This window comes from Lithobates pipiens, unplaced genomic scaffold (assembly GCF_037356315.1).
Source record: "Lithobates pipiens isolate NorthernLeopardFrog02 unplaced genomic scaffold, aLitPip1_a1.2 Scaffold_8, whole genome shotgun sequence".
Lineage (NCBI taxonomy): Eukaryota > Metazoa > Chordata > Amphibia > Anura > Ranidae > Lithobates > Lithobates pipiens.
Window position 1 is genome coordinate 329,937,718 of NW_027507903.1, and position 288,358 is coordinate 330,226,075.

Here is a 288,358-nt window from a genome sequence, read left to right on the forward strand (position 1 = left end):
AAAACGACGTCCTATACACTGCAATGCAAACTTCGGCGTGTAAATCCTTTCTGAGCATGCGCGGAACTTAGTTTGACGAACAAGCCTACACACGAGGGGACTGTTCGCTGAAACAAAGTTTCAGCGGACAGTTTTTCGGAATTTCCGAAAAACTTTGTTCAGCAGACTGTCCGCTGAAACTGTCCGCTGAAAGCCCACACACGAGCGGACTGTCCGCCGAAACACTGTTCAGCGGACAAAGTTGAGCGAACAGTCCCCGCGTGTGTACGCGGCCTTATATCACCACGTACCCCAAACTGCTAATAAATTCCCTGTGATTACAATTGAGACCCCATCCCAAAGGAAGCTGACCGTTTTGTTAGGTCTGGAACCTTATCTCTCCTGTTTGGAGTAAGTACTAGATACGTGAAGTCCCACGATCTATTACTTTCAATTCTTGGAATTTAAATGGTCTAGTTTAAGTATATAAATACGCTTGGGTTTTCTTCTTGTATAAACAAGTGCAGTTTTCAGCTTCTCTGTTCTTATGCTGAAAGGCTTTTGTTATTACTGTATTTCTGAACATTGAAACGCTTTGTCCTTGGAGAGTCATCCACAGGTGACTGTCTGGGACATAATCAAAATGACAGAAAGTCAGGATGTCCCACTTCCTAACATACAGCTTTTGTCAGTTGGTGGGATTTTCAGAGGCATTCAAAAAAAAGAAAAGATTTTTTCCTTCATCCTACAAATTGTACTTGGCAACTGAATGTAATAAAATAGACACCAAGCATACAATAAACTAACATTGTAATTTCAGGGTGTTTCTATTTAGGTTAGGTTTATTTAAAATTATACTACCTTACTTTAGTCATCCAAGGCATCGGCTATATTGCTTGAAATGTATTCTGGGAGTACAAATGTTTTTATTTTAAACAGAGACATAACTAGAACCTTCAACTAAAACCCTTTCCTTTGGCCTTGGGGCCTTTCTCTGCGAGCCTAGGGCCCTTCCCACTGATCTTAGGGCCCTGACTTTGATGTGACTTGAGTGCAATAGACTGCAATGTTAACTCATAAAAGTTGTATGGAAGTCTCAAGGACGTCACAAGCAAGTTACAAGGAAGTTTAAAGCAAGTCTCACAACTTTGGAGTTGCAGCAGTGTGAACCGATCCCATGTTCTGCAGCAGGCTCCTGTCTTGAGGCCCCCCTCGACAATGGCAGTACACAGGGCTCAGTCTAAAGTGCGACCTTTGCGACCCTGGTAGTCCCACCACTGGTTGGGCACAAACTGAACAAGAAGATGTAAGAAGAATTATTCCTTCCCAATGTGATATTTTGATTGCAAGTGGAGCTCACTTTCTGGCTTTTTATATCACCATGCTAACTGCGTCAGCATGATTTCCACATACTGCTTTCCCATGCACTCTTTATACTTTGCTACATGTTACATATTCCTGATCCATACACTGTATATGCTATGTCATAAGTCATAGGCGTGCACATGGAGTGTGCCAGATGTATATGTATATGCTATGTAATAGGTCATAGGCGTGCGCCAGGTGTACCTGGGCACACTCTAATCACTATGTGCAGTGCTGATTCCCCCAATTGCCTGGGCTTCCCCCCCTATTGGCCCCCACCTCCCCACACACCACAGTGCTGCTGGCTTCCCATCTCTCCTCTTGGCCCAGCTGCTGCGGGGATGTTTCAGGACAGACCTTGAGGGAAGAGGCTAGTAAATATGTAATTTACCGGCACCTTCTTTTTCTAAATGAATACAGTGAACACACTCACTGTGTTCACTCATAACTGAAGCATAGCAAACTGTGTTCACTATTCTTCAGTTTTTTGTATGAACAGGAAGCTGCTCAGCACAGAACACTTCTAATTCGCTGTCAAGTGCAGCTGAGGCTGCAGAGAAAGGCATGTGTGTTTGAGCTTTGGGGTGCACACCCTAATGCAATAGGCTGTGCACACCTTTGTCATAGGTTATATAGTCCTGACCCATTCACTATATAGGTCATGATTTATTTGACAGAGTTCTGTACCCTATGTGCTATGTTATACACCTGACCACTGCTTTTAATATGCAGTGTTGTAGGTTGCATAGTCCTGATCTCTGCACTTTATATGGTGTGTCGGGACCCTGTAAGCTGTGTTGTACATGGCATACTTACTAAGGTGTTTGTAGGTGGGGTGAAGTATGATGCAGCAGCAACAATTCACACAGTCAGGTGCAATGGAAATTTGTATTAAAATAGCAAAGAAACAGTTTACAACTAACCTGGAAGGAAAGGCTGCCCAACAAGCTGCACTCACAGTTTCCAGTAATGTGAAGAGAGCAGGTATTAACTAAATTGACAGCATCTGTAAAGGGATCAGAGCGGACGGCATGATGCCCAAGGAAGTTGCGATCCTACGCTTTCCCTCCTCATCAGGAATTTTTCCCTTACCACTAGTACTAACCCTAAGTCCTTGTACACACGGTCGGACATTCCGACAACAAAATCCATCGGATTTTGTCCGCCGGATTTTGTCCGAAACGGGTGTTGCACACACGGTCGGACAATGTTGACGGAAAATCCGATCGTTCGTAATGTGATGACGTTATTTCGTTACGACAGGACTACGTTCAGGCTAGTAGCCAATAGCTTTGGTCTAGGAATTTGATCTGAGCATGCGTGGCACTTTGTTCGAACTGAATTCTCTACAAACGATGGGATAAAGTCCGATCGGATCATGTTGTCGTCAAATTTTATAGCCCAGCTCTAAAACGTTGTAGGTCGGATATTCCGACGGAAACAGTCTGATGGAGCCCACACAAGGTCAGATTATCCGACAACATGGTCCGATCTGACATTTTCCATTGGAATGTCTGACCGCGTGTACAAGGGCTAACAGGCAGGCTACCTGTTACTACTCTACCAACTCGCAAATGCATGCCAAACCTGGGAGCCAGGGCCTTAAATAGGTTCCGCTTGACCCAATATGGCTGCTAAAGACACATGGGGCGTCAGCATTCAATAGTACAGCTTCCCTGGTGACTCGGGAACCCTGTTGCTCTTGACTTCCTCTCCAAAAACAGCGCCGCTTCAGAGGAAAGCCGCCTGCAGTGGGGAAAGTAGACTGCATGTGCCTATATGTTTACTCAACAGTGGCTGGTTGCTAACTGGTATAATGAAGTTCTTCTTTAACCTCTTGCAACCATGCAAGGCATATGTATGGCAGCAGGCAGGGTAGGCCGGTGGGCCCTTAACACCCACATACACTGTCAATTTGCTTCTCTGCACACCAAATATGGAGCTAATGCCCCGTACACACGATCCGAATATCGTATGACCGAACATACGACCATTTTTGGTTAATAATCGCAAATAGAAATTGAATAGCTAAATAAAGTCATGAAAATTCTCGTAGGATAGAAATTTTTTTTTTTATAATATCGGAAGTGATGTTATGTCTTGTAATGTATTTGTATTTTGGACGACAACTATACTGACTAAACGAAAATTGTATGTTCTGGAATCGTATGAGGAAAATTTCCGTGCATGTCCGATCAAATAAAATCAGATGAACGGTCATGATCGGCTGTCGAAAGTAGTGTACACACGATCCAAAAATCGTACGATCCTTCCTCGGACCACTGTTTTCGTATGATATTCGGATCGTGTGTACAGGCCATAACCCTTTGTCTGAGCCTTCCTTAACGATTTACTTAACTCCTGTAAACAGTGATCCAGTTAAAGGGCCACCTTTGACTGCAGCTCAACAATATTTAAAATTGTATCTTTATTTAATTTTAAAGGTTTGAAATACAAAACAGCGCCTATTGGGCATGCCCAGGCTCAATATAATACATAGAATCAAAAAACAGACTATATATATATCCTTTAAATAAATATTTTTTTTCTTTTCCTAGTCAACCAAGTAGAAAAATGTTTCTAAAATTAGTTAGAGTATAAAGATAAAATCAAAAACATTAGACCCATTTTCCAAGTTATGGAAGTAATAGTATATATAATTAATTGTCACTGATTTATCCAGTGGACAGGATACCTCCACTGCTATTTGAAGTCAATACATAAAAAGCGATGGTGAGACAAAGATGTCTCCAAAGAGATAGCAATTAGGAGGATCAACCATGGTGTATCAAAGATTAGAAAATCTTTATTGAAAAATCAACAGTGAGATTGGTCCACTATAGGTAGAATAGCACCATTATAGTGGCGACATCCCCTCCAGCACACCCAGATAAAAACACATGCAAAAAATGACAATGTTGTCACAACATGGCGCCTGTCTCGGGGCCCTCCACATACACACCCATGCATAGCCAGCTTATGGAAGTATCAAATATAACTGATGAATTTAATGTAAAAAACAAAACAAAACAAAAAAACCCTTCTTCAGGGCGTGAGCAGTCAGTGTAATAAAAGCACAACAGAAGCCAGAAAGATTATCCTCTCCTGACATTATAGGCAGCCTGTTGCTGTTTCATGTGCAGATGTGCATGATAAGGGAAGTGAAGGGTAATACACATGTCATTAACCCCTTAGCACAAGCTGCATGCATATTTGCGTAAATTGCAGTCAATACAGCTGTGCCGAAAGTGTGCCCTGCGAGCTCCCGGGGCAGTTACCGGCACCTAACCAAAAGCTTCCGACTGGGAGTTTTCGGATCACGTGACCACCGTGATTGGCTGTAACGTGATCCGAAATCTCCTAATCATAAGAACCAATTGGAAGCTTTTGGTTAATCGCTGGTAACTGTCCCGGGAGCGTGCAGGGCTCATGGGATCTTACACCCCACCTCCTGGCATCCTAAACCTCTTAAAGTGCTGGGAGGCACTGGGGTGAAGAGGTTAAGAAACAGCTTGGAGATCAGATGTATAGGAGGGGGGGGGGGGGATAGGAAGGGATAAACATTTTTTCTTTCATCTGCTGCTGCCATGATCTGTACAGTGATTCGATCCTCCTCTTTGTCCATTGTGAAAGAAAAGGGATAACTCACATATGCAAACACTGTCAAAACATGTGTGATCATTGTGATTTGTCTCTATGACCAATCACAGTGATACTAAGGTACAGAGCTGCTTGGATTTGCTCTGTACACAGCATCTCTAAACTGAGACGTCCAAGGGCGGCTGGCTTCACAGGCATTTATAGGTGCACTGACCACCTGAAAGGTATTTCTACAGTGCAGTTTATTTAAAAGGCACAGTCGAAATAAGGTTCCACCAGTTTTCTGTTTACAGTCGTAAGTAAGGCTCAGACAATGTGTTAGCTCCTTGTCTGTATTCTGTGTGAAGAGAAGCAAATTTTATGGAAGTTTCATTAAAAATAAAAATAAAAGTCATGTGTGTTTTTGAGATTTGTTTGTGGCACATTATTCAGTGCAATGCAGCAATGCCTGTAATTTACTGTATTAACCTCAAAGTGTGTCTTTTTCTCAAGTTTTGTAAAACGTAGTTGGTGATGGAAATAGGGACTGTGGTGATAAAAACATTTGCCGTGATAAGACGCCTCTGAAGAAAAATGACAAAGGAATTGCACCTTTGTATCATTGGAGAAGGAGTGGTCAAACTCAGGAGAACAAATAATAATACCTGCATATATTACTCACATGAAAATATACTGGGAAGGAAAAAAAAAAACACAACTTTTATCATAAAAAGGGTAAAATGTCTCTTAATCAGCAATGAAATTAAAGTATATGTAAATCCTCACCTTGTAAAACAACCCTTCCAGTTTAAAATAGAAATGAAAGGCAAAATATTATAAATACCTTTTTTTTTCTTCTTAGAATTGATCAAATACCCTCTGTTTTCAGCTGCATAAGGAGCTCATAGAGCTAGGGGTACAGAAACAGCAGCACACAGGTCTTTTTCCATTAAATGGCTGTGCAAAGGAGGTATGTCAGCACAGGTCTAATCATTAGTGAAGAGAAGGCTGTATTCACAGCACAGCTAAAAAACTGACTGTGCTCTCATGCCTAGTCTGGTCAGTTTTTTAATAGGAAAGCAGGAGGGACTGGCAGGAACATCAGGCATTTCACATGAAGGAAGCAATACAAAGAGATCAGGATACTTTTTAATACAAGTCCATGGTACGGCAGGAACATATCAGGAATATGAAATATTGGGTTAACATATTCTTTAACTTATAAGGCAGATTTTATAAGGCAGACTCAAATGGTATTCATGGTATTGTTAAAGGGTCATTTGAGTACCTCAAATGAATGCTACTGTACATTCTGATTGGACAGTGTACCTTTTATAAATGCCTCTAGCAAGTTTCAACATTTCAATTTCCCTCCAAAGACAGTAGCTGCTTTCTGCTCATTCTTGACTTATATTAGGTATGACAGTTATTGTGACAAAAACAGGCAAGACGATTTGCAATATTGATGTTGCACTTCAAAAGTACTGTATGTTTACATATTAAAATCAATTTTGTGCTCTAAAATTACGTTTGCTGAACATCAAATGTATGCTGATTTGACCTGAATTTTAAAGTAATCTACAGTGCTGGAAATGCTAAGCACTTGATATTAATTTGGAATAGTAGATAACATTAAAGATTAACTTCAGCCCAAACTGTTGTCTTAAGGTCTGTACACACGATACGAAAATAGAAACAAAATTTCGTCTGAACAATTTGCCGATTTTCAGATCGTTGGTACGGTGCTTTCGACCGGTGATTCCGGTTTTTCGTCAGACAAAAGCTGGATGTGCAGACTATAAAATGACTATGTGCAAAATGATGTGCAGACTATAAAATATTTGTCGTACTCAACCTCAACGTCCAATTTTCATTTAAATAGAACAGTTTTTGTACGAAAAAAATCATAAGAGCAAGGCTACACATGCTCAGAAACAAAAAAACACATACAAAACTAGTCAACACATTACGTCACAAGTTTTATTCTACCAAACGAGAATTTTCATATGGTTAATAACCTCTTCGCTTTCGACATGAGAGTGGGGAAGAATTAGAATTGCATCTTGGGACCCAATGGAAAGCTTTTACTTCACTTCCTGACCCTGTGACACCAGAATGGGGTATTAGGGGTCCTTCTACACTTTGTTAAATAAGATTTTTTTTCTTTTTATTGCTTACTCTTTCCCTCTTGTTCTTGTCTCTGTGGTATCCTGCTATTGAAAGTAAGAGGAAACTGACTTTCCTCTTTCCCACAAAAAGAAAAACTAAAAAAACTAATTTTAGTGTGTGTGTTCTGAACATTGAGGATTAATTTTTTTCACAGTAAATGCAGCTAGAGAGTTCTGGGATGCCTTGTTCAAAAAATGCTCTTTTAAGCTCCGTTTACACTTGTATGACTCCAAAGTTGCACAAATTTGATGCAGTTTTGGATGGGTGCGACTTGATTGTGACTTGTTGTCCCTCTGCAAAGCCCACTGTAGCATGTAAAACATTCAGGTACAACTTTCATCCAATTTTTAAGGGGTTAACATTGAAGTCTGTGGCCATCAAGTTGCATGAATGTCAGACCAAAGAAGTGCATGGACTACTTTGAAGTCGCTACAACTAGGTTGCACATATATGAATAGTTATCATTGGAAAACATGGTCATGCCACTTCAATGTCCAAAGTGTCAAGGGCCCAAAATACATCCCTGGAAATTAGAGACCAGTTAGCCTAACATTAATAGTATGCAAGCTCTTGGAGGGGATGGTAAGGGACTGCATACAAGATTTTAGTAACAAGAACGGTATCATTAGCAGTAATCAGCATGGATTCATGAAGAATCGTTCTTGCCAAACCAATCTATTAACCTTTTATGAGGAGGTGAGTTGCCATCTAGATTAAGGAAAGCCATAGACGTGGTGTTTCTGGATTTTGCCAAAGCATTTGACACAGTTCCCCATAAACGTTTACTGTACAAAATAAGGTCCGTTGGCATGGACCAGAGGGTGAGTACATGGATTGAAACTGGCTACAAGGGCGAGGTCAGAGGGTAATGATAAATGGAGAGTACTTGACATGGTCTGTGGTGGGTAGTGGGGTCCCCCAGGGCTCTATGCTGGGACCAATACTATTTATTTTGTTCATAAACAACCTGAAGGATGGGGTAAAAAGTTCAATCTCTGTATTTGCGGACGACACTAAGCTAAGCAGGGCAATAACTTCTCCGCAGGATGTGGAAACCTTGCAACCTTGGTCGTCAAAAATATGAATGCAATCTATACACCGGGGGGAGAATCTCTGGGGGAATCTAAGATGGAAAATGACCCGGGAGTCCTAGTAGATGATAGGCTCGGCAATGGCATGCAATGCCAAGTTGCTGCTAACAAAGGAAAACAGAACTTTGGCATGCATTAAAAAGGGATCAACTCCAGAGTTAAAATGATAATTCTCCCGCTCTACAAGACTCTGGTCCAGCTGCACCTAGAGTATGCTGTCCAGTTCTGGGCACCAGTCCTCAGGAAGGATGTACTGGAAATGGAGCAAAGAAGGGCAACTAAGCTAATAAAGGGTCTGGGGGATATTAGTTATGAGGAAAGGTTGCTAGCACTTAACTTATTCTCTCTGGAGAAGAGACACTTGAGAGGGGATATTTCAATTAATAAATACCATACTGGTGACCCCACAATGAGGATAAAACTTTTTTTGCAGAAGGAAGTTTAACAAGACACTCATTAAAATTAGAAGAAAAGATGATTAACCTTAAACTACATAGAGGGTTCTTTACTGTAAGAGCGGCAAGGATGTGGAATTCCCTTCCACAGGCGGTGGTCTCAGCGGGGAGCATTGATAGTTTTAAGAAACTATTAGATAAGCACCTTAACGACCCTAACATACAATGTAATACTGACTGAATGTAATGTAACTATGTAACAAGCCGCACAAGTGTGAATGGTGTGTTACTGCTAAGAATATATAACTACTTTAAAGCAGTTGTAAAAGCAGAAGGTTTTTTTAATCTTAACCAATTCAGCTCCAGAAGGTTTTTTTCTCCTTCATGACGAGCCCATTTTTTGTGATGTAGCACTGTGTGACTTTAACTGACAATTGTGCGGTCATGCAACAATGTAACTGAATACAAATTTTTTTCATTTATCTCACAAATAACGTCTTCATTTCTGATGCATTTCTCTGTGGTCTTGACAATTTTGAAAAAAAATAAAAAATTTTACTTTCTGCTATAAAACATACCCAATACATAAATGTAAAAAAAATCAAATATCTGCACCAATTTAGACCAACATGTATTCTACTACATATTTTTGGTAAAAAAAAATCCCAATACGTGTATATTGATTGGTTTGCGCAAAAGTTATAGCATCTACAAAATAGAAATATACTGTATAGGACCCTGGGAATGCGTCCTGGGTGGCAGGTACATTTCCCCAATATTTGGCTTGTGAGGGACAGTTGTAGAGACATTGCGGTACTCTGGGGTTCTCACCCATGCGGGTGAGGTGTCCCGGGTTAAGTTTGGCCAAAGAGGACTGATTTCCAGTACTCTCTGGATTGCTAAAGTTGTATTAGGGACCCAGGATTTCAAAGGTTGAAAGAGACTTGGGTGGAAAGAGCCTTCAAACCCTGATTACCATGACTTTGGTCCTGAAGGGGTCAGGGAAGTGAGTGAAAGAGAGACTCCCAAGCTGTGTGGCAAGTGTGAGCTCCCAGACAAGCCAAAACGTGGGTTGCTACCCCCCCATGTGACCTGAATGGCACCCTTACTATGGAGGAGCCTAATCCCTGTATGGGACCGAATGAGCCTGTGGTTGAGTTTGTGATACCAGGATTCGGACTGTTTGTTCACTTTGGCTGAACTAAGCTGTCTTTTTGTTTATCCATGATTCAAATGTAGCAGCGGGCTCCTGAAGAGCATGCACTATAGGTTTTAAAAAGTTAAACTTTACCTAAACTACAGTTTGATTTGGGTCTATTTGCCTAAATTGGACTTCTGTGTCAGTCTGACTGGGCTGTGAGATGTGAGCCTAGCCACAGGGGGCACTGTCTCTTGTGTTGAGCATGGAACTATGGTCTGGTCAGGCGTTTAAGTTGCTCTCTTTCGGAGCCAGGTCAGTAGGAGTGGCCCTCTCACTGTGCCCTCTAGGGGAGGGTATTTAAGATACGGATGTCACGCGGTTCGGGGTTTCGGTCCAGTATGATGTCATGACTACTTGGTCCTGGTCCTCCTGATCAACCCCTCAGGAAGGCTATGGACTGGGGTGCGGATCCACCAGACTTTGATGCCTTGGAGCTGGCTAGCCCAAGGCAAGGAAACTAAGGGAGGATTCTGAGGTGGTTGGGTGCTGTCTCCAATTCGGGGGAGGCCCATTATACTTCAAGCATTCCAGGGGAGGACTCTTTAGAAGAACACCACATACGGGTGATTTGGATGCAGTGCGAAATCTGCAAAGAAAGAGAGTGTGAACCGGAATTTAAAGGTCGAAATGCATGGCATGTCATTTCAATTAAAGAACTGCACAGATAAAAGGCCATTGCACAGACTGTTATATATGCCTATATACACTCACGGCTACTATATTAGGTACAACTGTTCAATTGTTTGTTGGCATAGCAAGAATGGTGTCTACATAAAGCGGGCCTTGAGAGGAAAGGAAGTCCTCCTCTTCCCTTTCTCCCACTGCTCTGCCTCAAAAGCCTTCTGCTGTATTTTGCATGCACGTGTTTAAACAGTGGTGTGTTTGAATGCAAGAGACAGCATTGGACAATAATGCTCATTATACAAGTCTTTATCAGCAAAAATTATGCTGAACGCATTTCAAAAATGCGCAAATTTAGATGTGCTTTGAACTTCACCCCACTTCTTTTACTGCTAGGCCCCACTTCTTTTACTGAGCTGTTGCAGCAGATGCAGTTTTACACATACAGGGTAAATGTAGAAAAGGCTATTTTTGCAGACATAAAACACCCATCAAAATGTTCCTACTTGACAGACAGAAGGTGATGGCTCCATGCAGTCCCCAAGGAACAGTTTATTTGCCTGGTTAAAAGCAATTGCAAGAGACAAAACTATCCCCAACCTAATATAAACAGTTTGTTATTGCCAGCAAAATTACAAGACAGAGCAGTTTTAACTTGCTCAGAAAGCAAGACATTCACACTGTAAAAGTGCAATATCAATCTGTCATAACAATAATGATATCAGCGAGATGAGACTGTAGTACACAACCAATGTCATAAATTCAGGCAAATCAAATGAGGTGCTAACAAAAATAAAACCTGTAGAACCAGGGACAACATGATCTTAAATGTCTCTATATATTTGCCTCTATTTGGCTTCAGGAGCACGTACACATATATCTTCTTTATGTTTCTCTTAATACAATTCTTCAAGCCACAAAGAACTTCTTTACTTTTTCACAATTTCATTAAGTCTCAATGGAATGTGACCACTGAATAATGACACGTGGGGGAACTATTAGACTGAAAGTTAATGGGCTGAGTGAAATCCAAGCACACAAACAGAATTGTAAAATGAGGGTGTGGTATATAAATCTTTCTATGCCCAATACTGGTATGCATAATAAAACACTCAATTAACTGTTTACTGTTTTCTCCCTCTGCCTTCCTTTGCAGATTTCTGATAAAAAAACATTAGCTTTGTGGATTCAAATCAGTGACACTGCATACTTTTATGGCAGCATGCTAGCAAAAAGACATTACAAAGCACACCAAAAAGCCGCAGTAGACTGATCAGGGCTGGTAGGCAGTAAAGCAGAGTTTCCAATATTTGAAAATAATTAGTAGGGATTGCGTAAACAGATTGAGAAGAAATTCTGAACACTTGTAGGTTTGGCCAATACAGTAGATTTTACTTTGTAGTGTGTGGCTTGTAGTGTGCCACCTTTGATTAGAAAATAGGACCAGGGGTACACTAATGCCGCGTACACATGATCGAATTGTCCGGTGTACTTAGTCCGGCAAACAATCCAGCGGATAGTCCGGCGGACTTTCTACCAAACGGACTTGGCCACACACGGACACACAGAAAGTCCGGCGATTGCTAGCGCGATGATGTACAGCACATATGACGGGACTAGAAAAAGGAAGTTCAATAGCCAGTAGCCAATAGCTTCCTTTTCGTACTTGCTTCTGAGCATGCGTCATTCTTAGTCCGCCGGACTAGCATACTGACGAACGTATTGTCCGCTGAAACTCAAGTCAGGCGGAAAGATGGGACTGCAAAAATACTTTCTAAGTCCGCCGGACTTTACGCTGAGAAAGTCCGCTGAAGCCCACACACGATCGAATTGTCAGGTGAAATGCGCTTCGGCGGACTAAGTGCGCCGGACAATTTGATCGTGTGTACGTGGCATTAGGAGAAAGTGGAAAGATCAGTGTGTGATAAGTAGTGATAAGCAGGACGTATCAAGGTTTTGTTTGGGGCGGGTTTACCAAACATTACTGAAGTTGAATCTGAACCCCAATAAAGCAAATGGGAGACATATCTTAGAAATTAGTATGGGCATTTTCTAGGCTAATCAGCTAGGAATTGTCAAAGAAATTACATTAAGTTCAATTTGGCAGGGGTACAGTAATTTTAATAATTCCCAAACTGTAGCATTCAATTTTTAAAAGTCCTTTCAATAACATGTCTGGGGGGATGCCCCAAACCTGCCCGTGAAGTGGTGCATCTGTACGATGTATACAATCTACTACAGCAAAACTGACATTTATTAAAAAAATAGAAAAAGAAAATACTGTTTAAACCGCTAGTAAATAACATATCCCGGCTTCTTCTTTCTGCTTTTAAACAAAGTGACTGTGGATTGCCTTCTTCTATACTAGACCCAGATCTTAGATGAGGGTCTGGTATCGATGTTAAGGAGGTACCCCCACAAAAAAAAATGGAGTCCTCTCTGGAAAATATATACCAGACCCATGTTTGATGAATGTCTGGCATTGATTTCAAGGGGAAACCCCACTCAAAAAAAAAAATAGCATGGGGTCCCCCTAAAATTCCTAAAAGATCCTAATCAAAGCATGCAGTCTGGTAGGCCAGGAAAGGGGTGGAGGTTCTTTCTGGCATAGTACCTTGTCCCCATGTTGATGAGAACAAGGGCCAGGGTTGTGGGGATCTGTCAGTGGTAATCTGGAAGCCATCTTTAAAAATAAGGGGTCCCCCAGCTACCTCGTGCTGCCATTTGGAATATAAACCAAGGGGCAGGTATAGTGGCCAACATTATTTCCAAAATATATATAACACAGGACCATATTTTGGCAATGATGTCATCCACTATACCTGCCCCTTTATATACATGGCTGGGGATTCCTGGCCAGCAAATTAATGTGGCTGGGGGATGTCACTGGTTGATAAGCATGCAATGGGTGCCAGCAGAAGAGGAAAGCTGTCATACATAGTAGCAGCAAGACTATTACATATGACATTCTGGTCCCATCAAACAGTCTAAAAGTTTGGAGTTTGGACTAAACCTGGAGCTTTCCCCTGGTGGCAGCAATAATAACCCCCATATTTGGTATCAATGGATGCAATATTAACCCCTACCACTGATATCAGTGGACACAATATTACCACCCACTCCCCCCCGCCCCATTGGTGTCTGTGGCTGAACTAATAACCCTCAGCATCATCAAAGCTCCTGTGGGACACTTGTGGGGCATGGACTATTCATGGCAGTGTCCAAACTGCTAGAACTGTGCCACAGTATCTGACACATAAGGCAACTATGTAGGCAAGTGAATTGGATCAGACTGAAAAAATTTAGTGACCTTTAGCAGTCAGAGGGTCTATGTGCAATAAACTGTCAGTGTTGGTGTTCTCTACAATCAAGGTCCAGAAGTTCTTCTAGAAAAATCTATAAAATATAAAATAAAAACCTATAGAGTAAAATAAATCACTGTCATATTATTCCCCTCTAACATTACCAGTGCATAGAGGCTGTTGTAATCTCCTTATTACTAACCAGCCCCCCCCCCCCCCCATATCACACCTCTCAAGTAATCCCTAGATAGCAGCTGTGAAAACTCAAAAATAATTGATTCTATGCACAAATATTGCTAAGTGGGATAAGAAGTGGAATGGCATAGGTAATTTTACTTTCTCCAATTAAATACAAATTTCCCAGAATACTTTATAGTAAGGGGCATCAAAGTGGAACTGAACTAAGAAAGAATGTGGGCAGAATGTGCTGGTGCAAGACTTTGTCTTTTCTGCCAAAAATCTTTGACTAGCATTTATTTTCGTACACTACCCGTGGCACATGTGTATTGAAATCTACAGTCGCAGCATCTGTTAGATTTTGAGAGTGAAACCAGGTGACAGGATAATGTAATTCCAGCACATATTGTATATGTGAGAGTAATAGCTTTATTGATCATCCAGTCGACATAAAAGGAAGACACCAGTCTGGAAAAAGAACAGAAAGTGGTAGGGACCTCTATAGTATTTTATTTACCAAATGCCAAAAAAGGTTTTAGCAAATCAATAATTCGCATAAAAGTTCATTCCCACTTCTGAATTGTGTAATGTGCAAAGAGAGAAAGCGACATATAGAATTTTCTATGTTATTCAGACAAAAGTTGCTGCAATAAATAAAAAAGACAATAGACTGGGAAAAAAAAGCATTTTATTAAAGTCTCATGGAACTGACTTTACTTTAAAGGGCATCTGTCATCATGTTATTCATTTTTCATACATTTTTCATAAATTCAGCAATGCAGCGCTTGCAAGATTGCACTAATTTACTTTATGATCCTGGGTGCTCCGTTCCAGCTTTACAATGACAGTGTCACAGTATACTTTTTGATATCCTCCTGTCTTCTCTCTTTCCATGACACCTTCCTCCTCAGACATAGTCTATCCTGTCTATGTTAGTTGTACACAGACCAATTACATGGCATACTTCTTATCCAGGTCCTACCTACTTACAGAGAACAAGGGCTACAAAGAACTGATAAGGCTGTATGCTTTAAACTCTGGTATTTTCCTTGCTTTACAGAGAAAGTGGGAAATACTCCAGTTTTCTCCCTTTCCAATATTGCCATATTAATATGTTTACATGATAGCCCTCAGTGATCACTCCTGTGTTTGGGCTCAAAAGTGGACATACTGTATCTATGTGCTTCCATGCCAATGAGGGGTACACTGGTTGTTAGTAGGAAAGCATACTCCTGAGGATTCCTGACCTCTGGTAAGGGTCTCATGTCAGCTTGACCTCCTCTGAGTACATTCCCAAATGGTCCAACTGGACTACAGTCAGATAAGGACTAGAAGAGGCAAGTCGGCTTCATTGCTGTTATTGTGCAATGATCGATATGCATGTCTTCTATCTAGAGAAGGTTTTTGAGCTGGACTCTAGAACGTAAAATTGTCAGGAATCAATGGGCTTCCTTGCAGTTTTTAAGTTGTTTCTAGGGGAAATGTAGAGCAGTTAAAGCTATAGTGTACCTTGACAACCTCCCTGCAATTTGTGATATCAACAGTTACCGTAGTTTGCTAATACACTTCTCATCCAGGTGGTCACACAAGATTGGAGTTTTAGTTTAAATCGTTCACTTTTGTTCCATTTGATGTTGCTGGGGCCATACAAGGTTTGCAAGAGAACTGGTGCTACCCTGTAGATGACAGAGTGCTTTGCTTCCTAAATGTTTTTTTCTCAATTCATAAATTTTTTAGAATATTTCCAAGTATGTAAGCTAACGTTCTCCTCTAGCACCTGAGTGTTGAATCACTTGAAGTTTGCCACTAGAAAAAGTATGTGAGCTTCTTTGGGTCAGAGTTGCATGTTTTTGGTCTTTATAGACTTTAATAAGAGCACCTGAAAAATGCACAATTTATTGTCTCTCCTTCCCCTAGAAACTAGCTTTCCATTCCCTAAAACAAAAATGCTCAGGCTTGAAAACACTCTAAAAAGACGAGTACAATCGCATTTGAAAAAAGCTACAAAATGCTTGAAGCTCAAGCATGAGCCTAGCTGTTATGTTAGCCCTTGTACACACGGTCGGAGAATCTGTCGGAATGAGTCTTATCGGACCGTGTCGTCCGATAATCCGACTGTGTGTGGTATGCATCGGACTGATTCCGTCCGAATCTCCGTCCGACCCAATTTCCCAACATGTTGGAAATATTTCCTGACCAACTGGGCCGGACGGACCTAATCCGATCATGTGTAGAGCATTTTCATCGGACCAAGTGCCACGCATGCTCAGATCAAATTCCTACATCAAAGCTATTGGCTACTAGCCTGAATGTAGTCCCATCGTAACGAAATTATGTCATCACATTCTGAAAGATCAGATTTTTCGCCAACTTGGCCCGACCGTGTGTATGCAACAGTTTCGGACACAATCCGTCGGACTAAAGCCGACGGGCAAAATCCGACGGATTTGGTTGGCAAAATCTCCGACCGTGTGTACGTGGGCTTAGACAAATGGGACTTGGCTTGTCCATGTCCACCACCACAATAAATAAAACTTTACAGATTAAAAAACAAATCTGTCTTTATTATTGCTTGCATCCAATATAGCTACTTAAAAGCATTAAAGAAAATGCAAATCTTAACTTAGTTTCTAAAGCACTGCGTATCAAACCGTTTCCAACATTTTTATATGAAATACATTGCAGCCACCTCCTACTTACATGCATGACCACCAAATGATGACTATATGGTAATATGTGTTAGAAGGGCTAGTTGTAGTCTCCATTGGAAGACGGTGTACAAAATAACAATGCAGTAGCCTAATTGGGAGACAGGGAAAGAGTCTTGCCAACCCATAACAGCAAGTGTATGAACAAGGACCTTCACAACAAGAACACCATGTATTATTTACGTTTTTAAAATAGTTGCAGATTCATAAATATTGTGAATGACTTTAGAAATTACATTAACTTGTTAGGCCTCTTTCACACGGGACGGATCAGTAATGATCCGCCCTGTGATGATCCTCTCGCTCAGCGGGGATCGCTCCGTTGTCCCCGCTGAGCCGGCGGCGGACAGGGCGGTCTCCGCACCCTGTGCAGGGACCGCCCTGTCAGCTCTCCGCTCTCCTCTATGGGGATCGGATGAGCACGGACCGTCTGTCCATGTTCATCCGATCCGCTCTGCAGACGGATAGAAAAATAGGATTTCCTCCGTCTGCAGAATCGGACAGTAGCGGAGGCGGACGATATCGGGTGTCTGCGGATGCTCATCCGCAGACACCCGCTATCCCATAGGGATGAATGTATGCCCGTATTTCATCCGCAAACGGATGGATGAAATACGGACATACCATCCGCATGTGTGAAAGGGGCCATAGGGATAATATAATTTTTTTAGTGATTGAGTTACATAAATTGTAAATCCAAGCTGGTAAGTAAAAAAATAATTAAATAGGATTTTACCTATTGCCACTAAAAGTGAATGCTGCTTTCTTTAGGCTGAAAAATTAATTGGATATTGGAATGTAACCAAAGGCCAACCTAGGCTGAAAACATAATGTGCATTATGCATTATGTGAAACTTATCTTAAAACAAAGCCCTGCAACGGCACGCTGTCACCGCTGACAGGGCTTCCATCTTCACCCAGTCTTCCTTCTGGATTGGCGGGCTCCAGTCCTTTGATTGGATGAGCTGCAATGACGTCACTCTCGTGCATGCACACGGGAGCCGCTGTTCATGGTACAGGGCTCTGACGGAACAGCACGGTTGGCCATTCCTTCATAGTGCATGCGCCAGTTACATCACCAGCGGATTCACAAGTAAATATCTCCTAAACAGTGCACGCTTTGAAGATATTTACTGTACATACACTGTACTGTATATTTACTGTACCTATAGGTAAGCCTTACTATACATCCATGCGAGTTTTCTCCCACTTTAATAAAAAATGGAAAACCCTCTGAAGTCTCTACTTGTACAGCCATGAACACATGCTACTATACTGAGTTGGCAGTAGTGACGTTTGCTTAATTTTCATTAACAGTGGTTCTCTCCAAGAAAATCCAGTTGGTTGGGTGATTCCTATACACAGAGACTGAAAATGCTTCATTATAAATGTGTTTTTATCAATGTTTGCTTTAAGCATAGCTGGCTCTCATAGTTGGTGCAATTCATCATTTGAGTCCTATGCAGAGAGAATAGAGATGCTTATGTAAAAGTGCAGTTTAAGAACATTATATTTTTTTAGCATATCTGGCTTCTATAGCTGGATAAGTCCTTTAATTCCTATACACAAAAAAATGGAGATACTTTGTTTTTTATCCACATCAGTTTTAAGCATAGCTGGCTCTTATATTTTAGGATGAGCTTAAATGGACTCAAAAGAAGTTACCACTTCCTTCCTTTAATTGCTGATATATAAGCCACTACAACTAACTGGCATTGAGGTAAAATTACATTCTAAAAATAGTGCAATTTTTTGAAAAGCATAAAATACATTAAAGCAAAAAAAGTTGTTTGCCCGGTCAAAAAACTAAATATAAAACTTTAGATGTGTCATCTAAACTGAGAGGGACATCTAACTATTTTCATTCTTTCACCTTGTTGAGTAAGTGACCTTATTTCCTAAAGAGAAAAATAACCCAGTCAGCTTGTCAAAAATATCCACTATATATCTTCATGTAGCAAAAAAGCATGACAGCATGCCTGACACAGACCTGTCTTGATAATAAGAATGAGGGTTTGAAAGAGACATTCATAATTGAAGGTGCCAGTGATCCTTTGTTTGTCATGGTAAGTCTGTCCGGTGTGACAAAATGGATTGATGAGAAAATTATAGTGAAACTCTCAGACACAAAATCTAATTTAATGTGCCAAGGTGGAAAAAAAAAAATCAGACCGAGTTAAATCAAGGCATAAGCATTAGGTTGACTGGATCTCTTGAGCTTGATAGATTGCGCTGGCCTTGTTTGAGTTATCATTGCTGGTCCGTTTTTTGGGAAAGGAGAGTGTGGATTGTGGAGGAATAGGTGTCACATCATTGCCCATACTCCTAAGCTTCTGTATTTTACGGCCTTCTGTCTTCTGGAATAAGGCAGGACTGGGTCGTAGTGGTACAGTCAAGGTGGATTCCCCAAGCTGCAAGCTTTCAGACATGACATTCTGGCTGAAAATCTCCTCATCTTTTACATCAAATACAAAACTCTGACGTTTCAAGGTTGGAGGACTGAAATTCATAAATCTTACAGTTTTTACCTGCTAAATAACAAAAACACATAATGTAAAAAGTGTTCAGAAAAATACCAGTAAAATCAAGCGAAAAAGCACATTCAAATATATTCAATGTATCTTTATGCATTTGCACTTCTCTCTGCAGATCTTAAAATATCAGTATTACAGGGTTCTGAAGATAAATTCTACTACTGCAGCATGGTTTGATGGCCCTCTTTTTTTTTTACTGGCTTCCACTAGAAGATGATGTTTTAAGACAGGAGATATGCCTTGCAGCAAGATGCACAAGCTACCTGTCCCCCAGAAGCAGCTTTGTGCTGACACTCTGAATGTAAGAGCACAGGAGGCACCTATGGAACAGCAGCATTGCCAGTCTGGGGGAGGTGAGTGTTAGATTGACTAACAGATTTAAATACACAAACAAATTAAAGCTAAAAATCAACTAATATGTTGTAAGAAGTTACAGCAGGTTTTTTCCCTTTTAAGATACGTTTTACATTAAAGATGATCCTTGTAAGCACTCCTGTCAGTGGTAAATGGTTTGTCTCATCACTGTAACTGCAGGAAAGCTTGTTCTTTTGAAAAACAACAGACTTACTAGCTAGATCACCATATGAAAATAGAAGAAAGAAAGTTTAAAAAAGAATATGAATGCAGCCATTGCACCTAGGAATTGGTAAGCTGCAGTATAATAAACGTTTGCTTTTGGGTTTAATACAGCTTTGAAGGCAGAGGGCACATTTTACTTTTCGTATCTCCAATAACTGAAATATGGTACAGGGCATTTAAAGTTTCTCAGGCAACATGAACTATTTTTAATCTTTAAGCTGCTAGCATCAGTAAATACTGTATATGGAAAGGTACAGTATATTCACTTGCATTAAATGTTTTACATTTCTTCAGTTGCTTCCTGATTTCTGGCCTAAGCCAAAATTATATCCTACATCCTAGTGATCTAGTGACATCCTAGAGTTCTTATAAGTATTTTGTATCTTCCATCTGGATAGGGGAGGAGGGGCTTTTTCAGCTAAGCATACCCTCCTGTCTACATGTTTGAGCTAAGGACAGATGGATTCTAGGAAGTACATCATGAATAACCTGATCTTATTGAAGATGGTTGCAGCTACTAGGGGGGTGTACAAATACTAGGGGGTGTTTTTAAAAGTGACTTCTTAACATAATAAAGGTTGGAAACATGGATGGGTGGGTAAGCTTGCTTTTAATATTAGACATTAATTACACAGTGCTCAGATACAGTTTAGTCCGCTTTAAAAAGGCAAGGTGCACAGTTGTGTATACATTACATCTCTGACACCCTTAGTGGCATCAATTGCTACTTGAGCTGTTGAGCTCTGTAAACACAGGCTTTTTTCACAAATTGTGTAAATATAGCTCAAAAAGTATACATAGCACAAAACTAGATTAAAGCAATTAAAGTCACCCGCTGGTCACCCACTGGTTTAAATAGTAACACAAAATATTAATATTCAATCTTTCATAATTAACTAATAAAAAAAAAATTCTTAGCCCAGACTGTGATAAATAAGATATCTACAAAATCAGTATACATCACCTTTAAGGGGGTTTTAACTTAAAAGAGAAGTATGAGAATTTTTTCCCCCATAATCATACTTACCTAGGTGGATGCAGCATCAGTCCGATGCTGCATTTGTCCCCTGGCGTCTCTGCACTGAGAACCGAGCAATTGAACACCGCAGATGGCTTGGTTCTCTCAGCTCCTCGAGCTCTCAGCAGCTCTCCTGCTCTGCTCCTCTACGTTCACTGGAGCGGTGAGCTGTGGAGTGGCAGGGAGTGGCCGTCTCAGCGTGTCAGCGGCTTGCTGAGACGGCCATCAGTCCAGGCACCTGGCGGATCCAGACTCCCAGAGTCGAGATAACGCGGTACCTGGACTGATCTGTGTGATGTCAGCAGAGAAGGGAATTCAGATTGCTCTCTGCTGATAACCGGTCACAGGAGTACAAAACGAATGCAATCCTGTGACCCTTAGAAGTCCAGTCAAACAAGCTCGGGCTGGAATTCTCCTTTAACTTTGAGCTCAATTTTATATTGCAACTTTATCTAAAAGACGAGTTCAACATACTGCCAGTGTCACAGGTCTGTTGACCAGAGAGTGCCCATTCTAACCACGGCTGGGTTTACTGAATAATGGAATTTAGGGTACCAGTGGTTTTCTTGAGAGCTCCTGATGGTGGAAATGGGTTGACTGTTTTCTGCTCCTAGGTCATTAACCTAGTTACTACCAAACAAGACAAGGTGAGCAAAAAGCTCAGGTGAGGTCATGACCACTGGAATGAGGAACGGCAGATCAGTACCATACACAGGCTACAAGGGACTAAGTACAGAGCAACGTACAGGATTCCAGAAACAGGTTATTGCTTAACGTACAAGGTTTCCAGGAACGGGTAAGAAAAGTGAATAGCACAATTTCCAAGGACAGGCTACTGCTGAGCGTGCAGGATTTTTGGAATATGTGAACTGAGTGCACAGCAGAACTTCCATGGACAGCATTGTGCAGGATTTCTAGGGACAGGTGAGCATAGTGCTCAGAAGAATTTCTAGGGACCAGGAGTCACATAGTACAGGGCTCGGTGCCACATGGTAAGTTGCAATAAAATACTGTAGAGGTTTGCTTTTGGGTTTAACTGCTTAACTATTATTCTATGCTTAAACACTTTAAGGGTACATACATTTTTACATAATTATTTTTTTCTTTATTATGGTCAGAACTATAAATTACATTAGCAAAGTTTTACTATTTTTGGTCAAGTAAATATGAAATACTGCACATGGATAAAGTAAATATAAGCCACATTCCAAAATTTAGCTCTTCTATCTATCTAATTCGCCAAAAGATGAAAACTCCATACATTAATGTCCCCTCCTGAAACCACCTTCCTTGATGTGTTTCCACGCTACAGTCTTGCTCACAAGGATAGGGGAAGTGAGAAAGTTAGTAATGGTGAAACACGTCACAAAAGGTGGTTTCGGGTGGAGACATTAACATATGGAGCTTTTATCTTTTTATGAATTAAAAAAAGAAGAACTGCATATTGGAGTGAGGCTTATATTTACTTTTGATTAAGAGTCGAGATTTACTAAAACTGGTGCACACAGAATCTGGTGCAGCTGTTCATAGTAACCAATCAGCTTCCAGGATTTATTGTCAAAGCTTAAAGCGGGAGTCCGCCGTTTTTTTTTTTTTTAAAAAGCCAGCAGCTACAAATACTGCAGCTGCTGACTTTTAAAATAATGACACTTACCCGCCCAGCGCGCCCGCGATGTCGGCACCCGAAGCCGATCTCTCAATCGTCTCTCAGGTGCTGCTGCCGCCATCTTGGGTATGGGAATCAGGAAGTGGAGCCTTTCGGCTTCATTTCCCGGTTCCCTAATGCGCATGCGCGAGTCGCGCTGCGCAATAAGGATGGTCCCCGCTGTCTCTGGGATCCGTGTGTTTCCCAGCAGGCAGCGGGGGACCTTCGGAAAGGGGAGTAGATTCTGCGGAAAGAGGCGTGGCTTCTGCAGAATCTACGCCGGAAGTGGGTGCAGATACCTGTACTGTACAGGTACCCGCACCCCCCTCCCCCCCTGAAAGGTGCCAATTGTGGTGCCGGAGGGGGGGAGGGTTCCAATGAGCGGAAGGTCCACTTTAGGGTGGACCTCCGCTTTAACTGAACAAGCTGAAGTTAGAAGCTAATTGGTTACTATGCACAGCTGCACTGGATTCTGTGTGCATCAGTTTTAGTGAATCTCCCCCAGTATGTATCTTTATAGTGCCTCTGTTAATATCCAGGGCTGTTAAGATCTTTTAGCAATATACTCAACTTTCTCCCATTGCTACGCTGTCAGAAAACTGCAAACTGAGGTTGATAAAGGCTGACTCCATCATCTTACTGAAATTAGTAGTTGTGAAAAAAGATCTTATTCAAGAAAACAAACCTGCTGATGTATTAATTATGGCGGATTAATAAACCCCTTACAACATTTTGTAGAGTATTTACCTTTTCAAGGCCACTTTTAGGTGTGTCAGGCTTCACCAAAATTGATGGAGGAGCAGAACCCGGAGGTCTAAGTGTTGAATTGTTTCTGGTTATCAGCTCTTTGGGCTCCAAAGCGATTGAACTGGCAGCAGAATATCTTCTATAGTCCACGGGTCTACTAACAATGGGTAGAACATCATACAGTGAATTTGGCCTGATGCGGGTCTCAACACTGGCTCCTACATTGGAATGAGAAGCATTGATGAGGACCTGCTGAGGCTGAGTAACCATGGAGAGTGTTCTGGGGATGGTGCCCACAGGCTGGGATCCTGAACTGCTTTGTACAGTCTTCTGAGGAGGTAAATCTGGTAAAACATACAGGTTGACATTAACTTTATTCTGCTTTAGGACTCGAAAATTATTTTACTCTGCACAAAAGGCATCAGGAATACATATTAAGCACACACTCATTGTGTTGATGGGCTTTTGTTAGCTTTAAAATGGCATCTTATACAAGTCTATAGGAATGCAGTCACAGTTTGAATAAGGCTAATTGCATGTCAACTAGGACTAGTACCTGCAATAAACTCTGAATTATATAAAAAAAAAATCTCAAACTGATGTGAAAAGCAAGCTATGTTTACCCATCAAAGCCTCTTGACACTGGCCCTAATACTGACATGGTCTTAATTTTCCTAAGCACATGTTATATTAACAAGTTTTTGTTTTTTTTAGGCGCTTGGCTCTTTTAAAAAGTGGCTATTTTTTTTCAAATGAAAGAAAATAGACATATGATTTCCCTGCACCCTTTAAACAGCACTGCCAAGCACACAAGGGATATGGGCTGGAATCCCTAATTAAAGAACTATACGCATTCAGGTTCTCTACTATGCTGATGCTAGCCCATATGTCTTACAACATGAAGAGATATGTGATTCATTAATCAGAGTGTGCATAATGGACTGTGGGAATCTCCCAAAACAGTTATCACTATTGTGAATCTCTATTAGACTGAGTACTTTTTAGACCACTGATAGGTTTTAGGCAAAATATATGACCCAAGGCACCCTTATGGATTACTAGTTCTGGATTATATGTGTAATTTGACCATAACCCTTTAGCATTCTCTAATTAATAAAAAAAAGTGGCAGTTCAGCAGATCAGAACCCTTGAAGACTGGATCACAGGATTAAACAGAGGGAACTGACATAGATGGAGCAGATATTTAATCTTCCAAGCGTTTTAACGATTAGTTGGTTATATGTTTTTCTGTCTCAGTTTTACAGAAAGCTCAACTAATCTGTACAATTTCAATAAATACAATTATTTCATAACTAACTTTTCTTTAAGCTGCTGTTCCTCCGTCGAAGTAGCACAGGTGTCAGGGAAGAAGAGGGCGTCATGTTTTTTTTAACTGGTTCCACCACAGCAGTTGGCACATGAAAAGGCCTAAAAGGTCTAGTGATACCAGTTTCTGACATGCTGCTTTGTGAAGACACAGAGACATTGCTGGAAATCCATTTTGTCTGCTGGGCAGGGAACCTTGCATCAGCAAAATTTGAAGGTTTCTTGCTATAAAATAGAAAATACAAACATTAGCTAACATCCCCTTCAATCAAAGGCAAACGTTTAGGATTTCAATAATAGTATACACCTAAAGATTAGCAACAAAAGAGACTGGTGTTGACTGGTGAAATACAGCAATAGTCAATCCTACCTAAGCTTTGCCAAGCGCAGATGAGTAGATAACGTTTCTGGATATCACCATGTCTATCACGGGTTGCATGTTTTTTGTGGAGTGAAGAGGATACTGACGCTATTTTATTATTTTAGTTAGGAAGTTGGCTGGCCCAAGCTGGTTGAAGGGTTAATGTCCTGCATCAGCTTTTTGTATTATACAAATCAGGGGGAAGGCCAGGTTCAGGGGCTTTTCTCTACCTCATTCCTCAGGATGCTGTAGCTGTCATGAAGTGCTAAGTGGGACTGCTGTGCCCTGCGTCCATTGGAAGCCCAGAGAATTACCAAGTCTTGGAGGATGGCAATAATGGGCTACCACCTGTTGAGGTATGCCTGGGCAGCCTAGTTGAGTCAGTTAGGGAATGTTGCACTCAATTGTTCATGATAGACTTTGCTGTAAAATGTTCAGTAAAGTTGCATTAACTATTTAAAGTCTGTTCTGAAGTCATTCTAAGGGGTGCATGATGGTTTCTGGTGTATAAAAGAACATTTAATTAAATTAAAAACATCATTAAAGCACATGTTGGGTATGAAGTAAAGACGAAAGGTGTACTTAGCAAGACAAGCAAGAGGAGTCATGCAGTTGCTATGGGTAACTAGGAACTAGTGCAAGGTACATTAAAGCCAGTCGTGATGTGTGGTACCTGGTGTAGGTGACAAGTCCTCCAATAAATGGGGGGTCGGTGATCTGGCTCCCTCCCCAACGATCGCTTTCATGAAGCAACCGAGACCACCAGGACTGAAGAAGTTAATAAGTGCACACACAAGGTCTGCACTGGGTACACAGCCGGACCCCATTCTGTCACTTAGAGTGAGGTGACAGAGGCATGCTGGACTGGTGGAAAGGGCACTGGCTCAGCAGTGTCCATCCTAAATGTAATATACAGAAGGGAAGTGGGTGTAGTGACACGGGACAGCATGCTGCACAGGGGCTCATCTCTAAGTCAGGTAACAGCCATAATGTTCGATTCTCACATGAACATTGTCCCCACCTGGTCCCTGGCTTTGATGCGTGCGCTCTGTGGGAAAGGTACCCGCATGTGTGGGGCAAGTGGCCCCACCCCAACTAAGAAAGGAGTTTGCACATAGCAGGTACATTACCTACTGCCAGGGAAAAGCCATGGCTAAAGATTTTAAGCTCAAATTGTTTTTGTGCTGCTTACTGCTAAAGTTGTATATTTTTATTCATTAAAGGGTGTTTTACCTGTATTCATCCCAGTAAATCTTTGAGATGGCTTTATGATTAACAGTACACAGGTGACCCCCTATCCCCTTTCAATCTTATGATCAACAGTGTTAGTAGATGACTGGATGCAGGACTAAACTTTTGATTTCAGCATTAGGCCAAAGGTATAAAGGACGTTTCTTTTTCCATACTTGCTCATCTCTATCACTCCGCAGTGGCTGTAGAGTCTGCAGGGCCATAGACAGGCTGTGGCAGTGTAAAGTAATGGGCCAGAACCACTTTAACTAGCAATTGTGCTTCTGTGGCGGCATCTTACTCTAGGAACGGTCATTGAAATATACAATTAAATGAGGAGACAATGTTTGCAGCAAAAAATTGGGATGCAATAAAAAAATCATTATCATTACATGTTTCACTGCAAAGCAAAATAAATAAATAAACTAAACTGGATGGCTGCAACAGGGTCTTCATGCTTGAGTACCAATTATCAGGGCAGATTAAGATAAAGGCGATGAACTGTTAGGTCATGATGCTCAACATAGATAGTTCCTTCAAATATTGTTTTTAGTTTTTCAAATATACCTTTTGTGCATCTAAAGAGCATTTATGTATCCAGAGGGAAAGTGTCTGTTGCCCATGCCAATTAAATTTTTGTGTTTATTTTCTTCTAACGTTTTCTAGAAAAATGGCAGCTAAACTCTGATTGAGTAATATGAAAGCCACATTTTTTCTTTCAGACACTTTGGATAAATGAGACCTATTAACAGTTTGCATCATGCTTCCAGTAAAACCCAACTCCTGCCACAAGGCATACATCCATTTTTCATCGGCTGTGAACAATATTTACTTCTCATTCTTGATGTATATCATTTTTAATATATATGTACTGTATTACATAATGTAGCAGACATAGATTTTTCTGCTGGAAGGATTTAAATTCATAGCAGCAGGGAAAAGTGTGAGCAGAAATTTATGTAAACATTGCCCCATCAATAACATAGATTTAATGAAAGCATTTACATTATAGTTCTGCAATACATTTATTTATGTTTTGTTGTGTTTAGAGCTATTATTTTAATGTCAGTACTTTCCTTAATGCTTCCTTTGCCCTAACTAATTTTACCTTCACTTTCAGTGACAATAAACCACTTCTCTCTGACAATGACAGCCAGGTAGAAAATATGCCCCTTCTTTATAGCAAAGGGACCTGCTGTCTCCCCAGACAGACTAATGTACATCTATTTAACACTTTACTTCCTTTCACTAAACACTGGCCCTGTAATACAGATATTTCCCAACAATCTCTTTTGATTTGTGAGTGGCCCTCCCTGTTCAACAGAAGTTGATTGTTAGATCGAGGTCTGTTCAACAATCACTCAGGTATCATCAATCAGCAGCTGCATCAACTGATCAGTGTATTCTGAGAGAGTTGAGTCCTGCTATCAGAATACAATGACCTGGAGGGGGAGATTCTGCCACTTAACTTCCTTGTATGGATGGTGGAATGTTTTTTTTTTTTAGTTTGGCCTACCTGCTGAACGAAAAAAAAAAAACTATCTGTATCTGTAATTGGGCAGCACAGTGGTGTAGTGGTTAGTACTCTCACCTAGCAGTAAGAAGGGTCGCTGGTTCAAATCCCAACCACGACACTACCTGCCTGGAGTTTGCATGTTCTCCCTGTGCCTGCGTGGGTTTCCTCTGGGTACTCCGGTTTCCTCCCACAATCCAAAGACATGCAGGTAGGTTAATTGTCTTCTGTCCAAAATTGGCCCTAGTATATGAATGGGGACCTTGGATTGTGGGCTCCTTAAGGGTAGGGACCGACATGAGTGTGCAATGTACAGGGATAGGGACAATTGTAGACACACACTCAGGTTTAACTGGATGGACTGGTGTCTTTATTCAACCTAACTAACTATGAAACTATGTACCCAGCTAATACAGCAGTTTTTGCTTTTCTGAGTCCCTCAGTAACACCTAGTGATTCGGCCAGTAAGTATGTTGTTTTTCAACCTCTTTTAACAGACCAATTTTCCCAGCAAACGTGGAAGTTAGAAGGTTGAGACAAACCATTTACCACTGACAAGGATGCTTATAATGGTCAGCTTTATTCATTTATGTAAAATCTTTATCCAAAAAAGGTAAAAGAAAATCTCTTAAACTTCTTAAAATGTGTTAGCTGAAGTTGGTCTTTACATTGTTAGTCACTAAAATCTTCTAGTCCATCCAACACTACCCTTTCCACTGATTGACAATGCTGCTATTCAAGAATGGCTATGTTGCTACTCCATAGATGCAGTGGTTGAGCAGCCACTTAAAGACAGGAGGTGTGGCACTGGCCTATCACCAGGGGAAATGCAGCCACCACATCTAATGATTAATATGTAGCTCCATCTAGTGTTAGAACAGGTGTAGGAAAATTGATTCAAATTATTGTAGTTGCATGAGTCTGTTAATTGGTTCAGGGTTCAGATTCAGGTCAGGCTGGATGGCTCTGCAGAACAGTCCTCTATCGCCTCCCCTCACATTCTGGAGGCTTCATGGAAACTTATAAAAGCTAGTGGGAGGGGGGATAGAGGCAGGGATCTGAATACTTATGGGAATCGGGCCGATCCCCAGGCAGGAGGCTTAGCAGGGTGGTAGAACCAGTTCATAATTATTGTGGAGCCTGGCCAGCAGGGGAGTCAGGTGGAAGATGGATGGTTCAGGTGCTGCTGTGTGGCATGGGAAGGGGCCCCGAAGAAGGGGGGGGGCTTCTTCTTCCAGGCTGGAGGCTGGAGGAAGGAGGAAAGTTGACAGAGGGAGTTCCACTGCTCTGCAGTCCACACGGGATGGACAGCCTGCATAGCCTGGAAAGGAACCAGTCCAACAGAAGGCCTGAACGCAGTTCTATACATAGCTGCAGCACAATGACAGTGTGATTACCTCTACACCCCCAGGGCCTAAGCAAGTTCTTGGCAAGTCTTCAGGGGACAATGTATTGCTTACAAAATTCCTTGCCTTGATATCAGAAACTGTAGCTACCATAGCCAGGTGGACTGATATTTTTCATTAAGGGAACCAAGAGCTCCTACAAGTTGGGACTTTGCTAAAAATCCACTCAGGGAATATCAAACTCCTAGGAGGCGATTACTTTGCTAAAGACTGTTCTGTTCAGGAGGGAGCACAGTCAAGTATCTGTTGTTACAGTGTGCCAGCAAAGGAATTTGTCCTAATTTTTGTTGTTCTTCGAATCAAGTTGGGCATCCCATAACCCCTTTTACCCTATCCAAGTTGAAATCCCTAATAAATTCTGAAAACCAAGCCTATGGACTACTCCTTGTGTCTTGATGCAAGTTGGAATATGCAAGTTACCAGGCTGTGCAGAGGACTCAAAACTTAGTGGTTCCTTAGGGGGTAGTGCTACAGGTAAGCTACAATATTCAAGGTTTTTGTTTTTAGGTTTAGTTATGCTTTAAGCCCCACCCCATGATAACATTTAATCATTAAGTACCAGAACCAAATGACAACTTGGAATATATATGACATTTGGATAAGAGGGTCATTAATTAAAACAGGAGGAAAAATGGGGCATTACCTTAAATTGGCTAATGATGGATTGAAATTTGACTGATTCAGCAGGGACCAGCTGAACTTCGATCCATGTGTGGCTGCCCCCACTTAACAAAAGTTGATGATTAGATTAACTTCTATCAAATGAGAATATTGGGAAACGTTTATCGATCAGCAGCTGCAGCCGCTGATCAGAGTAGTCTTACAGAGAAGAGCCCTGCATGTAGAATACAATGTCCTGACAAGGTAGATTCCCACATCCTCTTCCTGTGTTCATTTTTTTTTTTTAGCCCACTGGCTGAATGAAATAAAATATCCATGTGTAGCCAGCTTTACCTTTGGCAAGAGTTGAGGGTCCATGTACAGCTTGAGCCTAGGATTCAAGGAGACCCCACAGGGTTGGATTTGAATGCCAGAAAGGATATTTGCAGACACTACAATTAAGAGGTTACCTTAGAAATTTTTTTTCAGGTCAGGTCACTTGAAGCCATCAAGCTTTGCAAATTTTACATTCAGTTAAATCAGGTTTATGGGGTATATTTGTAAAGCAGTGAATATGACTCACCAAACACAGTGGTGTCATTTAACACATGTACCAGGAAGATTCACTTACATTGAGTGCTTGGCAATTGTCAGATTCTCTGTTTTATAAATATGCCCCTAAGTGTTTTAATTAACGAAAGAGGAATCTGTATACGTTACTGGTAAAGATGCATAAATGTGTCTCTTTTCCCTGAAGCATGCGGTTAAAGTCTAAATTCACATAATTCAACCTAAACTATGCCATATGGTACAATTTTCACAATCTTGGCTGGTGTTGTATTCAGCTGCCTATTGGTCTTGATTTATGGTTTAATAATACGGCTACTCTCTGGCAAAGCAACCAACATACCGATTAATTTCATTTGTGCAGACGTTTCTGGGAGGATAAAACAGGCTTCTGCAATTCAGAATTGCCAGCTTGGTGGCAAGATTGTGCTGCTTATTATTGTTCTATTTATGCCTTTTCTTGTAGTTAGTTTTTATTGTTATGGTTTAGGGGGAGAACAACAAAGAGGATGCAGAATGAGCACTAAGAACACAAACCACAATTTCCATTTCATTGCCTGAATATTTCAAGCGTACTAGGCAATGAGGAGTCACACATGAATGTAAATGAAGACGTGTTCTGCCAAGGTAAAGAATATCAGCGGGTTAGAATGTATAACAAATTTTCTATCCAGAACATGATCCACAGGTATGTAATAAACAGAGAAGCTTGAGCACAGGTGGTGCTTGACCCATAAATCACACAAAGGAAATGCAAAATATTACTTACTAAACAAAAACTTATACTTATATAATAGTTTAACAAGACTTAAACCTTTGAAGGGGGAGCATAGTTGTTGAGGAGGAGAGGGCAAATAACTAGAGCATGTTACATGTTACACCCTGTGTACTGGTTCTGAAAGGTAAACTTATTCTTTAGCAATGGCTTTGGCAGTCTAGTATTTCTTGAGCATTCAAATAGTATTGTCCCACCTTAAGAGGCTGTGTACTGCTAAGGGTTATGGCTTCTTGAAGAATGCATACGGACAAAACTTGTTTATTTTTATTTTTTATAGTTTTCTATAGTATGAGGGAGGTTTACCCTTGTTCATTTATTTTTACATGACTGTGTAGATTTCCCTTTGCTAATCTGTACATGAAACCCAACAAAAAAATTGTTTTTGTTTGGTCAAGATTTCCTAAGCTGGGTGTTTGATTTCCACCACCTGCTTCTGGAAGAAGCTTCTACAATATAGGGCAGGGAGAGTCACATATCCAGTATGAATATTTGTCATGCCCCAGCCAATCCCTGGAAGAAGGCTTCCAGAATCTGGGCCCCAGCATGAGCTGAGCTGAGCACCTAGAGACGACTGCTAATGGATTTTTACTGTAAGGCACTGTTCTTAAGTCCTGGTCTGGGGAAGGATCTTTTATCTCCCTCACTGAGGTGTGGAGGCTAGGTGACAGACAGATCCTGGGACATTTTGAGTATCTGGTTGGGACTTTAATGTGTATGTGCTACTACAATAATTTGCTTCCTTGTTGATCCTCATGGAGTATCCTGAAACTCTTGAACCCCTCTCCTGTTTCATGTTAACCTGCAATAAACTCTAAAAAGACATTGCCTAGACTGAGCTTGTATTTTCGGTGTGCATGGAGCTGTGCTTGTGACTGGCAGCTTCTGTACTACTTTGGAAGAAGCTGTATCATTCTCAGTGGCCCCTCCAGGGGTGAGCGTTACATACATTTTATTAAAAGGTTTCGTCAAGGAAAGGTGTGATGCGAAATAATAACCCACACAAAAAGAACAATGATGCTAATTGTATTTAACTAATGTGCCAACACATCCCAAGGAAAGTGTGATATCTGTAAAAAATGGATTTCAAGTGATGCTGTAAGCACAGATCCAGCAAACAATGAGCATCAGATAAAAAGATAGGATGTTCTTACAGGATGTAAGAAAAAAGCTAAAAACAAAAAGGATACATTTTGCAATTAACAAAACACACAGCAATTCCAAAACTACAGGGTGCCACCCTTTAAAATGGCATTCATGCTTTCAAGGAATTTTCTTCCATTACTGTTGCAGCAATGACAATCCATGGTTCCATCCCTTCGTATTAGCTATATGCAACACATTATGACCATCCAGAAATGTAACTACTAACGTGAGCACTTAAAGTGAGCTAATGCATTTTCCCTCTCAATGATTTTACATTTCACCCACATTTCCATTTGCATTTTCTCAAAGTAGATCTAATTTTCCTCACAACCACACCTTTATAACAATGTGTAGGAAAACAGGATGGCTATGGAATGCATCGTGACTGCGAAATGTATAATTACAGAATCACAGTATGTAATTTCTATACACTTCAGTATGTAACGTGAAGGCATTTTAGTCAAAGTTGCAGCATTTCTAGCAATTGCCAGAATGTTTAAAAGCTTTAGTATTATGCTCCTTTTTAAACATTCATAAATCTAGATTTATATATATTAATTTTACACAACAAACAGCCTAGTATAGGAAGCTGTACTGCAAAGATGTGTCCAGATCCAACCGAAATTCCAACTAATTTTGTATAAATATAAATGACAAGTATGGTTTTTCCATACTCTACCCCAACCTGTATTATAGTGGACCTTTGTCCAAAATGTGTATCGACACAAGAAAATTAATCTGTCCCGATTTAAAATCAGCAATGTTTTTACCTCTGACTGCTAAAAAACTGATAAAGGGCATTGACAGTGAATTATGAGTTATTATTGTAACGTTTACATGAAAGTATTTCCATTGTCTCACATTTTTTTTTTTTTGCAAGAAAGCACATACTCCCGTTTGGGACCACCATCCACACTCCAGTTCTTCTCCACCTGCATTCGATTATTTTTTTAAATTCTTTATACATACCCTTTTACCTGATGTCATTGGTCTGGTTACAGGACGTCATGGGTTCACTTCCTGAATACTGAGAACTGTGCTTATGTAATGACATGGCGCTGTTCTTTGCAGCATTCTGGTGTGAGCCCAAGCTGGTTTTATGATGCATAAAAGTGGGATAAAAGACCCCAAGCATAATTCACCCTGGACCAGGGCTAGACCATAAAGTAAGATAGGTGGAATTGTCCTGCAGCATGGAAAGGGCAAGAACTGTTATTTTATTTTTTTAAACAGAAGGCTGGGGTCCATTTAGAAAAAAAATATTTTATTACTGTGTTACAAATGCAAAGTTGATGGTTCTCCATTTAGCAGCTGTATATCTACATTCATTTTTTTAACTTCATTGATCAACAATTCAGAAAATGCATTGCTTTCAACCAGGCATACCCATCTGATACTGTTGCACTGAGAGGGGAAGAGTGAGAAACGATTATGTCTTCTGCCCTGCCAGACAGGGCTGTGCTGTGTGCACGGCTGTGTGAATGGATGAAAACACAAATACCCCATATGTGAACGTCATCTGTGTATTTAGGTGTTTGCCTGATGTTCAATGTAAGCCCCTGTACACACGGTTGGAAATTCTGATGGAAAAAGTCAGATCGGACCATGTTGTCGGATAATCCGACCGCGTGTGGGCTACATCAGACTTTTTCCATCGGAATGTCCGACCAACAAAGTTTGAGAGCTGGATATAAAATTTTCTGACAACATGATCCAATCTGCCTTTGTCATCACGTTCCGAACAATCGGATTTTCCGACAACTTTGTCCGACCGTGTGTATGCAACACCAGTTTCGGACAAAATCCGTCTGAAAAAATCAGACAGATTTTGTTGTCGGAATGTCCGACCGTGTGTACAAGGGCTTAACGCTTAAAGAGGGATTCCACCAAAAAAATAAATATTAAAAGCCAGCAGCTATAAATACTACAGCTGCTGACTTTTAATAAATGGACACTCACCTGTCCCGGGTTCCAGCGATGCCGGCAGCCGAGGCCGATCGATCGCTCGGCTCTCGGCTGCTGCCGCCACCATTCTAGGTGAGGGAATCAGGAAGTGAAGCGAATCGGCTTCACTTCCCGGTTCCCTACTGCGCATGCGCGAGTCGCGTCGTGCAATAGTAAATCTCCGCGCTGTCACTGGGACCCGTGTGTGTCCCAGCAGACAGCGCGGCAGGGCAGGAAATGGCGTAGACTCCCACGGGAGTCTATGCCCGGAAGTGGGTGTAAATACCTGTCTTTGACAGGTATCTCCACCCCCTCCCCCCTGAAAGGTGTCAATTGTGACACCGGAGGGGGGGAGGGATCCGATCAGCGGAGGTTCCACTTTAGGGTGGAATCCCGCTTTAACTCCAGATTTTCAGCAGAAACCAGACTTGAAAAAAAGGACATTGCTGGGAGCCAAATTAGGTGTGCTGCATGCAAATCGGCTGATAACAAACAAACTGACAGGAGAAGAGATCAGAGGGCTAACCTCATTATCATAAAAACTGCAATTCATCCACACTACCACAATGAAGAAAAATATAAACAGCAGTCAGCAAAAATGTTTTGATTACAAATAAACAGTTAGAAAGTCCAGGTATGCAGCGCTAATCAAATATGTAAATAAACATTCAAATCGCATATGATGCATATTTGAGATAACAGGTAAAGTACATATAATGGATATGGGAAGGACAGAAGAAAGCCCCACAACAGCTTCAGTGCAATGAGAAATGCACACAACACCACCATGTTTCCGGCGAGTCTCCTTACCAGAACAGATGGACCCTCAAACTATAGAGAGGTCATATAGGCATATAACATGGAAGTGTCCACCACTCAGCACTGAACATCCTGTAGAGCTGCTCAAACAACCATCAATGAGCTGTTCTTGTAGGCTCAAAACGAGCAGTTACACAATTGTGCACACACTTCTCAATCACATAAGACTTTCCTTTTCAATCTTCAGCTGCTGTAATTTTCTGTAAAATTCAATGCAACATGGCAACCTGCAGCTGCTCTGTAAACAAAACTGGTTTTGAAAAAGGTTACCCCAACCAGCAGTGTCTCATGAGGAGTGAAGAGGTGAAAGGCTGTTCATTGCTGAGACACTGCTGGTTGTGGTAACCTTTTTCTATTCCCCAAAATAGGTTATATTCTCTGCACTGGTCACATCAGCATATTACTACAGCTTCAGAAAATCCTGATGCTGGTGTGTGTGAGTGCCCGTGGAAGCAGCTATGGACTTCCAGAAGAATCACTGAGCCAATCACACAAGCAGTAAGTTACATTTTTGGAGCAGTTTTATTTATAGAGCAGCTGCAGGTTGCCATGTTGCATTGCATTTTACAAAAAATTACAGCACACCGGGAAACTTACTGTGCATGCGTGAGGCTCCGCTTCTCTCTCCTACTGGCCTGGCGGCGGGGAAGGAGGAGGGAGGAGGAGGAAGGAGGAGGGAGCCGGGGCAGTGACAGCGATACCCGCGGCTGAGGCTCCCAGTAGTAAGAACGGGATACCTGTATTAGACAGGTATCCCCCCAAAGGTGCCAAATGTACAGAGTACAACAAGCGGAAGTTCCACTTTTGGGTGGAACTCCGCTTTAGGATGTTTGCCTGGAGTTCAACTTTAAGTCTGCAGTTATGTAAGATACAACTTTTTCCCTCATTCCCTTCTTTCCTTCCTTCCTTTCGCTTTTCTTTCTAACATCGCTCCATTAAATAACTAGCTATTTTGTTTGAATGTAGTTTTAGGTAGGAATTTTGTATATATACCAGTACTAACCTTGGTACTGGGTGAATGCAATGGCTGGGGAAGATACCAACTTTTCCTGTGACCAATGAAATTCCTCGGAGCCAGCCTTCTTGGATTTTTCCCAGGACACGAATACCTTCTCCTTTCTGCAGATCTATTTCATCTGGTCCATGAGCTGTGTATGGATGGACAGCGATACCCCTGTTAAATGTAAACATAAGACTTTAAAGAAATCTTGCAATAAATCAGTATTTAAATGCATGCAGTGTTCATTTAAGCTAATAAGTGTTTTAGACCCTGTATGTTGTGTTGCTTAAAGACTCAACTTGAATGTGATCGATGTACCGAAGATGCAGAACTTTTTTGCCAATGTACTGCAATGTAGCATGTCGGTGGGGGCAGACACTATTGCAAACCACTGATTTTTTTCATGTGCACTAATTTTATCTGCATTAAAACATGCAGAAAAAATGCTTGATGAAACATATGACAGGGCTGTTATACTGACAAAAAAGAAAACACTTTTAAAACTAAGATCTCGTGAGCATGGAAATACAATTTCACAAAACTTGCCAGCGCAGATGTTGTTGTTTGTTTAGTATTATGAGTTTTCCATCCCTCAGAGCTATTCGGGCAATCTGAATTTCTCACCACCCTATTTATGTTGCTTAGTATTTACAATTGGGTAATCCATGTACAGTAACTTTCCTCTATAAATCTCTTTCTTTATCTGCTCTTATTTTGCAACTGTGCCAGAAGGCGAAGTTGAAGGAGGAGTGAACAATACACGATAGCCAGAAGGCACGACAGGTCAGCTGTGTGAACAGCTATGTTCCTATTTCTATGGAAGAATGCCTCAGAGAAGAGGGTAAGACCTGGATGTTTGTACTCATATACAAGGGGATGAAAATGAACACCGGTCTGCGGTTAGTGCTACAAAAAGGGTTTTCCTTGTGTTGCTATGGTGTGATAAAAACCTTGTCCCTAATTGCCCAAATTGTAACATGCTTATGCACCTTGGGCATGTTGTAGGAGGTGTAATGCCTTCCTGTTTGAGGTTCTTCTGGATTGTGAGCAGCCACGAGATATGAAAGTGCCTTGGGAAGAGGATGCAGCTTATGATGAGAGAGATCTGGCAGATCGGTTAAAAGTGGAGGAGCCAGGCTCTCTTGCTCCCAGCCAATACAGGGTGAGTGAGCTGTGGGCAGGTTCCCCCATTACCATTAGGGTTGAGCCCATCCATGGGCAGTGCATGAATGCAGAGTGGGAAGAATCATCATCCCTGTTATCTCTAGTTGAAGAGCTGATTCTGAGTGTGATGGCTGAGGAGGGAGTTACAGCATTCCGCTCTAATCTGGTGCCTGTGGAGCCAAGGCAAGGAAAAGAGTCACTCCAGGGGATGGAGTTTCAGTGGAGAAGTGTTCTCCTACTGTCAAGTTGACATTGGAGGCATCCTGGGGAGTAATGGAGGTGGAGCAGGATTTAGAGACTGGAATTGAACCTGGAGATGCTTCTGGAGTACTTTGGAGAGCTTGGCTATCCCAAGAGGATGAGAAGAAGTACTTGTACTGGATGGTTCCTAACCCATTTGTGGGCATGTACGCCTTAGTCATGGTGGAGAGGATGCCTGATGGTACTGAGGAGCCGGTGAAACCTATAACAGCTGGACCGGTGCCTAATTTCTATCTGCCTCCTGGTCAGGGGTATGGATGCTGGTTTAACCACTCATTGTGGTTCCAGCATTATTTGGTCTGCAGAGTATGAGAATGCTACAAGTTAAACTTTCCGTCTATTCCTGTGGCCCTTTTTGGGGCATTGAAGCCAACATCAGAAACTCTGTTAGGTTACTGTTTGGGAACATTTGTGAGTGTCATTAAGAGTTTTGCAGGTGTTATACAAAGTGGGACTAGGGAAGACACATCTGTGTGGATAAAGTTGCGTTGTCTTGGGCCTGGGGGTGTAAACCTACATCATTATGTTTTCAGGCAGCATGCCGTTACTGGTGAATGTAGGGAGTTCCTTGATCCTAATTATTATATGTGAACTACTTCTAAATGTGCTAGAGAATGGCAGTTATCACTTTTATATACATGTTTTACTGTTTTATCAATGTTTGTAACTAAGTAAGAATCTAGTGTGGTGTCATGCCATGTGCACACTTGTATGCATGTGCTTCTGTTTATATTTTTAATGTTGGAACATATAATCGAGCCCTCAGCCTTTCAACCGTTGTGGTACCCATGGCATAGGGATGTGCCATTATTAAGCAGGGGTGCAGACTGAGCAGGGGCTAGTACTTCTTTTAGGGAAACCCCTCTGGGTACTGTGAGTGTCACTAGCCTAATTCTTTATAATCTCTATTATATGGGGCCAGAAAAGCTTTAAGGGCAGAAATTGATGTGAAGGGATAGCCTAGAAGATATCACTATGCAAGTTATAGTTCGAGTGAAGTGTTCCTTTCGGGGTAGGCTCAGTATAGGCCCCCCTTCAGGTCAACCCATCTAAGGGAACCTATAAATTAGAAATATGAAAGTGCTGTTCAGCATCCCTGTGTTGCATTTAAATTCAGATTGTATTATTCACTGTATAGTTTTACATTAAAAGGCTTTATTTCAGGAGTTGGGCCTCTGGATGAGAACATGTGAGTAATTAATATGGCAGTTTACCTCTGTATTCCAGGTATTTTGGTGCCCGATCTTGTTTCTGTTGCTGGAGGACGGAGGGAGGGGGGCTCTTGGCCAGCATGAACGTTGCCGACTGTGGATCAGGGCTAAGCTAACATATTGCCTGTCCAGAACTCTGGTTTGTCCCTAACTGCAATTCTGCTTCTTACTTTCCATTCCACTTGTACTAATCATTTGTCCTGAAGTCAAACCCAACCTCTCCATCAAACCCTCTGGTGAAGACCAGACACTTTCAGATATTGAACCTTGGTAGGAGCCTTTCACTAACTGAGATTACGTATCCCTGAAATGCTAGACAGATCCTGAACTTTCACACTAGCAGTTTATGTGCAAAAATTCTGAGTTTGTACTTCAGTGCCTTTGTCCTCAGTCATCTGTTTCTGGTCTTTCCTATTATCCTGTCAACTTTTTTCTGTTTCAATAATGTTTATGCGGTTTTACCAAGGAGTTAACATGCAGCAGTCCTGCCCATGCAGGGGCTAGCTTTAACACTTGTAACAAAAGTTGGCTTACATGATGGCAAAACAAGGCAAATAAGAGGCAATATAAGAAAACCGAGAACTGACACAACAGCAGTAAATAGGCATAGTAAATAAGCCATAAAGGCCAGAGGGTCCTGGAGAGGTTCCCCACAACAACATGGCATCCCCAGGCCCAATAATATACATACAGTGGTGAAATATACAGCCTATACAAGACCAGAAGAACTAGAGAACAGAGCAGAAATATTATGGAAATTAAGCAAGAAGGTGACGCTGCAGGAGAAGGGATCGTGCACCTGAATAGTGGGGAATCGGAGAAAAGACAAGGAGAAGGGGAAAAGGACCAGGAGGCCAGAGGCCAAGAAGAAGGGGAAGACAAGGACTTAGGAGCATCGAGACTGCTCATCATAAGCAGCCCAAGCTGGCTTAAGGGAGAGTAGGAAAGGCATACGTCAGCTACGATTTCCAGATTTTAAGAAACATAGCATGGGAGTCTGTGCGGATGCTGGACATTGTTTGTTGAGCATCAACGCAGTCATACCATCTCTCACCCCCTGGAAGGGGACTGATGTTTTTTTCTAGGCTTGGGCAATAGTTCTTTTAACTGACATAAACAGTAGGAAGCGAGCTTCTGCTGATGAGTAAACAGACTCGGAAAGGCAAACTTGGCTTCTTTATGTATGGGCAGAAGGAGGCCAAATACACCGGACCAAAAACCGTTAATCTATGGCACATCCACCATGTGTGCAAAACATCTCCCCGATGGCCACTAGGGATGGGCGAACGGTTGGGCCCGACATAAGTTCGGGCCAAACTTTGGTTGCTCGGATGTTCTGCAGAACACTAAACAATATGCGGTGTTCGGGGCAAATTTGAAAGTCGCCGGAACAACGTTAAAGTCTATGGGACATTAACATAAAAAAAAATTAAAAGTGTTCATTTTAAAGGATTATGCAGTATGCAAGTTATTGTCATAAAAAGTATTTGGGGACCTGGGTCCTGCCCCAGGGGACATGTGTCAATGCAAATAAAGTTTTTTAAAAACAGAAGTTTTTTCAGGAGCAGTGATTTTAATGATGCTTAAAGTGAAAAAATAAAGGTGAAATATTCCTTTAAATTTCGTACCTGGGGGTGTCTATAGTACGCCTGTAAAGTGGCGCATTGTTCCCGTGTTTAGAACAGCCCCTGCACAAAATGACATTTCTAAAGAAAAAAAAGTCATTTAAAAGTACTCGCGGCTATAATGAATTGTCGATACAGATAAAAGAAGTCATTGAAAAAAATGGCATGGGATCCCCCCAGTCCATTACCAGGCCCTTTGTGTCTGGTATGAATATAAAGGGGAACCACGCGCCAAAATAAAAAAATATGGCGTGGGGGTCCTCCTCAAAATCCATACCAGACCCTTATCCAAGCATGCAACCTGGCAGGCCGCAGGAAAAGAGGGGGGTGAGAGAGCGCCCCCACTCCTAAACCGTACGAGCCCACATGCTCTCAACATGGGGAGGGTGTTTTGGGGTAGCCCCGCCCCGAAGCACCTTGTCCCCATGTTGATGGGGACAAGGGCCTCATCCCCGCAACCCTTGCCCACAATCCCCACAACCCATCCCCATGTGTGAAATGGTAACGGGGTACAAATATACCCCTACCATTTTACAAAAAAGTGTCTCTCGCTCTGCCGACGGACCGAAAACACCCCCAAAAAAACAAAGCCGCGACTGACCCTCCTCCATGGCAGGCACCCGCCACATGATGCGTCTTCGCTTTGACAGTTCTTATATAACTGAGAACGGGGCCACACAGCGATGTTCCCAGGTGACACTGCCCCCCTCTGACGCATGGGGACTTCCCCATGGCTACCCCAAAGCACCCTCCCCATATTGAGGACATGTGGCCTGGTACAGTTCAGGGGGGGCGCTCTCTTGTCCCTCACTTTTCCTGTGGCCTGCCAGGTTGCGTGCTCGGATAAGGGTCTGGTATGGATTTTTGGGGGGACCCCCACGCCATTTAAAAAAAAAAAATTGGCGCGGGGTTCCCCTTAAAAATCCATACCAGACCTGAAGGGTCTGGTATGGATTTTGAGGGGGACTCCTATGCCATTTTTTTATTTTGGCACAGGGTTCCCCTTAATATTCATACCAGATCTGAAGGGCCTGGTATGCAATTTGGGGGACCCAATGGACGGGGGGATCCCATGCGTTTTTTTTCAATGACTTGTTTTATCTGTATTGCCGGTACCGACAATTCATTATAGCTGCGAGTACTTTTAAATGACTTTTTTTCCTTTAGAAATTTAATTTTGTGTAGGACTGTTCTCAACACGGGAGAATGCACCACAGGTATACTATATACACCCCCAGGTACGAAATTTAAAGGAATATTTCACTTTTATTTTTCACTTTAAGCATTATTAAAATCACTGCTTCCAGCCATTTTTAAAACTTTTTTTTGTATTGATACATGTCCCCTGGGGCAGGACCCAGGTCCCCAAACATTTTTTATGACAATAACTTGCATATAAGCCTTTAAAATTAGCACTTTTGATTATTCATGCTCGTGTCCCATAGACTTTAACGGTGTTTGTGTGTTCTGCCGTATTTTTTGCCTGTTCGGTATGTTCTGATGCGAGCAGAACCAGGGGGCGTTCGGCCCATCTCTAATGGCCACAACCCTGGAAACAGTGGTCACTGTAGGATGAATTGGCATGGGCAATGCAGGCAGGCACCCAACACCAACATAAAAGCACCTTATACGCTGCCTTCAAGGTGCCTTCAAGGTGACTGGTAAATGAGCATTTGGTCACAGAAGACCAGGCACTGCTCCAGTCCGCTAAGTCTATCTCAGTTGCCAAATCTCGTTTCCACTGAGTAACATAGGTGAGAGGGGTGAAAGATGACCCATTACTCAGAGAAGTATAGAGGGCTGAGATAAGGCCTAGAGATCCTAGGGAGGGCTGGCAAATGTGTTCAAATGCAGTTTTTTTAAATGGGTACGAAGTTCCATGCAGCCAGGTGAGCCAGTGCTGAATTTGAAGGTAGCGGAGAAATTCTGACTCGGAAAAGTCATGAGTCACCCGAAGCGGGGCCCACGTGGGTAATAACCTGGTGGGGCTAGGCAATGTTGAACATGTGTAAGCGACCCACCAGTAAAATACCAGTAAAATACCTGCGGTTATTCCAAGCCTGGGGGAAAAGAGTGTTATTAGTGATTGGGAGCAAAGGCAGGAATGGCAACATGAGGCAAGAGGAGGACCATACGGAATCCCAAACTTGTAAGCTATGATACATAAGCGTACTCAGTGTCGATAGATGAAGATTATGAGGGAGCCAAGGGAGCTTTGGCATGGGGATGGGAGCGCAGTGTTGAAGTTCTAAAAGTACCCACAGAGGAACATCTTCTGAAGCATGAAGCAGGGACAAGTGGCCAGGTAGCATTTAGTGATGTTAGGAACCCCCAGACCCCCCTGTAGCCTGTGCGACAAAAGGGATACTCTGGAGATCCTGGGATGTTTATTGGCCCAGATGAAATGGAAGATTCTTTTCTAGAGCAAGCAAAGAAAATGTGACAGAACCCACACTGGGTTTGGGCAAAATTGTCATTTTCACTGAGTTAATATCAAGGCCTATCCAGGACAAGTGTGAGAACTGCCAAGACATAAGGGCAGGTAAGAAGTGAAGCAAGGGGGGTTCAAGAGCTAGAATGAAAAGAGCTGGGAAGGGGTTTGGAAATAACCCCGCGTATTTGACCGAAGCGGGGGGGGGGGGGGGGGTCGAGTACAAGGCCTGACTAAGATTGCCTCTACAAAGCCCCAGTGGGACAGTACAAATCACAGGTACTCCCAAGGCAGGAAATGTAATGGTTTATAGAGATCTAAAGAAAGCAGGAACCCAGGGATTTTCCGTTGGTGTAGAAGGTGTATAAGGTGGACAACTTTGCATACGTTGCCGCTTGCCTGCCGACCCGGGATGAAATCCACCTTGTCTCTATGGATCAAGCGGTACCGTAAAGTGAAAATGTTTCTATGTAAATAGCAAACTAATTACGGAGAAAAAACTTGTTCGGACACGGTCTTAGTAAATTTCAATGAGATTTGCTTATTCTGCAGCTAAAATGGCCATTATACCGACTTAGAGTACCCAATGCAGATAGCTTTACAGCTTGTTATTAATGCATGCTCACAGCTATCTTGGTTTGGCGATACCAGCCTGTATTACTGGTGTTTCTTGCCAGTATCTCTAGAGAGGTGGAGCACACTTTTTTTAACAAAAACATTTCAAGCATTTTAAAAGCAGATTATGTCCAAATGTCAGTCCAAATTCTTGTTGTTAAGGAAATCCTATTATTTTAATATTGAGCCAAACAGTATTAAATATACTCACATGTTGGCCAAAACATTATGATGACTGCTTGGAACGGCAACTAGTGATGGACCTGTCCCTTGTGATCCTAGTGTGGCATAGTAAATTGAGCCATTCGCCTGGAAATTCAAACATAAGAAAACATATTTTTTTTCTCCTTTTGTCCAATTACACATTAGGTCCACTTAAAGAGACTCTATCACCAATTTTAAAAAATGCAGGTAAAAGCACATATAGATTTTAGATGATTACTTGCTGTTTTCCTTTTTATAAACTTTTATTTTTTTTTCAATTTTGCAATGTGTGTTTGAACTTGCTAGGAAATTCAACCACTCCAGGAAGAGTACATTCTTTTGATCAGCAACAGTTCCCCACTCTTGCTGTGTCATAGCTCTCTCCTCTTCTGGGACTGTCTTATTACTGTTTGTGCTGATTCAGCTCCCCCCTCACATCTCTATATAAACTTTTAATTACCTGCCAGGGGAGGAATGAAGGGGATTACTATAGATTGTCACTTGACTAGCCCCTCTCAGTCTTCTGGGGCTACTGATACCACATCCAAGATGGCATTGGTCAGCAGCAGTCTCAAGCCTTTTGGATGTCTGCACAAGGAAGGCAGTAAATAACATGCATACATTACATTAAATGCACACGTAATTTCATGGGAAGATTATTGTTGAAATGAATAGAGGGTGATAGAGTCTCTTTGACTTACTGTAAGCTATATGACATCTTACGCAAACTTAACTAAAGAAGTTTCCATGCACTGACAGAAATGAGATATTTCATATTGTATTTTAATATGAGGAATGGGTGAGTGCAGCCTGTAATTAAACCTAAGAGGCTACTGGAAATTTTAAATTTGCATAGTCACATAGCTTAAAAAAGACAAAGTCCACTATGTTCAACCTATAAAAAACGAAATATATACAAGTGGAAACCTACATTTGCAGACCCCTAAACCCATAGTTGACCCAGAGGAAGACAAAAAATCCCCCAACCCTCTCCCCCCATGAAGCAGGGTAAAGTTTGCTTCAGCGGGGGAAACAATTCCTTCCAATCTTCTAAAGTGATCAGATACTCTCTGGAGTGCAGTGTTATTACTTCCAAATATTAATAACCAGTTATATTCTGTGTATTTAGAAACACATTATAAATATAAATGCTAATTAAAGATCTGTAATGCCATGCATACTTTAATTGTAGCATTATTCATGTCTTAATATGGGTTAGTCTGATGCCATGTACACACGATCGGACTTTCCGGCAGAAAAAGTCAGATGGAATCATTTCATCGGATATTCCGATCGTGTGTGGGCTTCAGCTGACTTTTTTTTCGAAAATTCTGACGGACCTAGAAATAGAACTTGTTTTAAATCTTTCTGATGGAATCAATTCTTATTGGGGAAAACCATTCGTCTGTATGCTGTTCTGACGGACCAAAAACGATGCATGGGCAGCTATTGGCTACTGGCTATTGAACTTCCTTTTTCTAGTCCTGTCGTATGTGTTGTACGTCACCGTGTTCTAAACGATTGGACTTTGGTGTGATCGTGTGTAGGCAAGACCTTTTCAGCGGAACTCCGTCGGAAATCCGTCGGAAATCCGTCGGAAAAACCGCCAGAGTTTATTCTGACGGAAAAACCGGTCGTGTGTACACGGCATTAGTATCAGTATTCCTTACTGGGCCCCTTTCCTCATGCTTATCATTTATTAGCTTGCATTCGCAAGTGAGCAGAGTTCAAGCACAGTGTATTCTTAGTCATTTTGTGCAAGTGTATTTCCATGCGTATCAAGCTTTAGGTATTTGGTTCCAGGGGGCTTTTTTCTGAACAAAAATAAGTACTTCACGCGTTTAGAGGAGCACCCATTGAAGTCTTTTGGGGGAAAAAAATGCACTTAAAAAATGCTCATGTACTGTTTTGAATGTAGGGTGACTGAATGCACAATTGTGAACAGGTACAGCCAGAAAATATGGGTCTCTAAAAGTTAAGTTTAAGCCCTGTACACAAGGGCCGAATGTCAGGAGACATCGGGCGGTTAAAAAAAAAACAGTAGACAATTGGCTTGTGTGTATATTGGTCTGTAAGAAAAGCATGCTGCAGTTTTGAGTGACTCCAAATTGGCACTCTCAGCCAATGGCAGTGAGAGCTGATCGGAGTGTTCTGGTGGGGGGGCTTCCCCCTGTCAGAACACAAGGGCTCAGTGGGGGGAGATTGCTGTACTAACTTTGCATAGTGAGTACAGTGGCTCTGACCGGAGATTACAGTTTTTTTTCCTTTAACCAGCTGGGCTGAAGGAAAAAAAAACTTGCAGTGTGTACCAGGCTTTGGAAACAAGCTGAAAACACTCAAGTTTAAATGGGGGCACAGAAAGTAAATACTAATCTATGATGCTTGGTTCTGGAGATCTTAACTATGAGGTCTACCAAACACCCTGCTGTCATTCTTTCAATATCAGCCCAGTTGGCCAGTGTGTTCTTGTGCATGAATGGCCTACACTCCATTCACCTCAAATGAAAGCTGTAGATGAGTTTTATATCAAAATAAATGACCATGTTTGTGCATATGCAGGAGGCAGACTGGCAAGCTGGCAAGATTTTAAAAGAAATGCAGTTCAATACACTAGTATGATAGATTAAAGTGGATCTTTTATAACTATTATGCATTTCAGTAATATGTTTACTATGTACAAAGGTTTGAGACTTGCGCTCATCACTAAAATATATATTTCCACATCCAAGTATGACTCAGTGGCCATTCAGCATGTCCCATGTTTCTGTGTCATAAGCTCAATGGAACTTGGATAAAGCTGCATATCACCCAGAAAATTAACTTCCTCTTTCCGCCCTCTTACACAATTGTAGATAATTTATTAATATCACAAACAGTAAATTATATATATATATATATATATATATATATATATATATATATATATATATATACTGTATACAGTATCTCACAGAATTGTGTACACCCCTCACATTTTTTTAAATATTTTATTATACCTTTTCATGTGACAACACTGTAGAAATGACACTTTGCTATAATGTAAAGTAGTGAGTGTACAGCATATATAACAGTGTCAATTTTTGCTTAGCTACTCTTAGGGCTCCTTCACATGTGTGGAACTGACTGTTGCTTCCCTGAAAAGATCCATGCTTGGATCGCTTTTCAGAGCTGTTTAAGAGGTGGTGAGGAGGCAATATATTGCCTCCTCGCCACTTGATTTAACCCAATATTTTCCATATGGTGGCCACATTGAGCTACATTATTCTCTTTTTCACAGCACCACCCACTAAAAGCAACATGCTGTTTAATCGGTTCTATCAGTGCTGCCAATCAGTGCCACCTCATCAGTGCAGCCTATCAGTGCACATCAGTGAAGGAGAAAAACAACTTATTTTCAAAATTTAATAATAGAAGCTTAGCAAAACTTTTTTTTTTTTTTTTTTAAATTGTCAGTCTTTTTTGTTTGTTTAGCAAAAAATAAAAAACCCAGTGGTGATTAAATACCATCAAAAGAAAGCTTTATTTGTGTGAAAAAATTATAAAAATTTTACTTGGGTACAGTGTTGCATGACTACGCAATTGTCATTCAAAGTGTGACATCGCTGTGAAAGCTGAACATTGGTCTGGGCATGACAGGGGTGAAAGTGCCCTGTAGGCAAGTGGTTAAGCACAGCAACATAGCATATGGATGTTATTGTGCCTATAAAGCTGCTGTTGTGCCCATAAAGATGCTATAGCTGTTGTTGCGCCCATAAAGATGTTATTGTGCCCATATAAAATTTAAGATCCCCACTGGCTTAAGCCAATGCTGCATCATGCAGGTGTAGTTTTTTTTGTAATTAATCGATTGCCTAATTGTATGTTTATTTATACCTTTGCTTGCTGTGGTCACAGGATATTTTGCATGGTTTTGTATGTGGCTCAGATGGTCACAGCAAAATCAGGTGCATTCTCCCCCCCCAAAAAGTGCCAGCTGTGGCAGTGGAAGGGGGGAAGGGTTATCATGCTTTATGTGATAATGATAAAGCCTCTCCCCTTTATGTAATTGTCAAAAAGGGGTGGAGCATGGGTGACCTTAAAATGATGCCCCCCCTGCGACACCTATGACTCCTCCATGATGACATCATAGAGCTGGTGGATATTAGAGGCCTTGCACTCCTCTACCTTCCATTTGAGGATGCCTCTCAGATGATCAATAGGGTTTAATTCTGGAGACATGCTTGGCCAGTCCATTACCTTTACCCTCAGCTTCTTTAGCAAGACAGTGGTCGTCTTGGAGGTGCGTTTGGGGTCCTTATCATGTTGAATTACTGCCCTGTGGCCCAGTCTCTGAAGGGAGGGGATCATGCTCTGCTCCAGTGTGTCACAGGACATGTTGGCATTGATGGTTCCCTCAATGAACTGTAGCTCCTCAGTGCCGGCAGCACTCATGCAGCCCCAGACCATGACACTCCCACCACCATGCTTGACTGTAGGCAAGACACACTCGTCTTTGTACTCCTCACATGGTTGCCGCCCCACACGCTTGACACCATCTGAACCAAATAAGTTTATCTTGGTCTCATCAGACCACAGGACATGGTTCCAGTAATCCATGCCTGTACTTGTATCTTCAGAAAACTGTTTATTGGCTTTCTTGTGCATCATCTGTAGAAGAGGTTTCCTTCTGGGATGACAGCCATGCAGACCAATTTGATGCAGTGTGCGGCGTATGGTCTGAGCACCGACAGGCTGACCCCCCACCCCGTCAACCTTTGCAGCAATGCTGGCAGCACTCATACGTCTAAAGACAACCTCTGGATATGACGCTGAGCTGTTCTGAGTGGAACCTGTTCTGTTAAACCGCTGTATGTTCTTGGCCACCATGCTGCAGCTCAGTTTCAGGGTCTTGGCAATCTTCATATAGCCTAGGCCATCTTTATGTAGAGCAACATTCTTTTTTTCAGATCCTCAGAAAGTTCTTTGCCATTAGGTGCCAGGTTGAATTGTAGCGTATGAAAGTGGAGTTCCGATTAAAAAAAAGTCAGCAGCTACAAATACTACAGCTGCTGACTTTTAAAATAAGCACACTTACCTGTCCAGTCGCCCGCAATGTCCTCACCAGAAGCCAACCCATCTCTCAGCTCTGAGTGGAGGTGCCGGCATTGTTAATAAGGGAATCAAGAAGTGAAGCCTTGATTCTTCACGGCCTGGTTCCCTACTGCACATGCACGAGTCACACTGCGTGTTCTGAGTGGTCGATTTTTGAGATATTGGAATTCAAATTCAGATTATGTAACATCAAGTCCCGGTCACTTTGCACCCAATGTTATTAAAATTTAAAAACAAATATAGCATTTGTTTTCACTGCATCTGTGCCAATTTGTGCAGCAAAAACAAATGTATGTGCTGGTTTGGTTTCAGAGATGTTGCATATTATAGTTGATCAAATCTCTCCCACTTTGCACCACATGTAATTACATTTTAAAAATAATTATACAATTTGTTTGTGCTGATTTGTACCACAAAAACAAACTTTCTGTTTGTTTGGTTTTTGAGATATTGGACATTCAACATTAGATTATGCAACCGAAAGCCCCACCCACTTTGCACTATGTTATTACATTTCAAAAACAAATATACCATATTTATGCTGCATTGGCAGGAAAAACAAACATATTGTTATAGTGTATTTTTTTTCGTATAGCACTCTCATTTTGTATTAGAAAGAATGATTATGGGACTCATTTATGCTTTTAGCCTGAGCTACTCTGAAAACCTAAAATATACCTTTGAAGTTTTTCAGAAGATCTTTTTAGAGCTAGATATCGGGACTCTATCTTCAAAAGTTCACACTTTAACCATTTGATCACCAACCACCATCATTATACTGTGGCAGGTTGGCTCTCCTGCACAAACTGCCATAGGTGTACATTGATCTTTGCACAGGAGATAACGGGCATGCGTATCGCGGGAGCATGCCCACGGCTCCATCGGACTTGATGTCTGCCGGCGACCCAAGACCACAGTAAACAGAGGCAGAACAGAGATCTGCCAATGTAAACAAGGCGATTCCCATTTTGCCAGATGACAATAGCTTTCTCTGTCATGTCCCTGGTAGCCCACCACCCCTACAGTTAGAACACGCTGAGGGAACAACCTTAACCTCTTGATCGCCCCTAGTGTTAACCCCTTCCCTGCCAGTGTCATTTATACATTGATCAGTGCATTTTTATAGCATTGCCCAATGTAATAATGTCACTGGTCCCCAAAAAGTGTCATTTGGGGTCAGATTTGTCTGCTGCAATGTCACAGTCCCGTTAAAAATGGCAGCTTGCCGCCATTACCAGTAAAAACAATAAAAATAAATAAAAGTCCCTAAATCTATCCCAGGGTTTGTAGACATAAAAACTTTTGCGCAAACCAATCAATTTAGGCCTATTGTGATTTTTTTTACCAAAAAAATGAAGAATATTTATCATCCTAAACTGATGAATACATTTGTTTGTTTGGATATGTATTATAGCAGAAAGAAAAAAAATGTTTTCAAAATTGTCAATCTTTTTTGTTTATAGCACAAAAAATGTGAACACCAGAGGTGATCAAATACCACCAAAGGAAAGCTTTATTTGTGGGAAAAAAGAAAGGTCAATTTTGTTTATGTACAGCGTCACATAACCGCACAATTGTCAGGTAAACAACACAGTGCCGTATCACAAAAAATGGTCTGGTCATTAAGGGCTCAAATCCTTCTGGGGCTGAAGTGGTTAAAGTGGAAATCACTTTCCAAAAGGCTTAAAAAAAAAGTTAATAAATTCTGTATTCTATGATCTTTACAGATATACTGTATATACATGTGTTTCAGTTTGATTCGTTAGCTGAGAAAGAGGCTTTTTTTATTTAAATGTTTACATTTACATTTGATGCTGCTTTAATAATATTACATTTGTAACACTTTATAAATAATAAATGTTAATTTGTTTTGAAAGCCAGTTTTAATGAGACTATTCCTTTTTTTTTTAAACCATATTATTGTATTCTTTTAATATAAAAAACTTCAAGCATATATAAAATACATTTGGAAAATAAGTTTTACCACCTTAAATTTTTTAGTAAGTTACAAGTTAATATCACTTAAAACTAAGTAACTAAGTAATAGGCAGCATGGTGGTGTAGTAGTTAGCACTTTCATCTAGCAGCAAAAGGGTCACTGGTTTGAATCCTAACCACAATATTCCCTGCCTGCAGTTTGCATGTTCTATCTTGTGCCTGCATAGGGTGATTGGCTCCTGTGTAAATTGTCCCTAATATGTGTGTATATGAATGTGAGTTAGGAGTCTTAGATTGAAAGCTCCTTGAGGGCAGGGATTGATGTGAATGTACAATGTATATGTAAAGCACTCCGTACTTGAAATAACTAATGTATGTTTTCCTAACTTAAACTTTTCCTGAAACTGGAAACATTGAGTTGGCTTTACTCGAAACCTATGCTCTATAAACTGGAAAAATTGAGTTGGCTTTACTTAAAAAAATATAGTTCCAGACAAGTTAAGGTATGTATCCCTAACTTAAAACATTATGGTCTATGAATTGAAAAAAATTGAGGTGGCTTTACTTAAAACAACTAAGTTGAAAACATGAAAAGTATAATGAGTTAGACAAAAATAAGTTTAGTTGACAGTACTTAAAAAGCTGATGCAAATAGTTGCCTCAATTTTTTTGAGTAGACCCAGCACAATATTTTTTACAGTGTAGAGTCTACAAAAGACTGGGGCTGATTGAGAATGGGGCGAAGGTTCACCTTCCAGCAGGTCAACGACCCTAAACATACATCCAGAGCTACAATGGAATGGTTAGATCAAAGCATATTCATGTGTTAGAAATTAATGGCCCAGTCAAAGTCCAGACCTAAATCCAATTGAGAATCTGTGGCAAGACTTAAAAAATGCTGTTCACAGACACTTTCCATCCAATCTGACAGAGCTTGAGCTATTTTGCAAAGAAGAATGGGCAAAAATGTGACTCTCTAGATGTGCAAAGCTGGTAGAGACATCCTCAAATAGACTTGCAGCTATAATTACAGTGAAAGGTGCTTCTGCAAAGTATTGATTCAGTCAGGCTGAATATAAATGCATGCCACACTTTTCACATTTTTATTTGTAAAATATTTTGAAAACCATTTATCATTTTTCTTGCACTTCACAATTATGTGCCACTTTGTGTTGGTCTATCACATAAAATCCCAATATCATAAATGTACGTCTTGGTTGTAACCTGACAAAATGTGGAAAAATTCAATGGGGTTTGAATACTTTTTCAAGGCAGTGCATGACCTAAAGGACATTTGACCACTATACCTATATCCAACTGCAAGATCGTGGGCATTTATATGGATTTCTCCTACCCCCTTCTTTCTTGCTATAATTTCTCCCACCCCTCTAGGAAGGTTTTTCACAAAAGTTTATAGTGTGTCTGTTGGAATTCATACCCATTCAGCCAAAAGTACATTTGTGAGGATGAATACTGATGGTTGATGTTATCCTGTCATCGGCATTCCAATGCATCTGGAAGGTGTTCACATTGAAGTCAGGGCCCTGTGCAGGCCACATGAATTACTCAACACTAGATTGGTCAAACTTTGTCCTTATGAACCCTTTCTTTGTGCACAGGGGCACAATCATGCTGGAACAGAAACTGACCTTCACTAAATTGCTACCTACCACCTGGTTAAAAGCAAACAGTTATTTAAAATGTCTTTTTATTTTTATAATGTTATTTTTATTTTTTTTGCATCCTGAAGATTTACTGCAAGTATATATAAAACCTATACATAGGCTCCAATGACTCAGTAGAAAAATAAAAGGCTTGCACTGATTTTAAATAATACTTTACCTTACAAAATCATTGTCTTCTTAGCCATTTATTTTTACCCTGTCAAGTCAAATGTGCCCACCATATTGTGTGTTGTATCAATGCACATTTCTATAGCCTGTCATGTAATCAGTGTAGGATGATGCAATAAAAGCCTACAATTCTGTATCTACGCACAGCCCACAGCCTGATCTATGAGAAGCACTTTGTTTGGTGACATCTCTACTGATATACCATTAAACAGCACAGTCCTCAAACTGGTGGCATTTTGTTAACAATAACAGTTAGGTGGAAAGCACGGGGGAGGTTACACAACTGAATATGGTGAGTTTCTTTTTTTTTTTTTGTTTTGGCTTATGTTGTGACACCATAGCCAACAGGATCAGGATAGGAAATGACGGAAAATCTGCCCAATAAGACAACAATAAAACCTGACAGGTATTCTCTTTTCTACTCTGAAAAAACTCGAAATAAAATTAAAATTACACTTTAAGTTATAGCTGTTAGTGTTTAAATACTGCCTAAGAGCATGTAATATGCTTGTAATATTACTTTTACAAAAGATGTAGCAATTAAATGAAACACTTTCCACTAGACTAAACAAACATTATTTTAATATTAACATAGATTAAGCTGCACATAGATATACAACTGTTGAACTATACATGATGCGTCTTTTGTTATTGCCATTTGTCATTGTCTATTGCCATATTTCAACAAAGCTTTCTGCTTTTTTTGAGTTCTGTAGTACTGTAATATAATAAAGCAAGTGTAGCACCCTCTAGTGTGCTAGGTTGTTAGTGCAGGAAAATTAAAAGGGCTAAGCCTGTGCTGTAAATCTGAGTCAGGGTTCAGTGACTCGGGGCTGGATGACTCATACTATCAGCCTATCTGGTTCTTTCCTCAGTTTCCTGGGACATTGGAAAATGTTCTAGACGTAGTGGGTGGAGGCTAGGAGGAGCTGCTTGGAATATCTATGAGGACCTCAGCTAATCCTGCATAAAGAGCTGGCAGGGGGAAGGCCACCTCATAAATAGGCAAGCCAGCAGGGGCAGTCAGGTGGAAAATGGAGATGGAGTGCTGAGGAGGCTGTCGGTGGCCCTTGAGGTTGCCCGCTAGTCTGGGGGGGTTGACCTTGACCGGGGATGAAGAAAACCACAGCTGCCCCCAGTGAGCATCCAAAATAGACCCCGGTATACAAATATAATCTAAATATGCAGACATGTGTCACAGATGATATTAGTGTACAATAATAAATGAGTTATGTGCATCCATCCCTAAATTAATTGGAAATGAAAGAGGAAAAAGTTGGGACTTTAAATGAGGTCATGACGTAAAAATTCTCCATCCCTGGTACATATTGAAAGGAGGAAAGTGGGGCTTTATGTGAACAACCCAATGATTATATAATAGTATTTTGCAAAGAAGAAAGGGCAAAAATTTCACTCTCTAGATGTGCAAACTGGTAGAGACATCACTACAAAGACTTGCAGCTGTAATTGCACTGAAAGGTGGTTCTACAAGGTATTGACTCGGGGGGCTGAATACAAATGCACGCCACACTTTTCACGTATTTATTTGTAAAAAAATGTGAAAGCCATTTCTAATTTTCCTTCCACTTCACAATTATGTGCCACTTTGTGTTGGTCTATCACATAAAATCCCAATAAAATACATTTACGTTTTTGGTTGTGTGACAGGAGTCACATTGGGTGGGGGGCTTGTGGAACTCAGCTTACCTTGGAGAGCTCTGGAGACTCCATGTCCAGCTCCCCTGGCCCCTCTTATGTGTAAATCACCCTGTGTCCATTAGGGGCACAAGGTGACTAAGAACCACACTATGATCTGTGCTATTTAGACACACTGTACAGCCACACTGGAATGTTGTATATACTGTATGTATATATTGTGTGTTGTCTCATGCTGTTGTGGACTCTTGGCTGTGATCCTTTGGGGTGGGGTTGTATTCCAATGTTCTACTGTCTCTGTCTGCCTTGGATATTATGGGATGTGTATGTAGATTAGATGTGAGATTGGTGGGGGCTAATTCCACCAACAACTCTCCCTGCTGATAAGACTGTTTACTAATGAGAAATTTGAATACACCTGACCTGTGTGTCTATTGTGATTGGACAGTTTACCCCACCCCTGGAATCCAAGGGTGGGGAGGAGTGTCTCTGAGTTGTATATCTGTGGTAACGTGCTTGAATAAAGGAGTTTGATGTTGTTTTTCACCCTACACTGAGTTACGGATGGTGACTGGGTGGGCTAAAGGGTCTTGGATAGTGCTGGTTCTGGACAAAGGAAGCATTTACGGTGGAAGTAGTCCTGTTGAGAACAGGGGTTTCGTCACAGGTTGTAACATGACAAAATGTGGAAAATTTCAAGTGATATGCATACTTTTTCAAAGCACTGTAAAGCCGCGTACACACGGGCGGGCTGTATGGCCTACTTAGTCCGTCTAAACACATTTCAGCGGACAGTCCGCTCGTGTGTGGGCTTCAGCGGACTTTTTCAGCGTGCAGTCTGGCGTACTAAGTATTTCGGAATTTCCGTAATATTGTCCGTCATACTTTGGTTTCAGCGGACAATCCGCTCGTGAGTAGGCTAGTTCGACGGACTAAGAATGGCGCATGCTCAGAAAGGATTTACACGGCGGAAGGTTGCATTGCTGTGTATTGGACTTCCTATTTCTAGTCCCGTCGTACGTGCTGTACACGTCATCGCGCAAGCTTTCGACGGACTGTTTGTGCATCAGTGTGTGGTCAAGTCCGTTCATTCGAAAGTATGACGGACTGTCCGTCGGATTGTATGACGGACTAAGTAGGCCATACAATCCGCCCGTGTGTACGCGGCTTAAGTCACAACAATAGACAAACATAATGTGCTAAAGCTGATAACACAGCTCTAATTTTTCATGTCCATTCACAGAACTGTAATGCCCTGTACACACGACCGCTTTTCCTGTCGGAATAAGCTCTGAAGGTTTTTCCAACGAAATTCCGCTGAAGCTGTCTTGCGTACACACGATCACACCAAATTCCAACCGTCAAGAACGTAGTGACGTACAACATGTAGAACAGGACTAGAAAAAGGAAGTTCAATATCCCGTAGCCAATAGCTTCCGTCTCATACTTGCTTCAGAGCATACATCATTTTTGGTACAGACGAGCGGTTTTCCCGATAGGAATTGGTTCCATCGGAAAAATTTAGAACATGTTCTAATTCTAGGTCCATCAGAATTTTTGAAGTAAAAAGTCTGATGGGGCATACACACAATCGGAATATACGATGAAAAACTCCCGTCTGACTTTTTCTGTCAGAAATTCCGCTCGTGTGTACATGCCATAAGAGTAAAGGGCTGTAAATGCGAGTCAAATATCAGGGGGCATCAGCCTGTTCAATAGAAACTGGCTGAAATTTGGACTGTGTGTTTGACAGCTGATCCAACAGAAACTGGATGTTCGGCCAGCTTCTGTCAAAGGGGCATGACCAAAAAAGATCTGCCAATCAGCATCCGATTAGCTGTCTGGTGTGCTCTTTCAGGGGGGAATCCCCTATAAACGACATACTTCAACGAAAGCTAATTGGAGTCGGTAGTTTGTATACCTGGAGTCCAATCAATGAAACAAGTTTGGAGGTGTAGTTTAAAACTACCTTAATTGATAAAAGACACTCAAACATTTTAATATTTATGTTCATAAGAAGGATCAGCTGATATGAACCATGCCTCACAAAAAAGGAGCTCTCTCAAGACATTTGATTAGGAGCAGTTGATCTGCATAAGGCTGGAAAGGGATACAAAGCACTCAAAGTGTTCAGGCATCCATCAGTCAACAGTTAGACAAATTGTCTATAAATGGAGACAATGTAGTACTGTGGCTACTCTTCCTAGAAGTGGGCACCCAGCCAAGATAACTCCAAAAGCACAATGCAGAATCCCCAATGAGGTAAAGCAGAACCCACGAGTAATAGATAAAGACTTGAAGACATCACTGGAAGTGGAAAATATCCCTGCTCGTGAGTCTACCATACATACGTCTTTGAACAGGCAGGGTGTCCGTGGCAGAATACCACAGAGGAAGCCGATTTTCTCCAAAAAAAAAAAGTGCTGCACGCCTGAAATTTGCTAAAGAGCACCATGAAAAACTGCAGCGCTACTGGAAAAATGTTTTGTGGACTGATGAAACAAAAGTTGAATTGTTCTGGAAGAACACTTGCCACTATGTATGATGCAACAAGTGCATTCCTTCACTGCGTCAGGGCTTGAACCACTTGCCAACATCATGTGGAAACTGGATTCCGAAGTTTACCAAAATATCCTACAGGATAATGTCAGGGTGCCTGTCCACCGTCTGAAGTTTAGTAGAAGTTGGATGGTGCAGCAGGACAATGACCTTAAAGTGGTTCTGCATGGAGGTAAAAAAACTTCAGTAAGCAGCTCCCTACAGCCCCCCCCAATAGCTAACCAAGCCTGATTCAATGTGCACAAGAGTGTCTGCCCTTCTGGGTCTATGCCTCCCCATTGGCTGAGAGCAGCAAGAGAATTTTGGAAACTTTTTATATACTGTGACTAGGACTTTGGTTGTCAGCCTAACTTTAGTGTGTACATACAGTACTTTTGTGTTTATGTTTGGTTTGTTTTCTGACCTAGACAAAAGATGATGTCAGCTACAGGCTTCCTTATACAGGCCTTGTAAATTATTACAATTCCTTTCCAAAGAGTGTTCCCAAAAAAAAAAAAAAAACTCAGATAAATGGCTTTACAAATTACAAATATATTACTAAATTGTATCTTTTGCTTGGAGTTCCCTTCTTAAATCCAAACTCTCATATTATTCCTACGCTTATTGCCTACACCAAGCAGGGCAATGCCTCCTGGTTTCAATATATGCTGTTATATGCCATGGTGAATAAATACGGTTGCTGATGTTGATGATGATGTTCCATTCTTTACATATGCACATTCAAATGGAAAATACACAACTAAAAAGCAGGGCTGTTTCCCAATAACTAATTAGAGCACATAATGATTTTGTAAGACTCAAAAAGTAGCTGACAAATATATGCGCTTACATTTCTATAATACATAATATCTCCATGCAGCAGAGTGTGTCGTACAATAAATGTTTACAGTGGCAGCCGAGCATGTTTGCCGCCCAGCTCATTTTTATTCTTGGACCCAAAGAGCTCCAGATAACATACAAAGCCTCTGGCAACATAAGTCTGTGCTAGTTGATAACTAGGAAACGTGTATTTACTCCTCAGACTTCAACGTTATCACAGCTCAGACATTTTAAATAACCACTTCACACGGGTGGAGCGTATTAAAAATAACACTAAAGCTGTAGCAGAGCAATGGAACGAGAGATACTGTATCTTCTGCGACAGTAGAACCAATAAATAAAAGTTATGTGACCGTGACATTTTCAAGACTAATACCTGCGATAAGACTTTTTTTTTTTTGCTAAGTTAAAAATAAGCACCTGACTAAAGCATTATGTTCACTAAATGGCAGTATTATGACACATGGCAACTAAAGCAAGCCATCTTTTATATGGGTATTGAATGAAGCTACTGTCAGACCTCTTCCATTATGTTCCTTTCCAAAACAAGTAGATTATAAATATACTGTTAAAAAGCCAGTTACTGTTTTTTTTAGCTGAATATTGCTAGGCAACTATGGAAGAACAATACTTATTATCATTTTGGATATAATAGTTCCTGTACACAAGGGAATCCAAGGAAAGCATCAGAAATTGTCTTTTTTATCTAACAGGTACAGTTAGGTGATGGCAACAGTGAATGTAGATGGAACAACCATTTCCAGGTCCATAAGGTCAAGGAGGTCCCATACATAGTTGCTTCTTCTTCTTGCATTTTATTAGAAAAGATTATAGATTATTTGTTATCTTTAGTTTGTGCCTTTACAAAGCTTGCTAGGCCCAGCTTGCTGTAGGCCCAGCTATCTGTGGTTTGTGCCTTTACAAAGCTTGCTAGGCCCAGAGGTAGGCCTCATGCACACAGGACATTTTTACAGCTGCTCCAAGGGTTGTCAGGCTTTTTTTTACAGCTTAAAAATGCCTCTCCATGGTATTCTACATGATCATGCACATATAGGCTTTTAGGAGCTGTAAGTGGCATAGGCATTTTCAAGCTGCAAAAAAACCCAGGGCCAGTACGTTCTGGAGCTTGACGTTGCTAAATATGGCTAATACGTGGCTAAATCCATGTTAACTCTGTATACGGCCATGTCAAGCATTTTTAACCACTTACCGCCCGCCATATAGCAATATGACGGCGGCAAAGTGGTTTAGTTATTCTGATCAGACGTCATATGACTTCATCAGGATAACAAGCCGGGAGCGCAGCACGGCGATCAGATGTGTTGTGTGTCAGTCTGACACACCGCAACTCCGATTGTGGTATAGAGCCTCTGACAGAGGCTTCTTTCCACTTGATTAGCTGTGACTAATCACAATTAATCATCACGTGAACCAGGAAGTGCCAGCAAACGGCTTTCCTCGGTTCACGCTGACAGGGAGAGCCGATCGGTGGCTCTCCCTGTCAGAGGGAGTATGTGCTGATAATCAGCACATTGATTATCAGCACAGCACCCATCAGATGTGCCCATCAGCTGCAATAAGTGCCCATCCCCTGCCAACCTATGCCTCATAATAAATGCCATCACCAAAATAAAGCTCTATTTGTAAGAAGAAAATTATACAAATTTTGTTTGGGTACAGTGTTGCATGACCGCGCAATTGTCATTCAAAGTGCAACAATGCTGAAAGCTGAAAATTGTCCTGACCAGGAATGGGGGAATGTGCCTGGTATTAAGTTGGTTAAGCTGTTAAGTTGTAGTAATTGGATTTGGGAGTGGAAAATAACACGGCTAATGTGCATTAACGCCAATGCAAAACGCTTCTAAGAATGCATTTTTACAGCCACTTTTCCCTGGCGTTGGAACTGATTTGGAAGCTCGTTTTTTAAAAGGCCCTGTGTGCATAAGGCCTTCAAGATAGTAGCACCCAAAAAAATAAAAGCCAGCAGCTACACATACTGCAGCTGCTGGCTTTTAATCATAGGACACTTACCTGTCCTGGAGTCCAGCGATGTTGGCACCGCAGCTGATGTTTCCATCGGCTGTCAGGTGTTGCTGCTGCCATTGAGGGTATGGGAACTCGGCAGTGTAGCCTTATGGCTTCACGCTGGGAACTCTACTGCGCATGTGCAAGACCCCGCTCCTCTCTCCTACTGGCCCCGCGACAGGGGGAGGAGGGAGCCCTGCTATGACGTCATGGGCTGCGGTGCGGACTCCAGGAAGACAGGTATCCTGTCCCCCCCCCCAAAAAGGTTTTCCATTTTCCACTTTTCCATAAATAGGGCCCTTTGAAATTTTGCTCCAGAATCCAGCAGCTTTGAGTTATACCTCCCTATTCCAGAATTAAGTGCACATCTGACAAAGCTCCCCCTAAATATAGAAATGTTAGTGCTGGCTTTCCATGTCAAACTACAATTTTATTTTAACCCCCCTCCATAAATTTATATGTAGGGACATATTCCCTATCAGATGTGCTGCATTTTGTTTGACATTTATTTTTTTATTTGTTTTGCAGGGCATTGTACCCAGGGATAATATTCCACTCATTCTGTTGAGGAGAGTCCAGAGTCCTGTGCCAAGGGTGGATACAAGGATCCCTGTCTATTTTGTCAGATGGACAAATTCTAGTGAGTGTGTCATCAATCAGTTGGACTTAGCTTAGACAAAAATGGAAGGAGGGAGCAGTGGACGGATCAGTGCCAAGCTGTATGTATCTATGGTTCCAGACAGCCCACTTTGTTAGTGCACTTGCACCTGTGCCACCATAGGAAGCAGCTTCCTATGGTGGCACACAGAGAAGAGGCAGGGCAGAGAACGCCAGTACAGGACCTCAGAACAGGAGGTTCAGGGCCATTCTGTGTGATACCCTTCAGAGAGCAGGAAAATACATAGTAACATCTTTTTTTATTGTGGGAACATTGTTTTTATTTTACAACCTCTTTAAAGAGGAAGTAAACCCTGATGGGTTTACTTCCTCTTTCATTCCCTGCAAAGGCAAAGCATAATGGACTACTATGCATCGCATAGTAGCCCATTATGTGTCACTTACCTGACACAGGAGCCAGCGAAGTCCCCGCTGTCCCCTGTAGTCCGGCGCATCCATCTTCTCGGTGGGGTCTTGCAGCTCCCCCGCTGTCATTCGGCGAAGCCACGATGACGTCACTCCCGCGCATGTGCACGGGAGTCGACACGCGCGGCATCGCGCGGCATCTTCGTCATTGACGATGCCGCGCTCAGTGCACCTGCGCGCCGCTGTCTACGGCGCATGCGCCGTAGACAGCAGTGCCTGTCTTCGGGCAAATATCTCCTAAACCGTATAGGTTTAGGAGATATTTCTTGGACCTACAGGTAAGTCTTAATCTAGGCTTACCTGTAGGTCAAAGTGGTTTGTAAGGGTTTACAACCACTTTAACACCTTTCATGAAGCTTTGCTGAATTGTGCTGAAAGGAATAATTATTGTTGCTCATAGTAACTAATCACAATAATTGTTTCATTTTTAAACCTGGGTTGCAGAAATAGCAATTAGAAACTGATCAGTTGCTACAGGCAGATCAAAGTTCAGATTAATTTTTGTACAGCAGTCCAATATTGTACTTTATTGCATTTACTTGTGTCTATGTGACCACCGCTGTACCATTCCATAAAGGGGTAAAATGCATCAGCAAGAAACACATACAATCAATGGTTCAAAATGAATTGCAAGATCCTATCAGTGCATGGTGCCTTTCCTGTTTGTGGTTTATGTGACATGAAAAGCCTTGAATGGAACACTATGGGATTGATTTACTAAAGGCAAATCGGCTGTTCACATTGCAAGGAATGTTGCCCATAGCTTAGTGAATGAGGCAAAGCTCTTCTAATTTCCATTTCCCAATCATGTGCAAGCAAAAATGCTGCCTTTCTTAATTTTCCTTGTACGTGATGGGGTATGTTAAGTGAAATTAAACTTAACATTCACTTGGCTTTTGGGCAAATTCCACTGCAAAGTGCTACTTGAAGTGAACAACCTATTTACTGTACCTTTACTAAACCCCCCCCCCCCCCCCAGTATGAGTTGCTTGAGCTATGATGGAAACGCATTAGTGAACCACTGTATCAGGTGTTTGATTTTGTGTCATAACATTTTGAAATTCATAACTGCGGGACTATTACAGTTGTAGTACAGATATCTACAAGTTTCTTGCATGTAGCACATAATCATGCTAGTGTTTGGCAGGCCTTAACCACTTTCAGACCGGACCAATTTGCTGGTCAAAGACCATACCACTTTTTGCGATTCGGCACTGCGTCGCTTTAACTGACAATTGCGCGGTCGTCCCAAACAAAATTAACGTCCTTTTTTTCCCACAAATAGAGCTTTCTTTTGGTGGTATTTGATCACCCCTGCGGTTTTTATTTTTTGCGCTATAAACAAAAATAGAGCGATAATTTTGAAAAAAACGCATTATTTTTTACTTTTTGTAATAATAAATATCCCCCAAAAATATATAAAAAAACATTTTTTTCCCTCAGTTTAGGCCGATACGTATTCTTCTACATATTTTTGGTAAAAAAAATCGCAATAAGCGATTATTGCTTGGTTTGCGCAAAAGTTATAGCGTTTACAAAATAGGGATAGTTTTATAGCATTTTTATTAATAATTTTTTATTATTTTTTTTTACTAGTAATGGCGGCGATCTGCGATTTTTATTGTGACTGTGACATTGTGGGGGACCCATCGGACATTTTTGACACATTTTTGGGACCATTGTCATTTATACAGTAATCACTGCTATATAAATGCAGTGATTCCTGTGTAAATGACACTGGCAGTGAAAGGGTTAACCAGTGGGTGGCAGTGTAGGGGTTAAGTGTTCCTAGGGGTGTGTTACTAACTGTGGGGGGGTTGGGCTTTCATTTAGTGTACACTGATCTCTGCTCCAATCACATGGAGCAGAGATCAGCGTCACTAGTTGCTAGGCAGAATGGAAAAATGTTGTTTATACAGCATTTCCTCCATTCGGCCGCTCCGTGAGACGATCGCGGGATGCCCGCGGCGATCGAGTCCGCGGGTCCCGCGACCGGACTCACGGGGGTCCCGACCAGTGCGGGAGCGCGGCGCCGGCGGCGCGCTCCCGATGGCACGGCGGCAACGAATATTGGACGTACATGTACGCCAATATGCCTGCCCGTGCCATTCGGTCGACGTACATCGTCGTGCGCTGGTCGGGAAGTGGTTAAATAGCGGAGTCCCTCTTTTTAGTCTGAAGGGAGGCTTCACACGGCTCCGCTGTACTTTTGCTAAATCGTCCCTAACCTGCATTTTTGTGCGTGTTAGTAGTACTTTCCCATAGACTTCTTTCTATGGGGTCCTTCAGTTTTGGTGTGGTTTCAGAAAGGGAAGCAAAACTCCTGCATGCTGCATCTTTGGGGCGCTTTCTGAAACCACACCAAAACCGCGGGACTTAATATAAGTTAATGGGAAAGTGTAGCTAACTCGCACAAAACCCACAAGTTAGCTGTGTGATGCCACCCTAATATTTTATTTTTCTAGTGAGATACCTTGTTTGGCGTTTATACCTCCGACCTATAGATGTCACAATTTTAGTTGTTACATATATACTTTTTATTCCATGTAAAAATTAATATCAGTTCCTGTTCCTGTTCTGAAATACTTATGGATGCCTGGGCATGTTAATAAAGCATTCTATAGCTACTCTGCTTCCCAAACGATAACACCTTGTGCAGTCACATCACTCTGCACCACTCATTAACGTACAATTAAATGAATGGTCATTACTAGCCGCTAATGGCTGAAGCACTTTAGCGAAACTGTCATTAATTGAGGTCAAAAATTGATCTCACTTATTAGCTCTGATTTATAAGGGAATTCCTCATGAGGAGTGAACTAAATCTTCCAAGCCCTAAAAAGGACCAACGTATGTGTTTACAAAATAAAAACGATTCCTTCTGGCCTTTTCCCAAATATTAAAAGTATAAAAGTGGTTAATCTATGTCGTAATTGGGCATGCATTATTCATTTTTAAAAGCAGCGGTCTGTCTGTGGTGTGCTGCAATATATTTCATCCTAAGCTGTTCTGGGTAGATAGAAAAGATGAGCTGTCCTGCCTGCCTTGGAAGCTGCCAGCGTGAAATTAGAAGTCTTATAGCGTAACTGTGATTTCCAGCAACACCTATTAGCTGAGTTGAGGAGCAGGAAGTGAGCCAACAGACCAGATAGCTCAGCTCCCTATTAACCCCCCAAATGCTGCCACACTTTCAATTCATCCTGGCAGCTGTAGCAACCGAAGAAGATAACCAGCAGAAGCCAGTGGGCTGCAACTGGTACCGTATGTTGAAGATGATAATACTTTGATACAACAAATTATCGAAGGTCTGTTTTCTGTAGGTTATAAGGATGAATAAATAAATGTAAATTACGTGCTCTTGCTTTATTTGAAAACAATGACTGTAAGTCAGCGTATGAAGACAATTACCTGTTAAATGGAATTCACTTCCTATGAATCACAAATTCTTATGTTCATTCAGAAGGGACGCTATGCCACTTAGTGCAGATGGCTGCCCACCAGGAGAATGAAAACCTCTGTTTAGTAGCATGGTAGATGATTAAACACACGAGATCCCTTAGTATCTAGGAGCCACCCTCACAGACATCGGTATGTCACGTAACTGCTTGACACCGAATGGTGAAGTGATTGGTGAGACTATAACAGTTGTAATAGTGCAGATGGAGCTGGGACGTTAAACAATGATGGTAATTCACCAAAACTGGTTGTAAACCTTAGACATGAAACATGAACAAAGCATATACCTCCATTACAAAAGGGAGCAATGGTGAGGGAATTATAGCGGTGCCAGTAACAAAATAATACAGAAAAAATATTAAAAAGTATCAAAGTTTATTACAATGAATTAAAAAAACAAAACAAAAAAACATTGGTACAATAAATTAGACACATATATACAAAATATAGTAAGGGAGCAAGTAGGCAATCTATAGGCCTAAAGGATAGTGGCCTAGGAGTTAATAGCAGGTCACTTCTTACCAATCAATGCTACCGACGACCTTTAAGAAGTGGCCTGCTGTTACCACCTAGGCCTTTCGGCCTGTAGATTGCCTTGGCTTGTATATATGTATCTAAATTTATTGTACCAATGTTTTTTTTTCTTTTTAATTCATTGTACTAAACTTTGATACTTTTTAATATTTATTCTGTATTATTTTGTCACTGGCACCGCTACAATCCCCTCACCATTGCTCCCATTTGTAATTTACCTTTGGGATGAGGTGCCTTATCGCTTAAGGACACAACAGCCAGCACCACTTCCTTTTTTCCATATCCCTCTATAGCGTGTCCTTTTTCCAATCCAGAGCACTAAGTGCCATTTCTGTCCACTACCTCGTTCCTCTGCTATCAGCATGAATTACTTCTGACAAGTTTTCCTGACAACAAAAGAGAAGAAGGGATCTCCAGCTGATGATTGACAGCCTCAGCTGTGCTCCCATGTGCTGTGTGAAAGGGAGGGCTCAATGCACCAGCCAAAATATTTACAGTTCTTAGGCCACATGCACACAGATGGCGAGAATCTAAAAATATGCTCAGTGTAAAATTCTGGGTGTTTTGCCTCATCTGGGGAGCCAGAAGTGGCATGCACATCCTGGCACACAACTGAATGGTTGTACATGGCTGTACTTTCAAACACTGATGCTTCTTTGTATCTGGCATTACCTACGCTTGTGTGTATGATCTGTTTATTTTTTTTTATTTTTTTATATAATTCTTTATTTTTCAAATTTATCCAACAATCTCGATTTTTTTTACAAAATTCCATCAATTTAACATTATCTCCAATGAAAATCCTCTTTTATTCCCCCCTCTCCATCCCTCCCCCCCTCCCTCTCTCACTCGATCCTTCCGTTATTGGGATTCACTAACATTCAAGTAACTTCCGATAATTGTCAGATTTTCTAAATTGTAACCAATGCCTCCACTTATTTAGGTAACTCTCCTCTGCATTTTCTGATTTAGAGATCGTGGCTTCGATATTTCTTATCTTTTCCAGTCTCTCTACCCATTCCTTCATTGTGGGGGGATCCTGAATTTTCCATCTCCGTGGGATCAAGGCTTTAGCAGAGTTCAACAAACAAGGGATCAAGGACTGTCCATACTCTTCCTCTCTGTCTTCTGTACTATGAAATAAACACACCCATGGATCGCTCCTAATCCTTTCATCTGTTATACTAAAGCTTGCTTCTATTATTTTCCCCCAATATGCTTGTATTTTAGGACACTCCCACCATAAGTGAGCAAAGGATTCCACCGCCGAACATCCTCTCCAACACTTAAAGGGGTTTTCCTTACTGATCTTATTTCCTTGCTGTGGGGTTATATACCACCTAGTCAGGAGTTTATAAGACATCTCCCTTGTTTGTGAGTCTATCGCTACCAAATACGTACGTCTCAATATCTTATTTCTCTGTTCATCACTACTTAGAGAGCCTATTTCTCTTTCCCATTTCCCCAAATACTCAGGATATTTATATTCCGCTTCTTCTATCAGAATTTTATATATTTTATTTATTTATTTATATCCTTTTTTCAAGGCTTTGCCGGTTCGCTAATAATTTTTCTAAAGGCCTCAGCTTTTCCTTTCCCCTCAGTGGATGTGGCAAGGACTGGGTAAAGTAGAATAGTTGTGAGTGTCTCCATTTATCTAAAGGCTTATGTCCCCATTTCCCAATAATTTCTTCATATGTGCATAATCTATCACCTACCATAACCTCGTGTAATCTAATACTGTTTTTCCTAGCCCACCTACTAAAGTATATATACTCCTCATGCCCTGGTCTAAAAAACATATTATCCAACAGCGGAATTAATGGTGAATTATGTACCCAACCGTGTCTCTTATTTATTGTGTCCCAAACACGCAGTGCGTTTTTCGTCAGTGTACTTGTATTTACTGCTAACTCTCTATATTTTGCTGGTATCCATATTAATTCTCCTACATTCTTTGTGCTTAAATTCATTTCTAGTTCTGCCCAGTCCTTGCCTTTTTCATTATAGATCCAATCCGTAACACGTGATATCATAATAGCCTCATAATACTTTTTAAATTGGGTAGAGCCAACCCCCCTCTCTCTTTATGTCTAGTCAGGATATGAAATGCTACCCTCGCTACCTTACCCCTCCATATAAATCTTCTGATCATAGTTTTAAGTTTATTTAGATACGCTGGGGGTAATAAAATAGGAATCATTTGACAAGTGTACGTAAATATCGGTAAGATGAACATCTTTATTACGTTTATTCTTCCCATCCACGAAAGGGCTCTATATTGGATCTTGCTCAATTGCTGCTTAATTTTGTTAAGGAGAGGGATATAGTTAGCCTCAAACAAATCTCCCATTTTTGCTGTCAAATTGATTCCAAGGTACCCTAATTCTTTCGGGCACCATCTGAACGGCAGCTTCACCTGCAACGCATTCTGTTCAGCTGTCGACAGATTCAAGTTTAATATCTCAGACTTCGACATGTTCACTTTAAAATTTGAGACCTTCCCGAATTTCAGAAGTTCTTTCATAACTCCCGGGATAGAAATCCTCGGGTTAGCCATGTAAAGTAAGAGGTCGTCAGCAAAACCTGCCGTTTTATACTCCTTGCCCAATACCTTTATTCCCTGGATGTCTTGATTTTTCCTAATGGCTGCCAGAAGGGGTTCTAGTACCATTATAAAAAGAAGCGGGGAGAGGGGGCAACCCTGACGCGTCCCATTGAAAAACTCAAGGGGGCGGGACAGGGACCCATTAATTCTTATTCTGGCTTTGGGATGGTCATACAGAGCTTCTATCCATCTTCTCATCCTTTCACCTTTTCCATAATGTCTTAGTGCTTCAAACAGGAACCCCCAACTGACCCTGTTGAATGCTTTTTCAGCATCAATCGACACAAGTATAGTGGGGGCTCCCTGTCTGATTGCTTCCTGCATTAACATAATGGTTTTCAAAACATTATCTCTCCCTTCTCTCCCTTGAACAAAGCCCACCTGGTCTTTCTGAATCCAATCCAGCACATAGGGCCTCAATCGCTCCGCAATAATTTTTGAAAACAGTTTAATATCTGAATTCAAAAGAGATATTGGCCTATAGCTTTCAACTGCCATAGGATCTTTTGCCTCCTTCAAGATTAGTGCTATATGTGCCAACATTGTTTCGTCTCTAAACTTACCCCCCCCCTCCCCCACCTCATTGAAGTACTCACACAATTTTGGCGCAAGTTGTTTTTGAAATTTCTTGTAATATAAGATCGGAAACCCATCAGGGCCAGGACATCCTCCCACTGCTGTATTTTTAATTGCTCTTTCCACTTCCTCAATCGAAATTGGGGATTCTAATGAAACCATTTCCCCTTGCGTAAGTTTATGTAAGTCTAACCCCCTCAGATAATCGCCTATTTCCTCTCGGGTCGCGCCCTCCCTCCTGTGTCCAATATTATAGAGGGCACTATAATATGCATGAAACATGTTCACTATCTTTTCCGGGATAATTTGTACTTCTCCCTTTTTATCTCTCACCTTTGGGATAAAAGTTCTATTTTTTTTTTCCTTCACCTTCCTGGCCAACCATTTTCCTGATTTATTTCCCCAAAGATATCTTTCCTTATCTAGCATATGATAAGCAGCCTTCCTTGCTCCAAACACTCTTCCAACTCACTCTTCATCCTTATCAACTCCTGACTCTCCGGGCTTCCCTCCATCCTCCTACTCTGTTCCCCTCTCTGTATTTCCTCATATAATAGCCGCTTCCTTCTTTCCCTCTCTTTCTTCTTCCTAGCTCCAATCCCAATTAATATACCTCTCATTACAACTTTATGTGACTCCCAAAGTATTGGGTTGGAGACTCCAGGGGTATCATTCAATCTAAAAAATTGTTCCATTTCCTGTTCAATCTTATTTATTGATTCCTTATCTTGTAACAGTAGTTCATTAAGCCTCCAACTTGTCCCCGGCTCACGCACTCCCCTCATCTCTAACTGAAATTTTACTGGCGCATGGTCTCAGACCGTTATTGATTTTATTTCAGCTTTCCTCAATGCTGATAAAAGCTGGTACTCTAAAAAAATGTAATCGATTCTGGAAAAAGAGCCGTGTACCGGGGAGAAGCAGGTATAGTCCTTGTCCCTTGGCTGTAGTGCCCCCCAAGCGTCTTGTAATTGAAAACTCGCTAAAGCTTTTAGCAACTTTCTCTGTTTATCATTAGATGGTCTACTTCCTCCTTCCCTGGCGTTCTCCTTCTTCGCGTCCATGTTCCAATTGAGGTCTCCTGCTAAAATCAGATTCCCTTCCTTGAAATCTTCTATCTTTTTTAACACCTTCCCTAAAAATTTATCAGCATTCTTATTCGGAGCATATACATTTACAATTGTACATTTCATATTTAGTAAAGTCCCTTTTATACACAAATATCTCCCCTCTGGGTCCACTAGACGCTTTTCTAATTCAAATCTCATTGCTTTACCAAAGCCAATCGCCACTCCTCTGGAATAAGGGGAAGGAGAATCCCCATATATCCACACCGGGAAGTCCACTGTGTTTAACTTAATACCTGAAATATGTGTTATATGTGTTTTCTGGCGGCATACTATATTTGCTTCCATATATCTTAATTCATCATTAATCCTATATCTTTTCCTTTTTGTATTTAGACCCCTAACATTGTAAGTAACAACATTCATTACTTCCATGTTTTGTTTCCAAATATTGATTTATTTCCTCTCTTTCTGACACGTCCAGTGTACCCAGCTAAATCTACTCCTACTGACTCTATGGAAGGATCGAGTGAGAGCCCCAAAAAGAAATCTTGTAAGTCCTCCGGAAAACGGAGGACCGCAGACCGTCCCTCTTTCTTCCCAATTAAGCATGACGGGAATCCCCATTGATATGGGATGTTTGCTGCCACCATCATTTCCGTAAACGGTTTAAGCCGCCTCCTTCTCCTTAAGGTCTCTACTGCTAAGTCCGAATAGATCTGCAGTTCTGCGCCCCCGTGGGACAGCCCTGGATTTGTTCTAATCCTTCCCATCACCTGAATCTTTTCCTCAACATAGTGAAACCTCACTATTACATCTCGCAGGGATTCTGACCTCATTCCTGAGGATCGTGTTATCCTATGTATTCTATCTATTCTTAGTGGTTCTGAGATTTCCCTATCTAACAGTGGATTGAATATTTGTTGAGCTACTTCTTTAAGTGTTAAGTTATTATGAGACTCAGGAAGACCTTTTATCCGTAAGTTCTTTTTCCTACTGCGATTTTCCTGGTCTTCTAACTTGTGCATTAATGCCCTATTTCCCTTCCGTAGTGCTGTGACCTGCTCTAGTATTTCTTCTATTTTCTGTTCGTGGGTCTCTACTCTATTTTCTATCTCCTCTACTCTCCCCAATACTTGCCCGATATCTACCCTTATTGTGGCAATTTCTACCTTGAGGGAGGTTTCCATTTTTGCAAACATCTGCCCGAGCATCTCTTTTAGGTGTGAGGTTTGTTCTAAGGGTGAAGGCCGTCCATAACCTCCCGGGGGTATCCCTCCTTCCTCCACATCTCGCTCCCCCTCCTCCTGCACCTCCTCCTGTCTTCCCCCATCCCCCTGTGTGGCCACTCCGTTCTTCTGGGTCTCAGATAGCTTTGCGGGGATACTCCTCTCTATTCTGCTTTCACCCCCCCTCTGCCTGCTAGATCCCACCCGCACAGGTTTCTCCACCCTAGGGCTCCCAATCTCCTCTTCTCTTATAGTGGAATTTGCCGCCATATACCTTTGGATCCCTACCGGGCTTGAAGCTGGGGTAATCGATTTAGTTTTACTCAATTTCCCCTTCATGATGCACAAAGGCGGGGGGAATTCCCCACAGCCAACAGAACGGCACTAGTATATTCAGCTGACCAATAGGCCCTCCAGCACCCTTACCCCCTACGTTTTCTCTAAATCCCCCAGGGATTTATTTCATATCCCAGCCCACTATCTACGTCTTTAGTCTGTCCCCACCTTGCTTCACACTACATTAATTACTAAGGCACCGTATAACCCAGAATAATATCAAGCAGAAGTCCGGATAAAGTACATAAATGAGCTTCTTCCTTCCACCTGCTCCGGCAAAAAAGTCCATTTAACTAATTTTTACTAAACACTGTAGGAGATTTTACTTTCAGGATACCACGTCATAGATAGTCTCCAATATTACCAGTCCACCAATTAAGCAGATTCACATCAGGCAATACCAGTCACCATTGTTCTCCTTCAAACCTCTATTATTTCATCTCAGGGCAAGCATAAAACGATGTTCACTGTAGGTACTTTGGTTATTTCTCCCACATTAGTCTATGGGACAGTTCCTTTTTTTTTTTTCCGCTGTTTACTTTAAGAAGGCTCAAAAACACATATGCAGTGGTGGAACTTCAGCAATACAGTAACACCTTGGCTCTTAAATAGTTCTTCAATATAATTTCCGTATAGGATACAGGTACCCCTCTTCCGGTATACCTATGGGGGGTTACTGTCGGGTCCTTACATTTCCTGGGACACTCTCCAGTCCCAGGTCTTCCTCCCCCTGTCACTGCCACCACACTCCCCTCACTGGTAACAACAAGCAGATATGCTGTATAGCTGTGTTGAGCCCTCACAGGCTGTCAAGCTTACCACCTCCCTGGTTCAGTCATGCAAAGTCTGTCCCGGCGTTCCGCCGTCAGCATTGTTCTTCCAGAGGCTCCTGTCTTTAATCTCTGCGCTGCTTGGGAAGTACGAGCAGGAAAACAAGGGTCTGCGGGGATGTGGATCAATCAGCCAGCATGTACCGGGTGTGTGGCAGGCGGAGAGCGGCGATATCACACTTCATCCCGGTATGTCCCCGGCGCCTGAGTCAGCTGTCCGGTCTGCTCAGCTTCTCCATCGATACAGTACCCCCTCCGGCGTCCGAGTCAGCTGGCCGGTCTGTGGGGCTCGTGCGTCCGAGCAGTACGCCGCGCTAAGTACGGCGGGAGGCGGAGGGGAGGCGAGGGAGAGCAGGGAGGACGCGGAGGATCGAGCTCCGAGGCCACGCCCCCTACGTCATGACGCTGTCACGCCCAAGATCTGTTTCTTAAATGTGTAAGTGCCGATGCACAGAATCTTCTTCAGCTGGACAGGGTTGGACAGTGAACGAGTGGTACCAATATTGAAGACAGTATGAACCCAAGGACAAATGCCTGCAACGTAAGCAGTCTGTTCAAGCATTCATCCTTGGGTACATACCTCCCTGAACATTAGTACTACTTGGTGCATTGTCCAGTTCTGTCCTGCCATAGCAGCTTTTTGTGTCTCAGAGTTTTACAGGATGGCTATATGGTGAACCTGCACTTCCTTTACCTGCACCAAAACACCAGAGTCTCGTGTACTGGGACTAAAAGCCCTGTGTGCATGAGGCCTATATCTTCAGAACAAAATGAAATGATTCAGTGAGAACTCAAACATTCCTTCATTTTCAGACCTGCCAGTCAAAAGCAAAACTTATATATGAATTATTTTTCTCTGGATTTTGTCCATTTCAGTCACTGCAATAGTATATGGAGTAATGCAAATTATGAGCTTGGAGAAAAACACCTGTATTCTTCTGATAACAGCTTATACATATTTAAAATTAATAGGACCGTGTTCACTTAAGAAACAATAACCTCTGCTTTAATTTGAAACAAATCCCTTTTGTTTCAATTACATTTTTATTGTTTTTTTTTTTACACCATGTGGCACTATGTCTGTTTTATTGTCAGTACACCCATCATAAAAAGTCAGTGAAAATAACTTATATAATTGTAGGTTGTGAGAACACCTAACAAATCTGTCATTTGGTTCTGAATGACTTAACTGTTATGACTTGCACGAAAACAAAATGTGGAATTCTGAGCACTGTAAAATGTTCTAGACCAGTGATGGCGAACCTTGGCACCCCAGATGTTTTGGAACTACATTACCCATGATGCTCATGTTCTCTGCAGCGTACTAGAGCATCATGGGAAATGTAGTTCCAAAACATCTGGGGTGCCAAGGTTCACCATCACTGTTATAGACCAAGAAGCCCAAGCTTTTAGACTGGCCATTTTGTGAAAATTATCCCCTACTATACCTCCCTCATCACAGTGTTTTATCTTGGGGCCTCAGCACAATATCCTCATGTATTCAGAGGATTCAGGGAACCCCCTCCACACCTTCAAGCAGATAAAAGTAATATATCTATAGCTTACAGTATACTATCGTGATTAGCAAGCTTTCCTTCAGTACAGTCTTTGTAATCCAAACAGGCACTAGATTGTTCCCAAAATAAAGGGGCGTTAAGGCAACCCCACTGGGACAGAACTATCTCAAAGAACCAGGAAACAAGAAAAGTCAGTGGCCAAGAGGCCTCTTACAACAGTAGGCACTCTCCAGGCATTTCCACACAGGTTTGCGAAAGGATTTTCCCTCTCAAGCTAGCACCCAGCACTAGTAGGCAGTGGCCCTCTCTTGATGGTCAGGAGTCTGCTGATATTCAGCAAATAAAACACTGATCCACAGTGCAGGCTCTCAAGATCCAGGTCCCCTCACATGTAACATTGCACAGAGAATGATTGCGGCAGTAAGCACACTTCTTCTGGGCAGCAAAACATTACATACAGTGCTTTGAAAAAGTATTCATACTCCTTGACATTTTCCACATTTGGTCATGTTACAACCAAAAACATAAATGTATTTTATTGAGATTTTATGTGATAGACCAACACAAAGTGGCACATAATAGTGAAGTGGAAGGAAAATGATAAATGGTTTTCAATATTTTTTACAAATAAATATGTGAAAAGTGTGGCATGCATTTGTATTCAGCCCCCCGAGTCAATACTTTGTAGAACCACCTTTTGCTGCAATACAAATGCATGCCAAACTTTTGACATATTTATTTGTAAAAAAAAATGAAAACGATTTATCACAGTGCTTCCACTTAGTTTGTGTTGGTCTGTCACATAAAATCCCAATATAATATATATTTACGTTTTTAGTTGCATCATGACAAAATGTGGATCATTTCAAGGGGTATGAATACTTTTTTTAAGGCACTGAATATACTGTACATAGACATACACATACAGACACATACACTCTTATAAATTCATTTTAAAATGTAATAAAACATGGACGGTGTCAGTAGAGCATTGGACATGTCAGTAAGGCAGAGGTTGGTGTCAGTCAGTACAGCAGTGAATGTGTCAGTAGGGTAATTGTTGGTGTCAGTAGAACAGTGGATGGTGTCAATAGGGCAGAAGACAGTGTCAGTAGACCAATGGACAGTGTCAGTAGTTTTTTTTTATATTATATTTTACAAATGATTTAAATATTTTTTAAAAAAATTTTTAGGAGCACCATTGGGTGACTTTGGTGAAATATCAAGGGTCTAAACAGACCCCTGATGTCCAAATTTTGCGATTGGGAAAGGGACTGAGAACCCCAAGTCCCTTTCTCTGCATACTCAGCTGCACTGGACAGTGAATGAATGGAAAATGCTCTGTGCTGGGCAACTTCTTGTTCATTTACAAACTGAAGCATACTAAACAGTTTACTATGTTTCAGTAATGAATGAACACAGTGAGTAATCGGTACTGGTCCGAAAAGGAAGGAGCCCATCAATGACATATTTACCAGCCCCTTCAACTGCTCTCCATTCTGAAATATGCCCCGAAGCAGCCAGCAAAAGAGGAAAGGAGAGAGGCTGGCAGCACTGCGGGCTAAGGGTGGTGTGACACAGGGACCTAGGCAGCAGTGGGAATCTGAACCACCTGGGGTTATTAAGGCATGCCCAGGCACATCTGGAACACCATGTGCGCATTCCTATGCATGAGGCCTAAAGCCAAATAGTGACACCATTTTTCAGATTTTCAGAGGCTGCAGTTGCCTATGTGACTACCTGCTGTAATTCTGTGTAAATACCTCCCTCTCCAGCTTCTAGTCTTTTTTGATTGCTGTGTGTACCTGCTTTGAGGAGACTTTCCTACCCAGAAGCAGAGGGAAGTTCCTCCTGGGTACACACTTGATTGTCCTAAGAAAAATATCTAGGATGAACTTTAGTAAGTGGAGAATGGAAATGTGACCTCACAGCAATGACTTGGATAACACCCAGACAGGTGATAATGGGAAAAGTCCACAAATGGGTAACCGCAATAAAAAAAAACACAGAAAAAAATGCTAGTTGCCTGACTGACTTTCATACTCTGAGCTTTGATACTTCTTCTGTAAAAAGGCTTGCTTGTGACTGCAATCTGGAGACAAGCCAGTATGTTCTCCCTCAAGTTGGATATCATTCCATAGCGGCTTGTGATCATAGGTGGATCTACGTAAGGGAGCAATGGCACAACAAGGTTGTGATCAGCGCAAAGTATTTCCTACACAAACATACAGCTATCCTTTGATGTTATTGAATAAAAGTATTCCTAACTAGAGCATGTTTTCCATTTATATTTGCTGGGAGTTCTGATTTGCATGGGTTTTAACAAGTAATAGCAAGCTGAGTTTTAATAAGATGCTTGTAGTTCAGAAGCCAATCTACATTCCATATACTGTATCTGTGTCAACCAAGATGCTCTAGGGCAGACACAGAATCTGCCAATGGAACATCTCGGATTTTCCCAACAAAAACTTGAGTCTGGCCTGGGCAAAAGGAAGTTTGCACTGATCTTCTAAACAGGTTGGCCCTGTAACCTTCACAAAGCTAAGAAGAATATGATCTAATATACTAATTAATAGAAAAAGGAGAGGAATATTTTTATACTTCTTTACAAATTTACTCTTGTATTGTTGCTGGACAATCCTCTAAAAATCAATTTTTTCAACACTTGCTGGTACAAAATCAAACGCAAAATGTGGTAACAAAACCTGTGAGAGTAACAACAGAAAGCAATAGTATTTTACTTCAGAAAATCACAACTGTTTGAATCCACAACTTTGAGGGCCCCTTAGAATAATAACAAGAAAATGCCACATTACCTGGTTGGGTGTATTGGACAGGAATCTGGCCTTCTCAATCAGTGCTGTATTGCTCGAACTGATAAGAATGGGCATGCTAATTTCTGGAGTATGCCTTACTGATGGAGAATGTACCATCTTGTTTAGAGTATTTAGGGCACTTGTGATCAGGAACTGCCTCTTTCTCCTGCCTTGTGAAACCTGATGTGTTGCTGCAGATTCAGATATAACATTGGAGGGAGACTTCTTCAGAGGAGAGGGGATGACGGTCATGTTATTTGCATCTTTCCTTTTATATTTATTTGACTCCAGAAGTTGGTTGGCGGTGCTATTTAGCTGCAAAAAAATACATATAATCATAGCTAGGCCAATGATGACATAAACGCAAAATTATTTAAACAGTCATCCCTGTTGTCCAATAGCCTAAGAAACAATTGTCAATAGTACATAGTACAAAAGACCCTTAAACCACTTCCACTAATGTGACTACCTCATACACGACTGCAGGTACTAATAGCCAGTGTTTGTTGAGACCCCCTGATTAGTTGAAATGAACGTATAGGGATCTAGATTGCTTTGGGCGGTGCTGCATCTGTGTATTTTTTATAACCTGTTGCCAGTCTGTTATTAAGCACTTCAATGGGCAACATTAGCTGTTTTGCTAAGCAACTACAAGTATAAATACACACAATGAAAGTAACATTTCCTCAAACTGTAGCATCCCCAAGGGAAATAAGAATTTCTAGGTCACTCAATCAAAAGGACAGGTCTGGGGCTTGAGACAGAGGCATAGGTGTAAGACCTGCATGACTGAGTTTGTGGTACCAGGGTAACTAAGCATTAACAGCATTTATAGATGTAAGGAGAGTATGTCAACACTTGTCTTGGTTGGAGCCTGAAGTCTGTGTGGAAGGTTTTACCCGTTACAGTATTAGAGGTGGAATTACGGATGGTCACCTAGTGTTCAAATTATTTGAACAGCATTGAACGAATATTCAGACCCTCTCACCCTTAGATTTGGTTTAAGGGAATGTGACAGGTTAAGGGAATTAAGGGAGTCAGCACATTTACAATACCCGTGTCATGATTTTTAAGTTCCATTTAAAATCATTACCATATGGTGTTATTTGATTTTCACATCCAGGCACTGTAGGTTTGGTATCTAATGGATATGTATTGAAATTATCACTAAAACTAAAATAGGGGTCACTAAAATCTCCTATGACTACAGAAATGATGTGTGTGCCTGCATCTTTCTGCTGACAGTAGGACAATATTACACAGACAATATTTTTGTCTAAAATTCCATAATGGCCCTACGCTGGACACCATGGGGTTGATTTACTAACTGGAGAGTGCAAAATATGGTGCAGTTGTGCATGGTAGCCAATCAGCTTCAAACTTAAGCTTGTTCAAGCTTTGACAAAAGAAACCCTGGAAGCGGATTGGTTTTATGCAGAGCTGCGCCAGATTTTGCACTCTCCAGTTTTAGTAAATCAACCCCTACCGTATTTATGTTTTTATAAGTTACTAAGGTAGGATCTCATACATGCAGTGCAGAAGATTTGTGTTATAATAATAATATAAAACAGATTTTATAGATATGTATACATTTTTCACTGCAAAATAGCAGAATGTGCATGCCTTTCATACCTCTACAAAGAGCAGGGGGAAAATGCCTACTTGATCTCCCAACCGGCCTTCTGCCCAGTTATCGTCCACTCTTCGAATTACACTAATTATATCATCCTGTAATGAAGACAGGAAGTTGTTAGGATATTACAATAAACACTTCATCCATAACCACACATTATTATTATTATTATTCAGGATTTATATAGCGCCAGCAATTTACGCAGCGCTTTACAATATAAAAGGGAGACAATACAGTTACAATACAATTAAATACAAGAGGATTAAGAGGACCCTGCTCAGAAGAGCTTACAATCTAAAAGATGTGTGCAATATATTCACGTTTAAAAAGAAAACTGAATAAGGAACTCATTTTAAAAGTGATCATAGTTTGGTTTGGGTTTTAGCAAAGTTCAGTCACTTGCTTTGTTGTTGACAGTCTTCAGGGTCTCCTCCTAAAATCCCATGTCCGAACCCACCACCATTGGAGATATGGTTGTAAATTGAGCAGTACTATCACCTAGCCTACTCTAGCCTCTACTACATTCCTGCTGATAGCATGATGGATGCTGCTTGTGCTTAAACAAACTTGAAGAACAATGAGCATGGAAACCATATGCTGGTAGAATGAATATATCACCCAAACAAATAAAAGTACCTGAGCCAAGAAATGTACTCTTTATTTTTCTACATTTTCTGAAAACCAAAATGAGAAGCAAATTTGTGTTTTAACTTTCATGCATTACATGAAATATATTATTGCTACTCTAGAATAGTGAATATCTAGTTGTTATATATTATTAAAATAGTTGTTTAAACTTGAACATTTACTGGTTTAAAGGTTTTGGAAACACACTGGACTTGTTCCAAAAAACTTGCAAACAGTAAAATTTGCAGCAGAAAATAACATCATGAATTTGATTGGTCTGTATGATTTTGTTTCAACGTCATAGCAGCATGGGTGGATGATTGCAGGCCTTCTATCTCTAAATATAACATGAGGAAAGGTAACATTTAATTTACTTTATAAAACTGTGAGGACATAAAACTGTGAAAAACAATATTTTTGTCATGCAAATGAGAAAAAATATGCATGTTTTATGGATTTATTATAGAAATGATGATTGGTCACCACCTTTTGTTTTAGGAAGACAATGTCACATTTCATACTATCCTCAGCTTTACTTTTTGACGTATTACATAATAACCTTTATTTTCATATGTTTAAAAAAAACTCACAATCCATATAATTTGATTGCCACTGTTTTTTTGTGCCTTTTCTTTTAAACATAGGTAACCTCCAGGCAAACATAAATACACGGTTAAAATATATCTATAGGGGAGGTTTTACCTGCTACAGCATTTGTATACGCGTCTATCCATTGCTTAAATTAACACAGCTCTGTCAGACTGTACAGCCAGGCTGGTGGCCTGACTCTTCCAATTAAGCAACAGTGCTGGGACGCTTCCCTAGTCACAGCCTGTCATTGGACAGAGAAGGAGCAGCAGCTCATACCTCTGCTCTATCCTCCTGTCAGCATATTCTTTGTCAGTTCATATGCATGCAGCAGACCTGATTGGTTCCTAGTGATAGCCCTCCTTCTACCAGTCTGGGTGCTTCTGAACAAGAAATTACTAGTTACAATAGGCACTCTAGTTGCTTTTAAAATACATTTAATTTGTTTTAATTATTATATAACTGCATTGATTTGAGTTTTTATATCTGCCTGAAATTCAGCTTTAATATTGCATATGAAATTCATGAACTTAAATTAAAAGGAACAAAGTGCAAACCATTACATATAAAGATTTTCCCATACAGATGCCAAACATACAGTATATGTATGTGATAAACATATATACCTATTACATAGTAAAAATTTAGAGGTAGTTATTTTATTAAAAACCACACTTTTAAGCATTCGTACAGCCCTTTTTATTTGATAAAGTCATGGAGCAAATTACATTGGTAGGTCTGCCCTGGGACGTGCTATATACTATATTAATATCACTGCAAATACAATAAAATACTGTATGTTAAACAAAACATGCTAGTTGTCTGACTGTAGACTGCTGGCTGCAAATGCTAAAAATTAAAGTATAATATTTAGTATTTATACTTTTTAAAAATGAAATGCAAATGTATTTTAAATTGCATTTTTCATCTCTGAAAATAATAAGTATGAATATATATAGAAATGCACTTAACAGTATCCCTACCAAGTACTAAGGCTACATCCAAAGTAGTTTGTAATTAGAAATGTTGCAACAATACAGAAAAAAATGCAAAACTATCACCAGATATCTGACTGATGTGCTACTGAGGGACATGCAGCACCTAATGCCCACCACAGTCATTAATCACATCCATTACTGATTAGTAACCGCTCAAAGTTTATTCACCAGTTTCTGCTTAGCTTGTGCTTCCCGCTGCTTGCCCAGCAGTTGCTATTGTTTTGCATGTTCCTTTTATTGAGCACTAATCCTGCACTCTTTTACAAACACTTTGCATTGGCAAAATTTAGTGAACCAGGCATATAATTGAAACTGTGGCTCTTATGGGTTGCACATATAGAAAGTCCTGTGTACTATAGTACTTAAAGCTGAGAGCTGCACATCTCGTCCTGACAATGCTTGGACCAGAAGCACCAGAGCTGCCCCATACTGTATATCCTTTCTAATGCCATCTAGTGGGCAATACTCTAGAAGGAAACTAGGGCAGATGCAACTGACCAATATCTGATCTACACCTATCTAATGTCATCTGAAATCAAAGATATTGGCAACTATAAAATGTAGTTAGCAGGACACGCAAGAGCTGATGATGAATGCCAGGATGAATATGGTTGGATATTAAAGCCACTCAGCAGGAAGTATGTGTCCCTGAGTCAGTTTGAACACAACTTTCTCATGTTTGTCTTTAGGCACACAGCAAAGTTGTATTCTGAGGCCAGAGACATAAATTCTCTCTGAATGTATACATTAAAAATGGTAGCACAAGCTGCAATATGTAAATTGAACATATACTGTACATTGCCAAAAAACTAAGAAGGGATGAAAGAAAAATAAAATGGCAGTTCGTTAAAACTTACAGAGAACTGATCACAGTAATAAAATAAACTTGTAAGCAGGTTGAAAAGTGTGTACAGTTTAGTTAGCCAGCAGCCGACTCAGCCTGGGGAAGGGGTTAAATGTTTTAGCTCAGTTCCCTGGATTTTGGTCCGGTGCTATAAAAAGGGGGAACAGCTAAGGTCCGGGGCTGAATGAGGGTATCAGTGGTTTCAATGTTGCAGGATCTTAGTGGTGCTGCTGAAGGAACAGGGAATTGCAGACTTCCAAGCCATAGACAATGCCATAATGGACTCTCACCTCATGGAGGTACTGTATTACTGGCCACAACATTATTTTAGTTAGGATTCAGGAAAGGATGTTGTTCATATTGAACTGTATGCCATATTATGTTCAGTAAAGTTATATTAACCATTCTGAGCTTGGTTTGAAGTTGCTCAAAGGGGTGCAAGTTGGTTCTAGCATGTTTCAAGGAACTTGGGTCTGTAAAGTACTACAGGGGATGAAGTAACACTACTACAAAAGAGTTAGCTCAGCAACACATGAAGAGGAGTGTAGTTGCTAAGAGTAACCAAGTTCAAGAAACAAGCAACCAGTCGATAAGCACGGTACCTAGTAAAGGTGGCAGGTCCTCTAGTAGTGAGGGGGGTGATGTTCTGCTTCCTCCTTAGTGGTCGTTATCCAATAGCAACTGGATCTGAACCTGCGTTATGGAGACCTTTGGCCTGGTAATGAGGTACAGGAAGGAAACTCATTTTACGGTAGAATACTACTTTAGACACGCTTAAATTTTGAGGCTCTACTTACAGTCTGTAAAACAATGCCCTGTGTTATAAACACAATAGGCATCATGACTGGGGATGGTTCCTTCGGGATAAGAATTGGCATCAAAAAGTGTTAAGAGTATGGGTGAATGTGGGAAAAGGGGTGGCGTAAATTTAGGTATCGTGTTATTGATAGGGAAAGAAAAAAGAAGGGTTTTTTTTTGGATCATATCTTGCCCCGTGATCTATTGGTCCCCTCAGTCTGCACGTCTTCAGGAGAGAACAAGTTGTCCAAATTTTCTCTCCCGATTTTACCCTCCATGTGCTCCCACAATTTAATTATTTTCCCCCACGCAAGCCTAACTCTATCTCCATGGAGTGACTGATTGATCAACTCTGCCAGGAGGCGGCATGTCATGGAGAAGACTGTCTGCTGGGTCTGGTTGCAGGATTCCCCATTCTCGGCTCCTCTCCACCTTGGGCTCTGCAGCACCTGGGAAGCAGGGAATCCTGCCCTGGTGCTGGCAGCAGGTGGAGAGTGGCGTTACTGAATGATCCTCCACATCCCCAGGTGATCCTGCTGCTGAGCTGGTTGCTCTACCTGAGCAAGAGTTTCTGGGGGTTGAAATCCTGCCCCCCCCTCACCCGGCAGTCAGCTCTGTAATTTGGGATGCTGGGCCAGGGCAGCACAGGATTGATGGAGAGAGGAGTGGCAAACCATCTGTGGTTACCTTAACCCCTGGATGACCACAGGTATCTCAGTCGGGAGGAATTAGTGATGGAAGCCAATCTACACCTCAGACAACATCTTTGCAGAGCAGGGTGGCAGTGGCCCTGGGATCATCAGGCACCAATGGGCCAATCCTTAATCATACTGTCGGCAGGAGCAAAGTGCTAAGTTTGACACCTTACTTCTGTGGGAGTATTTCCAGAGAGAAAAATGGGAAAAGGGTAAACAGCACCACAAGGAGGAAGATGATGATGGGCAGTGTTTTTCCTTGATTCCTCATACTTTTGGGAATGGGCTCCAGGCTTTTATGACCCTGGATAGTGTTGAGGGTGAGAAACAACTGGAGCCATGTTCAGTCCTTTTTTGCTATCTTGATTCCATTTGGGAGGGTTTTTGAGGAGACTGCCTGGCTCAGGCATGATGAACAGTTTAGGCAGCTTATGCTTGTTCATTTAGAGCTGGGATAATAGAGACATTGGTATATGGATGTGGGTCATTAATTCCAAAGGGGGCACATTCTCCCTTTGAGCCTGGCACTTCCCATGAACAGGGAACCATCAAAAAGGGTGTCTGCTAGCCTTATAATGATCCCTAATGCAAGTGGGGTTCCTCTTGTCGTTTCCAGCATGAGTGCTTGGGATGCGGGGATGGCCACCCCATCTGTCACTGTACCAAAAAAAGCATAGAGGACATAGAGGAGATTCAACCCTTGCTTGATAGGCAACCTGACATACAGGCAGTGACACTGTTGGAAGAAGGCTTTGTTCATGGTTTTGTTGTTATCTCCTGTGACACCCCCCTCCCCCCCCCCCCACACACACAATATAACAGCATTGCAGAATTTACAATCTGCTTGTCAACACCCAGAGATTTTCTGAGGGGAGTTGGAAAAGGAGGTTGCTTTGGGCCACATTGCAGGACCTTTTTTGGAGCCTCTGCTTCCCAATTTAGTGGAATCCACTTTAGGGGTGGTCCCCAAAGTGGAAGTAGGCAAATTTCACATGATACATCACTTATCATTTCTGAAAGAGGAGTCAGTCAACAATTGCATTAGTAAGGATCAACAGCTCCATCATCTTTTTTCCTACATATCTTTAAATGCAGCCCTTTCTTTAGTAATTAGGATCCAGCGCCTTTAAGGTGAAAACAGATATAGAAGTGGACTTCCAACTTTTACTGGTTCATCCTGATAGTTTACTTCTTCTGCGTTGTCATTTTGACAGGTCTTATTTTGTTGACAGGTGTGTTCCCCATGGGCTGCTCTATTTCTTGTGCATAGTTTTTCAGCCCATACCTAAAATGGGTTGTCAGAGTTCAAAGTACAGGGGATGAAGTAACACTACTACAAAAGGGTTAGCTCAGCAACACATGAAGAGGAGTGTAGTTGCTAAGAGTAACCAAGTTCAAGAAACAAGCAACCAGTCGATAAGCACGGTACCTAGTAAAGGTGGCAGGTCCTCTAGTAGTGAGGGGGGTGATGTTCTGCTCCCTCCTTAGTGGTCGTTATCGTTATGATGTCCATTATTGTGACAACTTTCTCTGTGTCAGTCCCAGTGATTCCTGGTTAAGCTCCTGCTCTCAGTCTTATACACATTTTCAGGCAATGTAGTGTTCCGGACAGAAGGGCCTGCCACCATCATCAAATTTTTTAGAATATAAATGGACTCCATGCGAGGCGTTTTTGTGCTTCCTGCTGACAAAATCTCAGATTTAATAGCAGTATCGACATGGCCTTAGTAGGGTTGCCACCTCATCCCTTTAAAGCCAAACACATATTAATTACACAGGTTCTGTGGCTGATTAAGGTGGTAATTAAACTTGCTTGGTGCCTTATCTGCATTAAATTAGCCTTAGAACCTGTGTAATTCATATGTGTTTGGGTTTCAAGAGATGAGGTGGCAACCCTAGGCCTTAGAGGTGAAGCAGTTACATTTGCTGCTTGGTAAATTGAACTTTGTGTGCACAGCATTACCAGTTGTTTGAATTTTCTTGCAGCGCTTGTCTTTAACCACATCGCGCATTCACAAGATGCATATTTTATCTGTTTAGCTTCCCACCATAAGGAGTTTCCAGGCTCTTTCAATGGTACTTCATACTGGCTGGAGTCACTTAAGAAAAATACGAATTTTGACTTGTACACTGATGCAGCAGGATCCTTCAGGTTTGGGGCATATTTTGCAGATAGGCAGTGTGTGGCTGCTTGGCCTCAGCGTTGGGTTGATGTTGGATTTACAAAGAACCTGACTTTTCTAAAGTTGTTTCCATTGGTAGTTGCGGTTGAGGTTTGGGATCTCCTTCTCTACAATAAATCAGTGCAATTTCATTCTGACAACATGGCAGTGGTTTCCTTAGTTAATACTTTGTCGGCCACTTCCCCAGCCATTGTTACACTTCTGAAGCAATTTGTGCTTTTCTGTTTGCGTTTTACCTTGCTACTTAAGCAGTTCATGTTCTGGGATTGTTTGTTAACATTGCCCATTCTCTTTTTCGCCTCCACTTCAGGACCCTGATGTAGGAAGCGTGGAGAGGCGACCCTTGTCTGGGCTGGTTTTGGACACTCATTTAAAAGGTATATGGGCATTTATTCAGAGTTCTTTGGCCCCATCTACCTGGTCAGCGTATGTTAAGGTGTGACTGCAGTAGTTCGGACAGAGCGGTTGGCTGGTTAGATGCAGTGGGGAAGTAATCGGCATGATCTATTTCTGTGGTTTATAAGCAAGTCTCCTGCAGCTACAGACAGGAAGTTGGCAGGAAGTTACCGAGATGGAAGAAGAAGAAGAAAAGGGCGCACCAGCCTTGTGCATTATCCTTTGGATATGTATTTATTAAAAACGTAAAAAAATAAAGCTACTCACAAACAACTGTGTAAAATCTTGCAATATGAATAGTGGCAGTGATTAGTGTGAGCTCCTCTGTGATCTCTGGAGAGTTCCGCTCATCTGTGACTAGATGCTGCTACTCAATGACAATTCATATTGCAAGATTTTACACAATTGTTTGTGAGTAGTTTTCTTTTTACGTTTTTTAAAGTTTAAACTTTTTTATTTTATTTGCTTTATATTCAAGTTTACAAATATTGCCACAAAGTAATCACATACAATAATTCCCCTTACAAACAAATTACCCTTATCCCCCCATCCCATCCTCCCTCCCCCTATCAGCCCTCTCCCCCTCCCATTCCCTCCGCCAATAATATTCCATTCACAATTTATACAAAAGAAAATTTTGAATAACATCAAACTTAAACAAATTACTCATTCCCTTCTCCCATCCCCCTCCCCACCTCTCATTCATACCCTCCTTCATCCATCACTCTTGTAACTTACTCACCCTTTACACACCCCACTTTCCCCATATTTTAACAAACTTCCCATAATTACCTCTTTTCCTATATATGTATTCCTCCTTTTTTATGTTATCTTTCACCCTTTCCATCCATTCCTTTACTGTAGGCGCTTCCCTCCTCTGCCATTTACACGCAATTAATTTCCTCCCCTGAAAAAGGCATCTAATGACTGCTGTATGGATATCCCTTCGTACCTCCTCTTCTTCTATCAATCCCATTATACATATTTTAGCTTCTACTTCTAGTGATAACCCAAACACTTTATTAATTTTCCCTATTATTCCTACCCAATATCTATATAATCTTGGACATCGCCAAATCATATGTATTAAATCTCCTCTTCGGTCCCCACATCTTTGGCATTCTGCATCCTGTCTACACCCAAATCTATACAATTTGAGAGGAGTGTAATATACCCTATGGATTAAATACATTTGAGATATACTATTTGATGGAGATAAGGAAACTTTCGCCCCCAATGCCAGAGCCTTTTCCCACTGTTCTACCGATATTTTTACGTTTTTAATAAATACATATCCAAAGGATAATGCACAAGGCTGGTGTGCCCTTTTCTTCTTCCTTCTTTTTGACTTTTAGGGTTCCCCACCCTTGAGGGCAGCAAGGCCTGTGTTATTATATAGCCGGTCTGGTTGTTCGCTTATGCGCAGGAGCATTTTGTTTTCTGTTTATACAAAGAAGTTACTGAGATGCCTGACTTCACTTAATCAGGCACTGAAAAGCTGGAAAAGGATGTGCAAACGTAAATATTGCTAGAGGCCAGTTGCCTGGGACATTTTGCCCTACCTTAGCTATGTCACTTTTTTTATGAAGTTTCTCTTTTTGTGTTGGCTTTCTCCCTGGCATTTTTATGGTGAACTAGTTAAACCTAACAAGTGGACATCTGGGAGGCCCCAAGTTGAGAAACGTCTGGCAAAGGGGCGATACTGTTAACATTTTTATTTGCTCTTTAAAGACAGATCAGCTTCACCATGGCATTTCTATTCATCTATTTAAATTACCTTGTTGTGTGACATGTCCTGTTAATTATTTGGTGGCATTTATGGTGATTCGACTTAGGTTGGGGGCCCTCCTCAAACACGAGGATGTGTGCTCCTCTCACGCTTCCAGTTTACGTGAATCCTTTGCTGTTGCTTAACTGAACTGCAATTGGTCTGCATTTGGGTGGTCTGCAATTGCGTTTCCCAGCATCCCAAGTGAAATTGGTATGGCTGGGGGTTCAGGGGCTTCTTTCGGCTGAAGTTTCTCCACTGCTACACAATCGGGTGGCTCAGGAGGGACCCCCAGATGTTTTATTTTAGCATATCGGGGAAAACGATCTCAGGGTCGTTTCACTTCAGAGCCCTTATTGGAAAGATGTGTCACAACTTGACGCCCTTTTAGATGAGCAGCCTACTGTTCTTCTAGTCTGGCTAGAGATCCTTTGGTGTTTATTTTGGCAACAGGTCAGGGATTGCAGTGCCTTTGACAAAGTGCATAATAAAGTTAATAGGGCCATTGCATGGAAAAGACTGGCCACTTGTCATGTGGACTTGGAGGGCAGCTGTTTTTATTTTTGGATGGTGTCCACCTCAGGGATGTGGGCTTTTTATATGCTTAACCTGCTTATGTAGGATCGGATAAGGTAGGCTCTTTCTTGGTGGCAGTCAGGGAGTAGATGAGGGAATCATCCATCCTGATGGTGGTGGTTATTCCTTTTGCGGGCTGAGGTGGCAGGTGGCTTATAGATTTGGTAGAATTGGTAGCAGAGAGCCCAAGTAAGCCACTGAGTCTAACCTTGATGACTGGAGGCTAAACTGGCTCCCTATAAAGGATTCTGGAGTTGGCTATGTTTTATTTGTTTGATTGTTCATTATTTACATGTATCAAGCTGTGTCCAATACATATTAATGAAGTATCAACCCAATTGAAAGGATTTAAGTTGTCGATGTGGTTATTTAGAGTTTTGGTAAAAGAGAGGGAAGTGAACAGCGGATCAGTCATGTGGTGTGGTGATGTCACTGCCCATTATATACAATGTAATAGCTTGTGGATATAAATGCATTGTATGTGAATGTGTTTCAGATAACTATAGTGCTATAGTATTAGGTCATACGTTATTATATGCTATGTATGCGTTTAAACTGTAGTGACCCCCAGTAAAACATTTGGTGTTTGAATCTGCAGGACAGTTATGGCCCACATTATAAAATTCCCTTTATTGTGTTAATTAAAACAAAATCAGACTCTTAAACCAAATTGGCAGAAGTACAGAAGTATTTCTATATGATCTGTCTTTTACTTGGATACTGCTAAGTAGACAGACAGAAACTTGCTAATCTAAATGCAGAATTTATGCAAACACTATATAAGTTGAGCAGTGACAGAACAAGATTCAGACAGATAGAGCTCATCATTTGTGTATTAGGTAGCTAATCTTGTAAATCATTGTACAACTCCTCGCAGCCAAATCAGAACATCATTAATGAGCATAGGCGTGGGAAAAAAGAGCAAAGTGCTTGTTTTAATCAACACTCCATTGGCAAAGCTTATCAGTCACTATGAAATCCATACAGTCTGAAATGGCTTTGCTGTTTCTGTCATGTCCTAAGTACTTTAAGTGTGAAAGTAGAATTGGATATCGGGATAAGCTATATTCATATAGCAAAACAACATATGAATCATAGTATGACACTTCTGAGTGAATAGACCAGAAAAAAATCAGTACTGTAATATTACAGCACAGTGTCCATAATTTGTACGTCTTCATTTTCCCATTTTGACTTTCATCAGTATGCAAGTGGCATCAGACTTGACTAGCCTAACAGCTGGAGGGTCAAGGGTAGCCATCCTTGGTACCAGCAATCTGCCAGCCTATGATTAAATTTATGCTGTGTATGATCAAATATTTTATAGCCATAATAACAGGGCAGGACATCAAGCGTCACATGTAACAAACTGCCTCACCATGGTCTCTAGGGTCCTATGCATTAGTCACTACTACAGTACCTTTGAAAATTTCAAGCAATCCTTGTTCTTTGCCTTGTCTTTATCCTTCAGATCAAAGTTATAGAGAGCCCTGCAAAGTGCCGGAGGTTGATCTATTTTCTTTAAAATTTTTACTGAACTTGCAGGAACGACTCCGCTTCCTCCATTTACTTCTCCATGATACCAATTCTCATCCAGCTGTTTTTGTAGGATAATAACATCTCCCTTATTGAAGGACAAGTCGCCAGGAAATCGTCCTTTATGGCTCAATAAAGCTTTTGCATGTGGAACCTATAAGAAGAAACACAGGTTAGCTTATAAATAGTTTTACAAGTCTGTTTCAATTTTCTGGCATTTCCTTTGAATGACACTCTCAAATAGATTTCTCTTTTTTTGTGCCTTTTTATACACAGTAGAGCACATTTGTGCTAGTTTAAAGTAGCCAACAAGAAACATTTTCATCCAATAATCCAGTACAAATGACTGTCATGCTATCATACAACTGCATACTGCAGTCAGTTAATCTGATCCAGCATATTGTACAGTACTTCTAAAGGGCAGTCCATCTAAAAAGGTATTGCAGTTATAATATATAAAATATTTAAAAAAAAATATGTGACCCATGGATACAATACTTTGTACCTTCTATAAGCCCCATAAACCTGAGCTACCGCTAACACTTGATTTGCAACCAAATGGCCTACCTCTAGGGGAGACAACATTGCTTCCCAAATCCCCACTAACCCCTCACATCTGTATGTAAGTGTTAGGTGCATCTAGCACTCCTGCTCCTCATTCCAGCATCCAGGTTTTGGCTATGGCTTTCTTCTTGTCTGTTTGTCTACCAGCAAGATGATTGATGTGGTCAGTCTCTGGGTGGAGACCAAGCCTGTTATAAGCCAGCCAAACCTTCAGTCTCATCCTTGTGATAGAGCATGTCTAATATCTGATCAAGCTGCCTGTTTGTCTTCCCTGCTCTGCTAGTTTGGATTTCCCAGTGTATGACCTTGGACTGGATAACTATTCTCTGAACTCTGCCTGCCTTTTACCTGGACTGTCATTGAACCACTCTACCTGTCTGCCAGCCGCAAGTACCTGTTTGCTTTGCTCTGGTCGCGCCTGCCCTGGCGTGGCAGCCAGGCACTATAGCATTGTGTATAAGTCCTGGAGGCAACCAAGCACCAGTAGGCCTGCTTGCCTTATGGGAAAGGGGCTGCTATAGGTGAAAAACACAGTAGCCAGCTATAGTGTCTGATCACCTGCATTAGGAGTAAGTGTGACAGTAAACAGGTGCAGTTAGCTAGTCTTCCACTAGGTGTCTCAGTTCCAGAATAGTGGCTGGTTACAGAGCATAGTGTCATCGAGTGCTAGGTCCCTTTTAACTAGAGTCCTCTTGTAGTGATGTAGTGGGTGAGTCAGTGCCCACATACAAGCCAGGTTGTGAGGTGCCCCAGGGCAGTTGGGGCATGAGAGCAAGATATCAAACCAGTGTGCAGATGTAGTCAGCTAAGTGGAGGCCCTGGACATGGCTGATGACTTCTTGACCCTTATAACCAGCTGTAGACTTCCTGACCCTTATGGTGATAGAGGAAAAGTTGGGTTGCAAAAGGCCTTTTAGGCCACACCAAGCATTCTCTGGAAGCAGGCTATAACTCTGGAGAACCTGGGAGAGGTGTACCCAGATAGAGGTGTCTGCAGTGATTCTATCTTAGAGGGACTATCTGCAAGGAACAGTGAGTACTAATGAACACGAGAGATTGAGTTTAGGAAGATGGCTTGCTATATGTGCTGCTGGATGCTTTCACATGTGACTGCAGCGGTTTGTTCACTATATGTGATTGACAATGTATTATCAAGTTACCCCGGATAGTATGTAAATGTGATGTAACTATTTGCCATCTGTCAATTACTATAAGTAAAATACAGCAATTCCACTTCTGTTTAGAATCTTGGCTTCTCAATCCAACACCCAACTCTGCATCCCAGCCACACCCCATAACCTATTTATTTTCTTTGTTTACCCCCATATCATGTTGTTCTTCCACTTCAAAAGCTGCATTACTGCCTTTCATGTTCCAGACAGAACATACAATTTTATGGTTTGTTTATACTGTAAGAAAAATGCTTTCAGTTATGTGTTAACTGTGTCTTTGTCTAATGCATAATTTGAATGCTTAACCAATGACCCCGGGTCATAGTTACCTTCTCTTGTTAACACTACAGTAAACCCAAGCTAAAAATATTAAAATGAAAAATGATTTTGTAATGGTTGAAAACATTTTTCTTTTAGTTAAATGCAGACAGTCAGATACTTTGTTTATACATCTTCGATTAATTGCTGGTTGGTTATGAAGTCAGTACAGCAGAGTACAAGCATCCCTACTGAGCTGAAATTCCAAAACACAGTATGCACATTTGTGAATATTTGAACAATTTTGTTTAAAATGGAAAAGGCACAAAGCATAAATGTTTCTGTTGTTATGGATAGTGATGGACGAACTTCCGACGGGACGTTTCGCGAACGCGAAACGCGAACGGACACAAACGTTCGCGAAAACGACCGTTCGCCGCGGGCTCCATTGACTTCAATGGGAGGCGAATTTCGCAAACCTTTAGGTCGAATTTGCGGCCACGGGGTAATTATTAGGGGGTAGCACGTAGTCCCACCACCTGGACAATAGCATAATACATGTATGAGGTGAATTTGGGATCGATAACTACAAGCATTTTTTTTTTATTTGGGAAATTGTTCTGACAATTCAGGACTATGGAGCTAATGAAGGCAATGGAGGAGAGGGAAGGTCAGGGACCAGGGTAGGCAAACAAGAGGGTGCAGGAGATACAGAGCACTGACAGCAGCACCGTAATACAGAGCACTGACATCAGCACCGTGACATACAGCGCTGACAGCAGCTCCGTGACATACAGCGCTGACAGCAGCTCCGTGACATACAGCGCTGACAGCAGCTCCGTGACATACAGCGCTGACAGCAGCTCCGTGACATACAGCGCTGACAGCAGCTCCGTGACATACAGCGCTGACAGCAGCACCGTGACATACAGCGCTGACAGCAGCTCCGTGACATACAGCGCTGACAGCAGCTCCGTGACATACAGCGCTGACAGCAGCTCCGTGACATACAGCACTGACAGCAGCTCCGTGACATACAGCGCTGACAGCAGCTCCGTGACATACAGCGCTGACAGCAGCACCGTGACATACAGCGCTGACAGCAGCTCCGTGACATACAGCGCTGACAGCAGCTCCGTGACATACAGCGCTGACAGCAGCTCCGTGACATACAGCGCTGACAGCAGCTCCGTGACATACAGCGCTGACAGCAGCTCCGTGACATACAGCGCTGACAGCAGCACCGTGACATACAGCGCTGACAGCAGCTCCGTGACATACAGCGCTGACAGCAGCTCCGTGACATACAGCGCTGACAGCAGCTCCGTGACATACAGCACTGACAGCAGCTCCGTGACATACAGCGCTGACAGCAGCTCCGTGACATACAGCGCTGACAGCAGCACCGTGACATACAGCGCTGACAGCAGCTCCGTGACATACAGCGCTGACAGCAGCTCCGTGACATACAGCGCTGACAGCAGCTCCGTGACATACAGCGCTGACAGCAGCTCCGTGACATACAGCGCTGACAGCAGCTCCGTGACATACAGCGCTGACAGCAGCTCCGTGACATACAGCGCTGACAGCAGCTCCGTGACATACAGCGCTGACAGCAGCACCGTGACATACAGCGCTGACAGCAGCTCCGTGACATACAGCGCTGACAGCAGCTCCGTGACATACAGCGCTGACAGCAGCTCCGTGACATACAGCGCTGACAGCAGCTCCGTGACATACAGCGCTGACAGCAGCTCCGTGACATACAGCGCTGACAGCAGCTCCGTGACATACAGCGCTGACAGCAGCTCCGTGACATACAGCGCTGACAGCAGCTCCGTGACATACAGCGCTGACAGCAGCTCCGTGACATACAGCGCTGACAGCAGCACCGTGACATACAGCGCTGACAGCAGCTCCGTGACATACAGCGCTGACAGCAGCTCCGTGACATACAGCGCTGACAGCAGCTCCGTGACATACAGCGCTGACAGCAGCTCCGTGACATACAGCGCTGACAGCAGCTCCGTGACATACAGCGCTGACAGCAGCTCCGTGACATACAGCGCTGACAGCAGCTCCGTGACATACAGCGCTGACAGCAGCTCCGTGACATACAGCGCTGACAGCAGCTCCGTGACATACAGCGCTGACAGCAGCTCCGTGACATACAGCGCTGACAGCAGCTCCGTGACATACAGCGCTGACAGCAGCTCCGTGACATACAGCGCTGACAGCAGCTCCGTGACATACAGCGCTGACAGCAGCACCGTAAGCAGCCCCAGGAGGAAGTCAGCACAGCACAGGGATGGTGTGATCCCCTCATAATAAGAACCCCCAGGAGGAAGTCAGCACAGCACAGGGATGGTGGGAGCCCCTCATAATAAGAACACCCAGGAGGAAGTCAGCACAGCACAGGGATGGTGGGAACCCCTCATAATAAGCAGCCCCAGTAGAAATATGACACCGCTCAACCTCTTCAAAGAGGAGGGTAGGGGCATATAGTACGGTGTGCTTTTTTGGGTCAGGGAAGTGAGCCAAATGAATTAAGAAGGTCTGTGTGCTTGATTCCAAAAATTGTTTATAGACATATACATGGTCTACTGATCACATGTGTTGAATTCCTCCGAGATCCATGCCTCATTCATTTTTAGAAATGTGAGGTAGTTAACACTGTGGTGAGCTAGGCGAGTACGCTTATCGGTCACAATCCCCCCTGCTGCGCTGAACGTCCTTTCGGACAGGACACTGGATGAGGGGCAAGCCAACAGTTCGATTGCAAATTGGGCAAGCTCTGGCCAGAGGTCAAGCCTGCCCACCCAGTAGTCTAGGGGTTCATCACTCCTCAGAGCGTCCACATCGGCCGTTAACCCAATGTAGTCGGACACCTGACGGTCTAGGCGTTCCCTGATGCTGGATCCGGATGACACCTGTCGATGGGTCGGCTGAAAGAATGACCTCATATCCGAAGTCACCAACACATCTTCAAACCGGCCTCTTCTTGCAGGCGCTGTTGGATTGGTACCCGCAAATCCTTCTCTGGGAGTGGGAATTGCTCCTCTGCCAGCGCACGCAAAAGCAGAATGCAGCATTTCTCGAAGCAAGGCCTGGAAGTGCTGCATTCTGACAGCCCTCTGCGACGGCGGTAACATTTCCGCCATTTTGTGTTTGTACCGGGGGTCTAAGTACGTTGCCACCCAGTACTGGTCCTTGACCCTCATGCTTTTTATACGGGGGTCCCTATTAAAACACTGGAGCATGAAGGCCCCCATTTGCACTAAAGTGGAAGCGGTGTGGTGGCCTGGCTCCTGCTCATCATCCAGGATAATGTCGTCCTCTTCATTCTCCTCTCCCCATCCTCGCACAACAGGGATCCCAGAAAGGTTTAAAGCATGCTCTTCTTGCTCCTGCTCATCCGCCCCGGCACCATCCTCCTCTGACTCCTCATCAGACTCCTGTTGTTGACTTGTCTCAGATAGAGTAGCCCCCCCTGGGAATTCATCCAGCATTGCGACTTCCTCATCTTCCCGCTCCTGCTCCTCCACAGCCTGATCAATGACACGACGCAATGCACGCTCCAGAAAGAAGGCATAAGGTACCATGTCACTGATGGCGCCATGGCTGCGACTGACCAGTTTGGTGATCTCCTCAAATGGCCGCAGAAGTCTGCATGTGTCGCGCATGAGCAGCCACTGGCGCGGTGAAAAAAAACCCAGCTCCCCAGAACCGTTTCTTTCGCAGAGTTCATACAGGTAGACGTTAACTGCACGTTTCTGCTGGAGCAGCCTATCAAGCATATAGAAGGTTGAGTTCCATCGCGTCGGGCAATCGCAAATAAGACGTCTGACCGGCAGATGGTGTCGCCGCTGAATGTCAGCAAGGCGAGCCATGGCCGTGTAAGATCTTCTGAAATGGGCCGAGATTTTCCTTGCCTGCCGCAAGATGTCCTGGACCCCAGGGTATTTGACAAGGAATCGCTGCACGACCAAGTTTAAGACGTGTGCCATGCACGGCACGTGCGTGATTTTGCCCTGTTTCAATGCGCTAAGCAGATTGGCACCGTTGTCACACACCACTTTACCAACTGTCAAATTGAGCGGTGTTAGCCACTCATCTGCCTGTGAACGCAAAGCTGAAAGGAGTGCCGGGCCAGTGTGGCTCTTTGCTTCCAGGCACAACAGACGCAGCACGGCATGGCAACGTCTCACCTGGCATGTGGAATAGGTTCTGGGGAGCTTGGGCGGTGCAGTGGAAGAGACGCTAGCAGCGGAAAAGGAGGAGGCAGCTGAGGAGGAGAGGGAGGAGGATGGAGTAGGAGGAGGAGAAGAAGAGTCAGGCCTGCATGCAATCCGTGGCGGTAAAACCAAATCTACACGGGTGCCACGGGTTACATGCTTGACGGCCGTCAGAAGGTTCACCCAGTGGGCAGTAAAACTGATATACCTTCCCTGCCCGTGTTTGCTAGACCACGTGTCTGTGGTCAGATGTATCTTGGCACCGACACTGTGTGCCAGAGATACATTCACTTGCCGCTGAACATGGCCATATAGCTCTGGGATGCCCTTCTCTGAGAAATACTTCCTTCCTGGGACCTTCCATTGTGGTGTTCCAATGGCCACAAATTTGCGAAAGGCCTCCGAGTCCACCAGTTTATATGGCAGTAGTTGGCGGGCTATGAGTTCTGACAAGCCAGCCGCCAACCGTTGGGCAAGAGGGTTATCCGGCGTCATCATTTTTTTACGCTCAAACATTAGGCCCACGGAAGCCTGCCTTTTTGCAGAAAAATGTGAGCTTGGCGTGATGGAAGGTGGAGTGGAGGACAATTGTGAGGAGAGAGGAGAAGGAGAAGTAGAAGACGAGGCTGGACGGTGAGAGCCTGCAGTGTGGCTTTGTGTGTTCCGTTGCTCCCACTGGGCTCGGTGATGGCTGCTCATGTGCCTTCTTAAGGCGGTCGTCCCTAGGTGAGTATTGGGCTTACCGCGACTAACGCGTTGACTGCAAAGATTGCAGATGGCAACGCTATTGTCAGCAGCGGACACGTTAAAAAAAGCCCACACTGCGGAGCCATGTGCCGGTGTCCTGGGAGCGCCAGATGTGACCGTACATGGTCGATGACTCGCTCCTGATACATTTGCAGTCTGCTTTGTCCCTGCTGTGCAATGTAAGTCATTGCTGCTTCTCCTCCCTATCTGCTGGTCCATATCTCCCTCTGAACTCCCCTCCTCTTCCTCTCTTGTGGGCACCCACGTGACATCACTAGACACGTCATCATCAACGTCACCTTCCCCACCGCTATAAGTAGAGTAGGCAGCAACACCGGGGACCAACCTCCTCCTTGGGCTGATCTGGGTACTGGCGTCAGACTGCTGAGTAGCGCTTGTTGCTACCTCCTCTTCCTGATCCAATACCAAGAGTGGCTGCGCATCAGAAATGTCCTCTTGATATGGATCGGAAAATAATTCCAGTGACTCAAGCGGAAGGTATGTGGTGGTGGTGGTGGTGGTCGTGTTGTTGGTGGTAGTGTCTTTGGGGGTGCACATAGCAGAGAGTGAAGAAGAGGGTGCAGATCGAGAGGATGAGGAGGGTGCAGAAGAGTAAGGCTGAGCGAGCCACTCAACCAAGTCTGGTGCATCCTTTAAAGTAATTGAACGCACCTTCTGCAACTTCCCACTTTGGCTCAAGCCTGTTGCTCCTGCCCTACCCCTACCACCCCTGCGGAAGGGCCTGCCTCTTCCTCTGCATGTCATTTTTTAAATGACCCTGTGACAAAACTCTTAGTCCCTATACCGCTGAAGGACTGCTGCAGTATAGGTGAGCGGTCAGCAGTGGTGCACGTCAACCCTATCTATTGTGGACCTATAGCGGTCCTTACAGAACAGCAGACTGTACCGCACTCAAGCCTATGTACCGTAGCACCCTATACCAAGTTACCAGTCCTTATAAGAACTTTTGTGGACCAAGCAGGTTGTGTATTAGTGTTTAGCAGACTGTACGTCAGTCCCTATACCGCTGAAGGACTGCTGCAGTATAGGGCAGCGGTCAGCAGTGGTGCACGTCAACCCTATCTATTGTGGACCGATAGCGGTCCTTACAGAACAGCAGACTGTACCGCACTCAAGCCTATGTACCGTAGCACCCTATACCAAGTTACCAGTCCTTATAAGAACTTTTGTGGACCAAGCAGGTTGTGTATTAGTGTTTAGCAGACTGTACGTCAGTCCCTATACCGCTGAAGGACTGCTGCAGTATAGGGCAGCGGTCAGCAGTGGTGCACGTCAACCCTATCTATTGTGGACCGATAGCGGTCCTTACAGAACAGCAGACTGTACCGCACTCAAGCCTATGTACCGTAGCACCCTATACCAAGTTACCAGTCCTTATAAGAACTTTTGTGGAACAAGCAGGTTGTGTGTTAGTGATTAGCAGACTGTACGTCAGTCCCTATACCGCTGAAGGACTGCTGCAGTATAGGGCAGCGGTCAGCAGTGGTGCACGTCAACCCTATGTATTGTGGACCGATAGCGGTCCTTACAGAACAGCAGACTGTAACGCACTCAGGCCTATGTACCGTAGCACCCTATACCAAGTTACCAGTCCTTATAAGAACTTTTGTGGACCAAGCAGGTTGTGTGTTAGTGATTAGCAGACTGTACGTCAGTCCCTATACCAATGAAGGACTGCTGCAGTATAGGGCAGCGGTCAGCAGTAGTGCACGGCAACCCTATGTATTGTGGACCGATAGCGGTCCTTACAGAACAGCAGACTGTAACGCACTCAGGCCTATGTACCGTAGCACCCTATACCAAGTTACCAGTCCTTATAAAAACTTTTGTGGACCAAGCAGGTTGTGTGTTAGTGTTTAGCAGACTGTGCGTCAGTCCCTATACCGCTGAAGGACTGCTGCAGTATAGGGCAGCGGTCAGCAGTGGTGCACGTCAACCCTATCTATTGTGGACCGATAGCGGTCCTTACAGAACAGCAGACTGTACCGCACTCAAGCCTATGTACCGTAGCACCCTATACCAAGTTACCAGTCCTTATAAGAACTTTTGTGGACCAAGCAGGTTGTGTATTAGTGTTTAGCAGACTGTACGTCAGTCCCTATACCGCTGAAGGACTGCTGCAGTATAGGGCAGCGGTCAGCAGTGGTGCACGTCAACCCTATGTATTGTGGACCGATAGCGGTCCTTACAGAACAGCAGACTGTAACGCACTCAGGCCTATGTACCGTAGCACCCTATACCAAGTTACCAGTCCTTATAAGAACTTTTGTGGACCAAGCAGGTTGTGTGTTAGTGATTAGCAGACTGTACGTCAGTCCCTATACCAATGAAGGACTGCTGCAGTATAGGGCAGCGGTCAGCAGTAGTGCACGGCAACCCTATGTATTGTGGACCGATAGCGGTCCTTACAGAACAGCAGACTGTACTGCACTCAGGCCTATGTACCGTAGCACCCTATACCAAGTTACCAGTCCTTATAAAAACTTTTGTGGACCAAGCAGGTTGTGTGTTAGTGTTTAGCAGACTGTGCGTCAGTCCCTATACCGCTGAAGGACTGCTGCAGTATAGGGCAGCGGTCAGCAGTAGTGCACGGCAACCCTATGTATTGTGGACCGATAGCGGTCCTTACAGAACAGCAGACTGTAACGCACTCAGGCCTATGTACCGTAGCACCCTATACCAAGTTACCAGTCCTTATAAGAACTTTTGTGGACCAAGCAGGTTGTGTGTTAGTGATTAGCAGACTGTACGTCAGTCCCTATACCAATGAAGGACTGCTGCAGTATAGGGCAGCGGTCAGCAGTAGTGCACGGCAACCCTATGTATTGTGGACCGATAGCGGTCCTTACAGAACAGCAGACTGTACCGCACCCAAGCCTATGTACCGTAGCACCCTAGACAGACCAAGTTACCAGTCCTGATAAAGAGCTTTGTGGAACAAGTGAGTTGTGAATGATTAGCAGACTGCAGCAGAAGGGCAGCAGTCAAGTATAATATTCTTTCTATATTTGGAAGAAAGAATATTATACGTGTACAAGCCTATTACCGTACCACTGATACCAGTCCTGAAAAGAACCTTTGTGGAACTAATAGTAACAGCAAGTCTTTAAAATTATCCTCACTGCCTGACACACTGCTTCCTGCCTGTCCCTATACAAATTGGCAAAAAAGAGTAGGCTGGAACGATTAGCTGGAACAGCTCTTTTGTGGACCTGATAGTAACAGCTAATGATGATGATGATGATGATGATGAAGAAAGACTAATCTGGCTGAGCTGTCCCTAAAATAGCAGCATACAGCGCTCTGTCCCTTTATCTAAACTGACAAAAGAAACTCAGGCTGCTGACCTAACACCTATACCAGTCCTGAAAAGAACTTTTGTGTACCAAATAGCTAGCGTTTTCTCTGTCCCTACTCCACACAGGATCCTTTCCCTACAGTGACAGAAGAAAGAATGTAAAATGGCCACCGGATCGGGTGTATTTATAGGTTAGGGGGAATGTCCAAGTGTCCATGAGCTGTCATGTCTCAATTGGTTGTCCTGTAACACATGATAAACGTGTCACGAAAGGTTAAAGTTCTTGTATACATTAAACACGTAAGTCCGCCGGGGCGAACGACGGAAAAAGGCGTTCGAACCCGCGGACGGCGAAAGTCGGAAATTCGCCGCGAAACGACCGCCGGGCGAACCGTTCGGCCATCACTAGTTATGGAAACCAACGTTGAAATGAGCTGCATATACTGTTTTTAGCCTATTTTCTGTACATGCACACCCTGCATTGCTCATTAGATATGTTAATTGCAAAGGCTGTATAAATCGCAGATTTAACAAAGATTCCGTATGCACTTTTTGGTCAGGGAAATACGGCACAAAACTGTTCCTCTAGCTTAGAAAATAAAAACAAAGGGTAAAATTAAAAGTTATGGATATGTCATAGGAATCTGTTGGACACATTACTTTGGCTCAAATAAGCTACTATGTTTATCTCTGCCGAAAACTCATTAAGGCACACGTATACAAGTAGAGGAGATCCACCCTATCACAATCCAGCTCCCACAGAAAGACCCTCATTTATGAAAGGAAAGTGAAAAAAAAAGCAGCAGCAATGAAGACCATTGAAAGCCTTCATCGCAAGTGGTCACATATACTGTTCATCAGCTGCCCAGTGATAAAATGGAGAAATTCATAGCACTGCTAAACCAAACATCCAATATCAGACTGGGTCTAATTTAGAGAAGCCAGCATAAATATTACATGAATTAAAATCCCCCCTCCTCATGCTGATAGATCAAAGAAAACCAACAGAAATGAAAGCTGGGTCTTTTGAAAACAGATGCTATTGAGGTTAGGGCCAGAGGGGTGGCATTTCTTATTTGCCTAAACACTTTGTAAAGGCTGTGGGTAAATTACCTCATATGCTAGCTTGGGTAGATTTAGGGATGGAAATTGACTAAGAGGGCTGGATGGATAGGTCTGTCAGGATGTATAAAGGTGGTATGAATGTTTCATTGCTAGAGGCGAGTCCTGTCTCATTGGTACTTGGCACCTGAATGCCTTTCCAAAATGTATCCAGATTCTTCCTCAATCGGTTTTCAGGGCTGCGAGCAAGTGGGTTCGACACATGGTGGTCTTGTAGTAAGCTCAAGAGCTTCTATATAAAAGATCCTGCCCTGATATATACTGTAACAATAATAAACACAACCCCGGCATATCCTTAATAAACCTGTAGCAGAGGTGCCCAGACACACCCAGACTCTGATCTACTTTACATTCCTTATGGCCAAGATAGCCATTGAAACTGCTTGGAAAAAAAATGATGGTTGACCTGGCATTGATGAAGTGCAAGCTCCCTTGGATCATGATTAATGAAAAGATGATACCTGTGCCAAAATGTACCTACTAATGAATACTAAGACCATATGATTTATGTGAAGAGTGTTAATGATGCGGCTTCCACCATTGCTCACATAAGAGGACTCTCTCTAGGCCTCCCATATATTATGCACCCCACCGCAGGACCCACAGAAGATTGTTAGTGGAGACAGGGTGACTACCGCTGTTCCTCCCATGTCCTGTACCACCTCACCTATGATTTCAGCTCCGGAAAGGACCCTTTAGATCAATACTGCAGGAGATCACATCTTGACAGCTCTGGGGATATTTGGCTTCCATGACCCGTATACTCTGGGCTCCATCCACTACTGGTATTTTTGTGGAAACAAATCCACCCATTACAGCACTAGAGCAGAGATTTCTCTTAAAGGGGAGCTAACTCCTAATTACAACACCCCTTTACCGTACTATACTAGATATAGAGCCATTTGTGGTGGGAAAACTAACTGCAATGGGCACACTAGTTCTTGTGCCCTGGAGGTCCCCAAGGAATTCCCCTAATTTGGAGAGATTTCCTTTCACTTTCAGTTTTGGCTTTGGGACAGGAAGTGAAGGTAAATCTTCCCAATGGGCCTATAGTTCTAATTTAAGTTAGCCAATAAAGAGTTCAATATGAACTCCAAACTTCCTGATTACTAAATTAAAGCTGAGATCCAGAATTCACAAATATTGACTAAATACAAGGATCAAGTGCATTCTTTCTTAAATCTGTTCGTTATGTATTTCTTCCAGATCTGTGCAGGAATCCAGTATGAAACTTTGCCTCCTGTAATAAAGAACAACTGAGCTTCCTGTAATAAAGAACAGTCAATGCCGCTCTCTCTCCTTGTGCAGGGGGACTGCTCCACCCACTCTTCTCATTTTGTATAGGCGGCCTGTAGTGGGTGGACCTACTGGACTCTCTGCATAGGTTATGTACAGCACAATGATGGTGTCTTTGCTACTTTTACAAGATAATATTCTTTCTCGTTATTGAGGAATATATTTGCATGAAAGTTTTTGTGGCTTGAGTTCTACCCTTTTAACCACTTCCAGAGCGCCCATGGTCGTTACACGTCGGTACTTTGAAGAGGGATATCGTTGTTATAGCAGCAGCTAGCCGCCATAACCCAAGTATTCTCTTCTTCAGCGGGCGGTCCGCTTCAATATAAAATTGGTCTCTGTGGCGCCCTCCCGCCATGCTCCGGTGCCCTTTGCCGCTTACCAGAGCCGTTGGCAGTGGCGGAGGCCATCAGATGCTTTCCCTAGCCTGTCATGGAGACGATTGAGGGGAAGATGGCCCCCCATCTTCATATCATTACAGGGCAGAAGCAACGTCAAAACATCACTTCCGCCCATAGCCCTTAAAGCGCTATTTTCTTTTTTTGTATTTTTTTAAATGACACCATTTTCTTTTTTTTAATTGCATTTTAGTGTAAATATGAGATGTGAGGTCTTTTTGACTCCAGATCTCATATTTAAGAGGTCCTGTCATTCTTTTTTTCTATTACAATGGATGTTTACATTCCTTGTAAAAGGAATAAAAGTGACACTTTTTTTTAAAAAGAACAGTGTAAAAAAGATAAAAGGTAAAATAAATAAGAAAAACAAAATGTAAACGAGCCCCGTCCCGTCGAGCTCGCATGCAGAGGCGAACACATACGCAAAAAAACGGTGTTCAAACCACACATGTGAGGTATCGCCGCAATCGGTAGATGGAGAGGAATAATTCAAGTCCCAGACCTCCTCTGTAACCCAAACATGCAACCTGTATAATTTTTTAAACGTTGCCTATGGAGATTTTTATGGGTAAAAGTTTGTCGCCATTCCACGAGCGGGCGCAATTTTATAGCGTGACATGTTGGGTATCAGTTTACTTAGCATAACATTATCTTTCACAATATAAAAAAAATTGGATTAGCTTTACTGTTACCTTTTTTTAATTCAAAAAAGTGTATTTTTTCCAAAGAAAGTGCGCTTGTAAGACCACTGCACAAATACAGTGTGACAGAAAGTATAGCAACGACCGCAATTTTATTCTCTAGGGTGTTAGAAAAAAAAGTATAATGTTTGATGGATTCTTAGTAGTTTTCTAGCAAAAAAAAAAATGTTTTTAACTTCTAAACAACAAATCTGGGGAAGAGGCTCGGTCCTTCAGTGGTTAAATAATCTGTGTATGTTCTATTTGTTCATGTTTGTGTTTATACCATTCAATAAAATGTCTCTAGCCATTATTTTAAAGACTTAAAAAAAAATCATGTCATACTTACCTGTTATGTGCAAGGGTTTTGCACAGAGCATTCCTGATCCTCCTTTTCTAGGGCCTCCCGCCAGCACTTTTCCCTCCTTCCCCCTGGTCCCCCAGCACCCTTTCGTGGGCTTGTTGCCCCTTCTGAGTGTCTGCTGTGTGCCATAAGACACACAGAACAGGGCCCCACCCCTGCCACCTCCTCACTGGCTGTAGTTGACAGCAGTGGGAGCCAATGGCTCCCGCTGCTGTCTTTGAGCCAATGAGGTGGCAGAGAGCTGGAACAATAGCCACTCTTGCGCACATTGCTGGATCGAGATCAGGCTCAGGTATTAGGGGAGGCTTTGGGGAAAGCTGCATACTGAAGGTAACCTTCAGGTTTCACAACTACTTGAACATTATTGTAGCTATTGCTCTGATAGGTTTTACACAGAATATTGTGGTTTAACTTTTCCATCCCCAAAACTAATGCCTGCACAAATAGCATGAGATTATGAGCAACACAGCGTTGAGTCTGCCAACATAGACAAATGCTGCTTTGGGATTTTTTCCAAGATTTTACCAACTTAATGTTTCTAGATCAAATATTGTGATTGGTTTGGCTTAAAGCAGTTATAGAAGGTAAGACAGCACTGTTGTTTACATAGCAAATGTTTGTGGCGCAGTCCAGACAGGTTGTAATAACCCCTCCTGCTTCCTTTTGTCATGAACAAGACATAAATGATCTCATACAAACCTTTCCAAAGAAAGAAGAGTACTGACGCGTAATACTACAATAAAATTCATATTTAGATTTGGAATATTTATTACTCATGCAAAACAACATATTGTGCCCTTATTGTAATTCTTTTTCTTGATCCATTTTGTGCTTAGCTGGTTCCATCTGGCCTGGCCCCTACAATAAAGCACTCATTGCTTTTATAAAACATATCCACTTAGCGAATCTTTACACATCCAGCAGAATTACATGTTAAACCCAGATTCCTTTCATAAAAATCCCTTAACAAGGCTGCACCCTCGTGTCTTTCAGCTGTAGTCATCCAGTGCAGGCCCAGATAGACTTTCTGTCATATCTGTCTTAAGTCGCTCTCATTATCCACCTTTCATTGTTTCCTGAATGTATGTCAGTCTGCAGAATTGCTATGTGGTCTGTAGCACAGAAAACAACAGTGATATTCAATAGGTAAATATGCCATTGTTATATCAGATTGGGATCATTTTGACGTCTCACCTGAGTCTGGTCAAACTTTTCTAACCCCTACGCGGACATGCTTAACATGACCCTTCTAGCAGCAGCTAACTGACAATACAATTACATAACTTCAAAAAGAAGAGGGAATATGTACCTTTGTGGCAGCCTGATTGTTGAAATGCTGATGCTTCATTGCTTCAACTGTAAGAATTACTCCCACTTTAACTAACATTCTGTAGGCAACCTGCCTACATACACAAAACTGTAAGTATGGACCACTTGCAGCAGCTGTGAGCAGAGAAGCAGTGGCTCTTCAACAAATGGGCCGAAAAATGAAGCCTCTTCTCTTAGCCCTTGTACACACGGTCGGACATTCCGACAGAAAATGTCCGATCGGACCGTGTTGTCGGATAATCCGACCGTATGTGGGCTTTTTAAGGCTGGGCTATAAAAAATTTTAGTTTTAGAGCTGGGCTATAAAAATTTCCAACAACATGATTCGATCGGACTTTGTCCGATTGTTTGTAGAGAATTCCGATCGGACAAAATGCCACGCATGCTCAGATCGTGTGTATGCAACACCAGTTTTGGACAAAATCCGTCGGACAAAATTGTTGTCGGAATGTCCGACCGTGTGTACAAGGGTTTACAGGTATATAATTGCATAAAAGTGACCCTGTGCTCCCCCGCATTAATCCCATTCCACCACTGGATGTCCTTAATCTAAGGACATACTGTAAGTGCTGGGAATCATGGACCTCTGAGGGGTGTCACCATGGCACCCTAAACTCACTGTGTAATGTGATAGAGAGTGACACTGATGTAATCATTTCATTGTCCCTCTCTTCATTATTGAGTATTGCCTACTGCTGGGAGAAGATCAAAGAGAAAGAGGAATCTGTATATCACATGATCAACTGGGCCTCTGGAAGTCAGGTTGAGCTTCACTGAGCCCAGAGTTTAGCTTTAAAGTAACCTGTAGTCACCCAAATATTGCTGACAGGCTTCAGCACTAAAATGCAAACACCAACTATCTTTAGATGCATTCTTTTTCAGACCAGGTGCTGTCAATGCTGGTGTGTTGTAACATGCACATGTTAACACTAAATGGCCCTGTCAAGTGCTGACTCTGTTGCATGCTTCTTTTCGCTGAATTTCTAAAATCAGAAAACTTACATGGCCACAGCCGCTGATCCCAGTTTGAAATCCGTGTGGGTGTGGATGCATTTCCCCCGAATGCACACTGCCAACAGGCTTTTTATAGTTAATAAGATGGAGGAAAACATGTGAAAAGGACACTTAACTCCACCTTCTGGCTGGATAGAAGACTACATTTTATATTTACCTGACAAAATATGTTTAAAATATATGACATTTTTACAGTAGTCCTGATCATAACAAATAAATAAAGTTATACAAAACGACTCCACAACACCTTAAAGTATATATTATTATCGAAATGTTCTATTTGCAGATATATCAAGAAGAATAACAAATTCTGATCAGCAATTGGATTAGGAACAACAGTTAGAAATATTTTCTTCTAAAACTTGTTGTTAAAACATAGGTTATATAGAGACTATTATCTGATGGGTAGGTTATCACAATTTTTTTTATTTGCAAATAATATTTGTATGGCATTACTGAGCACACATCTATTACCAAGAATTATGGAACACCTGGCTGTTTTGGAAATATTCCTTGTCTGAAAACGTTCTATGAATACGTACACATAATTATACTCTCCCCTATGGCACTGCTCCCTTTGATAGTAGTCTTTCGTTGTAAGATGTCGGTAGATCAGAAACTTCTTCGGAGTAAAAACATGTAATAGCTAAAGATTTACAAAACACGGCAGCATTTTCTCCAGGTTCTAAAACAAATAGGCAGCAATCTTTTGTACAATGCACAAACCTATGAAACTTGCACGTGCTTGATTTCCCTAATCTTCTATGCAAAAATACCCTATTGATATGCAGCAAGGAAGTTTAAAAGTTGCTCTCTCTCTCTCCTTTCCAAATATTCAAATATGAAATAAAAAGAGCAAAACTATTCTGATATTTATATATATATTTTTTGTTTTAAACAGCAACAGAATTAGAATGACATATCTAAGGGCACTCCAGCTTTAAAATTATGAAGTTCAGCATATACATGCAGTGTATTGTGTGTCTATATACTGTACAAGTATATATATATATATATATATATATATATATATATATATATATATACACACACACACAGTATTTCACGAAAGTGAGTACACCCCTCACATTTTTGTAAATATTTTATTGTATCTTTTCATGTGATAACACTGAAGAAATGACACTTTGCTACAATGTAAAGTAGTGAGTGTACAGCTTGTATAACGATGTAAATTTGCTGTCCCCTCAAAATAACTCAACACACAGCCATTAATGTCTAAATCGCTGGCAACAAAAGTGAGTACACCCCTAAGTGAAAATGTCCAAAATGGGCCCAATTAGCTATTTTCCCTCATGTGTCATGTGACTCGTTAGTGTTTCTAGGTCTTAGGTGTGAATGGGGAGCAGGTGTGTTAAATTTGGCTGTTATCACTCTCACTCTCTCATACTGGTCACTGGCAGTTCAATATGGCACCTCATGGCAAATAACTCTCTGAGTATCTTAAAAAAATTTGTTTTGCTCTACATAAAGATGGCCTAGGCTATAAGAAGATTCCCAAGACCCTGAAACTGAGCTGCAGCATGGTGGCCAAGACCATACAGTGGTTTAACAGGACAGGTTACACTCAGAACAGGCCTCGCCATGGTTAACCCAAGAAGTTGAGTGCACGTGCTCGGTGTCATATCCAGAGGTTGTCTTTGGGAAATAGACTTATGAGTGCTGCCAGCATTGCTGCAGAGGTTGAAGGGGTGGGGGGGGAGGGGTTGGCGTGTCAGTGCTTACACCATACGCTGCACACTGCATCAAATTGGTCTGCATGGCTGTCATCATAAAAGGAAGCCTTTTCTAAAGATGATGCACAAAAAAGCCCACAAACAAATTATGTGAGCAGACTGCAGTTCTTCTTTAAGCAATCTCTAGAATTGTTACATTTGGAGATAGAGATAAAATAAATATCACCCCGAATGAAAGTTGACTACATGACTTTGGAGCAGTGTCTCTTGGCCTTTTTACAGCCAAGTCACCCTTTAAAGCGGGAGTCCGCCGTTTTTTTTTTAAAAGCCAGCAGCTACAAATACTGCAGCTGCTGACTTTTAAAATAATGACACTTACCCGCCCAGCGTGCCCGCGATGTCGGCACCCGAAGCCGATCTCTCGATCGTCTCTCCGGTGCTGCCGCCGCCATCTTGGGTATGGGAATCAGGAAGTGGAGCCTTTCGGCTTCATTTCCCGGTTCCCTACTGCACATGCGCGAGTAGCGCTGCGCAATAAGGATGGTCCCCGCTGTCTCTGGGATCCGTGTGTTTCCCAGCAGGCAGCGGGGGACCTTCGGAAAGGGGTGTAGATTCTGCGGAAAGGGGCGTACCTTCTGCAGAATCTACGCCGGAAGTAGGTGCAGATACCTGTACTGTACAGGTACCTGCACCCCCCTCCCCCCTGAAAGGTGCCAATTGTGGTGCCGGAGGGGGGGAGGGTTCCAATGAGCGGAAGGTCCACTTTAGGGTGGACCTCCACTTTAAAACGATGCACATTCTTGGGGCACCCCATTCTAAAATGTAAAAAAACTAAACTATAAAGTTTACATAGCCCCATCAACATCCACACACCCAACATTAGAGGCAATTTATTTTTCCAAAGCACACAGAGGGGCAGGGAAGGGGTTAATAAGAACGCTGTATTGGCGCCCAACATCTGGAAGGTTGTAATAGTGCACAATGAAAACCTGTGGCTATGTGTCATTAAAGGCAGGCTTGATCCACCCCCTGGCTTGTATAACAATCTTTTGGCATTTTTCCAAGGCATCCCTGAAGAAACCTGTAGGCACCCTGGTTGAAAAAGGCTGCTTTAGAGAACCATCTTCATATAAGGAAAATATAGTGTTTGGCTGTGTTTTTCATTTTCCCTATGAGATACAGGGTGGGACACTCAGAGTATGACTTAGGGTATTTATTTGTGTCCGAACAGTACAGGGAATGTAGTCCATGTAAAAAGTGACAAACTATTTGGTAGTACTAAGTGGAAATTCTATCAGAATCCCATCCGACTAACATTGGAGTTGGTAAGCCAAAAAGTAGAAACAAGTTTCGGAACCCCTTTTTATTCAAACAAGGAAAATCATTCACTTAGTAGAGTAATTGTGGCATCCACATCATCCTAAGTAAAATAATTCTGCCCACCAGGAATCCAAATATCTTGAAGGATCCCATGCTTTGATCAGCTGGATGTACCACATTTTACAATTTCAATGACATTAACAAATAATTTCCCATTTCTGTGATAGCTGATGATAGAGAATACCATAAATATTTAAACATTTTTTGGGGTAAGCATATATTTTGCAGAAGACAGGATGTTGAACTAATCTGTGGAAGTAGCTCAGTTCAAGCACAATTCTAGACTCTAAAGCCTGGTACACACTAATCGATTTTTTCCATTCAACCCAACAGGTTGAACAAAAAAAAAAAGAACTGTCAGATTTTTGACCCCCCCCCCACCAGAACACTCCAATCAGCGATCTCAGCCATTGGCCGGTTTACTTTATCATATACCAAGGCCCCCATACAAAAGCTAAGAGACATCCATTAGCATTTTGTCAAAGAAAAGAGAACACTGCATATTTGTTCCACATTGTATTGTACCAAGAGAGTCAGCATGACAGATACTATCATAGCGTCTAGATAGCAAACTGCTCAGTAGACCATGTAGAAGTCTACGCATGTCTTTTGTGTACATGAGAACTAAGGCGGGATCATGAATACTCCCTTCTACATATAGGAGCAAAGCCTATAGCCAAGTAGAATAAAGAGATTGAATAAAGCACCATATTTTAATCATGTAGAATGTTTTATTGAAGATCTAAAGTTCATTCAACACATTTTGGGGATCTGTGTCCCTTTACTTGGGGGAAATTATGTGTTAAAGTTGTTGTAAACCCTGTACAACCTCTTTTACCTACAGCTAAGCCTATATTAAAGCTTACCTGTAGGAACTGGGAATATCTCCTAAACCTCTTAAATCTCCTAAACCTGCTTGCGCCAATGGTATCGGTGCATGCACACTACAGAAAGGGCACAGCAGTGCCGTTTCTATAGGGCCTGTCCAGTGACTGTCGGGTCCAGCACGCATGCGTGGCAGTGCCTTCACATGACTCTGGACAGTCAGAGAGCCGGAGTCCACGCCCCCCGTAAGGAAGATGGTGAAGGTGGATGCTTCCACACAGCGGGACAGTGGTGACATCACTGGCTTCCTTTGCAGGTAAGTGCAACATAATGGGCTAGTACTTTGCAGGAAAAAAGAGGATGTAAAACCCATCAGGGTTTACTTCCTCTTTAACAATAAGCAGGTGTTCTAAAACACCATAATTGTGAGTGCTTGCTTTCTTTCTAGCAATCATTGCATTTCGTCAGTATGTTCCTGTTTTGCAACCTCCATACCTATGCGGCTGAAAACACATCTTCCAGTGTGCACAATTTACATATGTTTGTGATAAATGTATTACTACCGTGGAACTTTAATTTAAACAGTATTTTACCCCAGCATTTCATATTCCTGATATGTGTCTGTTCTACCATGTGCTTATGTTAAAAAGTATCCTCTTTGTATTGCTTCCTATGTGTGAAATACCCAGTGATCCTGCCAGTGGCCCTGCTTTCTTTTTTCAAACTGACAATGCTAGGCATAGAAGCATATCCATCCTAGCATTGTCAGTTTTCTAGCTGTATTGAGAGAACTGCCAACCAGTCATCCAATAAACAAACTTGTACTGGCATCCTCCCCTGCAGAGCTATTCCCTGGGAAGATCAGTGTTCTGCTGTTTCTCCACCTCTTGCATTTCAAACCCCTTATGCAGCTAAGAAAAGAGGCTATGTGATCATTTAAAAAAAAAGAAAAGGTATATGCAGTAAATATTTCTAATACCTATACACAGACCTTTCGCCTTTCATTTCTATTTTAAACTGAATGGGTTATTTTACAAGGTAAGAGTTTATATTTACTTTAAGTCTGCTTCTACAGCTTAGTCAAAAGGCACATTTTCAACTGGATCAGATCTGACAACAGGAAGGAACAATTCACAACAGAAACTGCAAGCCACTAACATGTTTTTCTTAACTTCTTAGGTTTTCTACAGAAGTCCATCAAGTCCAACCTATGTGTGTGATTATATGTCATTATTACATTGTATATCCCTGTATGTTGCAGTCGTTCAGGTGCTTATGTAATAGTTTCTTGAAGCTATCAATGACCCCCCCACTGAGACCACCGCCTGTGGAAGGGAATTCCACATCCTTGCCGCTCTTACAGTATGAACCATCTATGCAGTTTAAGGTCAAACCTCTTTTCTTCTAATTTTAATGAGTGGCCACGTGTCTTATTAAACTCCCTTCCGTGAAAAGGTTTTATCCCTATTGTGGGGTCACCAGTATGGTATTTGTAAATTGAAATCATATCCCCTCTCAAGCATCTCTTCTCCAGAGAGAATAAGTTCAGTGCTTGTAACCTTTCTTCATACTAAATATCCTCCAGTCCCTTTATTAGCTTTGTTGCCCTTCTCTGTACTGGCTACATTTCCAGTACATCCTTCCTGAGGACTGGTGACCACAACTGGACAGCATACTCCAGGTGAGGGTGGACCAGAGTCTTGTACAGTGGGAGAATTATCACTTTATCTCTTGAGTTAATCCCATTTTTAATGCTATTTTCTTTGCTTCAACCACGAGTTCAGACCTTCAACCCCACAAAAAAAATGTTTGGGTCCCCGCCCCCCAGACCAGACCTTTATCCAAGCATGCAGCTTTGTTGGACAGGAAAGGGAAGAAGAGAGTATGCACCCCCTCCCCTTCTGAACCATACCAAGCTACCCCATTGGCAATGCACCTTATCCTCCAGTTAATGAGGAAAAGGGCCTCTTCCCTTAAACCCTGGCCCAATAGTTGTGGGTAGCTTTCAAAATTAGAGTACCTAGGGAGACTGCCCCTTCATGTGAATGAGGAAGGGTTACTATGTTCCACCTATCCATTCACATAGATGGATATTTTATTTTTAAAGGGGCATCCAGAATTTCCTGGCCATTAGACCCCCACAACCACTTTGTCAAGGTTGTGGGGAAAAGGTCCTTATTAACAAAGATAAGGTGCTTTGCCAGGGTCGCCCCATGTTGAGGGAATGTGACTAGGCATGTTCTGGGTGGGAGTGCATGCTCATTTCCCCTTTTTGGCCTGCCATGCTGCATGCTCAGATAAGGGTCTGGTGTGGATTTTGAAGAGGACCCCATGCATTTTGGCATTGGTTTTTGTGTAGGAGGGGTTCCCTATCAAAGTGGAATTTCAACGTCCAACTTGAAAAAAAAAAAAAACATTTTTATTGCCTTCAATGGAGTTCAGATTGGCATCCAAACTTCAGTAAAGTTTACCAATCCCATCATTGGTTCTGATTATGTACTTTACCCTCCTTTGTTATGAAGGTTCTGTTTTGTTCTTTTTGCATTTGTTGTTACAGTAATCAGTGTTCATCCCCATTTTTGTTGTTGTTCTTATTCGGTAGTAACTAATAGTAGTCACTACCTAATAGTCACTACCCATTAAATTAGATTTAGTAGGTAGTGACTGGCTACATAAAAGTATGCTCTAGTCAAATCTAAATATTTGCCAGTAAATCATGTCTGACTGCATGTTATTTCTAGGTTTCATCCCAGCCCTGGTATTTTAATCCCCCTTGGTTTATGTATTTGTGGTTACTGGTTACAGTAGCAAAGAATGTCCTAATTGAAATACACTATTTTTTCATATACTGTATAAAAACATTGTGAAGGGAGTTTGTGTATTGTTGGCTCATGCTGCGAAGAGTGTTCTACTTAGTTTGGTTGTGTGCAAACACTTTGAGACAAGAAGAAGCTATTAGGTAGCCTGCTGGAAGACACTGCCACCACCAAGTGGCTTAGAAGGTGTGTGGAGGGTGCCAGTCAGACACTGGGAAAACTGCAAGACATCATTGTAACCATGTGGTCAGAATAGACCTGCTGTAGGCACACTGAGATCAGTGGTGTGGCAAGTTGACACTTTTTTAGTTCTTGGCAGTGGTGCAAAGACATGGTGAAAGCCAGACCTCCCGCTTGAGCAGGAAATGATTACTGTTCTACATTTTGTGTATGAGGGCATTTTAGCATATCTATTCCGTTAAAAAATTTTTTTTGCTACCATGAGTTGTGCTCTGCCTCTGCAGGACACTGAGTCTGTCTGTTCTCCTTAAAGAGGCTGTCATTGTTGTTGTATTTGCATTTTCTTTGGTACAGGGGGCATCTATCACAATGCTTTAACAGAGATGTGGCGCACACTGTCCAACTGGTTCACAAGATGTTATGTCCATAAATAAACAATTTTAATAACTAATATTTCAACTGAAAACCTTAATTTGTACTATTGTGGTAGCTGGGAGGTTTGGGGCCAAAGTGACCTTGAATAAAGAAAGGTAATACCTAACACTTTTGGAGCATTTTTTCAAAGAATCAGGTGTACCGTTCCACTCCACTTGCCAGCAGTTTGTTTCTCATCTGTGACAAGTAAAAGAGCAGATTGCAAGTGCACATATAAATCAAGTCTTTGATAGCAATTATTTGAAGACACCTGTTATTTAGCCCAGGTGATGAATCCAGCGTAGTTTTCTTCCCTTTGGGAAATGTCTGCATTTCATGGCAAAGTTATTTCTAGCACTCTGTAATTTTCTAGGCATGTGTTGTATAAGCTTGTGATCACCATCTAAATTTATATGCATTTTCTCACACACAAAGTAGTTTAATCCTCAATAATGTCCTGAAAATTGAGACGCTTTCTGACAGCTACATTATCATTAGATGATCACAGTTAACCGTTAGCTTATCATTCTGTAGAAACTACTTTCTTGAAGTCCATGGCTATGTTTTACTGAAATGCGATTTTGGCTTTGCTCAGATACAGTTTCAGGCATCAGGGGCACCTAGAGCAAAACTTTTTTTCTAATCTTTCTAATACAAGTTATGATTAAATAATGTTGCATTTTAATCAAACACCCATAAAGTTAAAAAATATTCTTAACTTCCATTTGTTCCTCTACTAGTGGCCAGATGCTAAGTCCCAAAATGTTGTTTTCCTTTTTTTTGTATTAATCAACTGTACTGAAAAATTTTTTTTTTTAAATATAGGTCAGTCTTCTGTGTCTCACAAAGCCCCTGCATTACCCCAAAGAACTGAGATCATTTTGACAGTATTCTTCCATGAACCTCCTTTTAAATAAACATTATTTTCTCACCCCAAATCCAACCACTGCCTCACTAAATAAATGACTAGAGTTGGGCCGAAGACCCTCTGGTTTGCTTCCCACCAGAACTCCAAAACATGGAAAAAGTTTAGACCTGAACCTGGAACCCTATTAACCACCTCAATACAGTGCACTTACACCCCCTTCCTGACCAGACCAATTTTCAGTCATTCAACACTGTATGCATATGAAACTTGCTTCCTTTTTTCCACACAAATAGAGCTTTCTTTTAGTGGTATTTAATCACTAGTGGGTTTTTTTATTTTTTGTGCTATAAATAAAATAAAACGTAAATTTTGTGAAAAAAATGCCTTTTTCTTTGTTTCTGTCATACATTTTTGCTAATTAGTAATTTTTCTTCATAAATTTTGGCCAAAATTTATACTGCTACCTATCTTTGGTAAAAATAACCCACATTAGTATATATTATTTGGTCCTTGTGAAAGTTATAGAGTCTACAAGCTATGGTGCCAATCACTGAAAATTGATCACTTCTGATCAGGCCTTCAGTACATCAGGTGTATCTCATTTCTTGAGACACTAACAAGTCAGGAAAGTACAAATACCCCCCAAATGACCCCTTTTTACAAAGTAGACATTCCAAGGTATTAAGTAAGTAGCATGGTGAGTTTTTTTAAGTTGTCATTTTTTCCCACAATTCTTTGCAAAATGAAGATTTTTTTTAATTATTTTTTTTTACAAAATTGTCATATTATCAGGTTATTTCTCACACATGCATATGCATACAACAAATTACACCCCAAAATTCATTCTGCCACTCTTCCCGATTACGGCGATACCACATGTGTGAGACTTTTACACAGCCTGGCCACATACAGAGCACCAACATTGATGTAGTACCTTCAGACGTTCTACGAGCAAAAATTACGCATCTCATTTCTCAACCACCTATTACACTTTTGAAGGCCCTGGAGTACCAGGACAATGGAATTTCCCATAAAATGACCCCATTTTGGCAAGCAAACACCCCAACGTATAATCTGTGAGGCATAATGAGTCTTTTGAATGGTTAATTTTTTTCCAGAAGTTTTTGGAATATTAAAACGCATTTTTTTTTTTTTACACAAAATTGTCAATTTATAAGATATTTCTAAAACATAGCATGTATATAGCAAAATTTACACCCCAAAATAAACTCTGCTACTCCTCCCAAGTATGGCGATACCACATGTGTAGGACTTTTACACAGCCTGGCCACATAGAGAGGCCGAACATTTAGGCCCGGGTTCACACCGCTGCGAATCCGCGGCGTTTTCCCGCATCGCATTACTCCCGCCGGCAGTTCACACTGCCCTATGCGGACGGCTGGGAGTGTTAATGATATGTTAATGACACCCCCAGATCCGTCCGCATATCGCAGTGCGATCTGCCGACTCGCACAGGAATCGGATCGCATGGTGTGAACCCCCATGCGATCCGATTCTGTTGCGGACCAAAAAAAGGGTCCCGTGCGAGTTTGCTGCGGGAGCGATGCGAATTCAGCCATACTATCTGTATGGCTGAACTCGCATCGCTACGGAGATCGGATGTGATTTGCGGTGCGAATCACATCCGCATCTCCCCCCGCAGCAGTGTGAACCCAGCCTTAAGTAGTACGTTCAGGCATTCTAGGAGCATAAATGACACATCTCATTTCATTCCTACCTATCACACTTTTGAAGGTCCTGGACCACCAGGACAGTGAAATTACCCACAAAATGACCCCATTTTGGAAAGCAAACACCCCAACGTATATTCTATGAGACATTGGCTGCAAATAGGTACTCGGGTACTCTGATGGGCTGGAGATAGGTACTCTGGTACTCTGATGGCCTGGTGACAGGTACTCGGGTACTCTGATGGCCTGGTGATAGATACTCGGGTACTCTGATGGCCTGGTGACAGGTACTCAGGTACTCTGATGGCCTGGCGACAGGTACTCGGGCACTCTGATGGCCTGGTGACAGGTACTCGGGTACACTGATGGCCTGGTGACTGGTATTTGGGAACTCTGAAGGGCGGTGACAGGTACTCATATGGACTGTGACAGGTACTCAGGTACTCAGATGGACTGGGACAGGTACTCGGGTACTCAGATGGGCTGTGACAGGTACTCGGGTACTCAGATGGGCTGTGACAGGTACTCGGGTACTCAGATGGGCTGTGACAGGTACTCGTGGTACTCAGATGGGCTGTGACAGGTACTCGTGGTACTCAGATGGGCTGTGACAGGTACTCGTGGTACTCAGATGGGCTGTGACAGGTACTCGGGTACTCGGATGAACCGTGACAGGTACTCGGGTACTTTAATGGGCTGTGACAGCTACCCGGGTACTCTGATGGACCGTGACAGATACTCGGGGACCATGATGGACTGTGACAGGTACTCGGGTACCCTGATGGACCGTGAAAGGTACTCGGGTACTCTGATGGGCCGTGACAGGTACTCGGGTACTCTGATGGGCCGTGACAGGTACTCAGGTACTCTGATGGGCCGTGACAGGTACTCGGGTACTCTGATGGGCCGTGACAGGTACTCGGGTACTCTGATGGGCCGGGACAGGTACTTGGGTACTCTGATGGGCCGGGACAGGTACTCGGGTACTCAGATGAACTGTGACAGGTACTCGGGTACTCAGATGGGCTGGGACAGGTACTCAAATACTCTGATGGGCTGTGACAGGTACTCTGATGGACTGTGATTGACAGGTACTATGAGGGGTGGTGACAGGTCCTCTTTTTTGGGGGGGGCAATCAGTGTGCTTGATGTGTACTGTAGGCGGTAACGAGATGTTACCGCAATCTCCTCCTCACACACGAATTTCAGTCCATTGCAATACTTTTTTCACACCGTATTTGCGCAACGGTCTTACAAGCGCACATTTTTTTAAAAAAATTCACTTTTTGGAATAAAAAAATAAGACAACAGTAAAAAGAGCCCAATTTTTTTTATATTGTGAAAGATAATGTTACGGCGAGCAAATGGATAACCAACATGTCACGCTTCAAAATTGCGCCCGCTCGTGGAATAGCAACAAACTTTTACCCTTACCCAAAACATTGCCTTTCATGTGATGGTGCAGAGCTGGAATGGCCTTACGTGCAAAGAAATAGTGACTTGGAACCTGCCATTGTGATACAGCACATTCGTCAAATTCGTGGAAGGAGGCATAATCCACCAGTTGGAAAGGCAGGAGTTGTAAAGCCAGCAAATTGGACTTGCTGGAATTTAGATGCTGGGCATGTGGGTGACAGGGAGTGTTTTTTTTTAATGCAGCAGCTGAGGCAGAGACATTTGCCTGCTATACCATCATCCCTGTCAGTGGAGGCTTCTGAGCGGTCATCATGAGATATAGTGGGGGTAGAGATGAAAGGTGAGGAGTGAGAAGTGTGTCCCTTTTGTGTGGATTTCAGGTGCTCTTGCCAAAGGGCTTGTCACAGTGATTGCAAATTGCAACTGTGTAATTGGCTGCACATGTACAAAAAGTAGTGGGCTGGGAGATAAAAGCTCTATAATCTGATGGAATAGAGTGGCTGCTCCCTACTGTTCCATGATGGCTGCCTTTAGAGGACATCATGCCTCGTTGGGGTTGTGCCTCCTCCTTACTTTCCTCTTCTGCTCTATCAGGCACCCAAGTCGAGTCAGTGACCTCATCATCATCATTCCCTCGATCCTCACCATCATTCATTGGAGCCAATTTGGCAATATTCTATGTCATTGACCATCCCGTATATTGCTTCTAAGTGATATTTGGACCCCCTGGATAATCCCTCCTTCCTTGACCCTAAACTCCCCCCCCCCCTTATTTTATTACCTCATGCTTACTCATAGTTTGCTCTTCTCCTTTTATTGTCTTATGCATATACGCACAGTTGTTAACAAATTTGTACACATGTGCACTTATATATAGTACATGCGCACTTGATCATTTGGACATGCAAAGTACAAAGCATCTCAATAGAACCTCCCACCACCCGCCCATTGTGTGCAGAAAAACAGTTGAGTATAGGCCTATGAAGGAGAGGCTTGGGCTGCCTCTGAAATAAGAATACTCACATTCTCTTACATGACATCTAAATCGAAAACAAAAGCTGCTCTCTATAAAGATATATATCTGTCTATGAAGATACTATTTCTAATCCTACTGACAAATGCATAATTATATACTGTACACATAAATAATATAGGTTCTAATACTGGCAGAAAATTGTGCTAGAATGCATTATTTTACTGTGTAGATAAGTGTAACCTGTTTCATGATATAAGCCATTTCTGTTTTGGTACAGGCAGAGTGTTATGTCAAACCGGACTACTTAAAATTAAATTAATTATATAGGCTAACTTCCCTCTGGATTAAAAAAGATGGAATTGTTTGTATAAAGTTTTCGAACAATATTGTCACCAAAACTACACTTCTTTTGATTCAAATAAATAGGACAGAATTTTGTATAACAATCTCCCTGTACTTTTCCAAAGTTACCCTGTCACTATCCTAAAAAACGCATTGTCAAAGAAAAAATAGAATATTTATCTTTCTGGTAAATGGTGAGGTGCTATAGGTGCAGCTGCTAACCAACATTCCCAGGTGTGCCAAGTAGTTTGTCCCTCACCTCCGTCACTCCCACTGAACCTATGTCACTACAGAACATAGTAGTACAGCCCCCCGTGGCGACCTGTAATGCAGGGGCGCCACCTTCATCCATGTGTCCAGCCCCCTAGTCTACATGAAGGGTGCTGGAAGCATGGATTCCAATGTTTTTTTTTTAAGCATGTGATTAGAGCCAGAGGCTCCAATAGGCTTCGAAAAAGGGTGGGCTTGGAGCGCAGAGCACTGTGTCCCAACAACACCCACTTGTGTATATTCATTCGCTATTGTCTTTCTATTTCTCTTCCCAGCCAATCAGGAAGCCCCTATTGGCCAGGGAGTCTTAAGACTCCCTGGCCAATTGTGTCTCAGGACACACTTCCAGTACCTGTGCGGGCGGGAGGAGAATGTCTCTCTGTGTGCTCAGGAGAATCGGTCAGGGCGGCCCTGGCTCTTCCTTTCCCCTGCCTCCATAAGGGAAGGCATCATTCACATTCACATGGCACATTCACAGGGTATCACTGCAGTCCATCTCCCGCGGGGAGGGGGTATTCTTAGTTTGTTACCCCCCCAAAAAAGGGCCACTGACAGCCCCTGTATTCTTTAAAGCGACTAAACATTTGTTTTGCTACCTGCCAGACAGGTCAGTTTTAAGCCTTATCTTTAACAGGGTTGTTAGCTGTTGATGTCTTTTAGGATAGTGGCAGGGTCGCTGTAAGTGCAGAACAAGGAAAATAACAAAAAACGTTGTGATGTTGTAAGATGATAATCACAGGCATGAAACACAGTTTCTGCAGAAGTCTAAACTAGTCTAAACGAAAGTCTAGTGTATAGCCTTTTTATATCTATTACACGCCCTGTTTCACTCCTTTCTCCTGAAAATTACTGGTACGTTTTTCTTGCAAAGAAATTGAGAAATGTATTTTTTATTAATGGTTACCTTCAGTGTAAGGGTATTTTCACATTTAGCTGGCCATACACTAATAGAAATTTGTTCAAAATGTTTCTTTTTAGGAACATTCTTTTGATTTGCTATCAATATGGTGGGAATTTTTGTATGAATGTTCATTTGAATATCTACCGTATATGTGTATGGCCAGCATTGGAGACACAATGCCAAAAATGAGTGGCGATACTACCCAGAGAAGCCATATAAACAAGCCACACAAATAATATTTTCATGAACAACCTGGCATAATATCAATTCAGACCATCAGAGATAGGCCTATTTTGCATGTGTAGGGGTTTGCTGCACACTATTGTTACCTTCTAATACCATAATGCTGTGTATAATGATGTATTGACACTTTCTGTCTCGTAGAGGGGCTTTGAAAACCCCAGAAGGAGGAAGTGAATAGAGAGACAGAAAACTGAGCTAGGTGTCCTACATACACAGGGGCTGCTACTGCTGCTGTATTTTCAGCCAGGTCAGAAGCAGATACTTTTATGCAAGTGTTCCTATGTCCCAGTAGATTAACTGTAGCTGCTTATAGCTTCTTCAGAATATTTTTGAATACTAGTCACAGATGAGCCCCTGTCCTATTGTTGTTATCTCACATGCACAGTGCCAGATAGCTAGGTCTTTGCCACTGTATATGTGTAGTGGTCATGTTCCAGTAAATTAGTAGGAGGACCTGTTTATTGCAAAATAGTTTATATGCATCTCCTGTTATTCTAGTTAACCCTGTCCCTTCTGGTCTGATATTCTATAGCCAGTTTTAGCTTAGAGGTCAATATTAACATTGGCTAGAGCCAGGAATTCGATGGCCACTTTTGGTAGGTAGAGGTCCGGTTGAATGTCAGATTAGAAACTGCTACGGAGGGACTAAATCGCAGAGTATATAGGCTGACTCTTGAGTTCCAGTGCCACACCTCAGTTCCTGCCGGTGAGAAGTTCAATTCCAGGCTGGTAGGACAACAGTTGAGGATTCCCCCATGATTGCGGATCTTGTATTCGGGTCTCTTACACAAAAACAGATGCCACATCAGGGGCCTCTGCAACCAGACTTTGCTACAACATTGATCTGGAGGTATCTTTTTAATAACTGTACAGTACATCTCTTCTTATATAAAGTGTGTATTATTTCTAAAGTATATTGGCGTGCATTTGTAAACTGATGGTTAAATGCTGGTTGCAGTAGTTCTTCTGCTCCCAATTACTTTGTTTAGATTACTGATTAATTTGCCAGGAACGGAATCCCCTCTTTTCACAAGGGCCCTGTCCTGGGTACACTTACTGCCAACTTTATTGTGAACCCCACTATTCCACTGAAAAGTCAGTTTCTTTTAATTTACCAACAGATTTAGCATACTTTCCTTTTTGGGGAGGGTCATTTCTCATAACCCGACCCAAAAAAGAGAGCTACATATGTAAGCAGCATCATTTGTGTAAGTGTCAGTATTTGTCCTGTTACTGTGTCCTGCCTGCATTCCCTCCAGCAACATTTGTGCATCCAAATAATACACTAAACAAACAGGCCACTACTTGGTAGATGTGATCTGTTGTATGGGACCTATACACTGCCTGATGTTAATCACTACAATGTGAGTTTTAGTATTACTATCTATATTAAAGGAAAGTTTTATGCAGTCTCTGTACGCCTCTTGTTCTTTTCTATTTCCTACAGTGTAATCGGGAACCTGGTTTCAGTTTCCATCAGATGGCTGTCGTGTTTGTGGACTTTGTTTTTTATTTGGGAGAAAAAATTCCTTCCTTTTTTCTCCCTTCCTGCCCCGTGCCCCCCCCCCTTCCCCCCAGCATTTTTATTGATCTCGAATGTATACATGCAATGGACTTATAGCACTGCTTATGCTTTTATGTCCACATATTGAGCACTGATTTATGATCATTTATACCATTATTACTTGTTATCGTGAAAATCGTGGTAGATTGTTGTTTTATTGTTTAGCGCCATACACTTGTATATATACGTGATAATAAGTCAAGCTGTGCTTGTTCAAACAAGTACTAAAACAGGAAAATGATGAGCTTGCAATAATACAAGCTTTGGCAATTAGATCTTAATGTGATTTATGCAAAGAGCAAGGAGCTAATTATGATTTGTTTCCTTAATCTGTTGCCACTGAATACACTTATTGAATCACAGCTATTCTAAAGCTGTAGTTTATTGTTTTATAGCAGGGGTCTCCAAACATTCTGAAAAAAGGGCCGGTTTATTGTCCTTCAGACTTCTGAAGGGCCAGACTTTGGCTAGCGGGAGTGGAAATTTTCCTGGCATCAGTGAGAGTAAACATCTGGTATTAGGGGGAGGAATAGTGCCCCATCGTTGGTATCATTGGGAGAAATAGTGCCTCATTAGTGGTGTCAGTGGGAGAAATGGTGCTCCATTGTAGGTGTTAGATGGCAGAATAGTGTTTCGTATCAGTGGGAGAGATGGTGCCCCAAGGGCCGGATAAAGGCATGCAAAGGGCCACAGTTTGGAGACTACTGTTCTATAGAACTCTTCTTTCTTATTGATATACTGCGATATATCTTTCAATCTTTAATACTGTTTTTTGAATGTTTGTTCAGAAAGCTCAAGTATTTGCTTTAAAACAAACCTGTACTGAGAACAAGTAGTAAGCTTCAATTACTGACTTCTTTATGAAAATGTTAGTAGCCTGGCTATCATGCAGGTCCAACACTTTCTAGGTCCTGAGCTGGAGCATGCAGGCAACAAGAGAAGTGAACCGCTGAGCTGCATACTTGTTATAGGCCAGTAACTCAAAAGACTGTAGGCAGAAAATCAGCATGGCACCCAGCAAACTAACTTTTTTAAAGGATTGGGCAGTGTACATGTTTGCCCTGGCATAGGTTTTCTCTAAAGGGAAGCTACAGTGTATGTTCTGTGAATATATTGTTTTCATTTTTTATTGTAACATCTACCTAGAAATAATTATGCATGTATTTTATGTACAAATTTGCAGCGTCTCTTGTAAGATACCCAAGTGAAGACCAAAGTACAAAATCAATGCTGATGACCCAGTAGGGTTAGGGAGTACTTTCCATTGGTTAGGGCTTATTCAATTTAATGCATTTCAATTTAATGCACAGTAAAACATTCTGAGTTGCTGTGCCCTTAATTTTGAATGTCACCCCAGTGAACTAAGTCAATGCATCTACACTGCAGCACACTTCAATGCATGGCACATGCTTTGTGGTGTGCAGCAATGGTAAAATGGTGTACAGTATGCCTGTTTTTATCTGCCTTGTGATGCATTGACAGCCTATTCAGTATAAAAGGACTTACTTCATGCAATACACATTAAGGTGCAACTGAGCAGCACACAAGCTTTGGATTTGTGCCTGTGGCAACAGTTGGAGGTGCTTGGGCCTGCAGTTGACTTGCTTCAAGAGGGTTTTGCATTTACATAGACTTTTATGGGAATACAGCATTCATCTGAAGTGAACAAAAGGCCATAGACACAGGCCCTACGTTTTGTTGTTGGTGTCCTGTTGTATATGCCTCTTTAGTTGGAACCCAAAACTTTAAGGCTTTTCATGGAAAATTTTATTCACAGGGAAGTCCCCTTTCTGTTTTAGATGCTTCTTTGCCTAGGTGTACTAAACCACCTAATCATGACAGTGATATCATAATCATCAAGTAAAAATCTGCAGCTATTGAGAGCAAAATTATACTCTATATCCAAAGTATCTGCTAGAGCAATAATAAAAAAGAAAATTAATAATTAAAAAATATAGGTTTACATAAAAAAAAAAAAAGCTACAATGGAGAACTTGAAAATGGGAAATGTGTGTGTACTGGAATGCTGAAGCTGACTGGAAAATTGAATGATTAGAGTGGGCAATGTACTGTAATTTTTATCTGCCATCACTGTGTCACTCTGAGGCCACTTCTTGTACATAATAGCAGTAACTACCTCCTTCTATTTTATGATTACCTAGACTGTCAGGTGTGATTGTACCCTTGTCATGAAGTATTATTACAGGGCATGGATACTTAAGATGTCATTCAGAAGATTGCTTTAGAACAAAAAGAGGATTTTGAGTAGATGGCTAATATAAATTACATTCAGTCAACCTGGGGTGTAATATTGCTTATTTTCTATTCAACAGAAATACTTAACTCCAAAACCAGTTTTTTTTTAAATAACTAGCCTGTAGCCATATTTGTGTTTCAAAAAAAGGAATGTGTGGCATAATGGGGTTGATTTGCCAAAGGCACTATTTAAGGGAATAGGGCTACGCCACAACTGCACTGCAACCACATGCAATGTATGCGGTGTTTGGGGGCTTTTAGGGGTTAAAACAAGTGGTGTGAAGGCAACATAACACCTCCTTACCACCTGTCAAATGCCTTATTAAAAGCACATCACCCTTGATCACCCTTCATATGGCTAACCTAGTGTAAATAAGCCCTCAGGGCATGTGCACATTGCTTCATTTAAGAATGCGTATGTGTTTTTAAAAAACCGCATATTGTGTTTTTACTGTGTGCTTTCTGGTTTCTTGACTCCCAGCATGCACATATGAACCCTGGACACGTGACTCAAAAAAAGGAACCAAAAATGCAGACGCACTGTGTTTTTGATGCACTCCCATTGACTAAAAATGGAAGGTGCGCTTTGTGTGCATCTTTTATTGCACCTTTTGTGCAGGACTTTTCTAAATACAGAGCACCTGAAACACAGTGATGTAAACAGTTACATTTTATTATATATTTATAGGGGAATAGTTTTTATGCACTTTTGTCGTGTTGGAAATCTCCTGCACACGTGCAAATATTAAGCAACAGCTGCCACTGCTTCTGCCCATGCTGAACTGCAGCATGAGTATCTTTTTACATATACAGTGTATACCTGTATGTGTGTGTGTGTGTATATATATATATATATATAGTGGCAGCACGCAGGTAAAATCACCTGGTTGTATCCAGGATGGAAAATATGTATGCCCTAGATTCAGGCTTTATGCGGACTTGTACAACTAGAGGGGAGTGCTGGGAGTCCTATAGGGGAAGAGTTAATGAGCCCATAGGTAAGTGGGCTCATTAAGACCTCTACAAAAAACCCCAGCATGCTTAGGGAGATGCTCCATCCTGGAACCAGTTTTGTGTTTGTATAGACTGGGGAGTGTGACACCTGTTCTGTGCGGTGAGTTAACGTCTGTGTGGCAAACCTCTACAACAGAGACAGAGACAGGGACTGGTGCAGCACAAGGCTGCACTCAGTTGTTAGACAGGGAATCTATGTGTGTAATTAGAGGTCAAGCTGACCAGGATTTATTTTCATGTTTTTTTTTTGTTTGGCTGTTATATTTTTCACTGCATGTAGCATAAATAAACCGCACCTTTTGTTTTTTTTTCACCTACAACGCTGTCTGCTGTGCCTGATTTTGTGTTGTGAACCCATCCAGGGGGTCACACACACCCACTGCCGAGCTAACCCCTCACAATATATATATATATATATATATATATATATATATATATATATATATATATATGTAGTAGGTTGCAGCACAGAGCTCTTAAAATCTTTAATTAATGGATAGTCATCAATACAGCATATTCGAAACTCCACCAAAAAGCCAGGCGTGTGTGTGACAGTTTCGGGATTATTTCAGCCCTTCCTAAAGTTTGACACACATCTAAAGTTAATTACAAAATAATCTCCATGCTCCATGAAAGAAAATGACAAAGTGTAATAGTTACCCATATAAGCAATATAATCAAATGTAACTGTCAATACAAAGAAATGCCAGTGACTACAAAACAAAACATTCTACTTAACACTTTAAAGTTAACAAACTATGACAGACCAGCAAAGTAACTTTCAGTATATAGAACTATTCAGTCATATTATCCACACAAAATATTCTATCTGATAATACTGAAGCAAAAATAATGAAATTAAAAAAATAATAAAAATAATGTACCCTTTATTTTGAAAAACAAATACATATCAAAATTCACATGCATCCTCTAGGTTATATAGTAGTATGTTTATGGATCTATTGTATTTCTTTGTATGAGTTCCCTGTTGCTGCCCTGTCTAGGTGGTGCTACATGATCTAAAACCATGTATTTGAGCTGGGATTTAAATGCGAATAGTCAACAAAATGTCTGGCTACTAGGGATGAGCCGAGCACCCCCCCCCCCTGTTCGGTTCGTACCAGAACCTTCGAACGGACCTAAAATTTGTACGAACTTTAGAACTCTATTAAAGTCTATGGGACTCGAACATTCCAAATCAAAAGCTAATTTTAAAGGCTAATATGCAAGCTATGCAACAGACAACACCAGCAATAAGGGGTATCTTCTTCAGGTGTATACTGTGCTGGAGGCACACAACACACACTTTAACTCCAGCAGATGCCTGTATTAGAGAACACCAGCAATAAAGAGTAGATACAGGTGTATACTGAGCTATGCTGGAGGCACACAATACCCACTAACTCCTGCCGATGGCTGTAATAGAGAACAACAGCAATAAAGGGTAGATACAGGTATATACTGCACTGGAGGCACACAACACCCACTAACTCCTGCAGATGGCTGTATTAGAGAGCAACAGCAATAAAGGGTAGATACAGGTGTATACTGTGCTGGAGGCACACAACACCCACTAACTCCTGAGAGATGGCTGAGAAAAGAACACACTGTCCCTGCCTATCTAACGCTTTCCCTGTACGCCAACACACTACACAAGGCCGCTGCGCTGGCGGCCTTATATAGTGTGGGGCGTGTACTAAACCCCCTGAGCTATAATTGGCCACAGGCATCCTGCCTGTGGCCGATTATGGTTCTTTTCACTGCCGCCGCTGTGATTGGCCAAGCATGCAGGGTCACAGTGCATGCTTGGCCAATCAAGAGCCAGCAATGCACTACTATGGCGTAGTGCATTGTGGACCGTTCGTGACACACGAATTTGGTGCAAACGGTCCACAAAGTTCTGAATTTGCCGGACAGACGAACAGCCTATGTTTGAGTCGAACATGCGTTCAAATCGAACACCGAGCTCATCCCTACTGGCTACTGGTAATTTAATGTGAACCCTATTAATGCAATTTCACCACGTCCATTAAGCTCTTTGTATAATTCCCATGCAAAGTGCAACTTCCACTGTAAAGTGAACAGCCTATTTGCCTTTAGTAAATTAACTCCAGTGTATTCACCCTAAGCAGTTTTTTTTGACCACACATCCATCCATAAATTAGGGATACTTCCTTTTTTTTTATAAAGATTTGCTATATTTACCTGCTCTGTGTAGTGGTTTTGCACAGAACAGCCCAGATATTCCTCTTCTTGGGCCCCTCTTTGGTGTTTCTGGCCCCTCCTGAATGTTGGGTGCCCCCACAGCAAGCAGCTTGCTATGGGGCACCAGAGCCAAGCCACAGTTCCCTGCGTCCATTCAGACACGAAGCGCCGAACCGCCCTGTCCCCTTTCTCTCCTCATTGGCTCACTGAATGTGACTGAGAGCAGTGGGAGCAATGGCGCTTTGCTGCTGTCTCAGCCAATGGGGAGGGGAGTCCCAGACAGCCGAGTCTCTCGTGCAACATCGCTTAATTGAGATGGGCCTCATGGTAAGTTTTAGGGGGGCTGAGGGAGGCTGCTTCACACAGAAAGCTTTTTATCTCAATGCATAGAATGCATTAAGCTAAAAAAATATTCTGCCTTTATAACCACTTTAAAGCAGTTCAAAACCCAAAAGCGAACATTTATTATATTGCATCTTATTAATTCTTAGGTGTGATGGCTGAATTTGTTTTCTTTTTTGGGCTTTCTTTCTTTTATTTTAACCTGGTAATCGAGCCAGTAAATCCGTTTTTTTTTTACAACAGAACAAAGTGTCCTGCAGATGTAGCAGTTAGAGGGCTGAGACAAACCATTTGACACTGACAGGGGTGCTTAGCTTACAATGGTCAGCTTTTATTTATGTAAAACCTTTATTAAAAATAAAAAATAAAATAAAAAAAGAAAGAAGAAAAATCTATTGCTGTAACTGTTTATAAAGTGTTAGCCCGCACAGCATGACCTCAGCGTAGCGTGCAAACAACTTATTTAATAGAAGTCAATGCAAGCTTCTCTGAACCCCCAAAGTAGTATAGATCCGCAACCCCAAAGTAGTACAGGAACTTTTTTCTAAGTCGGAGCGACTTGAGTCGCTCCTATTAGAACAGTTCCATTGTACTGCATGGAGCGCAACTTGTCAGGCTGACAAGCCACCTGACAGGTCACCCCTGTGTGAACCGGCACTAATATAGGAGGTGGGTTACAGGCCCGGTGAAACCTGGTGAGGTAAAATTACTTAAAAAAGAAAACAGATGCAGTCACAAAATCCAATGATTGGCAAACTGCAATAGAATACATTTTTGGTTTTGGGTTTGATACCTCTTTGAGGATTTAGTGATTCTACATGAATCCTTGGGCACTTAGAAATGAGCTAGTCTATATAATGTACTTCTATCAAACATGGACTGGTTCGATGAACATGCATAAAGGAAGGAGTGCCAGACCAAAAGATAAGTGTCCAAATTCATTTATTACGATTTGACTAGCATGTTAAGGATTATTGGAAGCTTCTACACCATTTACTCCACCCGAAATTGAGTTTTTGGTGACTATACTGTAAATGGTACTAGAAAACAAATTGTTATTTGTATAGATCGATGCAAAATGCAGCTGAAAGGTGATGCATGGGCTAACATGTCATCACCTTCTGAGGCATTTATAAACATGATTGAGAATGTTCATGTCTACGGTCATCCACCTTTTTTTTTTTTTCCTAACAAACATCAGTTATTTATTTGGATTCAATACAAAATGCAAGAAGTTCAAACAGCAAAGAGGTAAAATATAGAAATATACCATTTAAAGCGGGAGTCCGCCGTTTTTTTTTTTTTTTAAAAGCCAGCAGCTACAAATACTGCAGCTGCTGACTTTTAAAATAATGACGCTTACCCACCCAGCGCGCCTGCGATGTCGGCACCCGAAGCCGATCTCTCGATCGTCTCTCGGGTGCTGCCGCCACCATCTTGGGTATGGGAATCAGGAAGTGGCGCCTTGCGGCTTCATTTCCCGGTTCCCTACTGCGCATGCGCGAGTCGCGCTGCGCAATAAGCAATACTGTACAGGTATCTGCACCCCCCTCCCCCCTGAAAGGTGCCAATTGTGGCACCGGAGGGGGGGGGGGAGGGTTCCAATGAGCGGAAGCTCCACTTTAGGGGGGACCTCCGCTTTAACACCATTACACTGCTCAAAAGTGATAGTTCAGCTTTAAAAAAGGGTTTGAACAGTTAAATCACATGGTTTCTTATATTTCTTGGAGACGGGAACACCAAAACTTCATGACAGGTAGGAAATACCAACGCACCCCAAAAGGTTCAAGAACTCACCAGGTTCTACCTTCCATCATACTGTATGTCTGTTGGTTAGTCTCCTAAATATCAACACTATTACCATTCTATTTATACAGGTTTTCTCTACATGCAGACGTGTGAATGCCATGAGAATATCAAATTTTGTGGCTGGACTATAATCCACCTAGGAAACTTGGAGATGGAGACTGCTGCCTCAAAAAAATAGGGAATTCATTTTTTTGTTTAGAATCCGCTTTATATCACTACACCTATACATTATAATTTTATTTTATTGTATTGCTTTAAAGATTACATCTTGGCATCATGGAGTGGCATCATGCAATTCTTGGAAGAGTTTCATACACATGTGCCCTGGTCTACAATTTAATCAGCCTAGTAACAGACAATCTATTTAATCTATTACAAAATCTACGGATGGTAATCAATTGTTATACTTTAGGAGTTTTCACCCTCCAAGTATATTTAAATCAATACCTAGGGGGCAACTTAAATGAGGTAAAAGGATAGTCAGTATCAAGGAACAGCAAGAGACATGTTTAAAGGAAATAGAGAATAAATGAATCACTAGAGATTACCCTCATCATGAAAGAGACTGATCATATTAAACGGGGAGAGGAGATTTACTAAAAGAATAGTTACAATGTTATTCTTTTTAGATTTTCACTCTAGGAACCCTAGTTAGGGGAACCCTATGGGGCAAGGCCAGCCTCACCAGAGATTTTGCACCTTATGAAATTGAATTGGATTGACTATTGGTAATTCTGTATGACTGATCCCTATTGTTCCAAGTGCCCCTTTGAGATTTCTTTGCATTTTGTAAACATGTTTTGGTTTCAGGAAAAAAGGATAATTTCCTTGCTAGATCTGCATTTACTTCTCCAATATGACTAAAAGTAGTGCTTTCAATCACACGTGGGACATAAAAGCGATATCACTGGGTTTTACACGTCGGACAATGTGACCTATATGGTGTGGAGGAAACCACACAGAAAGCAAAGGAATATATTGCTTCTTATGTAGCAGGGCCCACTGGAGGACTGCTTAGAATTACCTGCACGGCCATGACCTGGTGAAACTTCCAACCCATCTGCCACTCTGGGTTCAGACATCCTTGTATCACTGTATGGCAATAATCAGACAACTCAATGTTTTTAGGTACTATGAATATTTTACTTGAACCAATAAAAGGGGAAGTTGTCACAAAGAGGAGGTAGAAAAATCAAAATCTTCGGCAACTCTGATTAGCATTCCCAGATTCATTCTTCACCAGACTATCGACTAAGCAACTGATATCTGTGTAGAAAGAGAGAAGAGGGGCACTGGCCCCTTGTGAATCGGCTCCCACAAGTACAGGACTTTTCTCGTGAGTTTTTGCCAAGGGTGGCTTCCCAGCAGGGATGAGCTTTATGTTCGAGTCAAACTCATGTTCGACTAGAACATTGGCTGTTCGCCAGTTCGCACAACAGCGAACAATTTTGGGTGTTCACTGCAAATTCGGAAGAGGTGGAACACCCTTTAAAAGTCTATAGGAGAAATCAAAAGTGCTAATTTTAAAGGCTTATATGCATGGTATTGTCATAAAAAGTGTTTGGGGACCTGGGTCCTGCCCCAGGTGACACGTATCAATGCAAAAAAAGTTTATAAAAATGGCCGTCTTTTAGGGAGCAGTGATTTTATTAATGCTTTAAGTGAAACAATAAAAGTGTAGTATTCCTTTAAATTTGGTACCTGGAGAGTGTCTATAGCATGCCTGTAAAGTGGCGCATGTTTCCCGTGTTTACAACAGTCTGACAGCAAAATCAAATTTCTAAAGGAAAAAAGGTAATTTAAAACTACTCGTGGCTACAAAGAATTGTCGGTCCGCAATACACATAAAAGTTCATTGATAAAAACGGCATGGGGATTTCCCCATAGGGGAACCCCGAACCTAAATTTAAAAAAAAAATGCGTGGGGGTCCCCCTAAATTCCATACCAGTCCCTTCAGGTCTGGTATGGATTTTAAGGGGAACCCTGCACCAATTTTTTTTTCAAAAATGGCATGGGTCCCCTCAAAATCCATACCAGACCTTTATCCAAGTACGCAACCTGGCAGGCCACAGGAAAAGAGAGGGGAATGAGAGAGTGCCCCCCCCTCCTGAACCGTACCAGGCCACATGCCCTCAACATTGGGAGGGTGCTTTGAGGTAGCCCCTGAAAGCACCTTGTCCCCATGTTGATGGAGGTCTGTGGGCAGGGGGCTTATCGGAATCTGGAAGCCCCCTTTAACAAGCGGACCCCCAGATCCCGGCCCCCCGTGTGAATTGGTAATGGGGTACAAATGTACCCCTACCATTTCACAATTTTTTTTTCAAAAGGGTTAAAAAAGACAAGAGACAGTTTTTGACAAGTCCTTTATTAAATTCGTCTTCTTTCATTTTCTTTCTTCTGCTCTTCCTCCCGTGTTCTTCTTGTTTATCCAACTTTTTCTTCTCCATCTTCTTCTTCATCTTCTTCTTCCTCCGCTCTTCTCATCCCGCATCTTGCTCCGGCTTCTTCTCTGCGCCGTCCGCACGATCGCCTCTGTGGGAGTCTTCAGCCGTGTGGCGCTTTGATTCTTCTGACACTTCTTAAATAACGGAGGGTGGGGCCACCCGGTGACGCCGCCCACCTCTGACCCATGGGGACTTCCCTATGGCTTTCCCAGTGTTGTCAGAAGGGGTGGACGGGTGACCCTGCCCCCTCTGACATCATGGGGGGTATCCCTGTCAGAAAACTATAGCACAGTAGAGCGATCGCTGTACTAACATTGGATTGTTAGTACAGCGGCTCTGACCTGAGGTGTCACTTGGTTTTTATTCAACCCCCCCAAAAAAAAACTAGTAGTGTGTACTAGGCTTTACTTTACTGATTTGTCAGTTAGATTATTATACATTATTACAGTTGAAGCTTGAAGTAGTATATTTGTTCTCTAGTCACCAATGTTTATCTGTGTTGACAGTTACACATAACTACTTTGTTTATACTTATGCCATTTCCAGTTCCTGGAGATTTGAAGTGACACTTTGTAATTTACATTAGATATATATCAGACCCAATAGTGTATTTAGGTTTTGTGCTGCCCTAGGCCTGACTGAACTCGTGTACCCCCTAGTTTAAATATTTAAATATGACCCACCCCTTCCTGCCAATGCTACATCCCTTGCTGTTTAAGACCTGCCCTGAAATTTTCAAGTGGGGACACTAGTTCTTAGGGCCGGGGGGGGGGGGGGCTAGGCCAGGATACAGCATTGATCCGACCTGGAAAAGGACTGTACCAAGCTCACTACTTTTTTCTTGTAATCACACATGCAATTTTCTGCTTTATGTAACAGGTAAACCACATATAAAATGCTGAAATCTAAATTTTGCTACACCAATGATTAATCAGGAGTAAATTATCACATATGCCAAACAACATTCCACAGATATGAACAGTGCATAGCTATTTAAATGCTGATTCAATTATCTTTATAGAGAAGTCTGAACACCTCAATTTTCGGCTTATATAGCATATAGAGCTTCTCATTTCCTATTACTGTAGGGGTTGAAGTGGCTGGGTTAAAGATAGAAAATATAATGGTCTCAATAATCAACATAAATGCTGTACCCAAGTAGTCCTTTGCATTTTAAGATTGTCACAGACATTCATGGCAAAATGACATGTAATGAAATATTCCATCACTATTTAAAATTCAAAGCACAAAAATGACTCATAAAATACTTACTGGAGTATCGCTAACAGTACATACACACATATTCAATTTATTATTCATTGGCCTGGGGGAAATTTGTTCCTATATGCTCTGAAATATATGTTCTGAAATATCAGATATCAGCTGCCTGTATTATATTGTCAGTCATTCTGTATCAGTGTAAAACAACGGCATCATTAATTTAAAAAAAAAAGACGAACTTGCCGTTTTCACACAATATATGTAGCTTAGGAGAGAAAACATAGAAATGTTCTTATTACCAAATGAAAATCAGTCCTTCCTGATTCAGAGAGATGGCATGCACCTCACCTGGATTAAACATGATAGTCTAGACACTGACAAAGTTCAAAGATTGTGTAAGAGTATGCAAAATAAGTACAGTGTACGATTCTTGACCAAAGAAAATTCTATGAATATTTAAGGCAAAAACTTTTTATGACTTATATGGTAAAACATGTTTTGGAGAATGGATTTTATTAAATCTTACTTTCAAATGAAAACTAGGTGTACCATAAAAACCAAGGCATTACTTGTAACATCACCCTTGCCATATGCCCTTAAAGAGGAGGGAAACTCATCCTGCATACTAGCACGTTATGTGACTCTTACCTCCAAACGAAGCCCATGTCGTTTCTGCTGGAGGCCACATCCATCTTCGTCCATTTCTCTTCTGGGGCCACAGACTCCGGCTGTGTGACTGGCCGGAGCCACTTGATGCCACTCCCACACATGCGTGTAGGAGCAGCCGGCTACAGCACACACTTTTGAAGAAACAACATGGGTGGCTGTTCTTTCAGAGCGCATGCACCGATGACATCTGCAGTTTTTGGAAACGGTCAGGGACTTTTTTCCTGCAGCAGGTTGTGTTTTGCATGTAACAGACTTTAATGGACCCTCATCAAAAACGCACATTCAAAAATGCAAAATGCTCCGGAAAACCACATCCATCTCAACCACATAGATGTGAACCTCACCTTAAAGAAGGTTTTGTGAGCCAGTACAAGCTTATCATGCTTAGTTTCTAGCATACCTGTTCTTTCACCCAGCTCTGCTCATTTCTACCTGGCAAGTGTGCATCAATTATGCTGTAGTTAATTTGCATAACTATATATTTTATAAGGACCTATAAGGTACACTGTTTGGGAAAAAAACTTTTTTTATTATACACTTACAAATGTATAAAAATATAACTACAATATATTGTTTTACCTTTCTAGTTTTTTTTTATATTGTAATTGTATCTGACAAATACAGTACTAAACAGATTGCATGGCTGGTGCCACTGAAGCCTTCAGGCTGAAGGCTTTTATTTATTTTTTCATTGAGGTCTCCAGCTACCTTTGTTCACTATTTCATAGTTGTCATAACAAAAGGGAACCACTCTGATTCATTCCCAATCATCAGTAGGGGACCAGAGCTGTCAGTGACAGCCACAATTGAAAGCCACTATGTTTTGGGGGCATTTATAAACTTAAGTGTGGATCATCAGGGTGAGGGTATGTGTATATACATTATATATAGAGATTGCAGGTAGGAAAGGGTCACTGAGCCTGTAAGTGTTCAAGTTAAATGGGCAGACCACCCAAAAGCAATAATTTAGTAATAGGGACAACCTGGCAAGTTCCAGCATCCTCTGTTCATGCTCTATAATATAAAGAAATTATGAAGGTAGAATGGGAACCCCTTTTTAAGGTCACAAATGTGCAGGCTCACGAGTTCAACAGCAGAAATGTAACCAAAATGGTCTCTCAGTTTAGTACAAAAATTATTGTGAGTGCATCCATATCTAATAAGAATCTGCAGTGTTGAAACAAAAATCTATGTTCCCACTTCAAAAAGTCAGTTTTAAAAAGTACTAAAATTGTCAGTTTTCTCTGCTTATTACATGACAATTGGAACATGAATTTAACAGTAAAATACTTTTTCAGTTCCCATAATGATGCCTCATGTCATATGTGACACGTTTACTTACTTCTACTCTTATTCATGATGTGGGTGTGATTCATATTGTGCCATTACCACTTACTGTGTCAACAAAAAACATTTTGGCACAGAATGAAAGCTTCTTAAGGGCCAGGCCTATTTTTAAAACTTGTTTAGAAGTTAAAATCATTTTTTTTGCTTGAAAATTACTTAGAACCCCCAAACATTATATAAAAAAAAAAAAAAAAAGAAAATTATATATATATATATATATAAACATTTCAGACACCCTCAGGAATGAAATGGTAGTCATTGCAATACTTTATGTCATGTTATGTGCAGCGGCCTTACAAGAGCAATTTTTTGGGAAAAAAAATACACTTTTTTGAATTAAAAAATAAGACAACAGTAAAGTTAGCCCATTTGTTTTTATATTTGAAAGATATCGTTATGTTGAGTAAATTGATACCCAACATGTCATGCTTCAAAACTGGGCGCCCATTGTGGAATGGCGACAAACTTTGACACTTAAAATCTCCATAGGCGACCTTTAAAAATTTCTACAGGTTACCAGTTCCAGTGACACCAGTAACATAATCCAATGACCTATCCTATTTTTGAGGCAAAGACAGAGAGGGTACATCTTCTAAATGGAGACACAGTCAACAATAAAAAAGTACATTCAGATCTCCTATTATATATCTTCTAATATTATTATCCAGTGTTGTGAATAACCTCCTCATTGATAATGCTGATATGCTTCATGAGGTTGCTCGCATACCCCCACCCCTTGGAAAGGGGGGTCCTGAGAGAAGTCCAGCTATATGAAACAGTAGGGAGGTCATACCAATGGTCATAGAGTCTAGAATATTTTCTTATGCATGATTAATGGATTATGAGAACCAATGCATTGAGGGCTTGACAAATTCGGAGAATTGAGATATGGACTGGACTGGAAGATCAAAGGAATAAATAGTGGATTTTGATGCATGTGGAACATCTGTTTCAGTGGGTTCTAACCGTTTCTTACTTTATACAAATCTTTTTGGATATACAGTACATATACTTTAAGCTACCCTGATATGCAACCTGTCTTAGATTATGAGCCATTCCAACCAAGCATTCCTTAGAGGGCATGGCTGGACCAGTACTGACTAAGGCTGCATTTATCTACATATTCATGCACTGGGTCATGATCAGTGCTCCTTCCTTTCTCTGTTAATATTCCAAGCAGAGATATTTGAAATGAGTCAACTTGTAAAGACCAAGCAACTACCTAGTAAAATGTCACTTATAGTACTACACATTCTTCTACAGTAGCATTCAATATAATAAGCAGCGACACATCTCTAGCTATTAGTATCTATTTGATACAGTTCAAATTGTATTTAATTTTACGATTCCTTTTTTTCTTGTACTACGTATGGTAAGCAGCATTCAAGGTGTATATTAGGTTCAAGGTTATTACACAAATTCCATGTCAATTCGGTCTGCAGAGATTCATTAATATGTATAATAATGTGATAACAGATGCACAGCTTCCTTTGCCAGTTCATGGTTTCTTGATATCTCCAACTTGAAGATTACATCAACTATTTTCAAGGTATACTCCCAAGAGGTATGTGCTAGTTTATCATTAAATGGAAACTCCTATGTGATTTCTTTCCTCCATTTATCTCATTCCACTGCATTATTATTTCATGACAATACTGTTCTCACTGCTTTAAAAGTCACTCTGAGTCATGGCAAGTCAATTTTACTTGTCTGCAATTTGTTCTGCTCCAACATCTCAAAGCTGAAAAACAGGTTCATAATTAAATTTTAGGCTTTCTCCTGTCATATACTGTATTCCCTTCTCATTTCAGTAAAGAGCTAAATATTTTTTTTCACTTTTCACGTTGAAGGTAGAACAATACAGAAAATAAAAACTGGAAAAAGTGGAAATTAAAATAGACAGTAAAGCTTTCTTAAATAAATACTTGCACTAAACATACTGTATTCTGATGACTGTATGGGGTTGATACATGTAATAAGTGATGATCAACATATTCATTTTTTATTTAATAGGAAAGCGGGAGATGGAACTCCAACTTTAATAAACCCTGACACAGCACCCTACAGTCCCGCCTCGGAGTGTTTTATCCTATAAATCAACACAAGTGTATAGAAAGATCAATTTATACTGTCTGCCCTTATCCATATCCTTGGTTAAATGTATTTTTACTTGGTGGTATTTGATCACATCTGCGGTTTTTATTTTTTGCACTATAAACAAAAAAAGAGTGACAATTTTGAAAAAAAATAAAATGTTTTTTACTTTCTGCTATAAAACTCATCCAATAAAAAAAATGGAAAAAATGAATTTCTTCCTTAACTTAGGCCAATATGTATTCTGCTACATATATTTGGTAAAAAAAAAATCCCAATAAGCATATATTGATTGGTTTGCACAAAAGTTATAGTGTCTACAAACTATGGGAAAGATTTATGGCATTTTAATTTTTTTCGATCAGTAATTTTTAGCTGGACTGCGACATTGAGGCAGACAAATCAGAGACACCTAACTGAAACTTTTGACACTTTTTTGGGAACCAGTGACATTATTACAGAGATCAGTGCTAAAAAAAAAAAAAATCAATGTTACTGTACTAATGTTACTAGCAGGGAAGGGGTTAACTTCAGGGGCAATGAAAGGGTTAAGTGTGTCCCTAGGAGGTGCTTGCTAACTGTGTGGGGATTCTCTGACTGGATGAACATTTGAGTAGACATGTGCAATTTGATTCGTTCCAAATTTGTTTTTTTAATGAATTCCAAAAAATTAGTTAATTCAGAAATATCCAAATTAAGGAAAACCTGTTTAACAAATTTTTCCAAATATTCGTAAATTTGAATATTCATCAATTTGAACATTCGGATATTAGAAATTCGAAAATCTAAAAACCCGAAAATTCAAAAATCTGAAATAGTAACAAACTAATAATAACTTAACTATTACTAACTATTAAATTATAGGTATTGGATGTTCCTTTCAAATTTGGTTGTTAGTGAATGTAACAAATATGAATTTATCCAAAATAATGAATGTCGTATCTAAACGAATATAGCATAAAAAATGAATAATAATAAATACGGTAACAATAATAATAATTATTATTATTTTTTATGAATTAATTCCATTCCATCTGTTTAGATGTGGCATTCATTATTTCTGATAATTCGTAACTTCAGATAAATTTGTATTCGTTATGTTCACTAACAGCAAAATTTGAAAGGAATTTCCAATACCTATAATTTAACAGTTAGTTATTATTAGTTAGTTAGTTATTCTTTTAAAATTTTTGGAATTCCTTTCTTATTTTTGGATTTTCAAATTTAGGAAATCTATGAATGTACGAATTTTCGAATTTACGAATTTACAAATTAACAAATTTGCAAATTTACAAATTATGATCACAACGAATGACCCAAAAAATTTAAAAACAAAACGAATGAAACGAAAATGAAAAAATCATTTCGGCAGTGTGTACATTATAGCCCTTTTCAGAGTTTTCTGTTACTTGTGGAACATTTTAATGGGCAACAAATTTTGTCTTGGGATATGTAATTACAACTTTATTTTAGATTTAATTTTACTATGTATTTTTTTTCTGTTCACAGATGCTCACCTCAACTTTTCAGCAATGAGGCAATTAGATCGCCTGCCGGCCACTGTCATCTTCTCCATTGCCCTTTTTTCAGGTGCTGTGTCTTTGGCATCTTAATTGGTTTGGCAGAGATGATGGGACTCCTGATTATGTGCAAGGGAGTCATTCAATTCAACATCCCGCAGTGTACCGGGATTTCCATTCACCTGCACATGTGCACAGTTCAGTGTACATTCAACAAGAGATGATAGGTAAGGTTGTCTTATTGAATTAAAGGTTTGGCTGCTTTGTTGGGTAAATTTGGTCTTACTTCCCATCCAGATGATAGGTGCCAGACAGATATGAGAGGAAATGTCCCAAGTTGTCATTCATTTTTAAACCAGCAAAAGGTTCTAATGCTTCCAAAAAAAAAAAGATTTTGCTGGAGCTGGACTTTAATATAGTGAATAATTGTATGCAGTATGGGTTAACATCATAAGTTATGGTATTTTCCATTATAGAGGTCTTTTAATAAAACTGGTTTTATAATGCTTGTACAAGCATTGTAAACTCACATAGGCATGCTAAAATTATTTTACAACAGTATTGGTTTTAATAATATAAAAAAAGATAAGTAGCGTAATGTATATTAGAAATACCATAAATATAACAGTTTCACCAGTGTTTCAAGTTTGGACGCACCTCCATTCTGATGAAGACTGTTCAGCCTTTTTCGTTGCTGTCAATCTCTGGGTAATAGAGCCACTGCAGAACACAGCTATCTGCATACACGTGCCACCCTGGCTGTATCTTTTAATTGCTTGTCAGCAGCGACATACACTAAAGGCCTGTACACTCGATACGAAAATCGGAAATAAAATTTCATCCAATAAACAATCTGCCGATTTTCAGATTGTTATTACGTCGCTTTTGACAGCCGATTCGAACGGTGAGTAACCTCTTCACTTTCGACATGAGACTAAAATCTGATCGTGCGTATGAGGCTTCAGTGTGTTTGAGGAATGCAACACTGCATGTGTAGTAACAGCTGTGACCAGCACAGACTTTGCTGCCTGAACCATGGGGCCTACGATTGGAAGCGATCATGAGTGCACTCAACAGCTGTGGATCAGGAAAGCTAAATAACTGCAGTGACCAGGGAGGCTAGGGGTCCTGTCATAAATCAGTGGTATGGTGGTAATACCACTTCAATAAAAAGAAAACACTCTCTGGCAGATTCATAAATCAGAGCTGTGTGCTCAACAAATTTGATTTTCACTTTCCTTAGGGCTCAGAAGTAGTTTTTGGATGGAGTGAAAAAAGTATAGTTAGGATCAGTGGTGTCGCTAGGGGGTGGCTTTTGGTGCTTTAGTACCGAATCTGGGGCCCATAGCCCCGAGTCACTGCAGGGGTCCCCAAGGGGAGGGGGGGCTCTCTGGGGACCCAAATGTAAGGGGGCTCTCTGGGAAACCTGATGCAAGTGGAGGGCTCTCTGGGAACCCTGGTGTAAGGAGAATGCTCTCTGGGGACCCTGATGTAAGGAGGGGCTCTCTGGGGACCCTGATGTAAGGAGGGGCTCTCTGGGGACCCTGATTTAAGTGGGGACTCTCTGGGGATATATATATACACACACACGTATATTACTGTATATGCATGTGTATGCCCACCCAAGTGTATGACTTTCTTTACTATGCTGCTATGGGCTCTAGCCCCAGATCTTTTGTAGACCTAGCAATGCCCCTGGGTAGGAATGACAAAACATTTGACAGGTCATGCAACAATGTTTTTTCAAGCATTATGGAGAGAACAGTCTTTATGCTCTTTATTATAAATGTATGTATTTACTTTAGGTACATATATAGCGCCATCAATTTACGCAGCACTTTACATATACATTGTACATTCACATCAGTCCTTACCCTCGAGGACCTTACAATCTAAGGTCCCTAACACACATTCATACATACTAGGGCCAATTTAGACAGGATCTGATTAACCTACCAGCATGTCTTTAGAGTGAAAAATAGGGTGAAGTGATTGCTGGCCCATACTGGCAATCATAGAATCTACAGATCTGTGACTATCACTCTATGGAAATGTAAAATAAAATTTCTTCCCTCTAAAAAATATGCTATTTTATTTAAATCGGGTATGTATTTTTGATGTCATGAAATGAATACATTGATTATATGCAAATTTGCTAATTAGGTTTCTGTGATATTTTTTCCAGCAGTCAATGAATGGGAATGCTTTATGACATTTTTAAATTTGCACAGAGACAGGGATAAGCCACAGCTAGGATATATATTTTATATCTTATGACACTGCTGCTGTAGGCATTTGGACACACTGCAGATTCATTCTGATTTATAGAGCGTAAGTGCTTGAAGCAAATGTTAAACTTTTAATTGACACATTTACTAGCATACAGAATAAAGTGACAGTAAAATCTATTGCAATATCTAAAATAACAAGACAAGTTTTTTTTAAATATATTTCATGTGTGACATAACGATAATTACGCTCCAAACAAAACCCATGATTGTATTTTTTAGGACATAACATGAAAATACTTACAACGCAAGCAACAAAAAAATGAAATTACACTGGCAATGCTTCAAAGACTCTTCTTAAAGACCAACTATGGACAACTTTCTTTCCGAGGGCGGGGCCACATGGTGACGTACCTGGGTGACCCCATCCCCTCTGACGCTCGGGGACTTCCCCATTGCTTTCCCGGGCTTCAGAGGGGGGCTAGGCCACCTGTTTATGTAAACAGGTGGCCCTGCCCCCTCTGACGGCAGGGGAAACCCATTGGGAAGTCCCTGTGCGTCACAGGGGATGGCCCCACCCTCAGTTATAAAACAACTGTCATCTGCGAGGATGCATCATACTGCAGGTAAAATCACTGCTCCTGAAAAAACGGTTTTAAAAAAAAAATTCCATTGATACACGTCTCCTGGGGGCAGACCCCGGGTCCCTAAAGACTTTTTATGACAATAATTTGCATATATATAAGCCTTTAAAATGAACACTTTTGATTTTTCATGTTAATATCCAATAGAATTTTCCCTGAACACCGGTGTTCGCAGAACATTCGAACAACCAAAGTTCGGCCCGAAATCATGCTCGGGCCGAACCGTTCACCCATCCCTAGTTTTCCCCCTATACGAGGTAAGAGGACATACCGAAACAAGGAACTTCATGACAGGATCAGCAGGTATTATTATAACAAATTTTTCAGTAATTGAAAATGACTTTCAAAATTACAAGAACATGTAAAAGCTTATACCAGATCTTGGTTTTATATATATATATGTATATATTTATATATATATATATATATTTATATATATATATATATATATATATATATATATATATATATATATATATATATATATATATATATATAGGGAGTAATTCCCTTATTTTATAGTTTACATAATATACTGATATTTTTTGTCTTATTATTGTAACCTCCATGTTGATTGTTGCGGGAGTAAGGCATTTCTTTTTGTCTTTCCCTCAACCAATATGGCGGATTTACAGGTCTGATGGAGTTCAAATCGAGGCGTGGTAACATTGTATGATATTTAAGCGGTGCGCCAGGGTGCCGTCCCGTATCCCATGAACACGTCCGTCTGGTGACGAAACGCGTAGGGAGAAACGGCGTGCTGACGTCATTGCGTTCTACGCCAGACCTGGAAGTGCGGAGGGTAGCCCAGACCAGGCCGGATCGATTTTTGAAAACTGTTTAGAATTTATGGAACATGTGAGTGTATTTGTCTTCTTACTTTATTAACAAATTAAAAAAAGGGTTTTTACACTATGCAAGTGTCCTTCTGTCTTTCTGCATGGATTGGGGCACTATCGTTTAATCGATTGGAATTAATGTTGAGGAGAGATCGGTGTGGTTCCTTGTGACAGTCCATCTAGATTATCCTTATACATGACTGTTTGATCTCACTTAACACTGAGATCTTATGCTCTGGTAAGGAGGTGGAGGTTGCTGCATTGGATTCCTGTCTACATGGAGTTACGTGGGCGTCAGCCTTTCATTTCACTTTGGACAACTTACTACTATTTTGGCTTGTCACTATTTATGGGACTTGAGTGGACTATTATTTCTTTTTTATGTTTACATACTGAATGAAATTCCATTTTATTATCTGTGTATATGTTTAAATTATAAAGTGATTTATTATTCCTTTGTTTTAATTTTCGTCCAATATTTTTTATTCATTTATTCCTGATTTTTTGATGAAGTACACTTGGTGAGGTTAGCTCACGTGATTTGTCATTAGTGTTGCAGCTTCCTTTGGTTTTCTCACATTTGAATTTATTTAAATTATTATTTTTTTTTATATAAATAATCAATTTATTTATTTAACTAATGAATTTAATTATGCACTGTAATTAATTTATTTACGCACTTAATTTATTTATACATTTCAGTCACTGATTATTCACATTTTCATTCATATGAACCCTTGTGGTTGGGGGTATAATTTATTCACTATATATTCAGGCTATTTGTCTTTGGCTTCTCAAGTTTTTTAAATTTATTTAGCGCAGCTCACCATTGCACATAGTTATTATTATCAGAGTATTATGATTTGAGTTGCTGCTTATAGGGCGTTGTATTTGAATAGCGCAGTTTACTTTCTTTTACCATATATATATACACACATACTAGATACCAGTGATTGGGTTTACATATAACTTACTTTAAAGTGGATGTAAACCCTTACATATACAGAGTGAAGTGAACAGCCTCAGATGATACACAACGATGAAACAAATCTCCCCACATAAGTTTTACATGTATATCTGCTGTCTTCAGCTTTATATACTGTTTAGAAAGAGATTTTCTCTTCCTGGTTAGCACTGCAGTGAAGCCTGGGCATACAGTCAAGAAAGCTGATTGGAAAAAAAGGCCCACACACCCTCTCCTCATAGGCAGAGACTTTCAGCTCTGTTCCTTGAATCGTTCAGGGCTCTGCTAATCTATTTATAGCATCCTCCCCAACACAAAACTCTGGCTGATTTTATTATATGTGACGGAGAACTTGTCAGGCTGATAACAGAAGAACGGAGCAGGAGAAAGCTATGGGACATAGGGCTTTGAATAGACATAACAAAACACTGCAGATATATGTGCCAGACTCAAATTTAATAAATCCACTTTAACCACTTTCCGACCAGCCGCCGTCATTTTATGGCAGCAGGTCGGCTCTCCTGCCCAAATCGCCGTAGCTGTACAGTGGCTCGCACACTAGCGCCTGCTGCACGCTGTGGGATCGCCTATTACAGCAGCAGAATGTGGAACTGCCTTTGTAAACAAGGCAATTCCCCATTCTGACAGGTGACATGACAGGGATCTACTGTTCCCATTGATCGGAAACAGGGATCTCTGTCAGGTCCCTGGCAGCCCATCCCCCCTACAGTTAGAACACACCTAGGGAACACATTTAACCCCTTTGATCGCCCCCTAGTGTTAACCCCTTTCCCTACCAGTGACATTTTCACAGTAATCAGTGGCTATTTATAGCACTGATCGTTGTATAAATGTCAATGGTATCAAAAAAGTGTTAAAAGGGTCCATTCTGTCCACCGCAATGTCGCAGTCCTGCTAAAAATTGCAGATCACCTCCATTACTAGTAAATAAAAAAGAAAATACCAAAAATCTATCCCCTATTTTGTAGACGCTATAATTTTTGTGCAAACCATTCAAAATGCGCCTATTGGGAATTTGCGGGTCAGGAAGGGGGCAAATCCTTCTGGGGCTGAAGTAAGCCTCTATTAAGTGAAAGAAGTAAGCTGCCATTGCTGACACCTACTTCTGCAAATGCTAGTTGTCTGGCTGTCATGCTAAGCCAGTTTAATATCTTCTGAGGTACTGACCTAGGAAGAAAATAAGGGGGGGGGGGGATTTACTAAAACTGAAGCACTCAGAATTTGGTGCAGTTGTGCATGGTAATCAATCAGCTTCTAACTTCAGCTTGTTCAATTAAGCTTTGACAATAATCCCATGTTCACATTGAGGGCTAGTTTGAAATTAGATGAACTTGTACGATTTTAAACTGCCATTTCAGTCTGACTTTGGAGGTGATTTGACAGATATCTGTGTGGGTTCGTGCACAGATGTCTATTAAAATCACACCCGAAGTCGCCAAAACTAGTGCAGGATCTACTTTTGGGAGTCAGTGAGGCGCCGCAAAGTCAGCGGCGCACCAATTGGAAAGGTGCCATTGCTGGTAATAGGATCCGATTTGGCATGCAATTTGACATGTCAAATCGCATACCAAATAGGCCCAATGTGAACGTGGGCTAAAATCTGGAAGCTGATTGATTTCTATGTAGAGCTGCACCAGATTTTTTATGCTCTTGTTTTAGTAAATCTCCATCAGTGCAGATCACAAAAATCCTTGTTTTTCTCTCTTCTTTTCTGATACTAATGTGTAACTTTAAGTAGCAGAACTACCGTAAGTTTAGGTGCAAATGGGAATAAAGAATAAATTGTTTTGGGTGACTATTTGTCGATTTGGAAAGATTTCCTCTTTTTCTTAAAAAAAAAAAAAAAAAAAGAGAGAATGTTCTTTAGATCAGGAATTATGAATTCTCGCCAACGTTACCTATTGCATAGTTTCATAAGTCAGTGACTTTGAAACAATGAAGCCAGAAACAACCAGGCAACTAGCATTTTCAAAAGTAAGTAAGTAAGCAAGGAAGTCTTCACATTTCTCTCATTACAGAGTTTCTTTCAGTTTACAAAAGAGAACTACAGGTTTAAAATAGTTCTTAAAGTGACCCTGTCACCACTACACGTGTACTCTTTGAGTCTTTGTAAGAAATAATTCTAAAACATGTACCAAATATAATGCACACATGCACTTCTAAACAGCCTATATTGTATTTTTTCATGTCCAACAACCGCAACCGTAGACCAGCTTTCTACCAGTGAGTCATTCCTGAACACTAAAATCATTGTTTACTGATACCGATTGGCGATTGGCCCAGAACCTGCTTTGTGCGAGCACCAGCTTGATTCCTATCATATATTATAAGGAAGAACGTGATTTCTTTGTTGAGATCACACCCACGTCTTCTCATAATTTTAAAATTAAAAGGCTTTGTTTTCAATTTAAAAAATGTCCTTTCCTTCTCCAGATACCTACCATATATTTGCATTTTCTGACTCATACGGCATATTTTAAATAACCTGCAGAACTGAATCCACCTACTTTTTTTAAGGATTTAAAACAGGTATGGGAAACACAGGGATTGCCATTGTATTCTCCCGTCAAGTTAAGCCGTCCTGCCGGGGGAACTCAGTGATTATTGCTAGCGGCTATAATAGCCGCTAGCAATAATCACATGTAAAATTTGACAGGCTGGTTGTACCCAAGCTGATCAATCGATCAACCTATGTACATTCAACCTGGCCATACATGGTTTGAATCGTCTATGGCTGACTTAAAATGTTACTAAACCCTGGACCCTGCATTTGCTATATCTGGTCTCCCACAGTACACCGAACATGGAAATGCAATTATTTTAGAAAATATAAGCTACTAAATACCTTTTCTAATCAACAGAGTAGTCTTGTGACTTCTATCAGTGCCTAGCTGAGCACTGGTTAAATCTTGAAGGAGGACTTTTCTGACCATTCTATTAGACTGCAAGACCCCTGACCCCCTGCCTGGACAGTGTTGATTGGCTTTGTGCTAATCACATGCACTCTCCCAAGAAAGAAAACCTGTCTAGCTATACACATCATATTGAGCATGTGTAGCCTGACTCCATAGACTCATGCTATCAGGAAATTATCAGGGGACAGTGGAAATAGGTGAAGATCAGAGAAGCCAGGATCAAACAAACTTTTTACACAATTTGTGGGATTAACCCCTTATGTTCCATAGTGAGTATAACAAGGATGATTTACGGAATATACACACTGATTTTACTGTTGTGGGTTTAGTAACACTTTAATTCTCTTGGAATAATGTTCAATATGCAAGAATTTGAAGGTGTTGCCCATCACATACTCTATAAGGCTAATCATTGACTGAATGGTTTTGCACAGAGCAGCCCCAATCTTCCTCTTCTGGTATCCCATGCCAGTGCTCCTGGATCTTCCCTCTTGCAGAGTACCCCCACAGGAAGCCGCTTGCTATGGGGGTACTAATGCAGGCTTGCTCCCAAGCTGGCGCTGTGTGTCCATAGAGCACACACAGAGCGTGGCCTAGGCCCCCCCGCTTCTCACTGACTGTGGTTGACAGTAGTGGGAACCTATGAAGAGGAAGAGAGCCGCGAGTGCCGCTACTCTCGTGCACTGCCCTGGATCAAGATTCTTCCCACTGTCATTTGCACCACCCTAGTCACGCATTCTTGGTAAGCCTCAGATATTTTTGCATTTTCTTAAAAAGGAACAGAACTGTGGAAGAAGTAACCAACAAAAAATAAACAAAGGACTAGTCACCAATATCGCTTGTTGTTTTCTTGCAGCTGATCTTGCCCCATTACTGACCATAGTTTGTTCTACACTCCATGTGGAGGTGGTCGCCTTGGTAGAGGCAGGGCTTTGCTTCCTCATGTCAAAGCCTTTAGAAAGTTGAACAGTAGGATTAGATTTAGGCATGTTCACACATTAGTCTGAATCCCCTGAGCTATCCTGCTGAGAAGCTGTCAAAGCCAGCAGCCAGTCATGGGTGGTGGAGACATTCCCCACCCCTCAGCCGTGCGCATGCAAGGGTAATCTATGCATGCAGCTGTGGAAAATGCCTTTGACTCCTATGATTAGCTATTGACTTTGACAAATTTTGGCAGAATAACTGGGGGATTCGGAATTGTTTAAAAAAAAATGCCTGAGCTCATTTCTCTTGAATAGAGAGCAGCACCATAGTTACATTAGCAAATCTCTCTCCAAATCTCCTAAAACTAGGATTCTGAATCAGCAGCTCTTTAGATCTTACACTGCAGATATAAAATTTTGAGGCAGCAGGAAGAAGGGTACTAAAGCACACTTATATACCAGGAAGAAAGCACACTTATATACCAGGAAGAACACTGCTATTTTTCAGGAGGAATCCAATACAAAATGTACATTTTCCAGGGTAGTTCTTAACCTCCCTGGCAGTATGATTATTTTCGTTTTTTTATGCTCAAAGTGGTACAATGTTTTGCATGGAAATTTGGTGTTTTATATTGTAGGCCTGTAATTCTAATGCCCTGTACACGCGTTCGGTTTTTCCAACAAATATTGGATGTGAACTTGTTGCAGGAAAGTCCGACCGTGTGTATGATCCATCGAACATTTGCTGTCGGAATTTCCACCCACAAATGTTTGAGAGCAGGTTCTCAAATTTTCCACCAACAAAACTTGTTGTCGGAATTTCCGATCGTAGGTACACAAGTTCGTCACACAAAAATTCATGCATGCTCGAAATCAAACGGGAGGAGCCACGCTGACTATTGAACTTCCTTTTTCTTGGCTCATCGTACGTCTTGTACGTCACCGCGTTCTCACGCGGAATTTTGGGCCAACATTTGTGTGACCGTGTGTATGCAAGACAATTTGACCCAACATCCTTCGGGAAAAAATTCACGGTTTTAGGAATAACACAATTAAATCTGTCCAAATAAGAGTATGGGTATGATAAAGTTTGAAACACTAAATCATAAATTATAATATAATAAATAACTATAAATAATTATAACAAGTAATATAAAAATAATAAAAATGATTCAATAATGTAATCAAATTAAAAAAACTTAAATTTTCTCAGTTGCAGAATTGCAGTGCAGTTTCAAACTCATTTTCTCACAGTCCAGTGACTGCTGGATAAAAAAAAACTCTACCTTTAAAGTTTCCCAGTAACATCAGAGCCCACCTTTACCATTACAGTCTCATCAGTCCCCATCTGTGCAGCCCATCAGTGCAGTCTCATCACTGCAGTCTCTCAGTGCAGCCTCATCACTGCAGCCCCAACAGTGCAGCCTCATCAGTGGCAATCAGTTCAGTCTCACCAGTGCAGCCTCATCAGTGCCCATCAGTGCAGTCTCATTAGTGCCCATCAGTGCTGCCTCATCAGTGCCATCTCACCAGAGCAGTCTCATTAGAGCAGTGTTATCAGTGTAATTTCATCAGTGTAATCTCATCAGTGTCGTCTCATCAGTGTAATCTCATCAGTGTCGTCTCATCAGTGTCATCTTCTTCAGAGCTGTCTCATCAGAGCAGTCTCATCAGAGCCGTCTTAACAGTGCAATCTCATCAAAGTAGTCAGTGCAGTCTCATCAGTGCAATCTCATCAGAGCAGCCTCATCAGTGCAATCTCACCAGCGCAGCCTAATCAGAACAGTCTATCAGAGCAATCAGTGCAGTCTCTTTAGAGCAGTCAGTACAGTCTTATCAGAGAAGTCTGTCGGAGCAATCAGAGCAGTCTATCAGAGCAGTCACTGCAGTCTCATCAGAGCAGTCTGTTAGATCAGTCAGTACAGTCTCATCAGAGCAGTCTGTTAGAGCAGTCAGTACAGTCTCATCAGAGCAGTCTATCAGAGCAGTCTTATCAGTACACCAACCTAGTGAGAAAGGCCTACCTGGTCCCGGTCATGCCAGCTGGGCTCTGCTCACCATCTGCTCAACAAGCAATGCTGTCAGCTCCCACTGACATTGGCCGGGCTGCCTCTCCATGTGCTCCTGCATTCGCCATGCCCCCGACACTCCATCACATCACAATGGCTGTGATAGAGGCGGATCTTTGGGCAAATTGGGACTGTTGGCAAGTATGCTTATGGCATAAGTGATTTTGGCAGAGCAACAGGAAGACATCCTTATAGTGTTCCATGTGCTCCTCAAATATTCCAGTGGCTGAAAAGTGTGGATGAGTAAAGCTTTGGCTCCCTCTATAAGGATCTCAGCTGGATTGGACCAAGAAGCTGAATTAGCATTTGAAAAATGGTGTATTGAAAGGGACATCCATTTCATGGGGTACTACTGAAAAACACATGGACTGGCAGCAGCATGGAAGGTGAAACAACACTCATTGCTCTCTTGCCATGAGGATACCAATCCACGTGTTCTTTACTGGACTGGTACTAAGGATGGGCACATCACCTTAAAAATCAAGAACAACAGTTTCAACATTACAGGCATTGGTTCTCCATAGGCAATCATTCTATTTTATTTGTATTGGGCATGGGCAATGATTCAACACCTCGCCATGCAAATGTGAAAACTCCGTAAGCAATAAATGTGCTATTTCTCTATTATAAACATAAGATATATTTGGCAAACATTATAAATAGGGCAAATACCTTACTGGTGAGTATATATAAATATGACTCTTAGCTGAATGCTCGTTTATATTTGGCAGTTTCGCTTTATATACATAGTCAAAACCAGATGTCATGGAGCACTTGATGGTAGTTAGGAAAGGGGATAGAGTTTAATTTTGTATGCCTGTGTGTTCTGGTGGGTTTCAGGGGGGTGCTAAAGAGATCCTGTCATCAACTTAAAAATTGCAAGTAAAGCACAGAAAAATCTGGTATTTTTGCTTAGTCAACAAGTTCTGGGAGTGCTGTGCTGACCTAGCTCTTCCACCATTTCCCCCAACCTGTTCTCACCTCCCTGCATAACCTGTTGTGTATCTGCTATGGAAGGAGCTAAGGGGAATACTAAACAGCTTCACTTGAGTTACAGTCTTCTGGGGCTGCTGACATAACATCTGATTTGGTAGTGCCCAACAGCAGTCTTATGGCTTTTGGATGCCTCAAAGTCCTGGTAAGCAGCTAAAGGGCTGAACTTGAAGCTACTTATTATTCAACTGGCATAGCACAGTTTTACAGTGGAGCCTACTTAAATCTGAAGTTTACGTATGACACTTTTTACATAGATATATTGGTCCAGCTTGCACTAATGTAAGTATGTATGTGTCAAACCTGTGGGATCCCCGTAGAAGCCGGACATCACTTTTAGTATGCACCGCTACTACAGTGATCTCTGCTGGTTTCTAGCTCCCATGACAAATGGCTGCACTGAGGAATTTTGAACACAGGAGGTCATTTGCTTAGCATGGGAGTGATTCAGAAAACACTTTGCATTTTCTCAATTAATGCAAAGCATTCTCTGCCTGGATGAGTTGGAGAGAGGTGCAACAGTGACATCATTGTCTCCACCTTGTCCTATCAGAAAACACTTTGCACTCCTTGAGAAAGTGCAAAGTGTTCTTTAAATCATGCCTGTGCCAAGCGAACGACCTTGGCAGCAGTGTTAATTTTTCCAGCAAATTTCTATTTAGTTATAGTCTTTGGACTAAAATGGCATTTTAGTTTTAGTCCAATTTTAGTCTTCTGCAAGTGTTTTAGTCATAGTCTTTGATTAAAATTTCATTTTAGTTTTAGTCCCATTTTAGTCATCGTATTTTAGTCGAATAAAATAATAATTTTAGCTAACTAAAATCAAATGTGTTTAGTTAAATTGTAACACATTATTTAAGCATTGCTCTAGATTTTCCAAACTCGTTATATACTCCTGGAGTAAAAAAAATTTAATATAATGTTATTATTTACGGTATTAAGGTTTGAACTCACAGATACATCTCTGTGAAAACCAACAGTTACTGTATTTATCCGCGTATAACACGCACCCTAATTTTCAGAGGGAAGATTCAGGAAGAAAACAGCCTCTGCACAATACACAGCCCCCAACCTCTGCACAATACACAGCCCTCCTGCACTCCCAGGAGACCCCCAGTCTCCTGGGACAGCACTGCCAGCGTACTCTAAAGTTAAGAATAAATCACTGCCATACCTTTCTCATACACTACTCCACCTATGTCACTTTCATTGTAAATCAAAGTCTCTAAATACCTCAATAGTTCCGTTCTTTTGTTGACCCGGTCACATGACTGCTCTCCTCTGAAGTTTCTTGATTAGTCATGTGATCACTCTCCAATCTAAAGCAACACTCGGAGGAGGAGGAGTGGGAGGAGGGGAGGGGTCGAAAAGAACAAGGTAAATGTAGGTACTTAGAAGCTCCGTTTTACAAAGAGAGTGACACAGGAGGAGCAGTGTAGGAGAAGGGGCTGGTAGTGATTGTTTCCTAACTTTAGACTATGCTGGCAGTGCTGTCCAAGGGCCAGGAGAGGTAGGGTGGCCGGCCTGACACCCCCCCCCCCAATGTGTCACACTCGGGGGTGACCCCCCCCGATCCCTGTCCCCCTGCTGGTAAAAACAAATATTGGTGTATAACTTGTACGCGCTGTGTTATATGCCGATAAATACGGTAGTTCATGAGTGAAAATGTCCCTCCTTCCCTTTTTTGTTCCTTAACAAAAACAGATTTGATTTTCGTCATAGTTTTTCATCAGTGGATGAAAATGTGCTGTACTTTTAGTTTTGTTTTTGTCACCGTAAAAATGCCACTGATGAAATCTTTGATGAAAATGTTTTTGTTGACTAAATAAATACTACTTAGCAGCTCACCAGCTTTGTGAATGTTAAAAAAACTATGCAGAGCTCAGGTACTAACAAGGAACATGCTAATAGGAAGACAGAGCAAAGTGACATAGAGATGAGCTCATCAGTCTGCTGCTTCTCCTTTCTGTGAGTGCTACTTAACCGCAGCAAAAAAAAAATAAAAAAATCAAGTCACCTCCAGACAGGGCTGTATAGTGTAACAGAGAAAGTAAATCTCAGGAATGAATGGAAATACCAATGCTTTATATGCATTTCATCTGTGCATGTAGCGGTCTACCTGGTGTTCAGCTTTTCAGTTATGACAAAGAGCTTACGTAGACTGCCAAATGCTACATTCATTCACTTGCTTGTAAAAAGCTTCTTAGTTCCCACTGACCTGCTTCTTACCTTGTTCTGAGTGGCTTTAAACTGTGTTTGCATTCTTATTTATTGCATGAAAAGAAATGCATAAATGACCCATACAAATGCCCAATTACACAAACCCAAAGGGAGTTCCGCTAAAACACTATTCAGTACGTTTCAAGTATTTTCTGTGTGTGCCTTATTCTGCAATAGAAATAACTTTTAAAATCTATGATTACATTTTGCTTGATGTTTTAGCAGCGTCCATGCCCTTTGTGTCCTTGCGCGAAAAATATCTTAATAATGCAAGTATTAAAAACATGATACTTACATAGAAAGAAATATAAAATAAACCATGCAACAGTGAGTCATGTGTATAATAATGTGAACACCTTGTTTTTTTGTCAAATCAGTAATGTTCATAATTAGTAGTCTGGGTGGATATATGATTAAGACATCTGTTGTAAAGAGTTGGTGAAAAGTTTCTAGGTCAGCTAGCTGATATATAATTAAAGAAAGAGATAAATCATATTGTAGCTGCTCCTGCCTCTCAAAAATGTTTTTCTTATATAAATCATATATTTTATATATACATCAGACAGTTGTAATATACATCAGACAGAGTTACTGTGGATTTTATACATTATTTTATAAAAAATACATAAACAGTACACTGTTTGTGTGTATATATATATATCCACTGGTTGGGCACCCCTGCCCTAGACCAAGTAATTTGAGCCGGTGTGCATGGACTGGTATTCGTGGGTATGGGCAGCCTTTGTACAGCTGCTGCCAATCACATATGCTGGCAGCTACCCTTGACCTCTCATGGGAATTATATATAATGTATAATGCACGAGGAAGGGATACAATGCCCCTGTGCCCAACATGTGGCTCACCATGTACTGGGCTGGATCCAGCATACACATATATATATATATATATATATATATATATATACATACACACATATATACACATATTATAAATATAAATAAATATATATATATATATATATATATATATATATATATATACACTCTTAGGTAAATGTTGATGCTGAAGTACAGCTGCCTACAGCCTTTTACTTGTATGGGTGGCTGCACGTGACCCCTGCAGCTCCCTGGATGTGGAAAAGCATTGAGAGTTTTATGCTAAAGTAGTGCATTTGAGGAGGTGCTTTATGTACATATGCAGATAAATGCTGGTGCAAAAGCCATCCCCACTTACATGAGTATGTCCGTGTACAGTTTTTCAAATGTTTGGGAGGCTGTACATGGCTATCATGGGGGGATCTCTAGGTATTTTTTGATAAAATGCTGCAGATTTAAAAAGAGTGAGAATAGCCTTGGGCTTTAAATTTTAGAGATTTTAGTGATTAGGTTTAGATCTACTTTAACTGGCTCACGCAGATATACTGCAGCAGAATGGCTCCCTTGGGTGAAACCCCGTACGGGTACATCCTTCCGCTTTTCGGCCACCAGAGGGTGCACGATTAAAGTGGCCGGCGGTGATCGCATGCACGAGCGCCAGCACGGGGATTTGTGCAAATCCCTGTGCTGTCAGGGAAGAGGAAACATATTGTTTGTTCCTACTAAGTAGGAAAAACTATATGTCTCCTCTTCTAGTCACTCCCATATCCACACAGTTAGAACACAATGAGGGAACACATAGTTAACCCCTTGATCCTGCCTAGTTTTAACCCCCTCCCTGCCAGTGACATTTACACTGTAATCCGTGCATATTTATAGCACTGATCGCTGTATAATTGTCAATGGTCCCAAAAATGTGTCCGAACTGTCCGTCGTAGTACTGCTAAAAATCACAGATCACCGCCATTACTAATAAAAAAAAATAATAAAAATGCCATAAAAATGTCATAAATCTTTCCCATAGTTTATAGATGCTATAATTTTTGCACAGACCTATCAATATACGCTTATTGCGATTTTTTCTACCAAAAATATGTAGAAGAATATATATATTGACCTAAACTGATGAATAAAGGAGTTCAATCCAGTACTGTGCACATCTCTAGGCCTTCTCTCCCCTACTTTGCTGAGGCAGCGGGAGCCATTGGCTCCCACTGTTTTCAATCAAAGCCAGTGATGAGGGGGCGGGCCGATTCCTGTTGTCTGTGTCAATAGATGCAGACAGTGAGGCTTGGGAGAAAGCCCACATGAGTGGCCCCATAGAAAGCAGCTTTCTGTGAGAGCACTCACCAGAGGGGAGGAGCCAAGAGCACCTGTGGGGGACCCAAGAAGAGCTGCTCTGTGAAATTCCATTGCAATTTCTGCACAGAGTAGGTAAGTATAAACCAAAGCTTTACAAGCACTTTAATTACGAGGAGTTCAATATCCTAGTAACAGAAAAATAAAAAATTAAATCCTGATATCACAATCATTTATTAATTTAGCATTTTGTATTTGTACTAAAAAAGGCTCTAGTTTTTATTTTAGAATAATTATTCATCAATAAACTAATTACATTTTTTATATCAGCTAATTTGCAATTTTGTTTTAGTTTACATATAGTCTAGAGAGTTCAGTAAAACATTACACCATACTAGATATTCCAAATTCTTTTATTTTATTTATTATTTATTTATTTATTTATTTATTTTAGAGAAAAATACACGTTTCCCAACAAGAGGGACTTCAGGAGTCTAATTTCCATCTTTTGAAAAGGACTCGTATTTACTAAAATGTTTGTTAGCTCAATACTGAAAAAGTGAAATATACAGTATATACTTAAAAAGCGACAGATTTTTTAAATTTTTTAAAAATTTTTTTTAGCATTCATTAATTTAAGGCATGAAGTATTATATTCTGAATTAGAAATCTAGCTGTGCATATAAAAGCACGACACAAAATGAAATTGAATTCATGCTATTAATGAGAAAAAAAAATGATTTTCTACCTTAAGATATCGTTCTAGACATTTCTATTAACTGAACAACAGGACATCAATCTTTTTTTCCCATTTGTTTGATTTAACTCTGTATATTTTTAACTTTTTGCCATTAGTTCAGTGTTGACATTAATAGGGCTCTACATTTCCTATATAGGATTCTGAAATGTTTCCCTTTTTATTCATGCTTTACAGTTTACTAAATTACAGGTTTATTAGGCCTCATGCACACGAGACGCAGTTAAACGCGCGTTCAGATGCAGTTGGACAGTTTTTTCAACTGCACCTGAACTCATTCAATGTTATCCTATGTGTCCATGCACACAGTCTCGTTTTTTTCCGTTTATATGCAGTTGCGTTTAATCTCGTTTTTCCAGAAGCAAAAAAATGCGTTCAGAAACAAAAATTTCTGCGTTTCAGACGCAAAACGCGGCTAAACGCGGCTAAACGCGGCACCCGCGTTTAGCCGCGTTTGCGTTTATATGCGTTTTTAAAGGTGACCTTTTTTTTTACATTAAAAATCTCAAAAATGATTGCAAATGATGAAAAACCATTAGAAAAATATTTTAAACAATTGCAAGTGGACAATCCACAACTTGTGGCAAGTGACGTGGCAAGTGGACAATCCACAACTTGTGGCAAGTGACATGGCAGGTGGCAAGTGATGTGGCAAGTGGACAATCCACAACTTGTGGCAAGTGATGTGGCAGGTGAAGTGGCAAGTGACGTGGAAAGTGGACAATCCACAACTTGTGGCAAGTGACGCGGCAAGTGACTTGGCAGGTGACGTGGCAAGTGGAAAATCAACAACTTGTGGCAGGTGACTGGCATGTGACGTGGCAAGTGGACAATCCATAACTTGTGGCAGGTGACGTGGCAAGTGACGTGGCAAGTGGACAATCCACTTGTGGCAGGGGACGTGGCAAGTGACGTGGCAAGTGGACAATCCACTTGTGGCAGGTGATGTGGCAAGTGACGTGGCGAGTGGACAATCCACAACTTGTGGCAGGTGATGTGGCAAGTGATGTGGCAAGTGGACAATCCACTTGTGGCAGGTGACGTGGCAGGGGACGTGGCAAGGGACGTGGCAAGTGGACAATCCACAACTTGTGGCAGGTGATGTGGCTGGTGACGTGGCAAGTGGACAATCCACATCTTGTGGCAGGTGACGTGGCAGGTGACGTGGAAAGTGGTGTGGCAAGTGGACAATCCACAACTTGTGGCAGGTGATGTGGCTGGTGACGTGGTAAGTGGACAATCCACAACTTGTGGCAGATGGCATGGCAGGTGACGTGGAAAGTGGACAATCCACATCTTGTGGCAAGTGACGTGGCAGGTGATGTGGCAAGTGACGTGGCAAGTGGACAATCCACAACTTGTGGCAGGTGACGTGGCAGGTGATGTGGCAAGTGATGTGGCAGGTGATGTGACAAGTGGACAATCCACATCTTGTGGCAAGTGACGTGGCAGGTGACGTGGCAAGTGACGTGGCAGGTGACATGGCAAGTGACATGGCAAGTGGACAATCCACATCTCGTGGCAAGTGACGTGGCAGGTGATGTGGCAAGTGACGTGGCAAGTGGACAATCCACAACTTGTGGCAGGTGACGTGGCAGGTGATGTGGCAAGTGACGTGGCAGCTGACGTGGCAAGTGACATGGCAAGTGGACAATCCAAAACTTGTGGCAGGTGACGTGGCAAGTGACGTGGCAAGTGACGTGGCAGGTGACGTGGCAGGTGACGTGGCAAGTGATGTGGCAAGTGGCAATCCACATCTTGTGGCAAGTGACGTGGCAAGTGGACAATCCACAACTTGTGGCAGGTGACGTGGCAGGTGACGTGGCAAGTGAACAATCCACAACTTGTGGCAGGTGACGTGGCAAGTGACGTGGCAGGTGATGTGGCAAGTGACGCGGCAAGTAGACAATCCACAACTTGTGGCAGGTGATGTGGCAAGTGACGTGGCAGGTGATGTGGCAAGTCACGTGGCAAGTGGACAATCCACAACTTGTGGCAGGTGATGTGGCTGGTGACGTGGCAAGTGGACAATCCACAGCTTGTGGCAGGTGGCATGGCAGATGACGTGGAAAGTGGACAATCCACATCTCGTGGCAAGTGACGTGGCAGCTGACGTGGCAAGTGACGTGTCAAGTGGACAATCCAAAACTTGTGGCAGGTGACGTGGCAAGTGACGTGGCAGGTGACGTGGCAAGTGATGTGGCAAGTGGACAATCCACAGCTTGTGGCAAGTGGACAATCCACAGCTTGTGGCAGGTGGCATGGCAGATGACGTGGAAAGTGGACAATCCACATCTCGTGGCAAGTGACGTGGCAGCTGACGTGGCAAGTGACGTGGCAAGTGGACAATCCAAAACTTGTGGCAGGTGACGTTGCAAGTGACGTGGCAGGTGACGTGGCAAGTGATGTGGCAAGTGGACAATCCACAGCTTGTGGCAAGTGACGTGGCAAGTGGACAATCCACAACTTGTGGCAGGTGACGTGGCAAGTGACGTGGCAGGTGACGTGGCAAGTGATGTGGCAAGTGGACAATCCACAGCTTGTGGCAAGTGACGTGGCAAGTGGACAATCCACAACTTGTGGCAGGTGACGTGGCAGGTGACGTGGCAGGTGAACAATCCACAACTTGTGGCAGGTGACGTGGCAAGTGACGTGGCAGGTGATGTGGCAAGTGACGCGGCAAGTAGACAATCCACAACTTGTGGCAGGTGATGTGGCAAGTGACGTAGCAGGTGATGTGGCAAGTCACGTGGCAAGTGGACAATCCACAACTTGTGGCAGGTGATGTGGCTGGTGACGTGGCAAGTGGACAATCCACAGCTTGTGGCAGGTGGCATGGCAGATGACGTGGAAAGTGGACAATCCACATCTCGTGGCAAGTGACGTGGCAGGTGATGTGGCAAGTGACGTGGCAAGTGGACAATCCACAATTTGTGGCAGGTGACGTGGCAGGTGATGTGGCAAGTGGACAATCCCCAACTTGTGGCAAGTGACGTGGCAAGTGGACAATCCACAACTTGTGGCAGGTGCCGTGGCAAGTGACACGGCAAATGCAAGTGTACAACTGCTCTCTATGCTGCTGCTGCTCACTCTGATCAAAATAGCAGAAATAGTTAAAAAAAATGCTTTGAGAGCTTGGGGAGGGTCTACATGATGTTATCTTTATAAACGCATTTAAACGCAAACGCGTCTAAACGCGTCTAAACGCGGCATGCAAACGCGGCAAAACGCGCGTTTCAGCTTTTTTTTAACAGAGGTTTCATCTGCGTCTCGTGTGCATGAGGCCTTACAGTTATCACAATTTATATATATATATATATATATATATATATATATACACACACACACATATATATACACACACACATACATATACATATATATATATATATATATATATATATATATATATATATATATATATATATATATATATATATATATATATATATACACACACACACACACACACACACACACACACACACACACACACATATTATATATATATATATATATATATATATATATATATATATATATATTATTATTATTGTCCCAGAGATTACTAAAATGTACCAATTATACAGCAGTACTTTGATGATGTACTTACTGTATGTGGCACCATAGCCACTCTGAGTGTCTCACTTCTGATATCTGCATTTGTACACACACTCATACTATTATAAATGTGCAATTTACAACACACACATCCAGATCTATATTGTGCATTCCACATTGCATGGCTAAATACCATACAGTACCACTGTAAAACAACAGAGATTCATCCACGTACTATTACATAAGTTTGGACATACAACATCTCACAGTTTATCTTCTTTGACAGAATCATGCAAACATTTGTAAAGTTCTATACTGTCGTTATATACATTTTTGGCCTACAAAAAGGGGATAGGCTTAGTAAAATGGGTACGTACCTGAGCAATCATCCTTTTCGGTGGGTTTAGGTTGGTTAACATATTAGGGATTGGCTATCCTATTTTAGAAACATTTAAAAAATATACACACATTTACTAGTAATGCCCCGTACACACGATCTGAATTTTCGTTGGAAAAAATTTGGATGGTTTTTCCGACAGAATTCCACTCAAGCTTGGCTTGCATACACACGGTCACACAAAACTTCTCCGAACTTTTGACCGTCAAGAACGCGGTGACGTACAACACTACGATGAGCCGAGAAAATTAAGTTCAATGTTTCCAAGCATGCGTCGAATTGTTTCCGAGCATGCATAGGAATTTTGCGCATCGGTATTGGTACAGACGATCAGAATTTACGATAGGAATTTTTTCTGTCGGAAAAATAGAGAACCTGCACTCAATCTTTTGCTGGCGGGAATTCCGCCAGCAAAAGTCAGATGGAGCATACACACGGTCGGACTATCTGACCAAAAGCTCCCATCACACTTTTTCCAAAGGAAATTCTGCTAATGTTTATGGGGCATTAGGCTTTGGGACTGTTAGGACTTAGAAATCAACTCTGGCCAGAAAAGAATATTCAAACTATATATATATATATATATATATATATATATATATATATATATATATATATATAGAAAGGCCAGTATGGTGGCCTGAAATTATGGGAGGAGCCCGGTGGAGTATATAACCAGCCCGTTCGCCTGTCTTCCTCGTCGGTTCCGGTGCGCGATACCTGATACGTCAGGTATCAAGGGCCGACTATCCAGACCAGACGCAGTGAGCCTGTTCGTCAGTTCCCGCATTTTTCGTCCCCGTCTTGACAACTCGTCTTCTCGTTCATCAGCGTCCGTCGGTTTCGCCGTCGGAGTGTCGTCGTACTCATCGAATTTATCGTCACACGTCGGGCTGGCTGTCGCAGGTAGGGCTTCGGCACCCCCTTTTCAATTCATGTATTTCGATGTACCGTCAACATTCCCTGTGCTCACGAGCCGCTCGCTGCTTTCAAATCGAATGTTTTCTGTGGCCCTCGTACGCATGTCACTGTTTTCTACTTTCGATGTAGTCGTTATCACCTTTCGACACGTTCGATTACGCCACGTCAGGCGATTCATTCGCAGGTACGGCATTCGAAACCGTTCGACTGCCCGAGCATTTCTATTAGTACCGGTCGAATCGTTCGACTCACAGCCGTCTGCTTGTTAGGACAAGGCAAGCAGTCCGTACGTTTCGCTTGGTCTGCTTCAATTCGAATATATCTCTTCATTCATGCAGTTATGTTATGTATTTTATTTCATCTCATTCCAAGTCATTTCAGTCCCAGTCATTTCTTCCGTTTCGAATCATTTCTGTCACTAGTCGCGCTCCGGCGCGAATCCTGTCGCACCTCTGGTGCACCGATTCGCTTTGAAGTGCCCCAGGATTTGGCCTCATTTCTGTACATGCTCCAGAGACTGAATCACTCGCAGGTTCACGCACGATCCCTGATTCTTGTCTTTGTCATGGCATATCATTTCTGTCACTTATTACGCTCCAATTCGAATCCTGTCGCATTCTTCTATGCACCGATTCGTCTTGGTGTGCCCAGCTGCTACGCCTCATTTCGGTACATGCTCCAGAGTCGGATTCTTTGTAACCTACAGTCCAGTCGTTGAATCCTGTCTCTGTCATGGGATATCATTTCTGTCACTTATTACACTCCAATTCGAATCCTGTCGCATTCTTTTATGCACCCATTCGTTCTGGTGTGCCCAGCTGCTACGCCTCATTTCAGTACATGCTCCAGAGACGGATTCTTTATTGTTACCATCAGTCCAGTCGTTGAAATCTTGTCTCTGTCATGGGATATCATTTCTGTCACTTATTACGCTCCAATTCGAATCCTGTCGCATTCTTTTATGCACCGATTTGTTCTGGTGTGCCCAGCTGCTACGCCTCATTTCAGTACATGCTCCAGAGTCGTATTCTTTGTTGTAACCATCAGTCCAGTCGTTGAATCTTATCTCTGTCATGGCATACCATTTCGGTCACTTATTACGCTCCGATTCGAATCCTGTTGCATTTATTTATGCACCGATTCGTTCCGGTGCGCCCAGCTGTTACGCCTCATTTCAGTACATGCTCCAAGGACAGGATTCATCTGTTTGGTTCAAGGGCTCGTCCTCTGATTCTTGTCTTTGTCATGGGTTTCATTTCTTTTCACCTATCACGTTCCGGTACGAATAGTCACATCTGTGTACCAAATTCACCCCGGCGTGCCCCAGGAATGGCCTCATTTCAGTACATGCTCCAAGGACAGGATTCATCCGTTTGGTTCAAGGGCTCGTCCTCTGATTCTTGTCTTTGTCATGGGTTTTCATTTCATTTCACCTATCACGGTCCGGTACGAATAGTCACATCGGTGTACTAAATTCGTCTCGGCGTGCCCCAGGAATGGCCTCTCATCTCACTGTCACATGCCGCTCCCCGGTTTGGGTCCAGTTGATTTTTCAAGGTTTGGATGCCTACCAGGGGGGCCTTGCTCCTCGGCCTCATTTCATTATAAAGTTGCCTCAAAAGGGAAGAACACAGCTTCGTTTAGGCGTGTTTCGTTGTGTTTCTCCACATACAAGCGTAGACTTCGTGCAATCATCGTAAATACACATCCAAGCGTAGACTTCTTGCAATCGTTGCAAGCACGCATCCAGAGATAGACCAATCGCAATCATTGTAGACCTCTCGCACTCATTGCAAGCACGCATTCGAGCGTAGTCCTCTTGCAGTCGTTGCAAGCACGCATTCGAGCCTAGACCTCTTGCACTCGTTACAAGCACGCATTCGAGCATAGACCTCTTGCACTCATTACAAGCACGCGTTCGAGCATAGACCTCTTGCAGTCGTTGCAAGCACGCATTCGAGCATAAACCTCTTGCAATCATTGCAAGCACGCATTCGAGCATAGACCTCTTTCAATCGTTGCAAGCACGCATTCGAGCCTAGACCTCTAGCGATCATTGCAAGCACGCATTCGAGCGTAGACCTCTTGCAATCATGGCAAGCACGCATTCAAGCATAGGCCTCTTGCAATCATTGCAAGCTGATGTCCAGGCACAACTTATGGCAATCATTGCTGGCAGGCACTTCTGGCTGCTCAATAGGTTGCTTTGGGGAAAGCCTGGATACCTTCCTAAATGTTCGTTGTATTACAGGGTACTTATACTTATAGGCATAGTTGATCCAGGAAAAATCCGATTGCCTCTCGAGGGGTCAGGAAGGAATTTTTTCCCCTACTGTAGCAAATTGGGCTATGCTCTGTTGGGGTTTTTTGCCTTCCTCTGGATCAGCTGCGGGCGTAGAATCGGGGGGGTCGGGTGGTGTGATACCTTATTATTTTGATTTGTGGTTGGACCGGGATGGACTTCTGTCTTTTCCGGCCTGGCTACCCATGAAGCCTACTGTAAATCATTGCAATCGTTGCAGGCACGCGTCCTAGCATAACATCTTGTAATCATGGCAAGCACGCATCCTGGGTAACATCTTGCAACCATCGCAAGCACGCATCCAAACATACATGCAAGCACAACTCCCGCAGTCTTCGCAGTGCACATGCGGTAACACGAATTGCTCACAGTCACCACGTACACGTTTCCTGTGACAAACTCCCGGGCAATTGTCGCAAGCACACGTTCAAACACAACCTTTAGTCATGCCAAGGCTCGCGACTTAGCATAACTTCTTGCAATCATTTGTTGCAAGCACGTTCTCAGTGACACGCTAACTGGCTACACGTCATTTTCAGCAGCTCTTAATTGGCCACTCGTCTCCTGTGGCTTTTCTTACAAGCCACTCACTGTTGCCTGTTTGTCCGTCTCTTCCTTGGGACAGTTGAGTTCAACTTCCGTCCGCACCAGGATCATGTTGACACACGCGACTGGCTTCTTCCTGTAGCACGCCCAGGCTATTTCTAGCCAGCGTTCAACATTTCTTATCCTTACAATGCTCGGAGAGCCATCTGTTGTTACGGCCCATACAGCAAGATCCCCACTACGAGGCGTCCAGAGGCATCAGCCCATAGCCATCGGCCAATGCTCGCCCATTACAACTGCCATCTTTACGGACATATAATATCCTCGCATATTCCCCAGTTTAGTCATCCAAAAGACACCTACAGTCCCTTCACGGCATGTCGAGCGTCGCTATGCACATCATCCCTCAGGGGTCGCGCCTTTGTGTCACGCCTATTGGTCTTACTGTCCCTCTCACAGGATCCAGAGCAAGTCCTCAGCCGGGTTCCCGCGGCAATAGCAGTCCTTGCTATGCGAGAGGAATTCCTATCGTCTGGGAATGTCGTCTCCCTGTTCATTCCCTCCGTGTCTTCCCTTTCTCCCCAGGTGATGACCGACGCAGCGGCCTCCACGGGCTTGCGGCTGTTTTTTGGCCACCTCTGGCTCGCAGCTCCCTGGCCTCCCCAGTTACTGGCAATTCCTGGCTGCGCCAAGGCGCCCTCTCTGTTGGTTATGTCCTACCTACGTCGACTGGTCCAGCTCTTGTTGTTGTTTCAGTTCAACATCCATTCTTCCTTTATCCCCGGTAAAGTCAATCAGGCAGCGGACGCCCTCTCCCGCTTTTAATCTTGTCTCGTTTTCGTTCAGGTACCCGGAGCCGGACTAACATCAGCAGCTATCCCGGACTGGTCTCAACTGACCCTGGATTAGCCCCTCACCTCCTAGCGGCTACCCAACTCATTTGATCACTCCCTTTCCCGCAATACCCTCAAAGCCTATCAATCAGCCTGGAGGGCCTTTAACCAACTTCATCACGTATCACAGTACAGAGACGTCCCGTGTCAAGCAAGTCATAGCCTTCATTGCCTACTGCCACTCGCAGTTGGCGTTATCCTTTAATACGATCCGGCTATACCTGACCGGTGTACAACATTTCACGTCCCTCCAGGACCCTACCGTACCCTTCCTATTTTACCACGCCGTTCGGGCTGTTATGCGCGGTATCCAGAAAGCGCCAGCCGATGGCCGGCACCAAAACGACTGCCTGTCACAGGAGACGTTTAGAAATATGTCAGATTTCCTGGCCACTTCACCTTTTCGGTCTCCACATTAGTGTCATTTACAAGCAGCCATACACCTGGCCTTCTACGGCTTCTTACGGCCAAGCGAGTTTTACTTGTTGTAGCCTCACAGCACGCATGCTGTGCGAGCACCACCTGGTCCGATACGAAGACCATTTCGTCTTACACTTAGCAGTCTCCAAGACGCAGCAGCTTGGCTCGGGTTCGGACATACACCTCTATAAGTCCAACAACCGCTGGTACCCGGTCGCCATTCTCACGCGCCTGTCGGCCCTTTTTGGCTGATCAACCAGGAGTTAGTCCTCTTCTGCCATTTCTCACTAAACCTCTGAACGCTGCCCGGTGGAACGTGTCAGGATACTCCTGGGTATCCTTCACCTCTGTCCTACTCACATTATCAAGAAGTGGGCAGATGGAGGTCCACCTGTTTCGCCCGCTACATACCCAATCCGCAAGCGGAGATGACCCAGGCCTTTGTCGAGCTCACCCAGTAACAAACTTGGATCAATAAAATGCAACCCCTACCTGAATGTTTTGCCCCCTTATTTTGGTATACCGTACGTCAGACCAGGGCACACTTTCAGGTCCATTTCAAGTAAGCGAGTTTATGTTAACCTTGTTTGTCATCCTTAACCGTATCGGTCAGAGGGCTCCACACCATAAATAGAAAGGCCAGTATGGTGGCCTGAAATTATGGGAGGAGCCCGGTGGAGTATATAACCAGCCCGTTCGCCTGTCTTCCTCGTCGGTTCCGGTGCGCGATACCCACCCACCCATCCCCTTTTTCAGGGCATTTCTCAAGCATCATACTCCTCATGAGAGTACTCATTTCACTCCATTCATATTCATTTCATTTATCACCCACTTTCTATCTAAGGTATGCCCCCTTATTTTGGTATACCGTACGTCAGACCAGGGCACACTTTCAGGTCCATTTCAAGTAAGCGAGTTTATGTTAACCTTGTTTGTCATCCTTAACCGTATCGGTCAGAGGGCTCCACACCATAAATATATATATATTGTGCCTGGATTAAATTATAATGATGGCAGTAGCAAAGCTAAAAACTGTGTCAAGATGCTGGATAAACAGATGCATTATCACTTTTATCACACATAAATTTGATTTATTTTTTGTCTGAATACTTTGTACTATAACATTAAACAAGCTTCAAATTATTTTCATTTGGAAAAAAAGCACGTTAAACAGTTTCACAAGACAATCAGTCAATTGTCTAGTAGCCTAAAGTTCTTGAAGTAAGTTGAATGTTGCCCAGCCTACAGACAGCAGATGGGTTTTCCCAGCTGGTGACCATTTTTTCTGGGATCACACCAGACAGGTCAAATTCTGTGTAACAGTCGCCTTAAATTATTTGCCATTTACTGGTTGTTACACAGTACTACAGCTCAGGTCTCTGTAATGTACACCTGCTCTAATCATGGAAGTTTACACAGTCTGCTGCACATTAAGCATCTGCCTGGTGAAGAGGTTAGTCTACCGCATAAACACCACACATCAAAATCAGCTTAAATTACACTTTATTCACTTGGATGGTCCATAGTAATCCCCCACCAGATGCTCTCTCTGATGTATTTTATCCAATAAGTGCTAAATTGTAGAGGTCGGGAGTGGTGACTACACCCAGGGCCACTGATAGAAACCATGGGGCCCCATACAGCCTACCTGATGGGGCCCCCTTCAGCCCCACCCCTGGTCCCTCCTTCAGCCCCACCCCTGGCCCCACCCTTATAGAGAGGTTAGGGTATACAGACAAGCTAGGGTATACAGACAGGCTAGGGTATACTCATAAAGGCAAAATTGTGAGCGTGGCTTATTTAAAAATATGCACCACACAGAGCTGAGAAACAGACGTGGTTTAAATTCTGCTTAATTATTGGGCATGGCTAAAAGGGGTGTGGTTAATTAGAGTCTAAGATGACTGTGTGTTGGATGCAGATGACACTGTGCTTCGTTCAAAACAGCACTGTTCAATGTCTCACAGTTAAACAGTGCTACTTGAAAAAGGAGATTTATGTCAGCTAAGCCCAATTAAAAAAAAAAAAAAAAAACTTTTTTCTAAACTTTTAATGAGAAGTAATATTATGTCAAAGGGCCCACACCATGCCTGCATCTGAATTGTGAAGGAATATGCTGTGGATTCCTGTACAATTCAAACTGCATGTAAAACGCACTTATTTTGCGATCTGCAGCGGGTGTCAATAAAAAGTTAATGACACCTCAAACACAGGTCACAAACTTAGTGTGTTTGTACTGCACCTGCCAGCCCTGGATCTCCATGTGATCTGGTTGTAATGCGTTTTAAAAAGTAGTGCATACACTACTTTTGGTGCGTTGCAACTTTAGCCAATTCAAAATGAATGAGCTTGAAATTGCACTGCACAGACCCGCATGTGAATTGCACAGGATTCAGCCCCAGACATGGTGTGAACCAGTGATTTAACAATTTAGACAGAAGTAATAAAAAGTGGGGTTTGCTGACATCGATGGCATCTCCTTTTTTATGTAGCACTGCTGTGAGAAATTGGGCAGTGCAGTTTAAAACCCAATTTCTCACAGTCAGGACAGCTGTGCTACATGAAAAAGCAGACATTAGACTTTACATTGCAGTTCTTGTGACTGGGCTAACCTGCAGTCCCCTGAGAATCCAGATCCACTGCCACCATATTGTTAATGTAGCTCATGTGTACACACCAGAAGAACCTGGGAATGATCATCCTCAAAGCTGGCCACACCCCCTCTCGCCCACTCAAGCTACAGGATCTCACGGTCAGGCTCTGCCTCTGAGATGAACAGCTGCTGACAAAGGAGGGGGGAGGAGCGGGGAGGAGGGGGAGGAACGAGGAGGAGGGGGAGGAGGGGGGAGTTGGAGAGACTTTTTTTTCTTTTTCTTCACTCTGTTCCCCCTCCCCCCCATGGCTGGGCCTGGTACAACAGGGCCAGTTGTACTGGCTTATCAGGGGCCCTGACTGCACCCATGGAGGGAAGCTAAAAAGGTGGGCTTGGACTTTTATTGCTGTATCTATTCAAATAGGTTAGTCTCTCTGCTCATGTCATTTATTCATGTCTGTCTAACTTCTGTCTGGCAATGCCTTGAAATATTTCTACAAATTGTTTTGACAATGTTTGTACTCAGATTGTCTGTGCTTGACTGATTACTGGCCTGTTGAATCTGCTATTGTCAGTCATTGCCTCAATCTAGACTCTGTTTAGGATTGGTTTGCCTGTGCCCAATCTGGCTATAATCTTGATGGTTTTATTACTGTCTGTGACCATCTGTTTGAGGACCAGAATAAATCTAATGTCTTTCCTGTTTGATAGTCAGCAATCACCTCTGGTAATAAAGTAAGTCCACTGAAATAAATGGCATCCAACTTAGTTCTGATTAGTTGTTATGAGATACTGCACACAACTGCATGCGCTTTAAACAGTTTGTTATAGACCACTAAATTAAGGCAACCTGGTTTACAGAAATGAACATTCACATATAAATACATAGAATATTCAGGTGTAGGTCAGAAATTCAAATGTTTAGGATATAGGTGGCATTTGGAAGTATGCTCCTCACTTACGCATGGCTGACTATATGTCCTTTAATCCCTGGATATTGCCAACTGCCACTTGTAAACGTCCTTAAAGGTCTGATAACAGAACACTTGGCAGCACATCAAAGTTGGAGTATCAAATATCTTACTGTTTGGAAACTTTTGCCTACATACGTGGCACGACATATAAATTCCTATAAACCTAAAATAGATTATCTCTCCGGCCATATAAAAACATTAATGAAAGATCATAATACGCTTAAAATTACTGTCACCAGAACTGCTCCCTTACAAGGTAGTGAACCTTAGCGTATTCACACATGCCAACATCACCTGTCTGATTTAGCCCTAAGCATTTGTAGTTCTGGAAAAAAATGTGTTACAAAGGAGGCAGACACAGAGATGCAAAGAGATGCAAAATTTCCTTTTTCTCCATCAAAGAAATGCGTTTAAAAATTATTGTTTACCCCTTCATTATGGAGGGTATAATAAATCTTGAACAAAATTTTGTAACTTTGGCATGTGTTAGTAAAACTGTACCTATCACCACAACTACTTAGTGTAATCAGGTGAAATATACCCTGGAAAACTAAAATGTAAACAAAGTCAGCTCTTCACCCAAAATCAATAGCCAAAAGAGTAAGAAATAAGCTGCTTGCAACCAAGGAAATATACAATCCTCCCAGTGACTTAAAATAAAAAAGATTGCAGAGCTCAAAAACCATTTAAGAAAGCCTGAATATTAGTGAACATTTCATAAGTGTTTCCAGAAATATTGCCTGTTGAGACTTCCTCATATGCAGCTAAGGGAAGAATTGGCAACTCACCAGAAATAGATGCTGCCTCAACCAAGGGTACAGCACACATGCTTTAAAGAGGAAGTAAAGCCTCCTAATAAAAAAAAAAAATTAACACCCTGTAAGACAAAGGCATAATGAGCTAGTATGCATAGCATACTAGCTCATTATAAATTACTTACCTGAAATCGAAGCCCCCTAAGTGATCCTTGTTCCCCTCCTCCGTCGCCGCCATATCTCCTGGAGTGACTTCCGGGTATTGCGGCACAATCGCCGCTAGGAACGGCACGCTCAGTGCGCCTGCGCGACGTTGTCTATGGTGCATGCGCCGTAGACATCGGTGCCTCTCATTTGCAAATATCTCCTAAACCGTGTAGGTTTAGGAGATATTTCTAGCACCTACAGGTAAGCATTAATCTAGGCTTACCTGTAGGTAAAAGTGATCTGTAAGGGTTTACGGTTTACAACCCCTTTAAGAAATCACTCTATGGTGTGGTTATGAAGGTCCAGTGTTTAGCTGTATCTATTCCTCCTCAGGATACTGTAGTGCCACAACACACAAGTTACCATAAAATAAGAAAAATCTTATAGTGTGGTAATTTGAAGTAAAGGAATGGTAAAAATAAACACCTGTGTGGAAAGTGATAATCAGTGTACACTTGTGAACCCCGATCTAGATTTTTGTTTTTATTATTCTTATTTTTTTTTTACACACAATTTTTTTTATAAAATTTTTTTCTTATAGCAAGAAGAAAAAAAACAATACAACGTATATTTTTCTCCACTCAAGAGGAGAAAACATACAAGGGCAGGCTGTACAGTGACTGATAAACATGATAGCCAATGAGAGGCTATAACGACTATCAGGCCTCCTGGTTCCCAGTTGTTGGTAGGATACCCATAGCATCTCGATGAGTGTGCTGTGCTCTCAGCACAAGCACAGCTTCATGTGATTGCAGCCCCACAGATAAAGACCCACTTCTGTGAGGATCCATACACTCGTCAGCAAGGAGTTAAAGCTGAACTTTGGGTTGTTCTAACCTATACACCCGTTCTCTAACTGCTGGCAAAAAAAAAAATCGAAATTCCCCACAGCTGTATAGTGGGGTGACAGATAAGGCCCCATCTAGCTTAGCTCTCCCCAAAGCATCTGTATCACCTACACTTATGGTTATTACTATACTAGCCCAGTACTGTATTGCCATGCTCATACAATTAAATAAAAAATATATGTATGATCTACACTTTGCCATTAGGCAAGTCGTGATGCTTACTATACATTTATTGCTTCACAAGCCTTGTCCAAATTTCTTCAGAGAACAGATCAGCTAAAATGACTGTTATTATTCCTTTTGAAAGAAAGAAAGAGAGATAGAGAGGCCACTTCGAGAATGTATGAAATAAGCTGTGGAAGATTTCCTTCACACTTAGAGTTGAGCACATGATATTACACTAAAAGGCTGTATTTTAAAACTAGTCATTCAGTAAAATTAATTTTATGCTTAAAAGCACTAGTAACATCCCCAGGATGAGAATCATACATATGAATTATTTTACCTATTTGAGAATGCAAAGTCATTTTTCATAGCATGAACATATCTACTACCTGTCTGACTGGCGTATCTGTCATTTTACTATACCTGGAAAACAATAATTTGTTTAAATATCTGTAAGATTTGAAAATGGGAATTTTCCAAACTATTACTTTAGCGATTTGGCATTAAATTATACATACTAAGATATGTACCATGTGCCATGTTGCCAACTGGTCCTGCTGAATAGCTGCTTAGCTTACAGGATAAGCCTGACAGACTTGCAGCAAGTGAGTGCAACATAAAAGCACAATCACTGTGCAGCAGAACTAAGCAGGGATTTCAGTCTATAGCAGATTCTGTATGTAAGGAGTGAAAATAACTGCCTCCATACACATGTCCTCTCCTGCACATACCGATAGCTATCTTACCCTCAGGTGCTCTCTTGCACATACTGCCTGCTGTCATACCATGGACACTCCTCTCCCTCACATAATGGCCACCTTTCTACCTTTTGCACTCCTCTCCTGTACATACTAGCCACTTTCATATTTTCTACCAGTTCTGGTGCATTATGGTTGTCATCATACCATTCTCATTCCTCTCCTGCACATACTACCTGCTGTCATACCCTCTGCACTCTTCACCTGCACATACTACATACTGTCATACCCTCTGCATGCTTCACCTGCACATACTACCTACTGCCATACCCTCTGCGCTCTTCCCCTGCACATACTACCTACTGTCATACCCTCTGCACTCTTCTCCTACACATACTGCCTATTGTCATACCCTCTGCTCTCTTCTCCTACACATACTACCTACTGTCATACCCTCTGTACTCTTCTCCTACACATACTGCCTATTGTCATACCCTCTGCTCTCTTCTCCTACACATACTACCTACTGTCATACCCTCTGCACTCTTCACCTGCACATACTACCTACTGTCATACCCTCTGCATTCTTCTCCTACACATACTGTCTGCTGTCATACCCTCTGCACTCTTTTTCTGCACATACTGCCTATTGTCATAGGCAGTACAAGAAGCCCAAAATTATGTGGTGAACTTTAAAAATAATATAGCAATGAGAGATTGTATGTTTGCCATGTAGCCTGTTACTGCCTGTCATCCCATCTGCAGCTTTCTATTCACCTGCAAATATAACTGATGGCATTATTGGCCGACAGCAAGATGGTGGAAAGGGGTAAGCAAATCATGCGACCATGAAGTGTGGTTGCATTTTTCATTATACAGCACCCCAGAAATTGGTGCTTTCAGACCAGTCTGAAAACAAGGTGAATATGTGTGCAGGCACCAGGAGATGCCTGATCTCTAGACCAGCACCCAAAAAGAACATTTAACTGATAAACCATAGAATGCTAAACATGTACCCTTTGTAAATATTTTGATCAATAATTGTATCCACATAGGAAAGTAAAGATAAATTACTGAAATACAAATTACAGGAAAAATTACTCAAAAATGCCTTGACACATTAGAGGACCAGCCCTGCTTATACGATACAATGGGCAACAAACCTATTGTTGGATACTTAGAAAAATAAGTCCAAGGTTTAGTCTTATACTCTCACCTCAACCTGTCTTTACATATTTCTCCCCATAAGAAATTGTATAAGTGATCTAATGGATACATGTCTACTTTTGTAATGCTTCCCCTAAAGATGCTTTGAGTTGGTCTAGTGAGGCCCGGAACGGAAAAGACAGAAAAGAAAAAGTAGTGCAGGGCCGGGCATGACCATGTGTTTAGGGGAGATAATGCATGGGTTAATATGAAGAGATAAAAGGGGAGGGGACAGTGAGTAAAGTCCAAGGGGGAGTGGTAATATATAAGGAGGAGGTGGGGCTGGGCTGGGGAACAGAAAGTTGTGGAGAAAGAAAGGAGGAGGCAGTTTTTTGCTCTGCTCCACCAACATGGCTGAGATGTCACTCGGATGAGGGTCTTTATGGATGACCAGGTGAGCGGATCAAGGTTGGAAGGTGAGGGTTGCTGTGCATGCAGAGTTTGTGGCCTCTGGCACTCTGTTTTCACCAGGACCCTCATTAGGGGGCCATGTGCCAGGCGAGGAGTCCTCTGGGGGGAACAATCTGGTCCCCCAGCAAAGAATAGCCAGCCGTCTGCCTGAGCAGGGTCTGGGCGGACTCCACGCCCCCAGCCCAGCTCATTATGGTGCCGCTTTCCCACACGCGAATTGCAGGACTACTACCTCCTCTGCCTGCATCGCTGCGTGGGGAGGAAGGCTCGGTGAGGGAGACTTATTAGTATGGCCATCGGGCTGCTTATAAAAAAATTAAGAGGACGGAGCTCCGCGGGTGGGCGTGGTCTATACGGGCGGCGCGAGATGGCACAAGATGGCGGTGGAAGGTTGAGGTTAACCTTTCAGGTCACAGCATGTGAGGGCATGTGTGGAACCGTGGCAGGAGGCGGAGCTTAGGGGGTGAGACAGGCACTACAACAGAGAGACTCCACGGCCCCCAGGACCTCTTTGCCTGGGGGGCTGATGACACCACCGGTCCTGGTCTAGGACGACAGGTCGGTAGGTGAGCTGTCAGTGTGCGAGGCCAGGCGGCTGTTGGGGTTCCAGTCAGCCCGGTAAGTCAAATAATGCCTAAATGTTTTAGTTTAAGTTACATTGCAGGATTTGTTGGGGGTTGGAAAGGGGGGTGCAATGTCGGTTGCAGTTGCTCCACCGGGAACAGAGGTGGTGGATGCTGGCCCACAAGTGGCGGGCAGTGCACCTGCCAGTTTGGGGACAGTGTCGCAGTGGTGGGGTTGTCAGGTAATAGTAGGATGGAGATGGTAAGGATTGCAGACGCAAAAATAAAAATAAAAAAATAAAATAAAATAAAAATGTGAGACCTACGGGTGCTTTGAGGGTCCCCTGGGAACACAATTAAATAGGAGGTCCGGGATACAATTTGAAAAGGCAAGTGTGTGGAGATCTTCTCGTTATGGCCCCCCCTTAAAATAAATAAATAAATAAATAAAAAAAGGGGAATTTAAATTTTAAGTGTATAAGGTCAAGCAGGAAGATTAAGGGAAAAAGGATGAAGGTAAGAGGAGGTACCGATTGCTTTTGCGGAAGGCAGTCGCCATTATGCGATTGTCATGGGGGGGAAGAACCCGAACCTGGTTCGGCATTGTTCTGTTATATGTAGGCCATTGGTGGGTGCACATGTTAAAAAGGGGGATCTGATTGGCTATGGGATGATGAGCAGTTTAGACCGCGCATTTCGGTATGGCCGTCTCTTCGTGGGGATCAAAGGATAGCGGCCTCTGGATGCGGTTTCTGTAGTAGTAGAGGACCCCGAAGCAGTTCCTTCGGGGGGGGGGGGTATACCCACCTCTGGACGGTTAGCCGAAAAGAAAAGGGGGTGGGTTGGCAGTGCAATGTGAGCTCCTGTCAGTTCGCTGGTTTTTGACGTTAAACACAAGTGTTGAAGGGGTGGGGGGACCCATCCATTGTATTGTGGCTTCATGTGAGGACAATGTACAGGTGAACCTAGTCACACAAGGGATGATTTTTGGAAGGGGGTGAAAAGGTTGCAGCCTTTCATAAGTTGATACCCGGATAAGGAAATGGCGAGGCTGCTTGCTTCTGGGGTTTTTTAATGGTGTCTACAGCAGGGGTGGTGCCTGAGAAGGAACCAAACAAGTTTCGCCTCGTTTCTCCACTTATCTGTCAAGAAAAAAAAAAAAAGAGTTCTGTCAGAATCCGATGCGGGGTGCACTGTGTCTGATACTTCAGGTACACAGCTATAAGGTGTGACAGAAAAGGGGCGCCTATGGCAAACTAGGAATCCGTGTTCCACTTGCTTACAGTTTATTCGGAGAGCTTTGGCTGCTGGATAAATGCTGGCAAGAGGAGTTTTTTACTTGGATCGATGCCTGCCCATGGGTTGCTCAATTTAGTGGGCCATGATTAGATGATTAGTTCTTTACCAGAGTGGGGGGGTAGAGACGTGTCAGTCCCTGATTCAATCATACATGCCTTGGACGTTTGTGTGTTGGGCCGCCTTCCTCCGGTGTCTGTGTGATTATACTTTATACATTGTAGCACATTGCAGGTAGGTTCATTAGTGCCATTGGTTGCCAAACACAGGGGCCGATGAGGGATATTGTACTATTTTGTTTTGGCATTGTGATTGTTTCAGGGGTTACAGAGGGTCGCCTGCCAGTGACCAAGTTGGAGGTACTATGGAAGGGGGTGTGGGAGGCCCAGGGACGGCGTGAGGTACAGTTGAGGACTTGAACATACTGAACATGTATACCACTCACTAATTGGTTTTTAGAGGTTAATGCACATTACTACTGCTCACTGATTGGTTGCAAGAGGTTAGTGCACAGCATTACTGCTCACTGATTTGTCTATGGCACCATGTTATTTTGAAGAAGATTTCCACCTCCAATTTGCTTACTTTTGCAGAACACGATGTTAGGCTTAATGACCACACTTGTAGGCAGGACTTTCAAGCATGCTCCTTTACCTCCCCAGTGGGCAGCATTCAGCAGAAGTGATGGTGGATATGACCTCAGGGGGACATGATATACATATGAATGCCGCCTCTATTTAAATATCAATGCCACAGTCCATGACTATTTACATATTAATGCCACCACTATTTACATATTAATGCAAGTTATTTACATGTAAACACGGTCTGCAGGTAAGCCATCTGTATATGGCAATAGGGCAGAGCTGGGCAGCAGCAGTTTACACTGAGGTATCGGGACACAGCACGGGACTAAAACTTCAAGGGATAAGGGAATTTAAACTGGGATAGTTGGCAAGTATGAGGCAGCTGCTTTGGGCCCCACTACAATGATGGGGCCCAGGGCAGCTGCCCCTTTTGCCCTGCCTTAAAAACGGTCCTGCTGGTACTGAAGGGAAAACAACTGCAACAAATCCAGGGGAGAAGTTATAGAATATGAAATGTCTGTATTCTGCTGCAAAACAACATATAATTTAAATAATTTAAATAACACATAACAACTTTACATTTTATTTTCTCCATCAGCTCACCCCCACAGTTATTATCTTTTGTATCACTTGACCCTCCCACTTAGACTTTAAGCTCTAACGAGCAGGGCCCTCTGATTCCTCCTGTATTGAATTGTATTGTAGCTATTCTGTCTGCCCTCGTGTTGTGAAGCACTGCACAAACTGTTGGCACTATATATACCCTGTATAATAATAATAAATATATTTTATAGATATTATTGTGACTTCAATCTGCTTAAAGTATATACAGTTATGTTAAAAATAATAGCAGTGTGTTTAAAAAAGTAAAGCTCAAAATCCTTGTAATAGCTTTTCTTTTCATACACGCACAATCTATTCCAACTCAAAGCACAAAGAAAAATGTTTCAAATTTGTTATTGCGTTACAGAAAGTGAAGAAAAAATGTCTGCATTTTTCTTTTCAAACTTAAACATTTACTGTATAAACTGAGAAATTCTTAAAGATTTATCATTCATGTGAATCACTGAAATAATATTTAGTTGTATAACCTTTGTTTCTAAGAACTGCTTCACATCTATGTTGCATGGAATTGTCCAACTTGGCACCTGTGAACAGGTTTTCCAGCCCAGGACAATTGCACTACATTCCACAATTTTTCTGCATTTCTTTGTTTTACCTCAGAAACAGCATGTTTTATGTCACCCCACAAGTTTCTATTGGATTAAGGTCCAGGAATTGGGCTGGCCACTCCGTAACATTAACCTTGTTGGTTTGGAACCAAGATGTTGCCCACTTACTGATGTTTTTGGGGTTGTTGTCTTGTTGAAACACACATTTCAAGGGCATTTCCTCTTTGGCATAAGGAAACATGACCTCTTCAAGTATTTTGATGCATCCAAACTGATGCATGATCCCTGTAAGGCCCAACATCATAGTATCAGCACCAGGGGCGTAACTATAGGGGGTGCAGCAGTCGCGACCACAACTGGGCCCTGTGCTACAGGGGGCCCATGCAGCCCCCTCTACATATGGCCAGCAGCAGCATAGGCAGCTAGGGGTACCAGTGCGCCATGCACATGGCTGGAGGTGGAGGGTGACTAGCAGAGCTCCATGCTCGACTATCGCACTGGCTGCTCTTTAGTTGTGCATTCCCCGCATGACCTGTGTCCTCGGCTGGCTCCTCAGAGTACCCTTCTCCTGCTCCATGCATTGCCCCTCAGTCCGATGTCTGTTCTCCCCATCCAGAGTCCAGCCCCCCCCCCCCGAGTCCGGCCCACACTGCACTGCATACTTCTCCCGGGTAAACAAACTTTAAGCACACAGATGCAGTGCAGCCCTATGAGAGCCGGCTCCCCGGAGGACACTGCAGGCTTATCTGCCAGCCCTCCGCCTCCCCGTCATACACAGATGATGAAAGGTCTTTCTGGGAGATATGCTGATCACCCGTCCAGCACACTGGATGGAGCCCAGGCCAACATGGATGAGTGCGCGACCTGCAGCTTGGTCATGGTGAGTTAGAGGACCCCATCCCCCACACACCATTACTTACCCCCTCCATCTCCCCCTGTGGACAGGGGCCCCTTCTCACATGGGGACAGGGACCCCCATCTCCCCTGGGGACAGGGACCCCTTCTCACCTGGGGGCAGTAACTTCATCTGCCCTGGAGAAAAGGACCTCATCTCTTCTGGGGACGGGGACCCCATCCTGCCTAGGGACAGTCCCCCAATGTGGCACCTAAAAAAAAAAAAAAAAACTACTAATGCCAGTGGTGGAACTACAGGGCTCACAAAGGTCATACCTTTGACCACGCCCTGGAGTTCCACCGCCGGACTCGGACAGAAGGGCCCTGGCTGGGGTTCAGGGGGGCCCTTCATGGTTTCTTGCATCAGGCCCCTGAAGGTTCTAGTTACGCCACTGATCAGCACCATCCCCATATTAGGATGCTTGCACCACCATGCTTCACTGACTTTACAGTGTACAGTGGCTTGAATTTAGTGTCTATCTGGGGGTCGTTTGGAAAACTGTCTGTGGCCCCTAGACCCAAAAATAAAAATCTTTCTTTAATTAGTCCACAAAATGTTGTGCCACTTCTCCTAAGGCCAATCAATGTGTTCTATGGCAAATTGTAACCTCTTTAGCACATGCCTTTTTTCATCAATGGGACTTTGAGGGCGCTTCTTGCCCATAGCACACACAGGCCTCTTTTAATTGTTGCACTCACGGGTAACATTAGACCTTCTTTGATCACCCTGGAGCTGATCATTGGCTGAGTCTTTGTCATTTTGGCTATACTTTGATCCATTTGAAGGGTAGTTTTCCATTTTTTTCCATGTCTTGCTGGGTTTGGTTGCAATTTTAAAGCATTTGAGATCATTTCAGCTGAGCAACCTATCAATTCCTGTACTTCTTTATATGTTTTGCTCTCTCCAATCATCTTTTTAATCAAAGTACACTGTTCTTCTGAATAATGTGTGGAACAACCCATTTTACTAAGATTTTCAGAGAGAAATGCACTATACCAAGCATGTACAAAATTTTCTGTAAAAACAGTGATTGATGTGGTTAGTGATGATGGACTGCTATTATTTTGAACACAACTGTACTTTCCCAATCACGAAAATCTCACATAAGCTTTAACATGTTAATGTAATTTCAATAGTAATTGTACTTTTCAATACTAAATATGAAGCTTTTATAAAATACCAGGTGATCCTGCCATGTTGGTCCTTGTTCATACACGTGTTAGCCCTCGTACACAAGGTTGGACATTCCGACGGAAAATGCCCAATCGGACAGTGTTGTCTGATAATCCGACCGTGTGTGTGGGCTCCATTGGACTTTTTCCGTCGGATTGTCCAACCAACAATTTGAGAGCTGGATATAAAATTTTCCGACAATATGATCCGATCGGACTTTGTCCGATCTGAATTCTCTACAAACAATTGGACAAAGTGCCACGCATGCTCAGATCAAATTACGAGACCAAAGCTATTGGCTACTAGCCGCAACGTAGTCCCATTGTAACGAACAGACGTCTTCGCATTCTGAACAATCGGATTTTCCAACAACTTTGTCCGACAATGTGTATGCAACCCCAGTTTCGGACAAAATCCTGTCGGAAAAAATCTGACGGATTTTGTTGTCGGAATGTCAGACCATGTGTACAAGGGCTTAGAGGTTCCCAATGCTCTCTCCCTATCTCAAAGGTGTGCTGGAAAATGAAAGGAGAAGCAGCACAGTAATGAGATTATCTCCATGTCACTATCCTTCCTCTTTCTATCAGCATGTTTTTTGTCAGCACATGAGCCACTTGTGCTGCATCTCACTATCCAGCCATGCTGTACTGCGAGTGCTAGTGACTGATACCAGGTCAAAGTCATGTACTTACAAAACTTGCATTTAAAAATTAATGATTTATAAATAGTTATTTTTTACAAGGTTACATTAATTTGTGTCTTTTATATCTGTCTAGAGTTCTGCTTTAAAATTATGTATTTTATATACAAAATGTGAGGTTTTGGTTGTGCAGGCTAAATAATTACAGAATTCAGTACAACAGTACCGTATTTGCCGGCGTATAAGACGACCCGGCATATAAGACGACCCCCTAAAAACCTGCACAGTTAAAATGTTTTGCCCGTACTCACCGTTTAAGACGACCCCCGATTCCGAGGCTTCCGACGCTTCATATCCCTCTTCTTCTTCGTTCTTGCTGGAGCCATTTCCTTCTTCCTTCTGGTGCTGGAGCCAATCACGGCGAGCAATGTATTCTATTAATGAATACAAAGCCTGCTGGGATTGGCGGAGGCTGTTACATCATCAGCCCGCGCCTCACTCTCAAAGCCAATCGGAGCAGGCTACTGTGTGTAGCCTGCTCGGATTGGCAGAGATTGCTGCTCCAATCCGAGCAGGCTCTGTATTCATTTGAATACATCGCTCACTGGGATTGGTTCAGTGGTATATACTGTATGTAGCCGAAGCTACATACAGTATTACCGGACAGCCAGAAGGCATCCCAGCAGCGGACCCGGCGTATAAGACGACCCCTCCTTTTTGCTCAGTTTTTTTAAGTGTAAAAGGTCGTCTTATACGCCGGCAAATACGGTATATTAGCAACCCAACAAAGAATATGTTCGGTAAACTGATCACGATTCATGCCCAGTCACAGCTAAGTAACATTTTAGTTTGACTATAAACAAATTATAGAACATCACCCTTCTATAAATTCTCACTGAATTTACAATCGACTGATAGAAAAATGAATCTTTAGTTTGAAAACCCAGGTATTTTGACAGGCCTAGTACTAACATGTACAAAACACAATATTGTTTAATATTGCCAGTGCTCTGATCTTTAAGCCAAACCAAACACACTCTGGCTGTATTCAATGTCAGACATGACGTAGATTGCTTGTCTTGCTGTGTGTGAACAGGTAAGAGATTCCTCTGAATGTTCTACTTAGTTCAGGTTCACACAATTTTCTCACTGATAAATACATCTAATGAACTGTGTGTCTTGGATTACCAAATAGTTTTGTAAAGAACATTAGTCTTCTCCAGAGGCGGCTCTCTAATTAGGCAAATTAGGTGGTCGCCTTAGGCCTCACACTCCTAGGGGCCTTGCGGCTGCCTAATTTGCCTGACGTGTATGTGGGAGGGAATGTCCCCCTGTCAGTGTCCCCACTGAACAAGCCGGATGGATGAGTTAGGGTCTCTACTAGTATGCAGTTGTATCGCTGCTATATCATCAGTGCTGTGCCCACCACTACTCTCTGCATTCTCCAGCACCCCTCTCAGTCTCCTCCAGGCAGCACCGCCTGCAGACAAATTATAGAGGTGGAGGCGGAGCTGACGGCCGCTGCTGAACTCAGGAGGGATGCATACACATGCAGGAGATCGTTCTACTACAGGAGGACACCGGATGTGTGGAGGGAGGTGAGCTGACAGACTTGTGTGAGACTTGTGTGCGGGGACTTGTGTGCAGGGACTTGTGACTTGTGTGCAGGGACTTGTGACTTGTGTGCAGGGACTTGTGACTTGTGTGCAGGGACTTGTGACTTGTGTGCAGGGACTTGTGACTTGTGTGCAGGGATTTGTGTCTTGTGTGCAGGGATTTGTGTCTTGTGTGCAGAGACTTTTGTACAGGGGCTTGAGATGGAGGAGGGGGCGGTAAGAGCAGTGTCTGCAGCAGGCTGGGAGGCTAGTTTTGGTACTGTGTTGCAAACTTCAGTTGCTCTATGCATGCCACTGCAAGGTGGCCTCTGCACTGATGGAGGAATAAAGTAGGGCTCATTCACACCATATACCACTTTTCTAACATGTGCACCCCTCTCACATCTAAACAGACCCCTGAAGTCTCACTTTTGAGACAGGGAAAGGGACTAAGGACATCCATTCCCCAATCCCTTTCTCTGCAGCCTAAGCTGCACTGCAGATGATTGAACAGGAGACAGAGGCTCCTGTTAATTCATAAACCAAAGCATAGTACACACAGTCACACACTCACTGTGTTCATTTCGAAAAGGAAGGGGCTGGTAAATTACATATTTACCATCCCCTTTTCCTGAAGGTCTCCCACAGCAGTCAGCAGGAGAGAAGAGGAGGGAAGTCAGCAGCGCTCTGGGGGGACATACAGTTATTTTTTTATTGCTTTAATTTTTTTCCCATTATGGGCCTTAGTGGGGCCTCATGTCTAAGTTTTGCCTAAGGCCTCACAAAGTCTAGAGCCACATCTGGTCTGCTCACAGTTTAAAGAGAACCAGTCACTTTGCCCAGTGCTTCCAAGTATGATGGAGCATGTGACCCAGGATGCAGCGCTCCAACCTGAGCTGCCAATCACCACACCCAAGCAAACCAGGAAGTCCTTAGTGGTGACTGCATTTGTTTTATTTTTTCACACAGTTCTTTACTTTAACCTGGTAATCCTGCCATTAACACATTTCTTGTCCTACGTTGACAACCTTACTGAGCAACATTGACACCCTAGGACATTGAGCGTATTATGACTATGTAACATCTACCTCTTCTCTATAGCAGGGATAGCTAACAAAAAGCAGGGAACAATGCTAACTCATAACAGGCCTGGGGTAGAGGAGTTAATTTACCAAAAGGCAAATAGACTGTTCACTTTGCAAGGGAAGTTGCACTTTGCAAGGACATTTCTCCCAGAGTTTAGTGAATAAGGTGAAAGCCTTCTGACTTCCATTATCTAATCAAGTGCAAGCAAAAATGCATTTTATTTTGTATTCATGTGATTGGGTACTCTTTGAAAAGTGAAATTTCACACATTAAGCTCTGGAGAAAACTCCCTTGCAAAGTGAGCAGCCTATTTGTCTTTCGTAAATAAACCCCAGAGAGTACAGGAAGTTATCCGCTTACAAGATTTCTGATTAAATAAACAGCTATTTTTTGCACTTATCAAAGAGATAAAATAAAATATATGTTCAATCATATAATTTAACAGACCAAAAGGGAGCAAATAACATTTATTGCTAGAATTTATATACACTAAGAGGTCCGCCGAGGACCTGCGTGCACTTGAAATGCATTGGGAGGGGTCTTTATGTGCTGACGTCACGCTGACATTTCCCAGAGCCATCAGAGTGATATCGGACCATTTGTTTTACTATATGCCATGTGGCATTTTATATGTATTGGCCATTTTTTATTACAATAAATTACTGCACTGTGTACTCTGGGCCCCATGGTGTGAGCTTTTTTGCCAAGGATATCGGAGAGCTGGTGATTGCCTGGTGAGACGAGATTGGCTACTATACATGTCCCTGTGTTTTGGCCATCTGGTGAGTGCATAAAAGAGGTGGAGGTTTTGCAAATTACTAGTGAAAGATTGGAGAACTTTTTATGCACAATAAGTTGAAGAAGACCAGGGGTTGCGACTATCAATCTAGGAGCTTTCTTTTTTGCACAATAGCACTTTATAAGAGACTGTTTTTCATTTGTTTATTTTTTGCTTGGGGTAAAACTTAGCCCTCAGTCACACTGGTGCAACTTGTCATGCAATTTTATTGTTTCAAATCGCTTGACAAGTTTCACCCTATTGTCCGCAATGGAAGCGGTCAAATCGGTGGTTACCCCCATACCCCACCTGTTTGAATAACTTGAAAGTTTGAAAGTCCCATCTCCCTGCTCCCGTTTGCCTCCAAGCTCATCGGATGCTTTGGTTCCTACAGTCCGACTTCCAGCCACAACATTCCACTGACACTGCCCTACTAAAACTCACCAATGACCTACTAACTGCTAAAACCAATGGCCTGTATGCCATGCTCATACTCTTGGACCTCTCTGCCCCATTCGACACAGTTGACCACCTGCTCCTCCTCAGCAAACTCCACTCCCTTGGCCTCCGTTATTCTGCTTTATCCTGGTTCTCCTCCTACCTATCTCAGCGCACTTTCAGTGTCACTTACAACTCCATCTCCTCCGCTCCTCTTCCTCTTTCTGTTGGGGCACCCCAAGGATCCGCCCTTGGGCCCCTCCTATTTTCTCTCTATACCTCTTCCCTGGGCCAGTTGATAACCTCCCACGGCTTCCAATACCACCTCTACACCGACGACACCCGGGTCTATCTCTCCACTCCTCAACTCATCCCCTCGATCTCCTCACAGATCTCAAAGAGACTGAATGACATATCAGTATGGCTGTCACATCACTTTCTGAAACTCAATCTTTTTAAAACTGAGCTTGTTATATTTCCTCCTTCCCGCCCCCCCCATAACTTTACCATTAAGATCAATAGCTCAACCATTGGTTCCTTCCGCACATGCCAGGGTGTTGGGTGTAATCCTTGACTCTGACCTCTCCTTCAGCCTCTACATCCAATCACTGGCTAAATATTGCCACCTTAACCTCCGCAACATCTCCAGATTTCAACTAACGACACCACAAAGCAACTTATTCAGTCCTTGGTTATTTCCTGCCTTGACTACTGCAACTCTCTCCTTAATGGCCTACCCTTAAGCAGGCTACCCCCCTTCAGTCTATTATGAATGATACTGCTAGACTAATACACATCACTAACCGATCCGTGACTGCTGCTTCTCTCTGCCAATCCCTTCACTGGCTTCCCCTACCCCACCGTATAAAATTCAAAATACTAACCATAACATACAAGGCCATGCACAACATCGCCCACAGCCCCATCACCAACCTCATCTTCGATATCGCCCAAATCGCCCCCTCCACTCCTCCCAGGACCTCCTACTCTCTAGCTCCTTTTGTTACCTCTTCCCATGCTCACCTTCAGGACTTCTCCAGAGCCTCTCCCATCCTCTGGAACTCCCTGCCCCAGTATGTCCGATCAGCCCCTAACCTGTCCACCTTTAGGAGATCCCTGAAAACTCATTTATTCAGGGAAGCCTATCCCACCACCACCTAAGAACTGTACCTGAGCCACCCCCATCAAAACATCCTCCACAGTGATTACCTTTTGTACCACCACCCCCTCCACTTAGAACGTAAGCTCTAAGAGCAAGGCTCTCCTGTCCCTTCTGTATTGAACTGTACTGTTATTGTGCTGCCCCCCTCTACTTTGTAAAGCTCTGCGTAAACTGTTGGCACAATATAAATCATGTATAACAATAATAATAATGAAATCACAGATGTCTTCCAAGTAGTACCTGAAGTAGTACTACTTTGAAATCATGCTACTTCAAGTAAAGTAGCATGATTTCAATGTCATGTTTGGTGTGTCTGGGGGCTCAAGCATCATATTAATTGTTTTGAGTGTTGTATATTCAGTTTCGCACTATTTAGCACTTTATTAGACATTCACAGGATATTTGGTTGTTTTGAGTGCTGCACTACTACGTTTCGTATTCTTTATATAAGGTTGGCCTATGACCTTTCTTTGTGCCAGATGCTCTCTCCTCTTTGAGTGATCACTCATATTGTTTAGCTGGATTTTGACTTATATACACTAATGTCTGTGTATTTTTGGACACCTCTGACATGGAGCTTACATAGGGGTGGAACACAAAGAAATGGAGCAGCAGGGGAAAGTGGCAAGGCTTAATATGACTGGATGGAAGGTTCTTACAAATAACTTGTTGTTTTGCCTTGACAGCCTCTTGAAGTGCATCAATTTTTCCATTGGTGGCAGCCATTTTGGACTAAAGTAGAATTTATAAGAATGAACCAGCTGGCCTCAATAGTTATAGTTTATATCAATGCTGTAAATAATGATTACTATTTTGTGATTAGAAGATCCATATTCTGGTTGTACACTTTACAATCTGATTGTACACCACTCTTTAATTTACTGATAATACTTGGTGTTAGAACCTAAACTAAACAATCCATTTGATTTAGGCTCCATTCACACCTGAGCGTATCTATTTACTGGTGTTTTTTCAGGAATTTTTTTAAACTTTTTTGCAGCTTTTTACAAGCTTTTTAAAAGTGTTTTAGAAGCGTATTACACCCATTTTACAGCTTCAGGCATTTTTGTTTAGCCAATAGAAAGCACTAGGGGGAGGAGAGGGAGAGGAAATTAGGGGTGAAGAGATGCTATTTAAGCAGAAAACGCTTGTAAAATACTTTTAAAATGCTCAAGTCAGGCATTTTTATTGAAGTCTAGGGGGCCAAAAAATGCTTGTAATCTGGCAAAAGAAAGCTCATGCACTTTTTTGAGCTTCAGGCATTTTTGCTTCAGGTGACAGAAAGCTCAGATGTGAACAGGGGCAATTGAAATTAATGGGATTTGGTTTTTTGAGCTTTTTAGAGCTACAAGCTTCAAGCCGAAAATAACCTCAAGGCAGCTCTGGCTGCCTGTAAAGAAAGGACTTAATACTCACCTGTATTGCCACTCGCCCCATCAACATTTACTCTGTTGAAAAGCTCTAGAGCAGTGGTCATCAACCTTGTCCTCAGGGCCCACTAACAGGCCAGGTTTTATGTATTACCTTGGGGAGATGCAGACTAGAATATTGCTATCACTGAGCAGCAAATTATATCACCTGTGATGTATTTCAGTTATCTTGCAAATCTGGCCTGTTAGTGGGCCCTGAGGTCAAGGTTGATGACCACTGCTCTAGAGGAATCTTCTGCATTCGTTACACTTCTGGGTATGTCTGATGCCTTGTGCTGTGCTGCATGCTGTGGTTCCATCTGCTGTCTCCTACTCCACTATATTGTCCCATACTGATGTATTAGTCATTATACGGAACCGCAGAGTTTCGAGGGGACCAGGCATCCAACATTTTTAGAAGTGCCGTGTGCTGAAGAAACCTTTACCTCCATAGTTCTACAATATATGTTTTACCGCACATTACTGCAACGCAAAAGTGTGAGAAGCCAATCTAAATGAGGCAACACATCTATTATTCAGCTGGGAAATATGGTGTTATACAGCTTTATAAATAACAGTTTCATTGGCATACAAAGCACTGTGTGTCACCAGGAATAATATGTCTGAAATAATTCTATAAATAATGTGCTCGAAAAAAAAAAAAACAGCAATCAGATGAAAAAAAAGGAAAGCCCTTTAACAATGCAGTATAGGAAACAGGCCACCAGTATGTCCTCCAAGCCAAAATGTAAGTTACAAATTGTAATTCTGAATTTTCATTTTTAATCAGAAACACTCCAACATCTATTTGAAAAATGTTTTACATCGACAAGTGCCCAATGTACGCCTTTCAGCTCATTGATATCTATACATTCTGTGTGAAAACAGGAATATTAAATACAAAAGGCATATAGACATAGTGAGGAAAAGCCACAAATAGCTTTTTCTTAATACAATTCCCGTCATTACTATGACATTTTCTCATAACCGAGACACATAGATTATGGGATTTTAAAACATTTCAGTTTCAGAACACAAATGCATGGTGCTTCTTACCCCTTCCAAAGGCATCCTTTTCTTTGGAAACAGCTTGTAGTTTGATTCATGGTTTGATTTCTGCTCACGAGACCTTCTGAAGGAGTCCTGGGCAAAAAGCCCTCCCATTCTTTGAAAGGAATTTTTTCTCATCAGGCCTTTCCCACTTTTTATACTTTCCAGTAGGCGTACTAACAACAAGTTTGCTGGCAGCTCTTCTATGCTGCAATGTACCGGGGTCCTGCATTCTGGGCACCTTAGCTCTTTTCTAGATTTCACAATCCGCTGCAAGCATGTTTTGCAGAAGGTATGCTGACATGGCAACACCTTGGCCGTAGCATCCAATTTTCCCAAGCACACGGGGCAGTCCAGAAGATCAAGAATGACCAAATCATCCATGTTGGTTGATCAGAAGATCACATCCATATAGTCATCCTACCATAAAAAAATAAAATAAAAATAAATAAACAAATAAAAATACAATTAGATCACTAGGTGCTCAATTCACTATGTGGTTCCAGTCATTCTTGAATTAGGAAGTCTCAATCCCTATAGTATAGATATGAAGGAGTTGTTATCGTGCACTATACAGCCATTCCTCATGAGACACTTTGCAGATGTGCACCTTATAGCTTAGTTTCAAGTGAGTCATTTGTGATTCACAAATACAAAAGACTTTATAAAACGCTGCTGCTTTCTCTTCGTGTGCCTGTCAGGATCAGAGCTGTGCTTTGCAGAAACACTATGCCACAAGTACATGTTCCTTGCAGCACAGAGGTAACGTGGAAATCAGCAGCTCTAGTATTGTCTATGGCCATAAAACAGCAATCTTTATGGACTGTACTTAAAGTATAACTAAAGGCAAAACTTTGAATTAGAAAACATAGTAGGTTTTAACTGCTCTCTGTGCCCCCCGTTAGGGAGACTCGCCCTCTCTATCTGTCCTGTTTACCATTATCATTGAAAGGGAAAGTAAAAGAAAATCTCAAATTTGGGTTGTCCTCAGAAAAATAATGGAGGGAAAATCTTCCAATGGAGAAACTGGGTCTGGTGGCCTCAAGGGAGTCCCTTAAAGCGGAGGTCCGCCCACCGCTGCGAAAATTCAAAAACCAGCAGATGCGCACACTGCAGCTGCTGACTTTTAATAACTGGACACTTACATGTCCTGGAGTCCAGTGATGTTGGCACCGCAGTTGATGTTTCCATCAGCTGTTGGGTGCTGCCGCCGCCATTGCGAGTAATGCCCCGTACACACGAGCGGACTTTTCGACATCCAAACTCCGACGGACCGAGTCCGTCAGACTATCCGATCGTGTGTGGGCTGCAACGGACTTTAGCTTCGCAAAAGTCTGACGGACTTTAGAAATTAAGCATGCTTTAAATTTTCCCGACGGAACTCCGCCGGACCCGGTCCCCTTCGAAAAATCCGCTCGTGTGTATGCTACTCCGACGGACTAAAACCGACGCTAGGGCAGCTATTGGCTACTGGCTATGAACTTCCTTATTCGAGTCGGGTCGTACGTCATCACGTTCGAATCCGTCGGAGTTTAGTGTGATCGTGTGTGGCCAAGTCCGTTCGGCCGAAAAGTCTGTCAGAACTCCGTCGGAACTCCGGCGGAACTCCTTTGGAAGTCTGTCGGACATAAGTCCTCTCGTGTGTACGGGGCATAAGGGGACATATGGACAAAACTTCAGTGTAACTATGTACCAGTGTTAATTTTAGCAGCAAATTCCAATTTAGTTTTAGTTTTAGGACTAAAATGGCATTTTATTTTTAGTCCCATTTTAGTCTTCTGAAATTGTTTTAGTTTCAGTTGACGGTACATTTTAGTCGACTACAATGTCCTACCTTTTAGTCGACTAAAATCTCTAGTACATTTTAGTCGACTAAAACTCATTTTAGTCATCTGAAATCGAATGGGTGTAATTAAATTATAATGCATTAGTTAACATTTCTCTACAATTTCCAAACTCATTATATACTGTTGGAGTGAAAAATCTCATATGTTATTTTTAAGGTATTGAGGTATGCACTAAAGGCCAGTGTTCATTTTTAAATCAAATTTCAATTTAGTTTTGGTCTTCGTCTTTTGACTAAAATGCCATTTTAATTTTAGTCCTATTTTAGTCTTTTGACAAAAATGCCATTTTAGTTTTAGTCCTATTTATGTCATCTCAATTGTTTTAGTTTTAGTCTTATTTTAGTCGACTAAAATAGTATTCCTTTAGTTGACTAAAATGTTTTAGTCAATGAAATGAACACTGCAATGTACGTACTTCTGCTTCCTGCTTTTCTTAGTAATCTATATTAAATAGGCACATGACCAGCAAAATGTTGCAGTATCTTGCGAAAGGTTCACCGAAAAAATTCTAGGGCCTATTCACACCACTGCTTTGCATTAACGTGTATTTTGTTAGGGAAGCTAATTATTCACTTGAATGGGCTGCCCAATACATCACTTTAGACTTTAGACATCACTTTGAAATCTAATGCAATGTGGTCAGCCCTGCTCAGCACTTTTCTGCTGGTCTAAAGAACACCTACCTTTATGTTATGGAGATAAGAGTATAAGGAGCGTTATGTAGTTCAGCATGAGAGAACTGGGCAAGACTAGCAACTCTGGCTTGAGATTTAAAGTGTTACTAGACCCACAACAGTAAAATCAGTCTGTATATGCAGTAAAGCATGCTTGTCATACTCAATGTGGAAGGGATTAATCATCTACATTGTGTAAAAAGGCTGTTTGTCCCATCTTCTCTGATTCCCCCCATTTCTCCACAGTCCCCAAACAATCTCCCACTAAAACAGAGCCTTGGGGGCAAGCTGTACATACTCAGTTTGGTGTGTATTGCTAGAGACTTTTTTTTCTTGGGGGGGGGGGGGGGGTGCATGTGATCAGCACAGGGCCAATCAGCACTGTCCAGACAAAGGGTCGGGGGTCCTGCAGCCTCATAGGACAAGGGGAGAATGAAAACTCTTCCTACAAGCTTTAACCAAACACTGATAGAAGTCACAAGACTGCTATATACTGCTGACAAGAAAAGGTATATAGCACTTTATATTTCATAAAATAATTGCATTTCCATGTTCGGTGTACTGTAGGAGACCAAATATAGTGAATGCAGGGTTCTGGGTTTAGTAACACTTTAAGTGATGCAGAGGCTGATTTACTAAAAAGATTGGAACATTTCACCCAATAAATAGCACAATATTCAGTTTAAGTATCCAATAATGTGAAAAGCATTAAGCACTTTTTTTTATAATACCAGTATTTGAATCTATTTAGATTAACGTGGACTTATTTGCTTTAATATTTTTCATCACTATATGAATGAACATTGTCACTTTATTATTTGGCTATTAAGCACTTGTTATTTTATATATTTTTCATTATATATGTTCTACATTATTATTACCACGGTATAGAGGATATATTTTTACCAGTTCAGAGGCTTTATGCTTATACCTTTGATAGCACAGCGTTTTCAATGTGATTTTAATGTGAAAAGCAAAATTCTTTTTACTTATTCAATCTACATAAGATTGGACATTAAAAGTGAACAGGAATTTGCTTTTCACGTGGTTAAATAACTGAAGTGAATCTTCACACAATTTATTGGGTTAAGCTTCTTTGGTAATTCAGCTTTACTGTGTTGTCAGCTAAAAGAGGAAGTCAGAAGTACAATGGACTTCTGTCAGATCACCAGGTACTTTTCTTTATTTGCAGTGTTACAGGGATAATACAAAAGGAAATGTTTACTTATTGCAGAGTTGTACTGCATGTTTTTTTTGTCTTTTTTTTCAATTTTGCCCTTATGAACACTTTTAGCTATGGTAGTGCCCAGGTCTCTGACAAAGGGCATAGCACAGCTAATGGGATTAACGTTTAAGAGAAAATCACTAGAAATTATTATTTTTTTCCCCCCCAGTGAATACGTTTGTCCATCACTATAGCTCCGGTGACAGAACTCTTATGCTGCGTACACACGAGTGGAATGTCCGACAGAAAAAGTCAGACTGAAGCTTTTCATCGTATATTCCAATCGTGTGTATGCCTCATCTGACTTTTTTTTTCAAAAATTCTGACGGACCTAGGAATAGAACATGCTTTAAATATTTCCGACAGAACCAATTCCTATTGGGAAAACCGCTCGTCTGTATGATGTTCCGACAGACCAAAAACGACGCATGCTCTGAAGCAAGTACGAGACGGCAGCTATTGGCTACTGGCTATTGAACTTCCTTTTTCTAGCCCCATCATACGTGCTGTACGTCACCGCATTCTTGACAATCAGACTTTGGTATGATTGTGTGTACGCAAGACAGTTTCCGTGGAATTCCGTCAGAACTCCATCGGAAAAACCTTCAGAGTTTACTCAGACGGGAAAACCGGTCGTGTGTACACGGCATAACAAACAGAAGGGATTCCCTCAGTTGTAGGTTCTACTTTAACTGGTATAAGAAACTACCCAGCATATGGGGGAATATAGAATAAATGACTTATATAAAAAATGAAAATGGCCAACATTCATGAAAGTAATCATCTGACTAGGTGCCATGGAAAATGTGGAAACATTGGGGGCAACTCAATAAAGGAGTTGATACAACTCTGGCAGTAATGGCTGTATATAAAACTCTTGGGACAGTTCCATAGTGAATATTAATAATTTCCACAGATTATCTCAAAAAGTTTTTGGATATTCTTTATAGAATCTAGTAAGCTACTAAGCTAAGCAGGGCAATAACTTCTCCGCAGGATGTGGAAACCTTGCAAAAAGATCTGAACAAATTAATGGGGTGGGCAACTACATGGCAAATTAGGTTTAATGTAGAAAAATGTAAAATAATGCATTTGGGTGGCAAAAATATGAATGCAATCTATACACTGGGGGGAGAAACTCTGTGAAATCTAGGATGGAAAAGGACCTGGGGGTCCTAGTAGATGATAGGATCAGCAATGCCATGCAATGCCAAGCTGCTGCTAACAAAGCAAACAGAACTTTGGCATGCATTAAAAAGGGAATCAACACCAGAGATAAAACAATAATTCTCCCGCTCTACAAGACTCTGGTCCGGCCGCACCTGGAATATGCTGTGCAGTTCTGGGCACCAGTCCTCAGCAAGGATGTACTGGAAATGGAGTGAGTACAAAGAAGGGCAACAAAGCTAATAAAGGGACTGGAGGATATTAATTATGCGGAAAGGTTGCGAGCACTGAACTTATTCTCTCTGGAGAAGAGATGCTTCAGAGGGGATATGTTTTCAATACATAAATACCGTACTGGTGACCCCACAATTAGGGATACAACTTTTTTGCGGAAAGGAGTTTAACAAGACACTCATTAAAATTAGAAGAAAAGAGGTTTAGGCAAGGAGAAGAGTGGCAAGAAGGTGGAATTCCCTTCCACCGGCAGCGCTCTTAGCATCAATAGTTTAAAAAAACGATTAGATAAGCACCTGAATGACCGCAACATACAGGGATATACAATGTAATACTGACATATAATCACACACATAGGTTGGACTTGATGGACTTGTGTCTTTTTTCAACATATGAAGAAACATTTATGGACAGACTCTAGAGAAAGAGTATTGCATCCACATCCCAGAAAGGTAGCAAGTAGAAAAAATTTAAAGGGAACAGATACAAACCTGTCCCTTAATAATAATTGGGACTTTTAAAGATGCATATGTCCAAGCAAGACCAAAAAAGGTATTTGAAAAATGTATTTATTACAAAAACTATACATATTAAAATAATATTAGTCATGAAACAGATGACCGAAATTGATACTCATGATGATACGATTGAACAGGTGCTTGGGTATACAGAGCAGCCGACGCGTTTCACAGTTATAATTACTGCATCGTCAGGGCTGTTTCCCATGCGTCTGTATAGTTTAAGTTACAAAAACATTTGACATTAGTATCAACAGAAAATTATTATACAAACACTGTAACAATATATATAACGCTCACCCAAATAGTCTGACATTGATCGTGTTACAGAATTGAGGAGAGCGGACAGTACTTTGTGATAAGGAGACAATGTCAGAGTCGCCTAGATGGTCTTGTGGATGTTGAACCATGTATGCGGGTAAGAAAGATCTAAAATATAGTGATATATATGTAGTAAGGTAATAAGGTTCTGATGTGGTTTGTTTGAAACGCAGGTGTGCCACATCCCGTAATTAAATTAATAATAGAAAATATATATATATAATATTATATGTAGTAAAGTGCACGAGCCTCCTAGGTTGGAACATCTAAGAATAACTGAGTGTATACCTCCTAAGTGCAGTTGTATATATAGTAGTTTAATTGGGCATCCTATAAAAGGGTTTACACAATGATAAACTTCATTATATATATATATATATATATATATATATATATATATATATATATATACAGTGGTGTGAAAAAGTGTTTGCCCCCTTCCTCGTTTCCTGTTCCTTTGCATGTTTGTCACACTTAAGTGTTTCGGAACATCAAACCAATTTAAACAATAGTCAAGGACAACACAAGTAAACACAAAATGCAATTTGTAAATGAAGGTGTTTATTATTAAAAGTGAAAAAAAATCCAAACCATCATGGCCCTGTGTGAAAAAGTGATTGCCCCCCCTTGTTAAAACATACTATAACTGTGGTTGTCCACACCTGAGTTCAATTTCTCTAGCCACACCCAGGCCTGATTATTGCCACACCTGTTCACAATCAAGGCATCACTTAAATAGGAGCTGCTTGACACAGTAAGGTCCACCAGAAGATCCTTAAAAGCTACACATCATGCCGAGACCCAAAGAAATTCAGGAACAATTGAGAAAGAAAGTAATTGAGATCTATCAGTCTGGAAAGGGTTATAAAGCCATTTCCAAAGCTTTGGGAATCCAGCAAACCTAATAACTGGTTGGGCCACCCTTAGCAGCAACAACTGCAACCAAGCGTTTGCGATAACGTGCAATGAGGCTTTTACAGCGTCCTGGGGAATTTTGGCCCACTCATCTTTGCAGAATTGTCCTAATTCAGTTATATTAGAGGGTTTTCGAGCATGAACGGCCTTTTTAAGGTCATACCACAACATCTCAATAGGATTCAGGTCAGGACTTTGGCTAGGCCACTCCAAAGTCTTCATTTTGTTTTTCTTCAGCCATTCGGTGGTGGACTTGCTGGTGTGTTTAGGATCATTGTCCTGCTGCAGAACCCAAGTTCGTTTCAGCTTGAGTACACGAACAGATGGTCGGACATTCTCCTTCAGGATCTCTTGGTAGACAGCAGAATTCATAGTTCCTTTTATCACGGCAAGTCTTCCAGGTCCTGAAGCAGCAAAACAGCCCCAGAACAACACACTACCACCACCATATTTTACTGTTGGTATAATGTTCTTTTTATGAAATGCAGTGTTCCTTCTACGCCAGATATACTTGGACACACACCTTCCAAAGAGTTCCACTTTTGTCTCATCGGTCCACAGAATGTTGTCCCAAAAGTCTTGGGGATCATCAAGATGTGTTGTGGAGAAATTGAGATGAGCTTTGATGTTCTTTTTGCTCAGCAGTGGTTTTCTCCTTGGAACTCTGCCATGCAGGCCATTTTTGCCCAGTCTTTTCCTGATGGTGGAGGCATGAACGCTGACCTTAACTGAGGCAAGTGAGGCCTGCAGTTCCTTGGACGTTGTTGTGGGGTCTTTTGTGACCTCTTGGATGAGTCGTCGCTGCGCTCTTGGGGTAATTTTGGGCGGCCGGCCACTACTGGGAAGGTTCACCACTGTTCCATGTCTTCGCCATTTGTGGATAATGGCTCTCACTGTGGTTCGCTGGATTCCCAAAGCTTTGGAAATGGCTTTATAACCCTTTCTAGACTGATAGATCTCAATTACTTTCTTTCTCAATTGTTCCTGAATTTCTTTGGGTCTCGGCATGATGTGTAGCTTTTAAGGATCTTCTGGTGGACCTTACTGTGTCAAGCAGCTCCTATTTAAGTGATGCCTTGATTGTGAACAGGTGTGGCAATAATCAGGCCTGGGTGTGGCTAGAGAAATTGAACTCAGGTGTGGACAACCACAGTTATAGTATGTTTTAACAAGGGGGGCAATCACTTTTTCACACAGGCCCATGATGGTTTGGATTTTTTTTCACCTTTAATAATAAACACCTTCATTTACAAATTGCATTTTGTGTTTACTTGTGTTGTCCTTGACTATTGTTTAAATTGGTTTGATGTTCCGAAACACTTAAGTGTGACAAACATGCAAAGGAACAGGAAATGAGGAAGGGGGCAAACACTTTTTCACACCACTGTATATATATATATATATATATATATATATATATATATATATATATATATATATATATATAAAATAAAGACTAATAATGGGCTTGGAATGAAAAAGGTAGACATAATAAAGGAAGAAATATAACTTACTCTTATGATGGAAAATAATAATTATTATATAAGCCTAGGAATCTAATTACATCGTTATTCAACCAAAAAAATAACGTCGAAGCAATAACTTCAAGGCCAATAATAAATAACACGTTATCTCCTCCGATTCCACAACATGTCTGGTTGAAAAAAATCCGAAACTATCTGAAATGAAAAGGGCAAACTGAAAAGCGCAAAATGAAAAGCGCGAATCAACACTCACCAAACTTCTACTAACACAAAATTAGCAGAAGGAGCCCAAAGGGTGGTGCTAAGGAGCCGAAAAACCACATAGTACATAGACAAGTAGGCAGGACAAGTTTGGGCCAATGCCCTTCAGACAAAATTCCACGGTTTTGTTGGCCAACAATCCGATTGTGTGTATGAGTCTTAACACTTTTGATAATGTCACAGGCCTAATCAGCTGAATTTCTTTATTTCCCAGTGGTCTGAGTTTAGCCCACACTTTTCCTTATCTTACTAACTATCCCAGTTGAATTATTATTGCTATGTTTGTGGGTGGTGTTGTTTTTTTTTTTTTCTCTCAGAAATTGTTCTACTTAACGTGTTGCTTAAACCTTGTATATTAATACTACTTGAACCTTAGATGGAAAGGGTACATACTGAAAGCTGGTCCTGAATATTTGAATGTGAATGCAACAAAATATCATGCACACTACTCAACTGTTTCAGTGGTCTGACAATTTGACAATGGTCAGATCTTTTACAATCCACTGTGTTTAGAAAGATATACCTGTCTATGACAACTAAGCCCCAAGGCTTACCAAAACCATGTAGTTCCTGATTGCATACAAATTGAAACTCCTAAGGTTTGACCTCATATTATATGGTTTTGGTAAATCTGAAGAAAAACTGATAGTGTGTATGGGGCTTTAGTCTAGCACTATAAACCAATAGGATTAAAACTGTATTTACTTCACCTACTCTTTGTTGTAACTGAGAGCACTCAGTGTATGCCTAACAGGCAATTATGTACCACACCTATTATAAATGTTTATACACACAACATGCACACATAATTAAAATACATGGTAAATACATTTCTGTTTCAAATGATTTCCAGATGTCAACTCACATGAAATCAAAGAAAAAAAGTATTAGAAAAAAAAAAAAACAGAAGATGCACACGAAAACATGTTGAAACAGCAGTAGTACGGAGTGGAAGTTAAACATTCCATTCTTAGTATGAAAGATATCAGCTAGATTAAAATTAACAATGGACTCCAGCCAGGGCTGGATGTTTTTATTATTTCAAAACTGTAAACGATCTTAATAACTTGACCATCTAATACTACTACTGCTTTCCACTGTCCCAGTCAAGTCCATCCAAAATATTCATACATTTGCAACATCACCAAATTATGTCGACAGCCCCAAAACTTTTGAGTTCAGTGTTAACATTTGAAATCAAATGATACTACAGCATAAAGTCATGTTCATATACGACATGCTCTAACATGTTTGGATGGAGGAACTATAGTGTCTTGCACAGAGTCCTGATCTCAACCCTACTGAACACCATTGGGGTGAATTCTAATGCAGATTGAAAGTCAGGTGTTCTCATCTAACATCAGTACTTGACCTCACAAATGCCCTTGTGGCTGAATGGATACAAACTCCTACAAACACGCTCTAAAATCTTGTGGAACACCCTTCCAGACAAAGAGCGGGCAAATCCTTGTTAAGGCTAATGGTTTTAGAATCGGATTTGTCTAACAACTCATATAAGCATGATTGTTCTGTGTCTGCACATATTAGCCATATAGTCTAGGAGTTTGTGGGATCAGAAAATAAAGAGGATTATATATCCAACATGGGAAATTGCTTTTGTTTGAATCCTTTACGTTTTGGAGCATTGTAATCTCTTTAGGTTTTATAGAAATGGAGAAGATCTAAAAGTTCTCTTTGTTACTGTCTCTCGGTCCACTAGGGGATATTTTCCTTTATTTTCTGTCCTGGTGGAACTACAGTAACTTAGAAAAAATATTTCCACAATATGCACAGAAACAAACAAAACTCGAAACAGATTCTAACTGTTACATTCAGAAAATTTAAATAACCTATGAAACAGATATACTGTAAGATCATCCAATATGCCGACTGGCACAGAAAAAAAATACTGAAATTATCTGTACCAGTAGCGACCGCTCCATTAGGGGTGCACCCTCATCCAGGGGCCTGGCTCCTAATCTACATGCAGGGCGCCGGACGCATGGATTCCATTTTTTTTAAGCAAAAAAAAAAAAAGGTGGGCTCGGAGTGCAGAGCACTGCGGCCTGAGTCCACCCAGTTGTGTAACAATAGTGAATAAATATTCGCTATTGTCTTCCTGCTTCTCGTCCCTGGCCAATCAGTAAGCGGGTCTTAAGACCTGATTGGCCGAGAGGAGAAGCGATTGTATTGGCCGGGAGCAGGGGGGAAGCGCAGAGAAGGAGATGCAGGGGGAAACTGCCAAAGTTGCCCATGGCCTGGATGGGGGGGACAGGTGTTTTTTTTGCTGCTCCCCCAGAGAATAAAGCACCAGCTGCCACTGGTCTGTGCTAAATACAATTTTTACAAAGATTATGATTTTATATATATATATATATATATATATATATATATATATATATATATATATCACCAAAAAGAAAAACTAAAGGTATATTTTAATGCCGGCCTATCGTATACCTCTCAGCGCCAAACTGGGACCTTCACACACCTCTAAAATTATATATATATATATATGCACACACCTATATGGTACAAGTACACCCGTACATACAAAAGGTTCTTCTATATGGAGATCACTGCATATATAATAATAATAAAACCAATCACAAATACAAATAAAATGATAACTGCTGAGTGTTTTAACAGTCAGCAATGTGGACAGAAATAGCAGCCGTTAAGAACAATAAAATTATATAAAAAAAGATAATACTAGCAATTCATCAATATATATCTGAGAATAATCGTATTACAACAGCGCTTCATGAAGAGTCCTTAACAGAAGCAACAATGTACAAGAGATCACTAGAAAGTTCTTATTGTGCAGATAGGGTGTTTACAGTGATCTACTCAGCGTTACAAGGTGATCAAAGTGCTGTCAACCTTCATTCCACCATAAACCGGGAGTGCTTCACCACATGCGATGCGTGCCCCCTAAGGGGTTAAACTCACCAGAAACTGCTGGTATAATAGGCCTTTAAGGAGTATTCCTTTCTTTTGGTATAGAAAACTTCCTATATGTCACCTCAGCGTTGCAGTCCCAAACAGTCCTCCCAGTTTATCATAAAAGTAAAACAAAGTGTGCACATAGCATAATACTGTTTTATTTTTGAAAGGTTCACAGACAAACACTAAAATCCCATTTAGATAACTGCGTACATTGTATAAAAATTCGTCAGCATTTTAAAGTATGTACTTCACCGAATTTTCAGATCTCCCAGTCATCCACCAGTGTTCCGCTGTATACACCTCACTTCCGGTAGCGTCGTGTAGGCCACGCCCTTGAGGGCGTGGCCTACACGACGCTACCGGAAGTGAGGTGTGCGCTCCACCGCTGACCACAGACCAGGAAGTTATGCCCAGTGTATACAGCGGAACACTGGTGGATGACTGGGAGATCTGAAAATTCGGTGAAGTACATACTTTAAAATGCTGACGAATTTTTATACAATGTACGCAGTTATCTAAATGGGATTTTAGTGTTTGTCTGTGAACCTTTCAAAAATAAAACAGTATTATGCTATGTGCACACTTTGTTTTACTTTTATGATAAACTGGGAGGACTGTTTGGGACTGCAACGCTGAGGTGACATATAGGAAGTTTTCTATACCAAAAGAAAGGAATACTCCTTAAAGGCCTATTATACCAGCAGTTTCTGGTGAGTTTAACCCCTTAGGGGGCACGCATCGCATGTGGTGAAGCACTCCCGGTTTATGGTGGAATGAAGGTTGACAGCACTTTGATCACCTTGTAACGCTGAGTAGATCACTGTAAACACCCTATCTGCACAATAAGAACTTTCTAGTGATCTCTTGTACATTGTTGCTTCTGTTAAGGACTCTTCATGAAGCGCTGTTGTAATACGATTATTCTCAGATATATATTGATGAATTGCTAGTATTATCTTTTTATATATATATATATATATATATATATATATATATATATATATATATATATATATAAAATGCCATTTCTAATTGCCGCTGTCAGTTACAAACATTCAGTCATCAGTCTTTCTTGATATTTTATTGTAGAGTAATATGCGGGAATGAGCGGCCGAGGGCTTCCTTTTAGCCCAAGTTGCTCCCTGTTATGGGCAGATATTCCAAGATGGCGTAGTTGATTCATTGCACTTGTGAATGATGACATTTCCATTGTGGCTCGCGCATGCACAGTGGCTTTTCTCTGGCATCGGCGCCTCCAGCCACGCCATTGGATGCCCAAGAGGTGGAGGAACATAAAGGGAGCCCATATGCTGCTGTCATCACTGCGGTCTGTGACTGGAGAGGAGAGGCATGTTGAATATTGAGTGCTTGTAGGTAATTGAATTTGAGTCTTGTAACCATTCTCAGATTAATCTATATATAGTGTGTTACTTTTGGTCAGGATATGTGAAGAATCTTTCTCTTTCCTACTCTTTATGTTTATATCATTTAGTATTGATGACAGCCTGATAATTCCTCTTTGGAAAGTTTACCTGATACCTGAGGAAAAAGGGACAAAATCCTTAGGGATCAATGCTAGTTTACCAGTAACCAATGACCTAGTGGCGTTGGATATACCGGTAGATCAAGCATATTAGTCACATTATTATATGTTGGTTTGGTCCTTATAACAGTTTATTTATAGTATATCCTCTTCTTGGACAGAATTTTTGTTTTGGAATCCTTTTGTCCTCTTCTGTGGCTTCCCCAAATATCTCCTTTATATAAACATCCTTCTGACATTTGAGCCATAGTTTTTGATTGCATAATATATTCATGATTATTCAGGTCAATTCTCAGCCTATGCATTTTTTAGATATATGTTGATTATTACATGCATTTTTTATTTTTTAATCAGTTGTTTATGTTTCTAATACGTTATTCTAAATTCATAGTGATTGTACATGCAGTATTCTTCAAGGGTCTCCCGAGGAAGCCATCATTATGGCAAAAAACATGTAGAGCAAGGAGTGACTGCTATCTTTATCACATGGATATTGTATGATGATATTATGATGATTTTAATTATGTTTAAATGCATTTTGATATTTTTGATATTCATGTTGTCTATATCATTCATGTGGTCTATATCTTGGCACCTTAAAAGTCCCATTTTCCCTTTCTACAACATTTTTGCTGCCTTAGGGATGTGGTGCCATTGGCTTTCTAACATCCAGCACTAAATAAATATATGTCAAATTCTAATGTTATAGCCAACTAAAAAGGTGAGCACATTTTGATCTACATTTTTCAAACAACTGGCAAATAGGGTACACATAGAATTGATTTTCTATTCACTCTACATATTTGACAGAACGGCAAAATGGTGCCTTATATGGCCACCAGAAACCACATTATTTTGTTTTTCTAGACTACATAGTGGGGTACCTTCTCCTTGTATTTTGGAGTGTAACTTGCAGGATCCCCACATTAAAAAAAAAAGGCTGGACAATAAAATGATTGCAGCCACTGCATGTTTGGACTAGTGCAATATATTACAATATTTCACATTCTGGTTCTTGGGTTTGGATACACTTTAGCCCCTTGTTTACCAAGGTAAATTTATAAATCCCTTCATATTCAAGGGGCTAAAGCAAGCAGCTGCTGTGAGCTTGGTATTTTTTTTTCAGCAGTTAGCTGTCATGTCTAATGATTCAGGCTGCTGTAAAAAAAAAACCTGTAATTGTACCACACCATGCCATTTAACATCATTTCATGACAGTGTACAATTTTAAAGCGTGCCAAGTTTGGTATCTATTTATTTGATGCCTATATTTTTGTGAAAAAAATCTTACTATTTGTTGGGTGGTGGGTTTCTAGGAAAAAGGTGCAGATTTTAGCATGTGTGAAAAAGGTATATTTTATTTTATCCATATAAAAATTTTAACACAACCTTAATTTCATTTGTAGAATGTAACATGTTAAAATATTTGAATCAAGACCAGGTTTTATGAGAATTTCAGTGATATCAGTTATATGGAATTCATGCCTTAACCTGAAATTTTGACCTAAATTGGCACGCAGGACTGGCTATCCATTATCTATGTACCAACTTCAATAGAATTCAAAAGGGTTTTAGGGAATTACCTTCAATACATCATAATACATCATAATTAGCAACTGCTGTCAGCATAAAAGGCATGCATTAATGTACTTTTATATGCCAACTAGGGAGAAATTGAGTAATTTCAGAGAAGCTGGTTTTGAAGTCAGCAAAATTTCACCCAAACAGAAACTCTTAAATTTACTCAATGACCTGCTTAAGCAAAATTTGCTTAAATAAATACTTTTCTTTTTTCTGTATTTAACCACTTCCCGACCAGCGCACGACAATGTACGTCGACAGAATGGCATGGGCAGGCATATTGGCGTACAGGTACGTCCAATATTCAATGCCGCCCTGCCATCGGGAGCGCGCCGCCGGCGGCGTGCTCCCGCGCTGGTCGGGACCCCCGTGAGTCCGGTCGCGGGACCCGCGGACTTGATCGCCGCGGGCATCCCCACGATCGTCTCACGGAGCGGCCGAATGGAGGAAATGCCGAGTAAACAGCATTTCTCCATTCTGCCTAGCAACTAATGACGCTGATCTCTGCTCCATGTGATTGGAGCAGAGATCAGTGTTCACTAAATTAAAGCCCAACCCCCCCACAGTTAGTAACACACCCCTAGGAACACTTAACCCCTACACTGCCACCCACTGGTTAACCCCTTCACTGCCAGTGTCATTTACACAGGAATCACTGCATTTATATAGCAGTGATTACTGTATAAATGACAATGGTCCCAAAAATGTGTCAAAAATGTCCGATGGGTCCTCCACAATGTCGCAGTCACAATAAAAATCGCTGATCGCCGCCATTACTAGTAAAAAAATAATAATAAAAAATTATTAATAAAAATGCTATAAAACTATCCCTATTTTGTAAACGCTATAACTTTTGCGCAAACCAATCAATAATCGCTTATTGCAATTTTTTTACCAAAAATATGTAGAAGAATACGTATCGGCCTAAACTGAGGGAAAAAAATGTTTTTTTTATATATTTTTGGGGGATATTTATTATAACAAAAAGTAAAAAATAATGCGTTTTTTTTTCAAAATTGTCGCTCTATTTTTGTTTATAGCGCAAAAAGTAAAAACCGCAGGGGTGATAAAATACCACCAAAAGAAAGCTCTATTTGTGGGAAAAAAAGGACGTCAATTTTGTTTGGGAGCCACGTCGCACGACCGCGCAATTGTCAGTTAAAGCGACGCAGTGCCGAATCGCAAAAAGTGGTCTGGTCTTTGACCAGCAAATTGGTCCGGTCTGAAAGTGGTTAAGGGGTGTTTTTAGGGTGTCTGCAGAAGTTAAGTGTATTAAATTCCTGTTTTTCTTTTGGGGGGGTTACTGTTCCCTGAGTACTCTTTTTTTCCATTTTTTGTGTGTTTTTTTGTGAGAAAAGATTATAAAATACATACAATAAAATGTGGCTAATAAGAGGCAATTTTTTCTCATACTTAATGCCAGTATATCAAAAGCTGTGCTCTCTAAATATGACACAAGGGTTGTTTTTAAGATGATATTTTTATTAAAAGAATTATATTTTACAATATAGTAAAGAAATACAAGGGGTTTTGATGCAGACTGCTGGGGATACATCCACTGGCCATCAAAAATGTTATACCAAATTACTATATTTCTGGGTTCAGCTATTTTGTACAACAGGAAATAAAATAAAAATGTGGACAGTTTTTGATTTCTTCACAAAGATGGCTTTTCATTACCACATCTCATACATGTAATGATTCTTTACATTATTTGTTTTTGTACACCATTAAACACAGTGGTGGGTGGGGCTCCATTTTTTCTGAAATAGCTAAAAAATAAAATCAGAAGCTTGAACTGATATATCCTTAGATTATAAAACTGTGGAAATGTTCCACAGATGTGTAAGACTTATGATTGCTAATAGGTGCTCTATACAGAAGACTAGACTCCAGATTCAGTGCAAGATTACCAACATTTTAGTTGATCTGGAGCAGCTGCTAACATTGTTAGATGTATGTAGTAAGACAGTGTATATGTGCAAAGTGGAGTAACCCAGAGAAGCCACATTTAAATTGATTGTGAGCGCGGTAAAGGGAATCAATTTCTGTGATAATCAAATAAACATAAGCAGGCCATACATGGTCAAATTTCGAACAAATTTTCATTTGAAAATCAGAAAGTTTTTTTTTTTTTTTTTGTGATCCAATGATGCCACCATTGATTTTCAAACTTTGGCCTACCAAGCAGGGCCGTCTTTAATATTGATTGGACCCTGGGCAAAAAAAATTCTTGGGCCCCCCCACCCCCCAATGCTATTCCACCCTCCACCTGCTCTGAGACATACAATAAATAGCAGCTAGACTTAAAATCGATTTACTGTATCAGATCAGGCAGCAATTGGGATTGGTTGCCAGCTGTTACAGCATATCATTACTGCTTACTGACTGATTGCTAGAGGTTACAGGACACATTACAGCTCACTGATTAGTTGCTAGAAGCTACAGCAAATGATTTCTGCATGTTAATTGGTTGATAGAGATTACTGTACAGTAATATTGCTCACTGACTGGTTGCTAGAGGTTACAGCACATCATCTCCTCACTGCAGGGGGCATGATATACATATGAATGCAGCCTTTATTTACATATCAATGCCACCAGCCACAGCTGTTTACTTATGAATGCCGCTGCTATTTACATATGAATGACGGTTATTTACATGTAAACACAGGGTCTGCAGGTGAGTCATCTGTAAACAACAATAGGGCAGAGCAGGGCAGCAATAGTACCAGCACATCACACTGAGATATCGGAACACAGCATGGGACAAAGGAATTTAAACTGGGATAGTTGGCAAGTATGAGGCAGCTGGTTTGGGCCCCATAACAATGACAGGGCCCAGGGCAGCTGCCCCTTTTGCCCTGCCTTAAAGACGGCTCTGCTACCAAGCCTTCAATTCCACCTCATGTTGCTACAGAAAATAATTTTCGTGGCCGGGAATCTTCTTTTCTCTCCGTAAATTTTCTTTTCTTGCACATGCGCATTTTATTTTCTTATTACATTTCTCGCGCGATTCTCCCATCATTGATTAAAAAATCATTTGTTTTTAAAAACCTTTCCAACATGTCCGATTCCTCAAATTTGATTGCCGCACGAAAACCGGCCGTTGCTGCAGCCCCCTGCGATATTCGTATGAAAATTCTTTGATACGATTTTCGAAAGAAAATGATTTCAAAATTCGAACCGTGTATGGCTGGCAATACAGTATATGTAAATTCTATTAGCTCATGTTTCCTGTATGTATTAACCAAAATTGGCAACATTTTTGCAGACTAATGAAAAACGCTCTAGTGTGCTGGGATGCAAACTCCTTCTTTTAAGTGAGTGACAGAAAAAAACGATGCACTCTGTTTTTAAGGCAGGTACTGTAAGAAACTTCCTAAATCTATGTAAATTCTATAACTTAGATATATCAGAAAAAGGGATGAGTTGGCAATCCTGCTAATATGTTTGCAAAATCTGTGAATGCCAGATATGGGTGTGTTTTACAAAACCAGTACTTAAGGGCCATCAACAGATCAAGTGTTCCAGTCTTCCAAACAGTGTCAGCGTTGTATTTGTTAACCTCAGTGTACTCCTTTGTGGTGTGTCCGAGAGGGGGCTTAGGTGAGTATTAGGGGGGCTGTGGGGGGAACAGTACACAGAAAGTTTTTACCTTCATGCATCCTTTTTATCTTCATGCATAGGATGCATGAAGGTAAAAATCCTTCTGCTGTTACAACCACTTTAACAAATGTTGCTTTATGGCAGCCAACTCGTTAAAGAGGTTCATAAGCCCCTCCATTTTTTTTTTTTTAAAGTCAGCAGGTACAAATACTGAAATACTGTAGCTGCTGACTTTTAATAAAAGGACACTTACTTGTCTAGGGATCAAGCTTTGTCCTCACCCAGGCCAGTCCTTTACTGGTCTTCAGGTCTGTGGCACCACCATGATAAGTGTGGGAAGTTGGCTGTGACTCCTTGCGGCTTCACAGCCAACTTCCCACTATGCATGTGTGAGGCATGCTGTATCCTGGTAATGGTCCCACAGCTTTATGGCACTTGTGATATGTCCCAAGGGGCTATGGGCACGGAAGGGGAGGCCAAACTTCTGCACGGATCGCTTAGGCGATCTGGGCACAAGCGGATATCTGTCAAAACCACTTGCCTGCTCCACCCCCCCCCCCCCCCCAAACAAAGTGGTCAAAAGTTAAGCAGGAGGGGGGGGGGGGAGGCAGAAAAGTGGACCTTCCCCTTAGGGAGGATGTTACACTTTAAGAACAGGCTGCTAACACACAGTGTCATGGTTATGCAGTGATCTTCCTGTGTTTGCTTACCTCCCCTCATGTGTTCAGACTAAGAGGCCAGCCACTTCCACCTGGTGGTTTTTATAACCTCTCCTCTAAGCATGGCTCCACCCCAGGCCCTATCAGGGAGCCCTATATTAACCTGTGCACTGCAGGCCATCAGTGCTGATTAACCATTGTGTATTCCTTTGTGTGTTTGGCTTCCTGTTACCTGCCGTGTGCTCTTCTGTTATTCCGTTACCGACTTTGGCGTGTCTTGACTATCCCTGTTTGCCTGTGATCCTGACCTTTTGGCGTGTCCCTGACTATTTCTGTCTGCTTGTGGCCCCGACCTTGGCTTTGTCCCTCACCATCCTTATCCTCCTGTTGGTTACTGTGGTTGTGAGCTGGGGGACCCTGGGGGTCGCGACCTGGAGCCAGTTGCAGCCAAGTCCATCCTCACGACTCGAGGCTCTGGTGAACACCTGCTGGCTCTTAGACTCCGTGCCCCAGGGAATCTTATGCTCTAACCCCGGTGGGACCTGTCTCCCGTCCGCAGCAGTCAGCCGTAGGGTCCACAACCTTGCGGTGCACTCCTGATCCCTACGGTGTGCATCTGTCACCTCGCCTCAAGGTGACCTGACACACAGCAATGGAATAAAAAATAACCCTGTAGAATTTTTTTTAAAGCTTGAAAGGAATGACACCACAACACACCACACATGCTACAATGTATGCGTTTTGGTAAAACCTGTACAGAATTTTGACTGCATGTTACCACAAAAACACAACAATGTTATCAACAGGTGTGAAGGCATCCTGAATTTCTGGATGTAGTGGGAAACATGGCATGTTAGTGGTCTCTAATTACTACACTAATTTTGTGAGTTTCTTTATCAATAGCCACTCCACAGGCAATTATAAATACTGTATTTATCGGCACATAACACACACAGGCGTATAACATGCACAATCATTTTAGGAGGGAAGTTTCAGGAAACAAAACTAAAGTTTTAAATAAAGTACTTGGAAGCAAAATAAGGGTGAAGCCTCACCGTTGCCCACCTGCAGCCTGATCAATGCCATCTGCAGTCTCCCAATTTCCCATCAATGCAGCTTGATCTATGCCCATCTGCAGCCTCACAACTGCCCATTATTGCAGCCTGATCAATGCCCATCTACAGCCTCACAATTGCCCATCAATGCAGCCTGATCAATGCCCATATGCAACCACACCATTGCCATGAATGCAGCCTGATCAATGCCCATCTGCAGCTTCACCTCAGATTACTGCTGCCTCAGAGGGGACAGGGAGGGGACAAGGAGGGGGCGGGACGAGCGCCATCAGATTGCCTACAGCAAGAATCTCCTGTTTACTCTGCAGCCTCTTTAATACAAAATCCCGCCTCCTGGATCAGCTTCTATGATAGACAGAACACTGGTCCAATGCCAGCCCAGGAGGCGGGACTTCCTATTACAGAGGGCGCTGAGTAAACAGGAAATTCTTGCTGTATGTAATCTGAGGACACCCCCCTCCCTGTTCCCTCCTAGGCAGCCCAAATTGCAGTATTGGCATATAACACGCACACATTATTTTCACTCGATTTTCAAGGTATATTCCAATAGATACAGTAGTTATTAACCGGTCCCGACCGGCGCACGCCGATGTACATCGGCAGAATGGCACGGCTGGGAAAATGGGCGTACCTTGCCGCCTTGCCATCACATGCGCGCCAGCCGGGACCTCTGTGAGTCAGGTCGTGGGTCCCGTGGACTCGATCACCACGGGGATACCTGCGATCGCCTCACAGAGAAGAAGGACAGGGAAGATGCTAAAGTAAACAAGCATCTCCTTGTTCTGCCTAGTGACAGTGTCACTGATCTCTGCTCCCTGTAATCAGGAGCAAAGATCAGTGACGTGTCACACATAGCCACGCCCCCCCACAGTTAGAAACACTCCCCAGGGCACACTTAACCCCTACACTGTCCCTTAGTGGTTAACCCCTTCACTGCCAGTGTCATTTACACAGGAATCAGTGCATTTGTATAGCACTGATTGCTGTATAAATGACAATGGTCCCAAAAATTTGTCAAAAATGTCCGATATGTCTGCCGCAATGTCACAGTCATGATAAAAAATAAAAATAAAAATCGCTGATCGCCGCCATTACTATTAAAATAATTATTAATAAAAATGCCATAAAACTATTCCCTATTTTGTAAATGCTATTGTGCAAACCAACCAATAAACGCTTATTGCGATTTTGTTTTACCAAAAATATATAGAAGAATAAGTATCGGCCTAAACTGAGGAAAAAATTATTTTGTTTATACATTTTTGGGATATATTTATTATAGCAAAATGTAAAAAATAATGATTATTTTTCAAAATTGTCGCTCTTTTTTTGTTTATAGCGCAAAAAATAAAAACAGCAGGGGTGATCAAATACCACCAAAAGAAAGCTCTATTTATGGGGAAAAAAAGGACATCAATTTTGTTTGGGAGCCAAGTCGCACGACCGCGTAATTGTCAGTTAAAGTGACGCAGTGCCAAATCGCAAAAAGTGCTCTGGACTTTAGCCAGCTAAATGGTCCAGGGCTTAAGTGGTTAAATAGAAAATTTGTGTAAACAAAAATCTGGCTAGGTACATCTACTTTAACAAGATTATAAACCTACTCTAAAGTAAACATAACACTGGAATCTTATCCTTATAACTCATATTCCTGTGTGAAGAGGCATTTTCTACCAGGTAATGAAAATACAATGGGTAAAGACATTCTAGATTACGTTGTATACTCACTCACAGGTTAGCTGTCCCAGACTCCATATACAAAAAGATTACATATTTTTACCTTTGATACATTCAGCGTTGTTACAGTCTTTTGATATAGACAGGGATCTTTTTCAATACATGTCAAATAATATTGCTTATTTAATGTAATTCGTTTCTATTATTGGCAGCCATAAGTAAAATGTTATGACGTTCAGTCCTAGAAACAAAATGTACCGTACTGAAGCTTTACACTCCATTGGGTCATATTCACCTAACATAAAATTCTGTTACTCTTTGATCAATACATCCTAACACATCTTAGAGTGAATTCATCCTGAGAGTGCAAATTCACATTTAATGTTGCTGCGCCAATTACTGTGTGTCAGTCTGAACACCAAATTCGTTTTGATTCAATAACTAACCTTTTCATTGCAATAGACGACTTCTCAAGAGACAAACCAGCTTTGTTCCTGAAGCTGTTGCTGCATTGAAAACTCCCACATAGTTTGCTTGAACCTCGTAACTTACATGCACAGCCCTTTTAACTCTTCGCAACCCATTCAGATGATTGGCGTGATTCCCAAAAGGAAGTTGTGACTGTAGCATTAATGTCTATAAGGATTCACTGATTCATAAACACGCGAAACAGGGAAATATTCTTAAATAACTGGTGTAATATTTGCAATAAAACAAGTTTGGACAGTGTACTTCTGTCTAACAACATTTTTTCCAGCTACAGAGTGTATGATTACAGCAAGGATATATTTTTATGGCGCTATCACGGCATATTTCTGTTTATCTTGAATCTGAAATAAATCCAAGATAAAAAAATACTACACGTACCAACTTACTATTCAAACCAAAAAGAGAGATGGGGGGGGGGACGACATATTGACTTGTCGTCTGTCAACATTACTTAAGATACAACTTTTTTTTTCAGCTTATTTATTTTAGGTACTTATATAGTGCTGTCAATTTACGCAGTGCTTTACATATACATTGTACATTCACATCAGTCCCTACCAGTGGCGTAACTAGAACCTTCAGGGCCCCGATGCAGGAAACCATGGCGCGCCCCCCCCCCCCCTGCCCCGACCTCCGGACAGGGCTCTTTTCTCTGAGCCCGATGGTGGAACACCAGGGCCCAGTCCCAAGTGGGTGGCCGCATATAAAGGAACCGATTTAAAAAACATCAATTACAGCCGCTGTGCCCATCAAATGTCACTACTGTGCCCATCAAACTCTGCCGCTGTGCCCATCAAATGCCGCCGCTGTGCCCATCAAATGCCGCCACTGTGCCCATCAAATGCTGCCACTGTAAATCCCCACCGCCCGCTCGCTGTCTGCCCGCCACTTACCCTGTCTTGGTGGGGCAGCGGGTAACGGCCATGAGCGGGGTCCTCCATGCATCTCCTGCCATCCTCATCTCCCGTCCTCTCCTCCTGATGGGCGTCCAATAGCTGTGTCTATCGTTTCAGCCAATCGGGTGATGGGTAACAGACCCGCACACCTGATTGGTGGAGAGGCGGTTCAGTGTTAGGAAAGTGAATATTAATTCACTTTTCTAACACACCTGGGTGGACTGTGAGCGTCAAGCATGGTGCTCGCAGTTCACCTATTTTGAAGCCTATTAGAGCCCATGGCTTTAATCAGGTGCTGCAAAAACACCCCCCGCCGCTCTAATTCAGGCACCCAGCACCCGAAAAGGGGCCAGACACCTAAATTTCGGGGTGACAGCGGTGGCCATGGATAGATTCATGCTATGCTATGCATGAATCTATCCATTGGTCATAGAGGGGGTGGAACCTGTGCACCCTTTTGGATGCACCGCCACTGATAAACACATGCACATGCACATACAAGCATGCTCACACTCACACACGCACATACAAGCATGCTCACACTCACACACGCACATACAAGCATGCTCACACACACACGCACATACAAGCATGCTCACACACACACGCACATAGAAGCATGCTCACACACACACGCACATAGAAGCATGCTCACACACACACACAAGCATGCTCACACACACACGCACACACAAGCATGCTCACACACACACGCACACACAAGCATGCTCACACACACACACACACATGCTCTCACACACACACACACACACACACACACACACACACACACACACACACACACACACACACACACACACACACACACACACGCACACGCACACGCACACGCACGCGCACGCACACGCACACACAAGCATGCTCACACACACGCACACACAAGCATGCTCACACACACACACACGCACACACAAGCATGCTCACACACACACACAAGCATGCTCACACACACGCGCACACACACACACACACACACATTCAAGCATGTTCACACACACACACACACACACACACACACACACACACACACGCATGTTCACACACACGCACATACAAGCATGCTCACACACACACAAGCATGTTCACACACACACACAAGCATGTTCACACACACACACACACACACACACACACACACACACACACACAAGCACACACAAGCACACACAAGCACACACAAGCACACACGCACATGCACATACAAGCATGCTCAGACACACACATGCACATACAAGCATGCTCAGACACACACGCACACACATACAAGCATGCTCACACACAAACACACATATACAAATACAGTAGCTAGTGGGCTGGTGGCACTGGAGGGCAGGTGGTGGCACTGGAGGGGGGTGGCACAGTCTGGAGGGGGGCTGGTGGAACTGGAGGGTGTGTGGTGGCACTGGAGGGGGGCACAATCTGGAGGGGGTGGTGACTTACCGCCAATCAATCGATGATCGATCAATTCCCCCTCCTCAGAATCCTGCAGATGCAAAGTTCCTCCACAAAGCGTGCCTCCTCCAGGAATGCCTTGCTTCAGAGAGCTCCTCCCCCGCCTTCACTGAATTGGCTGAAGTTTTTTCTGTGTCCGCCCCGCCTCCCTTACAGTTGCTCTGGATAGGCGGGGGCGGAGCCCACAAAGCACTTCTCTCACGCTGGTCTCTCCACTGTAGTGGGTGAAAGGAAGCCACCCCTCCTCCCCACGGCATGAACCCGCAGCAACAGTGAATCACACCGTGTCCGTCACCACACACCCCCGGCCGGACAGTCAGGTGGGCCCCTCGGGCGGCGGGCGGGCGGGCTGCCGGTGGGCCCCCTGAAGTGGCAGAGAATTACAGGGCCCAGTCGCAATTGCGACTGTTGCGACCCTGATAATTCCGCCACTGGTCCCTACCCTCAAGGAGCTTACAACCTAAGGTCCCTAACACAAATTCATATATACACATACTAGGGCCAATTTAGACAGGATCCGATTATCCTACCAGCGTGTCTTTAGAGTGTGGGAGGAAACCCATGCAGGAACAGGGAGAATATGCAAATTCCAGGCAGATGGCGTCGTGGTTGGGATTCAAACCAGTGACCCTTTTTGCTGCTAAGAGAAAGTGCTAACCACTTCACCACTGTGCTGCCCGAGAAGTTTCAGAGAAAAGATGGACAGGAAGAGAAGAGAAATCTCCCCAATGGGAAACAAATAGCAAAAAAATAAAATAAAAAAAATGACAGCAGTTTTAACCTTCCCTCCCTTAGCCTGGGTTCACACATGTGCATTGCGAATTGAAGCTCCGTTTTCACTGCGCAGATAAAAATCAGTTTCAACGGTCCCTCTGCATTTTAGCTGCGGATCAGCTGCAAATTCAGAAGTAACCCCTGAAGAGTGTGATTAGAGCTGCAAATTTTGAGCTGGCCAATCGCTTGTTATCTATTTGTGAGGCTGCTAATAAAAAGATTGATTTTTGCGGACACTTCCTGGTTGTCCAGGAGTCTGTAGTGTGTGTTTTTTTTTGTTTGCAAAATGTATGCTGCTCTGCCCATGATAATGCCAACAGTTGTTGCTGCAACAGCAGCAATCTTGCTGGAAGTAGAAAAGAGAAGGAGGAGGAGAAGAAGATATTGGATTCATCCCATAACTGCAAATTGGGAGGAGAGAGTCCAATTCATGATCCTGTATGAAGACCTCCGTGTGCATGATGACATTTTTTTTAATTACACGCGCATGTCAATAACTTGGTGAGTAATTTATCTGCCAAACAATCCTTTTTTGTTCATGCATATTTCCATAGTAAGGGATGTTTGAAAAAGACACAAGTCCATCAAGTTTAACCTTTGTGTGTGATTATGTCAGTCTTATATTTTCAAAAATAAGCGTTGTCCCCCCCCCCCCCAAAATCCATACCAGAACATTATCTGAGCATGCAGCCTAAAGGGCCATGGAAAGAGAGGCTTCGAGCACCCCCCTCCTGGACCAAAACAGGCCATATGTCCTTAACATATGTAGTGTGTTTTATGCCCCCCAAAACACCTTGTCCCCAAGTTAATGGGGACAAGATGCTTTGTGGGGAGGATCCCACGCCGCTTTGCTGTGCAGTTTGGGACCAGACAATTGTTATTGTTAAATTCAAATGCTAGTGGCTAAATCTATGTCCAAATGATGTCACAACTGCAAATGACGTAGGATCTTATTTTTGATGCCACTTCTTTAACCTACATTCTGATGTAGATGAAGTATGCAGGCCTTCTTATGCTGCGTACACACGTAGCCAACTATCCGGCGGACTTAGTCTGACGGACTTCCCACCGGACTGTCCGCCGGACTTTCCGAACGAGCTACTTGCCCACACACGGCATTTTTTCAGCGGACTAATACGGCGCTGGCTCCGTCACCTGGTATGGACTTAAAGGGGAATCCCTACGCCGAAAAATTGGCGTGGGGGTCCCCCCTTGGTCCACATCAGACCCTTGTCCGAACACGCTACCTGGCCGGCCAGGAAAGGGGGTGGGGACGAGCGAGCGCCCCCCCCCCCTCCTGAGCCATACCAGGCCGCGTGCCCTCAACATGGGGGTGCCTTGGGGAAGGGGGGCCGCGCGGCCCCCCCACCCCAAAGCACCTTGTCCCCATGTTGATGAGGTCAAGGGCCTCTTCCCGACAACCCTGGCCGTTGGTTGTCGGGGTCTGCGGGCAGGGGGCTTATCGGAATCCGGGAGCCCCCTTTAATAAGGGGGCACCCGAATACCGGCCCCCCACCCTATGTGAATGAGTATGGGGTACAATGTACCCCTACCCATTCACCTGTGAAAAAAAGTAAAAAAAAAAAAACCACAACACACAAGGGTTAAAATAGTTTATTGCACAGCTCTTCTGTCCGTCTTCGGGGGTTTTCTCCCCGGACTCCTCCGCTATCTTCTGCTAGCTCTTTTTCTTCGCCGCCGCCGCCGCCCTCTTCTTCCGACTTCGGGGGTCTTGTCCCCCTCTTCGGTTCTTCTTGGCAGGGACGTGGCGCGCGGCGACTTATATAGGGACATCACCGGATGATGTCCCCGCCTATTATGATGTCACAGTCCCAGCATCCTCTGACGGCGGCCCAGAATGGCCACTCTTGCGTGCCCGGGGGGGGGGCACACAGCGTGGCGATCGCAGCCCGCCGTGTTGCTAGGACAAGGCACAACCCTGATCTGTGTAAAGAGCCGCTTCCATGGCTCTTTAACCATGTGAACGGCTGTGTCCAATCAAAGCCGGTCACATGTAAATACGGAGATGCCGGTAATCTCCTCGCCTCACACTGACAGAGTATGAAGAGAGGAGAGCTGATCAGCGCCATCTCCTTACAGGGGGACATCTAGGGATATAATCAGGGCACTGATCATCAGTGCCCTGATTACAATAAAGAAATAAAGTGTAAAATAAAGTGCCCACCAATGCCAGCATACAGTGCCCACCAGTGGCAGCAATCAGTGCCCACCACTGCCCACAAGTGCCACATATCAGTGCCCATTAACCATGCCAGTGAGTGCTGGCAATCAGTGCTGCCCATTACTTCTGTCCATCAATGCCCATCAGTGTCGCCCATCAGTGCCACCCATCAGTGCCCATCTGTACTGCCTATTCATGCTGCTTATCCATGCCCACCAGTGCCCGCCAGTGCCGACTATCAGTGCCCATCAGTGCCATCTAACAGTGACCATCAGTGCCACCTAACAGTGCTCATGAGTGCCACATATCAGTGACACCTATCAGTGCCCATAAGTGTTGCATATTAGTGTTTCCTCATCAATGCCACCTCATCAGTGTCCATAAGTGCCACCTCAAACTGTTAGCCATCATATGCTTGGGTAAATAACTTCCAGCTGTAACTATATTGTCGGCTTAGACCTTTGGACTTAATGTATGCACCTGATGTCCATGTACTGTGTCATTGCCATGAGTCAGTGGTAATATAAACCTTACTGCTGGCTGCCCTGTCTAACAAGGCCAAAATATTGCCTTCCACATGCTGGTAGAGAGCTGGCATAGCCTTCCATGAAAAGAACAGCACATTCCACAAATTCACATAAAGGGGCAGAGTCTACCAGCTGAAAAGGCAGCAGTTCCAGTGCTAGCAATTTGGCCAAGCTAACATTTAGATGCTGAGAATATGGATGGCTGGGACTGAATTTCTTTTTATGGTTCACCAATTGGGGTAGGGAAATTTCCTGCTAAAATCAATTGTTGGTGTACTGCTACCAGATTGGCTGCAAGTACTTGGGACACCTATTGCTATACCTTCATTCCTCTCAGTGCAGGTTTTTGAGAGGACTGGAGGTATAGTAGGGTTGGAGATCCCAGATGAGGAGCAAGGAGAAATCCGCCTTTTTCTTTGATGTGGGTCTTTCAAGTGCTGTTCCCAACAGACTGCATGGCAGATCGTAATTTGTCTGGTCAAGCATGTGGTGTTCAAGCAGCTGCTGTTCTGGCCACGCTTCAGACATTGGTTGCAAACAGCAACAGTGCGATCTGCTGCACATGTGTTGGAAAAGACCCACACCAAGGAGTTCTTAAAAAAAATCTTGGGAGTCAGCAGCGCCCTGCACCTGCGGAGCTCTGGGGTGTGATGCAATAGGGTGACTGCCCACAAGCTGCCCCTTAAAAGACATCCTGCCTCATTGGAATTGTGCCTCCTTCTCCTCACTTTCATCCTCTCTTCTCCCAGGCACCCAAGTACAGTCAGTGACCTCATCATCCCCTCCCTCCTCGTCACTGGAGCAAACTTGGCAGTATACTGCAGCTGGGGGAATATGACTGCCAGTTTCTTGTCCTTCTCTGACACCCCCTCTCTCTAGGCTCACGTTACTCCCTTCCTCAACCTGGGAACTGACATCGGGGCCTCCAAATCGCTGAGCATCCTCCAGCAGCATGTACCCGACAGTGTGGTTGAATAATTCTGGGGACTCCTACGTGCATGATAGTGGGGCTACTGAAGGAGTGACTGTGGACAAGGAGCCGGTGGAATAGGCTGCTTTGACAGCTGCGTTGGAAGGCAAACTACTCTGAGCCTGGGTGACAGAGGATGAGGAGGATGAGGACGGCTTCATTATCCACTCCAACTCTTCTGCATGTTGTGGCTCAATAGCACAGCCAGCAGCAGCAAAAAAGGACAAGCGTGCCCCACGGCCACCTGCAGAGGATGCACCATGTCCACGACCACCACTGTTGACTGTAGACACAGAGGGTACTTGCCTTCTTTTAGTGGCCTGTGAGCATCTGCCTCTCCTTGGTGGCCTTCTGGACATGATTTTTTTTGTTTTGCAACACCACACTACACTGATAATATACTGTGTACATCACCTGAAGTGTGTTAGAAACTATACACCACCAAATATGGGCTACACTGAATGCAGAGAGTATATATATATATATATATATATATATATATATATATATATACACACACACACACGACTGTGTATATATATATATATATATATATATATATATATATATATATATATATTTTTTTTTTGTGGCAGCAGGCAGGTAAAGTCACCTGGTTGTATCCAGGATGGTAAATATGTGTGTCCTAGATTCAGGCTTTATGCAGACTTTTACAATTAGAGGGGAAGAGTTAATGAGCCCAGCTGAATTAAGTGGGCTCATTAAGGCCTCTACAAAAAAACCCCAGCATGCATAGGGAGATGCTCCATCCTGGAACCAGTTTTGTGTGTATAGACTGGGGAGTCTGAGATCTGTTCTGTGCGGTGAGTTAACGCCTGTGTGGCAAACCCCTACAATAGAGACAGGGACTGGGGCAGCACAAGGCTGCACCCAGTTGTTAGACAGGGAGTCTAGGTGTGTAGTTAGAGGTCAAGCTGACCAGGATTTATTTTCTTGTTTTATTTTGTTTGGCTGTTATATGTATCACTGCATGTAGCCTAAATAAACCGGATCTTTTGTTTTTTGCACCTACACCGCTGTCTGCTGTGCCTGACTTTGTGTTGTGAACCCATCCAGGGGGCCACACACACCCGCTACCGAGCGAACCCCCTCACAGTTGGTGGAGAATTTTGGCAGTTTTTTTTTTTTTTGTTAAGGCCAGCATGGAGGAGATACTGAGACAGCTGGCTCTAGCAAATGCAAACCAGCAGCAAATAAATGCAGGTTTACAAAAGAGCCTTGCAGCTCAACAACAAGCCCAGCAGCAGGCAAATGCAAATCAGCAGCAGACAAATGCAACTTTGCAGCAGAGTTTGGAAGCCCAGCAGCAGGCAAATGCAAATCAGCAGCAGACAAATGCAACTTTGCAGCAGAGTTTGGAAGCTCAGCAACAAGCCCAGCAGCGATCTGAAGCCCACTTCATAGACCTGTTGCAGAAGCAAGAGCAGAATTTTCAACAGAAAATAGAGACATTAATACAGCAACGTCCGCAGACCAATGAAGCAAGTGGTTACAATAATACCGCATCCTTTGGTGTGAGCCGTTTACTGACAAAAATGACTGGAGAGGATGATCCGGAGGTGTTTTTGACCACATTTGAAAGGACTGCTGAAAGGGAAAAGTGGCCTAAGGAGCAATGGGCTGGACTGGTGGCCCCTCTGTTAACTGGGGAATCGCAGAAAGCTTATTATGACCTAGAGCCTGACCAAGCAAAAGACTATGTGGTGCTAAAAGCAGAAATATTGGCACGGCTGGGTGTCACCCTGGCAGTCCGGGCTCAGCGTGTGCATAACTGGACTTTTCAGGTTGGAAAACCCCCCAGGTCTCAAATGTATGACCTCATTCACCTGAGCAGGAAGTGGCTGCAGCCAGAGACTTTGACCGCACCAAACATTGTGGAACGTGTTGTTATGGATCGTTTCCTGAGAGCTCTTCCTACTGCCATCCAAAAATGGGTAAGCCATGGAGACCCAGAAAATGCAGATAAACTTGTGGATCTGGTTGAGAGGTACTTGGCTACAGAGAACTTGACCACCTTTTCCAGGGACTCACGGACTTTCCCCCCTAAGACCAGATCATCCCCAGTGGCGGGTAAGATGACTCCAAGGGGTGAGGGTGGAGAGAGTGAGAGGGTGGGAGTTCTACCTAAGGTCTGGTGGGAGCAGCCCAGGAAGCCCATGCTGCAAGAGGCAGCGAAAAAAATTATTTGCTACCGCTGCCGGCAAGAGGGACATATTGCAGCCAAGTGCCCAGTTGTGGATGAGCCTATGCAATGTGACTTTATAAGGGAGAGACGTCAGTCGCTGTTTGCGACAGTTGCATGCACTGCCATTCGGAGACCTGAGAAACATTTATGTAAAATGTGTATTAATGGTAGACATGTTGATGTGTTGCTAGATTCAGGTAGCCTGGTAACATTGATAAAAGCTGAATTAGTTACTACAGAGGTCTCTGGGAAGAACAGGGTGGCTGTTATTTGTGTGCATGGGGACACCCGAGAGTATCCTGTAACTTCAGTGTTTTTTGAGACCCCCAAAGGTAACCTCTCTCATCAGGTGGGGTTAGTGTCTCAGTTACCACATGATGCTATTGTGGGAAGGGATTTTCCAAAATTCTGGGAACTCTGGGATTGTCCTGAGGCCCCCATTGGTGCCCCTATAAACCAGGAAGATGACCAGAATTCCTCTGGGAGTGGTGAGGACTCTCCTGAATTTCCCTTGTCGGTATTGGCGGGGGAAACTCGAGAAACTGGGGAGGAGCCAACATCCTCAGATGAAAACATGCCGTCTGTGGAGTTTTCGGATCTTGAGGTTCACAGGGAAAATTTTGCCACAGAACAGTTAAAAGACCCCACCCTAATAAAGGCACGGGAAAATGTGGTGAAAAAAGATGGCGAGTTAGTGAACCCAGATAAGACTTGCCCTTATCCTTACTTCACTATGGAAAGGGACCTGCTATATCGAGTGGCTCAAAGGGCAGAAGAAACCATTGAGCAACTTGTAGTGCCCAAACCTTACAGCAAGTTGGTGTTAGAATTGGCTCATGGACACATTCTGGGAGGTCATCTGGGGACAGAGAAAACCAGAGAGAGGGTATTGCAGAGATTCTATTGGCCTGGGGTCATGAAGGAAATAGAAAAGTATTGTTCCTCCTGCCCTGTGTGTCAGAAGTCGGCACCTATGCCACATTTCCGTAACCCACTGGTACCTCTTCCTATCATTGAGGTCCCCTTTGAGAGGATCGCAATGGATTTGGTAGGTCCGATAATGAAGTCTGCTAGGGGGCATCAGTACATTTTGGTTATATTGGACTATGCCACCCGTTATCCGGAAGCAATTCCTCTCCGAAATACCTCGGCCAAAACCATAGCCAAAGAGCTATCCCTTGTTTTTAGCCGCGTGGGTATTTGTAAGGAACTGCTTACGGACCAAGGTACACCCTTTATGTCCCGGGTTATGAAAGAATTATGCAAGTTGTACAAAGTGAAGCAATTGCGTACATCTGTGTATCACCCCCAAACAGATGGGTTGGTTGAAAGATTCAACAAAACCCTAAAACAAATGTTAAAGAAGGTGGTGGATAGAGATGGAAAGAATTGGGATTGTCTAATACCCTATCTGATGTTTGCCATTAGGGAGGTACCCCAATCCTCTACGGGTTTCTCACCCTTCGAGTTGCTCTATGGGAAACACTCAAGAGGGCTGCTGGATATCGCCAAGGAAACTTGGGAAAATGAGAGTTCTCCTCACAGGAGTGTGATTGAGCACGTCGCCCTGATGCAAGATAGAATTGCACAGGTAATGCCAATTGTAAAGGAACATTTAACCCAAGCGCAGTTAGCACAGCAGAGAGTGTACAACCGTGGGGCCAAAACCCGTACTTTTTCCCCGGGGGATAGGGTCTTGGTGCTAGTCCCTACGGTTGAAAGCAAATTTCTGGCCAAATGGCAAGGTCCATATGAAGTAATTGAAAAAATTTGTGAGGTGAACTACAGGGTTAGACAGCCAGGAAGGCGAAAGCCGGAGCAGATCTATCACGTCAATCTGCTGAAAGCCTGGAGGGATAGGGAATCCCTAGTCGCAGAGACTTTGTCACAAGTACAGCCTGATTGCTTAGTTCCTGAGGTTGGAATAGCAGACACCTTATCGAAACCCCAACAACAGGAGGTTAAAGAGTTTGTACTTCGTAACAAAGAGATTTTCTCTGAGCTTCCGGGACAAACATCTGGCGTAGAGCATGACATTATCACCCCCGCCAGGAGAAAGGGTAAAACTAAAACCTTATAGAATACCAGAGGCCCGACGGGAGGCAATACGTGGGGAGGTTCAAAGGATGCTGGAATTGGGTGTGATAGAGGAGTCCCAGAGTGACTGGTCCAGTCCTATTGTACTAGTGCCCAAACTTGATGGGAGCTGGCGGTTTTGTAACGATTTTAGACAATTAAATAAAAGTTACAAAATTTGACACCTACCCCATGCCACGTATAGATGAGTTGATTGACCGGCTGGGAACAGCCCGATATATGACAACTCTTGATCTCACCAAAGGGTATTGGCAAATTCCCCTGGCCGAGTCGGCCAAGGAGAAAACTGCGTTTGTAACCCCAGATGGGGCATTCCAATATAAGAGAATGCCGTTTGGGTTACAGAATGCACCGGCAACATTCCAGCGGAAAATGGATAAGATTCTGAGGCCCCATCAGAAATATGCTGCAGCTTACCTGGATGATGTGATTATCCATAGCACAGACTGGGTCTCACATTTGCCAAAAGTACAAGCAGTCCTAGACTCTATCCGGGAAGCTGGGTTTACGGCCAATCCAAAGAAGTGTACCATTGGACAGGAGGAGGCCAAATATCTTGGGTACACTATTGGGAGGGGGGTGATAAAAACCCAAGTCAATAAAGTCGAGGCCATACAGAGTTGGCCACGTCCCAACAGCAAGAAACAGGTACGAGCCTTTCTGGGAATCGCTGGCTATTATCGACGATTCATTCCCCATTTTGCTTCTCAGGCTGTGCCCCTCACCAACCTGACAAAAGGGAAAGAGTCGGTTATGGTTAAATGGTCCCCAGAGGCTGAGGAAGCATTTCAGTCCTTAAAAACAGCCTTATGTAGCCAGCCATGTTGTACTCACCAGACTTCTCTAAGGACTTTGTTGTACAAACTGATGCATCAGACGTTGGGTTAGGAGCAGTGTTATCCCAGGTCTGGAACGGGGAAGAGCACCCAGTCATTTACCTCAGCAGGAAGTTAAAGTCCCATGAGGTAAATTACTCCACGATTGAGAAGGAATGTTTAGCAGTGAAGTGGGCTCTAGATTCCCTTCGGTACTATCTGCTAGGTAGGCACTTTGACCTGGTGACTGATCACGCTCCTTTAAAGTGGATGGCTCAGAACAAGGAGACCAATAGAAGGGTAAATAGGTGGTTCCTAGCCCTACAGGAATTTAACTTTACAGTTAAGCATCGCCCTGGTGTTAAAATGGGGAATGTGGATGCTTTGTCTCGGATACATCCGTGTCTGACTGCGTGTGTTACAACCCCAAGGTTGAAACAAGAGGGGGGGGGGGGTATGTGGCAGCAGGCAGGTAAAGTCACCTGGTTGTATCCAGGATGGTAAATATGTGTGTCCTAGATTCAGGCTTTATGCAGACTTTTACAATTAGAGGGGAAGAGTTAATGAGCCCAGCTGAATTAAGTGGGCTCATTAAGGCCTCTACAAAAAACCCCAGCATGCATAGGGAGATGCTCCATCCTGGAACCAGTTTTGTGTGTATAGACTGGGGAGTCTGAGATCTGTTCTGTGCGGTGAGTTAACGCCTGTGTGGCAAACCCCTACAATAGAGACAGGGACTGGGGCAGCACAAGGCTGCACCCAGTTGTTAGACAGGGAGTCTACGTGTGTAGTTAGAGGTCAAGCTGACCAGGATTTATTTTCTTGTTTTATTTTGTTTGGCTGTTATATGTATCACTGCATGTAGCCTAAATAAACCGGATCTTTTGTTTTTTGCACCTACACCGCTGTCTGCTGTGCCTGACTTTGTGTTGTGAACCCATCCAGGGGGTCACACACACCCGCTACCGAGCGAACCCCCTCACAATTTATACTGTGTACACCACCAGAAGTGTAGTAGAAAGTGTAGTAGAAACTGTAAACACTATATTAGATACTGTGTACGCCACCAGAAAAGTAGTAGAAACTGTACACACTGTATTAGGTACTGTGTTCACCACCTGAAGTGTATTGGAAACTGTACACACTATTACATACTGAGTACACCGCCAGAAAAGCAGTAGAAACTGTACACACTGTATTAGATACTGTGTACACCGCCTACAATGTATTAGAAACTGTACAATGGCTGCACTGTATTGTATATGGTGTACACCACCAGAAGTGTAGTAGAAACTGTACACACTGTATTAGATACTGTGTACACTGCCTGCACTGTATTAGAAACAGTACACCACCGAATGCACTGTAGATATAGGCTACAAAGAATGTAGAATATATATATATATATATATATATATATATATATATATATATATATATATATATATAAATATATATATATATATATATATATATATATATATATATATATATATATATATATATATACACATCGTTCGTAAGGTTGAATAAAGACACCAGTCCATCCAGTTCAACCTGAGCGAGTGTGGGTGCGTGTCTACAATTGTCCCTATACCTGTACATTGTGTCTCAATAAGATGCTCATCTATTTTATATTTAAGGTACCCAAATAGTGCCATCAATTTACGCAGCACTCCACACATACATTGCATACTCATTGGTCCCTACCCTCAAGGAGCCCACAATCCAAGGTCCCCAACTCACATTCATATACTTGGGCCAATTTTGGGCAGAAGCCAATTAACCTACCAGCATGTCTTTGGAGCGTAAGAGGAAACCGGAATACCCGGTGGAAACCCACGCAGGCACAGGGAGAACATGCAAACTCCAGGCATAGATATAGATTATATATATATATATATATATCTCAAATACACTGCCACTAACTGAATAACCTGCCTGCTTAATCTAACTCAAGCTCTCTGTCAACGCCAACAACACTACACATATCCACCGTGTAAGCAGCATTATATATTGTCCCCCTGAGCCATGATTAGCCAAAGGCACCCCGCCTTTGGCCAATTATGGCTCTCCCAGCAGAGTATGCTGTGATTGGCCAAAGCATGCAGGTCAGGTGCATGCTTTGGCCAATCATCATACAGCAATGCACTGCAATCTCGCAATCTGTCAAAATGATATCAATTTAATTTGGGTACAGTGTGGCATAACTAAGTATTTTGTCTTTCAAAGTGTGGCAGCGCTGAAAACGTAAAAATGGCCTGAACAGGAACTGTGTGAAAGTGTCCAGTAGCACTTGCTACCAATCCTTCTTCTCACCACCCTCCTACTTATCTTGTTCGGCTTTCTGGTTTCCTTACTTTGTGAAGCCAGATCCCACAACAAAATTTTCAGGTGCAGGGAACCACTAATCCAGTGCTTAGATTGGACCCTGCAACAGTTAATCTCCTCAACTCCCCTCCACTAATGCTGGCCCTTTCCCGATCCTGAGAGGACTCCACAGCTGGCCATCCAATAGGAAGTGTCCACGTCATGCAAGACATGGATGCCTGAAGAAGGATCCATGCAGGAAATAAAAGACAAGAATGATCAGACCAGAGTGTCATTTGACTGCTGCTACACATAAGTTAAAGGGCTTTTGATTGGTTTGTAACTTTTTTCTAGTAAAGCAAGGGAGGAGTGGGAGGGGGGATAATTTATCCCAGAGCTGAGCATTGTTACATTTTCCATGCTCTCCTGCTGCCCTGATCTGCTACCAAGCTGCCCAAGATTCATGTTGAAACTTACATTAATGTACAGGTGCACCTCAGAAAATGTGAATATCATCAAAAAGTTAATTTAGTTCAGTAATTCAATAAGTGAGACCTCAATATTTTATATATAATAGATGCATTGCACACAGAGTGATATGTTTCAAGCATTTTTTTATTTTTTAATGATTATGGCTTACAGCTAGTGAAAACCCCAAATTCAGTATCTCGGAAAATTAAATAAGACCAATAAAAAATATATATAATTTTAAAACAGACATTTTGGCTTACTGAAATGTATGTCCATGTACAGTATTGTATGCACTATAACAGGGGCCTCCAAACTGTGGCCCAGTGGCCAGCTGTGGCCCTTTGCTTGCTTTTATCTGACCCATGGGACATTATTCCCTCCACTGACAGCAACAATGGGGCACTAGTCCTCTCACTGACACCAGCGATGGAATACTATTCCTCCCATTGATAGCAACGATGGGGCACTATTCTTCCATTTGATACCAATGATGGGGCACTATTCCTCCCACTGACATCAATGATGGGGCACTATTCCTCCCACTGACACCAAACATGTGGCACTATTACTCCCTCTGACACCAATGATGGGGCCCTATTTCTCCCACTGATACCAATGATGGGGCACTATTACTCCCACTAACACCTATGATGGAGTACTATTCCTCCCACCGACACCAAAGATGTGGCACTATTACTTCCTCTAATATCAATGATGGAGCATTGTTTACTTGCACTGACGTCAAGAAATTTTCTTCCTTCACAGGCCACAGTCCAGCCCCCCTAAAGTTTGAAGAACAGTAAACTGGCCCTTTATTTAGAAAGTTTGGAGATCCCTGCACTATACCAATACTTGGTCGGGTCTCATCTTGCATGTATTACTGCATCAATGTGGTGTGACATGGAGGCGATCAGCCTTTGGCATTGCTGTGGTGTTATGGAAGCCCAGGTTGCTTTGACAGCGGCCTTCAGCTCATCTGCATTGTTGGGTCTAGTGTCTCCCATCTTCCTCTTGGCAATACCCTGCAGATTCTCTATGGGATTTAGGTCAGGCGACTTTGCTGGCCAATCAAGCACAGTGATACCATAATCATTAAACCAGGTATTGGTACTATTGGCAGTGTTGGCCCTAGTATATGAATGTGAGTTAGGGACCTTAGTTTGTAAGCTCCTTAAGGGTAGGGACCAATGTGAAATTTATATGTAAAGCTCTGTGTAAATTGACAGTGCTATATAAAATACCATAATAATGTAACAGAAATTGCCCATCCTGGCTGTATTTTAAATGATTCTTGGACATAAGATAAATGTATGGTACTGAAGTGAACAGACAAGTGGGGCCCTCCTAGAATAAACAAGGGAAGGAAAAGTCACATTCTCTGCTTTATAAATAAATCCCAAATTTATGTATTTCAGATATAAAAAAAGAAAAAACACATTTTATAAAAATGATATTACATTTATATTTGGGTAGATTGTATAGAGCATTAATAAACGTGATTCATTTTAGAAAGAAATATAATCTTTGCACATTAACAAAGATTTAAAGGTTATATAACACATTGCCATACTGAATGATGGTCTACTGGTGAATATTGAACGAAAATGCTTCTACATTTTCTACTTTACGCAGCTCAAAACTCTACTGGCTTCACCTTTGATGTCTATTTGTAATGGTGAAGATAAGAGAAGCGTGAAACGAAGATGGCAGATTTATTGATATTTGTCATCTTATAAACATGATATTATGCAAATAGGAACAGTGCTATTGTGTGCTCAAAACAGATCAGAATACTGACAGAATACTGACAAGTTGGACATCTTAAAGCTAAACAGCATTATTTATTATCCCTTTCCCGCCGAGAGTACGCAGATATGCGTACTTGGCTTCCGGGGGGTATACCGGGATGATGCCCGCACCTGCAGGCATCATCCCGGTACCGTTTTCTTTAGCAGGCGATTTGCCGATGCGGCTGTTATGCCGGAGGAGCGGGAGGGGACGCCCCCCCCTCCCGCCGCTGTTACCGGTGCTCCCGTTCGATCGGGAGCACCGATTCAAGTTGCGCTGCCTCCGGCCGCTGGGGAGGAACTGGAACGAAGCCGTAATCGGCTTCGTTCCAGTCTCCTCATAGTAAACACGGAAGCAACGTCATGACATCACTTCCCGTTTACTCGGCTGCCAATGGCGCCGGTTTTAAAAAATATACGGTATTCAGAATCGCCATTTTCGGCGATCTGAATACATTGAAGTGTAAAGGAGGGGTGGGGGGTCTTTTAGACCCCCGTTCCCTCCATAAAGAGTACCTGTCACCACCTATTACTGTCACAAGGGATGTTTACATTCCTTGTGACAGCAATAAAAGTGATCAAAATTATTATTATTTTTTTAAAACAATTTAGTCATTTTAAAATATATAAAATAAATAAAAAATAAAAAAATATTTTTTAAAGCGCCCGCCGCCCCCGCGAGCTCGCGAAGCAAAAAAACGCATACGGAAGTCGCGTATGTAAACGGTGTTCAAATTACACATGTGAGGTATCGCCGCGATCATCAGAGCGAGAGCAATAATTCTAGCACTAGACCTCCTCTGTAACGCTAACCTGGTAAACGTTAACATTTTTTAAAGCGTCGCCTATTGAGATTTTTAGGTACTGTACTTTGTCTTCAATCCACAAGTGCGTGCGATTATAAAGTGTGACATGTTTGGTATCTATTTACTCGGGGTAACATTATCTTTCACATTATGCAAAAAAATTGGGCTAATTTTACAGTTTTTTTTTTAAATTCATGAAAGTGTCCCTTTTATCAAAAAGTTGCGTTTAAAACACTGCTGCGCAAATACCGTGTGACATAAAATATTGCAACAATCGCCATTTTATTCTCTAGAGTCTCTGCTAAAAAAATATATATAATGTTTGGGGGTTTCAAGTAATTTTCTAGCAAAAAATATGGATTTTAACTTGTAAACACCAAATGCCGAAAATAGGCTTAGTCATGAAAGGGTTATAAGCATAGTGTTCACCACTGTCTACACATTTCTAGAAGTTATTCTTTGCTACATGTGAAACTGGAAGAAAAACAAACTAGTTCAGATTCTAAAGAGGCAATGCAGATCTCTTACTAAACCCAGCAGATGTGAGAGATCTGCAGATCTACAATAAAGCTGTATACCATGGGGACATGTTGCAAAAATCGGGATCTTCAGGGCTTATCTCTTGAAATTGAATTCACATTCGTCAGTATCATTACAAGCTTTGCTCAAATCAAATGGAGCTCTTGCAAAAGAGATGCCTCCAATAATTTTCCAGGAACAGCTAAGAACCTACTGGCAACTTGTATGCAAAACACTATTCATCTAAGCAGGAATAAATCTATGTGTTTTTTAAAAATAAATAATAAATGCTGGGTGATCTTTTTTTCTCATAGGATAAAATCTATTGGAAAAATGCTATGTGAAAAAAACTATTACTGTATTTTGTAAAATACACACAAACAGAGTAAAAATGTATTATAATCAGTTACTACTTCACTTGATGTGATGCTCACATGGATATAGCAAAAATATATGTAGCAGGTGCAGTCTACTTTCTCCAATGCAGGTGGCACTCATCTGCAGTGGCAATGCAGGAGGAGCAGGAAGTCAAGAGGAACCTAGTTCCTCTATGGTTTACTTAGTCATATGGAGGCAGCTATCCGATTAAATGCTGCCACCCCATGTGACTCTGGTGGCCATCTTGGGTCAGGCAGAGTCTATTAAAGACCCTGGCTCTGGGTTTGGAGCACACTTTGCAAATGGCTAGAGTAGGGACAGGTCCCATCAAGGAAAGGTTCTGGAGCAGTAAGGAAAGTGTCATGGTCGTCCCCGGAATCCAGTGACTTATGGAAGGCCTGCCCACGGAATCCCCTCGTTGAGAATTAACAGGTATCCATGGGTTGGCGGGAACGGACGCACGCGGGTGCGTGTAGGTACGAACGGGCACACGCGGGTGCGCGATGTTGCGAACGAGCGCACGCGGGTGCGCGGGGTCACGAACGGCAGCACGGTTTCACGCAGGCGCGCGCAGACACGCCGTGCGACCGTTCTTGGCGCCCAAAGGGCTACTTAAGGAACCTGTTACAGTGCCCCTGTGCTGTCCAGTCTACAGCGTTCCGGTTACTCTGTCTCCTGCTTACCTGATTACTCCTGACTCTTGCTACCCGACCTGTTCTTGACTACGCCTGCTTGCTGCCAGCCTCTGACATCCGGACTGTTTGACCACGCTTCTGTCTTCCCCTGTGTACCGTTGCTGCCCGCCTGTTACCGACCCGGCTTGTACCTTGACCTCGCTACTGCCTACCAGCTGTTCCAGTCTGACCACCTGTGCCTGCTGCTGTCTGCTGCCTGCCTACCAGCTGTTCCAGCCTGACCACCTGTGCCTGCTGCTGTCTGCTGCCTGCCTACCAGCCGTTCCAGCCTGACCACCTGTGCCTGCTGCTGTCTGCTGACTACCTACCAGCTGTTCCAGTCTACCACCTGTGCCTGCTGCTGTCTGCTGCCAAGGTCTGGTTCTATCCTTCACCAGCTCGGCACTTGTGCCCTCTGAACTCTAGAATCCCTGTCCCCACTTCCAGGGGTTCTCGAGCCAGAGGCTTACGAGAGGCCGCTCCCTGCATTCCGGGCTCCTCTACCAGGTAAGTGACAGTACTGGACAGCCATGTCCGAGCCCACGCAGGGAGCCTCTCCTATGGACGAGCTCTGCCGCCATCTTGCAGGACTTACTCAAGCGGTGAAGAACCTACAAGAAGGCTATAGCCAGTTGGAGGAACGTGTCCAGGCCCTGTCTGCCTCCATACCAGCTGTTTCCGGGACTTCTGTTGCACCTTCCGTGGTGATGTTGCCACCAGAACCTAGGGTACCCACTCCCGAAAGATTCTCAGGCCACCGGGGAAGATTCAGGGCTTTCCGCAATTCCTGCGAGCTTTTCTTTGCCCTTCAACCAAGGACCTTCTCCCTCGAATCCACCAAAGTGGGATATGTCATCTCCCTGTTAACAGGCGAAACCCAGTCCTGGGCTCATCGTCTATTGGAGAAGAAGGATCCTTCTCTCGATACTCTGGGCACCTTCTTTCAGGCCATGTCCCGGCTATATGAAGATCCACAATTGACGGCTACCGCTGAAGCAGCCTTGCATACTCTGCAGCAAGGCCGTAGACCTGTGGAAGACTATGTATCGGAGTTCAGACGTTGGAGTGCTGACACAAACTGGAACAATGTGGCACTTCGTTACCAATTCCGTATGGGTCTTTCGGAACCCCTGAAAGACGAGTTAGCCCGAGTGGGCACCCCCGAGACCTTGGAAGCTCTAGTGGATATGTCTATCCAAATAGACAGACGCATAAGAGAATGTCGTTTGGAACGCTCCACAGCAACCTCTCGTCCAGTGTGGATGCTACCCCGGGTACCTAACTCCTCCCATCCAGCCTCTCCTAATCCCACCGCAGTGAACCAGGACCCTCCTGAACCCATGCAGCTGGGCTTACTTAGACCTTCCCTGACACCTGAGGAACGCCAGCGCCGTCGGGCAGGAAACCTCTGTTTGTACTGCGGAGAACCGGGACACTTCGTGCGCACTTGCCCTGCAAAGCTCCGTAAGTGCCTCTCCATGTCTCCTGCCCTTACTTCTGACTTACCGAGTAGTACTTCCCATCTGACTGTACCCATTCTCTTGCAGCTCCCAGGAGGGAACATCCGGACCAGCGCAATTATTGACTCAGGAGCTTGCAGTGGCTTCATAGACTTATCCTTTGTCTCAAGATATAACATTCCCCTTCGGCCCAGGGCAAAGGGACTTTCTGTACATCTGGCTGATGGTTCAACTCTCAAGTCTGGTCCAGTGACTTAAGAGACTTTGCCTTTGTTTACCACCATTGCCGGGATTCACCAGGAGTTACTGTGTTTGGACGTCATCACGTCCCCTTTATTTCCTATCATATTAGGCATGCCCTGGCTGAAAGCACATAACCCCCAAATTGACTGGTCCACTGGAAAGATGAAATTCCTCTCACCCTACTGCCTCCAACATTGCTTGTCCGGAACCAACCAAGCTTCCTCCTCTTTGCTCTGCCTGGAAATAGACGCAGAAACCCGTCAAGCCGTGCCCCCAGTTTACCACAGCTTTCTGGACGTTTTTAGCAAGAAGGGTGCTGAGACTTTACCCCCTCACAGGCCATACGATTGCCCGATAGAATTGCTTCCAGGTGCAGAAATCCCTTTTGGGAGAATCTTCCCATTGTCAGAAACTGAATTGGTAGCCCTGAAGACCTATCTGGACGACAACTTAAGGAAGGGATTCATTCGTCCCTCTACCTCCCCGGCAGGCGCGGGAATCTTTTTCGTGGAGAAGAAGGACCAATCCTTACATCCCTGTGTTGACTATCGGGCACTCAACAAAATCACCATAAAGAACCGTTATCCTCTGCCGCTTGTGCCTGAACTGTTTCAAAGACTGGGGTCCGCAGCTGTATTTTTCAAACTGGATCTTCGAGGTGCCTATAATCTCGTTCGCATTCGGAGTGGAGACGAGTGGAAGACCGCTTTCCGCACACGCTTTGGGCATTTTGAGTACTTGGTCATGCCTTTCGGCCTATGTAATGCCCCCGCCACGTTTCAGCATTTCATAAACAATATTTTTAGAGACTATCTGGATCTATTTGTTATCGTCTATTTAGATGACATCCTGATCTTTTCTCCCTCCCTGGCCGAACACCGGGAACACGTCAGGAACGTGCTATCATGACTTCGTCTTCATGGATTATACGCCAAGCCAGAAAAATGCATCTTCGAACAACGAAGTATTCAGTTCCTTGGCCTGATCATTTCTGTAGACGGTATTGAAATGGACCCCCAGAAGATTTCTGCCATTCGAGATTGGCCCGCTCCTACGGACAGGAAAGGGGTCCAAAGGTTTATCGGATTCGCAAACTTCTACAGAAAATGTATTAGGGGATTTTCCACCATCATTTCTCCCATCACAAGACTAACCAAACAGGGCCTGAAATTCCAATGGTCTCCCGAGGCTCAAAAAGCCTTTACCACTCTGAAGGACCTGTTCGTTTCGGCCTCTATTCTTAAGCATCCCGACCCATCCTTGCCATATATTCTGGAGGTCGATGCCTCCGATATAGCGGTCGGGGCGGTACTTTCCCAAAGACATGGACCAAGATCTCTTTTGCATCCAGTTGCATTCTTTTCCCGTAAGCTATCCGAGGCAGAAAGCAACTATGATGTTGGAGATCGGGAACTATTAGCCATCAAGGTGGCTCTTGAAGAATGGCGTTATCTGCTGGAAGGAGCAGCCCATCCAATCCTTATTTACACGGACCATAAGAATCTGGAGTACTTGAAGTCTGCCAAGAGATTGAGACCACATCAGGCCAGATGGGCACTTTTCTTCTCCAGATTCTCCTTTCACATAACCTACCGTCCCGGGTCAAAGAATACTAAGCTGGACGATTTGTCCCGTATGTTCAACGAACCCAAAATCTCCTCGCATCCGGACACCATTCTGCCCTCAGGGAACTTCCTCCTGCTTCAAGGAAATTTGCTGTCCCAGATCAAGCAGGCATCCGTTAGTACCGTTCTACCACCTGACATCACTCTTCTGGCCAAGGACGAACTCTTCTGGTACAAAGACAAGATTTTCGTTCCTCAGGAAGTACGAGTTCCGGTCCTCAGCTCTTGTCATGACCATTTGCTGGCTGGCCATTTTGGAGTTCATAAGACCTCCGAACTGCTTCAACGAACATTCTGGTGGCCACAGTTGAAGTCGGATTGTAAGAAATATGTGGAGGCATGCGTCACCTGCATCCACAACAAAGGCAGTAAGTCCAGGGCTTGGGGTCTGTTAAAGCCACTACCTGTCCCAGAAAGACCCTGGCGGATGATCTCTATGGACTTCATTGTCGAGCTACCACCTTCAGAAGGCTGTTCCATGATCTTTGTGGTTGTGGATAGGTTATCTAAGATGGCCCACTTCCTACCAATGAAGGGTACTCCCTCCGCCACAGAAACAGCCAAGATATTCATTAAGGAAATCGTGAGACTGCATGGCATTCCTGCAAATATCACATCGGATCGGGGAGTACAGTTCACGTCTAAGTTTTGGAGGGCACTTTGTGGGGTCCTGAAGATCGATCTCTGTTTCTCATCTGCCTACCACCCTCAAACCAATGGGCAAACTGAACGAACGAACCAGACATTGGAACAGTACTTGCGCTACTTCTCTTCATTCTCTCAGGATGATTGGGCTCCCTTACTACCTCTAGCCGGGTTTGCATATAATAACTCCGTTCACTCAGCCACGAAACAATCCCCGTTCTTCGCAAACTACGGTTTCCATCCTCTATTCTTGTCAAACGATCTTCCGGAATGCCCGGTACCAGCAGTTCAGAAAAACCTTGACTTCTTTAGATCCAACAACAGGCTTCTGCAGGAGACCATGACAAAGACCCAGAAGTATAATAAAGAGGTGTTTGATAAGAGGAGAAGGGGAGAACTTAACCTCAAGGTCGGGGATCAGGTTTGGCTATCCACTCTGAACCTGAAAATGGCCTGTCCATCTAAGAAGTTGGGTCCAAGATTTGTGGGTCCCTTTCCAGTTGTGAAAAAGGTGAATGACGTGGCGTTTGAACTAAAGTTGGCAGAATCGCTTCGGATTCACCCTGTCTTCCACGTAGCTTTGCTCAAGCCAGCCATTTCAGATCCCTTTGACAGCCGGAAGGTTGCTCCACCTGAACCCGTGATCATCGACGGTGAAGTCGAATATGAGGTGGAATCCATCCTGGATTGCAGGCGAAGACGCAATCAAATCCAATTCTTGGTAAAATGGAAGGGGTACAGGCCTGAAGAAAATTCTTGGGAGCCTGAGTCCAATATTCATGCCAGGAGACTGATACTTGCCTTTGAGAGGTCTCATCCGGGTAAGATGGCACAATTGGGCATCCGGAGGCTGCCCCTTGGGGGGGGCAATGTCATGGTTGTCCCCGGAATCCAGTGACTCATGGAAGGCCTGCCCACGGAATCCCCTCGTTGAGAACTAACAGGTATCCATGGGCGCGCGTTGGCGCGAACAGACGCACGCGGGTGCGTGTAGGTACGAACAGGCGCACGCGGGTGCGCGATGTTGCGAACGAGCACACGCGGGTGCGCGATGGTATGAACGGGGTGCGCGGGGTCACAAACGGCTGCACGGTTTCACGCGGGTGCGCGCAGACACGCCGTGCGACCGTTCTTGGCGCCCAAAGGGCTACTTAAGGAACCTGTTACAGTGCCCCTGTGCTGTCCAGTCTACAGCGTTCCGGTTACTCTGTCTCCTGCTTACCTGATTACTCCTGACTCTTGCTACCCGGCCTCTTCTTGACTACGTCTGCTTGCTGCCAGCCTCTGACCTCCGGACTGTTTGACCACGCTTCTGTCTTCCCCTGTGTACCGTTGCTGCCCGCCTGTTACCGACCCGGCTTGTACCTTGACCTCGCTACTGCCTACCAGCTGTTCCAGTCTGACCACCTGTGCCTGCTGCTGTCTGCTGCCTGCCTACCAGCTGTTCCAGCCTGACCACCTGTGCCTGCTGCTGTCTGCTGCCTGCCCACCAGCCCTTCCAGCCTGACCACCTGTGCCTGCTGCTGTCTGCTGACTGCCTACCAGCTGCTCCAGTCTACCACCTGTGCCTGCTGCTGTCTGCTGCCAAGGTCCGGTTCTATCCTTCACCAGCTCGGCACTTGTGCCCTCTCAACTCTAGAATCCCTGTCCCCACTTCCAGGTTTTCTCGAGCCAGAGGCTTACGAGAGGCCGCTCCCTGCATTCCGGGCTCCTCTACCAGGTACGTAACAGAAAGTGCATGGACACACCATCCTTCCTGGAAGCCTTCCCATTTGTGTGAAAACTACCCAGGCTGCATTCCGCTCCTTGAGACAGATACTGTCAGCACCTTCGTTCCACCAATCTACTGTCGCTCTGCTGTTACAACTTGTAAGTGCTCCCAGTCAAATTGTCCAAATTGTCTTCCCGCCAGACCTGTCTGTTCTTGTGGGACTTTTGTTACAATATGTTTCAGTTGTTGCACCTGGTCTCTGTGTGTTTTCTGCTGCCGCATCACGCTGCCCCTACCCACACGATTACTCCTGAAGGGGCTGCTGTCTTCTGCATCCTCTGTTTCCTGTGCTAACGACTCTGCAAGTACACCCTGCACTTTGAAACACCTGAATTGAAGGGACACTATTTATTGTATTGTGCAAATGTATACAATACCCAAACAGTTAAAAAAAAAAGATACAGTAGTAATTGCCAAACAACTAGGTAAAACAATAGCAATTAAGATATGTGGTTGTCGACAGACAAGTAGAATAGAGAGTAGTCCCAAACTCCTCTGCTAGGGCTAATCCTGTCTAAAGGGAGTAGTACCACAAAAAATGTTCGGCAATCTATAATAAACCCATCTCCCTTCTGGTCAGCGTGTTGGGGCCTAAATACAATGTTGGAGCACTTGGGATAAAGTTCCTCCAAACACTGGTAAAGGCACCTGTACTGTGACTGACACAGACAATGCTCTTCCTATTTCCGGGGTGTAGTGGGGCTGGCCAGTGGGCTCTCACCGACTCAGTCAGCAACAATGACAATCTCAGGTACTGAGGAGTGGTACCTCTCTCTGTCTCAGATGCAGTGTTAAGCATCTTGCCAACGTTCATGTGCACACTCTTTCTCCCTTAATATCCTCTTACATCTCCCTGAACCTAGGAACCACCTCCTCCTTTTCCTCTCTCCAGATCTATGGGATCTGTAATTACTCGCCTCAGTCCACAAAGCAAGCATAGTATGCAGGGAACCACCACTCCCGCAATGTTCAGTTCCTCTCAGCCTACACAGCAGTTTAAGCAGTTAACATCCACTTCCTATATGGTGGGTGGACTTAGCTATACAATAACAGTCTCTAATCCTCTGTACACATGAGCAGGGACAGCAGCAGAAACAATAAAACTGAGAGCCAGATCCATGCAGCCGGTCCACTCTTCCAGCACTGTGGACAGAAGCATCATATATTACAACGTGATCAGAGCCAGGTATTCACATTATAATATAGTGGCAGAATTCACATAGGATTTCATACAGTAAAATAATTTTTATAAATCTGCTTATCAGGACAGAAACTCAGAAGACTCAAAGCCATACATGGTTACAAAAATGATTGTACATTGCCAGTACACAAAACCGGAATGTTATTCAAGTTCAAAACCATTAAGTGCAGTGGCAAACACAGGACATGGATATGCCAGGAAGCGACAATTTCTGCAGTGACTTCTTCACACCGGGGGAGTTTTTGATGGCACAGGCAGCAATAGAGGTAAGTATCTACTTTCTTCGCAGGCAACCTTTATGTTGGCTTTTTTATTTAGGTAACAGACTCACTTACATAGTTGGTAAGGTTGAATAAAGACAACAGTCTTTACAAATTCCCATATACCTTTATATTGTTTTCGCTAAGATGCGCGTCCAAGAGTCTTTTAAAACTATCCATATGTAGCGCTGCCCTGAGGCCTAATGGTGACCTCCAGAGTTAGAGACAGCCGACATCCTTCAGTGTAGAGTGTGTTACAAGGCTTTAAATAAAAAAAAAACTGAACTGTTGGAGAGAGGGTTAGGACCAGGACACCCTTCAGTTTAATGCAAAGATAATTAGCAGACTCTGAAGCTTCTATGGGAAGACAGCTATGCAGGTGAAGGCCTCCAGCAGGACACCACTTCTGTATAGGTAGGACCGCTGTCTCCTATGACAATAATCTTGTAGCTGTTACTAATGGTAAAGGTATTCAACTATCTGCAACACGAACAGTACTCTTTACCCCAGACTCACTCACTGTGGGTCTTCACTCAACAAACTCCCAGTCTCTCTCACTAGACTTCTGATCCACTAGCCACGGAAACTCCTGAGCTCCTTCACTGTAGCACTCAGTATCTTCCTTAAGAGTCACCCCAGCCTCACTGCTGGGTCCCTGGCTTGGCACGCAAAGATACTTTTCAAGCTTCACCCCTGCTGACATGTTAGGTCCCTGGCTTGCCACTCCACAAGCATCACCTCTGCTGCCCCGCTGGCTTGGCACTTGCTGAAGTTTTCCCACTTCTTCACTGTTTGCTCTTGTACTGGCCTCAGCTTACTCACAGTGATCTCCGGTAGCAAGGTGGATGGTCCCTTAGCAGCGACAGCTTCCCATCTACCTCCTACCACAACTGGTTCCCCCGGGCCGGCAGAACCGTTACCTCTGGTTGGATTACAAGCCTGCAGTCCCAACCCTATGCTGCTTTCCTGCTTCTGGATAGGGCCTGAAACAGCTAAGCAACCAGATGTCCCCGGGATAGGTCTTAGGTTTCTGGCCTAGAAGCCCAGGGCAATGCAACATACGTCCACCCAGACAAGCATCCAGAGGGCGCAGAATCCCGATTACCTGACTCCACCCAAATAATTAGGTTCTCCCAGCAGGCCAAGGGACCCAAGAAAACCCAAGAAAATCCCTGCCCACACCTCAATCATTCCTAATCTGTCCTTGCAATGCCCTTGTCTTATCTATTGTCACCAGTTACCCGGCCATCTAGAATAGAAGAAAGAAGCGCAGCAATTCCAGAATTAGGGCAAAATCAATTGACCACCTAACAATTGGCCAAGGCAACTATCGCTTGGCAAATAAATTTAATAGCAGCCAAGCCTAAACATTAGGGTGCTACACATACTTCCTGCCAACACCACCGATTGTGGAAGAGAGTTCCACATTCTTACCGCCCTGACAGTGAAAAACCCCCTACGCAGCTTAAGGTAAAACCGCTTCTCTTCTAGTCCCATCGTGTGGCCCTGTGTCCTCTTACACTCCCTGGGACTGAAAAGTTTCATACTAATGCTGGGATCACCGTTGAGATATTTGTATATTGCTATCATATCACCTCTCAAGCATCTCTTCTCCAGGGAGAATACATTTAGCGCTTGTAGTCGTTCTTCATAATTGAGGTCATACAGTCCCCATATTAATTTAGTTGCCCTTCTCTGGACTCTCTCTAAGCTCCAGCCATCCCTTCTGAGGATTTATGACCAGAACTGGACGGAATACTCCAGATGTGTCCGAACCAGGGTTTTATAAAGTGGCAGAATAATCATTTTATGTCTGGAGTAAATTCCCTTTTTAATGCATGCAAATATTCTGCTGGCTTTGGTAGCTGCAGCTTGAGACTGAATGCTATTGCTCAGTCTGTCTTCTACTAGGACCCTTAGATCCTTCTCCATCCTGGAAGCCCCTAGGGGTTCTCCCCTAAGGAGTATCTTGCGTTTATATTTTTACCCCCCCAAGTGCATTAGCATATATTTATATTTTTTAAACTTGAGCCAAACACGAAAGGCACCTTTTTGTATGTGTCAGAAATAAAGATTAAGGCTTAGCTGGCGTTTTTTTACTATAAGTCAAAACTAGGGATGAGCTTCGAGTTCGAGTCGAACTCGTGTTCTACTCGAACATTGCCTGTAAGCCTGTTCAGCGAACAGTGAACAATTTGGGCTGTTCGCAGCAAATTCGAAAAGCTGGAACACCCTATACAAGTCTATGGGAGAAATCTAAAGTGCTAATTTTAAAGGGTAATATGCAGATTACTGTCCTAAAAAGTGTTTGGGGACCCGGGTCCTGCCCCAGGGGACATGAATCAATGCAAAAAAAAGTTTTAAAAACTGACGTTTTTTCAAGAGCAGTGATTTTATTAATGATTAAAGTGAAACAATAAAAGTGTAATATTCCTTTAAATTTCGTAGCTGGGGGGTATCTATAGTATGCCTGTGAAGGGGCGCATGTTTCTGGTGCTTAGAACTGTCCCTGCACAAAGTGTCATTTGTGCAGGCTAAATTGTCGGCTCCCCGTAATACAGAGAACACTCAATGAGTGTTCTCTGTATTAGCCGACAATTCATTCATTCACTGATGAAAAAAAAAAAAAAAAGCGTGGGGGTTCCCCTAAATTCAATTACCAGGCCCTTCAGGTCTGACATGGATATTAAGGGGAACCCCGTGTCAAATTAAAAAAAAAATTGACGTGGGGGTCCCCCTAAATATCCATACCAGACCCTTCAGGTCTGATATGGATATTAAGGGGAACCCCGCATCAAATTTTTAAAAAAAATTGACGTGGGGCCCCCCTAAAAATCCATACCAGACCCTTTATCCGAGCAGGCCGCAGGAAAAGAGGGGGGGACGAGAGAGCGGCCCCCCTCCCTCCTGAACCGTACCAGGCCACATACCCTCAACATTGGGAGGATGCTTTGGGGGTCTGTGACCCCTCAAAGCACCTTGTCCCCATGTTGATGAGGACAAGGGCCTCATCCTCACAACCCTGGCCGGTGGTTGTGAGGGTCTGCGGGCAGGGGGGCTTATCAGAATCTGGAAGCCCCCTTTCACAAGGGGACCCCCAGATGCCGCCCCCCCTGACGTGTGGGTGACCCCGCCCCCTCTGATGTAACGCAGGTTTCCGTTACATCAGAGGGGGCGGGGTCACCCATACGTCACTGGGGAACCCCTGGCTCCCTTCACCAGCGTCAGAGGGGGCAGGGTCAGGTGACGAGTGGCCCCGACCTCCTCATATAAGAAAAGTCAGCGCTGGGATCTCCGCAGTCTCCGCAATGGAGGCAGAAGAAGGATTTATGGACAGCGCTGGACTGAGAGATCCCCCGTCGCTGGATATGATCATCCATCGCTGGACCCCGGAGATTCGTTGCTGGATAGCAAGAGTGGATTAGCACCGCTGGAATCTTTTTTTTATTTTTTTTATTTTTAATAAAGGAATTTTTCAAAAGTGTGTTTGTCTTATTTAACCATTTTGACACTTTCTTTGTGAAATGGTAGGGGTACAAAATCAAACAGGGGGGGGCGGGATCTAAGGGTCCCCTTGTTAAAGGGGGCTTCCAGATTCTGATAAGCCCCCCGCCCGCAGACCCTCACAACCACCGGCCAGGGTTGTGAGGATGAGGCCCTTGTCCTCATCAACATGGGGACAAGGTGCTTTGAGGGGTCACAGACCCCCAAAGCATCCTCCCAATGTTGAGGGTATGTGGCCTGGTATGGTTCAGGAGGGAGGGGGGCCGCTCTCTCGCCCCCCCTCTTTTCCTGCGGCCTGCCAGGTTGCGTGCTCGGATAAAGGGTCTGGTATGGATTTTTAGGGGGACCCCCACGTCAATTTTTTTTCAATTTGATGCGGGGTTCCCCTTAATATCCATGTCAGACCTGAAGGGCCTGGTAATTGAATTTAGGGGAACCCCCACGCTTTTTTTTTTTTTATCAATGAATGAATTGTAGGCTAATACAGAGAACACTCATTGAGTGTTCTCTGTATTACGGGGAGCCGACAATTTAGCCGCAAGTGATTTTAAAAGACTTTTTTTCCTGCACAAATGACACTTTGTGCAGGGACAGTTCTAAGCACCAGAAACATGCGCCCCTTCACAGGCATACAATAGATACCCCCCTGCTACAAAATTTAAAGGAATATTACACTTTTATTGTTTCACTTTAATCATTATTAAAATCACTGCTCCTGAAAAAATGGCCGATTTTTAAAACTTTTTTTTGCATTGATCCATGTCCCCTGGGGCAGGACCCAGGTCCCCAAACACTTTTTAGGACAGTAACTTGCATATTAGCCTTTAAAATGAGCACTTTAGATTGTGAACGTTCGAGTCCCATAGACTTTAATAGGGTTCTAAAGTTCACACGAAGTTTAGGTCTGTTCGCAGGTTCTGGTGCGAACTGAACAGGAGGGTGTTCGGCTCATCCCTAGTCAAAACCTACAAATCACAAACAGTGCTGTTTAGTCTGCATAGACTATGCATGTTGCTGAAGGGAAGAGTGCTTCTGAAACAAATTATGAATGTATGATCAAGTTTACATGTCTGGGGCACAGAAAGGATTATTTTAAAGAGGAGGATGTGGAATTATGTATGCCTCACAGCACATTAGGCATATAAGCAACCACCCACTACTATGGTAAAAAAATGCTTAACAGAAATCTTGAAAAAAAAAAAAGGAATATTCTTATTAAATCCAAATGGATGGCTATATTTTAACAACCGACTATTTCCCAGTCAGTTACCCTCCTGCTTAATTCCATGGTTGCATGTCACAAGTCACGTGTCACAACTTTGCCCACATTTAGTGGGAATGTCCAAAGATTAAGAGGTTCTGGTCGGGTCTGGTTTCAGATGGTCTACGTGGTCACCAGAGAATACACTGAAAGCACCCATTTGAGGCCTTACTGACCACCAGGCAGCTTTCCTGATGTACTAAAAATGGAAAATTGTTATCACTTACCATAATTTTCCTTTCTTGGCCCATTCTCACGTCAGCACATAATGGGGTTAACACCTCCTTTGGAGCCCCCAATGACCACATGTTCCAAGCTGAATATAAAAGACAGCCCCTCCCGCAACTAAGATGTTCAATAACCTAGCCTGCAACAGGCCACTAGGGAGGGAGTCCTGTGCTGACGTGAGGATGGGCCAAGAAAGGAAAATTATGGTAAATAACAACAATTTTTCATTTTCCTAGCCCATTCTCCCATCAGCACATAATGGGATATACCAAAGCTAATATAGGATGGGAGAAAACAAATGAAAAGAGATACTGACAATCAAAGAAAAGCTGCTCAAGCCAGAAATAATTGATCTCTCTTGTCTCAAACTTGCTGGTTGCATATATAGTTTGTAAGGTTGAATGGAGACCACACCAGAACTTCAAGTTAGCCCTTATCTATATCTTCCAAGCAATCCTGGCATAACTGCCCCAAAGGCTGCCACCCCTCTAGTCAAATAGGCTTGCAATTGTTTCAGAGCAGAAAAGCATGCTTCCTGCATGCCAATCTAATCACCCTGGTAACCCAAGAGTGGATGACTCTTGAGGGCATGATGGCTAAATGAAAAGATTGTACACTTTCCTCTTTTGACCAAGTACATACTTAGTAACTCAACCATGTGTAAGAAAACTGAAGTCTTCCTGCTGTGCCTCTCATGTGAAAACTCCAGAAAAACTGGAAAGTAGTCCCACTGAAATTGGATACCACTTTAAAATTGAACTTTGGAGATAGATGTGGTATCCCTATCTCTGGTAAAAAGAAAAAGAAAAAGCCACCAAAGGGCCCTTGCAGGAAAGTGTTGCAATCTTCAATATTTGTCTGAAGTAGTTGCTGTCAGAACTAGTTTTACCGTGAGGTACTTCAGTGGAAATTAAACCTATTGGAGCAAAAGTGTGCCCTCAGATCCAAGCCTAAGTCCCACAGAGGGAACCAGGATTTGCCTCAAGGTCACATTGATTGTCATCTGGAAGAAGCACCTGGTCAATGGCTTTTTCACCCATCTGCGCTCATATGCATATATACTTCACAGAAAATACAGTACAACATTTATTGTAAAGTGCCAGTTTACAAAAACAAAATAACGTGTCAAACAAAACAATCAACACAATGGGTGATGATCTTTCCCTCGCAGGGAATTTCTACCACAAATACACCCTGTTCCAAATTCTGTTACACAGCCCATTAGAAAACATCCCACAAACAGGAATAACGTTGTCCTTGGCGTTTAAGATTATCAACTTTCCGAGATTTATTATCATCTGCGCTGCGATGTGTGGTCAGCCATTTTGTGACATATGGCAAAGGATCCCATAAATGCACAGGGGGGCCAATGAGACTAATAAACAATAGAGAAGATAGGCGTTCAATGCCAAGCCCACTCCTAATGGGTGACATCACCAAATTCATTGTACTGAAGCCCCTTTCACAATCACCGGATGTCACTGGAAGACTGTTAACTGCTGTCACCACTGGTTTCAGCTTTTCAGGAATCTCTTCACCACCATTATCAATGTAGTCTCTGAAACCTTCACAGATGGATGGATAATAGCTGAGACGGAATCTTTTGCACAGCTGCTCCAGCTTCACTTCACTTTCAAACCATGGACTGTCCACATTGATTGGCCAGCGTTGTGCATTCAGGATGTCAATTTCAGAAACAAGACTTTCAAATTCACCTGACTGTGATGAAGTGGCAGGTCTGTTGCTTGCAGTTAAAGCAAAGAGTCTGGAGCGCAAATTATCCACCAAACATTGGTAAAACTGAGGGAGGTTTATCTTCACTTGGCCTTTTGAACTCTCTGTATTCATGGTCACACCTTTGAAATTCCCTTTCTCCAGCGATTCCATGACTTCTTTCAGGTGTTTACCAGGCATGTCTTTCATTTTTTCAACTGCACGAATTGAACGATTAATCAGCTGATAGGCTCGTGGAAGTGTGATGTCATCTCTTTGTAGAGCTTCAGATAGCAGTCCCATTTCCTGAACAGCATCCGCAACCCCTGCAAGGTTTAACAAATAATCTTCTGATGTCAAGACCTTGTTAAGGCCACTAAATAGAGATTTCTGTTGACTGTTATGAGCTGAGCTCAAACTTGCTTTCAAGAAATGACTGTGTAGTGCAGGATACGACTCCCAAACTGCTCGTATAGCTCTCTGGCTTGAAGCAACCCATCGAACTGAAAAAACTTTTCCAATTTTAAGAATTTGTACTTCTAATTCTTTTGCACATTCAGAGAGCTCTGCCAGTTTTTTCGGTGACTGATGATACACAGCATACAACTTCTCAAAAAATGATGTGAGATGGTGAAGACCAGGAATAGAATGAATTGTATCTGAAATGCACAATTCAAGCCTATGACACAAGCAGTGCCATTTCACAAGCTGTGGATATTTTTGGCTGAGTCGTTCCAAAACACCTGACTTTCTTCCAAGCATTACACTTGCACCATCACTGCAAGCACCAATCCAGTTTTTGGCAAGAAAGTCATCACTGAATCCAAATTTAGAAAGGCAAGTTAGAAGAGTGGCTTCAATAGACTGTGCATCTGCTTTAGGCAAATCAAGCAAATCAAGAAAAAAAGTAACTGGGGCTTTTCCGTTAACAGAGGCACGAATATAAACGATTAACACTGAATGTGTAGAAACTGTTGTAGACTCATCAATATAAACAGAAATTTTTGAAGCCTGCTCAACAACTGCTTTGCAAAGCTTTTTCCTCATTTCACTAGCAATGCAATCTATTATTTGTGCTGCTGTGTACTCACTATGGAGAATACTTCCTAAGTCAGCTCCATTTGCAACTTGCAAGCTGATAAGATCTGGGAAGTCTGTGAAAGGGCGATTTTTTTTCGCACAAAAGTAGGCAGTGCGAAAGACTTTAGTGGTGGACACAAACTTATGCTTCTGCTGTTCTGCAATATTGGATTGCAGTATCTCCTTTCTGGATACTGCTTGGATATTTCCTGCCTTTACATGTGCTTCTGAAATCCGATGTATGTGGATTTTTTTACGCAGTGAGGTCAACATATCTTTTTTGGTTTTGCCATATGGAGTAATTGTACCAGTGCTCCATTCTTTGGAAATGGATACACCCTGTGAAACAGACACTCCAAGGTGTTTAATTTCACGACACAATTTGCACCCTAAAAGACCATTTTCTACAAACAGCCAAGGGTTCTTTTTATTAAATTCTATCCACTGATTCTGGTCCCAACATTCCGGAAAAACAATGATATCACTGGCATTGGCAGTGGTATCTTCAGCCACATCGGTAATGAAGTCAACAACCGATTCACTGACTGGTGTAGTTTCTGCAGCGGACACCGCTTGCTGAAGCAGAGGCTCAGCCTGAGTTGAGCAACTTGCAGAATCAGCATGAGATTTCTTACTGGATGCCTTCATGAAGAAATCTGTAATGCTGCTTTTTCGTTTGCTCATTTCTGTAACAATGAATACAATAATGGTGTAAAATAATCAGCCTGGCTGGCCTCAGGGTGCTGGCCTGGCTGGTCTCAGGGTGCTGGCCTGGCTGGTCTCAAGGTGCTGGCCTGGCTGGTCTCAAGGTGCTGGCCTGGCTGGTCTCAGGGTGCTGGCCTGGCTGGTCTCAGGGTGCTGGCCTGGCTGGTCTCAGGGTGCTGGCCTAGCTGGTCTCAGGGTGCTGGTTGGCTGGCCTCAGGGTACTCGGTAGTTCCCTAGCTGGTCTCAGGGCGCTGGCCTGGCTGGTCTCATGGCGCTGGCATGGCTGGTCTCAGGGTGCTGGCCTGGCACTCACCCAAGATTCCCCACTTCAAAAATACAAAAAAAGTGTGTGTATATATATATATATTTATATTTTTATATATATATATATATATATATATATATATATATATATATAATCATACTCCTTTAACAAATAAACTGCAACATTTATAGTACCAGTTTACAAGGACACCTCCAAAATTCACATGCCTTAAATAAATCTAGAACAGATGTAACAAAATAATTTAAGCTGTATGCTATACTAATAAAAAACCACCACAAATGTGTGAAAACGGTTCCCTCGCAGGGGATTGCAATGACTGGGGGCCCCTTCTGCACTATGTCTCTATGCAAGCTACGATATGTGGGGCCCCTTCTGCCGCAAGATGTCCACACATGTGTTGGTCTGTGCAGGGGAGGGAGGTCGGGCATGCTGAGTGTTCCCGGCCCGGAGCTCCTCTTCTCAGGCTGCCTGTATTGTTTCTGCAAAGTGGGGCTCAGGCCCCAGGCCACTCACTCATCTGTTCCCATCAATGCAGCCTGATCAGTGCCCATCAAATGGAGCCTTGTCAGTGCCCCCATCAGAGAGCAGGGGTTCCCTTCAGACAGCCCCCCCATCAGAGTGTCCCCATAACAGTGCCCTCATCAGAGAAGCAGGTGTTTTCACGGAGGGGGGAAGTAGCAGAATGGAGGGGGACACAGAGGAAAACTGGAGGGGGGCAGAGAGGAAAACTGGAGGGGGACAGTAGCAGAACAGAGGGGACATTAGCAGAACGGAGGGGACAGCAGAACAGAGGGGGACACGGAGGAAAACTGGTAGGGGTGCAACGGATCAAAAAACTCACGGATCGGATCATTCCTCGGATCAGAGTCATGGATCGGATCATTTTTCGAATCAGCAAATAATTATTGAATTTGCAAAAACCTGTGAAAATGCCACCACCATATAGTCCCCACTGCAATATACATCTCCCCCACTGTAATATTGGCTGAGCATGGATGGGTATGTCTGGGTATTGGCAGAGTAAGTATTGGCAGGGTAAGCATTGGCAGGGTATTTCAGAATATTGGCAGGGTAGGTATTGCAGAGTATTGGCAGGGTATGTATTGCAGAGTATTGGCAGGGTATGTATTGCAGAGTAGCGGTGGGGTATTGCAGAGTATTGGCAGGGTATTGCAGAGTATTGGCAGGGTATTGCAGAGTATTGCAGAGTATGTATTACAGAGTATTGGCAGGGTATTGCATTGCAGAGTATTGGCAGGGTATTGCAGAGTATTGCAGAGTATTGACAGGGTATTGCAGAGTATTGGCAGGGTATTGGCACAGTATTGCAGAGTATTAATAGGGTATTGCAGAGTATTGGCAGGGTGTTGCAGAGTATTGGCAGGGTATGTATTGCAGAGTATTGGCAGAGTATTGGCAGGATATTACAGAGTATTGGCAGGGTATTGCAGAGTATTGGCAGGGTATGTATTGGCAGAGTATTGGCAGGGTATTGCAGAGTATTGCAGAGTATGTATTACAGAGTATTGGCAGGGTATTGCATTGCAGAGTATTGGCAGGGTATTGCAGGGTATTGCAGAGTATTGGCAGGGTATTGCAGAGTATTGATAGGGTATTGCAGAGTATTGGCAGGGTATTGCAGAGTATTGGAAGGGTATTGCAGAGTATTGGCAGGGTATGTATTGCAGAGTATTGGCAGAGTATTGCAGAGTATTGACAGGGTATTGCAGAGTATTGGCAGGGTATTTATTGGCAGAGTATTGGCAGGGTATTGCAGAGTATTGGCAGAGTATTGCAGAGTATTGGCACAGTATTGCAGAGTATTGATAGGGTATTGCAGAGTATTGGCAGGGTGTTGCAGAGTATTGGCAGGGTATGTATTGCAGAGTATTGCAGAGTATTGCAGAGTATTGGCAGGATATTGAAGAGTATTGATAGGGTATTGCAGGGTGTGTATTGGCAGAGTATTGGCAGGGTATTGCAGAGTATTGGCAAGGTATTGCAGAGTATTGGCACAGTATTGCAGAGTATTGATGGGGTATTGCAGAGTATTGGCAGGGTATTGCAGAGTATTGGCAGAGTATTGAAGAGTATTGGCAGAGTATTGAAGAGTATTGGCAGGGTATGTATTGCAGAGTATTGGCAGAGTATTGACAGGGTATTGCAGAGTATTGGCAGGGTATTTATTGGCAGAGTATTGGCAGGGTATTGCAGAGTATTGGCAGAGTATTGCAGAGTATTGGCACAGTATTGCAGAGTATTGATAGGGTATTGCAGAGTATTGGCAGGGTGTTGCAGAGTATTGGCAGGGTATGTATTGCAGAGTATTGCAGAGTATTGCAGAGTATTGGCAGGATATTGAAGAGTATTGATAGGGTAATGCAGGGTGTGTATTGGCAGAGTATTGGCAGGGTATTGCAGAGTATTGGCAAGGTATTGCAGAGTATTGGCACAGTATTGCAGAGTATTGATGGGGTATTGCAGAGTATTGGTAGGGTATTGCAGAGTATTGAAGAGTATTGAAGAGTATTGGCAGGGTATTGCAGAGTATTGGCAGGGTATGTATTGCAGAGTATTGGCAGAGTATTGCAGAGTATTGGCAGGGTATTTATTGGCAGAGTATTGGCAGGGTATTGCAGAGTATTGGCAGAGTATTGGCACAGTATTGCAGAGTATTAATAGGGTATTGCAGAGTATTGGCAGGGTGTTGCAGAGTATTGGCAGGGTATGTATTGCAGAGTATTGGCAGAGTATTGGCAGGATATTGCAGAGTATTGGCAGGGTATTGCAGAGTATTGGCAGGGTATGTATTGGCAGAGTATTGGCAGGGTATTGCAGAGTATTGGCAGGGTATTGCAGAGTATTGCAGAGTATGTATTACAGAGTATTGGCAGGGTATTGCATTGCAGAGTATTGGCAGGGTATTGCAGAGTATTGCAGAGTATTGGCAGGGTATTGCAGAGTATTGATATGGTATTGCAGAGTATTGGCAGGGTATTGCAGAGTATTGGAAGGGTATGTATTGCAGAGTATTGGCAGAGTATTGCAGAGTATTGACAGGGTATTGCAGAGTATTGGCAGGGTATTGCAGAGTATTGGCAGGGTATGTATTGGCAGGGTATTGCAGAGTATTGGCAGGGTATTGCAGAGTATTGACAGAGTATTGCAGAGTATTGGCAGGGTATTTATTGGCAGAGTATTGGCAGGGTATTGCAGAGTATTGGCAGAGTATTGCAGAGTATTGGCACAGTATTGCAGAGTATTGATAGGGTATTGCAGAGTATTGGCAGGGTGTTGCAGAGTATTGGCAGGGTATGTATTGCAGAGTATTGCAGAGTATTGCAGAGTATTGGCAGGATATTGAAGAGTATTGATAGGGTATTGCAGGGTGTGTATTGGCAGAGTATTGGCAGGGTATTGCAGAGTATTGGCAAGGTATTGCAGAGTATTGGCACAGTATTGCAGAGTATTGATGGGGTATTGCAGAGTATTGGCAGGGTATTGCAGAGTATTGGCAGAGTATTGAAGAGTATTGGCAGAGTATTGAAGAGTATTGGCAGGGTATTGCAGAGTATTGGCAGGGTATGTATTGCAGAGTATTGGCAGAGTATTGCAGAGTATTGGCAGGGTATTGCAGAGTATTGGCAGGGTATTTATTGGCAGAGTATTGGCAGGGTATTGCAGAGTATTGGCAGAGTTTTGCAGAGTATTGGCACAGTATTGCAGAGTATTGATAGGGTATTGCAGAGTATTGGCAGGGTGTTGCAGAGTATTGGCAGGGTATGTATTGCAGAGTATTGCAGAGTATTGCAGAGTATTGGCAGGATATTGAAGAGTATTGATAGGGTATTGCAGGGTGTGTATTGGCAGAGTATTGGCAGGGTATTGCAGAGTATTGGCAAGGTATTGCAGAGTATTGGCACAGTATTGCAGAGTATTGATGGGGTATTGCAGAGTATTGGCAGGGTATTGCAGAGTATTGAAGAGTATTGGCAGAGTATTGAAGAGTATTGGCAGGGTATTGCAGAGTATTGGCAGGGTATGTATTGCAGAGTATTGGCAGAGTATTGCAGAGTATTGACAGGGTATTGCAGAGTATTGGCAGGGTATTTATTGGCAGGGTATTGCAGAGTATTGGCAGAGTATTGCAGAGTATTGGCACAGTATTGCAGAGTATTGATAGGGTATTGCAGAGTATTGGCAGGGTGTTGCAGAGTATTGGCAGGGTATGTATTGCAGAGTATTGCAGAGTATTGGCAGGATATTGAAGAGTATTGATAGGGTATTGCAGGGTGTGTATTGGCAGAGTATTGGCAGGGTATTGCAGAGTATTGGCAAGGTATTGCAGAGTATTGGCACAGTATTGATGGGGTATTGCAGAGTATTGGCAGGGTATTGCAGAGTATTGGCAGAGTATTGAAGAGTATTGGCAGAGTATTGAAGAGTATTGGCAGGGTATTGCAGAGTATTGGCAAGGTATTGCAGAGTATTGGCACAGTATTGCAGAGTATTGATGGGGTATTGCAGAGTATTGGCAGGGTATTGCAGAGTATTGGCAGAGTATTGAAGAGTATTGGCAGGGTATTGCAGAGTATTGATAGGGTATTGCAGTGTATTGGCAGGGTATTGCAGAGTATTGGCAGGGTATGTATTGAAGAGTATTGGCAGAGTATTGCAGAGTATTGGCAGGGTATGTATTGGCAGAGTATTGCAGAGCATTGGCAGGGTATTGCAGAGTATTGCAGAGTATTGGCACAGTATTGCAGAGTATTGATAGGGTATTGCAGAGTATTGGCAGGTTATTGCAGAGTATTGGCAGGGTATGTATTGTAGAGTATTGGCAGAGTATTGTAGAGTATTGGCAGGGTATGTATTGGCAGGGTATGTATTGGCAGGGTATTGCAGAGTATTGATAGGGTATTGCAGAGTATTGGCAAGGTATTGCAGAGTATTGGCAGGGTATTGCAGAGTATTGGCAGGGTATGTATTGGCAGGGTATTGCAGAGTATTGGCAGTGTATTGCAGAGTATTGACAGAGTATTGCAGAGTATTGATAGGGTATTGCAGGGTATTGATAGGGTATTGCAGAGTTTTGGCAGGGTATTGCAGAGTATTGGCAGGGTATGTATTGCAGAGTATTGGCAGGGTATTGCAGAGTATTGGCAGGGTATTGCAGAGTATTGGCAGGGTATGTATTGGCAGGGTATGTATTGGCAGGGTATGTATTGGCAGGGTATTGCAGAGTATTGGCAGTGTATTGCAGAGTATTGACAGAGTATTGCAGAGTATTGATAGGGTATTGCAGAGTATTGGCAGGGTATTGCAGAGTATTGGCAGGGTATTGCAGAGTATTGGCAGGGTATGTATTGCAGGGTATTGCAGAGTATTGATAGGGTATATATTGCAGAGTATTGGCAGGGTATTGCAGAGTATTGATAGGGTATGTATTGCAGAGTATTGGCAGGGTATTTCAGATTATTGATAGGGTATTGCAGAGTATTGGCAGGGTATGTATTGCAGAGTATTGGCAGGGTATTGCAGAGTATTGATAGGGTATGTATTGCAGAGTATTGGCAGGGTATTGCAGAGTATTGATAGGGTATGTATTGCAGAGTATTGGCAGGGTATTGCAGAGTATTGATAGGGTATTGCAGAGTATTGGCAGGGTATTGCAGAGTATTGGCAGGGTATGTATTGGCAGGGTATTGCAGAGTATTGGCAGGGTATTGCAGAGTATTGACAGAGTATTGCAGAGTATTGATAGGGTACTGCAGAGTATTGGCAGGGTATTGCAGAGTATTGGCAGGGTATGTATTGCAGAGTATTGGCAGGGTATTGCAGAGTATTGGCGGGGTATTGCAGAGTATTGGCGGGGTATTGCAGAGTATTGATAGGGTAGTGCAGAGTATTGATAGGGTATTGCAGAGTATTGATAGGGTATTGCAGAGTATTGGCAGGGTATTGCAGAGTATTGATAGGGTATTGCAGAGTATTGGCATGGTATTGCAGAGTATTGATACTGATAGGGTATTGCAGAGTATTGATGAGTATTGGCAGGGTATTGCAGAGTATTGATGAGTATTGGCAGGGTATTGCAGAATGCAACTTACACACCAGTGACTAACCTCCTGGTATTCTCTTCCCTTCTGTTCTCGGAGGAGAAGTAAACTGGAAAAGTGCAGCGGCTGTGGCCCCAGGAGGCCAGGACTGTCTGGCACTGGGTAGAGGGGAGCGGGGGGGACAGTCCGGAACTCCGGAACCAAGCAGGCGCGCAGCGTGTGTCACACTGCCCACTGACTCGTGCCAGTGCGTGCCCACGTGCACGGCCGAAGTCATGTGACCGGTTGCTAGATGCGGAGCGGCCCCTGCCTAGCAACCAGTCACTCGGCGGCTGAGGAGCGGCGCGGACTACGCGCTGCATAGCCTCAGCCCTCAGACAGCTAATGGGAACGGCGTGCCCGCTGTGGAAATAGTACGGGAACGCCGTTCCCATGCGTTCCCGCAGCACTCGAGCCCTGGTCATTTGCCACTCTTTCCAGAAACTGTGCCAAATCTTGCAGTTTCCAATGTTGAATGTAATGCCATCTCTGAAGTTAATACATCAATGTTAACTCTATTGCTGTTTGGCAGGCAAAATCTGTCATTGTATAGATTCTGTGCAAGCCTGATGGCCAGATCACCACAGTTTCTGCATTCCAGATGTGTTTCTGCATGAGTGTTTTTGATGCATTCTACATGCGTTTTGCTACTTTCCCAATGTGTTTCTATAAAGAAACAATGCAACATTCTACCCTTGTTGACGGCACTAGAGAGCTCTGTACTGGTGTGAATTAAGTAATTGGAATCAAAGTTAAACACCATCCATGAGTTCTTAATGCAGAAATAAAAACACACTGGACTGCATCTGGTGTGAACAAGTCTGTTGAAGGCAACCAAATTATAAAAAGGCAAAGACACTTGCTGTACGGGACACAAGAGGGCAGCAACCACCCCTGGAAGTGCAGTGCATAAACATACAGCAGCCATTTTATATGGATAAAGCTTAGGGAACCTGTTAGCCCTTGTACACACGGTCGGAGAATCCGTCGGAATGTGTCCTATCAGACCGTGTCATCGGATAATCCGAATGTGTGTGGTATGCATCGGACTGATTCCGTCGGAATATCCGTCGGACTCAATTTTCCAACATGTTGGAAATATTTCCCGACCAACTGGGCCGGTCGGACATACTCCAATCATGTGTAGCGAATTTTGATCGGACCAAGTGCCACGCATGCTCATATCAAATTCCTACATCAAAGCTATTGGCTACTAGCCTGAATGTAGTCCCATCGTAACTAAATTAAGTCATCACGTTCTGAAAGATCGGATTTTTCGACAACTTAGTCCGACCGTGTGTGTATGCAACAGTTTTGGACAAGATCCGACGGACAAAATCCGACGGATTTGGTTGTCGAAATCTCCGACCGTGTGTGCAGGGGCTCACTGTAAATTGGTCTTCTGACGAGGTCTCCTGTCATCCTCAATCAACTAGCAATTTACACTCTATCATGTTGGGAAAAGGCCATCCTCCATCATGAGCGATTTATGCTCTGCCATTATGGGAAAAGACCATCCTTCGTGAACAAGCGATTTATGCACTATCATTATGGGTGTTGCTTGTGGCGTGGATATTTGCAGCATACTTTCTGCTATAGTCATCTTAATAGGTCTTGCAATTTTGCACAACCCCCATCCTTGTGAGGCAACCTGTGCAATTTAATTTCTCTGCAGACTGCAGACTGCATACAGGCCAAAAATGCACCCTGAGCTTGGCAAGGCATCTTCTATCATGCTGGCATAAACGCATGTGCCAATTTCCTGGATTCTGTCCCTTCACAGGGTAAGTGAAAACAACTCCTTTAGAGTGTATTGACCACATACTTAATGAATGTGACAACCTGTTAGGTGTCGGCATCCTGTGATCATTGGCGGGTCTTATGTTTTTTGGAGCGTTTGCATTCAGGGTTTCTGCTCTTAAAATAATGCAAAACACCTTAATTTGCATATTTTCCTTGGGCAATCTTTTAAGAACCATGTCCCACATCGCCCCCTCCTACCTTTGATAATCTTCTGTGCCACTAACAGGTGTGGTAAACTCATATAGGCACAAAATATATGGAGAAAAGCATATTACCTCTCACCAAAAAACAGGGAACCCTGTCTCTTTAAGAGCTATCTGCCTTCTTCAACTGACCTCAGAAGTATCTGCAGGTGAGCTTCAGGCAGTTTTTCCAAAGGCAGACACAGTCAGAGTCTGAGACAAAAAACAGTCAGACTGTCAAACCCACAGAAGTACACAGCATAGCAGGGGAGTCAGGACAGCACCCCAGAGACAGACAGGAGACTCAGCTAGAATCTGAAGTAAGTCCTTTACCTGGAAGGACTGCAGAGAGAAAGGGAGAGAAGCTCTCCCAACTGCAGACCTAGAAAATCAGTTACACTATTGCATGGTGTCTGGCAGTTCCCAACTTGTGCTGCCCATCTCCCCACACTCTGTGACACCATTCACAGCCGCTCTCAGACTGAGAATAAAGCCGGTGCACTGCATATAAAAAGGCAGAAAACAAAAAAAAGGGAGAGGCAACGATGAAATTGCAGAGCTCTTATAATACCACACCTGTACAATATATCAATGCTGTTTAAGCATAATTTTACCGGCCACCTTGGCACAAGGCACCTCAGTTTTTAGAAAGATTTACTTTCAGCATTCTGGGTCTTTCAACTCCATGAGAGGCTGAACATGGAGGGGTAGGTTTGGCAGGGGGGAATGCAGCAAACAAATGACTTACCAACTGCAATCAACATGCGGCCTGGAGCATGAACAAAAAAAAGAACATCTTAGTTGGGGAAGGGGCTGTCTTTTATATTCAGTTTGGAACATGTGGTCATTGGGGGCTCCAAAGGAGGTGTTAACCCTGTTATGTGCTGATGGGAGGATGGGCCAGGAAACGTAGTTTAAACATCTTCACTGATCCAAAAAGACTACCAGCTCCTGGGCAGGAGCTACCTTTACCCTACTTCCCAACTTCTTCCCTGGTAAATGCCTCCTGTCCCTGAAATGGCTAGCACCATAGGTGGTGAGCTCACTGGTGTTTCAACACCCCTCACCTGTACAGCTGTCTTAATAGGATAGTACAGTATATTTATTTATGCTAAACACAGGTTCAAGGTCAGATATAACCCTCACCAGAGGTTTTTGATTTGCTTTTTCATGGTACCATACTTGTTAAAACAAATACAAATGTATTAAAACAAAAAGTTGACTATTGTTCTACACTCTAGACATGCAAATGCAAATGTAAGAAATTGTTTCTTAAAACACATTTATAAGTTTTTTCACTGTCAGTACACAAAATGTATAGTTTATATGCTCCTAGATATTTTCCAAAAATGCATGACACATCAGCTAGACATATTTAGATGTCATCAAGCATATGGATTTAAAGTGGATGCAGTCGTATGAAGCTTCACTGGCCCCTAGTGGCAGCTGGGACCATATATTTTACTATCACCGTAATAAAGTTGTCCGGATCAAGGCTTTACTGGCATTAATAAGTGAATGTTCTAAAATTCAATCCAAACGGGATCTGATGCTAAATATACATTATCCCTTTTATCCAAATAGGGAATAGCAAGACTTTGTTACTGCAGCTGTCTATAAATGTTCATATTTAAGAGAATAAAATCAGACTTTATCATTTTAGTTATGACAATGCGAATACTCCTTTAGAAATATACACTTTTTATTTTACATTATAAAAGTCTGACTGATCAATATTCATTTTAAAAGTGCACCTGTACCCAATCTATGGACATTAAAGTAATTACATATTCTTAAACAGACAACAAACTTTTAAACAAGCACCTCTCTAGCTGCATGCACTATGAAGTAATCAATTCTGCAAGCTGAAGTTTAGCTGAAATCTTGGGGCTGCAATAGTTAACAGCTTCGGGCAGAACAGCAGTACAGATGGTCCTACACAAACAAACACTCTCCTACTCTTTATTTCTTAAAGCGGACCTTCCCCCTTTTTACTAAAAAACACATAAGCTTGCAACTTTGCAAGAAGAAATAAAATCATCTCATATTTATTAGTCAACCCCTTAATGCCTGAAGTTAAAACAATTTAAAAACCTGAATGCCGTTTTGCAATTTTTTTCAAATTTTAATAAAAGTGCAGCTATTTATGGGGTGAATTTACTAAAACTGGAGCAGGTAGAACTTGGAGCAATTGTTCATAGTAATGTGATTCTAACTTCAGTCTGTTTATTTAAGCTTTGAAAATGAAAGCTACATTCTGTATTTTCCAGTCTTAGTAAACTCCTACCTATGTGTATCCAAATTAATGATATTTTTTCAGCATAAATTGGGCCTTTGCTTGATGGTAAATGGTAATGGATACCTCTTGATGTTTTTTATTTCAGACCAGGAAAACTGGTCTGAATTAGAAAAACAAAAATATTTCCAAATGTTTGGTGATATAAATTTATATCATTACTCAGAGTTTCTTTTTATCCCACCTAATAATCCAAAAATCAAAACTGCATACTAGGGACCTTAACCACTTCCCGTCTGGCCTATAGCAGATTGATGGCCGGGCAGCGGATCTGTTATGCTGACTGGACATCGGTCAGAAAGATGAAAAGTGTCCTGGGCAGGAAGGGGCGAAAGTGCCTGGTATTGAAGTGATTAAAACTGCCAAAATGAATCACAAAAAATCTTATTAAGACTCTTGTTTATTGATGTACATATTTAAAGGTAAAATAAAATATGCAGGTTCTTCGGCCAGATACACAGATAAATACAAGTCACAGATACCCAAAACAATATTGATTATCCTTAACCAGCTATTACTTAAATATTCACAAATCACTGAAACCTGCGTTGTCAGAAGACATACCCAGAGGGGGTGTATGAAAGCATATGTTGGCCACAATGTGTATCCTGGGGGGACAGTAAGGGATAACAAAATGGCTACAAGGGGATTCTGTCTCAGAAGCCTTGGGTCTTCGAACAATGTATTTGTTTTCTGGTACTCATTTATATTCTGATAACAGAATTCAAGATTGAGAATAAGTCCATCACAATAGTAGTGGACTTCTTAGTAATTAAATATGCAAATCAAAGAATCAATTTGAAAATTAAGTACCCATATATCCCAAAAGGGGAATCATATGTAACTGTCAGAACAAAAGCAAAAAGTGTTAGGTCTACCTGCCATAGAACTCACAGTGAGGAACAAGAACCCCAACATGAGCGGTACTTATGATGTGAACTTTAGGGGCTGGTGCCCTCCTTCTGGATGTGGTGTTGAGACACATTGGACAGCTTCCATTAATATTAATCCTACTCAACATATACTGACCCTGGAATTTGACCCCGACCCTGAAACTAAGCTAGATCAAGAAATTTCCAAGCCATTTTAGTTTTATTGTTCTAATTTTTATGTCACCAGTGCCTCCACCACAGATGATGTGCAGTGTTACATGTCCCAGGAGGCATACAGAGAGTTCCAGGAAGTAAAGGGAGGTGGATTTTTCTGCCACCATAAGAAGAATAGGTAGTAAAAGAAAAATAAGGTAGACGAAGAATAAGTATTTTTTTTGTAGATTGCCATTACTAAACATTCTTAAGGTGTCTTTGTTGCAATTTTTGGGATAAGGATGAAGTTCCTCTTTAAGGCGGTATTAAACCCCAAACCAAAAATGTAATACTGTATATTGCAACTTACTAATCATTAGATGTGGTGGCTGCATTCATTTTCTCTTTTTAGGCTTTTTTCCTCTGTTATCACCTGGTGATCTGGCCAGTAGCACACTTTCTGTATTAGTGTGTCGCCACTCTGGATTAACCACTTCAGCCCCGATTCGGCACTGCGTTGCTTTAACTGACAATTGCGCGGTCATTTGGAGTTGCACCCAAACAAAATTGACGCCCTTTTTTCCCCACAAATGAAGCTTTCTTTTGTTGGTATTTGATTGCCTCTGCGGTTTTTATTTTTGGCACTATAAACAAAAAAAGAGCGACAATTTTTAAAAAAAAACACAATATTTTGTACTTTTTGCTGTAATAAACATACCCATTTAAAAAAAAAAAAAAAATTTAAAAAGCAAATTTTTTCTCAGTCTAGGCCAATATGTATTCTTCTACATATTTCTGGTAAAAAAAAATTGCAATAAACGTTTATTGATTGGTTTGAGCAAAAGTTATAGCGTCTACAAAATAGGGGATAGATTTATAGCATTTTTATTATTATTTTTTTACCAGTAATGGTGGCGATCTTTGATTTTTATCATGACTGCGACATTATGTCGGACACATCGGACGATTTTGACACATTTTTGGGACCATTGGCATTTATATAGCAATCAGTGCTATAAAAATGCATTGATTACTGTAAAAATGTCACTGGCAGTGAAGGGGTTAACACTAGGGGGCGATCAAGGTGTTCCCTGGGAGGTGATTCTAACTGAGAGGGGACTGACCAGAGGAAGTGACAGATCGTGGTTCCTAGCTAATAGGAACACACGATCTGTCACTCCTCTCAAAACAGAACCGGGAAGTGTGTGTTTACACACACTCGTCCCTGTTCTGTGTCTCCTACTCACGATCGCTCGTGGCTGGCGGTCATCGCGACTGCCACTACACTCGCCCCCCCCCCTGCTGTTCAGCGTGCACCTACTATCCCAATCCCGCGAGCCCACGTATAGCTACGACGGTTCACGGGATCTTGCTGAACTGTCGCAGTATGATCATAGCGGCTGGTCGGCAAGCATTTAAGGATCAGAACAGATACTTTTGAACAGCAGCTTTGTAAGTCGGGGGGGGGGGGGATTTTAGATGGAGTAGCAGTTTTAGAAACACAAAGCTAATTGAAACAAAATTCCGGCTAACACTTTTTAGGCAGTTACAGTAACACTTTTGTTCCTTTTGGGTTAAACATACATTTTTGCATAGAAGTTGTTCATTGAAAGCACCCATGTCAGTGGTAAATGGTTTGTCTCAACTTTATAACTGCTACATCTACAGGACATATTTTTCTGTTGAAAAACAACAGACTTACTGGCTTGATCACCAGGTGAAAATAATAGCTTAAAAAATAAGAAAGTTTAAAAAAGAAAATTAATACAGGCATCACATCTAATAATTGGTAAGCTGCAATATAATATAATTAATATTATTTAATTAAAATTAAGGAATTTAAAGGGAAAACACTGCGCTATAGCTAAAGTGAAAATCAGCAGCTGACACTCAAACAAACAAAGTTCAGTGAAAGTGGGGTAACAAATAGTGTAGCGCTAGGTGGGTGAATAAGGAAATTAAATATTAAGAAGTATTAGTAATGAAACTAGTACTATACCACATACAAATGACAAAATATATAAAAATGCATGAACCAAAATACAAATATTAGTTCGCTCAATATACAACATATGTATAAGAGCGCACAGCTATGATAAATATCAGTGACTGAAATGTAAGTCCCAGCAAGAACAGTCCACATATATTGAATAATGGACAAATATCAATGTTGGTCTTCCCAACGAGAGGATCAGGTAACCCACAATTCAGATGGACCGGGAACAACGACTTGTCTGAAGTAACTTCAAAAGGAATAAATAAATACTCTTACCAGAGAGAGTGGACTCATCTGTCATATGACAGTGGGTCAACTGCGCTTGTAATCCCAAGTGATGCCAATCGGGTATTGTGAGTTGATGGTAGTTCGCGTGAGTCACCACGCTGTCTCCGGATTACACGGACTTCCAGTATTGGAGGCTGTAACATGCGTCTTCCGGGACGGCAGGGTCCAATTATTCGCATTGGGGTGCCACCCCAAGTGCAGTGAATGTTCAAAAAAAGGGGAAAGAAAGAAAAAAGGCTCCAAATGGTGCAGGTCAGACAGTAACCATTGGGTTTATTTAAGAAAGGTCATAAAAACCATGACATAAAAACGGCATGTGATCACAAAATAAAATAAAACATAAAAAAGCAATGTGGGGTGCCAAATGCAAGCCCAACGCGTTTCAACAACAAAAGGTCTTCAACAGGGGCATATTGTAACCCTCCACATTGCTATTAAAATTATAAACTACCCCATATCTGGTCTGCCTATTAAGGGGCGGAGTGAGAAATTAAAGTCAAGGTGTGTGCAAGATAACCGTCCAATGGGTGCATATCATGGGCGGTCCACTCTGCACATCATAACCAATGGGTATCAGGCCATCAATCTCACATACACTATATAAACACAGATAAGCTCAATGCATTATAAGAGTATATATAAACACCAAAATCTCTAATGGTGCAGTTAAAGCACTCACGACTGAGTCTAAAGTTCCACGTCTCACCCTCATTCTGTATCCCAAGGGATGTATTTGCCAATACAGTCATGCATCATCCATTGGAACATGTGGGGACATGGAAAGTTATAAGGATATGTATGGTCAATGCGTCAGCTAGTGCGCATCAAGCAAGCCAGGCGCTGGAAATATACAGTCATCCAAGCCCCTCTCACACAGGGGTTGGACGCTCACCTTATATGTCAAAACGGACAGCCTTCACTTGATCAGCGGTAATCTTACCTGATTAGGTAGATGTCGCTGTATGGATCATATGGCGTCCGTGACCTGTGTTTTCCCGTTGCCATGACACTAGTCAAGACGCTGAGCAAGCACTTCCTCATTCCAGGTCACGTGACTCCCGACGTCAGCGCTCTGTGTAATGCAGAACGTTGAATAGACACCTCCCTGTTCCAAATCACATGACTTCCGACGTCAGCGTTCTGTGTAATGAACACAGGCGCTCAACAGACCTCCTCACTGATAGTGGGCGTCGCCGCAGCCTGTGTCCCCCATATACAACTTTTAAACAAACAGAACTGCATTGCACGTCATGTGGGGGAAGCAGCTAGTAAATTAAAACAAAAATTATGCGGATTGTGACCTGCAATGTAATCCATCTTGTCTGTAATATACAGTACTGTGGCACAAAGAGAAAATTAAATGGACCTCTATATTTAAAGTATAATATAACTCTGCATAAAAGAAAATAAATAATAAATATAACCAAAGCAAAGGATGGAAGTATAATAAATGACAGCCAATATAAAAATATTGGGATATATCAATACCATGTGCAAAAATTAAATCGTATAAACAAGGATGCATATAGACATAATGATAAATGTTTGAATTAAAAAACCCCTGAAAAGGAGTAACTATGGCTATATGCAATCACTAGATTTGTATAAGATCATATGAACCTTATACTGGTAATAGTTTTAAAGCACACTCTATATTCCTCCACAGGCTATTGGGGGCATGTAGTCTGCGTGTCTTAAAGAAAACATAGAACGCCAAAAGAATGATCCAACTGTATAAGAGGCATACTCATCTGATGAGAGATGTGTATCTCTTTTAAATATAGATTTATGCTTGATTAATAAAACAATTGATATCCCAATCGGTGTTCATACTAGGTGTCTGCACAGTTTATTTCCACTATTCTTTGTTAAATATTTAGTAACATTACATAGAATGTGCCTATGTATTTGTATTGTATACTACGATTGGGGGGTATTATGCTGTACTCTTTTTTGACTTAAAATAAATAATTGACTATAGGCTGTGTTTAAAATTGAAGAACATTAAGCACACGTTCTTCAGCAAAGCAAGCATATCAATACTTTTGTATCATTACAGATAGAGTTACTTATAATAGGCACGACTTATCAAGTATTCTTTAAATTAGAGTCGAGGGAATAATAGAAAATTCAGCTTCATCTTTCCCTCAACCAGTCTATATAGTTGTGTCCTCCAAGTTCTAATTTGAAAATATATCATTTTTTTTTACATTATATTTAAAACAATGCATGCAGTCCTTATTAAAGATATATTTGCCAGCAAACCAGGTATATCGGCTGCTATGCTCATGGCTGAGGGGTGCAGGAGTTTAGGTATGACCCTGGTGTTAACAGCCTATATGGCTTTCAGCATCAGGCAGATGAATCAAGAGGAGGCCTAAATATTGCCATAGCTTACAGGCAACAAGCTCCTCTGAACATCTAGTCCCCAGGAAGATGTGCAGGCAATCAGAAGGTTTGAGCTTCTTCTTAGCTTCCCTTGTAAGTATAAAATAAATGGGAGACTTTTTGCCTTTTAATCAGTTTATTATACCTTTATACATACATAAATTAATTAACCACTTGAGCTCTGGAAGGTTTTACCCCCTTCCTGACCAGGCCATTTTTTGCGATACGGCACTGCTTTACTTTAACTGACAATTGTGACACTGTACCCAAATAAAATCTTTACTTTCAATAGTTTTTATTGAACTTTTTCAGAAAGAATAAAGAAATATTGGTGCATTCTGTTATACAGTGGAACAGTAAATCCATAGTAAGGCAACATTTTAAATACCGTTTATCAAAGTGATAGACATATACACCTTTGGTTAGTGGGCACAGGATCAACTTCCTAACAGAAGGAGGGAAAGTGTCACCCACCTCCAGACACATCAAATGGGTACTAGTTGTGTCATGGAGAGGGGGACGGCACACCCAGCCTACAGGTTACATTTTACTTAAACTGGTGGGAATGTTTCCTTCTATAGTTGGCTACCCACCGTACAAGATTCAATACTGGGCACTTTTGCCCCTTTCCTTCCCAGGCCAATTTTCAGTTTTCAGCGCTCTTGCACTTTCCATAAGAATTGCGCGGTCATGCAACACTGTACCCAAATGAAATTGCCCTGAGATCTTTGTATGAGAAGAAAAACTATAGAGTAGTCTGACCATACTGTGTCTTTGATGAATGATTTGTACGCTAGGGGTATGTGCGTCATTGACAGGAAGATGTGGTCGATTCTGGAAAAGGATTGGTGAGGGTGCAAAAAGTGGGTAAAGTCCCGTTTTTGGGGATTGAGTTCTCTCCAGATGTCTGTTAATATTTGTTGGTGGATGAGTCTAGCTATTCGTAGGCTTTGTTTGGGAGGGCGGGTTGTTTAAGCACCCTGCGGGTACTTTTTGTCAAGTCCTGAGTCAACGGCTATGAATCTCCCCCAACTAAATTTGTGCCCTCAAGCAAGGAACCCAGTTTCTGGAACATGTACTCAAAACATTTTGCTTGGCCTCGATTGGGTTCATAGTAAGAAACAAAGGAGTCAAGCTGGTCATCCAGCACTCCTTTGATCAGGATGAATCTACCTTCCAGGTCCTTATGTCCCAATGTGTGATTCAATTATTTCTAAGTGGGATCCTAAGGTCTGGAGATCTGCCTTAATGTCCCCTGTAATTTTGGTGGCGGTTTGGGACAGTCCAATGCTCAACATGTCTGAGAATCTGTTCCGCAATATTAGTGGGCAGTTTAGGCTGGAGGGTATGGTGGGCTTCCCTCAACTGTGAAAGTATGGAGCTTTCTTCCATAGGGGATAATAGGAAATCATCCATTGTATGTCCAATTAAGGATTCAGTGGATACCGGTGTATCTTCCGTCACTTCCGCCCATACGTCTTAAAGGCACATTTTTTCAATGTCCTTTTTTCAAATGACAAATTTATTTTTATTTTTTTGTTGCATTTAAGTCCAAATATGAGCTCTGAGGTCTTTTTGACCCCAGATCTCATATTTAAGAGGACCTGTCATGCTTTTTTTCTATTACAAGGGATGTTTACATTCCTTGTAATAGGAATAAAAGTGACCTGAATTCTTTAAAAAAAAAAAAAACTGTGTCAAAATAAATAAAATAAAATAAATAAGAAAAAAATTAAAACATTTTTAAAGCGCCCTATCCCGATGAGCAGAAGTGAGCGAATACGTGAGTAGCGCCCGCATATGAAAACGGTGGTCAAACGACACGTGCGAGGTATCCCCACGATCGTTAGAGCAAGAGCAATAATTATAGCCCAAGATCTCCTTTGTAACTCAAAACATGCAACCTGTAGAATTTTTTAAACATCGCCTATGGAAATTTTTAAAGGTAAAAGTTTGACACCATTCCACGAGCGGGGGCAATTTTGAAGCATGACATGTTGGGTATCCATTTACTCAGCGTAATCTTATCTTTCACAATATTAAAAAAATTGGGCTAATGTTACTGTTGTCTTATTTTTTTATTCAAAAAAGTGATTTTTTTCCAAAGAAAGTGCGCTTGTAAGACCGCTGCGAAATATACGGTATGACAAAAAGTATTGCAATGACAGCCATTTTATTCTCTAGGGTGTTAGAAAAAAAGTATAATGTTTGGGGGTTCTAAGTAATCTTCTAGCAAAAAAATGTGTTTTTAACATGTAAACACCGAGTCAGAAAAAGAGGCCCAGTCCTTAAGTGGTTAAATCCTCCATCATGGTAAATTTTATTTCGTAAGTAACTTTGATCCTATAGTTTTTGGTGCAACTATGGCCAAGCCTGTGACTGGACAATAAAAGGCCTCATTCACACAAGCATATCTATGCATACATCCATGCGAATGGGCAATCTTGGGCCGTATGGAATGCATAGGTGTTCTTTGCATTCACATGCAGGCAGTACCATTCATGGTTATTGGGAAGCAGCGGCTGCATGGACACAGCCACTGGTCCCAATTTGACAGCCATGTGGAAGCAGGTACATGCCCCTGAACACACACTATCTGCATCCCATGTGGGTGAAAATGGCTCTTCGCACAGGTGGAGGCATAGATACACCCTTATTAAAGAGAACAAAGGTGAAGCAGAGCTCATCTCTTGGTCCTTCTGCTTTCCTCCCCTATTTGCATGCTTTTTATCAACACATGAACTGATTGGTTCCTTGTGCTGCTTATTTTCTTTTATGTCTACCTAGAATTTAACAATGGCAACTGAACTGTAGACAGGAAATAAATATCTCTTTACGAAAATCCCCTGATAATTTTCTTTTCAAAAACAGGATGTAACGAGTGCGAGATATAGTGCAAAAAGCTCCTGTGTATTTTCTTTTTATTACCTTCTTGATAAAAAATAGCCAACAGAAGTGTTGGAAAAGTCTGTTTATATTTCATAAAATATTTTTTACTTTATTAACCACTTCTTCTCCGGAAGGATTTTCCCCATCCTGACAAGACGATTTTTTGTGATATGGCACTGCGTCGCTTTGACAATTGCACGGTCGTGAGACATTGTACCCAAACAAAATTGATGTCCTTTTTCCCCACAAATAGAGCTTTATTTTGGTGGTATTTGATCACCCTTTTTGCGCTATAAACAAAAAAAGAGTGACAATTTTGTGGAAAAAAAAACACAATATTTTGTACTTTTTGCTATAATAAATATTCCAAAAAGATGTAAAAAAGAATTTCTTCATCAGTTTAGGCCAATATGTATTCTTCTACATATTTTTGGTAAAAAAAATTGCAATAAGCGTATATTAATTGATTTGTTATAGCATCTACAAAATAGGGAATAGATTTATGTAATTGTTATTATTTATTTTCAATGTTTTTATTGATTTTATGCAAATCGAAAGAAAAACAAGACACGTCAGCCTTACAACATCAAGCAGTAATACAATAGATGGTTGTTAATAGACTATGGCCAGTAAGAAAGAGGCACCTGGTGTCGGAAAAAATAGGTAATACACAATGTGAAATCAAAAGGTAACGGAATATAACATGTATTAAACTTCGGCCAGGATCTGGGTAGGCACGTCCGGAAACCAAATTGCCCCAAAGAGAAAAACTTTGAGGAAATCTACCAGGCATGGATCCCAGCTATCCAGGTAAGTTGGCCCGTTAGAGGTAACTTAAATAATTAATCGTCACTGCTCATTAGTGTTATTGGGGGTGCATCTCACACCTACACCCTATTGCGGGCGGTCCAGGGAAGAGTGACAGAGGGTACCCCACCACCCCGAAAAGGGCACTTGCTGTGGTAGGTGACCCCCCCACCCCGCCCCGACCTAAATAGGCCGTCAGAGTCTGGACCAGTTAAAGCAAATTTGAGGACAAACTGTTATTATACTAATAGCACGGAAAACTGAGTTCCTTAGGCAAACCCAGGAAGCCAAAGCGGCGCCGGGCTCAGTATGTGCACAGCACCTATAACCAACAAGGATCATAGGTACAGTTACACCCTGTTCCATCTATGACGAATTGTAAGGCCGTGCAAACTATAAGGTGGGTATAGAGAACAGTCAAATGTGCAGGTATCATGGAGGATATTGGATTAGTCAACTCCAAGCTTAACCTAGATCGGTCAGATAAAGAGGTGTAAGAGAGGGGAAAGGGGAGGAAGGCAAGGGGGAATCAGGGGGGGGGGGGGGGTCTACCAGGGTGTCGGAGCAAAAGAAAAATTCAAGTTATAAACCCGGAAAGAGGGGGATTTTGTGGAATGTGGCCCAGGGTTCCCAAACTTTCTCAAAGAAGGAGGCCTTGTCCTGCATGCGACTGACCAACTTCTCTTGCGCCATAATCCAGGAGATCTTTCGTTTAACTGCCCCGAATGGGACTGTATGTTGTTTCCAGTGTGCTGCTATGGTGATTTTGGTGCCTAGAAGGATAAAGAATATAAGTGCCTGAGATGGCTTATTGGCTTTTTCCACTTTGAGGTTAAGCAGTGCCACTTCCGGACTCTGGGGAAACGGAATTGGTACCAGCTTGCGAATTAGGGCAAATACCCTATTCCAAAGGCCCCTAATATGTGGGCAAGTCCACCATGTGTGGAGTAATGAACCTATATGTCCGCAACCGCGGAAACAAATAGGGGACGCCTCCGGAAAGATCTGGGCCAGTCGAGCGGGAACCCTGTACCACTACCATAGTGATAAGTTTAAGGCTAGCTTCAATCAGGGACACGTTGAGGATCCCAGTGAAGGATCTTTGGAAACAGGTGTACCATAGGTCGCTATCCCATGAAATATTAAGATCATTTTCCCAGGCTAATGCATAGGTAGGTTTGGATACTGTAGAAGCTAGAGAAGTATAAATCGTGGAGATCCCTCCCCTCTGACTCGCGATGTCTGAACACCATGACTCATATGTCGTGATAGTAGGAGGATCTGGTCTATTGGGCCATCTGGAGTGCAAGAAATGGGTTAGTTGGGAGAATCGAAATCGTTCGGTGTGGGGCATCTCGAGTTTCTTCAAGCAGAACGAAAGCGAGAGAGGGCCTGAAGCGTTAAAAAAATTTCCAATCCTAAGTAGTCCTTTGTTGAGCCACCAACTAAAGGCTAGGATATTCATACCCGGCGGGAAGTCTGGATTATGGAAAACATGCGTTAAAGGTTGTAGTTTCGAGATCAATGCAGGATTTTTGTGTAACCGATCACACAGGGTAAGCGAATGGGAGAGGGTGGGAGACATGATAGGGGGCCTGCTTCTAGGAGGAGCCCAGATGAGATAGTCGATGGTGTAATGGGGGGCAGCCTGTCTTTCAATAGCAACCCAATCAGGTTTGGGGCCCCGGAAATAAACCATAGAAATCTGGGTTAATTGTGCCGCTTGGTAATACCACCAAATGTTAGGTAACGCTAAACATCCCTGCTTTTTGAGTCTATATAATAATTGTTTTGATCCTCTACAACCCTTGGAACCCCAAATGAATTGTAGGATTTTAGATTGAAGTGGTTGGAGTTGGGCTTTCTTTACAGGGAGAGGAAGGGATCTAAACAAGTACAGGATGCGGGGAAGGAGGGTCATCTTGATCGCAAAGATACGACCTAGCCACGAGAGACCGAGATGGGACCAGGTTAGTAAGTCTGCAGATAATTTTGCAAGGGCGGAGGGATAATTGGCCGAGTAGAGAGTGTCCACATTAGGTGTTAGGTAGATGCCCAGATAGGGTAATGAATCGGGGCACCATGTAAAAGGGAAGTGATTCTGTAGTGTATTAACTATAGTCAGGGGTACTGAGACATTGAGTGCTAGAGATTTCGAGGCATTCATTTTTAAACCCGAGGCTAGTCCGAACTCGTCCAAGAGGGCAAAAATATTAGGTGTGGAGATCAGTGGGGAAGTTATAAAGAGGAGCAGATCATCCGCGAAGAGAGCACATTTATGTTCTTGTTGTCCACAACGCACTCCTCTAATGTCTGGGTGAGCTCTGATGGCAATAGCCAAGGTCTCTATCGCTATGGCGAACAGCAGGGGTGAAAGTGGGCACCCCTGTCTGGTGCCTTTTTCGATGCTAAACGTCTCTGAATAACAACCTTGTAAGCGGACTTGGGCACTTGGGGTAGAGTACAAAGCTCGGAGGGTCCCCAAAAAGAGAGGACCAAAGCCTCATCTCTCCAGGACTTGAAACAGAAAAGGCCACGTCAGCGTATCAAAAGCCTTTTGCAAGTCAATAGACAGCAAAAAGCCTTCCTGTGCGGGACCGCCATCCCAGTGTGAGTTAAGAATAGAGATGATGTCCACTGCTCGCCTAATTTGGTCCGGTCCTTGTCTCCCCGGGATAAAGCCCACCTGATCCTTGTGAATATATCGTGAAATAAATGTTGAGATCCTATTAGAAAGCACCTTAGTTAATATTTTTAGGTCGTTGTTGATAAGCGAAATCGGACGATAGTTTTGCACCAAGGATGCATCTTTGCCAGGTTTGGGGATGACAGAAACATAGGCTAAGTTCAGGGCTTTATCCAGGGGAGAGCCGGACCGGGTGGAGTTGAAAAAATCGACCATATAGGGGGCAATGACTGGGGCGAATTTCTTATAATATCCCACAGAGAAACCATCAGGACCCAGGGCAGAATTGTTTTTGAGACGTTTGATCACCTCTAGGACTTCAGGAACCGAAATTGGTTCCTCTAGTAGGTTAGAATGGTCTGGTGACAATTTTGGGAGGGAGATAGTATCCAAGAATTGATCCACTGAGGTCTGTGGATTATCCTTATCATCCTTATACAGGGAGGAGTAAAATTTGTGGAAGGAAGACATGATGCGGAGGGGATTCTGTGTTAGAACTCCGTCCTGATCTCTAATTTTCGGGAACGCAGAAGGACGAAGCCTCGGGGATAATTTGGCTGCAAGTTTAGCTCCTATCTTGTCTTTCTGATAGTAAAACCGGGCCCCAGACCATCTTAAATGTTTCTCCGCCTCAGTAGTGAGAGCCAAATTGAGGGCAGTCCTAGCTGTTTGCATGGCTTCCAGGGATTCTCTAGTGGGAGTACGTTTATGAGCTTTGCTTAGCAAATGGAATTCCTTGGATAGAGAGTCTATGTGAGCCTTCCGTCCTCTTTTTAGTTGAGATGAAATTTGGATGATTCTCCCCCTGATCACAGCTTTATGAGCAGCCCAGACAACTTTCGGGGCAGTATGGGGATCCTTGTTAAGGGAGAAGTATTCCTTTATGGCAGTGGAGATGTCTGCACTATGAGCAGGGTCACTAAGGAGACCCTCATTAAGTCGCCACGTGATTCTAGTGCAGGGGTTGTGTGTGGACTGAACGCAAAGGAGCACAAGCGAATGGTCAGATAGCGACGTGTCCCTGATTTCCGATTTCATGGCCAATGGAATAGTGTGTGATTGCACAAAAATGTGATCAATCCTGGCATGTACCTGGTGGGGGGCTGAGTAATGTGTGAAGTCTTTACATGTGGGGTTCTTTTCTCTCCAGATGTCCACTAAGCCTCTCGAGTGTAGAGTAGCCGCAATCTTAGTGCTCTGTTTAGGAGGCTTTCTGTTTCGTGCTGACCCTTTTCCTGCTTTATCCAGGGAATGGTCAAATGGGAGGTTGGTGTCTCCCCCCATTATTACCTTACCCTCTAATAGAGGGTCCAACGTGGACATCATGGAGTGAAAGAAAGCTGATTGTCCCTTGTTAGGGGCATAGTATGACACAAATGAATAGATATTTCCTTCCAGGGATCCCTTAACTAAAATAAACCTGCCTTCCTTGTCTCTAAATATGTCTGTGGAGGTGAATCTAAGGTTCTTAGATATGCATATTGCGACCCCTTTAGTTTTGTTTTTGGCGTTAGACAGGAAGAACTGGAGAAATCGACTATGTAGGAAGGAGGGATTATAAGTGGATTTGAAGTGAGTTTCCTGCATGAGAATTACATCAATCTTTTGGGCTTGGTAAAACTGAAATAGTTTTCTCCGTTTGATGGGAGAGTTCATCCCCTGCACGTTATGTGTAGCTATACAAAAGGAATGGGTAGGTTCGTGTTCAGGCATAGCGAGTCAGAGGGATTAGCAAATGCATTATGGAGGGATCTCTTACCATACCCTTGCGAAGAGAGGAATCGTCCCGGGATAGAAAAGCGTTAGCCAAATGAAGTGAAGCTGTCGGCGTAGAGATGCCCTGGTAGACCCAGGAAAGGAGGGGAGGAAAAGAGGGGGAAGGGAGGAGTTGACCGATCCTGCAGAGAGAGAACAAAAGAAATCTTAACCACCTGTAAGCTATGGTTAGCTTTGAGAGAACACAATAAGATAAAGCACATATAATACATGAAACTATCTGCAGGGGAGTAGGACACACGTCAGTCCCCTGCATGTGAGGCCCGAGAAGCCAAGTCTCGGGAAAAATTCCCAATAAAGGGATAAGTATGGGAATCTCTGAGTGAGGGGAAGGAACAGCCCGTCACTCGGAGACTGATGGGGGCGCAGTGCAAACCACCCCGACCAGACCCCACCCGAGGCCCAATGCCCATTCAAATGAAATGGTGGGCGTCTTATAGCCCACTTAATGAAAAAGATGAAAAATAAAGCAAAAATACATATAACAAGAAGGGTAAAACAGTCAAAATTGGGAGAGCCTAAAGCTTGCGGTAGCTATCGGTAGCCATGTGGAGAAGAGCCGCCGCTCATAGTGTCAAAGCCCGGCTAGGGCTAAGACGTAAAAAGAGAAAAACCAAAAACAAAAACAACAGAAAAAAAAAAAAGCCAAAAAGCGATTTCAAAAGTCACGTAGGAAGTCCGTGGTAGTGCAGATCGCACCCGTCTGAGAGGGGATATACCCTCACAAAAAAAAAGGGGGGAAAATTGAAAATGCGCATATTGAGTGCTGTCACCAAGGAGTGTAAATGAAAGAGTTGCTAGCAGAGAAACTCAACACTGCAGACTTATCCAAAGTCTGTCTCTCAGGTTGGGCGTCCATCCTTGGATCGTTTAGCCTTCTGCTTTTGCCAGAGGGGTTTGTTGGGGCTTGCAGGGGGTGGTCTCTTCGAAGAACTTGAAGACTTGGGATCCGCGGGGTCAGCAGGAGAGTGGGAGATGAGGCCCAATTGAAGGAGCAGGCGCTCGCCATCAGTGAAGTTGGAGAAGCCATACGGTTTGTTGGAATACATGAAGTGTAGTCTGAACGGGAAAGCCCATCGATAAGCTATGGAGTTTTGCGTTAGAACCTGTAAGAGTGGTTTTAAGGATCTCCGCAGTTGGATCGTGTATGGGGACAGATCCGAAAAGATTTGGACTGGATGACCTTGGAAGGATAGATTTTCAGTCTCTCTGGCCTTTCGCATGACCTCTTCCTTAGTTTTAAAGAAGTGGGGTTTGACCACAATGTCTCTGGGTAAGCCATCTTGGCGAGGGGGTTGAAGTGTGCGGTGAGCGCGATCTAGCTCTAGACGATGATCTGGTAGATCTGGTAGTAGTAACGAAATGAACGCGCGTACCACCGTATCTGTATCTTTAAAAGATTCAGGTAGGCCTCGGAGCCTAAAATTGTACCGTCGATTCTATTTAGAATAAGCAGTGTCCAGCTGCTCCTGTAGTTCAGAAATCCTATCAGTATTCAATTGCCTCAATCCTGGCCCCAAGTTGCTGTAGGTCAGCTTGAATAATTGAGGTAATATAGGATGCGTTCTGAGCAAGGCCTCTGGAGAGCATTTGGGAGAATGTCTCAAGCAGGGAAGGGAGATCAGTGGGATTAGTGTGGATAGATGGGGCAGCCCCACGCGCCGCCGGAGAGGAGAGATAGTCCTCCATAGGAGTGAGGGGGGATCCCCCATGAAATCTCCCCAGTAATGATTCCGTAGATGCTGGGGATGACAGGGACATCTGTGGGTAACTCACAGTATGTAGAGCCGGATCCTTGGAGTGTGGGTCAGACGGGATTCGATCCGCGATGGATGGCATCGGATGGAGATTCAGGCCTTGTGCGGAAGGAGCAGCGTCCGCCATCATGGCGGTGGATGTGGCCTGGATCTCCGGAGTCAGCTGCCAGGATAAACTGCGTCTCGCCGTGGTGATCGATCGTCGAGCGGGTGGCGCTGGTCCGCTGAGACGTGAGGGCGAGTTTGCGGTGAGGAGCTCTTCTCCGTATGGCTTAACGGTGGGAGATCACGGTCGGGGCGAACGGAGCTCTCAGGACACGTGACCGTCCATGGAGCTGCCGCGCATGCGCCTCTCGTAATTGTTATTTTTTTTTATTTTTTTACTAGTAATGGCAGCGATCTGCGATCAGACACTTTTGGTACTTTTTTGGCACCATTGACATCTGTACAGCAATCAGAGCTAAAAATAGCCACTGATTACTGTATAAATGTAATGTCACTGGCAGGAAAGGGGTTAACATTAGGGAGCGATCAAAGGGTTAAGTGCGTTAGCTAGGTGTGTTTCTAACTGTGGGGGGATGTGACTGACTGGGGGAGGAGACAGATCGTTGTTCCTACTTAGTAGGAAGACACAATCTGTCTCTACTCCCCTGACAGAACTGGGATTTGTGTGTTTACACACACAGATCTCCATTCTCGTTCTGTCAGGAGTGATCTTGGGTGCCCGTCAGACATAGCACCCGCTGGGCACATGCATTGGCTCCGGGGACACGGTGTGGGCGCGCACATTTGCCACCTTTCGGGGGGAACGGGTACCTATTTTTGATAAGTACCGTCCCCACTTCAGGGAGACCTGGCTGCGGTGAGATGTGGTGAGGTCCCCTAGAAGTTCGGCACCCTCTTCCTTCCTCCGCCTTTCAGCAGAGCTTTCAGCGCTGTTGCACTTTGATTGACAATTGCGCGACCATGACACACTGTACACAAATTAGACATGTGCATTCGTTTTCATCCAAATGCATTTTCATCCGAATTTCAGGTATTTTCGTTTTGACAAACGATAACGAAAGTGCAGAATCCGAAAAAACGAAAGATCCGACATAAATAAATGCTTTATTTTCGTTTTCATTGTTACAACAGTTCGATATAGATAGGAGATAAAACGTGATACTGACAATAACAATCTGTGTCTATTGAACCTGTGGTCGAATGTGCCTAACCTTACCTCTATTAGTCCAAGATTATATAGAGAAAAGATTAGACAGAGAGAAAAATATTCGACATAGAGAGAAAAGATTCGACAGAGAGAAAAGATTCTGGAATTGGGTGGGGGAAGTAAAATAAAAATAATGATGATGATGAATGTTATTGGCTGATTGTAACCAAAGAGGAGGAGCAGTAAAATAGCTAGACGTACACATACAGCCAATTTACTTTCCCTTACGATTGCTAGCAGAGAGAGACACACACACTGAATCATTTCAGAAGACAGTCACTCTCAGCTGGTCCGTTTGAATTGTCACTTGTCAATTGTCAGAGAACCTGAATTATTACAAAGCATAAGCACAGCAGAAGAACAATAGTGAAGCAAGTTACAGTTCAACTTCGCTTTTTCCTAATAATCTGCTGCTATTGTGTTAGTGTGAGAACCTTATAGTCATACTAGTGTTGCTGCTAGTGTTGTTGTGATAGCCTCAGAGGCTGCCTGTGTTGTGGGGAGATTTATTATCCACCTCGCGCTCGCCCTATAGCCGAATGACGTCCTAATGTTTACTTCCGCAATGCGCGCCGCCGCAGGCGTGCATCGCGGAAGTTCTGTGTTCGCCGTGTCCCCCGGGGACAGGCAAACACAGATCGCTGTAAACGGCCAATCACAGCGGCCGTTTACAGCGCGATCGGCGTGTCCAATGGGAGATGATCTCATATGTAAACATATGAGATCATCTCTCAGCGCCGCTCTCCCTCCTCACACAGAGTTTGAGAGGGGAGAGATGAACGGCTGCAGCGGCAGCCGTTCTGCTTTCCTTTGATAAAAAAAAAAAAGTAAAAAAAAAAAGTGTCATCCTCCCCCAGCAGTGCCATCCATCCTCCCCCAGCAGTGCCATCCTGCCCCAGTGCCATCCGCCCCAGTGCCATCCACCCCAGTGCCATCCGCCCCAGTGCCATCCACCCCAGTGCTACCTGCCCCCAGTGCTATCCACCCCAGTGCTACCTGCCCCCAGTGCCACCTGCCCCCAGTGCCACCTGCCCCCAGTGCCATTTGTCCCCAGTGCCATCTGTCATCAGTGCCACGTATAAGTGCCATCTGTCATCAGTGCCACGTGTCATCAGTGCCACATAGTGCCATCTGTCATCAGTGCCACGTATTAGTGCCATCTGTCATCAGTGCCACGTATCAGTGCCATTTGTCATCAGTGCCACCTGTCAGTGTCACGTGCCATCTGTTGTCAGTGTCACGTGTCATCAATGCCACTTATCAGTGCCATCTGTCATCAGTGTCACGCGTCATCGGTTCCATGTATTAGTGCCATCTGTCATCGGTGGTACGTATTAGTGCCACGTATTAGTGCCATCTGTCATCAGTGCCACGTATTAGTGCCATGTGTCTTCAGTGCCACGTATTAGTGCCACGTATAAGTGCCACGTGTCACCAGTGCCACATATTAGTGCCATCTGTCATCAGTGCCACGTGTCATCAGTGCCACGTATAAGTGTAATCATTGCCACGTATCAGTGCCATCTGTCATCAGTGTCACGTGTCATTGTCCTGGTGCTTCAAAAGTGTAATAAATAGTCAACAAGTTAGATGTGTAATTTATGTTCCTAGAACACATGATGGCGCTACCTGCATGTTGGGCCTCTCTATGTGGCCAGGCTGTGAAAAAGTCCCACACATGTGGTATTGTAATACTCAGGAGGAGTAGCAGAATTTTTTGGGGGGTGTCATTTGTGGTATACACATGCCATGTGAGAGAAATAACCTATTACAATGACAATTTTGTGGAGAAAAAAAAATGAAAAATCTTAATTTTGCAAAGAATTGTGGGAAAAAAATGACAACATCAAAAAGCTCACTATGCCTCTTACTAAATACCTTGGAATGTCTACTTTCCAAAAAGGGGTCATTTGGGGGGTATTTGTACTTTCCTGACTTGTTCGGGTCACAAGAAGCGAGATAGTCCACCAGTACAACAGATGTGATCAATTTTGTGCGAATCGCACCACAGCTTGTAGACTCTCTAACTTTCACAAAGACCAAATAATATCCACTAATTTGGGTTATTTTTACCAAAGATATGTAGCAGTATAAATTGTGGCCAAAATTTATGAAGAAAAATTAATAATTTGCATAATTCTGTCACAGAAACAAAGAAATATGCGTTTTTTTTAAAAAATGTCGGTCTTTTTTTCATTATAGCGCAAAAAATAAAAACCCCAGAGGTGATCAAATACCACCAAAAGAAAGCTCTATTTGTGGGAAAAAAAGGACAAAAAATTCATTTGGGTACAGTGTTGCATGACTGAGTAATTGTCATTCAAAGTGTGAGAGCACCGAAAGCTGAAAATTGGTCTGGGCAGGAAGGGTGTTTAAGTGTCCAGTAAGCAAGTGGCTATTATAGAATCTTGTTACCTGTCTGATCAGTCCAATTTTGATTAGATAAAGTGCCACGCCTGCTCAGATCAAATTCCGAGACCAAAGCTATTGGCTACTAGCCTGAACATAGTCATGTCGTAACAAATTAACGTCACCACGTTCTGAACGATCGGATTTTCCGACAACTTTGTCCGACCGCGTGTATGCAACACAAGTTTCAGACAAAATCCGTCGGACAAAATCCAGACGGATTTTGTTGTCGGAATGTCCGACCGCGTGTACAAGGGCTTAGACTATTCATTCAACATGAACGACGGAGATTTGACAAAGCAACGAAAAACACACACATTTATAATAATATTCGACGGAGCATCGAAACTGTACGACGCTGCAATCGTACATTTCCAGAGTCAAATGCTCCGCCTATAGGCTATATAGAGTTTAGCAGCTCCGTCGAATCTTCTTTATACATTTGACAGACACCATAAGTCTTCAAAGACAGATTCGACCGTAATTCATGTGGATTTTCAGTGCAATTTTTTGAACGAAAAACAAAATAAACAAAAACTAATTTCGGGAGTAACTAAATACATTTATTTTTAGGACAAAAACGAAATTCCGAAACAAAATATTTCACTCTGCACATGTCTAACACAAATTAAGTCGTTATCATTTTTTTCACAAATAGAGCTTTCTTTTGGTGGTATCTAATCACCACTGGGTTTTTTTTTTTTTTTTTTGCTAAATAAACACAAAAAAACTTGAAAAAGAACCAATTTTTTCTCTGTTTCTCATATAAAATTTTGTAAATAAATAATCTTTCTTCATAACTTTATACCAAAATATATACTGCTACGTTTCCTTGCTGAAAATAACCCAAATCAGCGTATATTATTAGCCTGTAGGAAAGTTGAAGACTTCACAAACTATGGTATATACTGTAAAGCTGAAAATTGGGAATCTCATTTATTACAGTTACATAGTAGGTGAGGTTGAAAAAAGACACAAGTCCATCAACTCCAACCTATGTGTGTGATTTTATGTCAGTATTACATTGTATATCCCTGTATGTTGTGGTCATTCAGTTGCGTATCTAATAGTTTTTTTAAACCATCGATGCTCCCTACTGAAACCACTTCTGGTGGAAGGGAATTCCACATCCTTGCAGCTCTTACAGTAAAGAACCCTCTATGCAGTTTAAGGTTAAACCTCTTTTATTCTATTTAATGAGTGGCCATGTCTTATTTAACTCCCTTCTGCAGAAAAGTTTTATCCCTATTGTCGGGTCACCAGTATGGTATTTGTAAATTGAATCATATCCCCTCTCAAGCGTCTCTTCTCCAGAAGAGAATAAGTTCAGTGCTCGTAATCGTTCCTCATAACTAATATCCTCCTGTCCCTTTTTTAGTTTTGTTGCCCTTCTTTGTACTCGCTCCATTTCCAGCACATGCTTCCTGAGGACTGGTGCTTAGAACTGGACCGTATACTCCAGGTGAGGCCGGACCAGAGTCTTGTAGAGTGGGAGATTTATCGCTTTATCTCTTGAGTTAAGACCCTTTTTAATGCATGCTGATATTCTGTTTGCTTTGTTAGCAGCAGCTTGGCATTGCATGCATTACTGAGCCTATCATCTACTAGGACCCTCAGGTCCTTTTCCATCCTAGATTCCCCCAGAGGTTCTCACCCCCCCCCCCCCCAGTGAGCAGATTGCAGTCATATTTTTGCCACTCAAATGCATAATTTTTACACCATAAACCTCATTTTTCATGTAGTTGCCCACTCCATTAATTTGTTTAAATCTACTTCCGCTTCCTGCGGAAAAGTTATTGCCCTGCTTAGCTTAGTATCGTCTGCAAATACAGAGATTGAACGGTTTACCCCATCCTTCAGATAATTTATGAACAAATTAAATAGGATTGGTCCAAGGACAGAACCCTGGAGGACCCCACTTTCCACCCCTGACCATTCCGAGTACTCCCCATTTATCACTACTGTCAGGGAACTCACCGTGTGAATGTCCGTCCCCGTGTGACAGCGGCTTGTTTTCGTTCCAAGGGCCATGTGGCGGTGTCCCCGTCAGAGGCGAACGAGTTCCGGCATGAACGGACGCAGGCACACGCCAATACGAACACGTGGACCCACTCACACGCCAAGCCGAACGTATGTACGTACTCACGCACGCACGACCATGTCCACCAATCTTGGCACATGCCACCATATAAAAACAGGGTCCTAGCCTGATACCAGTGCTGGATCGTCTTCAGCTCGTCCCTGAGATACCTGATCGCTGTTTGTACCTGTTACCTTGTTCCTGATTACCCGGCTTGCTTGATTACTCTTTTGGATCATCCCTGCTTACTAATTCCTGGATTTATACTGACCTCAGCTTGGACTTTCTACTTCGGCTTGCTTCCTGATTTTGTACCTCACTGCCAGCACGTTACCAGACCTCTGCTCGTCCCTGACTATGAACCTGCCTTCCGTTCCTGTACCTCGTTGCCAGCCAGTTGCCAATCTTGCTTGTTCCTTATGTGCAGTGTTTCCCTCATACCTGCTTGGCTTCCGCTGAACACCCCCGGTGACCTGTCTACATCTCTTCCGTGAGGATCCAGTGTTTTTAAGCCTCTATCTTCAATCAGCAGGCACCTGCACCCTTTCGCTGCCTCAACACTCCCTGTCCTCACTTCTAGGGGTGTTGAGACCGGAACCCTGCAAGAGGCCAACCCCAGCAGTCAGACTCTGCTGTAAGGTATGTGACACTACCCTCTGAATTCTCCCTTGTAGCCAGTTTTCACTCCATGTACTCACCCTTCGGTCCGTGCAAATGGACCTTACTTTGTACAGTAAACATTATTGGGGAACTGTGTCAAATGCTTTTGCAAAATCCAGATACACCACGTCTATGGCTTTCTGTCACGTACCTGGTTGGAGAGCCCAAACGTGCAGGGAGCGGCGCCTCGTAAGCCTCCGGCTCGAGAGCCCCTGGAGGTGGAGACAGGGATTCAGGAGTCCGGAGGACACAAGTGCCAGGCCGGATAGCAGATGGCAGGCACAGCCGGAACAGGTAGCTGACTGGAACGGTAGGTGCAACTAGCGCTGGAAGCCGGACAGGAACTGCAGGAACAGCTAGCACAGGTAGTCAAGCAGGAACCACAGGGGTAGTTGGTGCTGGAACTCGGAGGACAGGCAGGCGTGGTCAGAGGCGAGCCGGGTCGGCAACTATCGGACAGCAGAGGTACAGAGCAGAAGGCAGAAGCGTGGTCAATCAGGCAAAGGGTCGGAGGCAGGCAGCAAACAGACAAGGTCAAGGAACAGGCCGGGTACAGTATCAGGAACACACAGGAACTGGTATGCAGAAGTCACAGGAACGCTGTAGACAGGACAGCACCGTGGAGCAGAAGCTGATCCCTTAAATAGCCTGTTGGGCGCCAGGAACGGTCGCACAGTACGTTTGCGTACCCCCGCGGGTGACCGTGCTCCCGTTCGTGACCCCGCGTACCCGCGTACGCCCGATCGGATTACCGCGCACCCGCGTGCGCTCGCTCGTATCAACGCGCACCCGCGTGCGCCTGTTAGGGACTACATGCACTCGCGTGCGTTCGTGTGCGCCAACCCGCGTCCGAGGGCACCGACGATCCTCTTGTACAGGAAACCTGCGGGTAAGTCTCCTATGTACGATCGGGATGGTGGAACGATCGTGACACTTTCCTTTATCTAGACAACAGCTCACCTCCTCATAAAAGGTTAATAGATTGGTTTGGAAAGAATGATTCTTCATGAATCCATGCTGATTGCTGCTAATGATACAATTTTCATGACTAAAATCTTGTATATAGTCCCTTATCATCCCCTCCAAGAGATTGATGTTAGGCTAACTGGTCTGTAATTCCCAGGGATATATTTTGGCGCTACATTGGCTTATCTCCAATCAGCTGGTACCATTTTGGTCAGTAGTCTGTCAGTAAAAATTAGGAACAACGGTCTGGCAATTATTTGAGTTCCCTAAGGACCCTTGGGTGCAAGCCATCTGGTCCCGGTGACTTATTAATGTTATGTTTTTCAAGTCTATTCCTAATTCTGTCCTCTGTTAGCCATTAGGGTGCTTCTTGGGATGTGTCATGAGGAAAAACACTGCAGTTTTGGTTACTGAAGCCCCCCAATTCCCTCTTGAAGACTAAGTAGAAGAATAAAATCAATACATTCACCATCTCATCAGCCTTCATAACCAGATTCCCTTCCTCATTCTTAATGGGGCCAATATGGTCTTTCTTTTTTCCTTCTTTTACTGTTTATATACTTAAAGAATTTCTTGTTTTTTTTTTTGCTCTCCTCCTATGTGTCTTTCATGTACTGTCTCAGGCGCCCTAATTGCACCCTTACATTTCTTGTTGCATTCTTTGTAAAGTTTGAATGCTGATGATGATCCCTCAGCCTTGTATTTTTTGAAGGCCTTCTCCTTTGCTTTTATGTGCATTTTTACATTGGAGTTAAGCCACCCAGGACTTTTGTTTATATTTATTTCTAATGGGATGCATTGGCTATTGCCCTTATTTAATATGCTCTTAAAGCAAACCCATCTATCCTCCGTGTTCTTTGTTCCTAATATTTTATCCCAATTTATATCTTCTAGCAAGGTTTGTAGTATAGGGAAGTTGGCTCTTTTGAAATCCATTGTCTTTGTATTCCCCTTATGTTTATTATTTGTGTGATTTATACTGAAGCTAATTGACCTGTGATCGCTGTTTCCTACATTGCCCCGTATTTGCACATCTGTGATCAATTCTGTATTGTTGGTAATCAGTAGCTCTAGTAACGCTTTGTTTCTAGTTGGCGCTTCTATCATCTGACCCATGAAATTGTTCTGCAAGACATTTCGGAACTGGCGAGCCTTAGACAAATGCCCGGTTCCTTCCGCCCTATGTCTGGATAATTAAATCCCCCCATTATGATGACACTTCTCATCCTTGCCGCTAATCCAAATTGTGATAGGAGTTCCATCTCCCCCTCCTCCCCCAGGTTAGCATACTCCCAGTATTACTTTCCCCTTAGTTTCCTCCCTTTGGAGCTCTACCCATAAGGATTCCACTTCCTCCCTTGCTCCCTTAGTGATGTCATCTCTCACATTCACTTGTACATTATTCTTGGTATACAGGCTTACCCCTCCCCCTTTTTTACCCTCTCTATCCCTGCAATTTTATGAGGCCTGAAAATGCCAGGACAGTACAAATAACCCCTTTTTTGAAAACACAGTCCAAGGTATTTAGTAAGAGGCATGACAAGGTTTCTGAAGTTGTAATTTTTTTGTCACTATTTTTTGGAAGATGAAGAAATAAAAAAAAAAAATTCACAATTTTATTTAACATACTGTCACCAGTGCAGTGCAATGCCATCATATAACTGGTGTGATGGTGATCAGGGTCACTGACTGGTGACAGTATGTAAAAAAAAAAAATTACATTTATAAATAATTTCTTTACTTTTTAATTAAATTTTTCTTCTTTTTTTTTAAACAATTGATTTTTACATATTGTGACCAGAGCAATACAGTGTTGCCATGGTATCATCACTGTTATAAACAAAAAATGTTTTTCTGAATGAAGTCCATTCATTCAGTGTGTACTATGTTGATTAGCTGTGATTGGCCACAGCTAATCAACACTGTATGCAAATGCAGCCAGCTAATGTCTGTGATCACTAGCCACACCAGTACAGTGTTACCATACCAGTGCAGTCAGGCACAGTGCCCAAGATTGCTGCCATACCAGTACAGTGTCATCAATAAATGTAGACATTAACAGTGTTCCTGATCACAGCCACACCAGTGACACTGTCATCAGAGTAGTGCAACCAGCTAAAATGTTCCCAATCGCTAGCCAACCAGTGCCAATGTCCCCAGAGCAGCCGTCAACAATGTCCCTGATCACCGCCACATCAGTACAATGTCACCAGAGTCACCATGCAGCCAGCACCAGGGTTCCTGGATCTCCACTATACCAATGTAGTGTTGCCTACCACCTATACTAACCCTCATCTGTTTATTGACCACGATTCTGCCTGCTGCCTGGACTATTCCTTTGCCTGTTTATTAACAATGTATCTTGCTGCTGCCAGAACTGACCCATCTATACATCTGACTGACTACGCTCCCGCACAACACCAGTCTCAGTCATCCCCTGCTAACAACGACACTCCCGGAACCACAGAAACCTTTTTATTCACCCTTTGTTTAGTCTCTTATACTTCTTGGCCAGTGAACTTGGCAATTCTAGAAGCAGCCACGCACAAGTATACTAGACTTGCTTGGTTTATATGTACGGGGATCACTATAAATGGCACGACACTAAAGCTGGCCATAGACGTAGGGCAGGCTGATTGTACCCAAATTGATCAATCAATCAACTTGGATACAACCAGCATGTCAGATTTTTCAAGCGATTATTGCCCACTGGGAGAACACAATAGCTCAGTTGGAGGGATTGCCCATAAACACTGACTGTGTCATCGAGGCAATAGAGTGATTTTCTTTCCTGCAGCCCTTTTTTTGAAGTAGCACAATGTGGTGTGATCTGCTTCCTGGTACCTCCACTCCCCTGTAGACACTGGTCCTTTTCCAGCCTACCTGGTTGCTTCTCTTCACCAGTCTACCCGACTGACACTCTAGAAGACTTAAGCACACCGCTGTCTTCAAGGAAGACCTAATACATGTGGCAGTCTCTCCCCTTACAAGTCAATGCACTGTGCTGTAGTACTCACTCTGTCCTCCCTCCGTGTTCCCACTGTCTCTCAGGAAAGCCTCCTCCAACTTCTCCTTCTGGTAAGATCCTTCCAGGCCAGCCACCAGAGCCCCAGCCCGAGGTAGAGCCCCTCCCTGGCAGGGGTTTCTCAAGGGCCACCAACAGTCTCCCTCAACAATGCATCTCCATCTCCCACCCAACTCCCAGCCCAGCATGACTCAAACCTATGTAAAGGCTCACTTAGTCCTCTGCCAGGCCCACTTCCTGGGGATTATATGCAGGACAACCCTCCTATCCTCTTCCCTATAGCTTCCAGAACATTCTCAAATATTCCAGAACTGGGAGGGGGCACCAGAGAACTGCCTGTATGAGTCATGCTGCCCTGAACTCTAGTAACGCTGACCCAATTACAGACTCACAGGGTTCAAACATGAGTCAGAATATGCTTTTAGCTACTCTGACACTAGTAGCACACTAGAGGGTGCTACATTAGTAAATCAACCCCACAATGTCTAGTAGATATTTAGTTCAAACACTGAAAAAGCCTCACATATATGGTATGTGTCTGCTACTTAGGAGAAGTAGCAGAGTGTGTTTTGGAGTGAAATGCTAAGTACTATGGCCAAGCTATGTGTGAGAAAAAATTGAGAGCAAGTGGTGGGACTTTATATGAAGCACACAGCAGCACAAAAGGAAGTCAAGTGATTGGGAAATACTGTTTATTCATGTTGTATAATCTAACATACAACTAAATGTGTATATAACCTCCAAAAGCATTTGATCATTTACAACATAAGTTACATAGTAGTCCACAATCATTGAAACAGTAGTAGAACAGACAATTGATACATGTTTATAAACATAGGTAAATTAGAAACAAAACTAAAGCTATTTTGGCTATACTCCTGCTGGGAATCACAGGAGGGCAGTTTGTTCTTCCCTCCTGTGACCTGTTTTCAGCCGACAGTGGGCAAAAGCCTACTGTTGGCTGATATCACTCAGCCAGTCCAAGCTCTGAAATCCAGCACCTAGCTCAGGTGAGCCGCTGAGAGCCTGAACCAACCACTGCCACCCCCTCCACAACCCAGAGCTACAGTGAGCACTGTAGGGGCAGGGCAGGCAGCTGGTAACTCACAGTCATCGCTCTCTGCTCAGAACAGAGGGGAGAACTGAGCAATCAGCAGTATTTAATTGTTCATTTCTCAGTTCAGAGCCAGTGGGGGACAGATGAGGGGGACCTAGATGAGTATATATCTTTATTTTTTTCAAAAGCCTTTTTTTTAAATTTGATAACTTTGGGAAAAAATAATTTTCTTTCTGCATTTTCCAAATATTTGTAAAAAAGACTCACTATGCCTGTTTAAAAGACCTTGGGGTATTTACTCTGCAAAATGCGGTCATTTTGTGGGTGTTACTACTGACTGGATGTTCCATGGCCTTCAAAAATGTGATAGGTAGGAAAATAGAAGCATAAGTTATGACCTTTGAAAGCCTGAAGGTGCTTCTGGAATTTTGAGCCCTTGTCAGGGTGCTATTCAGAATAAAAATGAGCATGTGCTGAAAAGGTGACAGAAGAATAAAAATGAGCAAGTGCTGAGGAAAAGACCTGGCATTGTTGCCAATACTTTACATGGTCATGCTTGCTTGTTCAGAAATGCACGCATGTGCACAAAAGTGCGCGTGAACACAAATGTTCACACTGGTGCACGTTCACCCACACCTGCTGCTAGACCTGGTGCCAAACGCCCTATACAGTATAAGGTCAGTGGCTGCAAAGACTTTGCTGGATGATCTTCAGCTACCATTACTCCTTGCTCCTGTATTTCCTGTATTCTTTGGGTTACCTGTTACCAACCCGGCTTGCCTCTGGACATCTCTGCTGCCTGATCCCTGGTTTTCTGGCTTGCTCTAAGGCAGGCATGTTCAAAGTCCAGCCCACATTCCAGTTTTGAACGCCCCACCTGGTTATCTGGATATATATATCTTTTGTGGCCCCCAACGATCTCCCAGTGGCGGACCACAAAATATATATATTCTGGCTGCCTTGGAGGGGGCAGGGAGGAGGCGGGACGAGTGCCGTACACATAGGAGTATTTCCTGTTTACACGGCAGTCTCTGCAATAGGAAGTCCCTCTGCGGCACTGCCATTGGACAACTGTTCTGTCCATCAAAGGAGGCGGGACTTTCTATTAAAGAGGCCGCCTGAAAAACAGGAGTTTTTCCTGTATTTAATCTGGCGCTTGTCCCACCCCCTCCCTGTCACCTCCGAGGTGCAGATGGATGTAAATCAATCAGGCTGCACTGATAGCAATGATGAGTTTGTATTCCTGGAAATGGTGGGTGCTGCATTCCTGGCATTGGTGGGTGCTGCATTCCTGGTAATGGTGGGTGCTGCATTCCTGTAATACTGGGTTCTGCATTCCTAGCAATGGAGGTGCTGCAATCCTGGCAATGGTGGGTGCTGCATTCCTGGCAATGGGGATGCTGCATTCCTGGCAATGAGAGTGCTGCACCAATGGCAATGTGGGTGCTGCATTCATGGCAATGGTGAGTCTGCATTCATGACACTTATTTTGCTTCACAGTTCTTCATTTAAAATGTAAGTTTTTTTTTCTGAAACTTCCCTCTTGAAGTGAATGTGCATGTTACATGTCAATAAATATGGTATTTCCAAATAACACGCTCATCTCTTTACTCACACACAGCCAAAAAGGCAACATAATTCTTGTTGGGCAGTGTATTAGTACTCGAACATACACACATGGCCTTCTTTGGAAAAATGGCACTTGTGCTTCTTTGAGCCTAGCACTTCTAAATATACCCATACTGTGTGTTAGGAATATCATATTAATTGACAACTTTGTGTAAAAAAAATATATATTTTATTTGATATATTTTTCCAAAAGTGTGTGGAAATCAATGAAATATTCAAAAGACTAAGTAAGTCCCTTAAAAATACTTTCGAGTGTTTGCTTTCTCAAATGTGGTATTTTGTGGGTGTTTCTCCTGTCCTGGCTTCCAAAATGTGATAGGTAATCAGGAAATTAGATGTTTACATTTTGCTCCCAAAACGCCAAAAATACTTCTTGGCTTTTGGGTCTATCTATGCAACTAGGCTAAAAAAAGTCTCATATATAGGGTGTCTTGATACTTGAGAGGACTAGCAGAATATGTTTTGGGGTGTAATCCTAAGTATGCCCATGCTGTGTGCTATGAAATATCTTATTGATTTACAACTTTGTGCATTTTCCGAAAGTTTGTGTCAGAATAATGAAATCTTCAAAAGATTCACAATGCCTCTTAAAAAATTCCTTTTGGTGTTTACTATCCCAAAAATTTGTTATTTTGTTGGTGCTTCTACTGTCCTGGCACTCCAGAGCCTTCAAAAACATGTGAGGGGTAGTTAGGAAAATGATATGCCTAATTTATGCTCCTTGAAAGCTTGACGTTGCCCCTTGATTTTTGGACCCCTTTATGCAGTTAGGCTTCAAAAAAGTTTCAGATATGTGGTATTCCCATACTTGGGAGAAATAGCAGAGAGCGTTTTAGGGTGTAATTCTAAATATGCCCATGCTGCGTGTGAGAAATATTTTATTAAATGTCAGCTGTGTGTAAAAAAAAATCTGCAAAATGTGTTAATTTTGTGGGTGTATATCCGGTTCTGGGATTTCAGGGCCTCAAGAAGTGTGATATGTAAACAATTAGTGTACTGCTAAATTGTGAAATACCTCTGTGTACAAACAGGGGTAGAAAACACCATAGCCAAAGAGTGCCAACAGTGAGAAAGGCAGTGGAAAACTGAAATGTCAAATGGAATTTCAAATGGAATGGCTCGGATACATATGAAAAACTTCAAACACAGTTGTCAAATGGAAACATGTAAAACTCTTACCGGATATGATGGACACACATACCATATGGCAGTGGGTCTAATAGGCTCTGAGCGCTGACTCCTAGCACTCTGGTGGAGGAGGGTCAGAGAGGCCAGACAGGACAGAACAATGGATCCCTGAACTCCAAACCATACGATCAGGTGACATCAATGAGCCAGCTGGTGGGTCGATCCAGAGGGTAACCATAGGGGTGGATGTACTCAGCAGGAGCCAAATGTGCAGGGAAACTGTAATAAAGAATGGTTCCCAATGGTGCAGGTCAATCAATTAGATTTATTAAGATCGTACATCAAAAAACAGATGCAGAGATGATAAAAATGTGATTACAAAAATAGATAATATAAAAGCAATGTGGAAGGCATAGGATAAGCAAGCCCAACAGGTTTCGACACCACAGGTCATCAACTGGGGAATATCTCTTTCCTCCCCAGATTGCTATGAATTTTATAAACTGGTTCGTAATGATAGAAAATACCAGCAACGCCCCCTAAAAATGTGCGACCAGAAATGAGGCCAGCGGTTTGCCCTCCAAGCCTCCATATGTCTGAATGGCTGAAAGAGGTAAGGACAAGCGAGTGGCCTCATAAATGTACAGTAGTTATGAAATACACACATGAAACGAAATGGCTGCAGAATGATATCATAAATTGTACAATAGTGCTAAAATACATACATAGACCAAAAAGGCTGCAGATTATCACTGAATCCGCAGGAATGCCTGCACACCAAGCCTCATCTTGGTTCTATAATAAGAAACTGCGGCCAATAGGGGTGCACCACACATAAACGGCTAATGGCAAAGTCATGTCCCACTGACCAATCACATCTCAGAAGGCATGATTATCGCATTGGTGCAAGTGACGCATGCACACGTTCCTGCAAACAGGAACGTGGCCACGCCTCAACGTCACCACGCAAACGGCAACGTAGGTGTCACGTTGACTACTTCCGGTAGTGGGAATGCGACAACGCCATGATGTCATCACGGAAGCGGCACATCTATGGCGCCGCCTACCAAACATGATCGTATGTCGTAGTGTTGATAAGATTGAGAACTTCAATTGAACTCAAGGTTATCTGCTGCTGTTTCTAATTAAAAAGTGTGAATGTGCATGCATGCTGAAAGCAGACCCTGACACGTGTGCTCAGTATGATCACTTCCTTATCACTGTTTATTTGCCGGGCGGTGCTAATGTTTTATACACAAAGATAGGCCATTGCTATGTCAGTCTAATAGGTACATCTCATTGGTTGAAATACAAGAGAAAAGTAGAGAGTTGATGCTGAGGTTTGGATGAAGTTGGTTCTGTCTTCACTTCCACATTCTTCTAATGTGTGGGAAGCAGGGGGTAGCCGCCATTTTAGTAACTAATCTGTATATTATATAATGAGTAAGGAGTTGCATAGAAACATGTATATAGCAAATAGACATTTTTTTTGATTATCAGTATATACATTACATTCCTTCACAGCGCCATCCCTGTCGGTACTAGGGAGCCAATGCCAACGCCAATAAGTGTGGGCGTGTAAAACTTCATCGTGCTCAACAGGCATGAACTGTCATCTGTAAGGGCTCAGCCAATAATAGATTGCGAAAAATCGCCAATCTACAAAAGCCGGAGGTGGTGTCTACTTAAATAAAAATGGAAGCATATCCAATCCGGGGGCAAAAGAACCGAGACCAGTTAATGCCATAAAACAATAATTAATTAAAAAACAAAAAATACATGCAAACAGTAACTTATGGGATGCATGGAATAGGACACAAATGATAAGTGGACAGGATAATTTTAGTCAATTAAAAAGTTTAGTTCATAAAAAGGAACATACAATTATGGTAATAGAAATATGGTGGTTTTTCTTTAAATATTCTGGACAAGAAAGAAAAAGAATATCTGATCCCATTGGCTTCACAGATCCCCATCATCTACTATCTTCCCAAGGTTCACAAAAATCTGACCAATCATCAGGGTCGGCCAATCGTCAGCGGCATTGACTTGGTGATCTCGAGGATTGGACTCCACATAGATTTTTATCTCCAGCCATTAGTTAAACTTATCCTGTCCTATTTGAAGGATGCACTCGTGATACCATCAAGTTGTTGGAATCGGTTGAGTATCAAGTCAGCTTCATTCTGGTCACTGCGGATGTGTCTGCCTTATATATGTGTATTCCCCACGATCTGGGCCTCACTGCAGTTGAATTGTTTCTGTCCCGGAATTCATCCCTCCCCTTGATACAGAGGAACTTCATTATGGAGCTATTGAGGTTCGCTATGGAACACAATTATTTTTGGTTCCAGGGTATGTTCTACTCTCAAACCAAGGGTGTGGCCATGGGGGCAAAATATGCCCCCAGTCTGGCCAACCTTCTATGGCCCAGTGGGAGGAGGATGTCATCTATGCCCTTAGGATACCTGAATTGGTCCTTTGGGCAAGGTATATAGATGGCATCCTCTGCTCTAGAAAGGGAATAGAACTTCTTTGGACAGTTGTATGGCCACTTTGAATGACAACGATAGTGGAATTGTCTTGAATTACGAAGTTAGTTCCACGACTATCTACTTTTTAGATCTGGAAATTATGGCTACCAATCAAGGCTTTGAACTTAAGACTTTTTTAAGCCCACTGACACTAATGGCTACATTGCTGTCGATAGCTGCCACCATGATCAGTGGTTAAACTCAGTCCCCCATGGACAGTTTCTATGTCTTAGATGAAACTGTACCAGTGACACTGTTTTCCATCATCAGTCTCAGATACTTAAACAGAGATTCCTTGAGAAGTGTTATAGACCCATAGTATTAGATACTGATATTGAAGCTGTCTCCAGGTTGGATAGAAACTCTCTATTGGTGGACCATCCCAAACCCATTAGGGGAATAAATTTAAGTGGTCTTTTTTCATCTCCTTTTTAACGCAACACAAAGGAATCAAAAGAATTTTCACTAGACATTGGAAGGTGCTACTCAGTGATCGGATTTTGTGACCATCTCTCCCTGAGTGCGGGCTGGCGTCATTTTTCGAGGTGCTAGTTCTGTTCAGGGCGAGATCACTCCCAATACTATTGACCCCTGGAAACTTTGTCCTTTTTTCAACAATGTAAGGGATATTTCTCGTGTAGAAAATACAACGTCTGCCTACATAACATCTGTGGCAGACGCATGACAGATACTTTCATTTCCATGGTTACTCTGCACAGTTACAAAATTAAGCACTTCACAACTTGTGTAACTAGGTTTATTGTGTACCATGTGCCTATGTAAGAGATATTAAGTGGGCGCGGCTGCGTTCCTGTTTGCGGGAACGTGTACGCAAGTGACATGCACCAATGCGATAATTATGCATTCTGAGATGGGATTGGTCAGTGTGACATGACTTTGCCATTAGCCGTTTATGTGTGGTGCACCCTTATTGGCTGCAGTTTCTTATTATAGAACCAAGATGAGGCTTGGTGTGCAGCCTTTTTGTTCTATCTATGTATTTTAGCACTATTGTACAATTTAATTTACATCACTACCGTGCATTTATGAGACCACTCGCCTGTCCTTACCTCTTTCAGACTGGTATAGAGGTTTGGAGGCAAGCCGCTGGCCTAATTTCTGGTCACGCATCTTTTGGGGGCATTGTTGGCATTTTCTACCATTACGAAGTAATTTATACATTTCATAGCAATGTGGGGAGGCAAGAGATATGCCCCAGTTGGTGACCTATGGTGTCAAAACATGTCGGGCTTGCTTATCCTATGCCTTCCACATTGCTTTTATATTTTATATCTATTTTTGTGATCACATTTTTATCGTCTCTGCATCTATTTTTTGATGTGCTATCTTAATAAATCTCATTGATTGACCTGCATCATTGGGAGCCATTCTTTTCTACATTTTCCCTGCACATTTGGCTCCTGCTGAGTACGTCCACCCCTACGGTTACCCTCTGGATCGACTCACCGGATGGCTCATTGATGTCACCTGATCATATGGTTTGGAGTTCAGGGATCCATCGTTCTGTCCTGTCTGGCCTCTTGAGCCCTCCTCCACCAAAGTGATAGGAGTCAGTGCTCAGAGCCTATTAGACCCACTGCCATATGGTATGTGTGTCCATCATATCCGATAAGAGTTTCCCTTCTTTCCATTTGACAACTGTGTTTGAAGTTTTCCATATGTATCCGAGCCATTCCAATTGAAATCCCATTTTACATACCAGTTTTCCACTGCCTTCGAATTTGGATTTCTCACTCTTGGCACTCTTTGGACTATGGTGTTTATACTTTTGGATATGCACATCATGTATTGTTTTACTGTTTTAGAGTGAACCTTTTTTTCTTTTACACATTCTAGTGCCTTTACTTTTTGTGCACAATTTCATTATTGTTTATTGTTTATGATAGGTTGTATGTTAGCAATTTTGCACATATATTTATAGTGGGTGTCATATTATCACTTTCCCACTAGTGTTTTCTACCCCTGTCTGTGCATTTCGCTATTTAGCACTACACTAATTGTTTACACATCTATTCGGACTCTGTTTCAGTGTTAGCAGCTGCCACTTTGTGCATTGTTTTTGGTTTAGTGCAGTTTTCCCCCCAGTTCACCTATAATCAAGAAGCGTGATAGGTGGTCAAGAAATCAGACACATTATTTATGCATTTATGCCCCTTGTAGTGTTTTTGGGTGTAATTGTAGGTATGCCCATGCTGTATGTGAGAAAAAACAATGACAGCTTTGTGAAATAAAATCAAACCGTATTACTGTATTGTGGCAAAAGATTATGTTTTAAGGCCTCAAGAAATGAAATAGTCAGCCAGAACATCAGGGTTGATAAAATTCAAATATTTATAAACTATCGCTTGTAGACTCTATAAAACGTTCAAACAGACTAGATAATATATATTTATTTCCTTTTTCTTTTACCGAAGAGATGTAGCAGAATACATTTAGCCTACATTTATGAAATAAATTATTATGAAAAAATGTAGGAAAGATTATCTATTTGCAAAGCTTTACATCAGAAACTAAGGAAATAGGAAATTGTTTTTTTTTTTTTCATTTGTACTATAGTAAGGAAAAAGACAAGTAGTGATTAACCACTTCAGCCCCGGGCCATTTTGCTGATCAATACGGCTGCTTTAACTGGTAATTGCGCGGTCATGCAATGTTGTACCCAAACAAAATTTGTGTCCTTTTTTTCCCACAAATAGAGCTTTCTTTTAAAGGTATTTGATTGACTCTGTGATTTTTATTTTTTGCGATATAAACGTAAAAAAGACCGAAAATTTTGAAAAAAAATTATATTTTCTACTTTTTGTTATTAGAAAAATCCAATAAACTCAATTTTAGTCATACATTTAGGCCAAAATGTATTCAGACACATGTCTTTGGTTAAAAAAAAGTCAATAAGTGTATATTTATTGGTTTGCGCAAAAGTTGTCATGTCTACAAACTAAGGTACATTTTCTGGAACTTACACAGCTTTTAGTTTATGACTGCCTATCTCATTTCTTGAGGTGCTAAAATGGCAGGGCAGTACAGCCCCCCCCCCCCCCCAAATTACCCCATTTTGGAAAGTAGACACCCTAAGGAAATTGATAAGAGACATGTTGAGCCCATTGAATATTTTATTTTTTTGCCCCAAGCGATTGAATAATGACAAAAAAAAAAAGTTGCCACTAAATGATGCTCACACATGCCATGGTTATACAGTGCCTTGCGAAAGTATTCAGCCCCCTTGAACTTTTCAACCTTTTGCCACATTTCAGGCTTCAAACATAAAGATATAAAATTTTTATTTTTTGTGAAGAATCACCAACAAGTGGGACACAATTGTGAAGTGGAACGAAATCTATTGGATTTTTGAAACGTTTTTAACTAATAAAAAAATGAAAAGTGGGGCGTGCAAAATTATTCGGCCCCCTTGCGTTAATACTTTGTAGAGCCACCTTTTGCTGCGATTACAGCTGCAAGTGGCTTGGGGTATGTCTCTATCAGTTTTGCACATCGAGAGACTGAAATTCTTGCCCATTCTTCCTTGCAAAACAGCTCGAGCTCAGTGAGGTTGGATGGAGAGCGTTTGTGAACAGCAGTTTTCAGCTCTTTCCGCAGATTCTTGATTGGATTCAGGTCTGGACTTTGACTTGGCCATTCTAACACCTGGATACGTTTATTTGTGAACCATTCCTTTGTAGATTTTGCTGTATGTTTGGGATCATTGTCTTGTTGGAAGATAAATCTCCGTCCCAGTTTCAGGTCTTTTGCAGACTCCAACAGGTTTTCATCCAGAATGGTCCTGTATTTGGCTGCATCCATCTTCCCCTCAATTTTAACCATCTTCCCTGTCCCTGCTGAAGAAAAGCAGGCCCAAACCATGATGCTGCCACCACCATGTTTGACAGTGGGCATGGTGTGTTGAGGGTGATGAGCTGTGTTGTTTTTACACCAAACATATCGTTTTGCATTGTGGGCAAAAAGTTGGATTTTGGTTTCATCTGACCAGAGCACCTTCTTCCACATGTTTGGTGTGTCTCCCAGGTGGCTTGTGGCAAACTTTAGATGAGACTTTTTATGGATATTTTTGAGAAATGGCTTTCTTCTTGCCACTCTTCCATAAAGGCCAGATTTGTGCAGTGTACGACTAATTGTTGTCCTATGGACAGACTTTCCCACCT

At 42.5% G+C, this 288,358-nt stretch overlaps 1 protein-coding gene across 1 annotated transcript; it reads right to left on the minus strand.

The window, feature by feature from the left end:
- Positions 1–14,550: 14,550 nt before the first annotated feature.
- Positions 14,551–206,710, minus strand: SH3RF2 (SH3 domain containing ring finger 2). The gene is made up of 10 exons (XM_077473005.1): positions 206,576–206,710; positions 184,399–184,812; positions 87,828–88,097; positions 76,934–77,029; positions 75,302–75,616; positions 43,316–43,413; positions 35,801–35,971; positions 24,429–24,661; positions 23,111–23,454; positions 14,551–19,118 (listed from the first exon to the last, which is right to left on the minus strand). Exons 2-10 carry the CDS (start codon positions 184,774–184,776, stop codon positions 18,783–18,785), a joined length of 2,241 nt encoding a protein of 746 aa, XP_077329131.1. The 5' UTR covers positions 184,777–184,812; positions 206,576–206,710; the 3' UTR covers positions 14,551–18,782.
- Positions 206,711–288,358: the final 81,648 nt, after the last annotated feature.

Excerpts from the sequence above, each read along its gene's own strand:
- SH3RF2 (XM_077473005.1), bottom strand. The coding sequence starts at position 184,776 with ATGGATGATTTGGTCATTCTTGATCTTCTGGACTGCCCCGTGTGCTTG. Across the intron at positions 43,414-75,301 it reads TGTCCAATACACCCAACCAG|GCGAATGGCTCAATTTACTA; the intron begins GTAATGTGGCAT and ends TTGAATTTCCAG. Across the intron at positions 19,119-23,110 it reads CTAAAAGTGGCCTTGAAAAG|CAGGTAAAAACTGTAAGATT; the intron begins GTAAATACTCTA and ends TTTGTTATTTAG.